Genomic DNA, 272,868 nt, shown 5'->3' on the forward strand with positions numbered 1-272,868 from the left:
GGCCACAGAGTGATTTTGCTTTTGCAGTGTTGGCAGAAGGAGTTAACAGGCACAATCCCCATCTGGCTCCTGGTACCTTTCCCTGTGTGTCGACTACCTCATCCAGCCCCTGCTGGGATGGGGTGTCATGGGGACCTCGAGCTGTAGTCGTAAACAGGGCCTGGGCAGCCTGAGTCAGACAGTGGCCTTGGGCAGGAGTGAATTTTACCTCTCAGGATCCCATTTCAGTTGGCTGCCAAAGACCAAATGTCACTGCATTGCAAGGCCACTTCCAGTGTCACTGTCTGTGTCTGACCCTTTGGGGCTGGCTCGGCTTTGAAAGGCAGGGGCAGGAGAGACTTGGCAGCGCAGCCTGTGGCATCAGTACGGGTGCTGCCTGGGGAGGAATCGGGTGGGGTTTCTGAGTAACGTTGGTGGCAGGGAGGCAGAACCTGGGCCTCCTGGCTGGTCCTCTGGACACAGCTTCTTTTATTGTTTCTTGACAGGTCTTCTATGGGTCATTTCTCCTGGACTTCTGCCTGGCTCCTCTTGAAGAGGCTTGTTGCAGGCCCCCAAAAGAACTGCCCTAGTCAGCAGGTTAGTGCTTTCTCTAAGAGGAGTCACCTGACACCAAACCAGATTACTCAGTGTCACTCTTTACCCAAACACGCCCTGGCCTGAGATCGTTAAAGTTGTGTTGGCTGCCAAGATGGAAGGGTGAGGGTCAGGGCTTGTGTGGGGCAGGTGGGGTGGGGAGGAGGTAGGGCTGATCTTCATTTTCAGATAACTAGCCTACTTTTGTCAGCCTCGTTGTCAGATTGGATTGCCCATCCTTGTGGACATCTGCCTAGGTGCTGTTGGGCACTGCCCTCAACCACATGAGGGGCTCGGGGGGTCTGTGGGCACGTGTGTGCTGGCGAGTGTGGCGTGCCTTTCCCAGCACGTGGAAAGAGATGGGCTCCTCCCCCTAGTGGCAAAGTGGACATTCTCCCTGCTGCTGTCCCGGCTGCCCCCTGATAATTCAAGTTATATCTAGCTTCCAGTTGACCTTAAGGCTAAACCTTAACCCTAACTTTAAGAAATGCCAATAAACCAAGGCTTTCCCTGTCTGTTGGAAGTCAGCAATTAACAGAGTACATGTAGAACAAAACACAGTGTGTCTTTGTTTCTATTATTTTATTATTATTATTATCATTATTTTTTGAGACAGAGTCTCCCTTTGTTGCCCAGGCTAGAGTGCCGTGGCGTCAGCCTAGCTCACAGCAACCTCAAACTCCTGGGCTCAAGCAATCCTTCTGCCTCAGCCTCCCGAATAGCTGGGACTACAGGCATGCGCCACCATCCTCGGCTAATTTTTTTCTATATATTTTTAGTTGTCCATATAATTTCTTTCTATTTTTAGTAGAAACAGCGTCTCGCTCTTGCTCAGGCTGGCCTCGAGCTCCTGAGCTCAAGTGATCCTCCCTCCTCAGCCTCCCATAGTGCTAGGATTACAGGCGTGAGCTACCACACCCGGCCTCACAGTGTGTCTTTGAAAATGAAGGTTAAGAGAAGAAAATTTGGGTCAGGCGCGGTGGCTCATGCCTGTGATCCCAGCACTCTGGGAGGCTGAGGAGGGAGGATCACTTGAGCTCAGGAGTTTGAGGCCAGCCTGAGCAAGAGCGAGACCCTGTTTCTACTGAAAATAGAAAAATTAGCCAGGCGTGATGGCACATGCCTGCAGTCCCAGCTACAGGCAGTAGGATCGCTTGAACCCAGGAGTTTGAGGTTGCTGTGAGCTATGATGATACCACTGCACTTTAGCCTGGGCAACAGAGTGAGACTCTGTCTCAAAAAACAAAAACAAAGAGAAGAAAGTTTTCACCCTCCATAATCCCCTCCATGGCCCTCTCCTTCCTGGCCTCAGAGAGTAGAATTCATCCCAGGCTGACCGCTTGGGGGAAGCTCTGCTACTGACAGGACTGGCCTGGGTGCCAATGGTAAGGGGGCCCAGTTCTTTTCCACGTAACCACTCTGTTATTTAGATGATGTTGTGTTTCACAGTAGCCGCCTGTCCTAGCAACCTGGGTTTAGATGATTTCTTTCTTCTTTTCTCCTCAGATGCTGTGACTGTGACAGACTCATTAGGGTTTGTACATGTTGGGGAGGAGCCTTCCTTTTGGGGGTGACCACATTCATCTGGGCATGCCTGCAGTACTCTGGGCTCATGGACCTGAAGGAGAAGCATCTGGTAGGCCATATTCTGTTCACCCTTATGGGTATTGTCTGTGTGTCTCTGTTGGACCCTCCCTGTGTTGCCTGGGAGGTTCTTCGTTGGGGGCTTTAAGCCAAACATGGGAGAGGAGGTGTGGCTCTGAGGCTTGGGTATGTGACTGTGACCTCCTCTGAGAAGGTAATATTGCTCAGCTGGAAAGTACAGACTCAGGAAGCTTTGAATAAACGATGAAGGTGGATGAGTTAACACAACTGCATGGGCACAGGGTTTCTGGTTTGGGTTGGCTCCGAGCCAGTCTTCCACTTCTTGCCCAGGGGTGTGTAATTTAGTTTGTTTGGTCTTTGCTAGAGCTAAGCTGGGCCATGTCGAGTACTATTGGGCACCCTCTCTGTGGTTAGGGAAGAGCTTCCCAGTGAGGCTCCAGACACAGTTGCCTGATCAGCTGGTGGTGAGCAGCCTGCGGCCCACGCCGGCTGTAAGATCAGCTTTCTCTCAGCCTGATCTGGCCCAGCCTCCGTGTATACCGTCTTGGGATGGAAGTAATTTTGTCAATCACAATACTCCTTTCCTATGACAAAAGACTGCCCTAAAGGAAGTCCTTTGTCTCTTGCCTGGCTTCTGTCACACCCTTCTAATAGATCTCTCTGTCTGTGCTCACCAGCCTCTATATGGCTGACACAAGACTGGTCAGTGGCTCCATGCCACCTACTAAACCTTTAGTGTGTGTGAAGCCCTCCATCATCCTGCTCCTGCCGTGGATCAGGCATCCTGAGCCTCCTGCCCTGACTCTAGCACTAGTAAATTTGAATGCTTCAGAGTTTGGGGGCACACACTGTGTTTAGGCTGTTACCTCTAGAATGCTCCCCACTCTTTTCCCTGGCAAACTACTTCTGCTCTTTCTTCAAGACTGGTTTAGGCATCATTTTCTCCAGATAAGTCCTCCTTCCCCTCCAGAGGTCCTTCCTTTCAGCATTTATAGTACTTCCACCATTGTACTCACTACTCTGTTTAAATAATTCATCTCTTCTACTTTTTATCTCAATATCCCTAGCTCCCAGCACAGAGCCTGGCACGTAGCAAAGGCTTAGTAAATATTTATGAACTTGAATTTCTGGACAGTGATCTTCCTGCCAAAGAGATCTTGGGGAGGTCTGGAGAGAGAGCTATGGGTCCACTCCCTGGACCTCTGGTGGCACCTGGCTGACTGCTGCCTATTCAGCTCCAGGCTTCCTGTGCCTCTGGACCAGCTGTGCAACAGATTTCTGGACTTGAACTTGAAGCAGGTGCATTCAGCCTCCTGTTCACAGCCACATTTTGCTGCTTTGCAGGTGTCCACCCTAGCAGTGATCGGCACAGAGGGAAAGCTACACCTGCCTCTCTCCCAGCCTGGGTGGAAGGCTATTGAGTATAGCCACGAGTGCCATGCACTGCTCAGTTTCAGGGAGCATGCCCCCAGAGGCTCTGATGTTGTGCAATGTGGTGGCCTGCCTCGGTGAGGCTGAGTGCCCTCAAAAGAGAGGATGATATTGTCCTCTGGTTCCATCCAGAACCACTGAACACTAGTGCCTAGTGTGTTGGGGTAACAAAGTTCCGTGATCGAGGGGGCTGACTTCTCTCTTGAACCTGAGGGAGAAAACTTGAGAACTCTCGGGCCATTTTTCCTGGAGGATTTGTCTTTGTCCTCCTCCTCTGTCTGAATAGATGAGTCCCGGACTAGAAAGCATCATCACCATCGTCATCAGCCACACTGTGGAATGCTGACTTTGGGCTGGTAGAGCCTAGGCACTGGGAAGGCAGCCCCTGGCTTGGAGAGGCGTATGGTGTAGCAGAGGAATGGGTATTCAAGCTGTTGAGTAGAAGGATCTAATGGGGTTTTTACCTGAGGTAATTTGAGAGTTGTATAAATAGGCTTCTAAAGATGATCCCTGTGGCCCAGGACAGCCAGAAGATGTCGCGGAAGAGTGGGATTGGGAGGAGTGAGCATGGTGGTAATTGATGGTAAGATGGTCTGTTGTCCCCTGGCTTAGCCCAGGAGCAGATTGGCTCTTGCTGGATGAGTCTTTGCTCCCCCGCTCCCTTCTCTACCAGTTCTCAGTCTCTCCGTCAAGCCTTTCCTCCCCGTCTTCGGCCCACGGTGGACATGCTGGAGCACTGCTGGTCCGGGTTCGTGCTGCATAGATCCAGGGCTCCCCTCTCCAGTCACTGATGTGGGCAGTGTAGGAGGGGGATGTTATGGGGAGAGGGCTACACTGAGGGCCCTGCACAACACCTGGGTTAGCGCCTACCTACTGTCCTTGCTAGGGCCTGTCATACAGAAGGGACAGTGTTTGCTGGCTTGTGGTTCCCACCGGAGCAGTGCCTCTGAGAGCAGGAGACAGGGACAGAAAGGAGTTTTTTTCCTCTGAACATCCTCACAGTGGCTGGCAGGGAAGCCGACCCTGCCCTCGGCCTTTCCTGCTCCCCATGGAGACTTCCTGCCCTTAACCTCTGGACTGCCCGGCCCCTCCTTTCTGTTCTCACTCTGGCTCCTCTGTTTGGGGGCCTCACAGGGCGCTAGTGAAGGGGGAGGGGAGAGGCTGCTTGGGCTGCTGAGGCTCGTTCTTCCCTTCCCTACAGCTCTAGATGGTGTCGTCTAGGAAACGGATGGCCCTGGAGAAACATGCTCAGGCTCCAGCTTGTGCTTTCCAGCTAGGGGACCTGTTAGGCTGTTTCGTCTCCCTCGGGGTTTGTAGCACCATCCTGAGGATGGCCACAGGCAGAGAAGTGTCCCTTCCACTCCCGATGCCTTAGCCCCTCCTTCACCCAGGGTGCCTGTGCTGAGAGCTTCCTGTATGTCAAACTTGGGGTCCCAGAGCAGTGCTTCCGGAGCCACGACATGCTGCAGCTCTGCTTGAAGCTTCAGGGAGTGCTGAGGCAGGAGTCCCAGGTCACTGGCCTCCTCGTTGACTGGGAGACAAGGGGCCTGGATGTCCCCAGGCAGCCTTGCAGTCCCAGCAGTGCTTGGGCTGGTGTGTCTAACCACAGTGGGAGTTCATCAGCTGCTGGCTGAGCTCTTCACGTACATGGATTAGTGGCTCTTGGGGTCCCCACACCACCTGGCAGGAAGGTGTCAACAACAGGCTCTTCCTTCTCCCACTGGATTCGTCCTTCCTCCAGCTTCCTGGCCTCTGGTCTGCCCTCCTAGAAGTCTTCCTCAAGTTTTCTCGGTGGCTGGTCTTTCCCCTCTGCTCAGGATGTGCTGCTATTAATAACCCACAAGGCCCCTCTCCTCTCCTTCCTGTACTCTAACTTTGGAAAGAGCTATTGTTGGCCAGGCTCCATGCTGGTGAGTCTCTGAGTGATTTGGGGGGGCTCTCGTGGATGATGGGCTCACCCACACTGGGGCTCCTAACCTGGCCTAGTGATTGGGGACAAAGGACAGGCAGCCTGAAAAGTACCCCAGGGTGCTCCTCGATACAGGCAATTGCCGCCAGGGCTCTGGGCTGAGGGCAGTTTCTCCTCCGTCTGTCCATCCATCCGTCTGTGCATCTGTCGGTAACCTGGCTGCACACCGCCCCTCGGCTCACCCTGCAGTGTCTTCCTCTGAGGAGCAGGCCAAGCTCCTGGACATCTGGCAGAGCATCAGACAAACTTTCTCCTCTCAACCCTCCTCTCCCTCCCTCCTTCTCTCTCCCTCCCGCCCTTCCAGCTCTGCTGCCTCCTCCTCTTCCCTCCCTGGGTCGGCAGCGTGACTGGAAATAGGCTGAATTAATCAGCAGATTGAAGCTCCGCTCTGCTGCGCCTGAGTCTCCGCAGCACCCGGCTCCTCGCTCGCACGCTCTCCAGCTCTCTGCCCTCCTTTTTTCTCTTCTCTGATTCTCTCTCTCTCTCTCTCTCTCTCTCTTTTCTTTGCCTCTCTCTCCCCACCCCCCTTTGAGGGTGGTGTTGGAACTTACGGTAGCTGACCCGTTGGCCCAGGCTCTGGCTCATGCTCTTTAAGCAGGCAGAGCTATGGATGCCCCATCAGGGCAAACGAAACAAAGTGAGTATGCTGGTGTGGCTTTTGCATTTCTCTTAAACATGCTGTGTTCCCTGCATTGTGCGGGAATCTTTGGGTTAGCGGTTGCCATGAGAGTCCGGAAGACAGTGCAGCACCGGAGGCTGCCTGAATGAGCGTGAGGTAGCCAAGACCTTGCGAGGAGACTGGGAACAAGAGCTAGCAAGCCAGTGTGTCTGGGGAGCTGCCAGCCAGTCGCCCGAGTCACCCAGAGCAGGACTGGCTCCAGGCCTCCCAGGGGGCATCCTGCCAAGGCATGCTAGGACTCAGGTCTCCATGCACAGGTGACAGAAGCTCGGGGCCTGCATGCCAACTTCCTCTGGGCCAGTGAGGGGACTTTTTTTGCTAGACCACATGGGTAACTGAGACAGAGCCACCAGGGCTGGGATGATTTCTTCTTAAGTCCTGGTGACTGCAGGAGGTAGGGGAGAAGCTGGATAAAAGTGCTTGAGTCACTGTGAGCCCGGAAGAGTGAGGAAGAGGAGGAAGCATCTCTGCTTGTGGCTCTGATTTTCCTGGCTGCAGAGTCTGCCTGTGTCTGTCCAAACTCAGGAGACTACACAGTGGCCAAATCTCTGCTTCAGTGATGCAGGCATTGTGTGGTGTTCAGTTTTGTGTCCCCTCCCCCCCATATTGACCAAGAAAGCTATGACAATGGGGACTTAGGGAAGGGGCCAGGCTCCAGCCCGTTCTAATTAGTGGTTATTTGCTGTTGTCAAGGCCTAAGGTCAAGGTCTAAACTCATAACCTGGCTACCTGAGCCTTGGGGAACTTGATTCTGTTGCTCCTGAAACAGCTGGAGTAGGAAGGAAAACAGCCGCTGTGCCCTGTGCCGAGAGAACTGAGCTCTGAAAGGGCAGGGGCTGGGGCGTGGGGGCTTCTGGCTCTGGGTCACCTGAGAAACTGGACCAAAGTGAGCGCAGGAGAGCTCAGGTGTGTCGGCTCTCGAAAGGCTCCTTAGACTCTCCAGATGCTCAGCTTTGGACCTTGAGAGCTGGTCCTGTTCAGTGGCAGATTCCTTGTGCTTCTGATCTGATTTGACAGATAGAGTTCTTTCACCATCCTGTCATTCCCGCAAATCCCCGCACCCTGCCAGCGCCCCGCTTTGATGACAGAACAGAGAGCAAGCCCAGCTCATCATGGGCATTTGCTGCCAGCCTCTCTTGAGTCCTTAGAGCCGAGTTATTCTCTCCTCTTACTCCGGTTGAGCCTGAGCAGTGAAAACAGTGGAATGGGGTTGCTTCTGCCTGAAAAGCCTCAGTGTAATTTGAGAGGCAGGTCCTCCCCCCCTCCCCTCTGGTGTGGAGACCTTGCTCCTTGCCTGGCAGGGGGGTGAGGTGGGAGTTCTCAGCATCTGGGAAGCTGGGAGAATCTCTTGTTACCTTTGGCTACTTCAGGCCAGGTCAGATTCTTCCTCACCATTCTTGGTCTCAGTAGGCAAGAAAGTGGCCCTCAGATTGAGTGTGTCAACTTGGGTTCTTATTTCTCAGATAATTAGAAACACAGCTTTTCCCTTGCTACAGCCCGGCTACTGGTGCCCAGGCACACTGGGTACCAGCCTAGCTCCATGCTTTGGGAAGGGCTGGCAGAGCCTACTCACCCACCAGCCCATTCTGAATTTCCCTCAGAAAGTATAAAGATCTTCCACCAAGTTCCTGAGCTTTGGCTCTTCTGTCGTGTGGGGAAAGCTGAGGCGCAATGAGAGAAAACAGAGACTGGGCCCCTAACTCGGGCCCCCCTGCTGGGGTGGGATGAGGGGAACAGCCTTGACAGTTGGATAAGCTCAGATGAAGGCTGCAGAGAGCAGGCCGGTCCGGAAGGCCGTGTCCTCACCGCAGGGCTGGCCTGTGCGGGCAGGCGCTTCCTTCAGGCGGCATGTAATTACGGAATGGCTTATTTTCCTCTGCTGTGCCATCTTTAATTGCCAGTCTGGAGTTGGTGCCCCTGGCCAGACACAACATGCGGGGGCAGATGTACGCAGACAGGACTGCAGGCGCCCTGCCCTGGGAGCATCTGCCACCCTCCGGCCCTACCTCCCACACCTGGAGAGGAGCGGAGTGCAGCTTCTAGGTACCTGGGGGCAGACAGCGGATGATGGCTGGGTGGGGTGATGAGGTCTGGGGCTCAGAGCTGCCTGGAATGAGGCAGCAGGTGTCGGGACAACCACTGTGCAGCCCATGGGAATCAATGAGTGTCCATGGTCTACAGTCCTGGCTAGAGGAGCGTACCTCCCTGGCTGCTCCTGCTAGCCTTTTTTCTGCCCTCCTGAGCGTGGTCCTCATTCCAGGTGTAACAGCTTGCCAGGTAATCCTGCAGCCCGACCTTCCTTTCTTTCTCCCTCTGGTTCCCGTCTCTTGGGTGAGCAGCCTTCCCCCTCTGTAGGCCAGCTCCTCTGCCTCCAGTGTGTTTGCTCACTTCAGCATGTCTGGAGGCCTGGCCCGGGCACGTCCATCCTGGGAACACTCACAGCCCGTGCTGTGGATGCGAGGAAGCTTGGAGGGCCGAGCCTGAGGGAGAAGGGGCAGTGGTGAGGGGGAGGCGCTGGGGGCCCGGGCTCCTCACCCCACCTACGTGCAGCCACTGTGCCTCCTATTCTTCCTTGGGTGGGAGGAACGGGTATCAATCATCTGGCCCAGCTCCCTAGACAGAGGCTTGTGGTATCTTCTTCCTGTTTATCTTCCTCTCTTATAACCCTCCCTGAAGCTTTCTTTCCTTCCATGTCAGGAACTCAAAAAGACAGGGTACAAACCTTAGTGTTACCTGGCATTCATTTGTCCTGGATCATGGCCTCCCGGGGAGGCCCCAGGATCCTTGCTGAAGGGAGGTGGGAGCTTTGGAGTACAGTATTTACCCATGCTGGGGTGCGGGCCCCTGCCTGGAGGGCCATTTCTTCCTGAGCTGAAATAACCAGTTTATCCCCTCTGAGGAGAAGCAGCTCTTATCTTCTAAATCTCCCAAAGCCACTGTGGAGAGCGAGGATTAGGTGAGGTTTAGGCGTAGCTGCTGGGAAGTCTTGGGGCCGCCCCGCATGCTGAGGAGGTTGGCAGCAGCAGGCCACATTTGGGGCTCCACTCAGGCACCCCCCACCATGCCAGGCGGTGGGGGAATGGGCCCTTCAGGCCCAGCAGCCTGTAGTCGTGGGATGTGTGTCCTGCAAAGGCCGAGGCTAAGTCGCCGAGGAGGGGCCTGTGTGTGGAGACAGGGAGGGAAGAGGAGTCCAGCATGTCAGGGGCACAGCCCATGCAGGACCTTGGGGAGGCGGAGCTGTGGGCCATGGGAGCAGGAAGGGAGGGCAGTGAGTCATGCCAGCTAGGGCGTCGCCGGCACATGGCACTTGGTCAGGACTCCTCAGGAGATAACCCCAATCCCTTTCTTGGTGCCTCAGGTCTAGGGATCCGCTCCTCTTGCTCAGGAGCTTTTCCTGATGGAAGCTCACAGTGATGCTCTTCAGATGCCCCGAGGAGTGACCCACGCCTCCTTCAGGCACTGTCTGGCGGGGCTATGCTTTGTCCCAGGGCTCCAGGGCCGGGGGACTGTGCATCAGACTAGCCTGGGATCTGCTTCACCTCCAGAAGTTTTGATCCTGTAGGTTTGGCATGGGGTCTATACATACACATTTTTAAAAGCTCCAGATGTTTCTGGTACAGATTTTGGGTTGACAATTCCAGAGTAAGGTGAATCCCTGATTAAGCTGGTGAATGCTTCGGCGGTGTCGTTCCTGTTGCTGCTTCCTTGGGATTAGTGAAGCTCCTTGCGCATTCACTTATGCATTCATTCATTCATTCATTCAGCAAATATTCACTAAGCCTGTGTGTGCTGGGCACTGTCTTAGCAGTTGGATGGGGGGGTGGGGTGGAGAGGGAAGAATTAGGTACCTGTTTTCAAGGAACGTGCAGTCTAGTGGGAGAGCCAGACATGTAAATCTATGATTACGATTCCGTAACATGTGGCTGCGAGCCAAGTTGCCCAGGCTGCATCGGAATACAAACCTCCCCCTGAAGGGCAGCCCTGGGTTTCGGGAAAACGTCCCAGAGGAGGTGGTGTTTGAGTTGAGTCTTGAAGGAGAAGCGAGAGTTGTGTAGGGTGGGGCGTGCGTTCTTGGCTAGGAAATACATCAAGGTATTTGAACGTGAGCTGGAGGAGCTCTGCGTGCGGAAGGGCTAGCAGGGAAGGAGGCTGAGAGGTTGGTGGGCCCTAAAGGGCCTTCCAGAGCACGCACAGGAGTCTGGACTTGATTTTAAAGGTAAAGGGGTCAGTGGGTCAGGCGTGCACTTATTCTGGCTGTGGTGTTGCAGTGGGTTTGGAAAAGGCAGAGACTAGGGGGTGGAGTCAGGGTGAGCGTAAGGCCAGAGTCTGGAATATTTCAGAGGCTACTGGATGAGATGGTAACTATGGGAGGAGAGGTGACTCTGTCACCGAGGGCCAGGGGGTGAGTCTGGGCTTTGGGGGCATGTTGACTCCTAGGTCCCTGGGAAGCAGCTGTGAAACTGTTCAGGAGATGGGTCTATATTCGGGGTAGTGATCAGGCTCGAGGTAAAACTGAGGAGTTGTAAGCTTATTGGTGGGGGGGGTGAAGCTTTGAGTGTGGATGAGGCCCCGGCAACGTACAAAACTTGGCAAGATCTCCTAGGACGGACTGTGGGGTAGACGGAGAGAAAGAACAGCCAGAGCCAGAGAAGGAGAAAGCAGGAGAGAAGCCCAGGAATGGCGGGTCTCAGCAAGGGGATGCTGCCAGGGGGTTGCCTAAGGTAATGTGGTCAGTCCCTGTGTCGTCTGGGACCACCCTGTCCATGCGACGCTCCACCATCCTTGGTGAGACGAGAATGTGGTGTAGCTGCCGCATGGTCCTGCCCTGGGAACAGCTGTCTTCTTTCTGACATTATGTCTTTCTGAATATTTCAGTGTTATGATATCCTCTCTCATGAAATGGTGGTGATAGAAGATGGCAGGGTTTTTTTCTTAATGTCTTTCTTAGAACGATGAAAAACTAGCATCTCTATGTTAGTTTCCTTCTCCTGATTAAAAAAAAAAAACCCATATATATATATGGATTTTTTTTTTTTTCTTTTTCTGGTCCACACATAACCTAAAAGACTGGCCCCTGAGATAAATTGGGAGGTCGTGTGAGTAGGGCAGGGAACCCCCATGGCAGTGGGCTGAGAGCTGAGTGGAAGGCAAGTTGGGGAACACTGACTATAGGAAGATGTGGTTTTTGTTTGTTTTTGTTTCGTTTTTTAACTTGGCCATGCGTGCACTTGATTGCTTTGTAATTTGGTGGCAATGTGGATGTGGTTATACCCTGAGGGGCAAGAGCTGGTGGAGGACCCAGGAGGAAGGCAGGGCCTGGGGAGAGGCCGGGCCCAACCTGTGATGGACAGGCCCATCTTGGCAGTGACCTGGGGCCCCCAGGGAGCCGCTGAGCACCTCCTGCTTACCTGCAGGGCGAGCCCCCCGTGGCCCTGGGCCTGTCCACCAGGAAGGCCCTCAGCATCCTGAAGGAGCAGCTGGAGGCGGTGCTGGAAGGACGCCTCAAAGAGCGGAAGAAGCGTCTGACGTGGAAGGTGAAGCTTCTGCATGGGGCAGCCAGGGCCCTGCTGATGGCAGAGACACGTGGGAGGCCCCTCCTCAGGGCTCTGACATGCCCTGTCAGCCCGGGTGGTGTGACCCAACCGAGACATCATGAAAAATCAAAAAGAAGTTGGGGTCTCCTCTCAGAGTATGTCCTGACTCCACTCGCTGCAGGAGCCCAACGGTCAGGACCCCAGTGAGGTCAAAGGGAGGGGACCAAGGCAGCCACCGGCCGGTGGTGACGGCCAGATTCCAGTGGGCTGGGGCTCTCACTCCCCGCCCCCCGTCCCTCCCCAGGAGGTGTGGAGAAGCAGCTTCCTACACCACAGTAACCGCTGCTCCTGTTTCCACTGGCCCGGGGCCTCGCTCATGCTGCTGGCCGTGCTGCTGCTGCTGGGCTGCTACGGGGGCCAGCCGGCCGGGAGGTAAGCAGCCCCCAGCTGCTCCCCGGCCTCTCCAGCCGTCCTCATCCTGCCTCCAAGGCCTGAGAAGGGCTGCTGCCCCCAAGCTGCTCCCACAGTAGGCTCCTGGGTGGTATAAGAATCTCCTCATGGCCGGGCGCGGTGGCTCACGCCTGTAATCCTAGCACTCTGGGAGGCCGAGGCGGGTGGATTGCTCAAGGTCAGGAGTTCGAGACCAGCCTGAGCGAGACCCCGTCTCTACTAAAAATAGAAAGACATTATATGGACACCTAAAAATCTATATAGAAAAAATTAGCCGGGCATAGTGGCGCATGCCTGTAGTCCCAGCTTACTCGGGAGGCTGAGGCAGTAGGATCGCTTGAGCCCAGGAGTTTGAGGTTGCTGTGAGCTAAGCTGACGCCACGGCACTCACTCTAGCCTGGGCAACAGAGTGAGACTCTGTCTCAACAAAAAAAAAAAAAAAAAAAAAAAAAAAAAAAAAGAATCTCCTCAGTTCCTTAACTGGGGCTAGAGGCCACCAGCTCTCAGAATGAGGCTGTCTTTTTAGAAGGGACTGGGATAGGAAGGTGGGGGGTCTCGGGCCCTGCGGGCTGGCTGGGTGGAGAGCCCCTCTCCCCATTAGTACACCCTCTTGCCACCAGCCTCGGGGTGGAGCTGGTGAACGCCTCTGCGTTGTTCCTCTTGCTGCTTCTCAACCTTGTCCTCATCGGGCGGCAAGATCGGCTCAAGCGTCGGGAGGTCGAGCGGAGGCTCCGAGGGATCATTGACCAAATCCAAGGTGAGGCCAAGGGCAGGCCTGTGGGGGGTGGGGAGTGGGGAAAGATGCCTTGTGCATGTCACAGCCCCAATGGCTCCCCTCTTGTGCTCAGCACAGAGGGGGCACTTGTCACTAGGAGAGTTAGAAGGATGCCCGCCTGCACCATCCAGGGCACCCAGGCAGAGAGCTGGGCAGGCAGGAAGGCTGATGGCACACGGGCTCACGGGCTGGCTCATGTGGGGAGACCAACAGAGAAGACCCACTCTTCTGTCAGGAGGACAGTCTGTCTTGCCTGGTGTACTCTGCAGGGGGAGGTGGGAAGGTGGACAGGTGACCCGAGGAGTCTGAGGTGCCTGCAGGAATTGGGGTGGGGCAGGGGGCCAGGAACCCAAGATGGAGCAGACCAGTTCCAAAGGGGAAGGGAATTGCTCAGAGTCAGATTTCTGCTCATCTTTCTGTTCAGCCTGTGTTTATGAAGCCGGGCTATGGATTAAGGGTTACTTAGGCTCTTTTGAGAGACTGGCTCTTGCTTTCCAGGGGCACGTGGTGTTGTGAGGGAAGCAGCCTCTGCTCATGAGACCTTTCTCTAGCAGTGCTGGGCCGTGGACATTGAGATGCTATGTGAGAGTCTGTTCACTCATTCTGAAATGGTTCATCGCAACCGTGTGCCAGGCACGGGGAGTGCAGCGGTGACCGAGAATGATGGGCTGTGCCCTCTGGAGCTTAGTCTCTTGCTTAAGAACCATCAGTGGCTCCCTCTTGCTCATAGAAGCTATCCACACGCCAGCGTGGCTTCTCAGAAACTCTGCCACAGGCTCCGACCTTCCTGAGCAGCTTGTCCTCATCCTCATGTACACTGACCTTCCTCTGTGCCTTTGGCCCCCTGTTCCCCACCTGGGAAGCTTCTCCTTAACTTGTTTCCAACTGACAAAGTCTCACCTGTTCTTCAAGGCCCATCCCAAATGCTTCCTCTCCCAGGAAGCTGTCTCTGATGGCCCCAGCAGATGGGTTTGCTCCCTCTTCTTACTCTGTCAGCACTGAGAGCTTTGTTAACACCCTTAGCATGTGTTTGGAGTTATCTGCCCATGTGTCTCATCTCCTCCACCAAGTGGTAGCTCCTTGAGGGCAGGGACTGTGTTGTCTCCACCTTGTACCCCCTGATAGGCCCTTAGCAATGTTTGTGACATGATTTTGAAAGGGATGGAGGTACAGAGAATAGGAGCTTCACGTGCCCAGAGGATGTGGAGGTGCCCAGGCTGGAGTGGCTGGGCAGGGCCTTCTAGGGGAGGTGGCTTGGGTGAGGGGGGTGTTGGAACCAGTGGAGCGGGTTGATGCAGGTTTTCTAGGAGAGGAAGCTAAGCAGGCAGGTGTGTGCTGGGTCTGCCTGGGGTGCAGAGTGTGGGTGAGAAGGTTGTTTCCCTTTTCCTATTCTCATCAGATGCCCTCAGGGATGGCAAGGAGATCAAGTGGCCGAGCGCCATGTATCCAGACCTCCACATGCCCTTTGCACCGTCCTGGTCCCTGCACTGGGCCTACAGAGATGGACACCTGGTCAACCTGCCAGTTAGCCTGTTGGTAGAAGGAGACATCATAGCTCTGAGGCCTGGCCAGGAATCATTCGCTTCTCTGAGGGGGATCAAGGTAGCCCGAGGCTTTCTCCTTCCCTGGAGATGCTATGGGAGCATCCACAGGCAGCGGTGGGGGGTCCTGGAGCTTCATGCTGAAGCTGCCTGGCCAGCTCACAGGCTTCTTGGCAGAGGCTCTTAGAGCAGAGCTGCAACGGCATTTTTCATGCTAAGAGTCCAGTGCCGCAGGCCCCACCCCAGTGGACTCTGGCTAACTGGTGGGTCCTAACCCCAGGAGATGTCTCTACTTAGCTGGATGGTCTGGGAAGTGTGGCCTCCCACAGGCACTGCTCATTGCCCTCCCCCCACCGCTGGCAGGATGATGAGCACATTGTCTTGGAGCCGGGAGACCTCTTCCCCCCTTTCTCCCCACCCCCTTCGCCCCGGGGAGAAGTGAAGAAAGGGCCACAGAACCCCCAGCAGCACCGGCTCTTCCGAGTCCTTGAGACCCCTGTGATTGACAACATCAGGTAGGGGTGCCACCCTGCCTCCTCCTGTCCTCTCCCTGGTGCCTCCCTGGAGGGGGGGGATGGGGTTGCCCAGGAAGGAGCCTCATTCATCAGAGGTCCCCTTGAGAGTAGGCATCTCCTTGGCTCCTCTCCCAGCCCCTGGTGAGAATTTTTAGACCGGGTGGTGCCCTCTCCCATTTGAACTCTGAGGGGGCAGCTCTGGAGGCAGCCACAGGCCCCTCTCCCCAGGCACCAGGTGGCCAGGGCTGGGGCAGAATACGGATTGCAGGACTCCAGGTGCTCAGTGAAGCACCGTCCAACTGAGGGGCCCAGAATCCCCCCAGGTGTGGGTTTCTGGCCTGTCTGCTGAGCGAGGCTGAGGGTCGGCTCTTTCTGCAGATGGTGCCTGGACATGGCCCTGTCCCGCCCAGTCACTGCCCTGGACAACGAGAGGTTCACAGTGCAGTCAGTGATGCTGCACTACGCCGTGCCCGTGGTCCTGGTGCGTGAGGCAGGGCCGTGCGGGGCAGGGGAGAGGGCCAGATGTGGGGGACCCAGGGCCACACTCAGGTGAGCATGTGGGTGAAGCAGAGGGTCCCAGAGTGAGCCAGTCCATGTGAGAGGCAAAGGAAAGGGAGCTCTAGCACCTGGTCCCTCTTGAGGGCAGAGGTCAAGGCTGCCTCTCCTGTTCCCATCAGGCCGGCTTCCTTGTCACCAATGCCCTGCGCTTCATGTTCAGTGCCCCTGGGATCACTTCCTGGCAGTACACCCTGCTCCAGCTGCAGGCAAGCACTGCCCTTTCCTTTCTGTTGTGCTTTTCTCCGTCTCATGGGGCTGGGTCCCCTCATGGTGCCCTGACTGTCCATCCCTCTCTGCGGCCCAGAGGTCCCCTCAGGCTGCAGCTTAAGAATGCCTCCTTCCCTTCCTGCCCCCTGGACAGCTGTCCTTTCCTGCCCAGGGAATGGCCACAGGGCCAGGGGGCAGCCCTTTCCCCCCACCCGAGGCCTGGAGCTCTCGGGAGTCTCCACGTGGTCCCTTCTTTCCCAGGTGAATGGTGTCTTGCCCATCCTCCCCCTACTCTTCCCAGTCCTTTGGGTTCTGGCAACCGCCTGTGGAGAGGCCCGAGTCCTGGCCCAGATGAGCAAAGCCTCGCCCAGCTCCCTGGTAGGTGGTTCCAAGGCGTCTGGGAGAAGTGGCAGGAACATTAAGAGGGAGCTGGCTGTGCCAGAGGACAGGGCAGAAGTCCAGCCTCACCTTGGGCTCAGCATGCTGGTAGGCCCTGGGCAGCTCTCCAAGGGTTCCAGCCCTCCCCGTTCCAGAATAGTCTCCAGGCCAGGTCCTGGGTGTGGGTGAACATCCATCCGGGCTCTCACCAGACAGGAAGTCAGGACTGCCCAGTGCCCTTCACCAAAGGGGTTGGGGGCCTCGCTGGGGTGGGGGCCCCTGCCCTGCGAGCTTGGAGGTCTGTGTAAAGATGGTTTTTCCTCACTGAGGCCTGGACCCTCTTTCTCTGTGCAGCTGGCCAAGTTCTCAGAGGACACGCTCAGCAGCTATACAGAAGCTGTCTCCTCCCAGGTACACTGACCCAGGATGGATTCTGCCCCAGGCCCTGGAACCATACCCCTGGGCTCCCACATGCCCTTTCTGGAACTGGGACTCTTTTGGTTATGACCTTCAAGCCTCCGACTGGGCTTCTGGAGCCCCCATGTCTACCTGTTGCATATGAACATAACCCAGGCCTATTCCCGTAACGCGTCGGTGTCCTGTCCCAGACAGATACCTCTGCACCCCAACTTCCTGGCGCTCCCCTGGACTTTTCCCACTTTTTGCCCTATAGGCCATCTCCAGGGAAATAAGGCTGAGCCCCAGATGGCCTTGCAGACTTTCTCTCTCCTACTAGGAAATGTTACGCTGCATTTGGGGCCACTTCCTAAGGGTGATCCAGGGGACGTCGCCAACTCTGAGCCACAGTTCCAGCCTGCTGCACAGCTTGGGCTCTGTAACGGTGAGGGTGGCCCCTGTGGGGAGGAGGCATCCTGTCTCCCCAAGCCTGCTGTCTGCCCAGGTCTGGCTTGTCCATCTGCCACTTGGGTGGCCCCTGGGCAGGTTGGGCTAATGCTAAGCCCCCTTTCCAATCCCACCCTCTCTCCCTGCAGGTCCTGTGCTGTGTAGACAAACAGGGGATCCTCTCCTGGCCAAACCCCAGCCCAGAGACTGTGCTGTTCTTCAGTGGGAAGGTGGAGCCCCCTCACAGCAGCCACGAGGACCTAACGGATGACCTGTCCACCCGCTCCTTCTGCCATCCCGAGGTAGAGGAGGAGGTATGGCCGGCTCCCATGGGCCCAACTCTGGGCCAGGCTGTTTAGCCTTGGAGCCTGGCCAGGGAGGGTGAGGTTTAGGAGGGAGAAGGCGGGTTCAGGCACCCTTAGGATCTGCCTCTGAGCAGGTAAGGTGAAGCCACAGGACCAGGCAATGAGGGGACCTAGAACCGCCCGCCGTCCTGATGCCTGGAGCCCCTGGGCCCCAGTGCTAGATCTGTGCTCCTTATTCTCCCCAGCCCCGTGAACGAGATGCCCTCCTGGCTGGCTCCCTGAGCAACACCCTACACCTTTCCAATGAGCAGGAGCGTGGTGACTGGCCTGGCGATGGTCCCAAGGCCCCCGAGCCCTATTCTCACCACAAGGGGCATGGCCGCAGCAAACACCCCTCTGGCTCCAATGTGAGCTTCAGCAGGGACACTGAGGGCGGGGAAGAAGAGCCCAGCAAGGTGAGAGGAGAGGGGCAGAGTGCAGCAATCCCCTCTTCAGTGACAAGCCCTCCTGGCTCTCCCCTGCCAAACAAAGAGCACAGAAGTCCCCACCCTCCATCCCAGAGCCCCCAGACTTTGCCAGCTGGACCCCACCTTCCAGTTCCCACTAATGGTCCCTGGTCTCCTGAGTAGAACCTTCTAAACACAAGGCTGTTGGCTCCCTCTTATATATGTTCCCTGGCAGAAAAAGATCTCTTATTATTTCCTCCTTGGTCTGGCCATCCCTCTTTTTCTGTCCTGGCTGTGTCATTGGGCATAGATCCTCGAAGCAGACAGGAGCCCAAGAAGGACAGGAAGAGGATTTGGGGAGGGGTGGGAGAGTGGCAGCGGGCACTTTCTCCTGGGAAGGGTGCACCCTTCAGGGGCAGGAGCCCTCCCCTAACCTTGGGAGGCTGCATCCCCCACACCCGGCCTGGTCTAAGGCTCCCCTTCCCCCACACGTTTCCTCCAGCCCCAGCCTGGGATGGAGGGCGACCCCTACGAGGCGGAGGACTTTGTGTGCGACTATCACCTGGAGATGCTGAGCCTGTCCCAGGACCAGCAGAACCCCTCCTGCATTCAGTTTGATGACTCCAACTGGCAGCTGCACCTCACCTCCCTCAAGCCCCTGGGCCTCAACGTGCTGCTGAACTTGTGTAACGCCAGTGTCACCGAGCGCCTGTGTCGGTTCTCAGACCACCTGTGCAACATCGCCCTGCAGGAGAGCCATAGTGCCGTGCTGCCTGTGCACGTGCCCTGGGGGCTCTGCGAGCTTGCCCGCCTCATTGGTAAGGCCCCTGCGGTAGGGCGTGGCCAGCTGGGGTGGCCGCTGGCCTCATAGAAGAGGGCCAGCACTGACTCCTAACAGGGCCTAAAGGACCCAGCATGGCATTCGCTTGTCATGAGCACCGTCTGCTCCCTTAGCTTCTGATGGTCCCCTTTAATCAGACACCGCTATGTGTGACAGAGCTTCCTGATTGGAGAGAGAACTGATTGTTGGGATGAAAAGGTGGAATGAAACAGCCAGACTGGCTGGATTCTGTCTGAGCCCGGGGAGGGGGAGGTGGTGTGAGCTTCTTCCCAGAGGCCCTCAGTTCCTGTCCCTTGCCCTGTAGGCTTCACTCCTGGGGCCAAGGAGCTCTTCAAGCAGGAGAACCACCTGGCACTGTACCGTCTCCCCAGCGCTGAGATGGTGAAGGAGACCTCGCTGGGGCGACTCTCCTGTGTCACCAAGCGGCGTCCTCCCCTCAGCCACATGATCAGCCTCTTCATCAAGGATACCACCACCAGTGAGCCCCACATGTCCTGGCCAGTGTCAGGCCTGACCTTCCCAAGCTTGGCAGGGGAGCTCTGCCCTGCCCTGTCCTTTCCTCCTAGGGAGGACTAGGCAGATGGACAGTAGACTGCTTCCTGAGTCTTCCAGTGTGGCAGGGATTGGACTTGGGGACCAGGGATGGGGTGGTGGTGGCCGAAGGATGGGAAGTACAGTGTCTGCATTAGAAGCCCAGGGCTGTTCCCTAGAGACTTGCTATCATGAGGCCCTAGGAGGTCCCTCCTCCGTCAGGGGCCCCCTAGCACCCCTCCCCAGGATGGCAATGTGCTGCCTGTTAGGTCAGAGTGAGGGGCGGGGGTTAGTCTGGGACACTCATGGTTTGACCTTTTTCTTTACTGCCCACTCCCTGCCCCAGGCACAGAACAGATGCTGTCCCATGGCACGGCCGACGTGGTCTTGGAGGCCTGCACAGACTTCTGGGATGGAGCTGACATCTACCCTCTCTCAGGTTCCGACAGGTGAGCGAGGAAGCGCTTGCCAGCGGCATGAGCAGTGAGCAGTCAGCTGGTCTGCCTGTCCTCACAGGCATAGGTGCTCCCGGGACCACTCACCTCACTTCTTCCCACTTCCCTGGCAGAAAGAAAGTGCTGGATTTCTACCAGCGAGCCTGCCTGTCTGGTTATTGCTCTGCCTTCGCCTACAAGCCCATGAACTGTGCCCTGTCCTCTCAGCTCAATGGCAAGTGCATTGAGCTGGTACAGCTGCCCGGCCAGAGCAGCATCTTCACTCTGTGTGAGCTGCCCAGCACCGTCCCCATCAAGCAGAACACCCGCCGCAACAGCTGGAGCTCTGACGGTACTTCATGTGTCCATCCAAGTGGGGCCAGAGCTGGGGCTCCCAAGGGCTGGGGTCCCAGGAGCAGGGAAGGCTTCCAGAGGGCCATGGCACCCACTGCAGCAAAGGGTGCGGTGGGCTCACAGCACTGGCCTGGGATGCCAGCCATGGCACTCTGCATCCACTGAGGTGAGGGGTCCCTTAGTTTCCTTGCCCATAAACAAACAGGTGCTCACCCCGCCCTTCTCACAGATTGATTGTGATGCTCAGGTGGGGTAATATACATAAAGTGCTTTCACAGGGAATTGTAAAGCACACAAATTTGTAGAGCATTAACTTTATTAGCATCAGACACCAGACCAGGTCACAAACCCTGCTGGAACGGAGGGACCCAGAAGCTCCACCCCCACCTCCTACCCCCTGCCAAACATGCACACTTACAAGGTCTTTTAAACCCAAGAGACCATGATTGAAGCAGTTGCCGAGGGCAGGGCCAGTCCCCTAGCTCTGGAGCAGGGCTGGGCAGGAGCTGTGGCCATGCTCTGTCTGGCTCCTCAGGATGCCACCTGACTGATGAGTACCTTTCATTGTCTTTTCTCCTCCTGTGTCTGTTGGCTCCTTTGTGTGTCTTGGCTGTGTGGGTGCGTGGCTGTGTGTGGTCCCCTGGGGCCTGCGTGCTCATTGATTTGGGTGTGGCATCTGTGTGTGTGTGGCCCTGGGCTGCCTCCTGGAATCTGCTTGTTCCTGGGTATCCTGACTGGGACCCGGGTGTCCTGGCCGGGCTTTGTGCCTTGTGCCTGCCTGAAGAAGGGATCGGGGAGGTGCTGGAGAAGGAAGACTGCATGCAGGCCCTCAGCGGCCAGATCTTCATGGGCATGGTGTCCTCCCAGTACCAGGCCCGGCTGGACATCGTGCGCCTCATTGACGGGCTGGTCAATGCCTGCATCCGCTTCGTCTACTTCTCTTTGGAGGACGAGCTCAAAAGCAAGGTGGAGAGAGCCACCCCCTCTGCCACACTGACCCTTTTTCCAGGGGCTTTTGGGCCCTTCTGTTCATTGCCGTTACCTTTCATAGGTGTTTGCAGAAAAGATGGGCCTGGAGACAGGCTGGAACTGCCACATCTCCCTCACGCCCAATGGGGATATGCCTGGCTCCGAGATCCCCCCCTCCAGCCCCAGCCATGCAGGCTCCCTGCATGATGACCTGAATCAGGGTGAGGATGAAGGCTTGGGGTGGGGCAGTGGGGGTGGGAGCAGGAAGAGCCTCCATAGATCCCTCCTGATAAGCACATTCCCTTGGAAAATGATTCTGATGTCTCTGCGGGTAACAGCAAGCAGCAGGGAAGGAGCAAAGACCCGGAGGCAGGAAGTTCTGTACCATCTGTAGGGCAAGGAAGGGCCCCCAGAAGGCTGGCCCCAAGGTGAGGGACAGGCTTTTGTCCCTACAGTGTCCCGAGAAGATGCAGAAGGGCTCCTCCTCATGGAAGAGGAGGGTCACTCAGACCTCATCAGCTTCCAGCCTACGGATAGCGACATCCCTAGCTTCCTGGAGGACTGCAACCGGGTATGAAGGCGGGATATGTCCCATATGTCCCTACAGTGGTCCCTCAGCTGGTCCAGGGGAGGGAAGGGCCGGAGAAGGGGCAGGCAATTGAAGGGGAGGGATCCTGCTCCCATCCTGAGGCCCCTGGCATCTCTGCTTTCTCCAGGCCAAGCTGCCCCGGGGCATCCACCAGGTGCGGCCCCACCTGCAGAACATTGACAACGTGCCCCTGCTGGTGCCCCTCTTCACTGACTGTACCCCTGAGAGTGAGTGCTGCAGCCGCGGGCACTCAGGCAGCCTGGTCCTGGGCACCCTTTGGGCTCTGGAGGGGTGCAGGTTTCCTGTGCAAGGTGTAGAGGAGCCCAGGCTGGGATCAGCTGGGGAATCTTGGGGCTGGTGCCATGGGTGTGCTCATTCTAGAGGGGTCAGAAGTGACAATGTCCATATGATCCCGTTGCTGGGGTGGGGTTGTTCCAAAGAGGGGCCCGCTTCCCATTGCCTCCTGCCCAGCACCCACAAGGGGGCCCTTCCTGCCTGACTCTGTGCCATCCTGTCCTGCCCCTTCAGCCATGTGTGAGATGATAAAGATCATGCAGGAGTATGGGGAGGTGACCTGCTGCCTGGGCAGCTCTGCCAATCTGCGGAATAGCTGCCTCTTCCTCCAGAGCGACATCAGGTCAGGGGGGCACACTAGAGCCTGCGGGCCAGCCTCTACCTCCCAGACCCTGCTGGGCCTGCATGGGGCTGGGGGCGGATCCTATGGCTGATTTTGCCCTGGCTGGACCAAGGCACTGGGGCATGGTGGAAGAGGGACCGGGTGCTGAGTCCTGTGGGGGATGCGGTCTCTGCAGAATGCAGTTGATGGGTATGCTTTCTCCTACCCTGAGCAGCATTGCCCTGGACCCCCTGTACCCATCCCGTTGCTCCTGGGAGACCTTTGGCTACGCCACCAGCACCAGCATGGCCCAGGCCTCGGATGGCCTTTCTCCCCTGCAGCTGTCAGGGCAGCTCAACAGCCTGGCCTGCTCCCTGACCTTTCGCCAAGAGGAGACCATCAGTGTCATCCGGCTCATCGAGCAGGTGGGGGCCTGGCCAGGGGAGGGGGAGGGGAGGGGCTGCAGGGCCTGCTGGGGGAACCTGGGTGGGAGTAGCTGTGCAGGAGCTGCTGCCCCCCACTCAGGCCCCACCCCACCCCCGCTCAGGCCCCGCCCCACTCGGGCCCCACCCTCCGAGCAAAGCTGTCCTGGGCAGTTTAATCTCCTCTGCTCTGTCTTCGAGCGAGTGTCTAGGACATCTGGCTCCCGGATGAAGTTTGCCAGCTGCAGGCCTGAGGGAGACCAGGCAGGCCTAGGCTATAATCTGTCCCTCTTGGTCCCTAGGCTCGGCACGCCACCTATGGCATCCGTAAGTGCTTCCTCTTCCTGCTGCAGTGCCAGCTGACGCTCGTGGTCATCCAGGTGAGGTGTGGCCAGCACAGGCATTACCTCTCCCACCACTCCTTCGCTCGGGGCCAGTTGAGGATCTGAGGAGGGAGGCTAGGGGAACAGCACCACCAAGGGCCCCCTGAGCCTCTGTGAACCTCCTGGTCTTTTCAAGGTGACCCCACTGGCAGAATAGTGTTCCCCCGCAGCCCCAGCTCCTCTTGGGCAGGATGTGGGCATCTGTGTGGGCACAGGGCAAGGTGGCCCTGGGGATCCTAGGGCCTCATTTGCCAGAATCTAACTGTGGTTCTGGGCTTCTTTTCTGGCCTAGTTCCTTTCTTGCCTAGTCCAGCTGCCACCACTCCTAAGCACCACTGACATCCTGTGGCTGTCCTGCTTTTGCTACCCTCTGCTCAGGTGAGAGGCCACACAGCCCCTCTGTGCCCAGGCAGCAGGTCAGGATGTCCCTATTCCTCCCCAAGAGCCCTGGGTTCTGGAGGAACTGCTCAGGGTTCACCTTCTCTGATCCAGGATGCATTGAGGGACCTCCCCTTTGTCGTGTGCCATCCCTCACCAGACCTGACCTAATTCCCACGACTCCCTAAAGGCTCCCACATGAGAATTGCAGGACAAAGGATCACAGTCACCGCCCCTGTGACCCAATCTCTGCTTTTCAGCATTTCTCTGCTGGGGAAACCCCCCCATAGCTCCATCATGTCGATGGCAACAGGAAAAAACCTTCAATCCATTCCCAAGAAGGTAAGCAAAGCAGACCCCATGAGCCTGGGCCTCTCACGGAGGAACTGGAGTGTGTACACAGGGGCTGGGGCTTGGGGGCAGGGGAGAGGGCCTGACCTGGAAGAGCTCTCTGGAGAGATTGGAAGGGAGATTCCATCAGAACTGGAAAGTCAGCACTTGGTTTCTGGTCTTACCCCAGATCAAAGAGGAGGTGGTAGGGACAGAGTGAGAAAGACCCTGGCTGGGGGCACAAGATCCTTATCCCCCAGGCCTGACCATTTACTAAGAACCTGTGGAACATGTGAAAAAGCCAGGGGCGGTGGCAGAGGGGCCATCGGCCACAGGAGTGCCTGGCCTCCCTTCTCCTGCAGACCCAGCACTACTTCCTGCTCTGCTTCCTGCTCAAGTTCAGCCTCACCATCAGCTCCTGCCTCATCTGCTTTGGCTTCACACTGCAGAGCTTCTGCGACAGCTCCCGAACCCGCAACCTCACCAGCTGCTCCTCCATCATGCTGCCCAGGTGGGGCCCATGCCCAGGGATCCGCCTACCCCCCCGGCCCCTCCCCAGCCCACTTCCCTGTGGCCCCAGAGGGGCTGAGCCCACCCCTTGCTTTGGCAGCAACGATGAAAGGGCTCCAGCCTGGTTTGAGGACTTTGCCAACGGGCTCCTGTCAGCTCAGAAGCTCACCGCTGCCCTGATTGTCCTGCACACTGGTGAGGGGCCCCCGAGGCTGATGCTGTTAGGTGGGGACGGCCCCCAAGGGCAGGGGAGGCCTTGGACCGGTGCGAAGTCTGACCCCTTCATCACCCACTTCCCCCAGTCTTCATTTCCATCACCCACGTGCATCGCACCAAGCCCCTGTGGAGAAAGAGCCCCTTGACCAACCTCTGGTGGGCCATGACGGTGCCTGTGGTGTGAGTATCACTTGGTGGAGGGGGTGGCGTGGGGGTGGGGGAGGAGAGGGGCGACCGCAGGGCTAGGATTGCAGGGTGGGATGGGGGCCAGAGGTTTAACTGTGCCCTCCTTGAGCTACCGTGGTAGTGAGGAGAGCAGGGAAGGAAGCAAGAAGACTTGGGGTTCACAGAGGGCTGCCACCTCCTCCCCTAGGCTGCTGGGTCAGGTGGTCCAGACAGCCGTGGACCTGCAGCTGTGGACGCACAGGGACAGCCGCATCCACTTTGCCCTGGAGGATGTGCCCCTGCTGACCTGGCTCCTGGGTTGTCTGTCCCTGGTCCTCGTGGTGGTCACCAATGAGATCGTAAAGCTGCATGAGATTCGGTGAGCTGCCAGCAGGTCACCTCCCTCTGTGCTCAGAGTGTTCTCTAAACTTGTCATCCCCTTGTCAACATCTCCCTGCTCCTCTGGCATCCTGCCCTGGCCCCTCATCTAAGGGTCTTTACCAGCCTGTACTTTAATCTCCTGCCCCACCAGGGTCCGCGTCCGATACCAGAAGCGACAGAAGCTGCAGTTTGAAACCAAGCTGGGCATGAACTCTCCCTTCTGAACCACTGGCTGCGGTGACCATAGTTGCCCTGGTCCCTGGGGCTAAAGCCAGACCCATTTCTGAGTCTGGGGAGTTGGTAACATGAATGTTTGTGGGTTTGCTCTTGCACCCTGTGGCACTGGAAGCCCAGCTCCCAGTGTCAGACCGCGCTGTCTTCCTGACCTCCGGGCTCACTGTGGAGAAGCTGAGCTGGGCAGCCTCCGCCAGTTCCAGCTCTCCCCTGGGCCTCGCCAGGGCCACTCTTGAATGTATGACCTCAGGCGCTTGGTAAGGGGCTCTAGACCCCCTCACCTGTGGGCTGCCCCCCTTCAGGGTCCCCTAACCTAGTGCCCTCTATTCTTGGGTCTGTGGGCACGGCCTTGAAGCCAACCTTTTGTGGACGTGCGATGGCAACGGCCATAGATGTGAACATGTCAAGGCCGGCTGTTGTGGGCAGGGGTGGTGGTGCCATCTCCTGGGGGCAGGGGCCTGGAGGTGGCCCTGAGTGCCCCCCCTCCTGCTGGGGGAGAGTCTCATGCCTGCACCTGAAGATGGAGCAAGGTCCCCACCTTGCCCTGGAGCCTCTTCCTGTGCCTGGCTCGAGCTGGCATGAGTCGGTCTTGGGCAATCCGGCCCAGGTCTCCTCAGCCCCTGCCCCAGTTCTCCTGTGAGCAGTTTCTACTGGTGTATATTTTCTACTGGAAATGAGCCTTTTAGGAATGAATGTAGACTGGTTTGTATTAAAACTTGTAAATGGCTTAAGAAAAACCTGTGGCTGGTCCATGAGGCAGCCACTAAGGGGTCCACCCACTCAAGGCTGCGGCCAGCGAGGGAAGCACCAAAGGCGAGGAGGGGAGGGCCTAGGCCTTCCTCCTCCACATGGGCAAGTGCCCCTTGGATCTGGCTTAGGCGAGACCCCCGAGCTCAGGGGTCCATGTCACAGATGCAAACACACAGCCGAGTTGTATGGAATGACACTTTCATTGGTGTTAGTTGGGGGAAGAGATTAATGGTTACAGGGCTGAGGCCTGGGCCAACCAGGTCAGGCTTCCAGCCCTGAGGTGGGCAGTGGGCACTCCTGCTGTGGTCCGAACTCCCCCCACTGCGCCCTCTCAGGCAGTTAATAGATAGAATAAATTCCATTTATAATATATGCATTTCTCTCTGCTTAAAAAATAACATTTACAATTGAAAAAGTTTGGACTTTGGGGATCTGTTAATCCCACTGCCTCCTCCCCCTGCCACCTCTGCCTACAGTGAGGGAAGGCAGGGGCAGGAGCTGGCCTGGGTACAGCCCCTGCCGCGTATCTACACGTCCTATGTACACCTGCGGGGAGGGGGCCACACACTGCCTCCTCCAGCCTCAGCGCCAGGACAGCACGGCAGGTGGCAAGAGGCATTCCCTTGGCACAGGGACTTGAGACACAGGTCGGGGGGCACAGAGGAAGCACCCTAGAAGCCCTGCTACTCCCTCCTCCTTCTTGAGGAGAAAGCTCTTACCAGGGTCCCTGTGCAGGGGGCAGGGCTGTCGGTCAGATCACACACTGGGGAGGCCTTTGCCTGAGGCGCAGCAGAGTCCCCTCAGCTAGTCAGGTTCTGACAAGTCCCCTCAGCTCTCGCCATGGGGCTGCCCCACAAGAACTGTGGTGCTGACAGCCACTGGCTTGGAGCAGCAGGAAGGAGCCCTGCTAGGGAGGGGCACTCCAGCTGGACCAGCCCTCTGCCTGTCCCCAGGGTGGCAGGGGTTTCTTCCGCGCCGGAGCAAGGGCAGTGGGCACTGCCGAAGGGCCATAGGACATGTAGCTCAATCCAGCATGGCGTCCAGCTGGTCAGCCAGGGCGTCAAACATGGTGCTGATGTCATCCAGAATATGCTTGGTGGAGGTGCCGGGGGTGCTGCAGCAGGGGAAGGACTCGATCAGATCAGATCAGCTCTGATCAGCTCGGGGCCCACACCCTGCTGGCCCTGGGGAAGGGAGCTGTCACCGAGCCCCTGTGTTGGTGCCAAATACTTTGTGCCATCTTCTCTTACTTTCAAAACCTCCCAAGGGAGTTACCGTCCCTTATGGACGCGTTCACATGCCTCTAAATGGCAGTCACTGGGATTCTCTCAAGGTCAGATTTGGGTGCCTCCAGCACCTGGGGTCCTCCCTAGCCCAAGGCTCTGCCTTCAGTGTCCCCTCCAACATCCCCAGGAGCCTTGCGAGCTATTCCTACACCCGGCCTTCTCTTCCTCCCCACCCAGCCCCCTCACCCGTCTCGGTCCTCGGCACCAATGCTCTTCTCCGCAGCCCTCAGTGCAGCTGCCAGGGATGAGCTGGTCTGTTCCAGTCTCTGCTGAGCCCGGCCTGGGCCCACAGCCCCAGCGCTCTCCGGCCTCGGAGGAGGCACTGGGCGGGGTCCGAGCCGGGGAGCCAGCTTAGGGCCAGAAAAAGCCAGCTGGGTACAGGCCACAGACACGGGCTTCGGGGTTGTTCCTGCAGAGACAAAAAGGTCAGCTTGGGACTCTGCTGGGCCGGACATAACCCTGCAGACGGTGCCCCCTCCCTGCAGGCCTGGGCCCTCACCTGTGCCAGGCACCTTGATGAAGGCAGCGGGGGCAGCCGGGGGCTCCGTCTCCCCATTCCACCGACTGCCTGCTGAGTTTTCCAGACCTGGCCCAGGGCAGAGGGGCATGGGGGGCATGGGGGGCTGCATTGTGGGGCTGGGAGGATGGGGGGCCACAGCTCCTTGAGGTGGAAGGTTGCTGGGCTTGGGCTGGGGAGGACTGGGAGAAGCAGAGGAAGGGGATTCGCTGGGAGCCTGGGAGGCCAGGGGGACAGTGGGGCCAGGTGTGGCGCTGGCCACTCCGAAGGCCAGCAGTGCTGTTTGCAGCGGCTCTCTCTCCCGGCATTTGGGCCTGCGCTTGACAGTGTCTGACTCTGTGAGGTTGAAATCCAGGCTGGGTGTCACAGGCGTCTCCCGGGGTGGGGGGCCAGCTGGCTTCGGCCGCTGTTTGATGGTCAGGTTCCCCTCCTCTGCAAACGGCAGCCCTTCCCCTGAGCTGCCCCGAGATGGGGGTGTCCCCTCAGGGCCTGGCTCCTCCTCCTCCTCCGTGTCTGACACCGGGCCAGCGGGGGCAGGCGGGCCAGGGGGCTCAGTGGGGCCAGTTGGTTCACTCAGTGTTCGTCTTCGAGGCCCTGCAGCCGCATCCTTGGTCCCTGGGCTCCCATCGAGTGTAGGTGGCTCCGGGGTGGGGCCAGAGACAGAGCTGAGGCGCTTGGGGGGTGGGGGCGGGGGGCCTTTGCGTCGGGCCCGAAGGGCAAAGGACTGGCTGCGGGGAGCCCCTCGAGTTGGGGTCGGGCTAGGACTGGTCCGGGCGAGGGCACTGCGTCCCGGTCGCCGGGTAAGGGTGGCATAACTGCCCAAGGTGCTGCCCACTGGCCCTTCGGCTTCTCCCTCACCTTCCCCCTCGGTGGGGCCTGAGCGGCTCAGGCTGTGGGACCGGCGCTTGGGCCGAGGCGGGTCTGGAAGGGTGGGAGGGGTGGCAGGGGGGCCGGCCAAGTAGGAGAAGGCCCGGGGCGCACCAGATGGCCCTGGGGCTGGGCTGGAGGGTGAGCCCTGGGGGTACATAAAAACATAAGGGGGAGGTCCTTGGCCTGGAAGTGGGGAACAAAGCTTGGGGGGCCGCTCTGTGCCCTCTGGAAGGTTCCTCTCCTGTGGGGTGCTGGAGTCTCCACCATTGGGCTGGGGAGCAGGCTGTTCCTGCGAGTGACCAGACCCCCGTGAGCGTGCCCCGATGCTCTCCTGGCTGGGGGAGCGGGCAGGGGGCAGGGGGAGTGGCTCAGGGCCACCCCCTGCCATGGCTGCCTGTAGCTCTGGGCTCAGCTCGCTGCCCTGAAAGGTCCGGAGACGTGGGCCAGCTGCAGCTGGAGCCTCCCCATTCTCCAGCCCCTCGATGGCCATCAGCTCTGGACCCCTGGCCAGCTGGCGGCCGCCTTCACCTAGGGCCTCCCCCTGCAGCAGGCCCCGCCGAAGCTCCGCCAGCCGCTTCACCCCCAGCATGAGCTTCTTCTGATGCCCTGAGAGGGGTGGATGGAAGCAGCAAGGTTAGCTAGGCCTGGAAAGGGTCACCCAGGTCACCACTGGACCCCACTCTCTCTTCTCTTGGAGATCCCCGGAGGCATGTGAGGCCCAGCCACAAAGCCTCCAGGCAGGCTCACCAAGCTTGTTGACACCGATCTCCTGCAGCTCCTCCCAGGTGAGGTCGGCCACCAGCCCCATGGAGTCGTAGCCACTGCTCACCAGCTGTTTGTGATACTGTGGCAGCCCCAGCGCACACAGCCATTCCAGCAAGTCCGTCTGGAAGAGTGCCAGCATTGAGAACTGGCTCCCTGCCATCCTCTGCCCCCAGGCCAGAAAGGGAAAGACACCACACAGCACAGCTGAGGGCGAGAGTCCGTGCCACCACCGGCCACCTACTCACTGGGATGTAGCTGGGCAGCCACTCAGCGATACTGAGCTGAGCGATTTCCGAGGCGATCTTCTTCCTGTGCCCAGGCTTGGTCACCCCAATGGCTGTCAGGTCCTGCCACACAGAGTCTGGCCATTAGGGCCCCTCCTCTGCCCACTGGGCCCTCCCTGTCCTCCCCAGCTGTAGCACCTACCTCAGGCGTCATGCGACTGATGGTTGGCACGTCATAGCCAGCCTGCAGAAAGTGGGCAGTGTAGCCCTCCAGCTGGAACTCGCTCAGCCAGTTATGAATGGCTTGTGCATCCTGGTGGGGGAGGAAAGCAGGCAGACTTAGCATGAGCTGAGCCAAAGCCCCTGCCTCCCCCAGGGACTTCAGTCCATACAAAGGCCCTCCAGTCTCCCCTGAGGCCCAGAGCGCACTCCCCAGTGCAGGTCACACCTTCCCCTCCAGCAGCTGTTCTGGCCTCACGTCCTGGGTGAAGATCTGCTCCCCAGAGCGGTAGTTGGCCAGAGGGCGGTGGCTCAGGTTGTCTTCGAGGGGGGACAGAAATGGAATTGGAAGTGGCAGGAGGAAGGGGTGCCAAGCCCTCAGCCTCCCCACCTGCACCTCTCCTAGCAGCCCAGGTTCTAGTTACCCTTCCTACCTGCCAGGGACGGGGGGTGCAGTCCTGGCAGTACATGGTCCTCCCCGGCAGAGGGCAGTGGCTGGAGAGGAGGAAGGAGGCAACTTAGCATTTGGGGAACTGGCAAGTGGGCGTTGGGCCCTGCCCTGGAACCAGTGTCCCCTCCTTCCTACCTGGGCATTCTCAATCAGAAGGCCAGTGCTGTGGCCATTGGTGCCCTCAGAACTCTGTCCGCTGCCAGCGCTGCGGATGCTGCCCACACTGCCCTCACTGCCCACGCTATTCCTGTCACCTGCTGCAGGGGGCAGAAGCAAAGGGGTCAGAGCCCCAGGTGGCACTGCCAACAGCTGACTGGCAGCTTACCCAAGCCTGACGCCCACACCAGTGCCCAGCGCTGTACTCTGGGAGGATGTACCTGGGCTGTCTGGGCTAAGGCCCATCCGAGGGAGCTGGCCATAGGTAAGAGGGTGCAGGGGGTCTTCGGCAGGAGGCTGTGGTGTCCGGGAGAAGCCTGGACGCAGAGGGGTGGGCACAGAGGGGAGGCGGGGCACAGAGACGCCCACTCGCTTACTGACCACCTCGACGATGCCTGGGGGAAAGTAGCCCACACGGTCTGTGCCCCTTTGGCTCTCATGGATGTGGCCCTTCCAGCGGCCATCGGGGTGTTGCTCAAGCACCTGCAATGGGGTGGGGAGGGGATGGTCACTCCCAGCACTAAGCAAGGGGCAAGCAGCTGTCCCTGCAGCCAGGCCAGCAGCTCTGGTCCAGCTCTCCCCTATCTCCAAGCAGCTGGCCTCTGATGCCCAAACTGGCCCAAGTTCTGCCCCTGTTGCCAGTATCCACCACAGTCCCTACTGTGCCTCCAGGGCCAGCCTGTAGTCAAACCCCAGCTCCGCTACTTGCTAGCCGTGAGACCTTGGCCAAGTCACTTTCATTTCTCTAACTTTAGTTTAACTTCTCAACTTTGTCATTTCTAAAACAGAATTGGTAATAGCACTACCTTCTCAGATTTTGGAAAGAATTAAATGAGAGTGCATACAAAGACCTTAGCCCAGGGCCTGACAACACAGTAGGTGCCCAAGTAAGTAACAGCAATCATTTGTATCGGCAAAGGAATGCCGGCACGGGTCCCTCACCGTGATGACATCCCCTGCCCGGACATTGAGAGCAGTGGGATCATGAAGATTCCAGAAATCCTTGAGCGCTCGCACCTTCAGGATCCCTGAGGCCTCTAAGAGAAGGGTGGGCAGGTGTCACCTAAGGGTCCTCTACCCAACCCTCCCCTCCACATCCGGGTACCTACTGGAGCGCCTCCAGGCCCCCAGGAGGGGTCTCCTCCCCTGCACTCACCTCGCAGTAGCTGCTTGATTTCCCGGCTGGCCTGGGAGGTGGTGAACTGATTCACGATGTCCAGTGCCGTCTGGTTATACGTGTTCCGGATGTTCACGTCCACTCCTCCCTGGGTGCACAGTGCCGCCTGAGCATGCACTGAGCACTCTGCCTATCGTCTTTCAACTACCCAGGAGGTAGGTACTATTATCATTTTCAGATTTTACAACTGAAGAAATGGAAGCCCAGGGACCAGGTCAAGGATGAGCTCTAGGTCACTCAGCTAGTAAGAGGCAGACCTGAGGTTCAAACCAGGTTGGTCTGCTCTGAAGCCACACGGCCTTGGCACCACTCAAAAGGAAGTCAGGCCCCTTCTCCAACACCCATGCAAAAACCATGCGAGTGGTACAGTCCTCCCTCCCGCGCCTCCCTAGCCGGTCGGGGCACACAGCAGAGGCTCCCGTGTACACCTGTGGGGTGACCAAGTGCCCACACCCACCTCCAGGAGCAGCCGTACCACCTCGGTCTTGCCATACAGCGCGGCCTCGTGGAGTGCCGTGCCTGTCTTGGTCTGGCGGTTGATCTCAATCCCGGCTCTCAGGAGCTGCCTGTGGCAGGAGAAGGGGTCGTGGGGTCGTGGGGGCTGGGGCAGGAGGGAAAGGTGCCTGCCAGGGGCTGGGGGGCTGGGAGCAAGGGTGAAGAGGGTGGCAGGGGAGAGTGCCGAGGGGCACTGACAGTCCCCCACAAAGGGGATGAGGAAGTAGGGGGACACCAGGGATACCTGATGACTTCTCTGTGGCCATTCTTGGCAGCCAAGTGCAGGGGTGTGGTGTAGTTAGGGTCACATGGGTCCTTGGCCTCACCCTCCAGCAGCGCCACACACAAGTGGCTATTCAGAAGCAGCTGGGCCACCTGCAGCACCCAGCACCCAGTTAGGGTCTCCTCCCGCGACCCCATAGACGTCCAGGACCCAGCACCCCAGGGCTGTGGGCCTCACCTTGAGCCTCCCAAATTCACAGGCCAGATCTAGTGGCGTCTTCTTGGCCTTGTTGACCAGGCACGGGTTGGACTGATGCTGGAGGAGCATTTCTGACTGGGGTGGGGGGAACCGAGTGAGGGCCTGGCCTGCCCGGCACCTGCCCCCAGGTCCCCGTGGGCAGGCTCACATACCACCTCGTAGTGTCCGTACTGCGCAGCCAGGTGCAGAGGGATCTGCCCGTCCAGCGAGGCGGCATTGACGGCTGCAGAGGCCCGCAGCAGCAGCCTCACCGGCTCCAGCCGGCCCTGCCAGGCCGCGTAGTGCAGTGGGCGCATGCCTGGCAGGAGGGAAGGGGCTTCTGAGAGAGGTTCTGGGATGGTGTTAAGTGGGGGACTGAGCAGAGCACAGAGCCACAGCTGAGAGGACAGACAGCCTGAGGGTATGTGACTCTGGGCTCGCCCAGGTGTGGTCAGGAAGCGGTCTGGCTATACGGGGCTAAAGCCAGAGTCCCACTGTGCCAGCCATGGATAATCTGGTGACCCTAGGACAGCGATGTAAGTAACCTCTGTGAGCTTCCAACTCTCCATCTGAATAACGGGACAATAGCACTACCCCCATCCCAGAAGGCTACGAAATTAGAGAGGGAAAAGCCACCTACAAGCCCAGAGAAGCTACACAGACATCTGTCAGCACTGCTACCTTGTAACAGGAGTGAGCTCTGATCACAGGGTCTGGGCAGGGCCTCTACCTGCCTGGGCAGGGGGCCCACTGGGGTCTCACCATTGCTGTCCTTGATGTCAACGGTGGCCTGTGCCTCCAGCAGCAAGGCTATGAGCTCCAGGCTGCCCCCCAAGGCAGCATGGTGGAGAGCAGAGAATCTGGTGTCGGGGACACAAAGTAGGGGGTATCAGTGAACGGTCCCCCACCCCCAAACCCTGGTCTTCCACACTCGCACCCTTCCTGGGGGCTGGCAGGGATGGGCTACTCGCCCCCCTCCCCACCCCTGCCAGCCCTGCCGTGGGAGCGCGGCAGCCGGGCCACAGCATGAAAGGGCCCAGTGTCTGGGCTGAGAGGCCTGTTTGTCTGGCCTCCCCCCGAGCCGGCCCAGGGGAGGGGGCCGTGGGAGCAGGAGCCCGAGGGTTCCTACCCTTCAGGGAGAAAAGGGGGCCCAGCAGGAATCTGACCCAAGAAGGCCCCTAGGAGAGGCACCAGGGCCCCCCTCCCCACCCCCCACTCAGGGTAAGTCCACAGGCAGGAAGGTGGGCAGGACCCAGAGCTCTCAGCAAATACACTTCAGGGCCAAGTCTGAGAGAAGGGGTTCTGGGCCTCGGGCCTTTCCCCTGGCCCCTCCCCAGGGTTCCACTCACCCGTCGGCATCCTGGTAGTTGACGTTCAGCCTCTTCGTGGAGCCCAGGAGTTCTGGGGGTCAGGGCAGGAGGCAACAGGCACATCAGGTGACTTGTTCTCACCCAGCGTTCCCTCCCCCCATCTCTCAAAGCCTGCTGACCTCTTGGTGTGCAGGAAAGCACCTGCCCCATGGCCTTTAACCGGTCCTGTCCCTGTGGCTCCTACCCTGGCCCACCGGCCTGTCAGCTTGAAGGCAGGGAGCTGCTGCAGCAGTGGCCTGGCTTCCCGGGCCCCGGCCTCGCTTGTTTATAGAGCCAAAGGGGGGGGTCTGGCATGATGTGCCCTCAGCGGACAGGCCCACGGAGCGCATGGTTAGCATTCCTGCCTGAAAGGGCCAGGGAGCAAGTCACATTGTCCTACTGGGCCCAGCAGGGTGAAGAGAAAGGAGGAGGCACTAGGTATTCAAGAGGAGGACTTATGCCGACTGAAGGGCCACAGTGCCAGCCCTGGTGGGGCATCCCTCAGTGGAACATGGTGGGGAAGGTGGCATCAGACAGACCTACACCTCACTCTGGCTCTGCCAGGTGCCAGCTGTGTGGCCTTGAGCAGATCATTTAACCTCTCAGGCTCAGTGTCCTCATCTATAAAATGGGTTGATCACAGAACCTGCCCACAGAGGCTGTGAGTACAGTGCTCGACCTTGTCAGCATGCAAAGATGGGAGCTGTCACCACCTAGCCCTCCTTATGTGTTGGCCAATACTATCATGATGTCTTCCCTCCAACAACAGCTGGCACAGTCCCCCACTCTCCCCCTGGATCTCGGCGGGTTCTCAGCCTGCCTGAGGAGTAACTGCGGGCTCTGCACCCACAGGCTATGAGCTGAGCTGTCCGTGCCCTGGGCACGTGCCTCTGCTGGCTGGTGGCACCCCTCTCAGGGGCAGGGTTTATGCAGGTGTGCTCCCTGCGCGAGCCCGGGCACTGGTGGGGGCGGTCCTTGAAGCAATGGGGAGGGGAAGGGGAAGGCCTGTCTTTGCGGCCCCTGCTTCCCGCTGGAACCCACCCCTGCTGGGAAGGAGGGGGCCTGGCTCGACCCAGGCTGGGCACAGCGCCAAGCATGCTGGCCCAGGCCTGCCCCCCAGGCTCTGGTGGGCCCCTGAATATCGCGGTAGCCTGGGCAAGACAGAGCCTCATTCCAGCAGGGAGGGACCAACCCCGCAATGGGGAACATGAGACGGGGAGCCAAAGGACACTACGCAAAAAAGGCAAATACAGAGCCAAGGAGGGACAGATGAGCTGATGCTGTTGGGGCCACTGGGAAGAAACACACACCTCCCAGTTTCTCTCCAGCCCTCTTGGAAAGTCCTTGTCACACAGAACCATTTGGGGCAGTGGAAAGAACAGGGGCCCTAGAAGGAGGAAATGCATGATGCAAATGCTCACTCTGCCTCTCTGGCTGTGTGACCTTGGCCAGTTGTGGTACCTCTCTGAGCCTCAGTAAAGACGAGGTCAGCAGGGAAGAGACTAAGAAAGTCCTTCATCCCACCCACCCTTCCACCAGCCTGGACAGTTTGGGATGGGGCAGCTGGGTGTCGGGATGCAGCCCCTCCAGGGAGGGACAGGAACAGGCATAGGCCTGGGCGGCTCCGTTATTTCCAGAACAATGGCCGGAAAGGCAGTGGGGGAGAGGTTCAGAGTGACTGGGCTGGGGACCTCGGCAGGAGGGTGGAGGTCCTGGTTCCTGGCAGTGGTTCCAGGCACTTCTGCTACAGCATAACCTTCCTCCTGGGCCTGGCGCTGGGGGTGGAAGGGTCACTCCTGACTTAGGCTCTAGGGCACAGGATGTGAGCTCAGCCGGCCACCCCAGCCCACTCTATTTCCTCTGGCCAAAGAAGGAGACTGCTCGGGGAAAGGGAGCGGGGAAGAGGGAGGGGCCGGGGCAGGGCAGGGCTGCCGCACCCCTTCCTCCCACCACCTGCTCCCCAAAGAGGACCTGGGAGGGGGGCAGGGAATGCCAGCAGACATCAAATGGAGGAGGCTGAGAGAGCACCTGCCTCCCCTCTGCTCTCTTTTTGGATAGCAAGAAGCTCCAGCTACCCTCCCCAAAGGAAAAAGGGGAGTCCTGACACCTCCCTTCCAGCAGTTTCCGCTGCCTCTCTGTGGTATGGAGGAGTTCCCAGCCCCACTTCTGGGAACTGCATTAGAATCACCTGGAGAACATTCTAATTTGCAGCGTCCCAGGCCCTCTGTGATTGATTCTAATTCTGGGGGGAGTCCAGGGAGTCTGAACTTTTAGAACAATGGCCAGGTGGGTGCAGCAGTGCATGCCTGGAGTCCCAGCGACTTGGGAGGCCAAGGCGGGAGGATCGCTTGAGCCCAGGACTTTGAGACCAGCCTGGGCAACATAGTAAGACCATGTCTCTTTTTTTTTTTTTTTTTTTTTTTTTTGAGACAGAGTCTCACTCTGTTGCCCAGGCTAGAGTGAGTGCCGTGGCGTCAGCCTAGCTCACAGCAACCTCAAACTCCTGAGCTCAAGCGATCCTCCTGTCTCAGCCTCCCGAGTAGCTGGGACTACAGGCATGCACCACCATGCCCGGCTAATTTTTTCTATATATATTTTTAGCTGTCCATATAATTTCTTTCTATTTTTAGTAGAGATGGGGTCTCACTCTTGCTCAGGCTGGTCTCAAACTCCTGAGCTCAAACGATCCGCCCACCTCGGCCTCCCAGAGTGCTAGGATTACAGGCGTGAGCCACCGCGCCCGGCCAAGACCATGTCTCTTAAAAATAAATCAACAAATAAAAAATAAAAGAACAATCCCTAGGTAATTCTGACCTAGGTAATCTCAGGGTAATTTTGGGGGCAGCCAAGTGTGGAGCACAGGTCACAGCTTTGCTTCTGATCTGCCACACAATGGCTATGTGACTTTGGGCAAGTCACTAACCCTCTCTGAGCGTCACTTTCCTTATCTGTAGAACAGATATAGAAATACTTATCTCCCAGGGAAGTCAGGAGATCATAACATTTCATAAACTGTAAGGTTTGTGAATGTCACCTTGTGATCTCACTTTTGTCACCAGCTTCTCCAGCTCCTCAAAGGACTGGGAGGAGAGGCACGGTGCCAGGCCCTAGTCACACTGCCTGTACCTGCACCCTGTGCAGGGTGTATTTTCCCCTTTGGGGCTCAAGGCAGGGACCTGTTCACCCACAGATGTTTCCCACTGGGCACAGGGGACCCTGGAGCTGAGGAGCCCAGCTGTGAAGTTCCCGCCACCAGCCTCCAGACCTGTTCCCCGCCCCCCCCACCCCCCACCGCCCACCCCCGCCTGCCCTCCCAAGTGCCTCACTTTGAGGCCCCAGGGCCGTGAGGCCAGCGGCCTGATCAAGGCCCCACTGGGCAGGTTGCCAAAAACAACACAGAGGAGATGGGGTAGTGGGAGTGGCTCCCACTCTTGGGCTTCAGGGCTCTCCCCTGGGACCTTCTTAGCACCTTCCCTGGTGTCCACTTCCCCAGGCTACAGAGACCACCCCCTACTGCTCCATCTCTCCATGCCCTGGGTCTCCCACCATGGTGTGCAAAAACCCTTCCTTCTGGAATGTCACATAGGTGTGGGTGGGGATAAAGGTCTTCGAGTACCCTGGGGGATTCCTTCCTGTGTACAGGGCCAAGGTCTGTCTTGGGGCTAGACCCCAGCACTCCAGAAAAGACCCTCCCATCCAGGAAACAACTCCTCCAGCCTCATTCTGATGGTAGAAACCACCTCCTGCCCCTGCTGGGCTGGGATCTCATGGAGATAAGACAACCCAGAAGTCTAGGCTCCCTGGGGGTCTCACCACAGAGGGACCCAAAAGATGGGCTCAGGTGTGGCCAGCTGTGCATGGAGCCGCCACAGCCCTGTCAGGACTACAGCTCCTAGGCTACGTGGAAACCTCTAGAAAATTAGCTTTGGCCACACATCCCCGAGGGGCAAATGCAGATCAGTTAGGGGAAGGGGGGTTTTATTTTATTTATTTATTTTTTATTTTTTTGAGATAGAGTCTTACTTTGTTGCCTGGGCTAGAGTGCCGTGGCGTCAGCTTAGCTCACAGCAACCTCAAAATCCTGGGCTCAAGCGATCCTCCTGCCTCAGCCTCCCGAGTAGCTGGGACTACAGGTGAGCTCCACCACACCCAGCTAATTTTTTCTATTTTTAGTTGCCCAGCTAATTTTTTTTCTGTTTTTAGTAGAGACGAGGTCTCACTCTTGCTCAGGCTGGTGTTGAACTCCTGACCTCAAGCAATCCTCCCGCCCCAGCCTCCCAGAGTGCTAGGATTACAGGCGTGAGCCACTGCATCCAGCTGGGAAGAGGAGTTTTAGCAAGTAGATAGTGTTGAACTTTTTTTTAAAGCAGTAGAATTCTCTTTATAAAAGATAACTTAATGGGGTGTCAGTAAGATAAGGCACAAACACAGAGATGCTGTGGTTGAAGCGTGTGTGTATGGGGTTGGGGGTGAGGATGGTGTTCTATCTATTCAGTCTTTCCCAGCCACTGCCAGAAACCCCCTGACTCCATAGAACACATGCAAAGCCACCTGCCTCAAGGCAACTCCAAGAGGGCAGGGATTTTGGTCTGTTTTGTTCACTGCTAAGGACCAGTGCTTAGAACAGAGCCTGGCACAAAATACGCACTCAATAAAAACGTGAATGAACGTACTTAAACCCTCTCACTCTGTAGCCAAGAAAACTTCAGCCCAGAGAGGTTAAGTGAGTTGCCTAAGGACACACAGTAAGGGGACCCAACTTCTCTGCCTTTCCCACAGAGGCACTTCTTGTCCAGAACAAGACAGTCCTCTCTCCTCGAGTATGCATATCACAATGACAACCCCTCCCCCAAGCCTCTATGGTCTGAACACTCGGGGAAGGGCCTCGGCTGGATGGTCACCCCACCAAGTACTCACTTGTTTTTGCAGCCTTGACCTTAGCCACCAGTTTCTGCACACCAGTTACATCTCCGTTCTTGACAGCGAGGATCAGGTCCTGTTCACGACCCATCCTGGCCCTTGGGCCGGGCTCTGGGTTGAGTCCAGGGCAGAGGCAGGCAAACTGGTCCAAGCCAAGGTGTCAGGGCGCCATGCCACAGCCCCCTGGAGAGCTCCTGGTCCTGGGGGAGCACGTCTGGTGTCCCAGGCAATGGGCTCCTTGTCAGGCGCTGATGGATATTCCCTCAAGGTGCTCCGTGAGCTGCCACCACAAGCAGGAAAGCCAGTCTCTGAGGGGGTGGAGGCTACGTGGAAATCTGGACGGATATCAGCTTGCAGCTTCCGACGGCCCCGGGATGGGCCGGGACTGGGCACGCCAATCTTCCCGGCTTGGCTGGGGAGCACCAATGCCCACCCAGAGAGCAGCCAGCATTCCCTTGGGCCTCAAGCAGCCGCGGTACACAAGTCTCAGGGGTCTGGAAAAGGCACAGTGCCTCTGTTGAAGCCTGGGCAACAGTCTGCAAGGGTCTCAGCAGTAGGGCAGAGGACGAGCAGGACAGGAGCTCCAGGGAGCCCCCAAGCCACCCTAGCTGCCCCTGGGAGTCAAGGGAGGGCCTGAGCCACTCAAAGTCGGGAGGAAGCCGTCATGCAGAGAGGAGTTTGTGGAGTGGGGAGGTGGTGTTCTGGGAGGGGGAGGCTGAGTCACTGGGGCCCTAAGGCACCTGGCAGCACCTCCACGTTGGGCAGGAGGGGCCCTGGCAGCACGACACACTGGGGCAGGCCAGGCCAGCACCCTGTTCTCCACAGCCCCAGGCTCCAACACCCACAGACAACTGGCGGGCCAGGAGGTTGGGCCTGGGAGGGTCAGGCACAGGCAGGCGGGCAGGGGTCACTCCCTGTCAAAGGCGCCTGCCCCCACACTACTCCCTAGCTCGGCTTTACTTTACTAGCTGGATGCCCTAGCCCCAGGGCTCTTTATGATTGAAGGCATGGAATGGGGAGCTTATGGACCCCCATTTCTGCTTACTGGAGAGGGACGCTTTACAGCACCTGTTCCTGACCCATCCTCACCCCTTGCGTGGAGCAGCTGGGCAGAGAACAGAGACAGAGCTGGGGCATTGCTGACAAAAGGGGCTCCCGGGCCCCCCGAGAAGCTTGAACCTGAAGCCCAGACCCTCGACTTCACTGCAGAAAAGCTTACGTCAGTTCCTCGGTGGCGGCGAATTTGTTGCCAGAGTCTTGTGGCATGAGACCCGTACAGGCCTGGGGCCCTGGCTGGGAACCCCTCACTCCCAAAACGTCCCAAGCTCAACCCAGAGGGCACTCCCCCTCATGGCCTGCGGCCGACACGAGGGGGGGCGCGCCTGGCAGCGCCTGGGGTCGGACTGGCTCCCCCGCCCCCCGGAATGCCCCTTCAGCGCCGCGCAACCCCCCAGCCCAGCCCAGCCCAGGCCGACCCGGGAACAAAGCGGCAGGAGGAATCGGAGGGCCAAGCGCCGGAGGTACAGATGCGAAGGAAGGAAAAAGGGGGCGCGAGGAGGACGGAAGGAGCGCAGAGATGGAGGCGCCCGCCAATCCCGCAAAAAAAGTTAGTTTGTGCCCGCCCTTAAGGGTGCTGACCCCCAGTTCAGGTCCCGCAGTCTCACCTCGCCCGGCCGTCCCGCCGGGGGTCCGGCTGGCCCTGCTCGGTCCCTGGCACTCAGGACGGTGACTCCCACGGTCCCCCACCCCCTTCTCCTTCTCCTTTTCCAAGGCCGGCTCGGCGCCTCCCGCAGGAAATCCCGCCCCTCCCCCCTCCCTCCCGCCGGATCGGGAGAGAAGGGACGGTCCCGGCCGCGCAGTCCGGCTGTCAGTCAGCGCCTGCGGCTCCGCCCCCACCGCGACGGGCCCCGCCCCTACCGCGCCAGTCCAGACCGGGGGCGCGGGCCGGATCAGCGCATGCGCCCAGGTGAAACGGAGCGTGGAGGGTGTGAGTTCGCGCTCTCAGTCCAGGTTGTGGAGCTGAGGCGACCTGGGGCTCTGGAGTCGAGACTCAAGGGCGAGATACCGTGGGTGTGACTGGGTGGCAGAGAAGATGTGATGTGAAGGGATTTGGCAACCAAGACCCAGGGACTCCGCTTGAGTAACCCCCTTCCTCTCTGCCCTTCGCCCTTCTCGGGACTCCCGCAGCAATCTCCGCCCGCGGCCAGAGCGGCCGTCCCACGCCGCGGGCCGGGGCAATAGTGCCACCTAGCGGACGGCATCGGAGCGGCTCGCGTGGCGGCAAGGGGACCCCAGCCTCCAGGAGGTGCTAATGGAGGGTTGCGGTGGCTCTTCAGCACCGTCGTGGGCCGGACAGCGCCTCCCACCGCCGGCCTTCGAAACCAGTCCTCGGAGCCACTTGGAAGGGACTCAGACGAAGACCCTGACGGAACTCCGAACATCCCCGGACCGCACCTCACAGCCCCCCGGGCGGCCTTAAGTTTGCAGAGCTGGAATTTGGGGGCCCTTCTTCCTCCTTGCCCAGCCCGGGCGGCGGAGGGTACGGCCACACATTTCACTATTCATACTACGCTCACAGACGTCCAGTCCTCAACTTCTATGAGGGAGGAGCCCAGAGAAGGGCTGGGGACAGGAGAGGGAGCTCCTGCACGTTCAGAAATCTGCAAACTCCCAGCCCCCGGAATCGAGGCACACGTCACTGGCAGGCGCTAGGACCCAGGACGGCAGAAGGGCGGAAAGCCGGTGGGTGGGTAGGGGGACTTCAAGAGTTAGGGTCCGAGCCGCGGGCGCTAGGGCCGCGCGGATTCCGGTGGTGGGCGGGGCTTAGGCGGAGCGCGCGCAGCCGCAGACGGCAGCCAGATGGAGCCCGAACCCGACCCGGCGATCGTGGAGATTCCCGCGGGGCGCGTGCTCAGGTGTGGCGCGGCCCTGGGCGGCGTGGGCGGGGTGAGCGGTGGGTAGGGAGACCGGGGTCCGGAAGCAGGCAGGTGGCCTCGACGCGCGGCGCTGACCCTGTCTCCCCTTCTCCTCCAGCGCCCGGGAGCTCCTCGCTGCCCGCTCGCGGCCCCAGAAGCTGCCCCAGCGCTCGCATGGCCCCAAGGACTTCCTCCCCGACGGCTCGGCGGCCCAGGCCGAGCGGCTGCGCCTGTGCCGGGAAGAGCTCTGGCAGCTGCTGGCCGAGGAGCGCGTGGAGCGCCTGTGAGAGGGGCGGGCCCGGGTCGGGGGCGGGTCTGGCAGGCGGGGCGGACGCACCCGGTAGACCTCTCCAGTAGACAGAGACGGACTCTTCCCCACTCCTCGCCAGGGGCAGCTTGGTGGCCGCCGAGTGGAGACCAGAAGAGGGTTTCGTGGAGTTAAAGTCTCCTGCGGTGAGCGGCAGGGCTCAGGGAAAGGGAACCCGCTTTCTCTGGCCCCCTATCGTCTGTGACACTTGCTGTGGGTCCCACACAGGGTAAATTCTGGCAGACCATGGGCTTCTCAGAGCAGGGCCTGCAGCGGCTTCACCCTGAAGAGGCACTGTATCTGCTGGAGTGTGTGAGTGGGGCCCGAGGAGGGTGGGGAAGGGGTTGGGACCGAGGAACGGGAAGAACACGTTTTTATTGGAGAAAAAGAATTCACAAGTGCGTTTTCAGAAAACTTACAACTGGACTTTCAGGGCAGGAGACAATACCATGCAGGGAGCAGGGATTCCAATCCAAATTAGTGGTGCTGCCCCACTTTCCTGGTTGTTCATATTCTTGTTCAGATGCTGGGAGGTGGAGCAGGGAGATATCAGAGCTGGGAAGTGTCCGTATTTGACTGTAGCACTGCACAGAGGGCCCACAAGCTGAGCTGCTGGCCCCCACTTCCAGGGTTCTATCCAGCTCTTCCACCAAGACCTGCCACTGTCTATCCAGGAAGCCTACCAGCTGCTGCTGAGCGAGGACACTGTCACTTTGCTGCAGTACCAGGTATCTGCTGCCCCCCTGCCCTCCACCAGAGGAGCCATCCACTGAGTACATGAGTACTGACAAGTACCTGTGAGGTTCCAGGCACAGTGTCACATGCTGGGGCAATAAGACAGACGGGAGCTGTGCTGTCGCCAGGCTTACATTGTATTGGTGGCAATTGGAAAATAAATAAGCAAATGAACTATTGACTTCACAGGGAACTCAGTGCTAAGTAGAAGGTAAGGTGGGGGAGGAGTAGTGGTAGAGATTGGGCTGTTGGTTCAGATGAGAAGAGATAGAGGCTTAGCCCAGGCTGGGGATGGGTGGAACTGCTGTGTGTGAAAAGAGATGGATGAATCTCAGACATATTTTGGAGAAAGAATGGATAAGTCTAGAGTGTGGGGAGAGGTCAAGGCTAAGGACATAAACGTAGCAGGGGTGGCATTTAAGCTACAGGGCTGTGTGGGAGTGCTGCCAGAGTAGAGGGCTGGGGCTGTCCATCCCAAGTAGGTTAGGGGGAATATAAGGAATGGAAATAAGCCAGGAGTAGTGGCACATGCTGGTTATCCCAGCTACTCGGGAGGCTGAGGCAGGAGGATTACTTAAGCCCAGGAGTTTGAGACTGCAGTGAGCTATGATCGACCCACTGCGCTCCAGCCCAGACAACAGAGGGAGACTCCATCTCTAAAAAAAATTAATAACAAACAAGGACAATAAACAGACTGAGGAGTGTCTGGTGATGCAGGAGAGAAACCAAAGTGGCACCATGGAAGCCAAGAGAAGGTATTTCAAGGAGGAAATAGTGGTCACCTGTATTGAAGGCTGCTGAGAGATCAAGCAAGATGGGGGACACCCCTCAATGTGTCCCTCTGATATGGATACAGGGAGATAAGGATGAACTTGTGCCGCTTTACCAGTGACTTCCTGCCTGTGTCTATGGAGGTGTGAAGATGGGGCCATGTCCACCACTTTCTGCCATCTTTTTGTCCAAACCGTAGTTAGGAGCTTTTCACTCCATCAGTTTTAGTATCAAAATATTCTAATAGTCTAGGGCATAGTTTTTGTCTTTGTTCAACACTGTCAGCTTTTTGGGATTTGCATTAAAGTCAAGAAATTGCTAAATGTCATTTATGCCCAGAGTAAGGTAAGTGACGGGACAGGAATTCAGAGACTGAGATCTTACCCTGGGGATGGTGCTTACAGAGTGTGGTCCATCCAGTTCCAGGGTTTGGAATCTGGAGGTGTACAGGAAGGGCATGGAGGGCTGTGGGGAGGGGCTTGTGTTTGGACAGACTATTTGGTGTTTTCAAGAGTGGCCACCTGAGTTTCCGTTTGTTTTCTTTTGAGGTCTTCAGCCACCTGAAGAGACTGGGTTACGTGGTTCGACGATTCCAACAAAGGTAACGCCCTTTCCCTTTTTCCTTCCATCCATTCTAGTCCTGGGACCTGGCTGTCTAGTCCTAGGTAGAGTGGCCTCTCCCTAACTGGAACCCCTAGCTGGAGTGCAGCTCCCTGGACATGGACTGGGAGCCTCCGCTGGAAATGTTCTCTCGAGAACCATGTTGGGATGATCCAGATCATTGAACTTTATCCTGGGTAATCAAATTGAAACCTGTCTTCATGTAGTAACTGAGCACCTACACTCACAGAGAGCATTGAGATACAGGACTGGACCAGTGCCTGCACTTAGTAGGTGTGCGGGCAGATTTGTTGAATGCGTGCATGCGTGAAGGAATTTCCAATTGAGTAGGGTTTCACATGTCTTATGCTAGGTTAGATGCTTTTTCCTTTATCACCTTGGTAATCCAGCATTGTTAAGAGCCACAGAGACCTTCAGATTTGGTGTGGAAACTGGTAGAGCCTTTGCAGTTACACAGTATGTCATGAAAGCTCTAAAACAGGCACAGCCTTTGTTTCCTGAAAGAGGAATGTATCCTAAGGAAACAATCATGAATGTGTACAGTGGTTCACTCATGAGAATGATCAGCAGTGTTTATTGACCGCTTATTGGGTGCCAGGCCTTGTACTCAATGCTGAGGAACAAAATTGCTGCCCTCACAGAGCTTGCGTCTTGCAGTTGGTGGGGAGCTCCCACAAAGCACTGTACGTTGCAAAATCAGTGTACTTGGAGACAACATATGACTTCATTGATGGAGGCCTGCTCACACAAATTAGAGTTTATCCCTCAGAGCAGCTCTGACCGATGGAACTTTCTGTAGTAATGAAAACGTTTTGTGTCTATGCTGTCCAGTGTATGGAGCTTGAGCAACTGTGGGACTGAATCTTTAATTTTATTTAATTTTAATTGATTTAAATTTAACTTAAATTGCCACCTATGGCTAGTGGCTACTGTATTGAACAGTGCAACCGTACGTCCTTAAAAAATGCACTGTAGGGAAGGATGCTATAGTGTTAAGGGGCTGTGTCCACGATACATTATTGAGAGAAAAAAAAGATCACAAAGCAATGTGTTAGTACAATGCCATTTTTGTCAGAAAAAAATATACGGAGAGAGATTAGTCTGCATATGTATTTAAGAAACAAAAATGTTAACCTGGTTATCCAAGGTTTTTCTTTTCTTTTCTTTTCTTTTCTTTTTTTGAGACAGAGTCTTACTCTGTCACCCCAGGCAGAGTGCAGTGGCATCACCATGGCTCACTGCACCCTCAAACTCCTGGGCTCAAGTGATCCTCCTGCCTCAGCCTCCCGAGTAGCTGAGACTTATGGGCACCCGCCACGACACCTGGCTAATTTTTCTATTTTTAGTATAGATGGGGTCTTACTCTTCGCTCAGGCTGGTGTCGAACTCATGAGCTCAAGTGATCCTCCCACCTTGGCCTCTCAGAGTGCTAGGATTACAGGCATGAGCCACTGCACCCAGCCACAGTTTTTATTATTTTTTTGTTATTTTATTATTTTATTTTTCTCCATTTTCCAAGTTTTCTGGTTCCACTGGTTTTTCTTGCCAGTAGTTAGTCATTTATTGCTGGCTCTTCAGGAGCCCCAACTCCAGTGAGCCTCTGTTGAAAGGTGCTATTAGTAAGACCCAGCTGGGCCCCTGTGGCTGTGCCCATGTTCCCCCGATGCAGGTCTGTCTGGGGCCTTGGCCCTTGGGTATGCCTCGGATCCTGGCCCACTGACTGTCCCCTCGGCCCTTTCTCAACTATCCCACCTGAGTGCCAGGCTGAGGAGGTGGGTCTGTTGCCCACCCGCTGTTCTTACCCCACAGCTGTGTCCTGTCCCCTTATGAGAGGCAGCTTAACCTGGATGGCAGCACCCAGTGCCTGGAGGATAGGGATGGCAAGAGGAAGAGGAGGGGCTCCAGCTCTCGGTAATGCTCCCGGTCATGGCTACCCCCCAGGGAGTGCTGGTGTAAGGGACCTTGGAGAATATACAGGCTTAAGAGTGAGGCTTGCGCGGCTCCTGCGCAGGCTCAGGGAGATGTTTGCATGGGATGCGTGCACCTCAGCAATCAGGAGCAGATGTGCTGCTTTTCCTCCCACCTCCCTCAGGTCCAGTAATAAGAAGGCCAAGGCCCTGGAGAACTCCCTGCAACCAGAGAGTCTGGCAACTTCCAGCCCACCTCCCCGCAGCCAGAACAGCCGATGCCCAGAAGAGAAACCCCAGGAGTCAAGCCCCATAAAGGGCCTAGTGGGCCCATTTCACGTTTTGGGAGCCCTGGGTCCCTGCCCTGGCCTGGCCAGGGAGGGTGCAGAGTGCAGCCAGGAGAGCAGCCAAGTAGGGAATGGAGTCCAGGGGGCTCGGAAGCCGCGCTGGAACTTTGAGCAGATCTCCTTCCCCAACATGGCTTCCGACAGCCGCCACACCCTCCTGCTTGCCCCAGCCCCGGAGCTGCTCCCGGCCAACGTGGCTGGGCGGGAGACAGACGCTGAATCCTGGTGCCAGAAGCTGAACCAGCGGAAGGAGAAGCTATCCTGGCGGGAACAGGAGCAACAGGCAGAGGCCAGGCACTTCCGGGAGGACATAAATGCAGACCCTGAGGTGCAACGCTGCTCCAGCTGGCAGGAGTACAAGGAGCTGCTGCAGAGGCGGCACCTGCAGAGGAGCCAGGACCTCCCCCGACACCTGTGGGGCCAGCCTGTCACGCCCTTGCTGAAGCCCGGCCAGGCAGACTCTCCAGGTACCCCCTTACCCTGCCACACCCCCACTGGCCAATGGCAGCTGAGGAATCACAAGACTTGGGAAGGGGCATGGACGGACCAGGACTGGCTGAGGCTTAAGAAAGGTGTGGGAGGAGGAGGGCACTGTCCAATGGAGTGGAACCCACAAGGACAGTCAGTTGTCCGGGCAGCGGCCAGGACAGGGCCCGTGTTGGAAGGTTTAGAGATGGTGAGTCAGTGTCCCAGGAGAGGTGAGGAGGGGTGAAAACTACAGCCATGTCCTTAAAATCATAAACAAGGTGCATGTGGATGGCTCAGCCCCCCACTAGCTGTGGTCCCCTCTTCTCCCAACCCTGTTAGTTGGAACCATCTTGCGCTAACAGGATCATTCCAGGGTCCCTTACCACATCTAGGAGGTGTTATCTTGGCCAAATAAAAAGAAGGCTTACTGTCTGCTCTTAGTTTTAAGCACAGAGAACTAATAGGGTAAGAATAGTCTAAGTTAAATGTGTTAACAGATTCAGAATTACTTAAAATTATCATGGGAACTTGGCAGATTGTAGCTAACTAGGTTAGGTTTGCCAGATCAGTTAAATTGGACTTATAGATAAACAAGTAATTTTTCAGTATAAGTATTTTCCGAATATTGCATGGGACATACATATACTGAAAAAACTTGCTAAATCTGGCAATCCTAAACTAGATGCAGATTCAGAAGTGTCAAGGGAGTCTATAGATGCTTGCCTCTTCTTCCCAGCACCTTGTTTTCACTGTCCTTGTAGCCATGGTCCTTCAACGTATCTCTGTGCTGCAGACAACACACCTTGCTGATGGAGGTGCCCGGTAAGTTTCCAAGTAGTGCGTCTCCCAGGAGTTGGCAGCTGGGGTTTGGCTCCTGAAGTTGAGTGTGAGCTAGAGGATCAATCCAGAGACCCCAACCCACGTGCCTAGCTCTCAGTGACAGCTAACGTTCATATGTGTCTGGGGGCGAGGGAGAAATGATAGGTGGGTTTATCCCAAGGGTTTGGAGCCCTTTCCCTTGAGTGGAACCTCACAACCTCGGTTGCCCTGGATGAGGTTGCTTCCTGGAACTGGTGGAGGGGAAGGATGGAGTGGAAAGGAAAGGTGGGGGAGGAGAGTTGGTGTCCTGAGGTTTCTCACTCTCTTTGCAGACTGCTGGAGAGGTCTGGGGGCTTGGAAATCAGCTTTGATGTTTACCAGGCTGACGCCGTGGCCACCTTCCGAAAGAATAACCCTGGCAAACCTTATGCCCGGATGTGCATTAGTGGGTACGAAATGAGTAAGCACAACCTCCCACCCCCTGGCTGCTGCCAGTTCTCCTGTGACTCCGGTGGACCTTCTCTCCATCCCGGCCAGTGTGCCAATCCCTGAGAGGAAGCTGACGTCCAGAGAGGTTAAGTGATCTAAAAAAGGCCACACAGCCAGTTGGTGCTATGGAACCTAAGCTCCCCAACCCGTAGCTCCTCATTGCTGCCATTTTGAGGTAGTCTCTCTCCTATCCACTTTAGTCTCAGGCCTAGCCAGCAGAAGAGATATGGATTGGAGTGGATTGGAGAGATTTACAGGCTAAGAGTGGTGAGAACCTTACTCTTCCTTAGCCCCTGCCCAACCAAGGCTCATGCACTCTTGGAGAACCCATCAGGGCCATGTAGTCTGCGGACAAGAGAGCCTAGGGATCAGAATTCTTGCACCCCCAAATCCTGTCTTAAAATCTCCCTTCTCTGGGAGCTTTAGAGGGTCTGGGGTCTTAGAACTTGTGGGTGAGCTATGGCCAGGTCTCACTCTAACCCTTTTCCCTACAGATTTGATGAGCCTGTACCAGACCTCTGCAGCCTCAAGCGGTTGTCCTACCAGAGCGGTGATGTCCCTCTGATCTTTGCCCTGGTGGATCACGGTGACATCTCCTTCTACAGCTTCAGGGACTTCACATTGCCCAGGGATCTGGAGCACTGACCACACAGCTCTGTGGGGGATGGAGCTTGCTCTGGGGGACCTGGACTGTCTGTTCTCAGGGACCACCTCAGCTGCCTCCTGTACCCAGACTCTGACCTGTAGCTGCAGCGGCCAGTCTGGGCATTGGCCCTGGGTTTCTCATACTTGCAAGAAAGTCAAACTGTGCTCCCAGCCTTCCCTGGCCACTGCAGCGCTTCCAAGCTGGGGGCCTGAGATTGCTGCCTTGCAGTGACCCCTTTGGAACTCAGGACTAGATTTTAGAGACCCAGGAAGTGGGGCAGAAGAGAGGACTCTGTGCCTTTAATGAGAGGGTGCCTGCTTCGTGCCATAAAGCCAAAGCCATTAAAAATAGATCTCTTTTCTGCTGTGGCTGGACAACTCCCCTACCCCTCCATCCCATGGTCGGTGGAACTTCCCCCCTACTACTCGTGCGACCTTTGTCCACTCACAGGGAGAACCAGTTTCTCTGGTGCAGGACCAAAGAGTGAGGGAAGCCCCCCCCCCACCCCCCGTGGGTGGACAGGAAAGGGACCTGGGACCTTTCCAGGCTTCCTGCAGAGTACTCTGGAGGGAGGCTGGTGCTCTATCCGTCCTTGCCTGAGCGCAGCTGGGTCAGACTAGAAGGGTGGCCCAGAGGTCCGTGTCCGTGTGGCTTGAACCCCAGTGCTTTCAGGGGCCACCAGCAGCTATGCGGTCTCGGTCGGTCGATGGATCAGGTCGGTTCTCGCCCCAGGCCTCCACGCCCCTTCCGTTCTTGCCTCTTGTCACTCCAACCCCCTCCCTCGCTGGTGCTAAAAACTTAGGCAGTTGTTGCTGTCCCTCAGGACCTCGGGCCCCTGCCTGTTACCGCAGTGGACATGGAGGAGGTGGGGCCCGCCCCGAGGGAAGGCGTCTCGCTACGACGCCTGTCCCCAACGTGGGCCCCGAAACCTGGCCCTGCATCCACAGGTCGTCGTCTCTGGGCTGGGCTGAGCGCTCGAGGGAGGAGCTGGCCCGGTTACGCCCCTCTCTCGGCAGCTCGGGGGACTGGTGGGAGGGACGGCTCGCCTCTGGAGTCCGGCCTGGGAGGCGGCCCGGGGCAGCTGAGCATTCCGGGAACTATTTCCGCCTCCGGGAGGCGGCGGGACACTGGGCGCGCCGCGCCGTCCTGCGGCCAGGTGCGCGCAGGTGAGGCCCGGGGCGGGCCGGCAGCGCCTCGCGCGTATTCATGAAGGTCGCGGTCCCGCCCCCACGGTCCCGGGGGCCGCGGATTGGCCGGGGTGCGGCCGCCGCCCCCGAGGGCGCCCTCGCTGCGCTCCCGCCCCGTCGGCGCAGGGCCGGGGGCGGGGCCAGGCTGGGGGCGGGGCGCCGGGGGATCTGCGGCCGGGCCGGCTCGCCCTTTATGTAAATAGCGCGACTCCGCCCCGGGCTCGCCGCGCCGGAGGTGAGCAGGAAGGAGACCGCGGCCCAGCAGCCCGTGGGCTGGCGCGGCGGAACGAGCCCGGCAGGCGGCGGGCGCCGAGGGACGCCAAGGCCTCGGGCGGGGGCCGGCCCGGGAGTCCAGGTGAGGTGCGGACCGGACTCACCTAGCCTGGCCCGCCCCCTTGGGGCGCCCGCCACTGGGGGCAGGGAGGCAGGGGAGGGCAGAGACCCCTGGGCTTCCTGGCCCGGGCGGGGAGCGCTGCGCCCAAGTCCGCCCGCCTCGCCCTTGTCCCCGTCGCTCGGCACCTCCGAGAGAAAGACACCTGTAAGAAAGTGCCGCTAGGAACTTCTCTCGGCCTGACCCGCCCGCGATTATCGAACTTGGGTTTTGGGTTTGCACAATAGTGCTGGCTTTTGGGAACAGGGGAACAGGTGCCTGGCCCGGCTGGGTGCGGAGGCACCGCGGGCGCAGACTGGAGTCCCGGGGCCCACGTGCAAGGCGCCTGGCCGGCGAGACCGGTGGGAGAGTCCGGCGACGCGCGTCTCCCCTGACCCCTCTCCGCGAGCGGCGGCCGCAGCGTGTTAACCCGGCGGCTTAGCCCCTGTGCCTGCCATCTGGGCTCCCTCCCTGCCGGCCCTTTGTGCCTCCTAATCCCCGGACGCAGGAAGCCCGCGGGAGGGACTTAGGTCCGGGTCGGCTTTGGACACCTTTAGGCGACGGTGCTGAGACCCAGCCTGTTTTCCACGCTGACGGGTTGGGTTCGCGCTGTGGGACTTGGCGAGAAGTGGAACATTCTGTCTTGCCGAAGAAAGTGTGTCTTGGTTTGCTCTGGCTGGACGGTTGGTGAACACATTGGGCCTTGGCTGTGGGGAGAACTGACTGTAACCAGGGGAGCTGCGGTGTGGCCCTTTGAGGCTCTCACCTGAGACAGGTGAGCTTTGGGTGAGGAGGGCGGGGCTTAGACTCCGTACCTCTTCCCATGGGAATTCATGTGCCAATGGAGGCCGCCTTAACTCGGGCTCAGGGGACCTTCTGCAGGAGTTTGTAACTCAAGGTGCTGTCAGGCTGCGGAGACCTGAGCCTGGAGGAGGGCAGGGAGAGAACCCAGGTGGGAAGAGCAGAGCTGCCACAGAAGAGCTGTGGCCCAGCCCAGGGAAGCCAAGACCAGAAGTGGCTTTTGAGGAAGACAGTCTGGGTCTGTGTGAGCAGAGAGGCAGGGGAAGGATCATGGGAGAGGTGGTTCACCTTCTTTATTTTATGGGCAGGGAATTTGGGGTTAGTTTCCTTAAGTGATTTGCCTACAGTGCTCGCTCTCGGCAGTCAGGACTCAAACCCAGCTCCTGGGCCTCTTACCAGAGCTTGCACTTCAAAGAAGTATAACTGGGCCCAAGTATAACTGGGCCATTCTCTGTGGGGGCCCAGGGACAGAGATTCCAGAGTCTGGGGTCACTGTACATCCCTCCTCTTCCTTGAGTCAATTGAGTATCCCCTTTGGTGGCAGATTAATATAATTTTGATGATATTAAAAGAATAGTAACACAACAGCACTAAAAGGGAAAAAAGAGGCCCATAATTCCAGGTGACCTTTGTTCATTTAAAAAATAGAAAAGGTAATAGGAGGCAGGGTGTGGTGGCTCATGTCTGTAATCCTAGCTCTTTAGGAGGCTGAGATCAGAGGATCACTTGAAGTCAGGAGTTCAAGACCAGCCTGGGCAGCATAGGAAGACCTGGTCTCTACAAAAAAAAAAAAAAACCAACAGAAAAATCAGCTGGCTTTGGTGGCGCACACCTGTAGTCCTGGCTACTCGGGAAGCTGAGGCAGGAGGATCACTGGAGCCCAGGAGTTTGAGGCCATAGTGAGCTTTGATGACACCACTGCACTCTAGCCCGAGCGAGACGCTGTCTCAAAAAGAAGAGCAATAGGAGCCTATGGTGATAAAAATGAAACATTCTGAAAAGTGTAGAATAAGAGGGAACAAATTCTGCATCTTGCCAGTGTTTTTCCTCAAACATAATGTTTGTTAAAATTTCTGGTGCCTTTCCAGACACTAGGTGCAGTTTTGACTTGTGCCTTGCTGAGTTTTTGCGGTGTGACCTTCGTTTGGGCACTTACACATGCAAAGCCTTGTTTTTACAGATGTTGAGAGGATGAAAAAACATCATGAGCACAGCACCCAGTGAGGGTGAACTCCTTAGCTTCCTCACTACACCTTGTGGACGCACCTAGGCCTTTCGGGAGTGTCTGGTGGTTTGAGGGAATTTGGCTTCTCTGTCTGGAAATCAGCTGAGAGGGCATGATTTTGTGATCTTTTCAAGTCTCTGGAGGTCAGAAGCTTTTCGGTGAGGACGTTCCTCAAGAGTAGGGGCAGAGGTAGAGTCTCTGACTCTCCTAAACTGCCACTGTGTTCCAGTGGCCCTTGGGAGAGCCAGAAGTGAGGGCTGGTCCCCAGACTCCAGCTGGGGTCCCTTCCTGGGGTGGGGGCAGCCGAGAGTGCGGAGTCTGCTCTGCTTCTGCTCTGGCTGGGGTGCGCTTACTGCATCCACTCTCAGCACTCTGGTTGGGGGGCAGGGGGAGGGGAGCACATTCCTGGGCTGCTCTGTTGTCATTAGGGAGATTTTCTGGGAAGTCCATAGTGCTCCCTTTCAACCTCACTTGGGGAGGGGGTGACCTATCCTGCCAGGACTTCCTGGCCCCAGGACCCTCCCTTCAGGAGAGAAAGTGGTGCGTGGAGCCTCTGCCATGACTCTGCGACCCCTGCCTACCCATTGTGCTTCTCCAGCAAGAGCCTCCAAGAGCCATCTGGGGAGGCTTAGTTTCCGGGGGGGGGGGTTATTCAGCTTTCCTGGTCTGTACAGATGAGTCAAAGTAGCTGTTGAGACACCTGAGTTGGAGGCCAGGTTGGAAGCCCAAGAAGCCAATGTGCTCTCTCCTGGGTCGGCTGCTTTGAGCACACTGGCTGCCTGGACTCATTTGTCCTCAGTCCTCAGCTCTGAGAGGCCCTTTTATCTCACTCAGGCCATATCGCTCTCAGGGCTCCTCCTGGGTGGAGGCACGCCAGGTCTGCTTGGTGACATTGTTTTCCTCTGCCGGAGCAGTCTGCAGAGAGAAATGGGTAGGGGCAGGAGATGGGCATTTATTTCCCAGTGGGGTCACCAGCACTGTTTGCCCACCCCAGCCCTGGCTGTCTAGGGTTTCCAAGGAGACCCTCCTTTGCTGTGCTCTGTGGCCATGGGCATTGTCCAGGTCCCTTTGGGGTAGGCTGCCCGCCCCCTGCCTCTCAGAAGAAACTGGTACTTTGACGAGTCACTCACTCTTCCCCTTCCCGGGAACCGGGGTGAATTCTTGAGCTAGGAGAGGCTTCTCTGGGTGTGGGGACAGGGAGACTGCTCTGTACTTGACTCTACCCTTCAGGAATCCGGCAGAGACCAGAGCCTTCTCTCAAGACACCTGACTTAGTGTTCCCAGGGTTTGACAAGAGGGACATGTGGGCACAAGACTATATGACTGTAGTAAATAGCACTAATATTTAATAACATTATTCTGGAATAACTCTTGCTAAAGAGCCGGGTGTCCTAGAGCCTTGGTCTGAGGCAGGACGCACAGGGGTGTCCCCAGCAAGATGCCAGGTTGGGTGATGTCCACATAGCCCTGGCCTTGGGCAGAGACTTGAGAACAGGGTAGGGAAGTTCCCTGGGGACCCTGGGGACCCCACCTCAATGTTCTTTGGGGTCAGTGACTGTTGAAGATTTTGCCTAGTTAATTCCTAGTTAGTCCTAACTGCTTATTCATTCATTCAACAAATATTTATTGGTGGCTCTTGTGTGCCTGGCATGATTTTAGACACTAGATGCAATCCTTAAACAAAGCAAAGTTCTCTGCCATCATGGAACTTTCTTTCTAAAGGGTGGGAATCCTGAGTGACAGAAAGTAAGGATAAGTAACACACGATGTGTTAGAAGGTGATACAAGCCATAGAGTGGGAACTAGAGCACAGACTGGGAACCCCCTTGGTGGAGGGCAGGTTGCAACTTTAAAAGTGGTCGGGGTGGGCCTCCGCGGGGAGGTGACATTTCAGCAAACACTTAAGGGAGATGAGGGAGTTCTTTAAATAAAATTTGAGTGCCTCCAGTGCGTCACTGGGGGTGTAACCAGGGGAAGACTGGCCCGCTCTCTTCCTCCTGGAGCTGACATCTTCTAGAAGTTCCTTAGGATAGCTGTTAAAGATTTGGGGCAGGTAGGAGGCCCTGGAATGGGGCTCAATGGATGAGTTAGGTGGCCTGCCCACCCCCACCCCAGGCAGGTTGCCTGTCTTGTCCCTAGATTGTTTAGCTTTTCCTTGTACTTGGCCAGATCTCATGGGTCACTTCCCTGGAGTCTAGTGTTGGATTGTGGAAGGGGACTGAGGCCCCTAGAATGGGGTACATGGGGGGAGACGTGTGTATTCCTACCCCCCACCGCATCCTCATGGACAGGTTGTGGCTGGGTGGAGGGGGTGGACGCTGACCCCAAGTGGGCCCCTCCAGCCTACTGTCAGCCAGCCTCTCTGTCCTGGGAGAGAGGCCTGAACTGACAGAGGGTTCTGGAGTCAGACAGATTGGAGTCCAAATTGGGATGTGGGTTCTTATTAACTGTTTGTTTGGGCTTGATATTGCTCTCAATCAGTCATTTCATAGATAATTATAAGAATTAGATGATGCATGTAAAGTGCTTAAAGTAACATCTGGCCATAGCTAGCTCTCAGTCCCTTTTATTACCTAGCGACAGCAGTGACAACATTTCTCTGGCCCCCCCACCTACCTAAGTTTGTGTTCTCCTCGGTCCCACTCCATGGAGTTGCTGTTCAGCCAGGTTTGGTTGCTAAGCTGCTGGCCAGGGGCTTACCTGGTGCCTCTGGGAGATTAGATTTCCCAGGGTGACAGGGGCACCAGCAAAGCAGCCACAGGCATCTGAGTTGGCACTGCCAGGCGCCAGCGGGGTCAGCAGCTGCCCCTGTGGCTTCGAGCCCTGCCCCACTGCTGCCGTCGGTAGGAGGTGCAGGGGCGGACTCACATCCGTCAGACGGGGGGCCGCAGCCACACACTAGCCTCACACAGGATGTCGGGGAAGGGAGGGCAGCTTCTTCAGCAGCAGCCAGCTGTGGGCCTCAAGTGAAGGGGACAGGAGAGCCCCTGGAGAGCAGACAGCTAAGATCTGAAGATCTCGGGTGGTGCTGGGTGTGGCCCCCAGGGCACTCTCTTGCCTGGGCTGCGCTCTCTTGCCTGGGCTGCGGAGTCTTGAGTCCTGGGTGTGGCCTCGCCCAGCAGATCAATGGAACTGCCTCTGCTATTGAGGGACCTGCTGTGGGGCTGGCCCTTCCCACACCTCCAGGTCAGAAGGGCCGGCTCACCTTGGCCAAGCCTTGGTCTCATGGGGACAGATTAGCCCAGGCACTCCAAACAGTGCCAGCACGGGGCTGAGGAGCCCCCGAAGTCCCCAGATCCAACACCAGAAAGGATCTAGGGTAGTCAGTGGGGTCGCCACCTGGCTGGGGATCCCCTAGCTGGGAATGCATTCCTTCCTCTCTAGGATACAGTCAGATCTGCCGCTACCAGGGGGCCTGAGACGAGCCCACCCCTACACAGTTATTCCCTCTCTGCCCGCACTGGTCTCTTTATGGAGCTCCTGAGATGGAAGGGGGCCCAGATAGAGGAGGGAAAGGGAGACAGGATGAATTTTCTAGTCTGTCACCAAGCAGTGAGCTCTCCTATTTTTTCCAGATGGTCATCAGGGTGTAGGGACACCTGCCCTAGATGGGGGGATGTTTTGCTGGCTGGTGGCAGTGGTGGGTGACCGGAACAGTGAGAAGGGAAGGAAATTGGCAGACAGCTGCCTGCAGGGAGCTCTCAGGCTAGCTCCGCACACAAAGCATGGACTCGGGTGGCAAGTGGTTGGCAAGTGGATGGAATCGGCCACGGGGCAGCAGGCCTCACGTGGGCCGGCCCTTAGCCCTGGTGTCTGCCCCTGAGCGAACACAGCAGGCAGGGTGGCTCAGAGGCTGGTCTGGCCATGGACAGAGGGACAAAACAGAAATGGAGACCGAGGTTGAGTGACCTTTAGAAATTAGCGGATCACCATCAAATTGGTATTAACTGATCAACACTTGTGTGCACATATGGTAGTAACATTCATCGGGTGTCGGGCAGGTGGCGGGGGGCGGAGGGGATGGGTATATACACACCTAATGGGTGCCGTGCGCACCGTCTGGGGGATGGACATGCTTGAAGCTCTGACTCGGGTGGGGCAAAGGCAATATACGTAACCTAAACATTTGTGCCCCCGTAATATGCCGAACTAAAAAAAATTTTAAAAAAATGCAAGTTAGTGGAGAGGAGACAGTGTTCCTTCTTAGGAAGCCCCCATCTCAGGAGTGGTGCTCTAGCCAGGTGGTGTCCCCAGTGACCCTAGACCCTTCCTGGTGTTGGACTTGGGGACTTTGGGGGCTCCTCAGCCTGTGGGACTCCTGAACTCGTCTCTTCTTCCACGTTCCTCTCGGGAGAAGTGGCACGGAAGTGTGCAGCAGCTGGGAGTTTGCCACACCCTCTCACGGGCCCTCCTGTTGAGTGGGGCCTCAGGACAACCCCACTGGGTCATGGCCTGAGAAACAGCAACGTCCCTTTTACCCTGGGCCCCAGGACCCTGAAGCCCAAGGTCACATACCTGGTTCTGCCACCTGTCTATTTGGTTTTCTGGGACTTTGTACCTATTTGGTGTCCACGGGGGGTACCTCTCCCCATTCAGGTTGACTGCCGGGCACAGGAGGATTCAGGTTTGAGTGAGGCCCACCCCCCCACCTCACCCCTCCTGCACTTCCTCCCTGCTCCCATCTGGTCCTCTTACCTGCCCTGCCTGGGAGGCAGGTGAACAAAAAGAAGAAAAAAGAATCACCACTAATCTTGTAACCCTTCCAGTATATTGTCTATAGATGTAAATAGTTTGAATAGATTCTACCTGACTCTTGGATGCATTTTATGCAGGCTCCCATGTCATGAAATACTCTTTTGCTCTTTCAGTGACTGCAAGCCTTGGGTACCTGGCTGAGCACACTTCTCCGGTTCCCTGTTGTTGGCCACTTAAGTTGCTTCTAATTTTCCCCGATAGCTTAATACACAGCTATCCCATCTGCCGGGGTTTCAGGGATCATTTCAGCATACGATGCGGTCCAGGGTTGAGGGAGGGTTGCAAAAATGGTCAGGATGGGTTCAGATGGGAAAGATGTTTTGGAAGGTGATTTTTGATGTGCTGCTTTCGGGGTAAAAAGGTATTTCATACAGAGAATGGCGGAGACAGAAGTGCAGAGGCCATAGTGAATGTGGCCTGGGCTGGTGGGGAGCAGATGGCAGCACAGGGCCAAGGAGAGGGGGCCCAAGTAGGGGGAGGGGAGGGTATACATCAGCCCCCACTCAGGGCTATCGAGGCAGGGGGGCGGCAAACTGAAGCGCTTTGCTGTGGCCCACAAGGCACACTTTGTCAGCTCTCCCGTGTCCTCTGCACAGGTCTCTGCACTGGGCCCCCCACTTGTTCCCACCCTCCTGGAAGGTGCACGCTTCTTTCATGGTGAGGCTTCACACCTGTTGTTCCTTCTGCCTGACACACTGAGCCCCGAATCTTACCACGGGTGACCACTTCCAGTCATTCGGTCTCGCGTGGAGATCTGAGCCCCCTGTTCGTTCCTTCAGCCGATGACGCGCCAGCACTCGCTACGTGCGCTCGGGATGCCGCAGGGAATAATGGGGTGAGAGTCCCTGAGTAAGAGAGAGCTGCTTCTTGTAGAGGGGGACACAGGTAGTCAACGAGATTAATAAGTGAACTATTCGGTATGTCCAGGTGGCCGGCGCTAGGAGAAAAGCCAGGCAGGGGAGGAGGAGGGAGAACATGGGGGAGGTCACGGCCTCAGGCAGGGTCAGGAGGGGAGGCGTGCGGTATCTGGCGGAAAAGTGTCCCAGGCAGAAGGAACAGTGAATGCCCAGGCCCCGACGAAGCGATGGTCACTACTGGGGCCTTCTGGCCACCAAAGCCTGGTCACACGATCTTAGTGTCGTCCTTTCTTTCCTTGCTAGCCCTGATCTCTGTCAGAGATCATCCCATTTTCTGATTTGCGTCCTGTGAAGCGTCTGTAGCTCCTGGGCTGCTGCCCCCCCACCCTGGGAAAGTGCCTCCTCCCCGCCAAGCGCTGTGCTGGGTGCTCAGCACTGGGTGCCACTCCTGCCCCTCCCAGGGGCCTGTGCGGAGGGAGTGCCACCCCCTTTAGGACAGCCTGGGGGAGCTTGCTCTGGTGGCAGCCCTGGCCGGTTGGCCCCAGCCGGGGGCTCTTTCCCTCACCTCCCCACCTTCCTGCAGGACTGGGCCGGGAGGCAGCGTCTGCTCCGTCTGTTCCGCCTCAGGCAGCTTCGGGCCTGGCTTCCTTCTCAGAGAACCTACTTGTCTGGGGTGGGTGGAGCTGAGGGGCTACCTGGAGCTGAGTCCAACCAGGCCCAGACCTGTCCCCCTACCCCCTTCAAGAAAGGGTAGCACTTTTTTATGCCTTCACCTGGGCAGTGGGGTTGGGTGGAGTGAGGGGCAGATGCTGGCCCCACCCCTCCTTGGTCCCTGCTCCATCACCTGCTCACATGGGGTTCCAGTCCCCTGTGGAATGAGCAGTAGGTCCACTGAGGCCGCCCAGCCAGACCTCACCAGCTCCCCGTAGTCGTAAGCAGGGGCAGCCCGGGCCCCACACCGCTTGGCTGGGTCTGAGCTGGTGGCATGTGGGCAGTGTGTGTCAGCGCATGTCCCTGCCTTTTAACTGCAGGGGTACCATTAGGCACTCTCTGTCCTACAATATCCATCCTTTACTGCCTCTCAAACCCCTTCGATTTGGGAGTTAGCCAGACCTGGGGTCAACTCCGAGTTCTGCCACTTCCTACTTGGTGGCCTAGGAAAGTTGCTTGGCTGCTGTGGTCTTCCTTTCCTCATCTCTCAAGTGGGGATCTTCCACTTCCTTTGAGGGGCTTCCTGGGTGGGAGAGACGGAGTGTGCCACGTCCGTAAACTCACCGCGGAATGCGAAGGAAAGAAGGTGGTCAGCCCCGGACTGCGGCCACCTGGGTGGTGGGATTTAGGGAGGATTTTCTTCTCTGTATTGTTTGTTTGCTTTTCCTACAACAAGCACAGATTCCTTGGTAACAATAGCACAGGAGGGGCCTGGTACAAAGCCTGTGCCCAGCAGGGGCGCCAAGAGGTGTCTGGGGGTGGTGGCTGGTGCTGACTGTCCTTCACCCCCTGGCAAGTGGGGCTGTCTCTCTCCTCCTCACACGCACCCCCTCCCACCCCCAACTCTGCCTCCTCGTTTTTGAGCCTGTGTGGGGTCCTTGGCATGGACGGCCTGTGCTCTCTTGTCCCCCGCTGGGGTCTGCAGGCCCCTGTGCCCTTCCAGGGAGTCACCCCCAGCTTCCTCTCACTTCTGACCCTGTGACCTCATCCAGGGAGAGGGGGTGACCCCCCCCCCAGGAGTCTGGCTGCTGATTTATGAGCTGCCGCCTCCTCCAGGCCTATTGCTCTGCTGGCTCTGGGAGGGAGGGAGGTCGCTGACAGTCTATTTTCACTTCCAATCCCAGAAGCCCCTGGGGTGTTCCCGGAACCCGCTCGGGGCCTTGGATCAAGTGGCCACTGGGAGTTTCCTGGCTACCTGCTCTTGCCAGCGAAGTGGGAGCCCCACCTCTGGCCTGGCTCCCCCAAAATGTGAAGGCACAAACCTGCTGTAGCCACCCCTCACCCTCCCTTTCAGGCTCCCCAGAAGGTGACAGTGCCTTAGGGCTGGTTCCAAGTGCTTGGTTTGGAAATAAGGGACCCTGCAGGTTCTTTCACTCTCAGTGGCTGTGTCTCTGCCTCTTTTACAAGAAGGCAGAGGGGTGGCCCCGCCCCCACGGCAAGCCCGGGTTGCTCTGCCAGAAGACTCCCTAACTCTCTGGTGCACTTTAGACCTCACGGGGGCCTTTCATATGCAAAGTCCTGGCTTGACAGTTGGCTGTTGCCACCTCCTAAGAAGACACAACCTTCTGGGCATCCTTCAGATCTCAGCTGAGATACCACCTTCTCCCATAGCACCTGCTCCCCCAACTTGGGGCAGGTGTCCCCTCTCCCTGCCCCAGAGTAAGCACCTCCAGGGTGGGGACCTGTTGCTTCCTTCCCTTTACAATCTAGCTGGGAATGAATGCAGCCATTCCAGGGTGGGCCTGAGGCCACCAAGGATTGGCCTTGGTGTCCTGTGGTCAGCAGGAGGCCGAGCTAACTGGGAGCCAGAAGCTGAAGCACAGAAGATCTTTCCCCCGAGATAACCTGGAAATGGTTTCCCCGGGCTGGGAATGCATGGGGGTGGGGGGAGAGTTGCGCCTCGAGCTGGTTTCTTTGTTGGGAGCAGATTTCTTCTCCCGATTATAACCCCTTTGGGTCCGTGGCCAAGGGAGCCTTTCTGAGTGTCCCCATCAGAGTCCAGGGGGGCTGGGACAGCCAGAGATGGGTGGGGCTCAGCGGGGAATCCTGGGGCTGTGACTACTGTGGAGACCCCAGGTGCCCCTTGCTGAGGGTCCTGTGCCCCACACGCACCCAAGTGCCTCAGGGCAGAGGCCTCACTGGGAGTCCCTGGACAGCCAGCCTGCTCTGAAGTGACAAGGAAGAATCTGCCCTGTGCTCTGGCCTGGAATTGCCCCAGGCCGCCTCCTGCCTTCACCTGGGCTCCAATCTGGCCCTTGTATTTCCACCTTCCTCCCGGCTTCTGAGAGAGAGGCTTAGGAAGTTTCCCTTTCTGTTTAACCCGGAGTTTTTACTTTTACGGAGTTTTATGGTTTTTCAGAAAACAGGTTAACAATTAAGCTAATTAACCTGGGGGCCTGCCGCCTCTCCTTGTTCCTATAAAGCCCAGCTGAATGGCTTCCTCCCCCAGCTTCAGGTGCGAGGTCTGTCCCTAGCGTGGGGAAGCTGAGGATGTATGGGGCGATCATTGTGACGCTGGCCTGGCCCAGGGTGGCCGCCGGCTGGGCTTGGGGAGAGAGGCCCCAGACTGCCTGGGCCCAGCCTGACTGATAACTGGGTGCTGCCAGGCAGGCTCTGGGGCAGGGGCCACGTGTTTGCCGGCACCCTGGCGCTCAACACCCCCCACCCCCTCACCCCCATTTCTCTAGGTCCGCGGTGGGGGCTACAAACTAAGCAAGATGAGGCGGTTCCTGAGACCAGGGCATGACCCTGCGAGGGAGAGACTCAAGCGGGACCTGTTCCAGTTTAACAAGGTAAGTAAGGGACAGCAGGAGGGATGGCCCCAGGAGTTGGGGCCAGGCAGGGCCAGGCAGCACAGGCCAGGGCTGGGGAGTGGCAGGTTTCCCTCGCCTTGGTCAAGGCACAATACTTACTTGGCACTGCCTGAAATGCCTCCTGGGACTCTGACTTGGGAAATGGGGTCTGGTTAAAGGGCTTTTCTGGGAAAGGTAGTAGGATGCTCGCAAGCTGGGACTCCTTGTCCCAAGTCTCTCACTGGCCGTGTGACCTCTGCAAGTCACTCCACCTCATCAAGCCTGCTTCCCCACCTGGAGAATGGGGACGAATGATCTGCCCTGCCTGCCTGCCTCATGACAGGGTTGTCAAGGACGCTTAGGGACGTGTAAGATGAAAGGACCTTGAATTCTGCAAGGTATAATAATGTTCCAAGTCCCTTGGGGCCCTGAATCCCAGGCCATGGCTGTCCCTCCCTTCTCAAATTGCCCCCAGAGGAAAACTCAGCTTCCCTGCGGGCCGAACGCGTGATTCCTTCTGGCAGGCTCCAGGCCTGGATGAGTGGGAAGAGGCGCCCAGGAGAATGAGCCAGAGTTGGCACTTGCCCAATCCCAACCCTGCTCCTAAGGCCCCAGAAGCCCCACAGGGCTTCCCTAGGGGGCTAGCGCCAGAGAAGGTCAGTGCAGGCCTGTAAACAGCAGGTGCTTAGCGTGGCTCATTAGCTCCTTGGCCACCTAGCAATCTGGAGCCTTTCGAGGGTAATTAGCCTTCTCACCTGTGCTTTGATCTCTGCCAGGAAGGGAGATCCCAGAATGCTCCTCCCCTGGGGGTCCAGCACCCCTCAAGTGGAAATCTGATTTACACTGGGGGTGTTGGTTGGGGCTTCCCTGTCCCCAAAAGAAACCAGTGGATGTTAGACCAGTTTGGAAAAGGGATGTCTCCTTGCAGAAAATGGGGAATTCTCTTTAGTTGTCCTTTTGTTGATAGTGATTTGATAAGTGCAGAAGTCAACTGGCCCAGGTTCGAATCCAGCTTTGTCTCATAGAACGGGGTGACCACGTGCCCATCACCCGTGCCAGAGGCTTGTTAGGGGCTACATGGAATTAGATAATTTAAGTGCTGGGCACCATGGTCCGGGAATATTAGCTGCTGTTTGGGGGTGCAGGGCACCTTCCAGATCTCCATGTTGGGAGAGGTGGATGAGGGGTCCCAACACACCCTGCCCTTTTCCTCCGGATTTGACCTGTGGGAGGTGTCGCTGCTGGACCTTTGCCGTGAGGCCTCTTGCCTCTAGAATTGGGGCTTTCCTAAGTGAGCACTCCTCCTGCTGGCTTGCTTTTGGGCCTTGAGAAATGGGGGTGCAGTGTTGGGAATAGGGGATCTGGGACACCTGGGCCTGCTACCCTTGCTCCAGAGCAGCCCGTGGGTGCTGGGTGTGTGTCTCAAAACTTCAGGGTCCACTGGAGGCCTGGGTGACCCCCAACTGCCTCCAGTCTCTCACTCTCAAAAGGTGGCAGGTGGCAGAAACCGGACAGACAGGCTCAGCAGAGGATGAACCCCCACCCCGAGTTCTGTCTGCAGCTGGGTGAGGCCAGGGTGGGGCTGGGGCAGAGGAATCATCTCTCTCCATTCCCTTCTCCCTCGTGGTGGTCCCCAAATTTGGCTGTCCCAGGCCTAGCTAGGGGTGTGAGAGGGAAGCTCCTGGAATTCCTCCCTCTGCTCTGCCTTCCTCCTTCCATTCATATGCAAGAAACATGCTTAGAGCACCTACTGTATACATAGCCCCAGGCTTGGGGCTGGGAGAGTCTCAGCTGATAAGGCCTTTGCCTTCCACTTTTACAGTCTGGCTGGGATGGGACTGATGGCCTGAAATTCTAAGTCTTGGGAGTAGAGAGATGGAAGGGGACAGTGGGGGGAGGGGATTAGGGAGTCACAAATAGTCTCCTCCAGGCTCTGGGAGTAGAGTGGAGCCGGAGGGGTGGGATTGGAGGATGAGGCTGGATCCTGGAGGGTTGGCACCTGGGGCTGTGGACCTGAAGCTGGGGGTGGCCCTGCTGGGTTGTGAGCAGGAGAGGAGTGGTCCCCTTTACAATTTAGGGAAGATAAAGCTGGGATGTTTTTACTTACTGAACGAAGCAGGTGAGCTCAGAGCAGTCAGGGGACACTGCAGTGACCAGCTGGAGCCCAGAGTGAAGGAGCCAGAGCCCAGCCAGTGGGGTGGGGGCAGGGCGTGAACGCAGCAGGGTTTCTCAGCCTTGGTGCTGAGACCTGGTGAGAGATTCAGCCTGGCAGTAAAGAGAGCGGGACAGGGGAGGGAGGTGGGTGTCCAGGATGACCGGTGGGGTCTCTGTCCTGCCAGGCACCCGGAGGGGGAGCCCAGGCCAGGAGGGGGGAGGAGCAAGTTTGAGGGAAGGTGATACATTTTGATTGTTTTGGTTTGGACAGAACAGCAACAACCATCCCTGTTTGTGCGTGACCTCGGGCAGGTCGCTTGTCTCTAAAATGGAGATGAAAATCAACGCTACCCCATAGAGTTGGTGTGAGGACTAAGTGAGTTGTGTGTGGGCTGCTGGTTTAGGTGAGGGTCAGGCCCCTGGAGAGTGTTCACACTGGTGACTCTTCTAATTGTCCTCGAAGGCCAGTCTGCAGGCACTGTGCTGGGACAGTGGTGCTGTCACAGGCACTGGCTTCTAAACCAGTTCTGGGCCCCTCTCTCCAGCCCCTTCCGGCCAAACTCCTTTACACCCACGCGAAGGAGGTTCTTCAAAGGGAGCAGGGACATCGCCCCAGGAGCCTTGCGAGTCTCATGTCCAGTGTCCTTGGCTGTGGAACCAGGAAAGGTTCTGTGCTTGTGAACAGATTCTCTGACGCTGCCGGGGGCTGAGAGGCAGCTCCAGTTTGCCGAGGGCAGTGTGCCAGGCCTCCGAGGGGCCGGGCAGGGCAGTCGTTGGAAGGCCTGGGTCTAGGCGCTGGCTCTGCTGCCTCCTCTCTGTGTGACCATGACACGTTACTCAGCCTCTCTGCTCCTCAATTTCCTCATCTGTAAAATGGGCTTTGTAGGGGAGCAAAAATGGCCTCCCTCCAGCCTTTTAGGTTCCTTGGCTGGGCTATGAATTAAATCGATATAAGACAAGTTAGCAGGAGAAAAACCATATTTCATGACATACGAACACATGGGAGTTCCACAAAGTATGAGACTCCAAGGGTCAGATGATCGAAGCTTATACAGCAGCCCCCCTCACCCCAGTTTCACTTTTCGAGGGTTCAGTTACCCGAGATCCGAAAGTAGGTGAGTCCAGTACAGGTTGAACATCCCTTCTCTGAAGTGCTCGGGACCAGAAGTGTTTCAGATTTCAAATTTTTTTTTTTTAAACTTTGGACCACATGCATTATACTTACCGGTTCACTATCTTTAATCCAAAATGCGCCACTGAGTGTTTCCTTTGAGTGTCACGTCTGTGCTCCAAAACTTTCGGATTTGAGCATTTCAGGTTTTGGATTTTCAGATTAGGGATGCTCAACCTGTACAACAAGATATTCTGAGAGAGTGATTACATTCACATAACTTTTATTAGAGTATAATTGTTCTATTTTATTACTGTCAGCCTCATGCTGTGCCTAATTTATGAATTAGACTTTATGGTAGGTAGGTGTGTATGGGAAAAACCATAGTCTGTATAGGGTCCTGTCTGATCCACAGTTTCAGGCATCTACTGGAGGTCTTGGGGACTACTGTGTAGTGTGCTGAGCTGCAGATGAGAATAGGGCCTGGGGGGACAGCGACTGGGCCATGCGATGGTGAGAGGAGAAGTGTATGCTGAATACAGGTTGTCCTGTTATGCAGACACCACCTGTCAGGTAACAAAGTTGGCTTGGAGCAGCTCTCTTCCTTAATCTGACATCTGAAATGCTCCAAAACCCAGCACTTTTTTTGAGTGCCAACGTGATACTCAAAGGGAATGCTCATTGGAGCATTTTGGATTTAAGATGCTCACCTGTACGTATAATGTGAATATTCCAAAAGGCAGTAAATTCTGAAATCCAAAACACTTCTGGCCCCAAGCACATTGGATGAGGGATGCTCAACCTGTGTTTTACTAAAGTAGATTTCCTTTATAGATGTAAACTTAGTTTACAAAAAGAGTAGCTTTTCAGAGCTACGCCTGTGTCTGCACTTTCTCAGAACAACCAGCTCAAAATATGCCAAAGAAGTATATTTTGGGGTGGCGTGTGATGTGGTCTCGTACAGTCATATTTTGGGGTGGTGTGTCCTGAGCCCCAACATCATAGCAGCCCGTCCGTCCAGGCTGACGTGCTAAGGAAGTTTAATTACTTCAGATGCCGCCAGGCCCAGGCTGGCACCAAACCAGGGCCTGCCTTGTCATCACCCCATCCTCACAGGGCCTTAGTGAGCGCTCCCATTCTGCAGGAGAGGAAACTGAGGCCTCAGGGCCTTGCACAGCCTGAGCGTATCCTGGAGGGCACTGGCTGGGGATGAGGACATCCCAGTTCCATCTGCCAACTGGCTGTGTGGCCCTAGGGTGGTGGCTTCACCTCTCTGAGCCTCAATATCGTCACCCATGAAGTAGCTGTTATGTGTGGTGGCTCCTCAAGCCTGCTGGGGAGGACCTGGGGAGACAAGTCAGCCGACAGTGCGAGGACAAGGCCACCAAGGACCAAGTGAGGAGACCATGAGACCTCAGTAGGGAAGAAGTAACTGAGGAGGAAAACGTAACCTTCTAAAACCCCTTCCCTGCCAGCTGTGGGCAGCCTGTTCACTGCCCCAGTGAAACCCAAGCATGTCCACGCAGCCACGCCCATAAGGTGGACAGGCCTGCCTGGGCCCCTCCTGTCCGTGCCCACCCCCCCCCCCAGCCCTGTGTGTTCCGACTGGCTGCCCCTGCGGAGAGCCAGGTTGTTTTGTCTTGGCTTTTGCATGGCAGGGCCCCAGTGTCGGGTGACAGCCACACAGGGAGGGCTAGGTTGCTGCCACCGCGAGGAATCTGAGCTGGCCACACCCAGTATCGGGCAGAGCCGCCCAGCCGCCCAGTGAGGCGGGCGTGCCCCCTGTGGCCCTGGGCGGCCTCCAGGGGCTGTGGTCCCTGCCATTCCCTCCTCTCCACCCCTTGACAAGTACCGCAGGTCGTTGCTCTCGGATGGGGTCTTCCCTGGCTTAGGGCAGGCCCAAGGGCCCCCACTGCCTCTGACATGCAACCTTTGCTACTCCCATCCGTTCTGGGACCTGGAGAGGCGTCCTGGAGCCAGAGTGAGACAGATGAGCTTTCTCTCCCTCTCCAGGCTAATGTTGCAGTTTGGCGGCTCCTACCAATCTTTGCTTTCCTTTCCCAGCTCTGTCAAAAGAGTTCATTGTTCTTTCCTCCCTTGGCAGAGGTCACCTGGGCCAGGTTGCAAGATGGGGGCGGGGCTAGGTGGGCTGGGTGCTGAGCTTAAGAGGCCCCAGTGGCTGCCAGGCTTTGGTCAACCTCCTTGCTTGAACCCCGGCTGGGAACAGCTGGGCCTTAGAATGGCTGGGAGGGCTGGTCTTGGAATTCTGTGCCCGGCGAGGGGCTGTGCCTGCTGCCCCAGGCCGGGCCCCCGCCCCACCCTCTGTCCTAAGTGGAGGGATGATTGCGGGTTGCTGCGAGCCTTTGCAGTAGGGCAGCCCTGGGGCTGAGCCCACCACCCTGTGCCCAGGTGGGTGCCTCCTTTAAGGGAGGCCATATACACTCACTCTTCCAGGACCTGGAACCATTCCTAACCCTAAACAAGGGGGTGTCGCCACCCCTGTGGACCTTGGACACAAGTGGGGCAACGAAGTCTTAAAAGGCTGCTAGGAGTTGGGGGAAGGACAAGAGTATGGGAAGGGCACTGAAGTGGGGGCGACTGGGCACAGCCAGAGATGCCTTGCGGAGCCTTCACTCTTTCCCTGCCCCGGTCTCCCAGGACGCCGGGCCCTGGGTGTCTAGCTCTCCCTGTCCCTTCGAGCAGCTGCTCCTGTCCTCCCCCAAAGTCCAAATCCCTCCCTTCCCTGTTCCCAGCAAGGTCCCTCGGGCCTCTCATATCTGACCTGGGGCCCCCACGCCTCCCTGTCCAGCCCTGGTCCCTGTCCTCATGGAATCACCCACTCAGGGCTTTGTGGGTTTTGCATGTTCAGCGGTGCCTGGGGAATGCGGGAATCACACTATTTACATTTGAACCCACTCTCTTGGGCCCTGTCCAGGCAGAGTCATTGTGAAAGGCACTGCCCTTATTATTTTGTCCTGGAGGCACTTGGTTCTCCAGAGCTGTCCACCTGGAGAAGATGCCCGTGGGATACCGCGGAAGGCGGGGAAGCTCAGAAGGAAGCGGGGCGTCGTGGGGCGTCGTGGGGCAAGGCCGGTGTGTGCTGCAGGGCGGCTGAGCCTGCCCCACACGTCAGGCGGCCACCTGGATGTGTCACGTTCGATCCCAGGACAGCCCCGCTCATGTAGTCAGTCGTACCATCCCGTGAGTCAGGTGGAAATGAGGCTCAGAGAGGCAGAGCCCAAGACCCCAAGACCAGACTCCTTGTCAGTGGCAGAAGGGGATTAGACCCACTTAGACCCACTTAGTGGGTCTGACTCAGTCCCTTTCTAAACCGGCCTTTGGAAAAGAAGGTTGGGATTGGGGGGGGGGGGTGGCCACAGTGTCTCCAAAACCCTGAAGGACATGAGGAGTGAGTGTGAGTGATTGAAGGATGGGACCGACCTGTCTGTCCTCCTCTGGGTTAAAGAGAAGCGGCGGACCCGCAGGGGAGCTGCCCAGGCCGATGAGGATATCACAGGGGCCATGTATGCAATTTTAAATTTTCTAAAAGCTACATTGTAAAATTCTTTAAATGAGGGAAGATTAATTTTAGTAATGTATTCTCTTCAATATATCCAAAATAATTATTGTTTTGACACATAGATGATATAAATTACTAATGAGATTTTTTACAGTTTGTTTCTTTGGACACTGAGTCTTTGAAATGGAGTCTATTTTACACCCACCGCATATCTCAATTCAGACGCTAAATCTGCTTTGAAAACACTTGATCTGTAGGGTTTGTAAGATTCACAGCTGAAAAGGAGATTTGAAGCTTGGTCTGCCTGAGTCCAGCCCCTGTTTTATGGGAACCCAAGTTCATCCAAACATACCTGAAAGTTTTCTAATAACTGAATCGAATATCTATTGTTTAAGTTAATTGAAATTAAATGAAATTTAAAAGTCAGCTCCTTGGTGGCGCTAGCCGTGCTGCAAGTGCTCAAGCCACATGTGGCTGGTGGCTCTACCGGCCACATTTCCGTGGGAGTCCAAATTCCAGAGGCTTTGCCCTGAGCTGCTGATGGTGGTGATGGGAAAATGCTGCTGTCTCAGGAACCTTCTCTCAGGCTCTGGCCACTGACTTCCTGAGGCTCCCAAGACACAGCAGGGCCCCTGGGGGAGCCTGTCCCTATCCCTGCCCTGCTCCTTTCCTGGGAAATGTTTACATTCCAGACACTCAGCTCTCTACCCGGCTTGTCCAGGCTCTGCATTTTTCACATAGCTGAGCAGGGACCTGGGCTGGCCCGGTGGCTCCTACTGGGTCCTTTCTGCCTTCCTGGCTGTCCCATCAGGTGTGGCCATTTGCAGGGCAGGCTGTGTTCCTGGCAAAGAGCCAGGCTTGAGCCCCTCCACCCCCCATTCAGCCCTGGGAATCCCCCAAATAGGCACTCATTGGCGCGTTCCTCCCCGGCCCAACCCCAAAAGGACTGGACTGGAGGGGAGGCGGGCAGCCATTGAGTTTGCTAAGCCATCATGTCAGCTGTCACCAGCTGTCACTTATCTCTCTCTGCTGCTGTGAGGCCTGACAGGGCTTGGAAGTGGAAGGTGAGCCCTAGGCCTAATGAGGGTGTCTCACTGATGTCACCTGTTTCTACCGGCAGCGTCTCTATGGTTAACAAAGTCTTGAAAGCAGCTAGTTGGCGTCGCCCTGCCGGGTTCTCACCCAGCTCTGCAGGGTCGGTATCCCCTGGGGTGGCAGGTGGGGGTAGCTGATTAAGAAACAGAACCAGACGGTTTGTCATTCGAAATCTGCAGTGTTTATGTTCCTACCTTTCCGACCGGCAGCTCCATCCCTGAGCCTGCTGCCTCAGGGAGGTACTCCAGAGCTGCAGGCAGAGATGGGGGCGGAGAATGGTCCTCGATGCAATTGGCGATTGTGAAATCTTTAGAAAGGAAGTAGATGTTCAGCAAGAGAGGCCTGGTGAGTTAGGGCATCGCCGTGTAGGGAATACTCTTCAGCTGTTTGAAAGTCGTTTTAGAGCTTTAACCACCTGGGCTGGCTTTAAGTAGAGGCACAGGCTACCGAGCGTTACCTGCACAGGAGCAGGGCACGATTTTACGTACAGACAGACGTGCAAACGCTCACAGCACAGAAACGGCTCGCCGGACTTACACCGTGATGTTAGCAAGCGTTACTTCTGGTCGTGGGAGTCTGGGTAATTTTTTTCTATTTGAAACTCCTTTATACATTCCAAGTTTCCTACAGTGTGTGTGTATTACTTCTGTAATAAGCAGTGGACAAAATCATGTATCTGTGGTAACACTCCAGAAACTCCCTCCCGGGAATATGGTTGAGGAGAACTTGGTGACGATGAGGGCATGTGAGACAGCTGACTGGGGGCTGAAGGGACCTGGGACAGCCCAGAGCTGCGGGGCAGCCAGGCTTCTTTCCCGAGGGACCGGTGTCTCCACTGTGCCAACCCCCCACCCACGTCTCCCCACCCCGCGCCCAACTGCAGGAGAGCTGGGTCAGTCACCCAGGGTCCGGGTGTCGGAGGCACCGAGGCAGAGTTCCTGGAGAGCACCAAGTGTCTGGCGTGGTGTCGGGTAGAATGAGCTGTCAGGCATCGCCACTCGGCCAAGGACAGGGTCGGAAATGGACTGGGGGTGGGGCCCGGACAGGTCTGGGTTTGGCTCCAACATTCAGGTGTCTGGGAGGAGCCTGAATCCCTTGCTGCCTGCCGGGGTGGCTCTGTGCTGCCAGCCATGGCAAGGCGGAGGGGACACATCCTCAGGTGGGTGTCGTGTGCCTGTCATTGCAGACGGTGGAGCACGGCTTCCCGCACCAGCCCAGCGCCCTCGGCTACAGCGCCCGCCTGCGCATCCTGGCCATCGGCACCCGCTCCGGAGCCGTCAAGCTGTATCCTTCCGTTCCCACCGGGCGGGCCCTGGAGGGGCACGGGGGCCTTGATCCCAAAGCACATCTTTTTCCTCCTTGCCCATGGGCTGTTGGGATAAGATCAGGACTTTCCTGATTTCAGCTTTGAAACTGATTTTCTTCCGAAGAGCGGCAGGATAGAGTTGTTGGTGGGAGGTCAGAACCGGGCCTGGCCAGCTGCTTATATGCCTTGCTATAAAGCTGTACCCAAGGAGGTACAGCTTTATTTTGTCTCCTGTGTCCTTTCAGGGACATTCAAGCCATCTCCTCTCTTTGGGGTTCCCTTTCTCACCTATTGTTGGAGATCTCACAAATCTGAACAGGGAAGGGGTAGGGCAGTGGGGGGACCCTGCTGGCGGGGTGATGTGCCCTGAGAGAGAGGCTTGGCCCCAGTGTCTTTTCCTTCTGCCCTGGCAGGGTGTGGCATTTCAGACCTGTTTGGCAGGGGCTACACTGGGGGCTAGGGGTCCCAGAGAGGAGGACCTGCGGCCTGTGTCTCAGCCAGTGCTCACAGAGCGGCTGGCAGCGGCCAGTAGCCTAGAGCATGCTCTCTTGCCCCCCTACCCGGGCTGCTACATGGTGGGGGGCTCTTGGGCATCTCCCCCAAAGTAGATGGGGCACATCCCCCTTTCTGTGCCCTGCCTCCTTCAGCTACAGGTGACCCCTCTTGTCCTCGGGGATGTTTCACACATCCTCTTGGGAGTCAACCCCGAATGCGGTGAGTGGAGGCAGGTGACAGGCCAAGGACATTTTATTTTTTTATTTATTTATTTTTTTTTGAGACAGAGTCTCACTCTGTTGCCCAGGCTAGAGTGAGTGCCGTGGCGTCAGCCTAGCTCACAGCAACCTCAAACTCCTGGGCTCAAGGGATCCTCCTGTCTCAGCCTCCCGAGTAGCTGGGACTACAGGCATGTGCCACCATGCCCGGCTAATTTTTTTCTATATATATTTTTAGCTGTCTATATAATTTCTTTCTATTTTTAGTAGAGATGGGGTCTCGCTCTTGCTCAGGCTGGTCTCGAACTCCTGAGCTCAAACGATCCACCCACCTCGGCCTCCCAGAGTGCTTATTTTTAATCTTTTTCCTCGATAAGAGTCAGAAGTAGACTGGCCCCAGGGCTCTGGCCCCAGGGGTGGCCTTGGGCGGGAGAGCAGCACTCGGGCAGCGGCCCTCCAGATCCCACCAGACCCTGCAGAGAGCAGAGCATGCTGCTGCTTGGCCGGGACACTCCTTCCCTGGCCTGAGGCTGGACGTCGTCCAGTCCGGTCGTCCTTTATCCGAAGCATCGGGTCTGGCCTGACTCGGGCTCCGGGTGGTTTCAGAGGCAAGCCTGCAGGGCTGCAAGTCTCGGACACCCTCCCCAAGGGCCGGGGGCTAGGGAGATGGGAGATGGGAGGCCACCTGAGGTAGCTCGGCTGGCACCTCCTCCAGCATAGCCCTCACCCCTTCCTGTTCCTCTCTGCCAGGGTGGGCGGGGGTGCGCAGGGTGGCCGGGCTGGTGTACACACAGCGGGGCAGGGCCGTGCTGCCGGCTCTGCCTGCCCTTAGCTGGTTAATCATTGCCAGGTCGCCCTCAGATCCTGGTTACCGATCCCTGTGCCAAGGCTGCTGGGGGTGGGCCCACAGGGGTGCCCTGTGTTTTCTCACAGGTGCCACCAAGCGATAGCCGATGGGTCTGTCGCAGCTCAGGCTGGGGGTGGGGCTGAGGCAGCCTAACAGGTGCCAAGATAGGGCTTCACCCTTTAAGGAGTTACCCCCACCTGCCTGGCTGGGAAAATTGCCCTGGGGGTCAGGTCACTGGCCAAGTGCCCTGGGCCAGAGACACTGCTGTCTCCTCCCCTCCCCAGGTCCCTGGACACGGGTCCTGCTCTGGGGGAAGGGCAGCCCCCTCTGTGCTTGTGTTTCTTGCCACATCGGCCCAGAGGGCCTGGCACTCAGGGTGGGGGCAGGGTGGTGTCCTGCCTCCAGAGCTTTTCCTGAGCCTGCTCCTAGCTATGGAGCCCCGGGGGTGGAGTTCATGGGACTACACCAGGAGAACAACGCCGTGATGCAGATCCACTTCCTGCCTGGCCAGGTGAGGGGCTCGGCGAGGACGCCAGGAGGGACAGGGAGCCGCCTCCGGGCCCTCTTACCCTCACTTCCTCCAGCAGGGGGTGCTATGGAGAGGCTGGCATTTGGGGCCCTGGGCTTGGCGTTAATGGAATGCCTGGACCACCTCCCTTCGCCCGGCTGGAGGCTCATGGGCCACCCCGAGAGCAGCCAGGGGTCTTTTGGTCCTGAGCTCTTTGAAACAACCCGCTGGGCCTCCCAGCGTGAAGGCCTCATGAATGCTGGCCCTCCCTGGTTAATGAAACAGCACACCCCTGTGCCCCGTCCCTCCCTAGTGCCAGCTGGTCACCCTGCTGGACGACAACAGCCTGCACCTGTGGAGTCTGAAGGTCAGGGGTGGGGTGTCAGAGCTGCAGGAAGATGAGAGCTTCACCCTGCGTGGTCCCCCAGGGTAAGGACTTTGTCCCCTTCCTCTCCCAGCCTGACCCTTGCCCCCAAGCCAGGTGAGCTCACCCTTTGAGGAGAGCCGGTGCCCCTGCACTCAGGTCTCTGTGGAGGGGGCGGGGCTGCGACCTGCCTCCTCCATCCTCACTCCATGTCATGCTGGGGGATCCCACGTATTCTTCCTGCCTCCTAGCCCAGCCTCCCTGCCAACTGTCTCCTTCCTTAGCAGAAAGTAACCAGTGTTTGTCCTGGCCTGGGATGGCGTTAACCCCGTTAAAGGACCTTATAGGCCCATTTTCCCTAGGCAAGGCCTTCCCTGGGGCCAGTGAGGGCAGCCGGGAGTTGGGGGTTTCCACGAGGGTCTCCCCAGCCTGGGCGGCAGCAGCCAGCTCACAGACAGCCGTTCCCGTCGTAGGGCTGCCCCCAGTGCCACACAGATCACCGTGGTCCTGCCACATTCCTCCCGAGAGCTGCTCTACCTGGGCACCGAGAGCGGCAACGTGTTTGTGGTGCAGCTGCCAGCCTTCCGCGTGCTGGAGGACCGGACCATCAGCTCGGACGCTGTGCTGCAGCGGTGAGCCCGGGGACCCTGAGGCTGCTGGAAAGCCGTCCCCTCCATTGGGCGTGTCTTCTCTTGGTCCCCAGTAGTATCTCTCAGAAACTTATAATTTCTCTGCCGGGAAGTCTATGGAGCCAGGAGGGGAGATTCTCACACAGCTCCTGTTCTTCAGATTGAGACTCTATCACCCTATAATACGTTAGCATCATCTTGGGGGTAACTTGTCACCTCATTTAAAGGCCCTGTGTGACTGTGTGATTCCACCAACTCTTGGTCCAGTGTCCTTTGCACTGATACCGTGTGTTCCAAAACGCCAGGGCTCCGCAGCAGGGGAGCTGGGCCCAGACGTCCCCGCGTCAGTCCCCGCGTCAGCCGGGGCAGCTCCCAGTGCTACTTTACGTTCTGGGCGCTGTGCTCAGTGCTCACCTGTGCACAGGCCCCGCGGCTAAGAGGCCTTGCCAGCCGCCAGCCCGTGGGTTTGTGGAGGGCCTTTCAGGAGCTTTGCTCCTCGATGGTGATAGAGAGGGGCTCAGACTGGGTCTGGGAGTGGAGAGGGGGACAGGGCCACAAACGGGAGGAGATGAGGGAATCTGGCAGGAGCTTGTGGGGACAGAGGTGGTCGTGGTGGAATGTTCTACGGTTCCGAGGGGCAGCGGGAGGCCAGGGTGCTGGGATCCTGCCCCTGGAGGGCTCTGGACCAGGCCTGGGACAGACTCGCACAGCAGCAGGCCCGGCTCTCAGCCCCGGGGGATGGGGAAACAGGGCCCATCTGCCAAGGCTGGGCGCGACCGGCTGCGAGGATTCCCGCTCGGCAGGGTAGGGCTGGGGCAGCGTGCCCAAGGTCTGCAGGACAACTGGCGGCCCGGCTGTGGGCAGGAAGGGAGGAGGACCTGTTCCTCAACAGGTGGCCACGCCAGTCCCAGCTTCACCTGTGGTTAGCTGGTGAGAGTCTAGCTGGGGGGGGCCTAAGAGCCCCTCCTGCCAGTGTGAATCCTTGTTTGACTTTGCTTTGACAACACTTAGAAAAGTTGTTTTGTTTTTTTTTTTTATGAGACAAGGTCTCGCTCTGTCATCTAGGGTAGAGTGCAGTGGTGCAGTGGTGTGATCATAGCTCGCTGCAACCTCGAACTCCTGGGCTCAGGCAACCCTTCTGCCTCAGCCTCCCGGGTAGTTGGGGCTACAGGCTCGCATCACCATACCTGGCTAATTTTTTAATTAATTTTTATAGAGGTGTGGTCTTGCTATTGCCCAGGCTGGTTTTGAACTCCTAGCCTCAAACAATCCTCCCACCTTGGCCTCTGAAAAGTGCTAGGATTACAGATGTGAGCCACTGCACCCAGCCACTTACCTAAGTTGTTTCAAACATCCAACCCTTTAGTCTCACGACCCTGAGAAGCTCTCCATGCTAAAGATACAGGCTTGAGAATATAGGGCTGTTTGTTAATGACAAACGTTGGAAACCATCTAATAAGGAAAAGTCTCTGGTCTATTTAGGTGGGGAAAAAAGTAAGTTGCAAAATGGTGTATACAGTATAATTTCAGTTTTTAAGTGAATGAACGAAGGCGAGTGTGCAGACACACCTGCAAGGGAGCAGTCTAGAGAACAGTCACAGGGGCCGGGCGGTGGCCTGGCTCCTGCTCTACAACTTCCCTTCTGCCTTCTTCCTGATGTTTCTGTGTTTTCCAAGATGGTGTAGTTCTTGCATTGTTTGCTTTCAATTTAAGAGAGATTTATTTTCTAACTATCCAAGGAATACCTCATTTTAGAATCTTCTTCAAAAGTTTAAACTTTACAGATAAGGTTCCCCTTTGACCTCAGCTCCCAATTCTAATCCTGGGGAGGCCAGCGCTGGCAGGATGTGGGGCCTGCATAGATTTGGTTTGGGCACAGAGATGCCCTCAGGGTCTGGGCTGTTTCCGCTCTCCACTCTGCATCCTTGGTGTTGGCTGTTGCTTCCGTGTCTGCTGCCTTGTGGTTCTGTGTTGGCTGCGGCACCTCCAGGCTTCACATCAGCATTCCAGGCCCAGAGCAGGAGGGAGGGGTCAAGGCTCAAGGCTCAAGGGCCAGGCCAATTAATAGAGTGTTTTGTTTTTTTGTTTTCTTTTTTTGAGACAGAGTCTTGCCCTGTTGCCTAGGCCAGAGTGCAGTGGCATCAGCCTAGCTCACAGCAACCTCAATCTCCTGAGCTCAAGTGATACTCCTGCCTCAGCCTCCTGAGTAGTTGGGACTACAGGCATGCGCCATCATGCCCGGCTAATTTTTTTTTTTTTTTTTTAGTAGAGATGGGGTCTTCCTCTTGCTCAGGCTGGTCTCGAACTCCTGAGCTCAAGCAATACCCACTCCTCGGCCTCCCAGAGTGCTAGGATTATAGGCATGAGCCACTGCACCCAGCCCAACTAATAGAGTTTTGTTTTGTGGATCTAAAAGAACTAATTATGAAGCACCATCTATTTATGCACACGCAGTAAATATGAATGTACAGTTTAATGGGTTCTTACGTCGTGAGAATCCCTGTAGCCAGGCCTCGGGCATAGAAATAGAGCTTTGTCCGCCCCTGGGCATCCCCACGTGCCCTTCCTAGTCACGGCCCTCTCGCTGCCCCCACGTGGACTTTTCTGGAAATCATTTCCTTGCCCTTCCTTATAGCTGTACCACCTGCACTTGTGTCCTTGGGGCTTGTCACCACTGTCCTGTTCCACACGTAGCTCCCCTACCCTGGCACCAAGTCCCGGCATCTCTCCCACCGCTGTGCGGCTCTGTGCGGAGAGCCCCGTGCGGCATGGGCTCATGCTGCTCCCCTCGCCAGGCTGCCGGAGGAGGCCCGCCACCGGCGGGTGTTTGAAATGGTGGAGGCGCTGCAGGAGCACCCTCGAGACCCCAACCAGATCCTGATCGGCTACAGCCGAGGCCTCGTTGTCATCTGGGACCTGCAGGGCAGCCGCGTGCTCTGCCACTTCCTCAGCAGCCAGGTAGGCGGTACCTAGGATGGTGACGCTGCCACGTGGCTCTCCCAGGCCACTGCAAGGCACATACACCCCTGTGCCAAAACGTGGGGATGCGGACGATGAGAACACTGCCCTGATCCCAGCCGGTTGCTCTCTCTCCTTCTCTCTTCCTCCTCCTCCTCCTCCTCCTCCTCCTCCTCCTCCTCCAAAGCAACTGGAGAATGTCTGCTGGCAGCGGGATGGCCGCCTGCTCGTCAGCTGCCACTCAGACGGCAGCTACTGCCAGTGGCCCGTGTCCAGAGATGCCCAGCAAGCAGAGCCGCTCCGCAGCTGTGTGCCTTACGGTCAGTGCCTCGCCTGCTGCTGGGCCCTGCCCTCCCTCCCGCCCATTCGAGTGATGGGCACCTTTATAGCCCCGACTCAGGCCATGTAACAAAAACATTTGTGCCCTCTTCGTATTTTGAAATTAAAAAAAAAAAAAACCACACAGCAGGTACCCTGATGCCCAGTGTGGCTTTCTCGGGGACCGCTCAGAGCAGCTCCCCCAAGCATGGGTGTCCACGTGGGTACGGGCATGAGAATCCGTGCCCGTGGGGACCCGCACATGTCTGAGAATGGGGGGATCCATTCAGGCTAATTCCTTTCCTTTTAGGTCCCTTTCCTTGCAAAGCTATTACCAAAATCTTCTGGCTGACCACCCAGCAGGGGTAGGTATTGGTCCTCTGTCCTCTTTCCAGAACCTTCCTGGAGGGCCGGGCAGGCTGCTCAGGCCTCTGCTTGGGGAGACAGTGCCTAGTGAACACCCTCGGGTCCCGCGGTGGGGTCTTGGACTCCGGGAAGGGAGAGCAGACTCGCCGCTCAGCGGCTCGGCTCCTGCTCAGCCCTTTCCCTCCCCCTCCTTCCCGCCACCCGCCCAGAGAGGATTTCCATCAGCAGGTTTCAAACTCCATTTCTTCAGACAAGATGATTCAGAGGGGCCTGATGTTTAAGCGGATGGGAGGGGGGCACTCAGGGTGAAGCAGGGGGTGCTGCTGAGACTCAGACCCCCGGCTTGGACCCCCCCGACACCCCCACGTTCTCCTGGGCTGTCGCCTCCGGGAAGAGATGCGGTCCAGCCCCCCTCCTCCTGGGGACCTTGACTGATCACCCTGAGACGGGCCTCCCACCCAGGAGGGGAGGCCCAACGCTGGACCTTGGGACCCGCCACAAAGGCTGGTCCTGTGTGCCAGGCCCCGGCCCACCCCCGCTCCTCTGTGCCTCCCAGGATGCCCTTCACCATCTTCCAGGGCGGCATGCCACGGGCCAGCTACGGGGACCGCCACTGCATCTCAGTGGTCCACGATGGCCAGCAGACGGCCTTCGACTTCACCTCCCGGGTCATCGACTTCACCGTCCTCGCCGAGGCGGACCCCGCGGCTGGTAGGAGAGCTTCCGGAGTGGGTGTGCGGGGTTGGGTGTGGGAGGTGTGGGCAGGTCCAGGCGGGGACCCGCACAGGCGTTCCCAAACCTGCCAGTGTCCTGGGTGTCTGAGCCTCACTGCACCTCTACTTAGTGCCTCGGCCAGGAGCCCCAGTCAGCTCCTTCCCCACATCCTCCGCAGCTGGAGACCCAGCCTGGCCACACCTCCTGCCTGCCCCAGGCTCTCTCTGCCCTTCCCGGGCTCTGGCGGGACTTAGCCGGGGTACAGGTCTGCACTGTGGGGTTTAACACCCACCCAGCTGAGGCAAGAGGGTCCTGCCTACACGTGGCGAAGCCTTCCTTCTGGGTGGGGCGGGAGGTGGTTGTGTGGGGCCAGCCCTGGGCCACCCTCCTGGAGCTCCGGCAGAGCATCAGAGCCCTGAGTCAGCCTCACAAGTTGGGTGACAGGCAAGACCAGAAAGGGCAGAAACCTGGAGGAGGCCCAGCAGTGTTCCGGGAGGGAGGGCCCTCTCCTAATGGCCCTGGGCGGGAGGGGGCTGCTCGCGACACCTGGCCTGTGTTCGTGCGGCTTCTCCACCGCGGAGGGGGCTCCAAACCTGCTTCCCTCTTGCCCAGCCTCATTTCCCGACTCACACCCTGGATGCTGGGAGCAGGGCCCGGTGCCGCCTTGGCACAGAGCCCGGGGCTCCTGGGCTGTGGTGGCCCCCACTGTCCTTGGCTAGCTGTGCCTGGTCCCCACCCAGCAGAGGTCAGGAAGGCAGGGGAGAAACTCGCTGGGCTACATGTTTAAGTCCAGTGGGTTTCTAGGCAGGCCACCTTCCTGTGACTGTCCGTCTGTGTCCCCAGTTCCAGCAGACCAGGATATGGGCGCGATGAGGGGTGTCCCCCTCAGGCAAGATGTGGGCACCCCGAGGTGTGCGTGTAATTGCTCGGCCTTGCAGGGCCTGCCCAGGCGGTCCTTGTCAGTGGGCCACTGTGTGCCAAGCCCTGTTCCAGGACAGACAAAGCCCCTGCTCCTGTGGGACATAGATTCCAGTGTGGGGAGACCGAGCCAGCAGGTTGACAGATGATGTCAGAGGCGAGAAAAAGCAAGGCCGGGGGTGGGGGGGTGCGGGGGGCAGTGCCGACGGAGGGAGGACTCCAGAGTGACGGGGGTGACACCAGACGTGGCCAGCACCAGCTCACACAGGGCCTGGGAAGGACTTTGGGTGCGTTTTGAGAGATGCAGGCCCCACGCAGGGCGCTGTGATCTGGCCTCAGCCCAGAAAGGGTCTGTCTGGCTGCGGGGGGCGGGGGGACGTGGAGTGAGGGTAAAACAGGAGCCCCGTGAGCATCAAGGGAGGGATGGTGGTGGCTGCGGCTGTGACGGAATGTTTGCGCACTGGCTGAGCGTCCCGGTCAGGGCCTGCACTTGCTTCTGTAGAGGGCTGGGTGGCAAATGTCCTCCTGTCACCACGCCACAGTCCTGCCCCTGCAGAGTGGATGCCGCCACAGACAAGATGCCCCCAAGGGGCAGACTGTGTCCCGGGGCAGCTTCGTTTACAGAAATAGGCAGTGGGCCCGATGGGGCCCTGCGGCTGTGAGGTGACCCCTTGTGTGGGAGGAGAGGTGAGTCAGGGTGTCTGGCTTGAGCTTCAGGAAGCCTGGAGAAGGCTGGGGAGGGACCAGCTCCCGGGCGGGTGGGAATGACGTCGGAGGACTTCTAGGGGAGACGCTGAGTGGACAGCTGGGCCTTGAGAGTCTGGAACGCAAGGCAGAGATCTGGAGGAGTCGTCCGTGCGTGGAAAGCCGGGGGACCAGAGGGGGCCGTGCAGGCGGTGAGGGAGACAGAAGGGGCACCCGCGGCAGTTAGAGGTGCAGAGGTTGGCGGGATCCAGCAGGGGAACCCGAGGTGCATTCGTGGGGTGCGGGAACCGTGGGAGGCAGAGCGAGGACAGATGCTTCAAGAGGGGTGTGGTCAGCGGGGTGAGGCCCAGACAGGTGCAGGTGGGTGCTTGACCCTACAGGGCAGCAAGGGGGGGTCATGGGTAACCTAGACTAGCGTTTTTTGCTGGGGACAAGGCCCAGTTGTAGAGGATTCAGGAGAGAATGGCAAGGGAGGAAGGGGGCAGAAAGGATGGGCCAGTGTTCAAGAGGCCATGCTGGGCAGGGGAGCTGTTACGGGGGCCCCCGGGGGCTGGGGCTGATGTGCCCGGGCTCTTGAGCAGGATGTGCCAGCCTGTGCAAGGCATGTGTCCGGCTGAGGCTTCCAGAACATACTGACTTAAGGCAGAATCAGGGTGGTCAGCTGGACTAAAGCTCTGGGCAAGTGACCTGGGGGAGCCTTCCCAGGTGGGCGAGGGCTCGGGGCCTCCGTCTGGGTGGCGCCTGGCGAGATCGGTCTGGGCTGGGGAGGAAGGCACAGGGAGCTGGGGGGTGAAGAGAGAAGATGAAATGAAGGTTTCGTCACCAGCGCACATTCATTGAGCACCGACAGGCCAGGCCTGAGTGAGGTGGTTGTGTGCAGTAAGAAAATGCCACACTAGCGGTGTGTGCTGAAGGCCACGCCGGCTTCTGCCTGCCTGGAGAGCGGCAGCAGGCGCGTCCGGGCCTGGGCTGGTTGCCCCGAGCAGGGAGAGTAGCCCGTGGAGGAGGAGGAGCAGGGAAGAGGGTCTGCAGGCTCAGCTGCAGGGCCCTGGGCCCCTTTCCTGGTCGTGGCCCTGCCTGCCAGCCCTGGCTGGAGCCCTGGTCCCACCCCGGTGGGTCCCTCCCTGGGAGCCCTGTGCGGCTCAGCTCTCGGCAGCTTTGGACACAGAGGCAGGGCTGTCCCACACCTCTGCCCTCCCAGAGGTGGGAAGACTCTGCTCGAGCAACAGAGAGCAGAGCTTCCCAGACCGCGGACTCCCTGCTCCCACCCTGGAGCTCGTGACCCCACAGTGCTGTGCGCCGTCCTCCTGGCCCCTGACCCTGGGCCTGTACCCCCAGCGTGTGACGACCCCTACGCCCTGGTGGTGCTGGCCGAGGAGGAGCTGGTGGTGATCGACCTGCAGACGGCGGGCTGGCCGCCGGTGCAGCTGCCCTACCTGGCCTCGCTGCACTGCTCCGCCATCACCTGCTCCCACCACGTCTCCAACATCCCGCTGAAGCTGTGGGAGCGGATCATCGCGGCCGGCAGCCGGCAGAACGCGCAGTTCTCCACCATGGTGGGTCTAGCCCCTGCCCTGCCCACGCCTCGGCCGAACCCTCCCACTGACCCCTTGGTCTCCTCCTCTAGGAGTGGCCCATCGATGGTGGCACCAGCCTGGCCCCAGCCCCGCCCCAGAGGGACCTGCTGCTCACCGGGTAGGTGACTTTGTCACCCTTCCTCTTCCCGTAGGCTACTGGGGTGGGAGCAGAGCCCAGAGGTGGGTGTGCCGGCCCCTGGGCGCCCCAGCCGGCATCCTCTCATGGCGGGCAGGCGGGCTCTGCCCACAGGCATGAGGACGGTACAGTGCGGTTCTGGGACGCCTCTGGCGTCTGCCTGCGGCTGCTCTACAAACTCAGCACGGTGCGTGTGTTCCTCACTGACACGGACCCCAGTGAGAACCTCAGTGCCCACGGCGAGGACGAGTGGCCCCCTCTCCGCAAGGTGAGGCCAGGAGCCCGGGAACCAGGGAGGGCGGGGACGGGCTGGGTCCAACCCCTGTGACAGCTCACAAGGCCCTTCTCCCTCGTCAGGTGGGCTCCTTTGACCCCTACAGTGACGACCCCCGGCTGGGCATCCAGAAGATTTTCCTCTGCAAATACAGTGGCTACCTGGCTGTGGCAGGCACGGCGGGGCAGGTAGCAGGCTGCGCAGGGTGGGGACCAGGGGAGGGGTGGGCAGGATGGGGGGCAGCCTCCTGGGCACCCACCTGATGGTGTCACTGGGAGCACATCCTGTCATGCTGTGCTCTTCCTCGTGGATGGGGGTCGCTCCATCCCATAAGCAGGACGTCCCTGGGACGATGGTTCTGCCCCCAGAGTCAGAGCTAAGGGCCAGGGTTGGACAGAGTCCCCAGCCCTGGTTAGGCCATGGGCCTTGTCATGGGTCCTGGCTCCTTTGCTGTCCCGTGTCAGGATTCCTGAGGTTCCGCTGTCCCGTTGCTGGGGCTTGCTGAGCCGCCCGCCGCCTGCCAGGTGCTGGTGCTGGAGCTGAACGACGAGGCGGCGGAGCAGGCTGTGCAGCAGGTGGAGGCCGACCTGCTGCAGGACCAGGAGGGCTACCGCTGGAAGGGGCACGAGCGCCTGGCTGCCCGCTCGGGACCCGTGCGCTTTGAGCCTGGCTTCCAGCCCTTCGTGCTGGTGCAGTGCCAGCCCCCCGCCGTGGTCACCTCCTTGGCCCTGCACTCGGAGTGGCGGCTCGTGGCCTTTGGCACCAGCCATGGCTTTGGCCTCTTTGACCACCAGCAGCGGCGGCAGGTGTTCGTCAAGTGAGCAGCGTGGCTGGGGCCCGGGGCTGGCACAAGGGGCTGGCGAGGACCCCCCAGGCCTGGCAGCACTGACGGCCCGACGTTCCCCCTCCAGGTGCACGCTGCACCCCAGCGACCAGCTAGCCTTGGAGGGCCCTCTGTCCCGGGTAAAGTCCCTCAAGAAGTCTCTGCGCCAGTCGTTCCGCCGAATGCGCCGCAGCAGGGTGTCCAGCCGGAAGCGGCGGCCCGCGGGGCCCCCAGGAGAGGTGAGGCCCGAGCCCAGGCCCAGCTCGGAGCGACCAGCGGCGGGTCCACAGCAGCCTTCCTCCCTGGGCCTGCTGTGCCACCAGCAAGGCCCTGGGTCCGGGCCATATAGGTTCACCGTGTGTGACCTGAGATAGGTCACACTGCTTCTCTGTGCCTCAGCGTCCCCAAGTGTAAAAGGCAGTAATTGTAGTACCTACCTGAGAGGTCAGTCCCAGGAAACACCAGTGGCTTTCTTGTTCTGCCCCTTTCTCCCTCCACTGTGCTGGGAGGCCAGGCAGGCTCCCCTCGGGACACCTCCCACTTGGACAGGGTCGCTTGGCCACAGGCCAGACAGGTGGTTGTCATGGCTGCGGCCAGCCTTTCCCCGGAAGGATCGGCATTGAGCCTGCCACAGCCCCTGGGGAGGTGGGGCCAGAGCCAGCCCTCAGGCCAGCCGACCCGCTGCAGGTGCAGGAGGGGAGCGCCAAGGCGGAGCGGGCAGGCCTGCAGAACATGGAGCTGGCGCCCGTGCAGCGCAGGATCGAGGCCCGCTCGGCGGAGGACTCCTTCACGGGCTTCGTCCGGACCCTCTACTTCGCTGACACCTACCTGAGGGACAGTGAGTGGCCGGCCTAGGATGGGGGGACATGGCTGAGGCTCCTGCCTGGTGGGAGCTGAGAGGGGATCCCCCTCTGAGCAGGGGCAGCCCGCAGCCCCCGCTGGCCTCCTCCCCGCCTCTGCTTGGGCCTCTGAGTCAGCCTGCCCTGGCCCCACGTCCAGGCGCCACCCCTCTCTAGAAGCATGGCCTTGCACACGTTACTTAACCTTTCTGGGCCTCAGTTTCTCCCTCTATAAAGTGAGCTCTTCCCCCTAGAGTGACTGCGGATGGGGGTGACACAGTGCCTGCTGGTCCCCAGTGGGCGTGTGGGAGCATCTGCTTCCCGGCTGGTTTTCCCCCACCGGGTGGGCTCTCCGCTGCCGTTTCACAGCCAGGGCCGGGCTGTCCTGGGTCCGGGATCGTGTGTATACGAGCCCGTGTGGCTATCAGAGCACCTTCCCGACCTTCCTCAGGAGGGAAACCGGGGACGTGGGCCCCAGCTGCCCAGCTCCACCCGACTCCCAGACCTTTGCTGCTCTGCAGGCTCCCGCCACTGCCCCTCGCTGTGGGCTGGCACCAACGGGGGCACCGTCTACGCCTTCTCCCTGCGCGTGCCCCCGGCCGAGCGGAGGATGGATGAGCCGGTGCGGGCGGAGCAGGGTGAGTACTGGGCGGGGAGAGCAGGGGACACTCAGACTGCCCGGGCCTGGGCGGGTGGTGGCCCCGGCCTTGCTGCCCACCCACAGCCCTGCCGCCTGCCTCCTTCCTGCAGCCAAGGAGATCCAGCTGATGCACCGGGCGCCCGTTGTGGGCATCCTCGTGCTCGACGGACACAGCGTACCCCTTCCCGAGCCCCTGGAAGTGGCCCATGACCTGTCAAAGAGCCCAGATATGCAGGGAAGCCACCAGCTGCTCGTCGTGTCAGAGGAACAGTTCAAGGTGCCACAAGGGTGGCAGCAGGGTCCCTGGAAATCCCTGGGACATCCAAGGGCCTCAGGACCTGGGCACACACGTGACGGCTGGGACTCAGGGGCTTGTGTCTGAGGGGCTGCAGAGGCACCGGAAGGAAGGGGGGAGGTCTTGGATCCCTGTGCCGCGGGTCAGAGGTAGGGACTGAGGCAGGACCTATGTCTGTGGAAGGGACAAAACCCAGACATGGAAGTCAGTGACCTCGGCATCCTGCCAGTCCGAGAGCTGGGGTGGCACTGAGCCCTAGCAGGGTTAGCTAGGACGCTGTGAGGCGTCAGCAGCAGCAGAACTGTGCTCTGGCCGCGGGCATGACCGGTCACCCCGCGCCCGCAGGTGTTCACGCTGCCCAAGGTGAGTGCCAAGCTGAAGCTGAAGCTGACGGCCCTGGAAGGCTCGCGAGTGCGGCGGGTCGGCGTGGCCCACTTCGGCAGCCGTCGAGCTGAGGATTATGGCGAGTACCACCTGGCGGTCCTCACCAACCTGGGCGACATCCAAGTGGTCTCACTGCCCCTGCTCAAGCCTCAGGTGCGCTACAGCTGCATCCGCCGGGAGGACGTCAGTGGCATCGCTTCCTGCGTCTTCACCAAATATGGCCAAGGTGTGCGAGCAGGGCTGGGGCAGGTGTGGGGCCCTGGGCGCTGCTGAGCGTGGGCAGGGGCGCTGCAGCCATGGCGAGGCTGGGTTGGCCTCGGGTGGGAGCTGTGAGGGAGGCCCCAGGCCTTACTCCCACCCTGGCAGCTCCAGGGCCCAGGAGTACCAGTCGGGCCTCACGTGCCTTTTCCTCCTCCCCCCAGGTTTCTACCTGATCTCCCCCTCTGAGTTCGAGCGCTTCTCTCTCTCCACCAAGTGGCTGGTTGAGCCCCGGTGTCTGGTGGATTTGGCAGAAACCAAGAATCACAGCCGGCCCGGCAATGGGGCAGGCCCCGGGAAGGCCTCGGGCCGGGCCAGGTGGGTGGAAGGGCCAGAGGCCTCCCCAGCCTCTCCCCCTGCTGCTTCCCTGAGATGCCTGAGCTCCCACCACTGTGGCCAGAGCCCCACTACCCCCACCCCAGGCTCTCTGTGCCTCTTCCTGGTCCCCTCCCTCCCATGCAAGCTGCCAGTCCAGGGCAGGGCTCGGTTTACCCACCAGGCTCCCCCTGCTTGGGTGTGTAGGCCAGCTGACCTTCACTTACTCTTCATGAGAACGGGGCTTCCAGAGCCAGGGCAGGGAGCCCCGGAGCCCTGTCCTCACGCTCTCTCCCCCACAGGAACTCAGGGAGCCAGAGCGATGGAGAGGGTAAGACGGGGCTCCTGGGCCACACCTGGGGCTGGGCAAGAGGGAAGGGCACCCCCGGCTGAGCAGGTACTGTCGGGGCTGGGAGTAGAAACAGCATTCCTTCCAGCCCTGGGCTCGGGGCTCCGAGCACCCCAACCTTGGTAAGGAGAGAGCCGGGCAGAGGAGGGCCCAGGGCGGGGCTCGCCTGACCTGGCCTCTACCTTCCAGAGAAGAAGCTGGGCCTGGTGATGGAGCATGCTCTGCTCAACGACGAGCGTGAGTCGGGCTGGAGTTGGTGGGGTCGGCACGAGGGAGGGGTGGGGGAGGCTTGGAGGGCCAGGATGCAACGGACCTGTCTAGCGCCCCATGGTGAAAGGGGAGAAGGGCTGCTGGCTGGCCAGCCTCAGCGGGCCTCTGTTCCCCACCCCCGGCCTGCAGGAGTCCTGAAGGAAGTGCAGAGCACGCTGGAGGGAGACCGAGGGTGAGTCACTGCCCGGGCTGGGAGAGGTGTCGGGAGAACACTGAGAACAAGGGGCCCCGTGGATGGTGACTCCCTGTCTCTGCTGATGCAGGAGCTATGGCAACTGGCGTTCTCATCGAGTGGCCGTGGGATACAGCCTCAGCAATGGGGGAGGTAGGAGCGCTGGCACTTGGACACTGCTGCGGGGGGACGTGCTGCCCGGGAGGGAGAGGGGGAAGGGCCCCTGGCCCTGCAGGCCTCTGGGTCCATCCCAGCCCTGACACATGCTCCAGGTGTCCTGGAAACCGCCGTGTCTGGGCTCCGAGTGGGCAGCTGAGGTGTCCCGTCCTATCCAGGGCCACCCTAAGCTGCTGTTCCTCCATGTCCTTCTACAGCAGAGTGAGCAGGACGGGCGTCCAGGCTACATGAAGAGCACACACTACTGAGGGCCCTTCCTCGGGGCCCTGCCCCGGCTGGAGAGGCCCGTGCACTGGGCTGGGCCAGGGGCTGGGGGCGCCCCGGGTTCCACCCTGCAGCTGCTGCTGGCCTCGGGCGGGGGGAGGTCCCGGCCCCTGGGGCTGCCCCTGTGGGGCCTCAGTCCCTGGGTCAATGTTGCACAGTTTTTATTCCTCCCATCCCCCCTTTTTGTAGTGGGCTGGGTTTTAAATTATAAAATTGAACTGCCTCTGGGTGATAAAGTTTTTAATAAACACCTATTACCTCTTCACTGGGCTCGTCCACCTGCTGTTTCAACTGCACAGAAATTTTCCCTGTAAATGCAAAGCCTTAGCCGCGACCTTGCCTTTCCCGCTGGGGTCTGGCCGCGGGCCCAGGCTGGTGGCCAGGAGAACCCGTTTAAGCTGTTTGAATCGGAGCAAACCGAGCTTGGGTGTGTCTGAGCACCCCTGCGTGTTCTCTGGGAACAAATGGCAGGCGTGAACCATCTGGAGCCTGTGTCCCTGGGTCCAGGTCACCCCTCGCTGGCTTTTCCCTGCTGTCAGGAGGGGAAGACACCCACAACATCTCAAACAGGGTGGCTTTTTCTGGACATCAGGGGGACCATGGGGTGCTGCTGAGGTGGAAGCAGTGCCTGGAGATGAGAGGCCTCCCCCACCGTCCCCTTAGTGGGGGGCTCAGACAGCTGGGAAGGGCTTTAGGAGCCAGAGCCCTGTTGCTCCTTGGGAGGGCGCAGAGGGGCTTCTGAGGTGGGCACCCGCAAACCATGAGGAGTGTGGAGGAGCCGTCCCGAAGAGAAGAAGAATGCTGTGCTCAGAGGAAGTGGGCAGGGACGCTGGGCAGACAGAAGCCGAGCCACAGAGGTTGGGGGACGCCCAGTAAGATGCCTGCGGGAGTCTGGGCTTTATCCTGAGGCAGCGGAGGCACCTGACGAGTTTTAAGCAGGGAAGGGCTCTGCCGAGATTTGTCCTAGAGATCACTGTAGTTCAAACCCTGGCCAAGGTCCTCTCGTGTGAATTAATTACCACCTCTGGAGTCACTTTCTCCTGCAAAACAGGCACAAGAGTCCTTCCCTATTGTGAGGTTCACAGGAGTCCCGTGAGTTACTGATGGGGGGCACATGACCCCCGTCTGGGACAGGAGGAACTTGTTAGAATTCTATACACAGGCTGTCTTTATTTCTTATCGTAAAAGAAATTAAGCTTTACTGTCTATACTTTGGGTTGATGCTGGGGTCCTCGGTCTGTAGGTCAGAGAGTCGCCTACCGGTCTTGTCCAAGGGCTGGAGGGAACATCACACCCCGGAGAGCTGGATGCCCCACCCTAGCATATGGGGACTTCCGTGGGTTTTTTGGTTTTTGCGTTTTTTAAGGCAGAGTCTCACTCTGTCACCGTGGCTAGAGTGCAGTGGCATCATCATTACTCACAGCAACCTCAAACTCCTGGGCTCAAGTGATCCTCCTGCCTCAGCGACCTCAGTAGCTAGGAATACAGGCATGCACCACCATGCCCGGCTAATTTTTCTATTCTTTGTAGAGACAGAGTCTTACTCTCGCTTAGGCTGGTCTTGAAATTGTGAGCTCAAGCGATCCTCTCACCTCGGCCTCCCTAAGAGCTAGGATTACAGGTGCAAGCCACCATGCTCAGCCTTGTGTGGGTGTTTGTGAATTTAAGGTGATGTACAGCTTGTTTTATCCATTTAGCTAAACTAACACACAAATGGACAAGTAACATGACGTTCCCTGCCAAGAGACCAAGGATTGAAGATAATGGTGATGATGCAAGCACCAGCGAGTCAGGGGAAAGTGGCGGAGCCAGCGCTCCGTGGCTCAGAGGAACGCGTGTCCACAGCAATGGTCTGGCTGATGAAACTGAACAAGAAGTCAAACCACACATGCCCCTGAAAACATCGGGAAGACTCTTTAAAAGTGGATTTACTTCCATACTCCTTAAGAACGAGCTTTGCTTTAAGTACACTATGCTTTGAAGTGTTAGCTAATGCCAGCGCTTTGCATATTTCAGTTCTAAGAAAACATTCCCATATGGGGAGTGTGAGATGAATACTTTTTATTGATGGGTGTGCACAAATGGAAGGGCTTGGCATCCCTTCTCTAGAAGGTGAATTGGAGGAAGCTGGGCTGGCACAGGGAGAGGTGTTGGAGGTCCTTGCAGCAGTCCAGGGGAGAGGTGATGGTGGCGGTGGGACAGAGGCATGGATTGACAGGGCTGGGTTGACAAGGACAGCTGCCACATGGGAGGAGGTGAGTGAGCGGGAGGGGTTCGTGCTGACTCCGAGGGCCCTGGAGATGGACAACAGGCGACTGGATCCGTGCTCTGGAGATTCAGACACAAGGGTCTTGGCATCTGAAGAGGTGGGAGACTTAGTGTTCATTTAGACTTTGAAGTCAGGCAGATCCAGCCCTTGAGCCCTGGCTTTTCCTGTGGCTGGCTGTGTGACCTCAGGTAGATGACCTTGCTCCTGGGCCTTCATTTACTTATCTGTAAAATGAGCATAATATTAGGGCCTTCCTCAGAGGGTTGTAAGGATTAAATGAGAGCTGTAAAATCAGACAGCACCTGGCTCCTAGTGAACACCCACCCACAGGAGGTGAAAGTTACTGTGGACGGTGGGTAAGGCCAGGAGAGGAGGAGAGGCTCGGCACACAGCCCAAGGGAGGTGTTCACGATACTCCGGAGCGAAGCAGGCAGAGGAAGTGAATGGGAAGTAGGCTTGGGGGTGGCCCTTCTCCCCTGGTGTCCAGATTAGCCTGGTGGTTCTCTGAAGGTTTTCAAGGTCACACTGCCAGGAGCTGGAGTACTGCAGCGGGAAGGGGGACCAAGGCTGTCTGGTTCCAAAGCTGATTCTCAGCAGAAGCACTGTGGGTTCAGTGTGTGTTCAACAGCAGAGTGGGTACTAAGGGGCACGGGACCTGGGCTTGGTCCCCAATTCCTCATTTACTGGCTATATGTCCTTTAGCTACTTCACCTCTCTGAGCCATCTCCTTATCTGCAAAGTGGGATCATAGCCCCTTCCTAGGGTTTAAGTGAAATGATGCTTGGGAAGGGAACTGGGGCTCAGAGGGTAAGAAGCTTGCCACGCCCACCCGGCTGGGTGAGATACAGCCCTGGCCTGGGTCGACAGGGAGGAGAGGAGGGCGCCCAAGGAGGCAGGAGCTTGGACAGGAGCACAGAGCTGGAGAGCTTGTCCTGAGCTCACAGGACACATTGCAATGGAGCCACCGGGGAACCAGAGCTCGGTTCGCAGTGGTGTAGCTCCTGTTGCACACGGCCCATAGGAGGCCATTGGTTTGGACTGAGCTCCTGCACCAGGCCCAACAGACCAGACCAGGATGGAGTCTCTCTTGCTGGAGTTCCATGCAGCCACGCTGAGAGTCTCTCTTGCTGGAGTTCCATGCAGCCACGCTGAAACCAAGTTGTTTAATCTGACCTTCCAAGAAATCAGGAGAGAGAAAGACATGATAGACCGCCAAACATGCCAGTTTTAGCTGGTATGATAAGAAGGTCCCCTCTGCTCTAACCTTTGCAAGGAAAGTCATTTTGAAACAACCAATCTGCTTTTTGTTCTCTGCTTTCTTCAGCCTTTTCTATCTATAAAGCCTACTCCTCTACTCAGCTCATCTGAACATTAATCTTTTTTTTTTGAGACAGGGTCTCATTACATTGTCCAGGCTGGTCTCGAACCCCTGAGCTCAAGCAATCATCCAGCCTCAGCCCCCTGAGTTGCTGTGACTACAGGTGCACCCCACTTTGCCTGGCTTGAACATTAATCTGTTTTATAGAATGAGGTGTTTCCCAATTCTGGAATCACAAGTAAAAGGCAATGAAGATCTTTTAACTAAATTTGTTGTAATTTTGTCTTTTGACTCTCCTTATACCCATTCTCCAGCTGGGCCTTTGGAGCCAGACTGCCTGGATTGGCATCCCCAGCTCTGACGCTCACTAGCTGTGCCTCAGTGGTATCATCCACAAAATGGGCATCCTCATAGCACCTACTTCTTAGATGCTTTCAAGGATTAGATGAATCCATAGTAAAGCATTTAGAACAGTGCCTGGCACAGCATAAGCCCTGGAGTGCTAGCTATTTGCTATTATTATTGTTGCTTACCCAGGGCAAAACAGTGAGCTTTTTCTTTTCTTTTCTTTTCTTTTTCTTTTTTTTTTTTTTTTTTTTGAGACAGGGTCTCGCTCTATCACATGGGCTGAAGTGCAGTGGTGTCATCACGGCTCCCTGCAACCTCAAACTCCTGGGTTCAAGCGATCCTCCTGCTTCAGCCTCTGGAATAGCTGGGACTACAGGTGCGCACCACCATGCCCTGCTAATTCTTCTGTTTTCTTTGTTTTTTTGTAGTGACGGGGTCTTGCTTTGTTGCTCAGGCTAGTCTTGAACTCCTGGGCTCAATCGATCCTCCTGCCTCGGCCTCCCAGAGTGCTGGGATTACAGCCTCTCTGTGCTATCTTTATAAAACACAAGCCAATAGTGCACACGTCCTAGGTGCCACTCCACAAATCCCCACAAACTGAACAAAAAGCATCACCCACATCGTGGTGGGTTCCCTCGTTCCCCTCCTAGTCATCACCAGCCCTAGGGGCATCACTCTGTAAACCACTTTGCCTGTTTTTGCACTTTACAGAAATGGAATCACGCAGCGGCTGCTCATTCTGCTGGGCTGCTTTCACTTGCCCCTACGTTTGCAAGGTTGTCCACGTTACAGGTGATCGTGGATGGTTCTCAACACTGTGTCCTGTCCACTGTGTGAATCCCTCACCCATGTCCTGCTTCTTGCAGGAGAAAAGAGCCCTCTGACATCATCGCTCTCCACCCATCAGGGTTGGTGGCACGGGTACAGCTCCAGGCTGCTACCCGTGAGCTCCTGGCCTTTCTGACAGCTGCTCCCTGCCCAAAAGGCTGCCTCCTTGAGAGCAGAGTCACTCTCACCTTGTTGCTCAAACCAGTCCTCTGGGCTGAGTGGCCCTCCTGGGGGATGTGGGAGGATGTGGGTGCGGGCAGCAGCTGTGCCCAGCTCCAGGCTGGTTCTAGCAGGTGTGCAGATAGATGGGTGCGAGGCAGGCGCGGGTGGACGGGTCAGCATTCTGAGGGAAAGTGCTGCAATCTGGAATGTTCCCTCCCCTGCTCTGTGCTGGGTGGTGCTGCCAGGAAGGACAGACCAGAGCAAGATTGTCAGTGGGGAGCGGGGCACACGAGTCCCTATGGGGCAGGTCACAGGTCCTGGCAGGACAGCTCATCTGGCTCCATCTTGGTGCCCCCAAGGCTGCCCAGCAACAGCTGCCTCAATCTGGGGGCCCTCGGGTGGCCTCCCACGTCCCGCCTGGGTTTAACTACAGTCTAACCAACAAGGAGCAGCCCCACTCGCATGCAGCAGAAAGATGGGTGAGGGATGAGAAAAGACAGACAGGTCTCAAAAAAGGAAACACAGTGGTTCTAAGAGGGGGGAACTGCTTATTTTCACAGAGAAATGAACTTAACAAGACACCGAGATTTTATTTGGCATGTTTCAAAGTGTCAAAAATGTTGGGTAACACCCGTGCGTGAATGCTCTGTGGGAACGGCTGTCTCCCATCTCATTGGTGGGAGCGTAAACTAGAACGACCCTCATGGAGATGAACTTGGACATCTCAAAATTACAAATGCACATGCCCTGTGGTTCAGCAATCTACTTCTAGGAGTTGATTCTACTTGGACACGGGTGAAATATGCTACTGTTTGTAATCTAAGCAAAAGATGAGATGAAGGCAGCATCCACTTTGGATGTAAAAACTTATCAGTACAGAATTGGTTGAAGTATGGTGCCTTCATTTGCTGGAATACAATGAGGGAAGAGGAGGAGCACTGGAGCTCCAGTGTAAGGAAAGAAAGGACGCTCTTTGCAGTACTATTATTCCATTATTATCGAGGCTACAGTGAGCTGCGACCATGCCACTGCCCTCCAGCCTAGGCAACAGAGGGAAACTGTCCCTAAAATAATAATAATAATAATAAACTTAAATCACCAAGTTAAAAAGTGGGGAACGGGGGAAGACGCCTGAGCAAATAAGCTTCCATTTGTGCCAAAGAGAAAAATAAAACAATATTTGCTTTTCTCTCCATGGATAGCTCCGGAAGGAAATACAGAAATAGGTAGCCTCAGGGAAAACTGAGCAGCTGACGCTCAGGAATGGGAGACATTTTCTTTGTGAATTTTGAATTATGTGAATGTATCACCTGTTCAAAAAATATTTTAAAAGCACATGCATTGGGCAATTGGGGATTTATGGGGTTTGATTCTATTCCAGGACTCCACGGGGGTACACAGGCATTTGTTTTACACCAGTTCAAGGTGGCCATTTATGTTTTATGTGTTTTTCAGTAAATTACATTTAAGAATTAAAAAAAAGAACTAACCAAACTCATGGAGTGCTCTGTGTGCCAGGGCGGGCGGAGTCTCAGCCTCCTGGAGCCCCCAGGTCGATGGAACAGTCCCAGACAGTTTCGCTCTGCCCTCCCGCGCTGGGCAAACATTGGGGTGGGAGCAGAGCGCAGCCCCCTCAGTGTGGCGCGGTGCCAGGCTGGCCTAGCTGGCAGCGACTCCCAGGCAGCAAGGCTGCCCCGTCCGGGGCCTTTCTCCGCAGCCGCCGCGTATCCTGTTTCCTGGGCGGGTTCTGCCGCTCCATTGTTGGCCGGGTGGGTCAGGACCCGCTGCCTCCTGCATTATTGATGCTGTGCTTAAGGCGGGAGCCCCGGGGGTGCAGGAGAAACTGAGCCTGTAGCCCACGCCAGAGCAGAGCCCGGGTGGCGCACTGCACAGAAGGCCGAGGGCACCGGCGGGCAGCCAGATCCCCGGGGAAGAGGAGAGGACCTGGGCGTCAGGAAACCAAACTTCTCTGGGCTGGTCATGGGCCGGAACAAGGGGAAAGCGCCCCCGCGCCCAGCGAGGGCCGGGACGCCAGCCTCGGGGGAGCAGGAGTCCGGGTCAGCCAGCACGGATGGCGAGCCCAGCCGGGAACGCCGGCCCGGCCGCGACAAGGCCCGCGGGGTGACACAGGCCAGGCAGCCCGCCACCGTCGGGGTCCAGGGGACCAATGGGGGCCGCATGAAGCCCATCGCAAAGAGGGACAGCCGGAGCAGACGGCCCAGGGCTGAGTGGCCACCGGAGGCCCAGGAGAGGGAAGGCAGCGCGCGGCAGGGACTCGGATCCAAGGAGAGCCACGAACCTGGGGACAGCTGTGGAGGGTGCCTGGAGCAGGGGAGCCTCCCCCAAGAAGAGGGGCGGATGGGTGAGCACGGCCGCTGCAGGAAGAGAGGAAAAGGGCGGGGACCCTCGGCTCGTAGGGGCCAGCAAGAGACCCAGAGTCTCGATGTGGACACGTCGGGCGGCGACGGAGGCAGCTCCTGCCCGGACAGCGAAGCCCGCGAGGTCCAGGAGAGCAGCGGCCAGAACGGCGAGGCCCCGGAACTGCGGCCCCAGCCGGAGCCAACGGACACTGGCTCGGAATGGACCGACGCCGGGCCGCACTCGGCGCCAGAGCCATGCGAGCTCCCGAGCACCGACGGCCTGAGCAGCGACGAGCCCCTGGCTGAGCCCTGGGCCCCAGAAAGGTCGTCGGGGACAGGGCCCCAGAGAGCGAGTGCGGATTCCGGGACAGACACGGACTCGAGACTGCGGGGGGCTGGGCCTAGACTGGGCCCATGTGCAGCCCCGGGAACCCCGAGCCGGGCCCCTGAGGCCCAAAAGGCCGAGCCTGGCGGAAAAGCCACGGCCCCCAGGCCTCGCCAGGGCAGCTGTGCGCGCGTCCCCGGGAGCTCGCGGGCTCCTCGGGACACCGGGCAGGCCTGGGACGCGGGTGACACCGGAGCGCAGCGGGACGTCGAGCCTGAAACAGCCAAGGCCTCGACGGCCCGGGCTCTGCGCCTCCGTGTCGGAAAGGTGGTGGGGAAGGTACAAGTGGCGGCGGGCGAGAGCGAAGCCGCAGGGGAGGACGAGCCGGGGGACCCAGCGCTGACGGCCGCCCTCGTGGTGGTGCGCAGGCTCCGCGCGAGGCCCCAGCCGGGCCCCGCTCCCCAGGCGGCGGGTCCCTGCCGCGCCAGTCTCAAGGAGCGGCTCCTGCGTGTGGTGCGGGCACTGGGCCTCCTGCGGTGGCTGCGGCTGCGGCAGCGGCCGCGGGACACCCAGGAGCAGGGGGCCGGGCCGCGAGCGGGCGGGGGTCCGGGCCGCGGGCCGGGACTGCGGCGCCGCCTAGCGCTGCGCCTGGCGGGCGTAGCAGGGCTGGGGGGACAGCCCAAGGGTCCCCCTGGCGGCGGCTCGAGCCCTCCGCAGGCTTCGAAGAGCCCAGTCCCCGACGACCCTTCCGACCAGGAGGACCCGAGTCCAGATCCCAAGTTCGCGGTCGTGTTCCCCAGGATCCACAGGGCGGGGACGGCGTCGAGCAGTCGGAGCTCTGGAGAAGCGTCCGCGGTCGCCCCCACAGGGGAGGGCCGCGTTTGGCCTCGTGCAGGGGCCGGGGGTGACAGTGAGGGACGCAGAGCGAGTGGCGAAGGGGTGGCCGGGCCCCGCCGCGCCTCGATCCTGGCTCCGACTGCCCCCGACGGGCCCCCACTCGATGAGAGCGGCTCCAGCAGTGAAGCGGAGCCGGAGCCCCTGGCGGCTGAGACCCCGGTGCACTGGGCTCAGGGCTCGGGCCCCCGCGAGGACCCTGGGCTTGCCACGGTCGTGCTGCTGCCCCAACTCGCCTTGGAGACCCGCCTGCAGCGGGAGAGGACGCCGGGACCGGGTGAGTCCCTGAGGGAGCGGTGGGAGCCCGAGGACGAGGCCGAGGCGGCGCTGGAGAAGGACCTGGAGCTGAACCTCGGCCCCGGCCTGGAGGCGCTGCCTTTCCTCGGTGTGGAGGGCAGGGGCCTCGGAGATGGCCTGGAGGACACTGAGGACCTGGCGCGGCTGCGGTGAGCCCCACCCTTCCCAATCTGCCATCGATTGGTCGAGCTTCCTTGCATCCCACCCTGCCTGTCTTTATGGATTGTATAGACCCACTGAGTCCTTGAAGGGGTTTTGCCCCAGGAGAGGCCGCCAGGCTGGAAGGGGCAGGAGAGGGGTGAGTCAGGTGCATTTCCCCAGGCACAATCCGCACAAGGCTTCCTTCTGGGACAGCGCCTGGTCCTGCTTGTCCTTAACAGCCCAGTCCCCCTTGTAGGGCTAAGGCTCTGGGGGCTTGGTGGCAGAGCTAACCCACAGCCTCCTCCTCCCCCAACTCCTCCCCCTCCTCCCTGCTGTCCCCACAGGCTGGTGTGTGACAGCTCCGTGCTGCTGTGCCTCAAGAAGAGGTTTCACCTGGGCCGCATCTATGTATGGGGGGCTGCAGGGAGGGGCTGGTGGGCTGGGATTCCCTTTCCCCTGGGGACACAGGGTTCCCCGGCAACCCTGGAGCTTCCCCTTCCTCTTCCTCTTCCTCTCTGGGCTGGGTGGTGAACCCTCTCTGGGACCTGCTCGGGGGGGCTGGAGGGCTGGGCTGGGGTGCCTTGGAGCCCCTGCTCCCTCCACGCTCTGATGAGAGCTTCTGCTTTCTTCCCCAGACCTTTGGGGGGCCCCTCCTGCTCTCTCTGAACCCCCACCGGCCCCTGCCTCTCTTCTCACCTGAGGTCCTGGCCAGCTACCACCCCAGGAAGGCCCCCAATACCACCCCGTATGTGCCTTTGCCCCATCGAGTCTCTGCTCACCTCCCAGGCGGCCAGGCCCCAGCGTGTCCCATTGACTGAGGTCCTGGGGCCCGTGGGCATGTCCTGCTACACCTAAGAGGGTCCCAGGTGCCCATCTCTGGCAACATTCTCATCTCCCCCTGCCCTCCTCCCCCAGGCACATCTTTGCTGTCGTGGCATCAGCCTACAGCCTGTCTCAGAGCACTGGGCAGGACCCCTGCATTCTCCTGGGGTGAGTTGTGGCTGCCCTGCTCGGCTGAAGGCTGGTGGGTCGAGGCGTGAGGTCTGTACTTGAACCTGCTGGTCCGGTCCATGGCTGGGCTGCAGCTCTGGACTTCGTTAGCGCCACGCTGCTGGCTGAAGTCATCACATGTGCTCCTGGAATGTGGCATCTTGGGCAATTTTTTCGGTTTGGTCTCCATGCCCCAGGTCTCTCTGCATTTCCAGGGGTGTCCCCCAGGGTAGGTGTCACCTCCAGGTAGTACATCCTAGTTCCCAGGTTCAGTGGAGTGGTCCTGCATGCCCCTTCTGGAGACCCTACCGCCCTCCACCCCCATCCTTAGCTCCTCCCTCCCACAGTGGGCACAGCGGCTCAGGGAAGACAGAAGCCGCCAAAAAGATCGTGCAGTTCCTAAGCAGCCTGGAGCAGACGAGGGACAGAGGGTGTCAGGTGAGGGCCAGGCTGGAGGCTCATGGACCAAGCTGGCCTCCTGTCTCCTTCTGGGGGGCAGCTGGCCATTTCCCGCCCCAGGATCCAAGAGGGGCCATCTTTGTCCTTTGGCCAGGAGGAGGGTAGTTTTCAGGCCGCTGGCATCTTGGAGGGTTAGCCCCAGACATTGCCTCTTCTGATGGGACTGACCTTCCCCCGGGGAACCAGCCCAGCCAGCTGGTGTGGGGTACCCTCAGCTGGGGTACCTGATGATGATAGCGCTGCTGTCCCAGGGCTACCGCTGCTGTCCCCCCCACCCTGTCCCATGTAGCTGGATGACGTGCTGCGCATACTCAGCAGCTTTGGCCATGCCAAGACCATCCTCAACGCCAACGCCAGCCGCTTCGGCCAGGTCTTACGCCTCCGCCTGCAGCAGTGAGTGACAGGGGTCCGGCTGGGCACAGGGGGCACCCATGATCAGTGACCCTTACAGAGAACCTGAGGCTGCTGCTCTTGGGTCTAGCCCCTGGTGGGGCCCACAGCACCCCCTGTCTCCTGTCCCCACAGTGGGGTCATCGTGGGAGCCTCTGTGTCACATTATCTCCTTGAGACCTCTAGGGTAGTGTTTCAGGTAAGGGACACCCTGCTGCCCACCCCTTCCCAGCTCCTAGGGTGGGAAAGACAGAGGGGGCCACTGTAGACCCCTAAGCCCTAGGCCGGTGTGCCCCTAAGCCAGTCCTCCTCCCCAAGGCCCAGGCTGAGCGGAGCTTCCATGTGTTTTACGAGCTACTGGCAGGGCTGGAGCCCGAGGAGCGGGAGCAGCTCTCCCTGCAGGGACCAGAGACCTACTACTACCTCAACCAGGTGAGGGCAGCCCTCGTGGTGCCGGGGAGAGGGCCTGCCCAGAGAAGGGTCTCTGCCCTGGGCTCTGAGGAGGAGCGGAGTAGAGGGAGGCTGCAGCGTGGCCAGGTCCTACCCCAAGCCCCGCTGTGCCCGCAGGGCCAGGCCTGCAGGCTCCAGGGCAAGGAGGATGCCCAGGACTTCACAGGGCTGACCAAGGCCCTGCAGGTGATGGGCTTATGCCCTGAGGAGTTGACCACGGTCTGGGCCGTGCTGGCCACCATCGTGCAGCTGGGCAACATCTGCTTCTCATCCTCAGAGGTGGGCTTCCCCGTGGGCAGGGGCCAGTGGGGGCACAGGGTCAGGGGTGGCTTCTTTGCATAATCAGGGCAATGATGATGGCGCCAAGCGTTGGCGTATAGGGGACTACAAAGCCCTGGCTGTCCTGGGAAGCAGGCAGACCCCCACTGCACAGATGAGAAAACTGAGGCCTGGAAAGTCTGCATCTCTCCCAGTGACTCTGCCACTAAGCTGCCACCCTGGGAAGAACACCTGGCGTTAAACAAGCAGCTATTATGTGCCCAGTTGTGTAAATCACTTTACATTTGTTTTCCAATTTAGCTTTCACGAGGACACCACCGTGCCATAAGCGTTACTGTTTCCCCCTTAACAGTAAGGCAGTGGGGGCTCGGAGGGGAAAGGGACTTACCAGATCGTCCAACTCGTCAGGACTCGCACCCAGGCCCACAGCCTGGCTCACAGCAGCCCAGATCTCCCCGTGTGCTATCGTCCCTTTGGGTGACAGGGCAGCTTTCCGGGCAAAGCAAGGCCCTGCTCCTGCCCTGGAGGATGTGTCCATTGCTCAAGCAGAGCTGTCCCTCTCCCTCCCTTCTCTGTCCAGTGCGAGTCCCAGGAGGTGGCTGCTGTGTCCAGCTGGGCCGAGATCCACACAGCAGCCCGGTTGCTGCAGGTGCCACCAGAATGCCTGGAGGGGGCTGTCACCCGGAGGATCGTGGTGAGCTGGGGGTTCCTGGGCAGGGGCCCAAGCTGGCCCCTGCTGAGGGCCACAGGCCTGACGCACCACGTGTGCCTCCTCTGCCCTCCAGGAGACGCCTTATGGCCGAGTCTCACGATCCCTGCCTGTGGAAAGCGCCATCGATGCCAGGTGGCCCTGGGGACGGGAGAGAGCCAAAGCTGGGCCTGGCGCTCTGCTCTGCATGGCTCACTCCTTGTGCCCACAGGGATGCCCTGGCCAAGGCCCTGTACTCGCGACTCTTCAACTGGCTTCTGACGAGGATCAACGCACGGCTGGCAGCACCTGGGGAGGGAGGCAGCGTGGCCACTGTCACTGTCGTGGATGCCTTTGGTTTTGAGGTCACCACTTAGGGTGGGGCCCAGGACGGAGGGGCGTGCCTTTCTCATGCATTCTTGGGGACCCTGCTGCTCCAGCTCTCCCGGGGTGGGGGCTCTCGTGAGGTGCTTGCCTGCCTGGCACTGTGCCTTCTGTGGCTCCTGCATCTGCTGGGCGACGCGGGCTGAGCACTGGGGCGTGTGGGCCCTGCTGCGCGTTTAGCGTCCAGTTTGGGTGTGAGGCTGGCGGAGAACCTTGGAGTTCTCACTTCCACTCGCCTCCAGCCGCACGAGGTTCCTGCCACTCTCCTTGTTCCTTTGCGTGGCCTCCACTTCCTTCTCTGGGCCAGCCTGGGCTGTGAGTGCCCTGGAGTCACTCTGGGAGGGGCTAGAGTCCCCTGCAAGCCCCAGCACCAGCCCAAGCCCAAGCTGTCCTCCTGGTTGCTTAGCACAGCAGGTGAGAGCAGGGCTCTGGAGCAGTCCTGCCACTTACTAGCTGTGTGACCTCAGCCAAGTTAATCATCCTCTCTGAGCTCTAGCATTCCCATCTGTAAAGTAGAAATCGTAACAGGACCCACCTCGTGTATTGCAAAGGCTAAGAGGAGATGGCCCCTGAGAGAGCTGTGCGCTCCGCAGGTGCAGCCATTCTGCTCTGCTCTGTCCGGTCCTGGCATTGCCTTTGGAGAGTCCTGTCCTGCTGGGCCTTGCAGGGACTCACAGGAGCTCCAAAGGCACTGGAGGCCCCAGGATGGGCCCACCTACAGTCTCCCCTCCTACAAGCCAAGAGCGGAGGGAAGTGGGACAGTCCCCCAAATCGCTCTGAGTTGTCACAAGCTCTGCACCCCTTTCTAGAAGATCTTGCCCCTCGGGGCAGCCAGGGGGGAGCTGGCAGGAGAGGAGGTGGCCCCTGCCCTCGGTCCCTGGATAGGCACTGTTCACTGCCCCCTGCTCTGTCCTGCTCTGCACAGTGTGTCCCTGGTGATCTGCTCCCTGGGGAGGGCGGTGACTGTGGTGTGGGTGCGTACGTGTGCGTGTGTGTGTGTGTGTGTGTGTGTGTGTCGGAGGGTGCACGAAGCCGTGTGAAGCAGGGGCTCTGCCAGGCTCTCTAGCAGAGTGCTGAGGCAGCACAGAGGATGCTGGAAGCTTCTTGGAGGCAGCAGGCTGGACTCTGCGTATGATGTGGGATCTGATGCCAGCGAGCTAGGTAGTAGGAAGAGGTGCCCTCCAGACCTCAGGAAGGCCGTGGCCGGAGGCTCACAGTAGTGCTGCAACAGAGGGCAGGGGCGTGGGAGGCAAGAGGGACGCCTGCCGTGTGGCTGGGCAGGGCTGAGGCTACTCGCACGCTGTGCCAGGGCCTTTGGACTTGCCCCTGTGGTGGCAGCATCTGCCCTGAGCACCACTCCTCCCTGCACCCTGGACAGAATGGGGGTAGCCCCTCGGGGAAGGGGGTGAAGGGCACGGGCCTGTGTGCCCACCTCACTGCCACCTGCTCCCAGGCGCTGCGGGTGAACGGCCTGGAGCAACTGTGCAACAACCTCGCCAGCGAGCGCCTACAGCTCTTCTGCAGCCGGATGCTGCTGGCCCAGGAGGAGGTATGACAGCGGCACCGCGGGGCAGAGGCCACCTGGGCAAAGAAGGGTAGTGAGCCAAGAGCTCCGCCCTGCAGGCCCCTTGCTGTGGGGTGTCTCAGTCCTTCTGAGACACCTCAGTTTGCTCATCCACGAGATGGGAGCGTCATCCCTGCTCCAGCTCGGTGAGGCCCCCACAGACGTGGACAGGCTCTGTAAATGACCAAATGCTGGCTGTTCCCAGGAGGAGTGTCAGCAGGAGCTGCTGTCCTGGGTGCCCGTCCCTCAGCCTCAGAGGGCGTCCTGCCTGGACCTCCTGGCAGACCAGCCCCACAGCCTCCTGAGCATCCTGGATGCCCAGACAGGGCTGTCCCAGGTAAGGCCCAAGACAGTGGCTCCAGTCTTAGGGACAAGGAGTGGGGGCCCTGGGTGGCCAGGCCATAACCAGCAGGGTCTCCTGGGGGGACAACAGCATTATGGAGTCCAAAGATCCTGCCTGCAGCCCCTCAGCACAGCCTGGGAAGGCCAAGGGGAAGAGCCTGGGCTCCCCCAGCGCTGGGTTCAAGCCTTGTTTCTGAGTGGTCTCAATCAAGACACCTGGCCTCTGGGGTCGCCCATGTCCTTGCTGCAGAAGGGGGTCAGTAGTGCCTGATGGGCGGTGTGGTGGGGACTGCACAGGGCTCATGAAGGGCTTTTGCATGTGCCTTCCGATTGTGGCCAGATGCCACTGTGGTCTCTGACCGGTAGCGAACAAACCTCAAGGCCATGGTGCACCCATTTCACAAGCACTTCCTGACCACCCCCCACCCGTTCCTACTTAAATAGCTCCTCTTGCTCTTCAGCGTCATCCCTATTTCCTATTTTATTTTGCTTATTTTGTGTTTATTTCTTTATTTCTTTCTTTATTTTTTTTTTCTTTTGAGACAGAGTCTCGCTCTGTTGCCCGGGCTAGAGTGAGTGCCGTGGCATCAGCCTAGCTCACAGCAACCTCAAACTCCTGGGCTCAAGCGATCCTACTGCCTCAGCCTCCCGGGTAGCTGGGACTACAGGCATGCGCCACCGTGCCCGGCTAATTTTTTCTATATAGATTTTTAGTTGGCCAGAGAATTTCTTTCTATTTTAGTAGAAACAGGGTCTCACTCTTGTTCAGGCTGGTCTCGAACTCCTGACCTCGAGCGATCCACCCGCCTCAGCCTCCCAGAGTGCTAGGATTACAGGCATGAGCCACCGCGCCTGGCCTATTTCTTTATTTTTTGAGATGGGGTCTCACTATGTTGCCCAGGCTGGAGTGTAGTGGCTGTTCACAGGTGTGATCGAAGCTCACTGCAACCTTGGACTCCTGGGCTCAAGTGATCCTTCCAACGCAGCCTCCCAAGTAGCCGGTGCTGCGGGCACGTGCACCACCTCGCCCGGCTCCTGCACCACCTCGCCCGGCTCCTGCTTTATAGGGACCGTGCATGTACGCCATGCAGCGTACAGCGCGGGCTGGGCCCCCGTCTGCAGTGTTTGAGCTCTATCTGCAGCGCATGTTAAGGGTTCACTAAAGAATGAATGAACCAACGCACGTGTGTGCCAGGGACTATGCTAAGGATAAAAGGTGAACAAAAATAGACCCAGTCCCTCTCCCCTTCAAGCCCACAGGGTAGCAGGAGAGAAACGTTCATTTTAAAAACCCAGAAATGCATGTGCTCGCTTCGGCAGCACATATACCAAAATTAGAACGATACAGAGAAGATTAGCATGGCCCCTGCTCGAGGATGACACCGTTGAATTTCTAAATAAAAAAAAATAAAAAAACCCAGAAATGCAGAGCCAAATATAAGATCACACTTGTAGGGCTCTGTGGGTTTGTATGTGGGGCCATGAGGGTGTGTCTGGGCCGGGGGGCCTCTTCTGGGAGCTGAGGCCAGAAGGTGGAGCAGGAGTTTCTGTAGAAGATCAATATAACAATGTGCCCTGAATATAAGGCAACGCCCCCATTTTCTTTTCTTTGTGTTTTCTTTTCTTTTTTTTAAACAGATTCTCACTCTGTCGCCCTGGGTAGAGTGCCATGGCATTAGCCTAGCTCACAGCAACCTCAAAATCCTGGGCTCAAGCAATCCTCCTGCCTCAGCCTCCCAAGTAGCTGGGACTACAGGCATGTGCCACCATGCCCGGCTAATTTTTTCTATTTTTAGTAGAGACGAGGTATTGCTCTTGCTCAGGCTGGTCTCAAACCCCTGACCTCAAGGGATCCTCCTGCCTTGGCCTCCCAGAGTGCTGGGATTGCAGGAATGAGCCACTGCTCCCTGCCCCCCCCCCCCATTTTCCCAATTAGATTTTGAAAATGAAAAGTGAAAGATAAAATAGGTAAAATAGTGAAACATAGGCTGGGCACTGTGGCTCATACCTATAGTCCCAGCACTTTGGGAGGCTGAAGCAGGAGGATCACTTGAGTCTAAAAGTTCAAGACCAGCCTGGGGCAACATAGCAAGACCCCATCTCTAAAAAAGAAAAATTAGCTAGGTATGGAGGCATGCACCTGTAGTCCTAGCTACTGGGGAGGCTGAGGTAGGAGGATCGCTTGAGCCCAGGAATTGAAGACTGCAGTGAGCTGTGATCACACCACTGGGCTCCAGCCTGGGTGACAGAGTGAGACCCTGTCTCAAAAAAAAAAAAATTAGTAAAGTCATTGAGAGAGTGTGCCCTTTATAAGGAATGGAATATGGAGTGACTCTTCCTGTCTGAGGAAGAAGTTTGGGGACTTCCCCTACATACAGTATATGTGGAATTTGGGGTCCCAGGGAGGGGAGCACAGTCCAGGCAGCAGAACAGCACGTGCAAAGGCCTGAGAGAAACACATCTGTCCCTCTTATAGGCCACAGACCACACCTTCCTCCAGAAGTGCCACTATCACCATGGTGAGCACCCGAGCTATGCCAAGCCCCAGCTGCCCTTGCCAATCTTCACCGTGCGGCATTATGCCGGGGCTGTCACCTACCAGGTATTTGGCCTCAGGGACAGACTCAGGCAGTGTGAATCATCCGGCAGCTGAGAGGAGGGGGTGAGGGGAGGCCCCTGGCAGGGCTTGGCCCTCTGTCCCCACCTGGGCCATTGGCCCACCCACTTGTGGGCAGGATTTGCTGAGTTCTGGTGCGAATTGTGGGGTGGCGGAGTCGAAGCCCCAGGACCCTCAGGACAGAAGAGGGCAGAGCATGAGCACGGGCCTGGGTCTGAGAGCCTCCACAGTTCTCTTCGCCCTCTCAGCCTCCATTTCCTCATCTGTAAAATGGGTGTGGAAATCTGTCCCACAGCATTGTTGCAAGGGTTAAAACCTGATGGCCAGGCAGGTGCCTGGCACATAGCAGCTGCTCACTGAATGGACTTTCCTCTCCCTCTTCTGAGTCCCAGGCCTACCAGGGAGATTTCGCATCAACCCAAGAGGGGAGGGGGCTGGTGTCAAGGGAAGGACGGGGTGACTAGCTTGAGATACGGAGTTAGGTATGGCTCCCTGGAGGAGGTGGCACACTCTGATTGTAGAAGAAAAAAATGCAAACTACCAGGAGTCACCCAAAAAAGAAATACAAGGAGTTAGAATGAAGAAAACTCCCCCGCCCTCTCCTGCCCCCGCCACGCCCCCTCCTGCCCCCGCCACGCCCCCTCCTGCCCCCGCCACGCCCCCTCCTGCCCCCGCCACGCCCCCTCCTGCCCCCGCCACGCCCCCTGCCTCCCCTGTGGCCCCTCATAGGTTCACAAGTTTGTAAATACAAACCGGGATCACCTGGACGCTGCCGTGGTGGAAACACTTGGCCAGAGCCGGCTCCAGGTGCCCTGCCTGCCCTCCCGGTGCTCCCCCTCCACGCTGTCCCCCCATTCTGTCCTCCCCCGATGCTCTCCCGGAGGGGCTGGCGCAGGAGGTGAGCCGGCTCAGCCCCCTCGCCCGCCCGCAGCTGGTGGGCGCCCTGTTCCAGGAGGCAGGGCTGCAGTCCCGGGGAGGCCAAGGCAGGCCCACGCTGGCCGCCCGCTTCCAGCAGGCCCTGGGGGACCTCGTAGCCCGGCTGGGCAGGTGAGAGCAGCGTCCCCCACGCCAGACCCCGCGGGGCTTGGATGGGGTGCTGGCCCGTGCCCAAAGAGCCCTCCTTCACTCCTCAGGAGCCGCATCTATGTCATCCAGTGCCTGAGCCCCAACCCTGGGAAGGTGAGCCCCCAGGCGCCTGCACCTCCCGCCCCAGCCCTAGCCCCGTGGCTCCAGCTTCCTTCTCCCTGTCTCGCGGCCACAGCTCCCAGGCTGCTTCGACGTGGGACATGTGGCTGAGCAGCTGCACCAGGCTGGCGTCCTGGAGGCCACAGGTGTCCGCAGTGCAAACTTCCCCGTGCGTGTGCCCTTCGGGGCCTTCCTGGCCAGGTAGGGCCCCGCCTCAGGCAGGACTGACAAGGAAGCCCCTGGAGAGATTCCAGGTGGCAATGGGAAGGGGCCTGGCACCCAACCTCCCCCGCCTTGCCCTCCTTTCATCCCTCTTCCTGTCTCCCTTCACTGCACGACCCCTCCCTCCGTGCAGGCCTCCTTCTCCACAGCAAACCCCTCCTGTGCTCCTGCCTGGGGATCGGAGATGAGGTGGGGACGGTCCCTGCCCTGGGCGGGGCTCAGCCGGTGGGTGTCAGGAGGGGCAGGCTGGAGGGAAGACAGAGAGGGAGCAGAGTGGGAAGGAGGGTGGCCACGTGGGGCCAGGCAGGGCAGCATCTGCGCAGAGGAGGATGGGGGTGGCGATGGGCTGCCAGGAACACCAGAGGCAGCTCTGTTCCAGGAGCTCGGAAACCTCTAGAAAAGCCATTTTATTGTTTGCCTATTTGGCCTTGGCCATTGACTGGCTGGCCTCTTGGGAACCCTCTGAAAGGCTGGAGGACAGGAGCAGGGGGAGGGGAGGCAGTTCTCCTCGTCCAGGTCCAGCCGAGCTGGGCTGGCAGCACCTCAGCAGTGAGGGGGCAGCCTCGCCCAGGGCTCTGGCGACACCCTTTGCCTAGGTGGCCTTGGCCACAGGGATAGCCTGGCCGAGGGCTGAGCCAGAGGCAGGCAGCAGGGATGGGTGTGACTTGCCTTGAGCCAGACACTGAGAAGGGCCAGGGTGGGGAAGGTTCTGCCTCTGTCCGGAAACTTACTGGCTGCAGCAGTTGCCACCTCTGCCAGGGCTTCCCGGCGTGGGTGAGGGGAACCGCCAGGTATAGCTGTCCACGCAGCAGGGTGCTTGGTTCAGACTATCGACGTCCATTGAGCCAACTTGGGACAGTGAAACCTCGTTAAACACTCATCCACCCACCCCTTCCTCCTCTCCTCTCCCTCCGCAAACTTGTCTCTGTGGGGCAGGCACTGAGGTAGCGGCGTTGGGACCGAACCCTCAGGCCCACGTTCCTGTTGCTCCCCCGCCCCCGCTGAGCTCCGGGAGAGCAGCGGCCCAGTGTCCTGCCACATCTCGGGGCCCCACCCAGCACCTGGCGCATAGCAGACGCTGTCCAAATTGTTGAATGACCTAGAAATTGAGCAACACCAAGGGGCTTGGGGCATCAAAACAAAGGGAAAACAGGGCCTCGCTGTTCTGACCTTGGCTCTCTGTCCTCGGGGCAGGTTCCGGGCCCTGGGGACAGCGGGACTGGAAGACCCCTCTGACCGGGAGAGGTGTGGCACCATCTTGAGCCAGGCGCTGGGGGCTGAGTCGCTGCTCTATCACCTCGGAGCCACCAAGGTGGGTGTGTGTGTCCGTATGTGCGGGGGACGGCATGGGTGGAAAGGAGAGGCATATTCTGGGACAAACAGGGACAAGCTTGGCATTTGGTGGTCCTTCCTAATTGGAGAGGGAGAGGGGCTGGGCAGCAGGCTGTCCCAGCCCCCCCGGAACAACAGATTGTGTGGCGGGAGGGAGGAGGCTGGGCCTGAGGAGGAGAGCAGGTGCCCATCCCCTGGACCTGCCCGCAGCCTGCACCTCTGCCCACAGGTCCTGCTGCAGGAGCAGGGCTGGCAGCGGCTGGAGCAGCTCCGGGCCCAGCGGTGCTCCCAGGCCTTGCTCACCCTGCACCGTGGCCTTTACTCCTGCATCTCCCGCCAGCGCCTCCGCCTCCTGCCCCGGATGCAGGCCCGTGTGCGTGGGCTCCAGGCCAGGTCTGCAGGCGCTGCAGCCACAGCTGCAGTATGTGTGTGGGGGGCAGGGCGAGGCCGTGGGCTCCTCCTCAAGGTGGTGGGGCAGGGCTGGGGAGACGTAGGTCTTAAGGCAAGTCCACCTGCCCCGGCCCCTCCCATCAGCACTTGCCTCCCCTTGATGGCATTCCCGCTCATACCCACAAAGTCTCTGCTTGAATACCCCCAGTCACAAGAAGCTCATTACGTGTTGAGGCCACCTGAACATGCAGTCCTAATCCTTTGATTGTTCTCTTTTCTACTCTACTCTCCACTCTGCAGCAAGAGCGATCTTTTCAGAGCAGGAATCGAGTATGTACGGCCTGCCTACCTCTCTGGCCCTGATGTCGGCCAGACTTTTCCACTCTAGCAACTTTGTCCTTCTTGGTCTTATAACGCTACCCTCCCCTTCTCACCTCATTGTCTCCTGTCACTCTCACGCCTGTCTTCTCTCATCCCTGCCACAGCTACTGGCTGGCCATCCGCCCCATCAACCCTGGGGCAGACGCTGGTGGCAGGGCTGGAGGCGGCAGGGCTGGTGCCTCCCGGGCTAGCTGGGGAGTCAGATTCAGACGGTAAACCAGCCACTGAACGCCCCAAAGCGTAACTCGAGGGCTGAGAATGAAGCAAAGCAGTGCCGGGGCGAGGGCACCAGGGAGCCTCCAGAGAGAGGACAACCGTGACCTATCTGTGTCTGTTCCCAAAACTTTTTCATCACAAAAACAGAAACTCTGTGCCCATTAAGCAATAAACTCCTTATTCCCCATCCCCCCATCCTCTGGTGACTTCCAGTCTCCTTATGACTTTTCCTGTTCTAGCTGTTTCCCGTAAGTTGACTCACATGCTATTTCCTTTTATGACTGCGGCTTTCACCTAATGTTGTCCAAGTTCCTGCATGTTGTAGCACGTATCGAACTTCATCCTTTTCATGGCTGGATGGTGTTCCATCGTGTGGATACACCACAGTGTATTCCTCCGTGCATCCACGGACAGACATTTGGGTTGTCGCCACCTTTTGACTATTATGGACGATGCTGCTACGGATGAGGGTGTACAAGTATCTGTTCTAGTCTCTGTTTGCAAATCTTTGGGGTTTATGCCTAGGAGTGGGATGGCTGGGTCGTACAGTAAGTCTATGTTTAACTTTTTGAGGAGCTACCAAACTGTTTTCCATTTTATATCCTATGAGCAATGTGCAAAAGTTCCGATTTCTCCAATTTCTCTGCATCCTGGCCAATACGTGCCACTTTCTATTGCTAAAATTACAGCCATCCTCGTGGGTGTGAAGCAGGATCTCATTAGGGTTTTGATTTGCATTCTCTAATGACCGATGATGTCGGCATCCTTCCGTGTGCTGCTCAGCCCCGGGGCATCTTCTTGGGAGAAACGTCTGTTCCAGTGCTCCGTTTTGCTGCTGGGTTGTAGGAGTTCTTTACATGTTCTGGGTACTAGCAAGTAGCCTCTGTGGGCCATCTGTTCACTCTCCTCACATGTGTCCTTTGATGCACAAAAGTTGTAGGTTTATTTTTAAATGTTTGTCCTGCTCAGGACTCCTTTGAGGAGTCTGGTCTTCTTACATCTTGGAATTTCTCAAAGATACTTTGTGTGCGCTTTCCCTGTTCCAGGATCTCCTATTCGATGTTCAGTGATGTTACTTTTTAATTATAAGTTCTGCCTCTTAAATAATAACATGACAGACTCTGTTCTACATCCTTGCATCTGCTAATTCCTTTCATCTTGTTATGGGGCAGGCTTTACAATAATCCTGATTTTATAGATCACGAAAATAAATCGCAGGGAGCACAGAGAGGCACAGCAGTTTATCCGAGATCACAGTAACTAACGGGCGGGGAGCGACCTGACCCCAGGCAGTCCGGCTCCAGAGTGGGATATTAGCGCCTGCGCTAAACAACCCCTCGGCTGACTTCTGCTTTCACGGTGTCCTGTTCTTCTCCTGCTGCTTCTGTGAAGCATCCAGGGCCTTCACGGCTCCAGAATCAGTTTTGGTTTTTTGGGGGGGTTGTTTGTTTGTTTGTTTGTTTGAGGGTCTCTGTTGCCTGGGCTACAGCGCAGTGGTCTCATCATAGCTCACAGCAACCTCCAACTCCTGGGCTCAAACGATGCTCCTGCCTTACCCTCTCAAGTAGAGGGAACTACAGACATGGCCACCACACCGGGCTACTTTTTCTGTTTTTTTGTAAAGATGGGGCAGTGGGGTGGGGGGAGGATTCCTCTGTGTTGCTCAGGCTGGTCTCGAACTTCTGACCTCAAGCGATTCTCCTGCCTCCGCCTCCCAAAGTGCTGGGATCATAGGTGTGAGCCACTGAGCCTGGTCCAGAGTCAGTTCTTACACGAATGTCTAGGCTTAGAGGATTCGGGCGCCAGGCAGGAGATGTAAGTTTGGACTCTTCATCCCTGCCCCCCACGGCCTCCAGGAAGCGGTACCTCCGGCGGCGAGCAGCTCTGGGACAGCTGAACACCGTCCTGCTGCTGGCCCGGCCCCTGCTCTGGAGGCGGCAGAGGCTGCAGGTGCAGGGGTTCGGGGCGGGTGCGGGACTGGGGAAGCTCGGGCAGAGGCCAGGCAGCCTTGGTCCACCAAGTTGGCCAAATCCCAACAGTGTCCACCCTCTCGGCCCAGCCGCAAGGACCGCGGCCTCCAGGCCATCACTCACTGGGCTCCTCCCTCTTCCCTCCGTGTGACTGGGGTCGCTTGGCCACCGGGGGGGTGCTGTCCTCCGTCATCCCTGCCTCGGTTCCTCCCATTCCCCCGCCCTCCCTGGGGCCCTTCTGCTCCTCTCTCTTGCCTGGTGACTTCAATTTGAGAGCCATAAAGCAGCTCAAAGGTCAGTGCCCACAGGCTGCCCCCCTCCCTGGCTGGACTTTGTCCCCTGGGACATTTCTTCCCTTCTTCCTGCCCTCTTGCTGGTGCCCTGGCAGACAGGCTGTGACTCCCGAGGTGCTGAGGCTGGTGAGGCTCTGGAGGGCCAGGGACAGGTGGGGGACAATTGCCCCGCCAGGCAGCTGCCCCTCCGGTGCTGTTCTCCTGCCTTTGCTGGTGTCAGGGCCTCCTGGGGGTAGCAGGGGCAGCTGAACTGTGGAACTGGGGAGGTGCCTCTAGGGGACTCATGGTGACTCCCCACCAAAGGCCTCGGCTCTTCCTGCGTCTCCCCCAACAGCTTGGACATTGGTGTGGCTGGCACGGCGACGGGGCCTCGGGGAGAGCACGAAGCATGGTAGGTGGCCTGGAAGCTGGAGGAGCTCTACACCAGGACGTGAGCCCACTGAACCTGGCACACCATGGGGGGAGGGTGTCAGGGGTGCCGCTATGGGTCCTGTCACTCAGGGATGTTCGCTGAGCGTGGACTGGGCTGCCCTTGGCGCTCCATGCTCATGATTCCCTCTGAGGGTCCTTGGGGCTCTGGTTGAGTGTCCAGGGCCAGAACGCTTGGTTTTTGGAGGGATGTTTATAATCCTGAGGCTGAGGAGGGACCCTGGGTCCCTGCGCCCCCTCCCTTGATTCCTGGGTGAGTCGGTCCTCCCCGCCAGGAGCTGGGGAGCTTGGAGATCCCGGCGGAGCTGGCCGTCATGCTGAAGACAGCAGAAGGTGAGTCTCATTGGTGCTTCTTGCCGGGACCCCTTCCCTGGTCCCTTTTCTGTGGGGTGGGTTTGTTCCCTGTGGTCCAGGGCCCCCCAAGCTCACCACCCAGCTCCCTGTAGCCAGGGGCTGGTGGCTGATGGTGAGAGGGGGTGCCAGGAGCAGTACTACACCTGGTATCTCTGGGCTGCTTCCTGATGTTCCCAGGCCACCAGGACGCCCTGGCTGGGAGCATCACCGAGTCCATGGCCCCTGAAGTCCCTGCCCGGCCCAGCCTGACCCTCCCACCAGACATTGACCGATTCCCCTTCTCCAGCTTCGTCTCCATCGGCTTCCAGGTGGGCCCCGGCCTGCACTCTCCCTGCCGGCCCCACCCATCCCTGACATGGGCACCTGCCCAGAGAGCTGCGCCTTTTCCCTCTTTCTCCACTTTTACTCTTCCCTCTCCAGTCACTGGGCTCTGGATGCAGATGAATTGCTCTGAAAACGTCCGTTGAACCAAAATATCTCACCACGTACACGTTTAGATCCATGTTGCCACACCTTTATTATACCTGCGGTATTGCGCAGCTGTGGAGGTCATGTCGTTAGAGAATGTTTACCAACAAGGGAAACTGTCTAGGCTCCAGCGTTCAATACAAGGGCAGGATTCAAAACTGTACTTACAGGCCGGGCGCGGTGGCTCACGCCTGTAATCCTAGCACTCTGGGAGGCCGAGGCGGGAGGATTGCTCGAGGTCAGGAGTTTGAGACCTGCCTGAGCAAGAGCGAGACCCCGTCTCTACTAAAAATAGAAAGAAATGATCTGGACAGCTAAAAATATATATAGAAAAAAAATTAGCCAGGCATGGTGGCACATGCCTATAGTCCCAGCTACTTGGGAGGCTGAGGCCGAAGGATTGCTTAAGCCCAGGAGTTTGAGGTTGCTGTGACCTAGGCTGATGCCACAGCACTCTAGCTCAGGCAACAGAGCGAGACTCTGTCTCAAAAAAAAAAACAAAAAACAGAAACTGCACTTATAGTATGATCCTAATTTTGTTTAAAGTCAACAATAGAGTTGTGTGTGCCAGGATGTATTTATCTATGCATAGAAAGTAAGATAAGAAAGAAAGAGACTTAGCTAGATGCAGTGGTGCACACTTGTCGTCCCAGGTACTTGGGAGGCTGAGGCAGAAGGATCACTTGAGGCCAGGATTTGAAGACCGGGCAACAGTGAGGACCCCATCTCTATGAAAAATGAGAAAAAAAATTAGCTGGGCATGGTGGTATGCACTTATGGTCCCTGCTATTGGGGAGGCTGAGCCAAGAGGATCGCTTGAACCCAGGAGTTGGAGACCAGCCTGGACAATATAGCAAGACCCCATCTCTAAAAAAAGATTTAAAAAAAAATTAGGCATATGCAGTGGCATGCACCTGTTCTAGGTACTTGGGAAGCTGAGGTGGGAGGATTGCTTGAGCCCAGGAGTTCAAGGCTGCCATGAACTATATGATTGCACTACCGCATTCCAGCCTGGGCAACAGAACAAGACCATGTCTCTTAAAAAAAAAAAAAAAAAAGAGGCTAAAATGTTAACTGTGATTATCTCTGGCAGTGAAATGCTAACAATGGTTTTAATTTTCTTCTTTATCCTTTTCCATGTTTCCTGAATTTTCTGCATGTGTGGGCACCAATTTTCTAATCAAAGAGCATTAAGGTGCATTTCTGCAATGGCATTCTGTGCAGCCCCTCCCTCTCCCAGGCGGGTGCTCCTGTGGGGCTCCCCCAGGGCTGTCCTCCAGCCAGCCCCTGCCCTGTCACCCTCCTTCCTTGCAGGAGCCGTCCCTGCCCAGGCCAGGGCAGCCGCTGGCCAAGCCCCTGACCCGGCTGGATGGCGAGAACCCTCAGTGTGCCCTGGACATCAACAAGGTGGTGAGTAGCTCAGCGGAAGGGGACGGGTGGGCCCTCGCGGGGACGGGATGGGCAGATGGAAGCCCTGCACGTGCTGCCCTCACCACGCTGCGCCGGCAGATACTGCGGCTCCTGGGGGACGGATCCCTGCAGACCTGGCAGAGGCAGACCCTGGGGACCTACCTGGTGCAGCAGGGGCAGCGCCGGCCGGGGCTGCGGGACGAGCTCTTCAGCCAGCTCGTAGCCCAGCTCTGGCAGAACCCGGACGAGCAGCAGAGCCAGCGTGGCTGGGCCCTCATGGCCATCCTGCTCAGTGCCTTTCTCCCCATGCCAGCCCTGCAGAAGCCCCTGCTCAAGTAAGGGTCCTGGGGGTGGGGGCCTGGCAGGGGGGCCGGCAGACCACCCCACCTCCACAGCAGCCCTGTGCTGTCCCCACAGATTCGTGTCTGACCAGGCCCCCAGGGGCATGGCGGCGCTGTGCCAGCACAAGCTGCTGGGGGCCCTGGAGCAGTCGCAGCTGGCGCCCGGGACCGCTCGGGCCCACCCACCCACCCAGCTCGAGTGGATGGCTGGGTGGCGGCAGGGCCGCATGACTCTGGACATCTTCACCTTCAACGGTGATGGCCGCCTCCTGCCGAGGCCTCCCCAGCCTGCCCCCTCGCCCTCCACAGACCCCTCCTCCCGCAGCCTTCCTGCTGCCCCCGCTTGCTCAGTGACCCTGATCTCCCCCCCATCTTGTTTTGGGACCCAGTGGGACAGCAGCCCCTTCCCATCAGGGTGGCCCTGCCGCCCCTCACTCCTGTCCCCACACGGCCCCTACAGAGGAGTGCTACTCGGCCGAGGTGGAGTCCTGGACCACGGGGGAGCAGCTGGCCGGGTGGATCCTGCAGAGCAAGTATGGGGCCTGCGGGGGACAGTACAGCCAACGCTGACCATCGTCCCTGTCCTGCCTCCCCCCAGCCCATTCTTCCTCCCACGGGGTGGGGAGGGGGTGCCCCCAAGTGTGAGGGTCAGTGGGCGGGGTCCAGACTGTAGACTCGAGGTGGGGGAGCAAAGAGGAGAGATTACGAGGAGGGGCGTGAGCGCACCTGGCTGCTCACGCAATAGGCCAATAAACAGATGTGAGCGTTGGCGACGACGTCCAGTCACAAGGAGAGCTGTCCCAGCTGCAGAGCATGGCGGTCCCAGGGCCACCCTCCCCTCCCCAGCCTCCACCCTCTGGTCCTGGCCCCTTCAGGATGGCCACTGCCTCCATGACCACCCCCTACTCTTTGCCCGTCCCACCCAGAGGCCTGGAGGCGACCCCCCGTGGCTGGTCCGTGTCGCTGCACTCTGGAGACGCATGGCAGGACTTGGCGGGCTGTGACTTTGTGCTGGACCTGATCGGAAAGACGGAGGACCTGGGGGACCCAGCCAGTCCCCGCAGCTACCCCATTAGCGCCCCTGGCTCGTAGGTGCTGCCCCATCACACCTGTCCCTGGCCTGCCCCTGCTGGTGACTCCCATGGCCACCCTGTCACACCCAGGGGCTCACAGGAGCAGCTGTAAGCCCTGTCCTCCCACCCTGTGGGGTGACCCCCATAGCAGCTTCTACCTCTTGCCTCAGCCTGGGCGCCCCCAGCTTTGGCAGCCCCCTTAGCGAGACCTCCTGTTTCCCACAGAGCCGAGGCCATCCCCCCTGCCCCTGGTGTCCAGGCCCCCTCGCTGCCCCCAGGACTCCCTCCAGGTCCAGCCCCAGCACTGCCCGGGAGAGGACACACAGGTAAGGCTGGGGTGGGCATACTGAGGTTGGCAGAGTGTGGGAAGCCCCCCACCCCTAGTGGATGGTGCCAACCCTCTCCCTGCCCCGCAGGGGACTCCGGCACCTCGGGGAGCCTGGATGGCTTCCTGGAGCACATTTTCGATCCAGTCTTCTCCCCGGGCTTCAGCGTGAGTGTCCTGCACACCCCCATCGACCTCTGCCCCTGCCCCTCTGGGGCCTCTGCTGCCCCTTTCCCTTTTCCCAGCCTCTAGCTCTGACCTTGTGACCATTGTCCCTTTAGGATCTGGAACAAGGCTGGGCTCTGAGTGGCCGCATGAAGGGAGGGGGCGCCATGGGGCCCATGCAGCAGGGCTACCCCATGGGTGAGTGTGGGATTTCCCGTGGAGGGCCTCCCCGGCCCAGCAGCACGGGCAGGCATGGCCTGGGCCCCCTCAGGCAGCTGGGATCAGCCTCCGGCCAGCAGCCTGGGGGCCGATGTTCTTGTCTTTGTTTAGGGCTGGAGGGAGGTGGTGTATGTGGGCCCAGGTAGGAACTGACTTGGGGCACCCCGTTCCCTTAGTGTATCCAGGAATGATGCAGATGCCCGGATACCAGCCAGCTATGGTCCCTCCACCAGTACCCATGATGCCAGCCATGGGCGCAGTCCCTGCCATGCCAAGTAAGGCTGGGCCAGGGCACTGAGGTCCCTTCTCAGGAGAGCAGTTGTCAGCTCTGGGACTGCAGGGGGGAGGGTCCCCTAGGAGCCCAGAGTGCACAGTGGGCAGAGGGCCTTGAGCTTGGCTGTGGTGCTCACCCGCCCTGGCCGCCTGCTGTCTGTGCAGCCATGGTGGTACCGCCGCAGCCTCAGCCGCAGCCGCAGCCGCAGCCACAGCCCCTGCTTCCCAGCCTGGACGCGAGGCAGCTGGCAGTGCAGCAGCAGAACTTCATCAACCAGCAGGCGCTGATCCTGGTGAGGGGCAGGCCCCCCCCCCCCGGGCCGTAGGGGGCATGTCTGGAGGGAGGGGTCTAAACTGGCCCGTCACCCCTTCCCCTTCAGGCCCAGCAGATGACCACCCAGGCCATGACCCTGTCCCTGGAGCAGCAGAACCAGCAGCGCCAGCGCCAGGCTCAGACCTTGGAGGCTCCTTCCCAGGCCCCACACTCCGCCATCACCCCCAAGCCCAAGAAGCTCCCTGCCCGCCGGGAGGAGCCAGAGCCTGAGCTGGAATTGGTGGGTGCCTGCCTGAGGGTGAGGAGCTATACCCTCAAACAGGGTGGTGGGGCAGGGCTGCAGGGGTGAGAGGTATGGGTGGGGTGAGCAGGCAGATGAGGAGAAGCTGCTCGGCCCAGGCCCTGGGACCCCAGGGATCATCATGAGTGTGGTGACGTGGCTGGCTACAGTGGCTCTTCCCGTCTGCCTCCTGCCAGGAGGGGCCCTCAGAGGAGGCTGAAGACAGGCCCTGGCAGCCCAAGAATTTCCAGCAGAAACGAGAATATTTCCAGAACATGGGTGAGGGTGCTGGGGGGTCCCACATGGAAACTTTGCCAGTGCCCCCAACGTGGGTCGGGGCCTGGGGCTTGTCCAGGAGCCCGGGTGGACAGGCTGGTGGGCTGACCTCGGTAACCATGGCAGGCAACGTGGACCATGTGGGCACTTACAGGGCGGCAGCAGATCAAGGTGAAGATGGTGAAGCCTCCTGCCAAGGTCCAGATCCCCCAGGGGGAGGAGCTGGAGGAGCCGGAGGAGCCGGAGGAGCAGGAGGAGCAGGAGCAGGAACCAAGAGCAGGTGCAGGGCCGGGGTGGGGGCCAGGGCTTGGGGCTGCTGTGCTCTGCAGTGTTTAATGTCTCTCCTCTTCCGGGTCAGTGCTGTCCCCTCCTCCTGCCCCCATACTGAAGAAGCCATTGAAACAGGGTGGTGCCAAAGCTGTGAAAGAGGCTGAGGCTGAGCCAGCCGAGGAGGCCGGGCCTGGCCGTGATCCAGGGCCGGCCAGGGGCAGGGGGCCCGTGGTGCGCAGCTCGGACCCCACGGCTCGGCGGCCGGAACCTAGCAGGGAAATTCGAAACATCATCCGCATGTACCAGAGCCGCCCGGGCCCCGTGCCTGTGCCTGTGCAGCCATCCAGGTGGGCCTCTGGGGGAGGTGGCCCCTGGGGAGAGGTGGCCCCCAGGGGAGGTGGCCGGGGCTGCTCTGTTCTTCAGGGAATCGCCCTGTGGACCTAGTGACCTCTTCCTTCTCTCAAAAGGCCTTTCAAAACTTTCCTGAAGAAAAATGACCCTAAGGATGAGGCTCTGGCCAAGCTGGGGATCCAAGGTGCCCACTCGTCCCCTGTGGTGAGTTCCCCGTCCCGTCCCCTCCAGGGCATGGGATGCTCTACTCGGGAGGCGGAGGCTCTCTGGGGCAAACTTGGCCTCAGCCCTAGACTCAGTCCCTTGTGCCTTCTCTGTGCCCCACCAGATGCTGTCCCCCAAGGGCCCTCCACCAGCTGTGGCTCCTCGACCCAAGGCCCTGCCACAGCCTGGGCCCTCCAGCTCCATCAAGGAAAAGCAGGAACCCCTTCGAGACTTGTTTGGCCAGAACCCACCCACTGCCCAGGCCCCCCAACCTCCGCCAGCGCCCCCGCTGCCTCTGCCTGAGGACCCAGGGGCCCCTTCAGCCGAGCCTCGTGGTAAGGAACCCCACACCCCCTGCGTGGTGGGCTTCACTAGGGTGGGGGCAGGATTCCCAGCAGCCCCTTGCTGCCGTGGCTGGAGGCGTTTCCGCACGGCTGAGGACAGCTGCTCAGGCTCCCAGACTTTGGAGCCCCAGCTTCCCCATTCCCGCCCAGGGCAGGGCCTGGCACTGAAGGACTGTCACACACAGGGTGTTGTCCTCAATGCAGACCTGACAGCTTTGTGGAGAGTTTAGTGGCCCTAGCTGATGTGGTCATAGAGGGCCCACGAGCCTCAGGGCCACCAGGGAAAATTTAGGACCGGGAATGGAGGCAGGAGATGGTACCGTGGGCAGGAGTGAGGCAGCTGGAGGTTGGGGGAGCAGGGCCCTCAAAGTCCCCAGGGCTGAGGGTCTCCCCTCCAGGGGCCCCCATCCTAAGGCTCTTCGCCCCCTCCCCCTACCACGCCAGGCCTGACGGAGCCCATGGGGGACCAGGGCACCTCCACCCAGCTGCTCGTGCCCTCCGGCAGCGTGTGCTTCTCCTACACCAGCGCACCCTGGAAGTTGTTCCTTCGCAAGGAGGTGGGCGTGAGGGTGGGGCCTTGACCTGGCCTCTTTGGGCTACAGGGAGGTGGCTGTCTGTGGAGATCCCAGCATCCCTTCTCCATAGCCCACCTTTGGGCTGGTTTTCCAGGCCCGGGAGGGCAGAGGTGGGCTGGGCAGAGGCACTAGACCCCCTAATCTTGGCTCTTCCCTGCCTTCCTCCAGGTGTTCTACCCGCGGGAGAACTTCAGCCATCCCTACTGCCTCCAGCTCCTCTGTGAGCAGGTGAGAGCCTGGCCCACCTGCGGCATCTGCAGGTGCCCTTCACCTAATGCCTGGGCCAGGTTAACACCTGTGTGGGGCATAATGGCAGCACTTCCTGTGTGCCCAGTCCTGCCTTCGTTTGCTTAAATCTTTACAACATCCCTGAGAAGTGGGCACCGTTATTAACCTAGTTTTAGAGATGAGGCTTAAAAGCAGAGTAGACAGCACACAATACGGGTTTTGGCACACAGTAGGTACTTAACAAGTGATGGTGGTTACTTTGCTACTTCTGGATGCTCCCAGGAGTGCGCCTCCCTTCCCCCAGCCCTACCCAAACCTTCAGGGAAGTGTCTCTCGGCTGATCCAATACAGTCATCGTGGGGTCTCCAGGCAGTGAAGGTGGCAGGGGACAGGCAGTGTGGGTAGACGTGGCCCTGGGTCTGGGCACCCCCCCTCCCTGCTCCACCTAGGTCGAGACAGACAAGCCCCAGGGAGCTGCTCCTCATGGGGCCAAGGGGCTCCCGCTAGGCTCTCCGGCTTGTCCCCCACGTGTGTCCATGGCTGCTCCAGGGTGGGCTCTGGCCTCTTGTCCTGGTGGTGACCACCTGGCTCTGCCCCCAGATCCTACGAGACACCTTCGGCGAGTCCTGCATCCGGATCTCCCAAGATGAGCGGCGCAAAATGAAAGACCTGCTGGGTACATGTCCAGGGACCTTGGGGCCGGGAGCTTGAGTGCTGGGGGCCAGGCCAGCCCTGAGGGAGCAAACTCTGGGGCCTTCCTGTGTGAGCAGAGGGTGGCACCTGAGGACAGCCTGGGCCCTTCCTGCCCACAGGAGACTTGGAGGTGGGCCTGGACTCCCTCGCCACCGCTGAAGACAGTGTCAAGAAGCGCATCGTGGTGGCTGCTCGGGACAACTGGGCCAATTATTTCTCCCGCATCTTTCCTGTTTCGGTCAGTGGTACTGGTGGCAGGGGCGGGGAGTGGGGAGGCCAGGCCCCCTGTCTGGATCGAACAAAGCACAGCCACTGTCCCTGAGCACCTCCCGGGCCTCTTGGGCAGCAGCGGGACCCAGGAACCTGCCTGTGACCCACCACCTTCCTGGCAGGGCGAGAGTGGCAGTGATGTGCAGCTGCTAGGTGTGTCCCACCGAGGGCTGAGACTGCTCAAGGTGACCCAAGGCCCCAGCTTCCGCCCCAACCAGCTGAAGATACTCTGCTCATACAGGTGACCTGGCCCAGAGCCTGGGATGGGGGGTGGCAGGAGGGCCCCAGCTCACGTGCCACTCGTGCACAGCTTTTCGGAGGTGCTGGGCGTGGAGTGCCCCCTGAGCTCTACCCTGGAGCTGTCACTGAAGAATGAGCAGCTGGTGCTGCACACGGCCAGGGCAAGAACCATCAAGGCCATGGTTGAGCTGTTCCTGAGTGAGCTCAAGAAGGCAAGTGTAGGCTGGTGGGGGGCCGGGGGGACCAGGTGGGCAGCCTCCACCTGGGCTGTATCTCCCCTGTCTGGTTTACCTGGGGTGGGGTGGGAGTTTAGGCTGGGTCCCTGGAAGGCTGGTGGGGAAGCAGGAGGGGTGGGCAGCACTGGGAGGCACAGGTAGCCTCGTTCCTCGCTGGCTGCTCACCCACCCGCCCGCAGGACTCTGGCTATGTCATCGCCCTGCGCAGCTACATCACTGATGACTGCAGCCTCCTCAGCTTCCACCGTGGGGACCTCATCAAGCTGTTGCCGGTGGCCACTCTGGAGCCGGGTATGGCTGGGGGCCAGCAAGGGTGTTGGCACAGGGAGGGCATCTGATTGGGGGAGCCCACAAGGGGCGGAGGAGCCAGGTGGGTGAGCCGCCACCCTTGGGATACCTTCTAGGTTGGCAGTTTGGCTCTGCCGGGGGCCGTTCCGGACTTTTTCCTGCCGACATAGTGCAGCCAGCTGCTGCTCCCGACTTTTCCTTCTCGCTGGAGCAGAAGAGCAGCCAGCGCAAGCATCACTTGCAGCTCAGAGAGCCAGGGCTGACTCAGTGGGACAGGGCCTTGGAGGTGAGGAAGAGGGGAGAGGCAGAGGCGAGGCCTCCCCAGGAGTGGAGGCAGGAAGGGGTGTGATTGCCCCAGAGGCTGCTGGGTGCCTGGACCACCTGCTGCCTGCCTCCCGCGGCCTGGTGTGCAGTGTTTCTCTGATGCTGTCCTCTCCTGCTTGCCTCATCTTCCCAGCAAGACTGTGAGCTCCCTGCAGGCAGGGGCTGGGCTGTACATCCCTCGTGTCCCACGTGCTGCTTGGTTTGGTGATGCCATACAAGACGCTCAATAAATAGCTCTTGACTTTCCTGGCTGCTGGTGTTGCTCCTCTTGGTCTGGCTGGTGTGGACAGGGCTGGGGCAGGGCCCCTGGGAAGGCTAGTGGGCACTCTGGTGGCACCACATTTCCTGTGCTCCCAGCGCCCCACCCGTCCCCGGAACCAGGCAAACAGTGATGACTCAGAGGCCACCAGCCTGCCCTCCTCCACGGCCTACGCCTCTCTGTCCACTGACTCCTGTAGCTACACCATGCTGGAATTTGCCCTGCGCTACTTCCGGAAGCCTCAGACCTTGTGAGTGCCCTGGGCCAATCCCTGTGCCTGTCCTCATCTTTCCAAAGTGAGCTCCTTGCTCGTAGCCACCAGGCCAGTGCTCTCACTACCCTCCCCACGCAATTGGGATGAGGGTGGGGGGCTGAGCAAGCAGGGCTGTCCCCCCGTCTGCCCCCACAGGCTGGACCCGACAGATGGAGGAGCTGAGGGGAAGGCCATGGTCAGCCTGCTGCAGTTCAGCAAGGTGAGGGCAGAGGTGGGAGGAGTATGGCCAGCAGACCCACCCTTTGACCCCCGTGCACCCCAGACTCAGTGCTGCCTCTTGGGCCGCAGGCTCGCATCCAGGAATCGCTCCTCAGCATCAGTGATGAGGACACGAGCAGGCAGGCGGTGGCTGGCTTCCAGTGTGAGTGGCCACAGGCACCCTGGTCCCCATGTCTGTAGTGCCACGGACCTAGGCGCCTTGTCTCCTTCCCTCCTTGAGCGCTGCCTGGCTCTGCCCCAGTCTGTCAACTCAGGGAAGCTCACTGGTGGTTCCTGCGCCCCACGGCCCTCACCCGCTCCTACTCCACCCGGGGGTGTGGGTTGTGTGGAGTCTGGGGCTGGAAGGCAGTGGACGGGTCCAGCCGATGCTGTGCGCACCGTGTGGCGCCTTGGGCACCCGTGGACTCTCTCTGAGCCTTAGTTTCCCCATGGGTGGAGCTGGACCCTCTGTCCCACCTGGCTCCCACGTACTTTGTGAGGCCCAGGTGGCAGGTGAAGGCCCTGTGTAGCAGCAGCATACGCCAGGGCCAGCCCTGGCCAGCCTGCCACGTTTCTTATCCTGCCTGCAGCCCTGATGCAGTTTATGGGTGACCAGTCCAGGCCCCGGGGCAAGGACGAGCTGGATCTGCTCTATGAGCTGCTGAGGGTAAGCCAGGCCGCACGCCCGAGTGCCGGGCTCAGTCCCCGCAGAGCTTACGGTGAGACAGACAACGATGATGTGACGTGTCTTGAGTGAGAGGTGCCATGGAGAGTAAGGGAGTGGGGAGGGGGCTGCTTCTTCACGGCAGACCTGCAGGGAGTGAAGGAGGGAGCCACGTGCCCTGGGGGGGGGGTGAGCCTACCACTGTCATACACCGGCAAGGCCAGCGTGGCTGGAGCCGAGCGAGGGAGGGGAGCGTGGAGGATAAAGACCGGGAGGGCAGAGGGCCCAGGTCACGGCTGGCCTCGCAACCATCGTAGGCCTTTGTCCCAGAGAGATGGGAAGCGGCCAGGAGCGTTTTGAGGAAAGACTTGGCTTACATTTCCCAGGGTCGCTCTGGCTGTGGTTTGAGATTCTGAGGGTTTAAGAGCAAAAGGTCCCAGGTGAGATGGTCTGGTCTGGTCTGGTCCAGGCGCAGCAGTAAGGGGAGAAGTGGGAAGATTTGGAGCCAGCAGTGTTTGCTGACCAATTGCATGTGGGGGTGACAAGGCCAGGGCAATGACTGTCATCCGCAAGGAGCATGTCTGGGCTGGCGGAGGAATCTGTGTCGGACACAGGAGGACTGAAATCCCAGACTTCCAAGTGGAGGGTTCTGGGGTTCAAGAGCATCATCAGATGGGAGCAGCTGAGACCATCAGACCCAGAGAGGTTCAAGGGCACTGCAACACTCAGAGGTCGGCCGCGCGCGGTGGCTCACGCCTGTAATCCTAGCACTCTGGGAGGCCGAGGCGGGTGGATCGCTCAAGGTCAGGAGTTCGAGACCAGCCTGAGCAAGAGCGAGACCCCGTCTCTACTAAAAATAGAAATTATATGGACAACTAAAAATATATATAGAAAAATTAGCCGGGCATAGTGGCGCATGCCTGTAGTCCCAGCTACTTGGGAGGCTGAGGCAGTAGGATCGCTTAAGCCGAGGAATCTGAGGTTGCTGTGAGCTAAGCTGACGCCACGGCACTCACTCTAGCCAGGGCAACAAAGTGAGACTCTGTCTCAAAAAAAAAAAAAAAAAAAAAAAAAAAAAAAAAAAAACACACACTCAGAGGTCAAAGAGAGAAAGTGGACCCAGCAAAGATGACTTAAGACAGAGATCAGAGAAGCTGGAAGAAAGTGACTTAAAGAAGGTGACCAGTCCGACAGATGCTGCTAAGCTGAAACAAAGACTGAGGGACCGCTGGGATGTCACCTTGACTCAGCTCCAGTCTACAGATGTCAGCAGGATCTCTCTAGGGCTTCAGACTCCACTGCCCTGCAGCTCTGCAGCTCTGCTGCCCCACCCCTGCCCTGCCCACCTGCCCTTCTTGTCCCCACAGCTGTGCCAGGAGGAGAGCCTCAGGGATGAGATTTACTGCCAGGTCATCAAACAGGTCACAGGACACCCCCGGCAGTAAGTGGGGATGGGCAGGGTAGCTGCCGGGGGCCCTACGGTGCTGGGGTTGGGCCAGCCTGAAGCCCAGGCTCTCTGCCCTGCAGGGACCACTGTGCTCGAGGCTGGAGCTTCCTCAGCCTCCTCACGGGCTTCTTCCCACCATCGACCACGCTGATGCCCTACCTGACCAAGTTCCTGCAGGATTCAGGCCCCAGCCAAGGTGCCTGGGGCTGGGGTGGTTCTAGGATTGGGAACTTGGCTGGCTGGAGAGGGGCTCCGACACACTCATGACCCCGGCCTGCCATCTCTGCAGAGCTGGCCCAGAGCAGCCAGGAGCACCTCCAGCGCACAGTCAAATATGGGGGCCGCCGGCGGCTGCCCCTGCCGGGTGAAATGCAAGCTTTCTTGGTACTAGGGCTGGGTAGTTGGGCATTCTGGGCCTCCCGGGGGAAGGGGGAAGGGGGCAGTGTCCACAGGAGAGCTGGGACCTCTGTCCACTAGTAGACTAACCCTGCAAACCTGCCTTGGCAGAAAGGTCAAACAGTCCACTTGCTTCTAATTCACCTGCCCGGGGGTACGGATTACAAGACAAATATCCGGACTTTCACGGTAAGCACAGGGGCCACCATGGGAAGCCATGGGCCTCAGCTCTGGGCCCCCCACCTCTTTCCCTCCCCCCTCACCGTGGCCCTGTCCATGTGCCCAGGTGGCAGCAGAAGTGCTGGAGGAGATGTGCAGACAGATGGGCATCACGGAGCCCCAGGAAGTGCAGGAATTTGCCCTCTTCCTTCACAAAGCGGAGGGTGAGCTTGGGAGTCTCACCCGCTGGGGCCGCAGGGCGGGGCTGTGGTGGCGCTGGCCCGGGCAGCAGGGCCGGCTGTGGACCTGGTTCCCTGTGCAGGCAAGCTGGTGCGGCCCCTGCGCCCCGGCGAGTACCTCAACAACGTGGTGATGGAGAAGGACGTGAGCCTGCATGGCCGGCGGCTGGGCTGGGAGACCCCGCTGCACTTCAATAACCCCACCTACATCAGCACCCACTACAGCCAGGTCAGCCACCTGCCCAGCTGGCAGGGGAGCTGCTGCAGCAGCTTGAGGACACAAGTTCCTGCCTGGGCGACCTCCAAGCCACCCTCCCCACAAGACTGTGGGTCTGTGGCAGCTGGAAGGGGATGGTGGCAGGAATGGGTTTGTGCCCTAGGAGCCACCTGCTGGGGGTTCTGGGGCTCAGCTGCCCTCCTCACGGCCCTCTCCCCAGGTGCGGCAGGACTACCTTCAGGGGAAGCTGAGGATCAGTGCCCAGGCAGATGCTCAGATTGCCCGGCTGGCTGCCCTACAGCACCTCAGCAGGGACAAAAAGACCCCCCCCTCAGAGTGAGTGGGCACTCAACCCCCCCCCCACAACCCCATCACTCCTCTTGTCCCAGCTCCAGCCCACCACCCCCTCTGCCTCCTCCATGGTCAAGGCCACTCGACTGGTACCCTTACTGGCCCTAACCAGGCTGGCCTAGAACAGCAGGGGCTGTGGACGCCTGTTCTCTCCGCCCCACCCAAGCTCCTCCAGCGCAGGGCCTTTGCCTCGCTCACCTGTACAGATAGGTCCCCAGCCTTGTCCACAATAGGTGCTCGTTCAGTTATCTGACACCTGCTGTCTGCCCAGCCCTGCACCAGGTGGTCAGTGGTCATAGGCCACACTGACCCAGGCTGTGTGTCCTAGGCAAGACCTGCTAGCTTACATTCCAAAGCTGCTGCAATGGGAGATAAGTATGACCACCATAAAGGATCTGATGGGCCAGGAGCTGAGAAAGCTGCAAGGACACAGCCCCCAGGACGCACAGATCAGCTTCATTGGTGGGTCCGGGGCTGAGAGGGAAGGTTGGGGTAGCTGGGGTGGAGGCTGGAGGCTCAGGAGGGAAGGTTGAGAGTGGAAAGGCTTCTTTACCTGCCCTGGCCCTCTTGCCTGACCTGGGGGCAAGCAGGGCAGGTTCTAGAGCCCCAGCAGCAAGAACCCCTGCCCTGGCCCTCTCCACCCCCAGAGGCCATGAGCCAGCTGCCCCTCTTCGGCTACGCCATCTACACGGTGCTGCGGGTGAGCAAGCTGCCCCTGCCCGGACCCACCCTCCTGGGCCTCAACCACCAGCACCTCCTCCTCATGGACCCCAGCTCCCAGGTGGGCAAGGATCCCGCCACAGCACCAGCCTGGGGACCCTCGGGCCATTCCTCTGCCACCTACACTGACCCCTTCCCTGGAGAGGAGCCAAGCTCTGCTATCTCTGCTGCCCCTAGAAACCGCGCTGCTCCATTGGCCTGAAGAACCTGCAACGGCTCCGCCTGCTGAGCCCACGGGAGGAAGGGGGGCCCCCTGGCCTGGAGATCAACTATGGCTCGGCCGACAGCCCCCAGACCACCTGGTTTGAGCTGTCGCAGGTAAGCGGCCAGGCCTCCGACTGCCCTGGGAAGGTGAATGCAGGTGCCTCGCCCCAGCCTTGGTGTGTAGCTGCCCACTGTGAGGAAGGGATGTGGGCGGGGGGCTGGCTGGAGGAGCCCGCCCCAGCATGCCTTTCCCCGGGCAGGCCCAGGAGCTGCTGTACACCATCATCTTCCTGCTGGACAACACCTGTTCCCTTGAGTGGCCTGGCCTCAACTGACAGGGGGGGAGAGGTGGAGACGAGGAGGAGGCCTCTCCCTGGCCCGAGTCTTACCCAGATGGTCTGCCTTGGATGCTGTCGGGTCATTCTGGTTTGGATTCACTGCTTGGCCCTGTTCTGGAACCTGACACAGCACAGCACAGCTGGCTCAAGTGGAGGCAGGGGCTGCAACAGTGTCACCAACGGAGAAAGGAAACAGCCAGGCGCTCTCTGAGTGGGGAGGGACCTGGGCCCAGGGTGAGGGCTACAGGAGCTCAGCCTGGGCATCTGATGGTGCCCAGTCTGGGGGAGATGCCCACCCGCCCAAGCTCCACAGTAGCACGAGCCCAGGCCTGGGAGGAGCTGCCGAGAAAATAAAACTGAGAAAAAAGGGCTGTGTGTGTGCACGTGCATGTGCCAGAACAGACAGGACTTTATTCCCCTCGTAAACATCCCAGTGGGCGTGGCCTTCCTGACCAGGAGCTGAGCAGGGCAAGCAGCCTGGCTGCTGCCCTCTGCCACAAGCTCTGCGCCTGGGGCAAGGCTGGCGTCTCAAGGGATGGAGGGAGTGGGCAATCCCGAGTAGGCCCCAGTACTGTGAAGAGATGGGCCATGTCCCTGGCTTAAAACTTAAGTATGAGATGTCAAGGGGCCACACCACCTACCACCTTCTATCCTGGGCATCTGGCCCAGAAAACCCAGGGAAGCTCTGAGAAAGGACCACAGACTTTGCAAGCAGAAGCAAAGGTGGGCTGACCTCTGACCTTGATTTGGGAGGGGTCTGGGGCCATACCCAAAGCAAGGCATGCTTGGAGGGTGGAAGGACCCTGACCAGAGCTGACGGCCCTGCATCTGCAGGGGAGTCCCAGGCTGGCCATGGTGGAGTCTGGAGGAGGACATGGGCCCTGCCCAGCCAGCAGGTGGTCATCTCTGTGGGCCACACAGGCTGTGCCAGTCAGCTTCACTCTCACACCGGGCCCGGCCGTGGAAAAAGTGCTTGATGAGGTTCTGGGCCTCTTCTTTCACTGCAGATTCAGGGTGAGAGGACGTGAGGGTCAGTCTCCTCCCTGCAACCACCCCCTCAAGTGCCTCCTGGCCCCGGCAATGCAGGTGCTCACCGCTCCTCCCAGGAGAGGTCTTCTGAGCCAGCAAGTGTGACAGGTGGCGGGCGAAGCCTTTAAACAATTCCTGGAAGGCAGAGGGAGAGAAGCAGAGCACAGGACCCCTGCCCTGATGACCCCTGGGACGACCCACAGCCACCACCCAAGGACAAGGCAGTCCCCAGGGAGGGCAGGAGCTGGTCTTGGCCTCGGGCCTAGCCTGCTTCTGCCCTGCTTTGTTCTGGGGTTCACACTCCCTTGTCCTCTCACCCCTGCTGTACCCAAATATCCCAGGCCTGGGGGAGGGCAGAGCCCACCCACTCACCCTACCTTGGATGCAAACTTGCCCTCCTTGTAGAAGGGAGTCAGGCACTTGACCACAACATTTGCAGCCTCCTTCAAAGGGATGCCAGAAGCTGAGAGCTGGCAGGAGTCTTGGGCCGTAGGGTTCAAAGTGCCCTGATCACTGGCTGACAACATGCTGCCCTTGACCTCCGCTGAGATGGAAGGCTTGGCTGAGGGGCGAGGCCTCTTCTGAGCCTGGCTTTCTGGGTTCTCCTGGGCAGGGCCATGGTAGAGGGTCACTCTTGGGCTCCCTTTCACTGGCCTCGTCCCCTCCTCCTGGAAAACTGGGCCCCAGTGCCAGCTGGCTCCCTCCAGCCCGTCCCACCTGCGGCTGGGTATGGGAAGCAGCGAGGATTTTCCCTGACCAGAACAGAGCAGCTCCCGACCCATCCACAGGACTCCTCCCTTCCCCCGTGGCCTCCTCTCTGACAATACCTGCTGGGATCTGGGCCGCTTGCCCATCTGCGTCTCCTTTGCGGGGGTGGGCTGGGCTTCCGGGGGGCCCTGGTCTCCGAGTGGGCAGGTGCTGGCCAGACAGAAGAGTAGGCGTCAGAGCTCTAGGTGCCAGCTGCTCCCTTGTCCCAGGTGGTCCAGCAGAACCCATCTTAGGGATGAGCTCTGAGCTTCGGAGGCCCAGTTAGCAAAGGTGATGCTGCCATGCAGATTCCAGAAGATCCCATGACTACCTATGCCCTTACCTTGGTCCTTCTCTGGGGCACTCCTCAGTCTGGGGAGGGGCATTCGAATGTCCCCAGGCTCCATCTTCCTTCTCTGGAGCCACTGGGGGTCTCTCAATCCCTTCGCAGGAGGGGCTGGCACCTTCTACCCTTGGGGCTGAAGCAAGCAGAGGTGGGCTTTCTGCCCTTTGGTAGAAGAAGCGGGTGATGTTCTGAGAATCCTTGTGGGCCGCTGCGGCTAGGAGCTGCTGCTTCTTGTTAGCCCGGGCCTTGGCAATGGGACTGCTGCCAGAAAAGCCTTTTGCCTTCTTCTCCGGGGAGGGCCCCGCACAATGAGCACTAGCTCCAGGGGCCTCTCCTCTGGGCCTGGGGAGGGGCGCACTCCCGTCCTCATCCTGGAGGCCACAGGGCTGGCTAGGGGGCTCCTGCTCACTTCCCCGCATGGACTGAGGCACTTGCTCCTGGATCCGCGTTGCCTCCATCAGCTCCGTGGCCGTCTGGAATGGGCAGGAGCCTTTGGGGAAGCCAGCTCCCACCCGCTTGGGTTTGAGCTGTGAGGAGGAGAGAAGGTTCAGACCACCAGGCCCCCTTGGGGGTACTCACTGGCTGGTCCAGTTACGGCATGTTGGGTCAGGGCTCTCAGGAATGTGGGAAGGAAGAGTCCCTTGGGAGTCAGGGTGATGGGAGAAGAGGCCGTGGGCTGCAAAGGTACATGTGGCAGAACAGAGAAGCTCCAGGGCCTTCTCTGGGGCACCCTAGGTCCAGCACACCATGATACCAGGAGACAAGAGGCTGTGCCCTGCTTGAAGACAAAGGGGAAATGGTACCCTTTCTGGACCTAGGTTTGGGTGGACACCACGATGCCACTCACCGAATACACATGGGAAGCTGGTGGGATGTCATACTCGTTGGGCTCTGAGGGCTCCACCTGGGTGCTGCAGCTATTGGCACCGCCTCCCATGTTGTAGGGCTGCCCATCCTTGGAGGCTTTGTGTATCTCAGCCACCTGGGCAGAGATGGGTGGGGAGGCCATGGCACCCACGAGCTCCTCCTGACAGCCCCCAACCCAGGCCCTCCTTTTCTTCTAGGCACAAGAAGTGGGTTTCTGTGGCCAGTTGCTGCAGGCAACTGGATACTGGATAGGTTCTAGTCCTCATGGGGTTGGCTAGAAACACCTCCAGCCAGTTGAGGAAAAGAGTGGGGCTCTACCCCCATAAATGGCCTCCTGGGGCGGGGGCAGGGAGAGAGGGTGGATTCTGGGCCACCTGGGGCCCAAGTGTCGGCAGACAGCCTCAGAGCATGGAGGGGCTGTCCTTTCTTCCCCTGAGCCCGTGAGCATGCCTGCCCCCGCTGCCCGCCCTGCACTGGGCGCACCTTCTTCAGCACACTGGCCTTGTACAGGTTGGCCACCTTGGCATTTCGGAACGTCTCATATTCCAGTTCCACGGCCTTGGCCTGGAGGTCAGCTCTGTGGGTAGGAATGGGCATGAGGTATCAGGCAGGCCTGAGCCCTCTCCCATTAAGCTCCTGCGGACTCTCTCCAGGGACCCTGGGGATGGCTTCAGGGCCTGGTGGGGATGGTTTTGGGCCCAGGGATTCTGACTAGAACTCTCCAGGCACCTTGTGACTTCCTACTGTCCTTTAGCAGCCACCAGTAGCACCTAAGTTGTAGCCACACCTGCCTCTGGTGGGGCCATGGGGACTGGCCCCTGGAGTAGGAGGGGTCACAATCTGGGGAGGGCCTGCCCAAACAAGCCAGGGGGTGTGGGTGTTCCTGCAGTCTCCAAAGGAACAAGAGCTTGGAGGGCTCTCCTTGGCCCAGGCAGCTGATCTCACCCCCCAGCACTGGTGACCTTAGGACACTCACTCCTCAGTGGTATGTGTGGCCTGGTGGTTACTGCTCAGAGCCTCCTCCAGAAGCCGCAGGCAGTGCTCTCGGGCCTAGCAGGGAGAGGGAGGTTGGTCACACAGCCTCAGGGCAGGGGAGGGGCCTGGTGGTGGGGTTGGAGCTGCCAGCTCTTACCTTCACAGTGAGTCTGGGGACCCTCCTGCTGGAAGCCTCTTTCAGGGGACAGTCCTCATCTGGGGGGAGGAGAGGTGGGTCGTTCCACTCAACCTTCTGCTCTCCAGAGTCCCCCAACCCCCTGACAGGAATCCTCCAACCATGCTGTGGGAAGAGCCCACAAACCCCCAGCAACACTTCTGTACTGACCTGGGGGTACGAATTCTTCTACCTTGGGGTCTTTGCCCTGGAAGACAACATGAAGGGCCCATGAGGTATTGCGCCATGCTGCAGGACAGCTTCTGTCCAGTGACAGGGAAAGGGCTAAGAGGGTGGAGCAGGGGACCACGAGGGACCCTGCATAGGCCACTGAGCCCTGCCAAGCCTCCCCCTTCACCTTGCGCAGCCTCATCTGCCTCTGATAGAAGAGATTCCACTCCCGCTTGTGGGCCTCATCTCTGCCCTCGTCCCCGCTGCCTCCAGAGCCCTCGTCGTACCTAGGGGACAGGCTAGGCGTGAGTGGCCCCAGGCCTTGCCCTCCCCACTCATGCCACTGGTGGAGCAGTGATGTCCCTGATTTCCGCTGGCAGCTCAGGGCAACACCAAGGTCCAGGCCCCAGCATGGCCCTGAGGGGAGGAGGGTGGACTACAGCATTGTGTCACCTCTGGTCTGGCCTTAGCACCAAGGGAATGACTGGCTATTTCCATTGGGCTGGGAGTCCCTGGCTTCACAGCCCCTTACCTGCTAAAGCCACCATAGCCCCTGCGGCCTCCCTCGTACAGCTCAGGGTCGAAGCTTTTCCCCTGGGAGGGCCCGATACAGGTCTTGCTCCAGCTGCTGCTGCGCTCCAAGGCATCCAGCTGCCTCCGCACAGCCATCGGGTTCTGGCAATGGTCGCAGCCTTTGGTGCAGGCAGGTGGTGCATCCCCAAAGTACTTGGCAATGGCAGCGTGCCGGCATCTAGAACAGGCAGCATGGCAGAGGTGAGGGTTGCAGAGCCCAGGCAGGCCAGCGTCCATTCACCCAATCCCTAAATGCTGGCTGAGTGTTGCCATGTGTCCGGCGCCAGGCTAGGGTGGTACACACCTTGTCTCATCTGAGCCTCACGAGGCACCATTTGGTTCTGCCCATCACACAGGTGAGGACAGCAAGGTGAAGGAGCCGCCCAAGGTCACATAACACACAGGGTATCCCAGCAGCCAGGATGTGGACCCCATCCTGTCCAGTTACTCCTCCACGGCTGCCCTCTGTCCTCTGGCACTGGGTGACCCAGGAAGAGTTCAGGCCTAGGGTGCAGATGCTGGCTCTGCCACTGAGCCTGTGTCCTTGGGTTGAACATTTCACCTCTTAAAGACTACGCACTCTCAACGGTAAAATGGTGCAGGAGGGCACCAGCCTCATAGGCCGTGTGAAGACATGAGGCGCTGTCTGAAGGGCAGTTTGATACAGCCATACACTTTATAACCCTTTATACACAACCGTCCAGCAAGATCATAATACTGTATTTTTACTGTACCTTTTTAATTTTAATACGTTTAGATATACAAATACTCACCACTGTGTTACAATTGCCTACAGTATTTGGGACAGTAACACGTATACAGGTGTGTAGCCTGGGAGCAAGAGGCACGTGGCATGGGTGTGGAGTGGGCTCCACCATCAAGGTCTGTGTAAATGCACTCTGATGTCCACGCAAAGATGAAATTGCCTAAACAATGCATTTCTCAGCACATACCCCATTAAGCAACACACGACTGTGTAATAATAATATAACATTCCTATTATTCACCCTTTTCTAGGGCAGGAGGGCGAGGGGAGAGCAGGAGAGGGCATGACCGTGGCCTCAGCACTCTGCTCCACTTCTTTCTCTTGGTGGTCTCCTCCTTGGGGGCCCCAATGAGCCCCTGTCCAGGCCCAGAGCACCCAGCCTGAAGCTGGGGACTGCATACTACAGACACCCCAGAAAGAGCAAGCAGCTCTGAGAGGGGGCACTAGGTGGAGTCACCAGAGAGGGCATACAGCCAGGGAGATGAGGCCTCATCCAGTCTTCCTCACCTTCCACTGCCTCCACCCTGTCCCAGCCCTCTTGGGGCGACCAGCCTCCGCCCAAGCTGGGAGCAGGGAGAGGCCTCCAGCTGGCTGTGAGGCTCTGTCTCTTCTCCAATCCCTAGGTTGGGGGTGGCCTGTCAACTGTCAGGGTAGGTACAGAGGCCCCAGGAGAGGACACAGCCCTATGAGGGTCCTTACAGTAGCCATTCCTGGCGGCAGGATTGTGGTGGTGGTTTGGGGGGATGGGTTGCGCAGCGAGAGAGGAGAGGCCAGAGCAGAGGCAAGGCTGTCTGGGGATGCCACACCCCAGGGACAAGAACAGCTGGCGTCAACTGCTCTAACTAGAACTTTTCTCGATGTGTGCACTGCTGGGGCTGTGACACCAAGGCGCAGGCTTGAAGGAATGAAGGCTAACTGTGACACTGCCCCTAAAGAAGCAAGTCGGGCTCACTCCCCTTCTGCTGCATGGAGAAGGCAGCTCTGAAGCCCGACCTGAACAACCTGAGGCAGCAGAAGCGGCCACCAGGGGGCGTGCTTCCCGCTGCTCCTGCTCGCGCTAAATAAATGTGACAAATGTTCCACCCGCCAGTCTGTGCGTCTGCACAGTGGCCGCCTGTCCAGTCTCTGGGAGGCTCTGGCATCTGAGTGGTGTGGCCACACGGTTGGCTTCCTCCCCCCTGCCCTCCCCAAGCCCTGACTCACTGGGGTTTTGTGCTCATATTCAAAGAGCCCCATTGATAGCGAGGCTGGGGTCGGTTTCTCACCCTGCAGCCTGGTCTGCTGGGTGGCACAACCAGCCAAATGTCAAAGGGCCCAACCACTGGACCCTGGAACCCTTCCCTGACAGCCGGGCCAGGAGCGTGGAGACAGCCCCAGCAGTCATCCGTCCTCTCACAGTGAACATGAGGCACCTCACCAGGCAAGCAAGCCACTCCCAGGTCACTCGGGACCCCAGGTTCTTCCCCAAGATGCCTTAGGACGCTCAGCGGCCTCCCTCGGGGGCTGGCTGCAAAGCCTGCCTGCTCAGCTTGGGTGGGCCGGCAGACCCCCCCTGTTTACTGTCTTTGCTGGGAGAGGCCAGAGGGAAGGACCAGCCAGGGAGTGGCCTGAGGGCCAGCGTGGGGTGGTCTGGTGGTCGGGGCACACAAGCCAAAAGGCCCTCCAGAGGGAGATGGTGGGGAGCCTGGGAGCTGGGGGTGCCGCTTACTCCCTCCCCTCCGCAGGCTCGGGTGGAGCCGTCCCCTCTACCAGGGAAGCAGGGCCAGCCTCCTCCTTCATCAGCGCCCAGCCCAAGCCCAGCCCACAGGCAGGGGAGAGGAAGAGGAGGGAGGAAGAGAGAGGGAGCTCGCCCTGTCCCCAGGCAGCCCTGGGGGGACAGGGGCAAGGCGTCAGGTACCAGGGCATGAAGTTGTAGGGCAAGTTCCCAGCCAGGGCTCCCTCTGGCGCTCCCTCTTGACGGTAATTTGACACTTGGATCTCCAGGACGACTGACAACAAGAAAGCTGCGGCAGAGTCGGCAGCTGAGGCAGCTGGCTATCAGCAGCCCGGAGCTCAGCACTGAGCAGCGAGGAAGAGATATCTGTGGAAGCTCCACGCTGGGTGCCCCAGCTCAGCACCCCCGACGCCTGAGCTCCCAGGTGAGTGTCGCTGGTCACAGAGGAAGGGGGGACAGAAAGGGAGGGAGCAGCAAGGATCTCCTGCCCAGGGAGTGAAGGGCCACAATCTACCATAGACACAGAGAGGAGGGTCTTGCGGGACACCTTGGTCACTTCCCCACAGGGCAGTCAGGCAGCCTCCTGCCCACACCTGCGCTTGCCGGATCCGGATCCGACCAGCGCTCGGGGAGGCGGGGTGGGGAGGACCTTGTGCCGCCCCTCTGCGTGCTGTGCAGAGGGGCTGAGAGGGCCTGCTTACTCTGCAAGTCAGTTTAAGCTTTTTCTATTCAGGGGGCTTAAAAGAGGGATTTGGCTGTCCCGGCTTGGGAGAGAACCACTACGGGCCAGCTGAGCCTCCCTTTTTCCCAGGATTAGGGCAGAGCCCTCCCTGTCCCTGCTTTCTCTCCAGTTGAGGTCAGGGGAGGGTCTGTCCAGCCAGCTTGACACCCTCCAGGATGCGGCAGGACTTGTGGAAGCTCTGCCCATCTGTGTCCTGGACAAGCAGCAGCTGCCATCTCTTTTGAGGGACTTGGCCCACTCTCTGCCAGATGTCCTCAGCTCCAGGCTCACCCAAGTACCCCTCTCTGGGCCCGCTTACCCCCCGTGAGCCCCCAGATCTCCTTCTGGCAATGAGCATTAAACACTGAACCAGCAACATGGATGCCTAACTCTAAACCCAGGGTCGGGTAGAGAGAAGGTGACAACAGAAATGAGGCAGAGACCCCCCACCCCCATGCCGGTATTCAGCCCTCTGCTGCACCACTGTGAAACTGACCCCAGGACGGTTCTTTGGGGAGCACCAAGAGCAGCCTGTGGAGCCTCCTACTCCTCCTACCTCCCTGTCCTCAAGCCAAAGTTAACGCTCCCGCCACCCCTCCAGATGTTTTCCCCAAAGCACACAAGCTGGTATCCAGTAAGAAAGAAAAACAATGATCTGCAGAAAAGTGGAAACCAAGGATCCATCCAAGCATTCTTGGCTCAGCAGAGGCTGTAGGGTCTCGCCTAGGTTGGTGGCTAGGGGACCAACTCCTGTGGCATTGAGAAGCACATGGCACAGAGAAGGGACCTGAGGCAGCAGGTCAGGCCAGGTGAAGGAGAGGCACAGTGGTGAGCCTTCCTACCCTACTGCCTCTTACCGGAAAGACACCCCAGGCAGGCAGGCAGAGATCCCAATGTCCCTGCATCCACAGGACACAGGTGGACAGGGTCCCTCCAACGTAGTTCCTGAGCAGGACAGAAGGGAACAGCCAACTTCTGTGACTGTAGGAAAGGAGCTACTCCTGTTTCTAACAATCACCAGCAGCAGAAAGTGCCTTCTCCTGTCCTGGGAGGCTACAGGGCTTAGGGAGCAGGGACTGCCCAGGGTTCAAGTACCACCTTCTCCTTCAAGTAAGAGCCAGGGCAGAAAAGGGAGTCATCCAAAGGCTCAGTGCAGTGCACAGAAGGCATCTCCGCCCTGCTGGTTGGGCACAGATCTCCCACAACTGTGGGTTATGCCTCCTTCTAGCTGGTCCTCAAACAAGATAACATCCCGCAGGGCAAGGGGGGCTGACACCCACCATGACAAAACAGTAGGGGTAGAGCAAGAAGCCCTGTGGGGCCTTGGCCACCAGTGCTTATCAGTCTCAAACACGCCAGCACATGGGGAGCCCAGAGTTGGAGTATCAGTTCTGCGACGGGGAGAGAGGGAGGCCCCGGTCCCAGCGGTGCTGTGCCTGCAGGAAGCCTACCTCTCCACCGCAAGGCTCTCTGTGCCAGGACACGCCACACAAAGGAATGTTTCCCATCCCTCCAGCGCTGCCAGCCTTCTCTGCCCTGTGTCTCCCTTCTGCTGGCTGCCACTCTGGCCAGGGTGCACTCTTTGAAGGCGCTGAGTAGAGCTGCCCAGGAGGCCCTGGCGGCAGGAGGCCCCGTGGCAGCTGGGCTGCTCTCCCTTCTGGGGCCAAGGGAAGCCACTACTTGCTCTAGCCGCCACCCAGGAACCTCTGAAGACCCTGAGAATCCCCAAACGAGGCACTACAGAGCATGAGGCTGGGAGGAACTCTGGTTTCCCTGGTTCACTGGCAGGAAGTGCAGTTTTGGAAGAAGTCTGAGATAGAAAGACTAAACAAACACAGAATTATCAGTAGCCCCACCAGGCTTCCCTGCCTTCCTCCTTCCAACCTGGGAAGGTAACAGGGACAAGAGGTGGCAGCTTGAGAGCTCCCACAGCTGGGAACACTTAGGGCTCCCTCTGGAGCAACAGCTGGGGCACATGCCACAAGGTCACCTGACGGCTGCTGGTTATATTGGGCACCAGGCATCAGGCACTCCCTTGGCCTCGCTTTAAATAGCCCACTGGGAAGACAGCCTGGGAACTTGTTGGAATGCGCCTCCTCCTCAGAGAACAAGACCCCTCAGTGCCTCCACATTCCCCATTAAGGCTCTTTCTGCTCAGTCACAGGCTGAAGCTCGAAATGACAAAATATCAACTGCAAAGCAAAGAGGGTTCCTCTTCAGCTCTTTGGGGATGCAACAGCCATGTCCAACGGCCTCGCTCCTGATCACAGTGAGACGGGATCCCATGAGCAGCCCTGGGTCAGACCCCAGGGCTGGGTGATCCTGGCCAAGCCTGGTTGGCAAATTCAGCTCCCAGTTGCCCGCCTAGGGTGCAAAGCTATGATGCTGTCCGCACTTTGGCCTGTGCTGGGATGGAACGACACTCTTCCCAGAGTGGCCCAGGCACGAGTCTGCAGCCTTCTGACTTCACAACCCCTGGAGGAGGATGGCTTTATAGCCAAAGCTTCTGACCAGCGAACTCCGCTTTTCCTGCACAGTAAACTCAGCCTCAACCCAGCCGCGCAGCTCCCTGCTCTGGAGATCCGCGACTCTCAGACCTCCCTGGGTCTTCCCACCACTGCTTCTCGCTCACAAGGAGGGAACCCGCTACAATCTCTCCTGGTCTTTGGGTGCGGCGCACAGTGTAAGAGCTCTCCCTGCCCTCCCACCTCCTGCCCACTTCCTCTTTTAAGGAGTGTTTGCTGGGTTACATTAGGCGATGTGGGCACAGCACCAATTAGGCCGAAAAAGCCAGACCAAGTACAGATGAAGATGGCGGGGAGAGAAGCAGCCCAGCTTCCGAACCCGTGCAAACTGCCCCCAGGCATTAGTCGGCATCTTCTCCTCCTCCTCTAAGAATGAGACCGCCTGGAAACCTGGGGAGTAGGGATAGCAGAGCTTCCATCGTCCTTCTGCAAGCCTGCTTCACCTGGCCAGAGGGACGGTCCCATTCGATCTGATCAGAGGTGGCAGTCCAATGCTCGGATTAGCAGGGCACACAAGATCTGTCCCATTGGTGACAAGTACTACAGGTAGTTCTCAAAAAGCCTGGTGTGGCCCTGGCCTGGCAGTGATGTGCTGATAAAAGCAGTTCCAGACCCACGAGGTGAGGTGGGGCTGGCCGAGCACAGCCAACTGCTTCCACAGGGCTCTGGGGCCTTGGCTCCTGTGCCAAGCCAATGCATGGGCGGTGCCCTGTGGGCTGCTCTTGAGCTGACTTATCTTGCTGCCAGAGCCTGAGACAGGCCCCCGTGGAGAGAGTGTAGGTCACTCTTTGTGCTGACCGGCCCCCATCCTGCTGTGTGACCTCAGAGAAGTCACTCACTCTCTCAGGTCTCAGTTTCCCCATATGTAAAAGGAAGGGGGCAGGAGTGGATGACTTGCGGCATTCCAGGATTCTACGCTTCTTAGTACATGGGATCCTTCTGCAGAAACGTGCTAACCTGGAGGTGAGGCTGAGAGGGAACTAACTCAGGGAACCTCCCACTTTTGCAGGAAATCATCTAATTTTCCATGGAGTCATCATCTGTCTGCCACCTCTATTGTCCCTTAAAAAAATACCTCCCAATCTCCAGCTCACCCACCTTCCTTCAGTACACATGCCATGAACACCCCAGAAATGCAGGACAGATAAAACGCCTAAAAGGTGTTTAGGGGTGGGGGAGACAGCTCCTAAAGCCAGGGAGACCCAAGGCTGCCTCGACTGTAGTGGCACTGGCCAGATCCCACCCAGAGGGGCACTCACACGTGCTAGGCACCTCCCTGTGGCTTTACCACATGCTGCTAGATGGTCAGTCCTCCCAATGGCTGGGAAAGACGGGCATCTCACTCCACGTCAGAGAGAGGAAGCAACTCGTCCATGTCACAAAGGAGGAAGGGGAGGCAGCACTTAAGTCCAGGAGGATCGGAACAATGTTCTAGAAAACTAGAGAAGTTACCTTGTAGAAAAGGAAATTCATGCCAGCTACCATCAGTTCCTGAAGGACTGAGAGGCAGAAGGGTGGCAAGGTCCTCAGTGACAACAAGTGGGGCTAACTGGAGGTCAGCAGGGGTCCGACCTCTGCAATGGGGTGGGCTGCCTTAGCAGGTGAGGCAAGCAAGGGCTGAATGGCCACAGGAGGGCAGCAAGCCAAGTGCAGGGTACATGACCTTCAAGGTGGTTCTAAATCAGCTATGCCAAGGCAGCGGCACCAGAAGGGACCAGCCTTGCTGACCGCAGCCATCTGGGGGAGAACCAGTTGAGACCAGGAATGAGGCAGCAATAATTATAACCAAAGGCCCCTGGCCACCTGTCCCCCAACTCCACCGCCTCCCCAGATTAGAGCCTTGGTGAACTAGTTCAGGCTGGGTTAGCACAAGGCTGTCCCTGTTCCTCTCTGAAGAGGCACTGGCTCCCTCGTGCCTACCAGAGAGGCGGCAGGGGAAAGAAGCTCTGATGTTCAACAGGCCCCAACTCACAGACTCTGCTAGAGCTGCACCTCGGGCCTCCTGGGCACCCCTAGACAGGAAGAGGCTTCCCTGGGGCAGGGGCGGGAGCACAGGGCACTCCAGGTCAGGCCAGAGAAGCAGGGAAGAGCTAGCTAATCCAGTCCCAGGACTCCCGATCCCTCCTGACACACAGAGCTCCCTGGCAAAAACCAGAGGGACACAGTATGGTCTCTTCCTCCTCACAGGAGAACAAAACATGAGTAAAGAAACTGGGCTAGTGGGACAGGTGGGGTGCCCTGGGGGACAGCTCTCACCTACAGCTGACCCTGGCCAGAAACCCCCACGAACCTGCTCTTGGGAGAACCTGATCCCCCCGCCCACACATATGACAAAAGGCAAGAGCAGCAGGTTGGAATCCTGAAGCCCGTCTCCCCATCCCAAGGGGCTTGGGGGAGGCACCCAAGTCCTGAATGACCCAGGGGAGCTGTGTCAGTCCAAGGCACTCTGGCAAAACCTAGGAGTAGTGTCTAGAGACAAAAGAATGTAACAGCAAAGTCACTCCACCTTGTGGTCAGAAACCGTCACCAACCTCAGCCTTGGCTGGCAGAGCCCTACAGGGTTCAGCTCTGCCAAGCATCCCCCCGAAGCAGGCCCCCAGTCTCACTCTCATCGCCAGCTTCCCTCATCCTGGGCAGTATCAGCTAGATGGGGGCTGAGGGCCACCACTGAGCGGAAGTCACCAGGGGTGTGATGATGAGTGAGACCTGCCAAACTTGTTCTTCGGGCCTTGGGTGGGTGAGAGGGTGGAATCTCTGGTGCTGTGTAGAGCCAGCCGGGGAGACTCTAGGTGTTCTCTCTGCCCCAGCAGGAAGCCGGTGCAGCATGGCAGCCACCAACTTCGTGCAGGAGATGCGCTCTGTGGGCGAGAGGCTGCTGCTCAAGCTACAGAGGCTGCCCCAGGCCGACCCCGTGGAGATCGTGGCCTTCTCGGTCATCCTCCTTTTCACAGGTCAGTTGGGTCACTCAGATTCTTCTCAGTGCCCCATGGCTCTTCCTGGCATCCGGGAGAGAGAACACCATGGTGCTAGCCAGAGGGCAGGCAGGCAGAGGTGGCAGGTGTCCCCCAGCTCAAGGAAGAAAAGCAGCTGTCCGTTGGGAGAAGCCAACGGATTTCTCCACATCCTCTGACATGCTGCTCGGGTCATGGGCAGTGCTGGGACCTGGGCCCAGCAGCCTCCCAGATCCCAACCCAGGGATGAAGGGAGCCAGGCTTGGGCAGTGGAAGAGGAGACACAACAGGGAGGAGGTCGGAGGTCGGCCCTGGCAGCCGGCAGGGGGACTATCAATACCTCCCGCCAGCCTCTGGGTTCTTTCTAAACACTAACCTAGAGCTTGGGGGGAAAGCCCCAGCACACCTCCGGGGGGGCATCCTTTCCCTCTGCCACCCCTGAGTGCCCTGCGCTCTCTCCGCCCTCCAGCCACTGTTCTGATGCTGCTGCTGATAGCCTGCAGCTGCTGCTGCACTCACTGCTGCTGCCCAGAGCGGAGGGGCCGGAAGGTCCAAGTGCAGCCCATGACCCGAGCATGAGAGTCGTGGCGATGGCCAAGGAGAAGCTGGAGAGGATCCTGGCAAAGCCATGACACAGGCGATCTGCCTGGCCCTGCAGCCCTTGCCCCTCAACACAAGGATCCCCTGGCCCAGCCCTGGCCCTGCCCAGGCACCTGGACACCGACCCCTGGAGGCTTATCAAGGAAACAAGGGCTGGTACAGGCACAGAACTATCCACCAGTGGATGCTGGGTGCTGAGGAGGCATTGACAGTTCCGAAGACTGAGTTAACCACCTGGGATTCTTTGTTGATCTGCACTTTTTAAGGAAGCAGGGGTCCCCATACCTCAATGGAGAATGGCCCACTCCTGTGGCGAGCTAGCCACACTGAGAAGGGGCAAGTCCATCAGGGGGACACTGTGCAAGAGCTACTGCATCACGAGCTCCCGGGACCTGTCAGTATTCTAGTCTGGTATCGGCCTGTTTACTTCCAAGTAAAAGATCTTTGCTTACGTGTTTCTGTGGCACCAGACTCTCTGAGGTCGGAGGGTGTGCCAGAACTCCAGGGGCGTGGCCAGCACCTATCTTTTCCAGGCCTCTGCTCTCCGTGCTGATAAAAACTGGAAAACCATGCAGGCAGTAATGCCATGGACATGGGGGAGGGGTGCAGTGAAATTCCTGCCAAGCATTAGCTGTTAACAAGCTGTGGCCAAGCATTAGTTGTTAACAAGCTGCAGAGTGACAGAGGCTAGGTGCTAGGCTCAGGAATGCCACTTAACATTTTCCACTAGCAGTAACTTTGGCTGCACACTCCACACTAGCAGGCTCAGGCCAGTGGGTCTTCCCAGACTTCTGGAGTAAGAGCAGGTTAGGCCCCTAGTATCATCCGTAACTTGCATCCTAACTCTGGGCCCTTTCCCCATCATGTGCTCACTGGGCTCACACCTCACCCTGCCACTTAGCTGTGTGACTCAACTTCCCCAAGCCACGTCTCCTCCCTGGTGAAATGGGGATAATCCTGGTACTGCTTCCTGGGGTGCACTGTGAGGATAAACATCTTAGATCTAGGTCTAGCACAGCACGGTGCTGGGCATATCCTAACAGCTCCATAAATATGAACTTTATTTTCATTATTTTTTCTTCTAAACAAGGGACCAACCCAGAGCAACATGGACCCATTTTAAAGAATGGTCCTGCTGAGATGCGACATCCTTCCATCTTCCCTCCCCCCTTCAGTTGACTTTCTCTTCCAGAGAACTTTCCAGCTAGAGCTACAGACCAGAAATGAGGGTAGAGGAGGCACGAGGCTCCATAAATGCCTACAGGGCCAGGATGGAGCCCTGGTCCCTCCCCATGGGTTCCCCAGAGCCATAAAGAAGTCTGTGTCAGGCCGGGCGCGGTGGCTCACGCCTGTAATCCTAGCACTCTGGGAGGCCGAGGTGGGCGGATCGTTTGAGCTCAGGAGTTCGAGACCAGCCTGAGCAAGAGCGAGACCCCATCTCTACTAAAAATAGAAAGAAATTATATGGACAGCTAAAAATATATATAGAAAAAATTAGCCGGGCATGGTGGTGCATGCCTGTAGTCCCAGCCACTCGGGAGGCTGAGACAGGAGGATCGCTTGAGCTCAGGAGTTTGAGGTTGCTGTGAGCTAGGCTGACGCCACGGCACTCACTCTAGCCTGGGCAACAGAGTGAGACTCTGTCTCAAAAAAAAAAAAAAAAAAAAAGTCTGTGTCTTTCACAGGCTTCCATCACCTTGCCCACGCGGCCCATGCTCTGGCTTCCTGGGAGCAGAGCCCTGTCTACCCAGAAAACAGGTCATGGAGTGGCAATGCCAGCCCCTGACACACTGGCAGGGGCAAGCAGGACAGGAGAGGCTCTCACTGGCTGGTTTCATTTCCTGGTGTCCATGGACTTGTCTGACAGGTTTGGGTTGAAGACCCAGAGAAGAAGTGTCCAGTAGGAAAAAAGAGAAAAGAAATTCGAGAAACTGCTTATTCTTGGCTTCCTCCAAAGAATGCGGCTCAGAATGACAACGAAGATGACGACAATGATGGCTAAAATTCACTGAGGGCTTATACGTGCTCTGGCATTGTCTTCAGCATTTTCATGCAGACAAATTCATTCAATCATTGCAATACCTCAATGCTGTAGATACACTGTCCCCATTTTAGAGACAAGGAAATTGAGCATTAGTGACACTAGGTGATTTGTCTAAGCTCAACCAGCTGAAAAGTGGCACAGCCAGCCTCTGAGTCCTGCCTGTCTGGCTCCACAGCCCCGGCTCACCCCACCCAAGCTCCGAGGCCTGGAACTTGGCCACCAGGTCGAAAGACAGATAAGGCTCTGATCCATTATCCTCCAGCAACCAACCCCATCCCAAACACACACACCTCAAACTCTGTCTCAAAATAACCTTCATGGGAGAGGGTGGGACCCGACAGGTAAGAGCTGGGGTGGGGCCCAACGAGGCGTCCCTCCCACAAGAAAAACATAGGAAAGGTGGAGGGACAGGAAGCCTTGCATTTTTTCATTCCCGCCTCCAATGGCTAGAGGGTCCCTGGAAGCCCTCTGTTCAGACATGCTCCAACAGTGAAGCAGCCCCATTCCTGTGTGACTTTTCCTTAGGCATCAAGAATGGCTATCCTGGCCGGGCGTGGTGGCTCAAGCCTGTAATCCTAGCACTCTGGGAGGCCGAGACGGGTGGATCGTTTGAGCTCAGGAGTTCGAAACCAGCCTGACCAAGAGCGAGACCCCATCTCTACTAAAAAATAAAAAGAAATTAGCTGGACAACTAAAAATATATAGAAAAAATTAGCCGGGCATGGTGGCGCATGCCTGTAGTCCCAGCTACTCGGGAGGCTGAGGCAGGAGGATCACTTGAGCCCAGGAGTTTGAGGTTGCTGTGAGCTAGGCTGATGCCACAGCACTCTAGCCAGGGTGACAGAGTGGGACTCTGCCTCAAAAAAAAAAAAAAAAAAGAATGGCTGTTCTTCAGGGTGGCAGCGGCTGAGGCTCTGCTAGAAATGATTCTGATTCCCCCGTCCAGCTGCTGACGGTGGGGACCACGGACAGCCCTGGGCACAGACAGGCAGATCGGCTGGCTCATTTGTGCCTTTCTGTTCCACGCCAGGCAGTCCACACTGCTGAGTCCATACAGGGTGCGGTTCCTGCCCTCAGAAGACTTACTCCTCCCACTGACAGCGAACTGGCACACACTGGGCCCCGAGTCCCACACAGGCCTCAGTCCCACCTGGACCAACAGTAGCCTGGCCCACTCCTGGAACAGACAGCTCTCGTGTGGGTCTTCTCTGGGGAAGACAGGCATGGAGAGGAGCAGCAATCCCCCCTGCGCCCCCGCAGGAGAGAATAAAGAGAAAAATATGCAAACCTGCGCTGCCTGAAGACAGGCGGGGGCCATGGAAGCGGTGGCCATCAGGCTGTTTTTGGCCTAGAGAACGTCTGACTCTGGCCACCGCATCTCTGTTCCCGCCACTAAAGCCATCCTGGACCAAGCCACCACTGATGCGTGCCTGGGGTCACTGTGGCAGCATCCTAAGCCATCTCCACAGTCCTCTCACCGGCCTCTTCACACCCACCCCGACCGTGGCCACACAGCAGTCTGCTCTGTTCCTCAGGAGGGCCTCGCTCTGCCCTGAAGACTGTGTTTACTATCTCTACGTTATGCCTGATTAAAACTACAATAAAGCCACTGATGCAAGAATCTCATTAGCAAAACTTGGCAGAGAGCATTTTCTCCCAAATCTGTTTCCTCAAACATTATTAATACTTCAAAGCAATCTATAATAAAAATTTCCATAACAACATATTTGTTCCTGGGTAATACAAATTCCAGATCATAAAAAATGGAGCACAAATTAATTTTGTCTTTAAAAAAAAAAAAGGTTCTTTGCTGTCCTTGGGACCTGTTCCCTACCATACAACAATGAATGTCCCCTAATTCTGACTCATACACAAGTCTTCATGTCTCAACTTGAAAAATCCCTTCCTTACACAGGGAGCACCTCAGCCCCCCGACCAGGTTTACCAGCTGTACCAACAGCGTCCTCCACCTCTCCTGCCACGTGGGTCTCTTCATAGCGATCACTGCGGTAGAATGATCTGACTGGGGCCAGCAGTTAATTGAAAAAGCCAGTTAAAGCAACTTTTGTGTACATGACACCTAAGTTCTCTACATATCTCATTCAATTTTAATTTTTCACATCTCATTTTACTTTGTTTATTTTTTTAGAAACAGGGTCCTGTTCTATCACCCAGGCTGGAATATAGTGGTGCAATCACAGCTCACTGCAGTCTTAAACTCCTGGGCTCAGGTGGTCCTCCCGCCTCGGCCTCTTGAGTCACTGTGATTACAAACGCATGCCACTACCTCTAGCTAATCTGTTTCTTTTTTTGTAGAGAGGGGGTCTTGCTATGTTGCAAGGCTGGTCTCGAACTCCTGGCCTCAAGCAATCCTTCCACCTTGGCCTACCAAAGTGCTGGGATTACAGGCGTGAGCCATGGCCCCTGGCAACACATCTCATTTTAAGTTGAAACACATGTATGCACATTCCTCGGCCAGTCTTTCTGGTGTAGGGCCAGGGTCTTTTCTCTGAGTACGGCTTGCTAACCAAGTTCCTGTATCGTCTATTTTGTAGTTTTGGTTTCTTTAAAGTAGAACTTTACACACATGTGCCCGAGAACTTAAAGGCATTTGCAAAGGAATCTGAGTGTGAAATCATTCTGGATTTTCACAAAATGTCCCCAATATTTAGTTACCACGTCTGCATTTTTTCTGACAGAAACTTACTTGAATGATTCCAAAGTCATCCCTAAGTGGTCAAATATATATTCATAGAAACAACAACTTTCTTCATTCACTCTGAGGTTCGGCATAGTGCTTCAGACCCCACACTCTGTGTCCAGCTGGGTTCAAACCCCAACTGAGTTACTTACTAGCTGAGTGACCTTGGGTAAGTTATTTAACCTCTCTGTGCCTATTCCCCATCTGTAAAATTGGGGTTTCGGCTATTACTGTTGCTTCATTTGTTTATGTGATGTCAAATTCGATTATACAATTACAACTACCGTAAGCAGGTTTGGGAACAAACAACTCACTCTCGATAAGCATCTGACTTAACTGACGGAGCAGAAGGACAAGGTGCACGAGAGACCAGCCTGCCGGCTGAGTGCACCGCACGCCAGGGGCTTTAGTCAGGAAGTTTCACACAAGGGCACGGAAAGCATCGGGTAAGCCGGGGCCAATTCAGCGCATGACAGTTAAGGACGACTTTCCTGAGCTTGCTCACCATCTGTCATCCAGCCCTGCCTACACCTGGGGAGAATCATGGGGGGGGGGTCTAAAACAACACGATGCTCTGGCATCCCCAGAGACTGAAAAACGTGGTATGAGGTGGGGCCTAGGCATTTCTACAAACTCCCAGATTCTAACAACAGGCTTGAGGACCCTGGGGCCAGAGGGGAAGGTCACTGAGGGCGGGGCCTACCTCTTATCTCCCAAGTGCCTAGTGCAGCTCCCGCCACAGCAGGCCCTCACACCCCAACTTTTAAAGGAGCAAATGGTGGCCTCCGGGTTTCAAGTACCAGGGCACAGCCTTTATTCCCTCTTCTTAGCTTCCCTGTGGCACCGGTGGGTAGGAACCAACCACACAGAGCAGCAGAGGCTGTGCCTAGAGGCAGACGAAGGCACAAGGGAGAAGCTAGGTCTCATCGGTGATAAATACTTCCACCCAGAGACTAGTTCCAGGAGGTGCCATCTGGGGCTGCAGTTAATCATTCACCCTGTGCCACAGGACTGCCTATGTGGCAGTCCCAGCCCCGGCACTTCCCAAGCTCCGGGCAGGTCCTCTCAGTCGACAGGTCATTTAGACAGAGGAGAGCCAAGGCCCAGCCACAGGTAAGGGGGACAGGTGGCCCAGGGCAAAGGCCCTGGATACAGTCTATTCCCCCCCACCCCATTCTGGCTTCTGTCAGGGAGGACTCATTAACACGTGTCCTGAGTACCTCCCAAAATGACATCACAAAAGGGCAGAATGTAGCTGGGGGGAGTGTGAAAGGCAAAATGGGAACCATGGTTGCCAGGCAACCAGCCCTGGCCCACCTTTGTTTGCTTTGGTGTCAGCAGTGGTCTGGCCCGGGCCACTTGGCAAGGCCAGTACCTTTTCCTCTCGGCAGTTGCTTCTTTGAGTCGGTGCAGCTCTGGTCACCTCGTGGGCCTTCAGCTCAGGCTGCCCCCCTAACGTGTGGGGCCTGAAGGACTACCCTGATTTGCCCTCGTGGGACACAGGACTGTCAACAGCAAAATCAGGTAATGCCTCCTTCCCTCGTCACCTATCCTTCTTTTAACTGGCTACAGGCTCGCAGCCTGTCGGTATTAGCTCCATTTCAAGAAAGCGAGTTAGTCCTTCCGTTCTCAGCAGCCTTCAAGGAAGTTTCCCATGGCCTCAGCCAAAGTCCGTCCACACCTCGGCTCCTAAACGGATCTCTCAAAATGCCTCCCAAGTGTTTGGCAATTGGGGCAGGAAAAATAGGATCTATAGTGGTACTTTTCTGATTCTAGCTGAGGTCTCAGGGATAAGAGAGAAAGTTCTTGCTCACATTGGGGCTATTCAGGAAAAAACGACTGGACAATCCAGGGCCCCTCCCTTTGCACCACTTCCTGCTGCTATTTCTATAGAGGGGGAAACTCCATTTGTTGCTTGCTGGAGGCACTGAGCCCAAAGACTCACCATCCCTCTGCGTCCACTGGCTGCAGAGCAGGGCCAGCTGTTCACCGAGACCGCTACAGGGGCTGAAGTCAAGAAGTGGAGCGTAGTGCCTGGGACAGGGCCTTGGAGAGCCCCCTGCACTCAGGACCTCTGTCCCTCTTTTCCAGGTTCACATGGACCAACTCATAGTACAGAAGTCAGTCTGGAAGGATGAGTTCTGGCAGAACCCCTGGGAGAAGGGGGGCCTCGCAGTGATCGGCTTATTCATAACTACAGTCCTGCTTCTCACCCTGTTTGCTATTGTGTTTGGTTTGTTCCAACCGACAGAAGATGACCGTGTGAAGAGGACTGATCTCACTTCCTAGGGGCTGAGACAGCAGCAGGGGAGGTGAGCTGACCTACACCAGCAGCGGGCCCCCGCAGGATCCCCTCTGGCTGGGGCCCAAGCCCTGGCATCTTCTATTCCTGCCAGGAAAGTATCTAGTCAAATACTGGATCTGACTAGCAAGATGGGGAGGCTGGTCTGAGACTAATTCTGGCCACCCTCCTTCTCTGCTCCCATTAGGACTCTGAAATCACGAGCAGAGGGCCTCTCCACTGCCTCAGGTGAGATGAACAAGGCTAACAAGGTCCTCTAACAGGATCACAGGCTCAGCCAGTAACTTCACAAATCCTTGACAGAGAAAGACACAACCACATGAAGTAAAAATTCCTTTTCAAATCTGCTAACTTGTGAGAGCTCATTTTCTACCTAGACCAAGAGCAAGCTTCCCTAGCAAAGCCTTCAAGTCCTTACATGGTCTGGCCCTGCCTGTCTCTCCAGCCATCCTGCTCCTGGGTTCTTGACATGTGTTTCAGTTCTTGAATATGGTGTGTTCTCTCCTACCACAGGGCCTTTGCACATGCTATTCCCTTTGACTGGGATGTTCTCCTTCACACCACACCTCACTCCTTGCCATAGTTAGTGCTTCCTCATCCTTCAGACCTTAAGCCAAACCTGACTTCCTCAGGTAAATCTTCCCTGACTCTCTGGGATTCGGGTAGGGCCATCTGTTACATATACTCAATCACCATGTACCTTTTCTTCAAACCCCAATTAACAGAACTTACATGTTTTTAATGTTATTAACTGATAAGTGCCTGTCTTCCCCGCTGGATCAAGCACCATCAAAGCAGGAGGGGTCTCTTTCTGCTCAGCATTGTCTTCTCTCATGTCCAATGTGCCTGGCACAGAGTCGCTATCCGTCAGCACTTGTTGGCTAAATTAAATGAATGAATGAGCAGGAGGACACAGGGCTGGTGGGCTCCCCAGCCCAGAGATCCCAGGAGACCACAGAGCCCAATTCACTGCAGGCCTATGCACAAAGCTGGTCTTCCTTCTCAAGGAAGGACCTCTAGGCCAGAGGACGCTCCAAACTATTAACTGTTCCCTGTGACACTAAAAGATAAAAAGCCCTGTCATAAATAAATAAATACAGCTTTTTCAAGGCTGCAGCCTAGAGAAAGTAGCCATATGCAGAGAAGAGGGAAAACTGGGGGCTGTCCAGCCCGGCCTCAGGCGTAATGGACGTGAGCATCATTTCTGCTGCCCCACCCCCACGCACCCAGAGCCCACAACAGCTTTCTTTGTAGAAGTGTACCCACCTCTGCTGAACCCACCCCACTGGCTCTGTCCCTTGCTGCCAGGTGTCCACCCAGAGGGATCGCTGGTGGGAATAGCTGCTTCAGCCTCAACCTCCAACCAGAACTATTCTTAGAAAAGGAGTAACTATCTTGCAGAGAAGGGAATGCTATACACCATTTATACATCAAACAGACATCCTCTTTCATTCAAAGAGCTATGGCCACTACAGACACACCCACAGTGTTCATTCCAGCCTGGGGCCTAGAATCCAGAACCCGCACGTGTGGCAAATGAGACAGCAGTATGAGCTGCACACGGGGCGGTGGGAGTTGGTCACCTCGACTGCTTGGGCCCACAGATGCCTAGACCCCACCCCCACAACCAGTCCACTGATGCACTAAGAAGTCCCAGCTCCCTGGAATGAGACAGGAGAAATACAGGCAGAGGCCATTGGGAGGACCTGTCCCCTTGCCTGATAGGCTGGGCAGCCTCTGGGGATGCGGCAGAGCTAACCCTCCAGAGAGCCCTCCAGGGCCTCAGACTCAGCCCCAGGGTGTTGCCCAGCAGAGGAGACTCTGACAGTTGGCGATAACCTTTCATTCCTCACCAGAAATGAGAGCTCTGCTCAAGGAGCCTAAGAAAGCCAAATTTAGCAACTCCCTGTGTTAGTGCCTGAAAAGGACTTTGGCTGCAATGGCTATAGGAAAGGGTAGTCCTGGCACTGCAGCCTACCACTTCTGCTGAGTCTGGTCTGGCCACAGAGGCCAAACTAGAGATGGCTGTTTGGAGAAGGAAACAGCTTCAGTCTGGGAGCCACTGACTCATTAGTGAATAGGAGGGAGGTAGGAATCAAAACACACGGCCCAGGCCAGGCTCAGTGGCTTGTGCCTGTAACCCCAGCACTTTGGGAGGCCAAGGTGGGAAGACAGCTTGAGGCCAGGAATTCGAGACCAGCCTAGGCAATAGTGAGACGCCATCTCTATAAAAAATTAAAAATTAGCCAGGTATGGTGGCAAACACATGTAGTCCCAGCTATTCGGAACTAAGGCAGGAGGATCTCGAGCCCAGGAGTTTGAGGTTGCATGAGCTGTGATGGTGCTGCTGCGCTGTAGCCTGGCCCACAGACCGAGACCCTGTCTCAAAGCAAACAAAAGAACACAGCCCAAATAAAAGCCTCTCTGGTTTCCACACCTGCTACACACCAGTACTATGTACTCACTCAGCACTGTGCTTCAAGACTCTAGTCTTGCAAAAACCAAGATGGCACATGTGTATGAAAATGAGCACTGCAAATCAGGAGACCTGGGTTTAGTGGCTTCTGTCTATTGTGAGCTTTGTGACTATGACCTCTCTGGACCTCAATTTATTCATCTCTAAGTCTGAAGCAATCACTTCTGCCTCATCTCTTCACAGAATCATTCCATGAGACCAGGTAAGTCCAAGAGCTTTTTAGACACAAGTGTAGAAAATCCTCCCAGGTGTCCCTTATCTGGGCACTCATAGCTTCACATGCCCAGCCACAACCTATCACTGAGGGGCCACCAGGCTCCTTCCATAGGCCCTGCCGTCACCTGCAGATGCAGATAAAATAGCAGGTTCAATGCACATGAGATAAGGGGGGTCAGATGCGTCTGTTTGGGTCCTGGACAAAAGTGGGTACTACTCAAGTGAAGCCAGAAGTCCCAGCTCAGTGACACGCGATGACCACAATGCCAAGGGCTCAGAACTGGGTCATATTCCTCAGGACTGAGTTGTTTGTGAGGCCAGCCATCTGAGAAGGGGGGTAGGTGACTACCCAAAATGCTGAACAAATCCTCACACTGCCAGTTTCTGGGGCCTCCCAAAGAGAAGAGGAAGTTCCTGATTTTCATGCTGCCTGACACAATGGCCTTCGCAGGCAGGTGTCCCTTGGTAGCTGGTTACCTAGTGTGTGCTAGGGGAAGAAATGACCTTACTGATACTTTGCTCCACATACAAAATAAGTCACTTACCCCAATTCTTCGCAGAAAGTCACCAGGGCATCGAAGGCCAAGAGAGTGGCTTTATCAGATGCTTTGTTCCCTCTCTTTTCCTAGGGACAAAAACAGACCACTTAGCAAGTCTTACAGAATTGGACTACCCTGTAGCCACCCTGTCCCATCAGAACCCCCAGACCATTCAATCTGGGACTGGAGCTTTGAGAACTTCCACGTCTAAAAAGCTTCTCAGGTGATTCCCATTCAAAAGGCCCATGGACCAGCATCTGGGAAACACTATATAATGTGATCTAATTTAATAGTAAATATATACGAGTGTTGTGTACTTACACATGTATAAATATATATACTTATGTATGGATTGGAGGATATATACTAAAATGTTAACAGTGAATTTTTTTGTGTGACAAATTTAAAACATGTATATAAAAAATGCTGACTCAGAAGCCCGTGGTACAGGGTAGGGTAGAAGTGGGCAGCTGCCCACTACACCAGTGGAGTAAGACTACAGGGGTGTAACCTTCCCTCCCATGCCCTTCTGTTCAGACACCTAGGGGCCCAAGTGCACCCCTGGAATGACATGACCACACAACAGGACCCCAGAGGTTTCTTGAGTCTCTGCTTACCCAGGAAGCTGACAACAGCCCTGCTGACCCACCCTGAGCAGAGCACCCCAGATGGGGCAGGGTGGGGCAGGAGGCTCTGGAAGGGGCTGAGGGTACAGATAGGGTGTCACCTGCCTGCAGGTGGGGAGCATCCTGACTGAGAGTGCTGAGAGCGGTTGGTCACCAGGCCTGGACCCCAGATCCCTTGGCTACAGGCTGACATCAGAGTAGTGGCTCATGGGAATTGGTTAGGTGGAAGAGCTGAGGCCTGGCTCATGGGGTCAGGGAGGAGCTAGGGGAAGGGGACAGTACCGTGAAGGCAGATAAAGGGGCAGCAGCCTCAGGTTTCCGCCCCCTATCCCCCGGGGTTTTCCAAGCCAAAGCCTACAACTTACTTTACAAGACCAGTGCTCTAATCCCTGAGCTATGGAGCCCTCACCTTACAACTTACTTTAAAAAAAGGAAAAAAGAAAAAAAGCACTTAAGGAAAGTTACAACTAAGGGGGAAAAAAACCCAGAAAAACCTTACACAAAATCCAAACCATTTTCACATCTCCCCTCCCACCTCCTTTCCTGTTTTCATTACTTTCTTTCTTCCTTTTTTTTTTTTTTTCCCTTGTTGAGACAGAGTCTCGCTCTCTTAGCCTGGGTGGGGTGCAGCAGCGTTGTAGCTCACTGCAACCTCAAATTCCTGGGCTCAAGTAATCCGCCTGCTTTGGCCTCCCCAAGAGCTAGGATTACAGGTGTGAGCCACCGCACCCCAGACACTTTCTTTCTTCCTTTTTTTAAATCTGGGAAGCCAGAGAATGGCTGCTGCAGAGTGGGGACAGGCACAAAGCGGGCATAGCCCCTTCTTTGGCGGGAGGGAGGTGGCAGCATGAGTCGCTGCCACATCGTCAATCGCGGGCACCCATTAGCTAGCCTCCCTGTGGCTCCCACTGGAGGTGGTGGGGCAGGAACAGGTGGTTCCAATGGCTGAGCCATCAGCACTCCTGGCCTTCCCACAGGGACTACCTCTGCACCCTTCTCCAATTGAAAGGACAGGCTCACCTCGGGCTGAAGCCACTACAGGAGGGATGGAAACTATACATTTAGAATGTGGACACTTGGACAGGGCAGTGGAACTATAAAGACAGCAGCTAACTTCCTTCCGTGCCCACTGCTGGAGGTAGTTCCCCTCTTACTGACTGAAGCTCTGTTCCTGCTCTGCTCACAGACAATTCCTGGCTTCACACAGTTTTAAGGCTGTGCTATGGACTAGTCGCTGACTAGTGATTATTTCTAAATGATGTGATTATGCATCATTGGCCATTTTTATACATGTCTATTTACTAAAATTTCCTTTTTAAAAATTGTGAATTTTTTGGCCAGGCACGGTGGCTCACGCCTGTAATCCTAGCACTCTGGGAGGCCGAGGCGGGTGAATCATTCGAGCTCAGGAGTTCGAGACCAGCCTGAGCAAGAGCGAGACCCCGTCTCTACTAAAAATAGAAAGAAATTATATGGACAGCTAAAAATATATATATATATATATATATATATATATATATAAAATTAGCCAGGCATGGTGGCGCATGCCTGTAGTCCCAGTTACTCGGGAGGCTGAGGCAGGAGGATTGCTTGAGCCCAGGAATTTGAGGTTGCTGTGAGCTAGGCTGATGCCATGGCACTCTAGCCTGGGCAACAGAGTGAGACTCTGTCTAAAAAAAAAATTATTAAAAAAAAAAAAATTGGGAATTTTTTAAAACTAAAGAAAACAGACACTGCTATATGAGACATTATCTATTGACTTCCTGCTTTTGGAAGGTAACTTATCCCCCGACCCCTGCAAACACACATACTTTCTCTACCCCGAAGCCCGAATATTAATCCACTACCATCAAACCAGCCAACAATCTCTTATTAAATCAATATTTTCCTTATTATAATCTCTTTTTAAAAAAAAGCAAGATTGATCTTGACTTTATAAAATAACACGTACATAAAAGACAGCATTAAGATCATTTACATATTTATAAAGGAAAAAGTCTAACCTAGTTTGTTGCAAGCTGCCTGCCGACCCAACACAGCATTTCCCCCTTGCTATACTTCTAGGCTGGGAGCACTAGTTTACAGAAGCTCCACGTGGGCTGTGAAATAAGCTGCATGGAATTGAAGAGTGGTGGGTTCAGACAGAAAAGGCTTCTATTTTCCAGGACTTACCTGGAGTTTCGATACTTCCTTCCTGATCAGGAAGCTGACTTGGTCCCGGTCATTCCTAGAGTAATAGAGACGGCACCAGGAAGGCTTTCCATCCCTGCCAGCCCGGCCAGACTCCTGGTAGTATCCAGCCATGGACTTGGCAATATTCCAGTGGGCGACAAACCTGTAGGGTCAGAAGGGACAAGCAGCATGAGATGTGCACGAAGCACTAAGCGCTAGAGTGATCCTGAGTTAGGAGAGCAGAGCTGTCTGCACAGTGACTAGGAGTGAGGAGGCCACCAGGAAGGAAGGCATGGGGAAGAGCCCAGAGTAAGCACAGCTAAGACACCTGTGGCCCATCAGCAGGTTTTCCTGACAGGAGCAGCCTAGCTTAGAGGCCACAGCTGGAGTTAAGGGGCAACTGCAGCATATATGGGGAGCCAAAAAAAAAAAAAAAAAAAAAAATCAGCCAGGGCCCAGTGGAAAAAATACTGGACCTAAAGAAACAAGATTAGACTCTGCCACTTAGGAGCTACGCAACCTTGAATAAGTCCTTTATAACTTCTTTGAAGAGGGAAAGGGATAATATTTCTTAAATACCTACTATGAGTCACTTTATGTATTTGTCTCAATTGTTACATTCATCATCATTTGAGGTAGCCCATTCTACAGAAGATGAACTTGAAACTCAAAGAGGTAAATTTGTGCAAGGTCACAGAGTGAGAGGATAGTAGAGCTAAGATTTGAGCCTAGGGGTGTCTCACTTCAAAGCTGGCTGCTAACAAGACACTGCAGACCTAGGGTTCAAACTCTAATTCCAAAGTCTGCGTTCCTCAAACGTAATACACTAATTCCTACCCTGACTAACTCAGAGTCACTGTGAGGCTCAACGAGACCACGTATACAAAAGTGCTCTGTAAATCATACAAGGCATTATTGTTTAGTGTTAATCAGAGCAAAGGGCTTCAGGCTGTAGCCCAAAATGCCTCGTGAAGGTCAGGCCATGGCTAGAGGTAAAAGGACTCCCCAGTAGTTGCTAGTGCGGGGCTAGGAGGCTGGGATGCACCCCAACTCTTTTAGACTGGCAGCAAGCAGTAATAAAAAGTGACAGTAATAAGAGCTTTGCCTTTGATATCCCACAGAGAGCAGCTTAAAATACAGTCATGTCTCACTTAATGACAGAGTACATTTTGAGAAATTTGTCATTAGATGATTTCATCATTGGACAAACATCAGAGTGTGCTTACACAAACCTAGACAGCATAGCCTACTACACACCTAGGCCATATGGTATGGCCTGTTGCTCCCAGGTTACAAACTTGTACAGCATGTTTCTGTACTGAATGCTGTAGGCAACTGTAACACTAATCAGTAGGTGTCAGAAATTTCTCAGCCCCTTTATAATCTTATGGGACCCCTGTTGTACACATCATTCAGTTGTCGACTGAAACATCAACATGTGGAACATGACTACAGTTTCTTCATTCTAGCCCCCTTGCAGGATTCACCTACTAAGATGTGAGTGAAGCTGCAGCGGCAGTGGACAAGCCCGATGAATTGTATGCTGTCCCCTTTCCTGGGGGATGGCAGAATCGTGCTGCACAGTCACCTAGGAGCAGGCTACACAGAACTGTCAGCGTTCAGGCTATGTGCTAAGGACTCTCTCCTGGAGCCTCCTTCCCCTCTGGCCCCAGAAGCACAGAGACCTGGTCCTTTGAGCAGAGCACTGGAAAGCCCATCCTGAGGCAGGCCCAGATCAGGAAGGTAAGGCAAGAACCAAAGCTCACCTGACGTTGGCTTTATCCACTCCCATCCCAAAACTGATGGTGGCAACAATTACAGGGACCTTCTCCTCCATCCACTCATTCTGCACCAGTGTTCTTTCAGAAGCCTTCAGCCCTGTAGAGTAGGGGAAGACGGGGAAGGGAACTTGCATTTCCCCTGGGTTTACCTTGGGGCCTATTTTGGGTTTGACACTATGGTGGGCACTTCACCCTGAATCCATTGCTTCCCAGCTGCATGACCTTGGGCCAGGCACTTAACCTCACTGAGCCTCAGCTGATAGACATAAAGACCCTTGCCCATGAGGGGCACGGAGCATTCAATAAACGTTAGGCCATGATTCAAACCCAAGTCTGTTGGCCTCCAAAGCCTGTGCTCTTTCAGTAACACCAACACCTGGGCTTATAAAAACTTATCACCTGCTGCTGGGTGGGCAAAGAGTGAGAGAGAGAAAGAATTCAGGAGTCACAATTCTCATTTTAGACCTCATTCATATCTAGACTCTTTTTAGGGGATTTAAGTGAATCACTTTAGCTCTGCCTGATTACCTGCAAAAAAGATAGTGGACCACCTGATAGTCAGGATCTATAAGGAACAAGAGACCAGTTAAGAAGCCTGTGAGGGTGAAGAGGCTCACATGGCCTGGGCATCCCTTACCTGCATGGTAAGCCTTGGCGTTCACACCCCTGCAACTGAGCTCTATGGCCAGCTGTTCACAAGCCTCTCTAGTCCTGCAGTAGATAATGCCGCAGCCGGACAACAGCTGAATGGGGAGATGCAGGAAGAAAATAAGCATGGGAAGAACAATCGGTCTGCTGTAGTGTGACCTGTTTCAAAAGTACCTCTCTGCTCTTTCCCTCATTAGCTTCACAGTCTCCTCTGAGGCAGGATAACCAGCAGGGCTTTGCCACTTTATAAAAAGCAGGACCAAGGCTGCTCAAAACCCAACCTGGTTAACTCCTCTGCCTCCTTCCTGCAAACCTTGTGTGGGTCTGCAAAGGCCTCATCCAGAGGGGCTGGCTGCCTGCCTTCCACAGAAGGATCCAGGACAAGGGAACCCCATTAAGGGGGACAATGCCAAGAAGTCAAGGGGGTAACTCTCTTTGTTCACGAGTTTTACAAAGCTGGGCTACGGAACAGAAAAAGCAAAGGTCTTAGAAAACCAAGCGCCATCTCTACGCTGCAGACAGCACCCCACAGCTCTAGGTGCTGCTTGGCTCCCACCCCAGTGCCTCACCCCTTTATCAGTCTTCTGTCCAAGAGCCTTAAGGCAGAAGTCCCTCAGGTTCCCATAGAGGTCAGAAATCAGTTCCTTGAACTGCACATCATAGAAGAGGTTGGCCCGGAAGCAGGGAGTCTTGAACGTGGCAACTGGTTGCTTCAGGTGCAGGGCAGCAAACACATCCTCTTGGACCTGCAGGGTGGCTGTGGCAGTCAAAGCCACACATGGGATATGTCTCAGGCGGGAGCGCAGGGCACCCAGACGCAAGTAGTCAGGACGGAAGTCATGTCCCCACTGGGAAACACAATGAGCCTCATCCACCACCAAATAAGAAAGCAGGTGGCGGGACACCAGGGAGTTTAGGATGGGCTGGAAGGAGGCTGATGCCGCCATCTCTGGGGTAATGTACAGAAGCCTGGTCTGGGGCTTTTCTTGCTCCAGGTCAGAGAGCAGCTCCTTCCTCTCCTGTGCTGAGAGCTTCGAGTTCAGGGAACTCACTCGTACCTTCAGGGCCAGCAAGTGGTCCACTTGGTCCTGAGGGCAAAAGGGATAAAGCCACACAGAGGAGTATAATTGGCCCTCAGGACTCAGGTAAATGTCATTGCAATTCCCTGGGGGATTTTCTATCATAAAATGTCCTCCTCCTACCCTCTGGTATGTCTTCTCTTTGCACAGAAATACAGGCTGAGTTGCCCTTATCCAAAATGTCTGGGGTCAGAAGTGTTTTGGATTTCAGATATTTTTGGGTTCTGGAATATTTACATACACATAATGAGGAATCCTGGGGATGAGACCCAAGTCTAAACATGAAATTCATTTATGTTCACATACACCTGATACACATAGCCTAAAGGTAATGTTATATAATTTTTTTTGCATACGTCATGTCCTGAAAGTTTAATTTTATATAATCTTTTTAATAATTTTGTGCATGAAAAAAGTTTTGTCTCTGTTTTGACTGGACTCATCTCACATGAGGTCAGGTATAGAATTTCCCACTATGGTGTCATGTTAGCACTCAAAAAGTTTCAGATTTCAGATATTCAGACTAGGGACGCTCAACCTGTACAGAAGTCAAAGTGTTTCAGTACAGGCTCTAGAGTCAGATAGACCTGGATTTAATCCTGGCTCACTTAATTGCCACATGCGCTCTGGCTGTTTCTTAACCTCTAAGACTCAGTTTTCTTCCTTTCTCTTTCTCTCCCCCTTTCCTTTGAAAATAGTAACTATTAGGATGGTTATATGAATTAAATGAAATTTTACATCTCAATGATGAAATTAATGTGCATAATTCACTTAGCACAAAGCCTGAGACCTAGTGAACATTCACCAAGTACTACTGTTGTTCCCTCTCTACCTTTCTTTATGGTGGCTGGATCTTAACCACATGGCCACGCTTCCCCAATTCTGATTCTATCAGCTCATGTGCAGGCCTTAAATATAGTCACATCTGCAGAGCAGTTGTTAACAAGGTCTCAACCAGTTTCTCATATTTTTTTCTGTCTCACATACTGTGCTCTTACCAAAATAAAGCAGGTCACCAGAGATTCCTCATGTCAATTTAGCTATCTATCCATCGGCATCTTCTATCCTAACACCATGAGTGCATAGATGCGTACATGTAAGACTGTGTGTGTACAGCTACAGTTCCATACTCCTCTGGACAAAAAATAACAAACAAGGGTGAGGGATCTCAGGCCACCAAAACACAGAAGACTCATTCATGACCCACCAGAGTGATATGCACTAGTGGAGAACCCTTCATTTGGGCAATTCAGAAACCCAATATAGAGAGTGAAACAGGCAAATCAGAGAAAATAAGAGGCAAAAGACCAAATAAAGGAGAAGTGAAATTTCCAGCTATAAAAAACCTTCCCTTAATATTTTTGGGCTACCATCTTCAATCTTCTAAGTCTCACCTGAATCAAAGCAATGAGAGGTGAGACTACAAGGGTGATGCCGTTGGCCAACAGTGCAGGGAGCTGATAGCAGAGGGATTTTCCTGCTCCTGTGGGCATGCACACAAAGACATCCTTGTCCCCTGCAAAAACATAAGAAGACAACATCTCAATGTTTCCGGCCTTTTCATCCAGGTTCTTGAAAATTAAATGAGAATGTAGGAAAAGCACCTAGCAGAGTGTCTGGCATATGGGAGGGTCTTAATATATTTCCTTCCCATCCTTTCTATGGAAAGGGCAGGGATCCTGGGAGACTTGGAAATGCCTCCCCTACCCCCGCCCAGTTCCAGTGATGGTAATAAAAACAATGGTAGGGGCCAGGCACAGTGGCTCATGCCTGTAATCCTAGCACTCTGGAAGGCCAAGACGGGAGAACTGATCGAGCTCAGGAATTCCAGACCAGCCTGACCAAGAGTGAGACCCCATCTCTATTAAAAGTAGAAAATTTAGCCAGGCATCATGGTGCACACCTGTACTCCCAGCTATTTGGGAGGCTGAGGCAAGAGGATGGCTTGAGTCCAGGAGTTTGAGGTTGCAGTGAGCTTCGATGATGGCACTGCACTCTACCCAGCGTGACAGAGTGAGACTCTGTCTCAAAACAAAAATAAAACCCCAAAAAACAAAGGTAGGGAAGTCTCAGTCTGCTGAAATATAGATGATTGAATGAAACAGCCATGAAGGCAGAATACTGCTAGATAAGTGGGGATATTTGTGTAGACATGGCAGGACATTAGAGGTGTTCTGTTTATAAATGTATCATTACTATTATAAGACTGCCCCCCTCTTGATCACTTCGATTTGTCACCATATCTCAGGTTTATAATATTACTACTCCTTCTTTTGCTGGGATCCAGGCCACTCAATCTTCAACAAGGGGATGACCTAGTAGGTCAGTGGTTAGGCAATTCAAGCCATCCTCACTACAGCCTACACACAAATGAACAATAATGGGAATCTATGAACTGTATTCAAAGACAATTTGCAGCTCTGGCTATGAAATATAAGAACCAGAAGGTGGGTGGCTCTGCCATTAAAATTGCGAGCTTTGGGTGACAAGTTTAAAAGATTTCCAAAACTAATTATGGACCAAGGGTAGGGAGGCAAAAAAGGGTCAGACAGGTGTTCAGCTGCAGTGTTATGGTACAGCCAGCACAAATCTAAAGACAGCTTGGTAATATTACCTTTTACTACAGCCATGGTCGCACTCTTCTGTAAAGGCGTCTTAAAAGAGTCAAACCCAAAGACCTTCTTCAACGTGGTCTGGACTCGCCGCTCAGGGTCAAAAGGAAAGGAGGAAGGGCGGATGCTCATCTTAGCGAAAAACAGTGCCCAAATGTTAAGGCAAAGGTGGTGAAAGGTTGCCACGAGAACTCTTTGTTCTGCTTAAAAAATACAGCTTATTTTTCTCTGTGAGTAGAAATTTACTACATTACATTTACTTAATATATAATTTTCAAGTAATAAAGCTGCAGGTGAACTACCTCAAGCAATACATTCCTGAGTAACATCTCCATTTTTACGCTCAGTGAAAAAAAAAATATTGAAGTGTCCCAGGCCACGGTACAGCACAGAGCTAAAAATCAGATCACGAGAAGAAACACAAATGTCTTTGGAATAGTTGGGAGAACGTGGAATCGTCTGTCTAAGATCCACCTTCCGCTCCTTCTGTAAGTGCAGCCATGACGACCATTCTTCTCCCCGAACTCGCCGCGCTCCCCCCAGAAGACACCGCCCCTTCTCTCTTCCTCTGAGACCCAGATTCGCAATTTTCTCGCTTGGCCAACCGACGCCTCCCTCTCTTCAACCCAAGATATCGGAAGCCGGCCGTGGACTGTGCAGGAATGACGGACTCTTGCTGGGTCCCTGCTGGCTCCGGAACTACTGGAAGACCTGGGACACCAACACCAACTCTGAGAAGCCAGAAACCGCTGGGAAGTCAGCGTTAGGCAGAACGCACACAACTTTGTATCCGTCGCGTAGTGATGACGTTACGCGAGCGCTGTCAAGAGGAGCTGGGCAGGGCTCAGAACGGGCCGTTTTGATTGGCTTCCAGTCTGGCGCGCGGTCTCCTGGGATCCGGAAGAAGTTGTCTTTCCGCATGGAAGTCGACTGCTTTGAGTCATTAGAGTGAGCCACGCCGAGTCTGTGAGAATAAGATGGCGGGGAAGAAGAATGTTCTGTCGTCTCTGGCAGTTTACGCGGAAGATTCAGAGCCCGAATCTGACGGCGAGGCTGGAGTCGAAGCGGTGGGCAGCGCAGCTGGTGAGGCCCGAGTGGGAAACTGGAAGGGGAAATCAGGTGTCTGCCCGGAACGCTGCCCGCCTAGCGAGGCAGGAGGGAAAGAGATGGTTATTGTGACCCCAGTAGTGGGCCCCGAAGCGCGGTAGCGGTCCTGGGTGGGATAGAGCATTAGAGACTGTAGTAAGAATGAACTGTCTCCTTCCTGTTGTTTCCATTATTCTGCCGAAACTTACTGAAAGTTTTCTCCGTGCCGGGCATCGTGGTGGCAGAGAGATGGATGAGGGAGAGGTATTCAAGGCTGCTGATCTACCTCTGGGCTCGTTGTTCAGATGGGAGAGAGCAATGAGTAAAACATACGTTGAGGGTGATAAACGTTTTGTTAAGTTTATAAGTTTTTAATTAGAAATGTGCCCTATACACATCTTGGAGCTTTTAAAAGGGAATATATCCGGTCTCCAAAGTGAGATGTATTTCGGTACATCCGGAGTGAGATATGGGCATTTGTCAACTCTTTAAGGTTCCTGAGTGATTCTGTTACTTTGTGAGTTTGTAAAGCCTATTGGTGATTTTGTTGTCCTCCTCAGGTTGAGAATCACAAAATTAAAGAAGGAGAATAGATTTCTTGAGGAGAATGGAGAGAGAACAAGTTTCCTAATATTTTATATCTGGACCTTGGTTTCTTCTTCTGGAAAGTGAGGGGTGTTGGATTAGATTAGCTACTCTCATATTTTGTTGTTTTGTATGGTGTCTTCCAGTCAGAAGGCTCCCTAATGGTTTCCTAGTACTATGTAGTGTTTTTATTTGTTTCTTGTTTGTTTTGCTTTAAATTAAGAAAAAGGTTTTTTCAAGTAGGTATGATTGGATTGGCACTCATTGGAGTGCCCCTGGTCCTGTTCCTAAGGCAGAGCATACAAAAATGAGCAAGACAGTCCCTGTCTTGTACAAGAAGACAAGTTCACAGGTGCCTGTGATACAAGGTTGAGATGTGAGATGTGCGTGTTAAAAGAGGTGTTCAAACAATGTGCTATTATTCAGAGAAGGGAAGGATTCAACTGACATAATAGATGGGCTGAATCCATTGGTTTTCTTCCCTATTCTTTTAATGATTTTATCCACTAAATTTTGGCTTTCCTGAGGGCAGAATTTGGGCCTGTGGTCACTTACATGAGATTTAGGTTTCTCTTTTATCTTCAGAGATAGTCCTATCCACTCAAGTCACTGGAAAATTTTCTTACATCCCCCCACACTTTTTTTTTTTTTTTTTAACTGTTTCAGAAGAGAAAGGTGGGTTGGTATCTGATGCCTATGGAGAGGACGACTTTTCTCGCCTAGGGGGTGACGAAGATGGTTATGAAGAAGAAGAGGACGAGAACAGCAAACAGTCGGTAGGTAAATCTCCTAAATCAAGACTTGCTCAAAGCACCATTTCATTTGTCAGAAACTTTCTGAACTATGCCAACAGTGTTCCATTTCATGGCTAACCTCATACGCCCCCACCTTTTGGTTTGGTATTAAAGAAACTGGGTTGGATATCATTAGTCCTGTTTGAAAATTGCATTTATTTTCACCTGGATCATTTTGTGTTAATCTTTGAAATGAAATTTTGGGGAAAAGATAGTGGACTATTTTATTTAACCCAGATATCAGTGAGTATTTTATGTTGCTTTTCCCAGTTTAAATAATTTATTCCATTTGTAGCATTCACCCTAATTGATGTGTCATTTATATCTGCAATCAACTCTGCATTGTTCTTAATCTTGGTTGGGGCTCATTCAAATCTTTCAGTTTATTAACAAGGTAAGGAATGAAAATTATTTAGTTTTTACCTGCTTTAATCCTCCTTAACTTCTTTCTTGACATTTTACTTGGCACTTTTTATCAGGGTGCCTTGGTTCTTGATCATAAATCTTGCCAGAAGTTTGGTAGGTGCTGGCTAACAAAGGAGAACTTGTGCCTTCATTAACAAGAAAGACTTCAGTATCACAATCACCTGATCAGCATGAGCCAGCATTTTAAAGTTTGGAGAAAAAGCAATGAATTTCAGGCTGGTGCTTAGCACAAAGACATAAGTTGAATCTGGATATCAGATCTGGCTACAGTTTTTTAAACACTTATCATGTACTTTATTTTTTATTTATTTATTTACTTATTTTTATTTTTTGAGACAAAAGTCTCAAAAGAGTCTCTGTTGCCTGAGCTAGAGTGCAGTGGGGTCATCATAGCTCACTGCAACCTCAGACTCCTGGGTTCATGCAATCCTCCTGCCTTGGCCTCCTGAATAACTGTGATTACAGCTGTGAGCCACCATGCCCAGCCTATTGTATAAAAATTTTGTTTCATGTTGGTATATAAATGTTAGCATTTCAATGCTTTTCACATTAAACAGAAATGTATTTTGTATTTTATGCTCTTAGGAGATATTTTCATGCCTTGAGCCCCGCCCATTAATGCTGATAATTCAGAGTTGACTGAAATTGTTTAGAAAAGTTTGCAAGTTGTTTTCCTGACTTTTCTCAAGTACATACATACTGGCTTAATATCCATAATTCTTTTCTTTCTTAAATTTGCATAACGTGTATTTGAGGTGTTCCATATTGGCTTTGCTCAGAATTTTCAGCATGTTTAAGTTTTATTTCATATTTTAGTAAAATCCTCTTGTCAAATCCCAATATAAACGTTCTGAAATGTAATTGTATTCAGCTGAGTTCTATCTCTGATTATTGATTTCAATTGAGGTTATGGAGATTGCAGTTAAAACCTTTGACTCACTGGTACGTTATAGGATAGTTAAGTCTCAAAACCATCAGTATAGTCCAGTAAGTCTCTTAGGTGGTGTTTATATTAATATCTGGATTGTTCTGTAATGTTTGGGTTAATGTGTAGCTTTGTTGAAAATTATGGTTTGAAATGAAACCAGTTTTTCTAAGCATTTAGTCAAACACTTCTGTGCATTAGGAGTGTTCTGGGTAGTGGAAGTGACGTGGATTTAGCTAGCTAATAAAGTACCTCATCCAGCATCTGCTTGCAATCTTTGACCTTCATAGCATTAGTGTTGACTGGAATGAGGGGCTTGCTTTGGAAAATGCCTTACCCACATGATGCTTTGTGTCAGGCAGGGCTTATCTGGATAAAGAACAAGGCTTGGTAGAATGAGTCGATCTGTGAGCACTCAGATGGAGGCAGAGCTTACTCAATGGGATCCAGGGAAACCTGGGCATTGCTCTTTGATCCTGCCTTTCCTGAGTCACTTGCTCTGGGCTTATGGTGCCTACCTTCCTGTGTTCATGTTAGTGCAGATGCTACTGGGTTGAGGTGCTAGGGTATAGCTATGTGTGAGTCATGTCACTTTGATGTTAATGTTTTGGTAGGTCTGAGTCTGATGTATATATGTGTGTGAGAGGCAAAGGAGAGAAAAAAAGGTTCTTAATCCTAGTTTAATTCATATTTCAGTGGAAACACTATTTCGTCTTTTATCCTGTGGCCTGGTCTTGCTCTTTTCTGAAGCATATTGCAACCTTTCTCCATTTTTTTGTATGTGATTTTTAACTTGGGCATTTTCATTGACGTGAACTATGGCACCACTAGAATAACTATTGACTTTGAGCTGCTGGTGTTTTTTGGTTTTTTCCTCCTTCTCTTTCTCTAGTTCTTAGTCATGTGGTAGGGGAGGGATTCTTGGTGGGATGACCCCAGCTGGGTAAATGGGCTGTTTGCTTCAGCCCCTAGTTATGCATGTGAGACCCCCTCAGGCCCACTCCTTTAAGCTTAATCCTATAAATTCTTTGTCTTGTAGGAAGATGACGATTCAGAGACTGAAAAACCTGAGGCTGATGACCCAAAGGTATTTGGTGTTGGCTGTGGCGGGGTGGCTGGATGCAAACAAGGTGTTTCAACATTATGGTTCAGTTCATATCTCTGGTCAAGATCTGTCCCACTAACACACTGTGTGACCACGTGGATATTTTCTAAGATAAAACCAGCTTTATAAAGAAAGAACCTAGGGACCACCCAGGAATGAAAAAGTCCTAAAGCGGAGTGGATTTCTGCAGATTGTGCCATATCTCTAGACTAGAAAAGCAAAAGGACTGTCTGAGTCCGACAACCCACTTGCACTTTGCATCCTGGGTCACTGCCCCTTCAGGTGGGTTAGGTATGGGACTGTTTCTAGACTCAGGAAGGCATAAGGGGGGCCATCTTGCATGCTCTGAGTTCTCTAGTCATCTAGTCATGAATAAGAGGCTTTAAGACTCGGACCAAAGTGAGGCCTCTCCGCAACTGTTAGGGATATTGAGCCTAATTCTCATTTTCCCAGGGATGTGCTCTTCCACTCTTGGGCAAGCCATGCAGAATGGTCTTTTTTGAAATGACATACCCATTCTTATAGTCCCATCCTAGTAGCAGCTGAGGGTAATTTACAGCAATTCCTGTCACATTCCTTAAGGATCCTATCATGGTAAAGGTTAAGACTCTCTTGTGTTGGTTAAGCTGCTGTGCTGTGCACTGGGCATTAGAAATGTACCTGTTGAAGAATCATTTTTTATGAGACAATTTTTTTTCTCAAAGAGAAAGACTAATCCCATCACTTTAGGCCTGGGGAATGGTGACTAAGTTTTACAGTTAGAAGCTGCTTTGAAACCAGCTGTAGCCTTCAAGGCGACCTAGTGGAATTTAAGAAAATTATGTCTGATTATAATTGAAAACAGCAGTATACTTGAAAGTATAGTATGAGCTGTTCCATATTTAAACTGAATCTGTGATTGGATGGAACTGTGTGCAGCCATTAAAATAAATCATGAAAGGTTGTGAATGATAGAAGAATGTGTTTTACCAAGAAAGAATTTTGGCACCAGTATGCCGGAGAAGGAAAAATGAACCCTAGAATCTTTAAATGCAAGCCACTTTCTGTGCTGAGTGAAGAACCAAGGGGTAAGAACTCATCCAAGCATTACTGGCAAGAGGATATGAGGCAGGCCTGTGGCCCCATAGATCAACGATGGTCACAACTCTGCTCAGGCTTGCAGAAAGAAAACAATCAGTAGTATTAGTTTCTTTCTCTGTCATAGTATTTGAGGTATATGGGACTTAGAGCCTGTATGTAAAACCAACCCTAGGGAGATGTCAGATGTTGGGATTCATTGTGGAGGGCAAGGAGGATCTCTTGGCCCCGGAGCCTATACGTATACAGTTGCCTTTGCTTAAGGCTGGAAGGCCTCCTGGTGAAGTTGGCTGGAGAACAGGGTACATACACTTAACTGTCACCCCTCCTAGAGTGCTGTGATCCAAACAGCAAATCCTTGGGGAATGACATGCCTCTGTGAGTTGGGTGGTGGAGGGTCATGAAAAACAAAACAGACTTCACTACTGTCTGAGAGCAGTTACTAAGAACAGGGCAAAACCCAAAAAGGCAAAGTTGGGAAGAGTGTGAGTGTGTCTTTTGTGCTCAGCCTCCCCTTCTCAGGCGCATGTCAAGATTGGGAAAACCTGTCTACTTGTGCCTTGATTAATGTGCTTCACCGTACCTCATTCAGTCACTTGAATTTCTTGTTCAAGTCTTACTGTGGAATGAAAAGTTTCAGGAACAATTTCCATTCCTGTTGGAGAGACTTCAGAAACAAGAACATAAAATCTAGCCCTCAAAGTAACTTGATTTAGTTCTTTTGGTGGGTGATTGTGGAGGGTTCGAACAAAGCTTGCTAGCTTAGATGTCCTCCAGTCCCCAGTGGCTGCCAGAGGCCAACCTTGGAGAGTCCTCGGGGCATCTCCAAGGACTAGAAACCATCCCCAGTCTGAGTCTTCTGTGATGCCTTTGTCTTGGGCAGGCTTGTCCCTGGCTGCCTCCTGCCTGACTTTGCATCAGACTGTCTTCTAGGTAGCAGCCTGTACCTCAAATCTAGAACTTTTCTGGCACATTTAAGTTTTATTTTAATTGATATTTAACAGTATTTTTTAAATTCTAAACCCTTAATTTTGAATATTTCTGCCTTAAGCATATGAAGTTTCTAACAATAGGATGTGTTTCTGGGTGGATCTTTCTTAAAGGTGTCATTTATTTTGTTAGCATGTGGATTGCTGTCATAATTGTCTTTTCCACTAGATGGCATTCTTCCTTCTACTTTGGCTTTTTGGGATCTGCTTTTAATCTATAGCTATTCTCAAAACATTTCAGATTCTTTGCATAATTAAAAATTGAGAATCCCAAAGAGATTTTGTTCATTTTGGTTTTATCCATTGATTTTTTTTTACTGTTTTACAAGTTAAAACTGAGAAAATTTTAAATTATTTATTTATTTTAAACTTATTACATATTAAATAACATTTTTAGGAAAAAATAAGTATTTCTGAGGGAAAAAAGTGCAGAGTGGCATTGTTTTACAAGTTTCTTTAATGTCTGGCTTAATAGAAGACAGCTGGATTTCATAACTGTTTCTGCATTCAATCTGTTGCAATATGTTGTGTTGCAACATATTTTGCAACAGATGGAAGTATTTGAAGAAAACCTGGTCTTACACAGGTAGTTGGAAAGGGAGAAGTATTTTAATAGCCCTTTCAGGTCATTGTAGGTATTCTTTGATACTTCATCAAAACTCAACAAGCAATAGTTTCCTAAGAAAGGGTAGTTGCAACATGGAATGTGAAACCTTATCAGTGGACTTTTTGTATTGTTTCTCTAAAATCCGCTGGTTTGTCTTGTACTTTGAATGGATCTTTTACCCATATACAATTGTACATCATCAGGCACCAATGATTTGAAAATTGTTGGTTTATTGAGTTATACAAATCTCTTAAATGTTGACACATTTTGGCAGGGCGTGGTGGCTCACGCCTGTAATCCTAGCACTCTGGGAGGCTGAGGCGGGAGAATCGCTCGAGGTCAGGAGTTTGAGACCAGCCTGAGCAAGAGCGAGACCCCGTCTCTACTAAAAATAGAAAGAAATGATCTGGACAGCTAAAAATATATATATAGAAAAAAAATTAGCCAGGCATGGTGGCACATGCCTGTAGTCCCAGCTACTCAGGAGGCTGAGGCAGAAGGATTGCTTGAGCCCGGGAGTTTGAGGTTGCTGTGAGCTAGGCTGACACCATGGCACTCTAGCCCGGGCAACAGAGCGAGACTCTGTCTCAAAAAAAAAAAAAAAAATGTTGACACATTTTGTTCTGTAATACCAAAAAAAATCCCATTTGTTAATGACATTACTGATCTCATCAGACAAGCTGTTAAGGGTCAGGCACAGTGGCTTACACCTGTAATCCCAGCACTTTTGGAAGCCAAGGCAGGAGGATCACTGGGGGCCAGGAGTTCAATCAAGGCTGCAGTGAACAGTGTGATCACACTGCTGCACTCCAGCCTAGGCAACAGAGTGAGACCCTGTCTCAAAAAGCCATTAAGTATCGGAAAGCTGTCAGGCTTGCAGTAGAGAGTTCACATTTTCCAGGAATCTAATAATTTTTGCTTAAAAGCTTGAATTTTATCATTGCCAATAAGTACTATCGAGAGTTTTCCTTGAGGTAGTTAACAGGCTTCATTTTTGAAAAAATGTCTGCTAGATACCCAAGTCCAGATAACCAGTTTGTCTGTCATTGTTTCAGGTAAAAATGGTGTTCATGAAGAAAATGGCTAGTTCAACTTGTAACTGGAATCACATACAATAGTCTACCTTTAGCCAGGGTTTGGCTTACCTGTGGTCAACTTCAATCCAAAAATATTACATGCAATAAGATAGTTTGAGAGGGACCACGTTCACATTACTTTTATTATAGTATATTCTTATAATGATGCCATTTTATTACTAATCTCTTACTGTGCCTAGTTTTTTTGGGTTTTTTTCCCCCCTGTGATAAGGTCTTGCACTGTCACCCAGGTTGGAGTGTAGTTATGCAATTATGGCTCACTATAACCTTAAAGGCCTGGGCTCAAGTGCTCCTCCTGCCTCAGCCTCCCAAGTAGCTGGAACTACGGGCTCTTGCCACCACACCTGGCTAATCTTTTTGTAGAGATGGGGTCTCACTATGTTGCTCAGGCTGGTCTCAAACTCTTGGCTTCAAGCAATCCTCCCACCTCAGCCTCCCAAAGTGCTGGAATTATAGGCATGAGCCACTGCACCTGGCTGTGCCTAGTTTATAAATTAAACTTTATCTGAAGTGTGTACGTATAGGAGAAAACATAGCGTATATATATATATAGTTCAGTACTATCCAAGGTTTCAGGCAACCACTCGGAGTCTTAGAAAATATCCTCCATGGATAAGGGGGAACTATTGTACATGCTTTTCCTTAAGAGAACCATTTAACTTTGGTATGCAGCAGAAGTGTTTATGCGTACGTCTGATGTCATTGCACAAATTTTTTTTTTTTTTTTTTTGAGACAGAGTCTCACTCTGTCGTCCAGGCTAGAGTACCATGGTGTCAGCCTAGCTCACAGCAACCTCAAACTCCTGGGCTCAAAGCAATTCTCCTGCCTCAGCCTCCCATGTAGCTGGGACTACAGGTGCGTGCCACCATACCCAGCTAATTTTTTCTTTCCTGGTTTTTTTTTTTTTTTAGCAGAGATGGGGTTTCTCTCTTGCTCAGGCAGGTCTCAAACTCCTGACCTCAAGAGATCCTCCTGCCTTGACCTCCCAGAGTGCTAAGATTACAGGCCTGAGCCACCATGCCTGGCCTCGCACAAAATGTTAAAGAGATAAGAGATTTGAGTAATCTCTTTAAACATTGAGATCTAATAAAACTAATCATTTTTGCTGCTTTGTCAGAACGTTCTTAAGTGAAATTGGCTTTTTTTTAAATTGAGTATATAATGACTACTACCACAGTTAGGTGCTGCTACCTTGATTTGTTCTAAAGGCCACTCACCATTGCTTGTGCAAATGTCTACATAATGAAAAAGGCAAATAATGACTTACTGTTATGAATACAGTTTTGCCCTTACAGACACCCAGGGGTCCACAGACCAGCTTTGAGAACCACTATTCTTCTAAAACAGAAATTGTGAGTTGGGGATATTAAACAGTTGTTGGAGAACTGGTTTTATTGCACTCCAAATGTCCCTTAAGTTGTTAGCCTTATGGGGTCCTGAGCTGCATTGGGGGAGGTATAATATCCAGAGTAAGATCGTTCAGCCCAGTGTGATGGGGAGAAGTTAAAGCTCTGGAATCAGAACTCAGTTTGAATTCTAGCTCTGCTTGGGGAAGTCCTTTAACCTCAGTTTTTTCACCTGGAAAATAGGCATCATAATAAAATCTGCCTCATTCATTTTATGAAGATTAACTAAGTCAAAGTAAAGTTCAGTCGTCCCTCAGTATTCGTGGGGATTGGTTCCATGACCTCCTGCAGATACCAAAATCGGCAGATGCTTCAGTCCCTGATGTAAAATGGCATAGTATTTGCATATAACCTGTGTACAGGCTCCTGTATACTTTAAATCATCTCTAGGTTGCTTATAATACCTAATGTGGTACAAATGCAATGTAAATAGTTGTTCTATATTGTTTAGAAAATAATGACAAGCATAAAAGTTTGTACACGTTCAGTACAGGTGCAATTTTGCGAGTTTTTCTCTTAATAATTTTGATCTGAAATTGGTTGAATCCATGAATGCAGAGGACTGACTGTACGTGGCTCAATAGTGTCTGGTGTGTCTGTGTTCCACAGTGTTAGTTGAAATGACCACTGCTACACCTCCTGTGCTCAGTTTCCAGGCTGGTCACACCGTGTCGTTGGCCTATTTTGGAATAAATTCTGTGAGTTTTGTGTTTTATTTTTTATAGAACAATGAACACCTTTCTTACATAGCTAAGACAGAAGAGAGGAGGATTTATTTCCTTTTCTGGGCCTTGGTTTTCCTCAGATGGAAGTCCAGCTCCTGGCCCTCTAGCACACAGCTGGTTGCTCGGCCACTCTGGCACAGTCTTGATGCAATGCATGCAAGAAGCTTGCCCTGCTGAAACTGCTCCTCCAGAAAACTGATTTTAGCATTCTTTTTCCTTTCATCTCGTCGTTTCTTCTGAATTTTCTTGGATCGTTTTTTAACATCTCTTCCTCCTGGGATTCAGCTTAGCCCCCTTCTTGTGGCCCAGTGCATAGTGGATGTCGTACCACTGTTGGTACGTGTGCTGTCAACGAGCACGAAGCAGTTCTTGACCAGGGTCTTGTTGCAGGCCAGCTCGTTATTGGGTGCATCATAGACAGCATCAGTGAACCTTGCTTTGTGAGTACAACACTTGGAGCCCCAAGGAAGTTCCCCTCACCCAGCTTTAGGGCGTGGTATTTCTTGTTACCTCCCTGCACGCTGACTGTGTGAATGCCTGTCTTAATGTTGGCAGCTGGGCATGCCAGTCATATGTCTGCTTCTTATGGTAGAGCTTCTCTTGCCCCCAGTCTTGCGGTGCTTGTGCCAGTTACCCCAAGAGATGCCCATCACTCGGCCAAGTTCTGTGTTTTTGGACTGGAGTGCACTCAGAGAAGAACAGTCAGGTGGAGGTGCTCAGAACCACGGCACATGGGGGAAGGGAAAGGAGTTGGAATAGAGAAGACTTGGAGAGCCGGTGGTTATGACCTGACGTTTGAAGGTGTGGTGAGTGAAAGGCAGTTGGCGGCCAGATGCAGAACTTAGAGCAACACGTAGAATTTTTAACTTTGCCTTCACGTAATGAAGGGCTGTTTGTCATCTCTAGCCAAAAGTGGATTGAGTTGTTTCTGGAGGTTTTTCAGACCAATTTTAAGAAACCATTTATCATGAATGTCCTGTAAGAAATTTGTGGGTTGGGGTTGTACTAATCCCCCAAGGATTTCCCTGGGAACCTCCTGTGAAATGACGTGGGCATTAGGGATAAGAAAAGTTGAGTATTCTCTAACATTTTTATCTGCTGACTTTAAGAAGTAAAAACACAATGAGGCCGGGCGAGGTGGCTCACGCCTGTAATCCTAGCACTCTGGGAAGCCGAGGCGGGTGGATCGCTCAAGGTCAGGAGTTTGAGACCAGCCTGAGCAAGAGCGAGACCCTGTGTCTACTAAAAATAGAAAGAAATTATCTGGCCAACTAAAATATATATAGAAAAAATCAGCCGGGCATGGTGGCGCATGCCTGTAGTCCCAGCTACTCGGGAGGCTGAGGCGGTAGGATCACTTAAGCCCAGGAGTTTGAGGTTGCTGTGAGCTAGGCTAGAGCTAGGCACTCACTCTAGCCCGGGCAACAAAGCGAGACTCTGTCTCAAAAAAAAAAAAAAAAAGAAGAAGAAGTAAAAATACAATGGAAAGTGCCCTAATTTTTACCACTCTGATGTGTGGAGTTACTGTAAGTACAAAGTCCCATATTTGGGAGTTTGAATAAGAGATGACAATTCAGGACCCACCTGTGCAGAGAACCTTTGGTCCTGTCCGTCAGCCCGGGGTGGCACCGGGCTCTGCAGGGGCTGAGTTTGCCCTAAACTAGAGAAAAGGAGGTCGGAGGAGGAGGCTGAGCACTCCACAGGAGACTGAATGCGTGGGCATTTCTGTTCCAGTATTTGTTTTGCTTTAAGTTCAAGTTTCTCACCTTCATTAAGCAGCCTAATACTTAGGTGTTCTGATTAATTAACAGAAGGTGGCACTGCTGTCCTAGAAAAAGCCAGACTAGAAGTGGCAGTCCTCGTGCCAGCTTCTCACTCCAGGGAAGGGTGCCTGGTCGCTGAAGTGCTTCCTCCCTCTGTCTGCCCTTGGCACCTGAGCTTCCTTCCTCCGCTCCTCTTTGTCCATGTTTTACCTCGGTTGCCCTGGAACGTTTTCCCTTGTTTATTTTTTCTCCACTCCTACAGTTCCTGTGGATGAAGGTATTTCCACTCACTTACTGTCCCTGACACACCCTTCCTTTGGAAACAAAGTCGGTGTTTGATGACCTCTACAGCAAGAAAGATGGAGCGGCCTGTTGCCAGCTAGCTGGGAGGGACTGGGATCTCGGCCTCCCTGAGCTCTTGTGGTCCAGGCTCTGATGTAGGAAAAGAATCCTCCTGGCCCAAGGAGCAAACATCTGTAAAAACAAAATAGTATCTCTGGGTCATGGAGGTGGCATCAAGTTGGGGGGGAAATTGCTCTGACATTTTTTTAAAAGGTGTGTGTAACCCCAGTTAAAGTAAAAGAAAACATTTTTTAAATTCTTAGATCCCGAAAGTAGTGCTAAAATGTGGAGTTCACAGCATACAGCCAATCTAGTGGACTCGAGGTCAGAAGACCTGGATTGCACCCTGGCTTGGCTTCCCTCCAGCTGTGGGACCACAGGCACATAACTTCAGCCTCACTTGGCTCCATCTGTGAAGTCAGGGCTCTGAGACCCGCTTTACAGGGTGGTCAGGACTACATGAAAGTGCTTTTCACTGGTAGTAGTGCTCGGCCTTTCCAGCATAACTGCACCTGATTATACACCCCCATCCCATGGGTCAGAAGTTGCCACATTTTCTCAGCTCACTGCCCTTGGTGTCTCAGTAGTTTTTCACAGAGCTAGGCCAAAAGAAATACCTAACAGTTCTGTTTCTTAAGTGATTAGCTTCAAACAATAATCATTACTGCTCTGACAATTTAGTAGCCATTCGAAAAAATAATACACATAAAATTGTGTGTTATCTAACAGATATTGAGTAATGCTGTGTTTCCCGTGAAAATTTTAAATATCCTGTGGCACCTTTGTGAGTTTGCTGCCATACCCCAGGGTCCCTTAATACACAATTTGGAAACTACAGTGCTGGATTGTCTTAGAGCTCCAGAGTGAGGGAACTTGCTATGAGTCCTCACTTACTGTTCCTGGAGGCCGGGCCCAGCAGAGCAATTGGTTCCCTGCCTCCAGTGGTGGTCCAGACCCACTCTGAAGAAGGTCAGCTTCTCAGTTGCCTTGCATTATTTCTGTTAATTGACTCAGAGTCTAGATGAAGAGTTTATATTGGGCAGGACTGATTAAATAATTTCCTCACTCCGTCTCCTCTCCAACTCTTTCCCACTGTCCTGGCATTTGAATGACCTTTTGAAGTACCAGAATCAAATCTGGAAACTGAAAGATGCCTAAGGAGCATATTTCCCAGGAATTTCTCATTGACACTGGTTTTAGGAAGAACATCAGGAACTTAGCAGTTGCATGTGAGCAATACTACAGGTTGAAAACATACATTCTCTTTATTGAACACGTAAATAAAGAGACTCCAGAACATGTGCAGCTTCTGCAGGATCTCTGCAGAGCTGAAGGTTTTCCTGTTTGGGGTCTGGGTGTGTTTGCTGTACCTCCAGGCCTCTGAAGTCTGAAAGGAAGATGCTATTACAAGGTATTTAGGAGGGCAAGTGATGTGGGATAGGAATTGTGAGTCCTTTTGCAACATTGGAAACAGGTTATTTATGTGCCTTTGTTGGTACACTTCTGGAGAAGTCTGAGAATTGAGAATTGCTTGCAGGATGGGAGAGCAAAGGTTATCTATCTCTGGTCTCACTCTACACCCGGGCTGGAGTGCAGTGGCTCCATCACTCACTATAACCTCAAACTCCTGGACCTGAGCGATCTTCCAACCTCAGCCTCCTAAGTAGCTAGGACTAATTTTTTGTTTTTTATTTTTTGTAGAGATGGTCCCCCAGGCTGGTCTCAGACTCCTAGCCCCAAGTAATCCTCCTGCCTCGGCCTCCCAAAGCACTGGGATTACAGGCTTGAGCCACCTTGCCAGCCCAGGGTTTTGTTTTTATATTGTGTTTACTTTTATTGTTTTCAAATTATTATAACAAGATTGAATGTTTTGTAAAAGGAAAAAAAAAATCTTTCGATCCTATGATACTAACAGCACAGCCATTTTTGTTTTCCATCTTTTATGTTTGTCTATGATAGTGTATATATTTTTATCCAGTTTTGTTGCCACCTATATGATAAACATCTTCAATGTTGCTACAGTCTGTATAATTATAATAGCATGACAAATGCAAAATTAAGAATTGTATGGTATACGAGTTATAGCTCAATAAAACTATAGGAAAATTTTTTTTTTTTTTTTAGATTTCTAAATATTTCAAATAGGGAATGATAAACAGACAAAAAACCCCGTTGAGATCTACTTTTGTTCTACTAGTGACACCAGTGATTAGCACCATACTTTTTCACATCAATTCCTGCATTCTCATATTTACCTCAGCTATATAGATTAAATCCAGAATTACTGCATTATAGTAGTGAAATCTGAATGTATTTTTATAGTTGTTATTGAATAAAAAGCTGTGTGTAGTTTGTCTCCAGTGAGATTCTCTGATGGACAGGAAGCCTGCCATGTTCTTTACTCAGGTCAGAAGAAATAACTCATCCTTTAAAGCTTGTGTTCTCATTGGAAGTCCGAACGGTTGTTCACCCAGGAAAGGGGAAGAGCTTAGTAGAGTTCAGGCTTTGGTAGTATTTCGTCTGTGGGTCCCTAGGAAGTCTCTAGGCTAAGGACAGGGTGGCAGCACCCTCTGTTGATATGATTAAGTCTGCAGGACTGGCCCTTCCGATCCAGTCAACTCAGACATTACTCACTGGGGCACCACGGACTCAGGAGCTGTTTCCTCTGATCGTCATAGCTGAAAGGTAATAAATCTGGCTGTCTTCCCCTTAAGTCGAGGGCTTAACACCTGCTTTGCTCTGTGGCCTGCTAGGGAGTCATTCCTGGAGAGGTGTTTTTCCTCCTTGGTCTTTGTTGTTGACTTACCCAGTGGTTTAACCAATGGTTTCATAGAAACCGTTACTGTTTGCAGCCTCTTAGAGGGAGAAGATGAGAAGGTGGGAGGCCTTATAACTGGGCTGTGGAGTCAGACAGACTTGGGTTTGAATTTCAACATTGCCATTTACTGGGCAAGCTGCTTCATTGTGCTTTACTTCAGTTTCCTCGTCTGCAAAATGGAAATAATAATGTCTGCTTCATAGGGTTATCATGAGACTTGAGTAATGTATGTTAGCTTATAGTGAGTTCTGTGTTGGGGACAGTTATGTGAGAGGGAGAGTTTATGCTCGGTCCCTACATCCTGGTTTTATTATCCCTTCTGCCTTGTGTTCTGTCCCCCATATCCCATGATCCTTTGAGTGCTGATTAGAAGGGGGAAAGAATTACAGTATGATTCACCTGGGACCAGAGAAGGAAGTGGCCCTTGGCCATGGCTGGTTGGTGAACCATCGCTCCTCTCACTGGAGATTGTAACGTGGTCCTTGAACTGTTCAGAATGTCCAAACCTACATAGCGTTTCGTACTTCCTGTTCTCAACATGATGACTGGCCTTCTTTAGGCTTGTTCTCAACAATGCTAGGGTTGCCTTGCAGAAGTGGGAGGCATGGAATTTCTGGACTCTCCTAGAGTGTCCATGCTGGGGAGAACCCACCCCAGGCTAGGGTCTAGGTGTCTGCCTGAGTGGTGATCTGATCTGATCAGCAGACAGAGGTGGGCCGTGGAAGTCACTCTTCAGTTGTCCAGAGTGAAAGAAACCTAAGCCAGGTGCTTTGTCCTGCCACTTTCCAAAGAAGGCCTCACTCCATCTTAGGCTCAATGCTGCTGGTAGAAACACTGGTCATTGTGATACCATGCAAAGGGTGAAGAATGACCATTGTTCTCCTTCCGACCCTCCTCTTGGCTCCACTGCACTCCAGAGGGGCCGCCTTCACCGCACTTACTCTGAGTAAACTGAAGCTGAGACTCCCAGATGCCCCACCCCACTGCCCGTGCTCCTGCAGTGGAGAATGAGCCACTCCATGCCTGTCGGCCCTCCTCTCAGCCTCCTGTCAGCCATGCAAGCCCCAACATACCTCCTTCCCTTCGGGCCAGATGCCACGAATTGCTAACCAAGGTGTGGCTGGGGCGCCTCCTTCCCCAGCTGGGACTCGTCTCTTTGAAATTATATGATGCAGAAAACTGCCTGTCTTTAGGGATCCAGCAGTTCTGACCTCTGTTCTGTTCTGTTCTGTTTTAATCCGTGCCCCATGAAATGCTGCTGTGTCATTTCTGGGTTCGGTAGGATTTTGCTTGTTTGTATTCCTAACTTTGGAGTTAGGTAGACTTTTCCTGAGCTGTGCCTTAAAGACATTGACATTCCTTCTGCCCCTGTGGATAATGCATTCCCCTTCCTTCCAGTAAGGAGATGGTGACAAGTTTGGAGTTCCACCCTCCTGGCTTTCTGGTATCTCAGGCTGTTTGCCCCGGACAGTAATCTAACTTGTCAGCTTGGCGGCTGACCTCTCTGATGGAATAAAGCATTTGTAATTGGGTGGCCATGTAGAGTCGTGTGTCTCACAGACTTCACTTTGCCATTCTGAGCCTTACAAAGCTGTCTACTTTGTCCTTGTCTGGCTTCAAGCTATCCCCCACCCCTCAAAAATACCAACTTAAAGCATAGAGATGCTGTTCTTGCGGGAAGCCTTAAAGAACAAAAGCCTGGCCTGGCCCCACCCCTGAGGGCTTGACTCAAATCCTTGGTGGGAGGAAACCTCTGTACCCAGAGACACCCACCCTTGACCCTGGAGAGGAGAGAGGAGGGGAATGGCCTTCTCTGACCATCTTCTGTGACTTTCAAGAAACTTAAGAGTCCTCAGGTGTTGTGAATCAAGTGTAGGTTACACTTGGAATAGTCAGACAACAAAAGTCTCCCCTTGGGAAATGGCTTCCTGCGTTTATGTTGAAGTCTGGTTGGTTGCAGCACGTTCCATTCCATGTGACAGAATGTCACCAGCCATGCTGAGCCACATCAGCTTTGTTTTAGCCAGATTTTTCAAGTAGAGAAAGAAACTGTTTCCTTCCCCCCTCCCTGCCTTTTCTTCAGTCTGCACAGCCAGTTCTCGAGCTGGCTTGATAAGTTTTGGCAGACTCCTGTTTAACCCTCGCTAGAAACCTCCTGTGGTCGGTGGAGCGGAGGCTTCCCGTCAGTAAGCTGGGAGCAAAGGCAATTCCACCGCGTCCAAAGTGGCCCCACCAGCTTCCGCCCATTTTCCTGATAAATTGAGTGTTTCCATCCCCAGGCAGGCAGTGTGCCCATGGCAGGGCCTGGTCCTGGCCAACAGGATACAACTGAAGGAAACGTGCTGGTGACGGGCTTTCTCCAGGCTCCCCTGTGCGTGGGGGCCACGCCATCTGGACCGTGGATGTTCCCACACAGCGCGGGTTCAGAGGCTGTGCTGGTCTCGGGGTCGCTACCGGCTCTCACTCCCTGCCCTGTCCTTGTCTCTATCAGACCAGCATCATTGTGTCCTGGAGCTTGGAGGTATTTTTTTAAAGTAATCCAGAATTGTTGTTTTCTTGGCAACCTGAAGTGACTCACATCTGTCTCAGAAAACCTTGTTTTGACTGTCAGTTTGATGTCCCCCAGGAGGGCTTCCTGGGGACAGCATACCAGTCCTACTGAAGGAACAGTATTGTCTGCTGGCTAAGAGCACAGTTTCATGGAGCTGTTGTGAAAATTAAATAAAATCAGTAACCAAAGAGCTCGGCGTTAACACCTAGAATCATTCCCCTCGACCGAGTGTACTTTATCCCCAGTGCTGGCCATTGCCACTCTGTTTATGTATGAGGCATGACACAATAAATACTCAATAAATTATTTGTGGAATAATAAATGAATTAACCATATAGTGTTTCTGACTTTTTGTCTTAGGATTTAGGAGCATTGGGCACAATAGTTAGAGGATGCAGGAAAAAGGCAGAGATCTAAAAGTTTGTTTTAATTCAGTATTGGTGTCCCCTCCCCACCTTCTCCCTGTCGTGTGCCAGCCTTTTATGGCAAGGTGAGCCCCTTTCTCAGCTCACTGCTGCCTCTTTTTCTGACGTTTTCAGTGAATCTGCACATTAAACTGACTGGATTTGAACAGGTTTCGAGTCAGGGTTAAAATACTACAGCTGAAGGTAGGTGTGGACTGTGGAACCTAAACTGGACTGAAGAAAAACTGACGATGGCTGATTAGAAAAGAGCATGTCTGTGTGTCTGAGTGAGTGAGAGAAGAGAGGGAGATCAGTGTTTGAGCACCTACATGGGCCAGGCACTGACTGTTCCTGGTGGTAGGTAACACAGTCTGTGAGTGCTCAGGGTAGGGCAGTATATCTTCATTGGCCAGATGGGCATGAGGGTAGAGGAAGGCTGGGCCTGAGGTCTGCCTAGAGCTTGCTAGGCAAGGGTGGGGAGAGGACTATTTCAGGGAGCAGGTATTGCAAAGGTCCTGGGCAGGTGAAGAGAGAGGAGGAAGCTGAAATGGCCCACAGGGAATCCTCAGGGCATGTGGGCCACAGTGAGGCTTCATTTTTAAGGTACATAGTGGCCAGGTGCACTGGCTCACACCTGTAATCCCAGCACTTTGGGAGGCCAAGGCAGGAGGATCACTTGAGGCCAGGAGTTTGAGACCAGCCTGGGCAACATAGCGAGACCCCGTCTCTAAAAAAAAAAAATGAAAAAAAAAAATTAGCTGGATGTGGTACCTGTAGTTGCAGCTACTCTGGAGGTTGGAGGATCACTTGAGACCAGGAGTTTGAGGCTGCAGTGAGCTATGATCACACCACTGCATTCCAACCTGGGTGACAGCAAGACCCTGTCTCTGATTTTTTTTTTTTTTTAAATAGATACTCTGTTCATTAAGTGAGACCTTATCAGGACATGGCCTGTCCCAGGTCTGTGGGATCATAAGGTTTGGAAGGCATTATTTTACTAATCTGCCTCCCCAGCCGCCACCTACTTGTATGTAAGATGCAGGATTACATTGTCCAACAGAAAACACCCAGTCTGTAGCATTCTTTCCCCCGGCCTTGGGGAGAGGCTGCCCTATGCCCCTGTTCAGAGTGCGCTCTCTGTGCCTAATACTTCCAAAGCTGGGAAGAAAATGTGACACTTGGATTTGGCAGGATCTGGATACTGGAGGCAGCCATCGCTGTGTCTCAGGTTTGATGCTGGAGCACGGTGTGTGCTTTGTGGGGCTGGTTCCAGGAAGGATTGATGAGGCATGGTTGGCTGTAAATAATCCCCCGTTCTCTCAGTCAGGACTTGGTTTGCCCAGCGCACATGGCAGGTTGTCCAGCTTCATGGGTCTGTATTGTTTTTACCTCCTTCTGCTTTGTTGAGCTTCATCGGTGCCTGGGCTTTTTGTTTTCTCTGCAGGGGGAACCACATTAGAGGTTCTGTAATTCCTGAGAACATCGTGGCCCCTGCCACCAACCTACAGCCATGGCTGTTACATCTTACAAGTCTCAGTCACATTGATTAAGAAACCAAATGGGCAGGTGCAGATCACTCTCCTCCAGGGGTGGTCCTAGCTGCCGCAACCACATCATGCTTGGGTTGTTGGCACTTTAGTCTCAGGTAAAGCTGGGGAGGCTGGAGGGGTGCCGCCGGAAGAGCAGTCCTGGCCTCAGAGCCTGTTTCCTTGACCAGCTCAGCATTTAAGCCCTTCTTGCTCTTTTCCTCTCTCCCCTGTTTTTAACTTGGCTTTTGCTGGAAAGCTGTGGGTTTTGTTTTTTGTTCTTCCTGTGTCTTAGTTGGACTTGAATAGGAAGCTGAAGAGGTTTACCTAATCTCTTCTCCTAGGTGCTGCTTTTCTTTCCTGGGTGAGACGCTTTGTTTTCTTCTTCCTTATGAACTGGGTCTGTTCTGAGGGGCCTGCGTGTCTCTGGGCTGTGGGTTCTATGCCTTCTGGCTGATACAGACAAATGTCTGGAACATAGACCTCCAGGCTAAGTTCATTACTTTGACTAACTGAGAATCTCCACCTGGAGGCCAGAGGGGTGACTCATACAAGTCAAGACAGGTGTCCTTTGTGCGTTTCAAAACACTGCTTTGGGGGAAGGAAAGGGGAACAGTGGTTTCTTGCGTCCTTGTAACTTTTTTCTTGCGTCCTTGTAACTCTGCCTTGTAACTCTGCCTTCCCCCTTCCGCCCTTCTCCCGTCCCCCCTTCTCCCACCCCCCCCCCACTTGCTTCAGTGGAGAGTTAGGTATAAATAAATGGTTCTAAAAAGCATCTCTGGGGTGTTCATCACCATCCTCACGTTCTCACTGAGCTTTCCTCAGTGGTGTTATGTCCTGGACCCATCTCCATTTGAAGACCAGGTATTGCAGTGGCTCCAGGCCCTTCATTGTGGGGTGGGATTAAGCTGTTTGGGCGGAGTGGACACTTTGGGATCCAGAGAATTTGGGCTGTTGTCTTTCTTCAGGAGCAGCTCTGTACAGTGACACAGACACCCAGGGGCCCAGCAGGCTCACCATCAGCTTGTTGGTCTCAGGGCAGAATTACATTCTAAAACATGACAAGGTGTGGCCAGCAGGAGGCAGGTTCCCACTATTTGATTCTTACAGCCTTCCTGGTCCCAAGGGTGCCTTGACACCAGTGGGAATCTGAACCAACACAGACTCCGGAGTCTAAAGAGGAGACCTACTGGCCGCTTCCTGAGGCACACTGACTTGTACGGCTTCAGCGCTGGGCAGGCTTGTTTCACATTTGGCTTATAGGATTCTCTCAAGGCAGGAGAATCTTCTTAAACTTAGAGTTGTGCCCACCGTCTACTGGTCAGCACTTCGCTCAGAGGCACTGAAAGTACCAGGCGTGTGGGGCTGGGTTCTGTGGGAAGCTGGGTGTTGGGTTCAGGATTGAGTAAGGGTCACAGCCCCGTGGGTTCAGGGTGTGTTCTGGGCATATCTCACCCTTTTTTTGTGCCACGAGGGTAGAAAAGCAAAGATTAGACTAGTTGGCAAATTGAAACCAGCTATACCCAGTTTATCCTTTTTTTTTTTTTTTTAGTGTAGAAAGATTAATTTAAGGGGAATGGAAGAGAACATAAGGCCAATGTAAAGAGAGCCAAAGGGAAAGACTAAAAGAAGGAGAAGGCACACTTCCTGTCTGTGATTTGTCCCATCATCTCCTTTCTTCCCGAGACGTGACTAAGCACCTCAGCTAAGCCTGGCGAGGCGCTTGTGAAAGGCAGGGTCCCCACACTTGCACACACCCTGACACGCCCTTTCCACCCCACGGTCGCAAGGCTGCAAGAAGGCACAGGGAGGCTCCTGGCCTCTTTATTTACCTAAGGAGCCCCTGAAGTAACAGGTGTTTTTTCCTTTGAAGAGACATTGCACACTTGGTGACTAACTTCCTGTGACTCTGGGCTGGACACGTTGGGATTCCAATGTGGGGATCCAGCGTCCTCCGAAGCTCTGCGGTTCAGGCCATAAGGGGCGAGTGGGGGCCTTCAGAGGAGTTAATGGGTCAGTCCCCGTCTGACCAGCCAGCTGGCTGGGGGGAGGGAAGATACATCCAGCTGATGTTTTCCCACAGTTAGCACCCAGAAAGCTGTCCCCTAGAGGGAAAATTTAAGGACATTTTACAGTCCCACATTTTGTTACTGACACACTCTATAACATGGGTATCCTCAGAGTCACTGCTACAAAAGGGTTGTTGTTGGTCCCCTGAGAGACTAGTGCTCTCTATGGAGCTGCTGATTTATGACTCCAACCTGAACTTGGCATGGCAGTCCTCCAGGCCCCCTGCCCACCCGCTCCCAGCCTCCTCTCCGCCCACCTGATTGGCAGGGGGCGGTGGCTAGAAGAGATGGGTTGCTAAGCAGCCCGGCCTGGACGTTGTGCCCTTCCAGGTTGAATGAATAGCTGCAGTGTTCAGAGGAATGGGGATTTTGGCCTGTCCCTGAATCAGGAGGGACTTTTTGGGGAAGAGGGTAAGAACTACTGGTCTGGTCTCGGCATGGAGCCATAGCTTGGGAGGGAATTGGGTAGCCTGCCTTGAACCTTCCTTTCTGAGATGTGGCTTGGGGTGGCATTTCTTTGTGTAAATGGAGCCCGTGGAGCTCTGTGGCTGTTCAGTGAAGGTCTTTTGCAGAGTTATTACCATCTTAGCTCCTCCCTTGCTACCCAGAGGGAAAGGAAATGAGATCTAACAACTTTTTGTGAACTCAGCTTTTGCCATTTTGATCGTTAGCATGTTGTGGCACTTGAGATCTCTGACCTAACTGGGCTTGAGGGGCCGGAAATGGGGAAAACAGATAAGTTCTCACCAATTTATACTTGGACAACAGAGGCAAGGGAAGGCTTGTGACATGAGGCTTGGACCCTTGCCTTCTCAGTGTTGATTAGGTTTAGATGAAGCTTTCACTCTGGAGCAATGAAATCCAGAAGGTGTCTGATAAGAAGCCTTGGCTGTTAGGTTTCTGCAGGACGTGTGGACGTGGCTGTCGTGGGGCAGTGATTTTATTAAGGATTGGAGAAAGCTTTTCTTTGGAGAGAACATAAAGCCAGTGTAAAGAGAGCCAGAGAGGCAGACGGAGGCGTCCCCGAGCCTGGGGGTTTCTGAGCCTAATCAGTCACTTATCAAAGGCGCATTGCGTGCTTGCTTTGGAGTTTTATAAGTGATCCCCTTTATCCTTGTGATAAAATTTCCATTTTTTGTTCAAACTAAAAAATAAGAAAATCTCTTGGGAGCAGCTAATTTGTGTTTTTGTCTTGGGAGACTGATGTGACAAAGCAGTCACCTCTTGCTTCCTCAGTTCCGGCAGCAGAGGCGGTGGTGCTCTGTGGTCTGTTCAAGCTTCCTCCGACCCAGGGAGAGCAGCGGGCAGGGTACAGGCCATCCAGGTGACATTTGCTCTCCTCAGCATTGGTGGTGGTCAGCACTGCTGGAAGGAGTGACCAGGGAAGAGAGACCAACCAGGGCTCTGGAGCATCCAGTTGCTGTGAGGAGAGAAGGGGCGTCGGAGGCTCTGGGGTGCCAGAAGGCCCCCAAAGCATTGGCTCCCCTTTAGTGTTCCTGGCAGTACTTTTACCTTTTCTCTTTGAAAACCCTGAGTGGTCTCAATGACAGAATAACTGTGGCTCAGGAACCCTGGCCTTACCTCCTTGCATTTCTGTTTCTCTTTTGCAGGATAATACGGAAGTAGAAAAGCGAGACCCCCAGGAATTAGTTGGTAAGTACTCGGGGGCGCCGTGCCCATCCAGGCCTGCCGCTCCACAGGGCTCCTCTCTGCTGAGAGTCCTCGTCCCTCGTGTTCCCTCTCAGGGCCTTTGGCATTTCCTAGGATGCCTGGGTGAGATGCCCGGGGAACAATTCTTCTTTGAAAATCGTATTCATGGTGTGTTTTATTGGGCTTTGGTCAGCTGCCAATGTTGTTGAGAGGGAATTTGGGGCCCCTTCAGTTGGGAGCGCGTCTTGGTCTGTGCCCCAGGCCTGCCTCTGTGTTTGTGCCCCTCCTCCCCTCTGCGCTGGCGTGTTCATGTTGCTCAGGGAGTCGGCATGTGGCCGCTGCTGGCACTTCGCTCTGTCCCCAGGTGGGAACATGCCTCACAACCCTGGAGTCTGGGGCCTTTTGTTACTTGAGAGGAGCAGGAACATTATGTTTCTGGAAAACAGCACACATCATCTAAGTCCTCTGCTAATCTTTTTAGAAAGCCCCTCAGCTCCTTTAGTTTGGCCATGGACTTTGTAACGGTTCCCAAGGCCTGACCCAGGGGAAGTTCCTGGTGTCTAAATCCAGACCTCACAATGGGGTTGACCCTCCCTCTCTGTGGTGGCCATTACCAGCTCTCCCTGCCTGCTCTAACCCTCACAACGAGGGTTCCTGCTCCCGGTGGCTGTGCCTTGGAAGGAAGGCCGTCCTGCAGAGCCCGCCCTGTGTGCCTGCATTCATGCTCCCTCGCTCCCACCCTGGGGGCTCAGAGCCCAGGGGCTCAGCCTGGAAGTGCTATTCCAGCAGTCAGCCCCTCTCACCTGTCCTTTCTCTGATTCAGACCCTTTTGCTGGGGGTGGAAGATAGAGAGCCCGTTCTATCTTTCACTAACTAAAAGAGCTGGAAATATTAATAGTTCATTGTCTTTGTCTTTTGAGGAATGACTGGACAGGACCCTGATGACTCTGAGCAGCCCAGGCTCTCAGCGGGACTCTGCCATGATCCCTGGGCTCTCTGATCAGTAGAATTTGAATATTTCAAATTCTATAAAAGCTAGGATATTCCTAAAACCTAGAGTTTGCTCTTTAGAAAATGGCACTGTCAGGGCACAACAATTGGCTTTGAGGGCAGAGGAAGTAGGACACACATCTGCTGGGAAGCCAGCAGCCTGTCCTGAGTGGGTGGTCCACAGAGCCAGGTATGGACGGGAGCCTGGGCCTCTTCTCCCCTCCGTTACTCTAGCTGGCCCTGCTGTTCACTCCTGCGGGGTCAGAGCAGACAGGGCAGCCCGTCCGTGCACCCTGGCTCTTGCTAGTGGTGTTGGGCAAGCGGTGGAATGTATGTGGGCATCAGCTGTCTCAGCCCCCGACCTCTTCCACAGCCAACTCGTCACTTTCTCTCTCTCTGCCACTTTTTAAAAATAACTTTATTGAGATGTAATTTACATAGAGTAAGTTTTGCCAATTTTAATGTGCCGTTTGATGAATTTTGACGTATGTATATAGTTGTTTTAGCCCCCACCACAGTCACGCTACAGATCACTTCTATCACCCCAAAACATTCCCTTCTGCCCATCCACCCCTTTGCAGACAGTTTCCCGCTTTGGCCTCAGGCGAGCAGCAATCTACTTTCCTCACTACAGTTTTGCCTATTTTAGGATTTCATATAAATCAGAATCTCAGCCTCGATACTATTGACACTCTGGGCTATATAGTTCTTTCTTGTCTTGTGCATTATATTATAGGATGTTTAACAGCATCCTTAGTCTCTACCCACTAAATGCCAGAGGTTCTCTCTCTCCCTCCCGCAGATGTGACAATGAAAAATGTCTCCAGACATTACCAAATGTCCCCTTGGGGGGACAGAATCACCCCCAGATGAGATACAGATGGAATCATAGGGTTTTGCATGGCATCTTCTGCTTAGCAAAATGCTTTTAAGATTCATCTATGTTACTTTCTTTTTCTTGCTAAGTAATACTTCATTGTAGGGATATACCACAGTTTGTTTATACATTGACCCATGGAGGACGCAAATGGATCTTAAAGCTGCATAGTTTTGAATACTGTTACCATTTCTCATTGAATAGTAACTACTTAGCTCCTCCTCTCAAGGACGGAATTAGTTGAGTGCAGAGGGTTTCCATTCACGATGCTGTGCCCGTCTGCCCCTCTGCCTGAACATGGCTCTGTTGTTAGCTCCTCTGGGTATCGGGGCTCAGGTTGCTCCACTGGTACGGGAAGCACTTGGCTTCTGTGTAGACAGGTCCAGCTTTAGCAGAGTGAGCCAGAGAGCAGAGAATCTACCTCATAGACGTCTGCAGCACGGGAGCTCCTTGACAGAGCTGGTGTACACACCCTGTCCCTGCCCTCCAGGGGCCCCACCCGTGCCCACAGCTATGCCTAGAACAGTGGTGCTGGGGTGGCAGTCCAGTTGGGGTCCCCATGTTGCTCTTGAGCTGGGGACACTCCACTGCCTCCGGGAGTCCCCCCCAGCCTGCTCACCGCACTCGCTGTGCCCTCTCATAAGCCTGTCTCACTCACTGCTGCTGTTCAGACTCCTGCCGGTGGCTGTGGACACTGTGAGTGTTCTCTGACTCGGGCACACGTGCAGGTAACTCACGCTGACAGCAGGCTTGAGTCCTAAGGGTGGCTGCCCTTCTAGAATGCCCCCAGCAGACCCAGGCAGGAACCACAGGCGGGAACACTGCTTCCAAACTGTGGACACATTGCTAGATGTGTTTCCTGGGAAAGTGGTTTGAGGCTCTGTGGGGCTGATGTCTTCTACATTTGATTCATTCTCAGGCTTAGAAAGGAGAGAATCACTGAAAGATTGCTCCTGAAATCTGTGCAGTTACACTCTGATCTTGCTTTCCTGAATGTGTCCCTTTATTTGCCAGTTACTTCCTAGGAATTCTCTTGTTTCTAGCCCCGGGCTCCCTTCCTGCTGTCTACTGTATACCATTTGAGCCCCAGAGTGTGGTTGGGTTGCTGTGGCAACAGGGTCACACCCTGTTTCCCCAAAAGGCTTTCCTGGCAAGTGCCAAAGGGTACTCTTTGTGTCTCTGTCACACACATGCACACTCTCATCAGCCTAGGGAAGAACTTACCCCACTACCACATGTTTATTGCCCAGCGCCTGCAAGGCCCACTTGCTTCTGTTGGTGGTGCTTATAAGATATGAGGACCAGCTTTCCCCAGCCGATTCCACCCTCCACCGGCCTCTGCAACCCTCTTGAGCCTGAGGCTGAGAACTTTTACTGTCTCTGGGCTGGGGGGAGGAAGGAGGAAGTCAGGATGGGACTTGAACTCCAGCCAGATCTGGGCGTCACCCTTGGTTGAGGAGTCTGGAGACTGAAGGAAGGTGCTGGGCAAAGAGAAGCACTTCATCCCCTGGTGGAAACTGCTCTTGGGCTGCACTGGCATCTCAGGTCCACAGCAGGACCTCTAATCTATTTGTCACCCAGTCTCTGTCCTCTTGCCGTCACTCAAAGTGGCAAGTCTGGGCATGTCCAGTGAGAATCCACTGACGCCAGTGAAAATCAGCACATGTAATCATGTTTTAAGACTGCCGGGGGCTCAACCCCTGGCCTTAGAGTATATCTGCAGTGTGCACAGGCTTGTACCTCAGCAGCTGAACTGGTGAAGTCCGGGGGGGCCTGTCCCCAGCCCTCCTCAGCACTATGTTCTTTACAGTCACAGTGGAACTCTAATGAGACCAAAGTACCTTATCTGCTGAGCAAACATTAACCCACCCTGGGGAGAAGGGACAGGCCCAGGCAGCCACTCAGGCCCCAGGGGAGCCATTTTCAGCACTGGGTTAGCCCCAGGCCTGGCACACAGTAGGTACCCAGTAAGTACTTACTGAATGTTGGTGGTGGTGGCTTGTTCATTCTTTCCCTTCATCCTGCCCCACCCTGCTCTGCCGGCTGTTTGCTCATTGTATGGTCCTTTTCATGAGAGAATGTTTTAAAGAGCACAGGCAGAATCTACAACAAACAGCGCATTGTCTGAGTGATCCAAAACAGGACTCTGCCGTGCCAGGGTGGCCAGAGCTTTGGAGGAGGAGTGGAAAGAGCAAGACTTGGGTGGGCAGTGGCAAATCTCTGAGGGAGTTGTCCCTTCACATCAGAATCAGGCCTTTTGTTCCCAAGAATGAGGTGGGCCAAGAGGATTGATTGGTTTATTTCTTAAAAGACCCTTAGCTGATAACAGGTTGTTTTTTTAAAGTGTTACTTATGCACGAGGCTATTTTGGACACTTTGGGATCCAAAACCCAGGGAACCCTGAACTCTTTCTCCTGCAGCCTAGGCAGGTCAGCCTGAGACAAGAAAGGCAACACCGAGTACCTCTGAGTTTCTGGAGTCCTAGAGCTGGCTCACATTGTGAGTGAGCTAATTGTGCACGTATCTTCCTGGCCTTGAGTTCAGTGACTTCACGTTGGTTGCTTAAAATTGGCCACGGCAGGAGAATGTATACCCCGGGAATTGGCAAATGCTACAGATCATGGTTCCTCCTCTTCTCTCCCCGCTACTCACACCTCCAGCTGATTATTAAACATTTACCAGCACACTGAGGACAGACTCTGTCCTTAAAAGTTAACACTGTGACTTGGTAGCATGCGTTCTTTACGTTCTGCCTTTATCTTCTGCCTGAACTTCTCTTCCCCCAAGTTGGCACATGGCTGACTCCTGGTCATTTGTTCTCAACTCAGATGACACCTCTCAGAGAGGCCATACCTGAACACCCTGTTTTACTGTTTTCATAGCATTTATCCCTCCTGAAAACATTCTGTGTGCCTGTTTATTGTCCATGTCTGTCCTCTGTCCCAACCCCCCACCTACAGAATTTTTCCCTCTGTTCTCTTAACAGCCTCCTTTTCTGAAAGAGTCCGGAACATGTCACCTGATGAAATCAAGATCCCTCCGGAACCCCCTGGCAGATGTTCAAATCACTTACAAGTAAGCACAGGGCTCGGCTGCAGAGGCCCGTGTAGATTAGGTGGCCTGGGTTAGGTGTTTGCTTTGGTCTTACCCTTAAGAGGCCATGGCAGGGAAGGGGCGCCCGAGGAACTGTAAAGGAACTGCCAGGTGGGGAGGAGCCTGATCTCAGGAGTTGGCTCGTCTGCCCACTGCCATACGCACACAACTGCAGTGCTCTCCAGCAGGGCGCCAGGTCGCCCTCAGTGAGATCCCGACCCTCAGCAGAGAAAATAACATATCTTTTCTATGCAGCCCTTCTGAGCCAATGGGAACTTTTCAGTAAGCACTTCGCTAAGAAACTGACCATCTGAATGTAAAATAAACAAATTACAGAAATGCAGAAGCTGGCCGGGCTCGATGGCTCACGCCTGTAATTCTAGCACTCTGGGAGGCTGAGGCGGGCGGATCATTTGAGCTCAGGAGTTCGAGACCAACCTAAGCAAGAGTGAGACCCCGTCTCTACTAAAATAGAAAGAAATTAGCTGAACAACTAAAAAAATACAGAAAAAATTAGCCGGGCATGGTGGCGCATGCCTGTAGTCCCAGGCTACAGGGAGGCTGAGGCAGTAGGATTTCTTGAGCTCAGGAGTTTGAGGTTGCTGTGAGCTAGACTGACGCCATGACGCTCTAGCCCGAGCTCTGTCTCAAAAAAAAAAAAAGAAAGAAAGAAAGAAATGCAAAAGCACAAGCATTTATATTCATAAGATTCCTATCCTAATATTCCCTAAAATGCCAATTCAGTAGCATCTTGCCTGACAAAACCTCATACAGACCTGGTCTGCGGTTTTGAAATCACAAGGATTTGGAGCTTTTAGTGCAGTTACTCCCTTGGGAGCGGGACCTTGGGGGACAGCTGGGATTTCGGCTTCTGGAGTTGTTCCTCCATGTCCCTCTGTGCATTCCCCTGTGAGTGGGACCTTGTAGCTAAGAATGGGATAGACACCCAAGAATGCATGGTTGTGGCACCCAGCCCGCCTGCTCTCCTTTTGATCCCATAGCTCCCATTGGGCGCCTCTGGCTACACAGCAAGCCCATGGCACCACCCTAACGGATGGATGACTAATGGGACCTGGGGCTGAGGAATGCAGCAGGCTGGGGAGGGCCACAGTCAGGACTGGTGGCACAGTGCAGATTCCCTTCCTTTCCCGGAAGTCTCCTCCCTTGGCTGAGTTGTCTGCCCACCACCACCCTCCAGGACCGCGTCAGCCGCCATTCCAGATGACAAGCTCCAGCCTGTAAGAACGGCTCCAGCACTTTGCCAGGCAGAGACAACCAACCACTCAGCCTTCGAGTTCAGAATATTTCTTCTGCTTTTTAGATCTTAATAATGGTGGAAACCATGACATTTGAGCAAACATTTTAGTTCATCTGAGGGGTAGAACCAATCTGATGGCCCAGGATACACAGCCAGGTTATCTATAAGAGACAGGTTTGCCACAAGTTGCCAAGCTGCCTGTATAAGGCCTCCCTTGTACATGACCTTTGAAGAGATAGCGTTGAGGAAAGAGGTTTGTCACTCTTGGCTTCTCTCTTGCCTGGTAATTGTATCACAGACCCCTCTCTGCAAGTCAGTGCTTCCTCCAGCCAGTCTCAGTAGGAAGATGTGGCTTCTGACAAGGGAAGTGGATCACCTCTCCTGATAGTTCCTAAAGGGGTCACGTGGGGCCTCCAGTCCTGCCCACCTCCTCTCGCAGGTGAGGTGTCTTAAATGTTTCCTTTCTGGAAAATCGGTATATTTAACTGCCACTGGGGGGAAGGTGGCAGATGGATCTTACACTGACGGGTGCCCACCGTCCTGGGTAAGACTGCTCTTCTCAGAGGTCGCTTTGTCCTGAGACTCGGGTATCTTGAGCATCTTCATTGGCACCGGGCAATGCTGATGCCGTCTACTTTGGGCATCATCTCTGTGGGCATGCAGGACCCCCCTTCTTGAGGACGCCTGTGGCCCTGGCCACCATCGGTGAGCCTGGATGCCTGCCAGGTGATTCTCCAGTTTCCCACTGAAAGCCGGGGCAGCAACCTGTGGGGTGTTTTAGTGAGAGACGAGCTCTTGGCCCTTGATGGTGACCATTGATAAACTCCTCACAAAAGACATTCTAGGAAATCTCTGACACCAAATCCAAAACACTCAACTCCTGCTTTCCTCCGAAAGGACGTAGCCCTTCCCAGGTCTCCAGTGACTCAGTTCTACTGAGGACTTAGCCCGTGTTAATAGAAAACCAGCATTCAGACCCTGCACATCCACTGTGTGCCTTAAGCTCTAGCTCACTGTGCACAGCGCTAAACAAAGGCAGGTAGAGAGAGAGAATATGGCTGGAGGTGGGCTTCATACGCCTCTGGGGGCCTCACATTCACCTCCACAGTTCTCATGACCACAGGCTGGAACGGTGGTCAGGTGGGGTCTGTCACACACATACTCTGTTCCTCTTCCATAGGACAAGATCCAGAAGCTTTATGAGCGAAAGATAAAGGAGGGAATGGATATGAACTACATTATCCAAAGGAAGAAAGAATTTCGGAACCCCAGGTGGGTTTCCCATGAGCCTGCAGAGTCAGTTGAGTTATTTATGCTGGACTGGGGACTGGGTGCCTCCAGGGAGGCAGTGAGGAGAGGCCCAGCTCAGATCCCACCTGAGCCCAGGGGAGCCATCACCTAGACCTGTCAGCACACTAAGTGCCTACTAGACACAGCAGAATGTGTTAACCCAGCCAGAGATTTGCTGTTTAAGATCCAGACTAAACATATAAACCAATATGTAGAGTAGAAGCCGAGAGACCTAGACTGGATTGGGGGGGTGGGGCGCCTGGCCTTGCTTTGCACCTAGAGCACATGACCTCTCAAGGCCTCAGTTTCCTCATCTGTACAATGGGAGAATTAGAATACGCAATCACCGTAGGTTCTTCTTCCAACTCCAAAATGTTGAATTTTGCATACAGGCAAAATGTTTAGAACCAGAGCTATATGTGAGTCTTACTCCATCTAATGCTCAAGCTGGTGACACTTAAAAATTAAGAGGGTGGCGTGTGACAGCAGGGACCTACCCTGGCCCAACCCACCACACTCAGCCATGCAGACTAAAGGTCAGAGGCATCCAGGTGAGCCACACAAAGCAGCCATTACCTTGACCCCATACTCGTCCCGGCCTGCAGCCAGCAGTTCAACCTACCTGGGAGGGTGGAGGGTGGAGGGTCAGAAGTGGGGCAGTCAGGCCTCCCATCAGGAAATTTGCCTAGAAAAGTTGAGCTGGGTTTAAAGGTTTTGTCTCAGCCCCAGGAGCTGCGTGGTCCTGGTGCCATGTAGGGACATCGGAGTAATGCCTGCGCTGTTCTGCTTTTAGCATCTACGAGAAGCTGATTCAGTTCTGTGCCATTGATGAGCTTGGCACCAACTACCCAAAGGTGCGTCCTGTCCACAGGGGCTGGAGGTTGATGGGGTCCCCAGGGTGCTGTGCTTGCTCCACGAGGTTTGACCCTGGAGCCACAGAAAGGCCCACGTAGCAGCACTGCTGGCTGGAAAGCACAGTCCCCATCTCTCTGTTATTCTTGCTATTCTGAAATCGTCCAGTAAAGAGATTCCAGTGACAGACCTGGTCCCTGGCCCCTGACTGGTTAGGGCCCAGATATGGTCTCCCTGCTCCTGAAGACCAACCTGTGGCATTGCTGGACAAGTGCGTCATTGCTCTCATCTTCAGAGCTTTGCTGCTACCCCTTGGCTAGAGATCAGGGATGACAGCTGAGCCCCTGTGCTGTCAGGGGTGATTGGATCCCAGGCCAGGAAGGTCTAGGGGAAGACTTGGGTAAGGGACTTGGGTTTCAAAGTCATCTGTCATCCGATTGTCCCTACTGACTACAGCTTTAACCCTTTCTTTTTCAGGATATGTTTGACCCCCATGGCTGGTCTGAGGACTCCTACTACGAGGCATTAGGTAGCTTTCCATCCACCCACTGTTCATGCACCCATCTAGTCAGTCATCCAGGCGACACGTATTTCAGGGTGTCCTCTACATCAGGCCATGTCCAAGGGGCTGGGTATAGTCTTGAACGAGACAGATGCCATCCCTGACTGACTTACGACATAGCAAAGGAGCGGAGGGTTCAGAGGGTTGAACCAGTAATTCCAACATTCGTGAGATTATTGGCAATAGGAGTTGCCGGGTACGGGGGGACCCTCCGGCAAGCAGGGTCTCCTAACTCGGCCAAAGGGGTGGGAAGACCTTGCTGGGGAAGCCACACTCAAGCTGAGGTTTGAAGAGGCGTGGGGCCGAGCAGGTGTGGGCAGAATGCCCCAGGCGGAGGGGCCGTGTGTTCTCAGGCCAGCGAGAGCACAGCCTGTGCCTGAGGGGACTGTTAGGGAGAACTGGGAGGAATGTCCAAGGGGCCAGCCCCTTAGCCACAAGACTAGCTCTGTAGAAGTGTTTTGTTTGGCCCATACAAGTTTTGTCTTGTTTTAATTTGTGTTAGTTGCCAACATTGTACATAAAATCCATAATTCCAGCTCCTCTTGGTCAGTGGGAAGGTAGTCCACACTGGGCCCGTGTTCCCGCGAGGCAACAGAGCTGGAGCTCGGGGTAGCTGATTCTTCCAGGCAGAGCAGGAGCAGCCCCCGGCCCCAGGCCCCTGCTCCATGCTGACCAGGACTGGTGCTTCATTTCACCTTGTGCAAAGGGACAAGCCCGTGAATGCACCAGACTCCCTTGGCCCAGAGCTGCGCCTGGGCTTGCGTAACAGTTTATCTTGTCTTTGTAGCCAAGGCCCAGAAGATTGAAATGGACAAATTGGAAAAGGCCAAAAAGGAGCGAACCAAAGTAAGTGATGACAGACCTCCTGGCTAGAAAAGGCACATGCGTGGAGTACGCAGGTCCTGCCTGCTGCCCCTACCCTGGCGCAACTTCATGGCCCGGCGATGCCCTGTGCAGCCTCCGCTGGGCCTCCTGCACTGAGCAGGCTGCTGGGCCAGCGGCCTCTTGCCTTTGCTTCATTCCTGGAGTCCTGTGGTTTGCTGCGTTATGCCCTCCCCTCCCCTCCGCTCCCTTCCTCACTGCAGAGCCCTGGTGGCTTTGTCTCTTCTGGGTCATCGGTGCCCTCCCTGGCCTGAAGGGAGGGAGATGTTTCCTTCCGAGAATGCTGGGCCCCGGCTTGCTCCAATCTGTGAGTTTCTTGGCCTCCAGAGCTTGATCTCAGCAACCTGCCTGGGTGCTGCCCTGTAGGTCCCATGTCCGAAGGCCAAGTGACCCCTCATTTTAGGACCCTGAGGGCCACATCTTCCCGAGCAGCATGGTGTGGGTCCTTCAGGTAATGTCAGTTTGGCTGTGAGACTAAAACATCTCTGGGCACTGTGACCTTTGTGACCAGAGTCTCCGAGAAGGGGAGTGCTGGGCATCAGGACACTGGTTCCTCCCACCTCTGGTTGGGCCTGACCCTCCTTGAGCAGCTGCAGCCTCCAGACCATTCCCCTCACCCCAGGCGGAGGGGCTGCGGGGCCTGAGCGTGCTGGTGGCCTTCTCAGAGGGCCAGGAATATGGGAGCTGGTGCGAGGGATAATCGGGGTTTCTCATTCTTAACCCTTGATTGAATCTCCCTTCTCTCTCTTTCCCTCTCCCTTCCAAACCCCAGGCTTGTTGCAGGGACGTGTCTGCAGCGCCTGGGGACCGGAGCTGTCCTTCCCCTGTGCGGGCGGGCACCGCCTCCTCCTGGGTGTGAGGAGGAGGGGCCTGGCCAAACGGTTCTGGGCATGTGAGGTGGGCGGCGGGCAGTGGGGTGCCGGGCATGTGCAGAGACCAGGTGATGCCGGGAGGGACCCGATGCTGTTTGGAAAGCTTTTCTTTGAGTGGTTAAAAGCCCCTTCAGGCTCTTTTTTAGACATTTCTCCCTCCCCCAAGATGGTCACAGCAGAGTTGATTTGCAATGCCTCCTTTGAATAGTGCTAAACTCCTATCCCCTGGGAGCAGACGGACGGCAAAAGGATTTGGATGCACAGCTTTGCACAGGTTTTACTCTCTTCCCTCTCCCCCTCCAGATTGAGTTTGTGACAGGCACCAAGAAAGGCACCACGACCAACGCCACGGCCACCACCACCACCACCGCCAGCACTGCTGTTGCAGGTAGAAGGCGGCTTGTCCCAGCTTGGGCGCGGCTCTGCTTCCCCAGCCACACTACAGACGGAATGAGGGGTTGCCCTGGCTCGTAGGGAGACGAGATACCACGTGGTTCTGGGCCTACGCCTGGTCTTGCTCTTTTCTGGGCTAAGACTTTAAGAACCAGCTTTGGAGCCTGGGGTGGGACCTGGTTCACTGGCTGCCCGTCGGGCCTTCTGGGCCGGGGTCCCGCTGCTGGCCTGCTGGGGAAGGGCGCCGCTCTTTGGTTGGTCATGACCCTGACTTCTCTCTTGCTTTAAATCTCCAGATGCCCAAAAGAGAAAGAGCAAGTGGGATTCAGCCATCCCAGTGACAACAATAGCCCAGCCCACCATCCTCACCACCACAGCCACCCTGCCAGCTGTCGTCACAGTCACCACTAGCGCCAGTGGCTCCAAGACCACTGTCATCTCTGCCGTGGGCACCATTGTGAAAAAGGCCAAGCAGTGACCTGAGGAGCTGCCTTGAGACTTGAAAGGACTGTGTAGCCCAGTGACCGCTGCCCACTAGGGAAGTGCCACTTTGTATATTTCAGGACTGGTACCTGCTCCCCAGTTGCCACCTGAGAGGAGCTTCTGTGTGACATTCCAGCCAGAAAAAGGACATCGCAGCACAGGAGTGGAGCACTGCAAACAGTGCCTATGCACCACTGGGGGTCTGTCGCCCTATTAAAAGAGCCGTGTTCTGACGTTCGGGCATCTCAGGTGCACTGGCCTCTCCTACGGTCTGTTTTCAGGCAAATTCAAAAGCTCAAGTGTCCCTCTCTGTCTTCTTGGTTGGAATTACTGCCATGGGGATGACAGTGACAGCAGGGTGCTGCTCAGAGGAGTGGCCCATGAAGTCACCATGGCATTCTCAGTGTGTGCCTCTTGCCATGGGCAGGTGGGACGGGACCCCAGGGATGGGTGAGACCCTATATTCCCCCCATCTGCTGCCCTGATCCCCAAACCCAGCCAGCTTGCAGCAAAAGCAGAGGCCTGTGCTCCCTTGGGTGCACTTGAGCATGCCCCAGACCAGACCGCTTCTTGGACACACCCAGGCTTTTGAAGTCAAGCCAGTTACCAGAAGGGCTGGAGTGAGATCCCGGACCACATGGGGAGGGAGGCGTCGGCGCCTGGCCAAGGCTACCCCAGGCCTCGGTGCCCGGTGAGCACAGCCAGCAGGAGCAGAGCAGCGAGGGGATGAATCACCTCCTCCTCTGGCCGGGGGCAGCTCATTGTTTACGGGAAAGCCCTGCTCCTGGGAGGGCTCCTGCCACCCCGCCCTTCCTGTGTGTGTTATCTCTGCCCCACAGCAGCCCCCAGGCAGCGCCAGTGGCCGCTGGGCTTCTCCTAGGGCCAAAACAGGTTTCCCAGCCACCGGACCTTTTACCTTTATTGATCTCTGGCAGCTCTCCTTCCCTTCCGCTCCCCGGAAGTGCTGAGTGTCAGAGAAGGAAGCCGGGCTGTGAAGAGCTGTGTTGCCTCCTTGGAACAGGCGGAGGTTGAGAAAGATGGTCCCGAAATTGCCTGGTACTGTTGTGTGACCTGAGGACTATAACGAACTCTGCCCGTGAGGTCCCCAAAGTAAAAATTGAGTCTACTTGTCACCCTCCCTCCTTTGAGGGACTTCGCAACCCTGGGGAGAGGTGCTGCCGCCCGCTCATCCCCAGCCTGCTCGTCTCCAAGACGTCTCTGAAAAGGCTTCCTGCCCCGCAGCCTCTGGCAGGGCGCTCATGAGCCGGGGCGCCGGGGAGGCTCTGTGGGAGGCAGCGAAAGAACCGTGAATGTGTAGTCGGTACCCGTGGTCTGGAGGCCCAGGCTACAGCGAGTTGTGTGGTCTTGGGCCCTTAACCTCTGTCAGCCTGTTTCCTTCTCTGTTGTATCACAGAAATAAAGCTTCCTAAGGTGGTTGTGAGGAATCAGTGAGATGACCTATATAAAAGCTTCATAAACTGTAAAGAACTCTACAGGTATTTGTTGTTGGCCAGTGTTCTTATTTTAGAGCAAGGAGAGAAGCAAACTTGAGGCCTTCTCCCCATCTGGGGCTCTTTCAAGGGGAGTTGTGGGTAGGTCCTTCCCGTACTGCCCTTTGCTGTCCTCCGGGCCTTTCCCTAACCGAGCCCTGCCATTGAGCTGTGCAGTTGGAGCAGTGATGACCGCGTCCCCTGCAGGGCCCCAGCAGTGGGGGTCTCGGAATTAGCACAGGCTTAGAGTTGGGCAGCCCGGGCTGCAAGTGCTGCCATTCTACTTAGAAGCCTTGCGAGTTGGGTCAGGGTCTTTACTTTCATTTACACATGTTTTGGGTTTTCTTGATTGTTTTTTGTGGTTTTTTTTTTTTTTGTTGTTGTTGTTGGTTTTTTTTGGTAGAGACAGGGTCTCACTATTTTGCCCAGGCTGGTCTCTTGGTCTCGTGGAACTCCTGGCCTCAAGCGATCCTCCCATTGGCCTCCCAGATTGTTGAAATTATAGGCATGAGTCACCAGAGTGTTGGGATTACAGGCGTGAGTCACCTCGCCCGGGCGCTTTCATTTCCTCCTCTGTAAAATGGTACCTGCGCACCTGAATCCCACTGAGGATGGCCCACAGGTGTGGAGACTGTCTCTGTGGAGACTGGATGTCCCAGGCACTGGGGACCAAACTTGTTTCTGACTAGCGTGTCTCTGCTCACCAGGAGAGCTCAGTTCTAATCTTGGGTGATGACGTCAGGATTCATCCAGCTCCCACCTTTGCGCATGCAGGACCCTGAAGATGCAGCTCAGGTTTTTGGAATGCCTTCCGGACACCTCTGGGTGGTTAGCTGCTCCTTTCTCTGCTCCCAACACTCTCTTGCCTCTAGGATAGAGCTTCACAACCTGTAACCTCTGCCCACATATTTGTGGGCTGAGACCACTGGTGTCTCTTAGTTCTTGTGAGCAAAGACAAGGCAGTGAAAGCTGTGCCCCCGGTGCCTGGCATGAGGTAAACACTCAGCTGATTGGGTGGATGCAGGCATGAAGGACAGGTGAGTTTGCTTGGCTTCCCAAGGTGTGATCCCTACCTCTGCGGTCACTGGACCGGAAGTTTCCACCCCTCCGTGCCCCGTGCTCACTGCACCCCTCAAACCTTGTGTGGCTAGATTCCAAAGTGCTGTGGCGTCTTGGCCCTGTGGTGGCAATCCTTGAGGCTCAGTGATGGGTACAGGAGGGTTCATTACTCTCTCTAATGTTGTCTATGTTTGGGAAACTATAATAAAAGATTCGCAAAGGGCTACGGAGCCATAAAAAAGAACAAGAAAAGTTTCCATGCGCAGATTTGGAGTGATCCTCAGGAGAGATTAGAGAGAGATCCTCAGAACAGTGCATATGATTTGCTCCCTTTTGTGTAAGAAAGGAAGGAAATACAAAATAAATGAGATATAAGAATAAAATCAAAGAAATTAAATATCCCTGTTAAATCTGAATAGGAAATACCAATATGAACTCATTATTTAAGGAAAAAATACATTTCCTACGTCTGTCCACTGAAAGGATCTAGAAGCAATGCCACGCTAGTAGCAATGAGTGCACGTAGTGCCCAGAGCTAGAGCTCTAATACCATTCCCCACTGAAAAGAACCATTAAAAAGCCAAGGCTCGGCCGGGCATGGTGGCCCACGCCTGTAATCCTAACACTCTGGGAGGCCGAGGCGGGTGGATCATTTGAGCTCAGAAGTTCAAGACCAGCCTGAGCAAGAGCGAGACCCCATCTCTGCTAAAAATAGAAATTAGCTGGACAACTAAAAATCTATAGAAAAAATTAGCCGGGCATGGTGGCACATGCCTGTAGTCCCAGCTACTTGGGAGGCTGAGGCAGGAGGATCGCTTGAGCCCAGGAGTTTGAGGTTGCTCTGAGCTAGGCTGACGCCACGGCACTCTAGCCCTGGCAACAGAGTGAGATTCATCTCCAAAAAAAAAAAAAAAAAGAATGACTGCAATGGATAGTAAAATGTTGAGTAAATAAAAACCCATTCATCCATAAGTAATACTTGAAAAAAAAAGAAATATACTTGCCACCATTAGAGTTGAATATATCAACTCCTTACTGTGAAATTGATAATTAAAAGAATGAAGCATTGTGCACTGTTCGTGGGATTGTGAAATGGTGCAGCCGCTATGGAAAAACGGTGTGATGGTCCTCCAAAGCTTAAAAATAGGCCAGGCTTAAAAGCACCTTGTTGGCTTGTAAAAAAAAAAAAAAAAAGGCCAGGCATGGTGGCTTATGCCTGTGGTCCCAGCACTTTGGGAGACTGATGTGGAAGGAGACGGAGCCCAGGAGTTTGAGGCTGCAGTGAACTGTGATGACACCACTTCACTCTAGCCCAGGCAACAGAGCCAGACCCTGTCTCATTTTTTTTAAAAAAAAAGATTAAGTTGGTAAATTTAATGTGTTTATACCATAATTTTTTTTAAAAGATCTTATGGGTTGCTTTATAATAGTAATAAAAGTTTCTACAACTCAAAAAAGTATTAAAGAAAAGCATATACCCTGCATTTTTAGTGGAACAGAGTTCAACTAGTCAATTAAGGGAACCTCTATTTTTTTTTAAAAATCAGCCAGACACCTTCTGTTAAATGTAAACAGAAAGGTATAAACAGAAAATCATTATTTTCTCCTTGACTTAATATAGGGTTACGTCCTGATAAATCCATTATAAGTCAAAAATATAAGTGGAAAATGCCATTTACTACCCTGATAAACCACAGTAAAGTCAAAAAATCGTAAGTTAAACCATCATAAGTCCAAATGCTCCTTAACTTAAGATGAGGTTACATCCCCATAAACCCATCATAAAGCTGAAATCATAAGTCAAACATTGTAAGTAAGGGACCATCTGTAATGGATTCAGGCCAGGGTCACCAGTGGGGTGCTAAAACCATGCAGCGAAAGCTTGTGGAGCAGTGGGCAGGCGGACAGAGCATCATCACCTCCCTCTAGGTTACTTCTTCATCACAAAGTGAAAAATGGAACTTTCACATTGAAGAGATGGCAGTCACTTCCTTAACCAGATGCCAAACTAATAGGCATCGGGCATCAAGTGCCACCTGACCATCCTTGCAAAATGTTTAATCAAACCTTTAGACTTAGCCCCTAGTTTACAGGGGGCTAAAAAAGCAAGTCCAGTGAAGCAACCAGACAAGTCCAGAAAGTGGGGCATTCTGCAGGACAACTGGCTGGGCTCTTTAAATGGTCAATGTGGGCCTGGCGTGGTGGCTCACGCCTGTAATCCTAGCACTCTGGGAGGCCGAGGTGGGAGGATCGCTTGAGCCCAGGAGTTTGAGGTTGCTGTGAGCTAGGCTTACACCACGGCACTCTAGTCCAGGCAACAGAGCAAGATTCGGTCTCCAAAAACAAAAAAAAATACAATTACAGCACACTTCATTCAGAAAATAAATAATTAAAAAATAAAAATGTGAATATATAACATATATAAATAAATATGGCAAAATATTGCTATTGAGCCAAGCTGGTAAAAATACAAATGATTTTTATACTTTTCTTTCAGCTTTTTTGTATGTTTGAAAATATTCAAAATAAAAAATTAGGAAAATTTATAATTCTTTTTTTTTTTTGAGACAGAGTCTCACTCTGTTGCCCGGGCTAGAGTGAGTGCCGTGGCGTCAGTCTAGCTCACATCAACCTCAAACTCCTGGGTTTAAGCGATCCTACTGCCTCAGCCTCCCGAGTAGCTTGGACTACAGGCATGCGCCACCATGCCCGGCTAATTTTTTGTATATATATATTTTAGTTGTCCATATAATTTCTTTCTATTTTTAGTAGAGACGGGGTCTCACTCTTGCTCAGGCTGGTCTCGAACTCCTGACCTCGAGCGATCCACCCGCCTCGGCCTCACCAGAGTGCTAGGATTACAGGCGTGAGCCACCGCGCCCGGCCTGGAAAATTTATAATTCAAAAGGGGCCTATTGCGTAATCCCCTGGCTCTGGGGATAGATTAAACCCAGAGATTCTCCACCTGAGAAGCCTCTGCCCTCAGTTCAGTTGAAGCATGTGCTTAACGCTGCCTCTCCAGACTGGGCACTGGACTTTTTTGATCACATGTCCCCTGTCTATTTATTATTTGTTAATAATGTGTTTGTTTATAAAAACGTGTACCTCTCTACCAATAAGTGACGTATATTAACAGTGGCTTAGCTGGCACATCCTTGGAGAATCTGCAACCCACTTTGGAAACCCATGGTTTCAGCTGTGAGCTCCATGAAGCAAGCAGGTGGTATGTTTCATTCATCTTGGTTTCCCGAGCATTTGGCTTAGGAACTCATTAAATGCTTGTAAAATGAATAAGTGATTGGACAAATGAATGAACAAGTCTGGCCTATTGGAGGCCACATGATGAGTGCAGAGGAGTTAGGAGCAGCAGTCCAAGGTTCATGGGCTCCATGCTGTTTCGGGAGCCTCCCCTCTCTTGCATCGCCTGCAGAGATGTCCACAGGAGTGGACATCTCGCCTCTCGGCTGCTGCAGGGCTCCAATGCCCCTGGCCATTTTCAGAAGGATTTGCAATGAGGAGAGGAAGGGGCTGCTGAGTCCAGTGGAGTCTGGGGCATTGCCACCTCTGGGGCTGGGTCTTCTCTAGGAACGTGCCTCAGCCCCCTACCCACAGTGGGGTGTAGATGGCCCACCCCAGCCCTCTAAGGGATGCTGCTAGCAGACAAAGGCCCCTGGGACAGGCTGGCTTTGGCTGTCCTCTGAGCTCCTACTCCATTCTCCTATTTTCCTGCGTGCATTGGGCACCTGCTGGAGTGGTTCAGGTCCACAGCACACTTGTGCTGGCCTGGCACACGCAGACCTGAGTGCTTTGACCAAAGTGGAGCTCCTTCCACAGTGTTGCCTAATCTAGGAGCAGGCCTCTCTGAGCACCTGGCCTGTGCAGAACGGCTCTCAGGTGACTGGGCAAGGCAGCTGAGTGGCAACTATGGCAACTCTTGCAAGGAGCACTCCCACAATCACTCTGAGCACCTGCAGGGCACAAATCTGTTTACGGATGAGAACATGGAGGCTCGGTGAGGGCACATGACAATCCGACTCAGTTCAACTACCTTTTAACTGAGCACCTGCTATGCACCAGGCACTGTGCTAAGTGCTGGGGAGTAAGATTTGCCAGAGATCAGCTGCTCTCGGGGTCACTGTCCAAGGCGGTAGAGATATCCCTAAACAGATCATTTCAAACCAGTGCGGCAAATGCTATGAAAAGCCACGCCTCAGGGGCACTGGGAGCACATAACCCAACCTGGAGTGTGGGGAGTCAAGAAGATTCTCAGGAAGGAGGAAAAATCAGGCTCAGCGCGGGGGAGGGGCGTTCCTAGCAGAGGGGCCGGCGCGGTGCAAAAGCATGGTTTGGGCCAAGGGCTGCCAGCAGTCGGCTGTTGTCTGGCATTGCTGGCAGGTAATGCTAGGAAAAAATAGAGCCATCTGGGGTCAGGGAACTCCTTGAGAGGCTCAGACTTGACACCCAAGGTAACCGGTGGCACTTGAGGGACTGCTCGCAAAGGACTGCCTGGAAGAGACAGCTTTGCGGATCAGCCTGTCGAGAACACCTGTGACAACTCATGGAGCGCCTGCTCCGTGCCAGGTCAGGGCTGGCCTCTTGGTGGGAATCGTTGCTCACATTTTAAGGAGGTTTCAGTAGCTTGCACAGAGGACCCAACCTTTGCTCGGATCTCCCTCCGGACACAACATGCGGGGTCGGGGCGGGAGACTGAGAGGACCCCGTGGATAGCAGAGCAGCGGTGGCACGGGGAGCCAGGCCTCCCGGCCGGGCTGGGGGCGCTCCCTGCGCCCATTCCTCACGTCGGCACAGGGAGCAGGGAGGGTGGAGCGCTCAACTGATGGCCATCGGGGCAGCGGCCGCACAGTCCGGCGGTGGCTCTCCGCCCAGGTCCTGGGGGAGGGAGGGCGCCCCGGTCCGGAGGAGTCCGGAGCCCGGAGAGGTGGGGAGGCCGCGCGCCCGGGCTGGCCTGGAGGGAGAGGGGGCGGCTCCTCCTCCGGCCCCCGCCGCGGCGGGTCGGGTCGGGGCGCGGGGCCGGCGCCGCGGGAGCCGCAGCCCTTTCCGGGGGGCGGGCCCGGCGGCGGTGGCGGCGGTGGCGCCCGGGCTCCTGCCCCGACAGGTGCGCGCGGCGCGCAGGAATGCGGCCGCCTGACTCACCAGCGCCTCCTTCCTACCTGCCCGCCCGCCCATAAAGCGCTGCCGTCCCGCCTCCCCGCGCCGCCGGCCTCCCCGCCGACGCCCTCGGACTATCCCGCTGGCCCGCGCGCCCGCAGCTTACCGACCGCGAGCCGCGAGCCCCGGCGCGGGGGCGCCCGTCCGCACAGAGGTAGGTCCCGCGCCGGCCGGGGCGGGCGCCGGGGCTCGGGCGCGGGACGGAGGGCAACCGGGCGCCCCCGGAGAAAGCGAGTGCCCACCCAGCCTGAGCAGCCGCGCAGGGGAGCTGGCTGGGCAGGGCCGGTGGCTTTTGTTTCCCCTTCCCCTGCCTGAAGGCTGGCAGGCCCTGGCTGCCTCTGCCCACGCTGCCCGGGCAGGTGCTCAGCCCGCCCAGTGTGCCCAGGGACAGCTGGGAGCAGAGAGGACAGGGTTCGTGGCGGTCATACCTCCGGGCTGGGGGAGGGTGCTGGGTGGGTGCGCAGGAGAGGTGGGCAGAAGCTGGCACTGGCAGACCTACTGGGCTGGGCCCGTCTGGAGTTTGCAAAGACGGTTGAGGAGCAGCCTCCCCAAAAGGCAAACACCCTCCCTGTTCCGCCCTGTGTGGTGCCACAGCCCACCTGGGCTCCGGGAAGCCCCTAATTCTCCTCTTCTCTTGGCCAAGCACAGGCCTGCTCTCCTCCCAAAGCCGGCTCCAGACATCTTCCTCCAGGAAGCTCTCCTGACCTCACCCACCAGCCCTGCGGCTGTGCCCACCACTGCAACCCCCTGCAGTGCCTGCCCCTTTTCCCACTTGCTCGGGCCTTGGGGTGGCTGCTGGCTGTGACTCTGGCTCTGGGGCTCCGGATGGCTCCCAAGGACAGGGACAAGGCTCCTTCTCCTCCTCCCCCACGACCTTGCCACACCCTGGGCACCAGTGCCATGGTTGTTGGTGGCCCCAACATTACACTTCAGAAGTGAAAGCTGAGAGCCTCCACCCTGGGGGCCGGGGGAAAGAAGACAGCAGGAGGGACAGCAGGGAAGGGGTCTCTGTCTCCGTGGCCCTGATCTCATGTGGGTGAGGAATCAGCTGAGGGGCCAGGGCCCTCCAGGCTTCTCAAAGCGGCTGACCCTGAGGGCGAGGCCTGGGCCATGCAGGACGGGGAGGCGGGAGAGTGGAAGGGTGAGAGCTGGGGTGGGCAGGTGCCGATGTGCCCACAGGGGTCCCGTGGGGCGGGTGGGGGAGCTCTGAGCCTGCGTGTGGTTAGGGTCACAGTGTATGTCCATGCATGTGGCTACATGTGCCACAGTGTGACAGCATTCAGGGTGGCAGTCACATATTCTAGGGACCAGGCTGGTACATACCAGTCGGGGCAGCCTGGTGGGGCCTGGGCGACCTGGAGAGTGGGTGACCTGGAGTGTGGGTGTTCTGAGTGCTCAGCCTGGGACACATCTTATGATAAACGCACAATCCTTACTTTATGTGAAATCTCATTGTTTCTAACATTGGCAACTCCTTTTAAAACATTTTAAGCCCAGGCAATAGCAAAATCCCATCTCTACAAAAAAATAAAAAATACTTAGCTGGGCAAGGTGGCACCCCTGTAGTCCCAGCTACTCAGGAGGCTGAGGCAGGGAGATGGCTTGAGCCCAGGAGTCTGAGGTTGCAGTGAGTTATGACACTACTGCACTCCAGACTGGGCAACAGAGCGAGACCCTATCTCAAAAAACAAAACAAAACACTTTTTAAACACAAATTCAGTCAAACAAAACATCCTTGGGTGCCTATCCAGACCCCTGACTGCCGTTTCCAGCCTCTGAGTATGCCATGGAGGTTAAATGCGGTTCTGGCCTAGGCTCTCTCCGTGCTGGCTGTGGATGGGGAAGCCCTGTGGCCTTCTGTGCCCCGAGTCATCTGGGAAATGGGTGTAACGCAGGCATGTCCGCGCCAGGGTCCTATGCGGTTCCCATAGCAGTCATGTCTGTGAATTGCTGGGCCCGCGTGGCTGTCATGGTGGTGGATGTCAGTGCTGCATGCCCCGCTGTGGGCGCAGGGAGGGTGAGGAAGCGCTGGGCTCGGCCCTCCAGTGCCCGCACCTGCCCGTGTAATGGTGCCCCGGGGAGGCCGGAGTTGCAGCCGGTATTGTGTGGCATGTGGGTGTGGTGCCAACGCCTGGAGACTGCAGGAAAGTCATTTCCCCCTAGGAACCCGCCCCCCACCCTTTCCCCGCTGGCACAGGGCTGCTGCCAGTGGCCAGGCTGTTGGCGCTGCTGTGGTCAGCTCCAGGCCACGCATCTCGGAGAGAGGGAGATGATGCTTTCCTGCCCTTGACTGAGAAGGGCCTCTCCAGCACCACAGGACCTCAGGGCTGGGGCTGCCCCTGCCGCCAAGCTGGGTTGAGGGCCAGCGGGCACGGCCAGGCCTTGGGACGCTAGGGGATTTGGCCCTGGAGAAAGAGGCGCGGCCCCTCACCTTTGCCCTCAGCTCCGTGGGCTGGGTGGCTCTGTGTCCTGCCCCTTTTCTCCCCAAGGCTCCAGGCTGCCCTTCTCTTAAAAGGCCTCAGGGATGCCTGGGTCTGCCCTAGAGGTCGCTGAGGAATTTAATGGTGAGGGTTTAATAGTGAACGGGGCTCCTGGGGTGGCACCACAGTGTGTGCCACAGGAGGGGCTTGTCGTCTCACTCTGTGCTACCTTAGGAAAGGGTGAACTTCTCAGGGCCCCAGAAACTCAACTCTGGGACAGCCAGAGGGGGAGGGGAGGGCAGGAAACCCAGACCCCACCCTGATGGGCCAGGCGGAGCCCAGCCCAGGGCAGCAGCAGGCTGCCAGCCACCGCACCCCACCCCCAGGCCCTGGATATTGGGAGGGGCCCCCTCCTCCTGACTGTGCCACCTCCCCAAAGGGCACGTGGGCCAGGACAGAGGGGGCAGGAGGTGGAGCCAGGGCCCCTCTAGGGTGCCCCTTTATTGGGGGACCCTATCCCTGCCAAGTCTGACCCAGACCCACTGGGGGCTGAAAGGCAAGGGCAGAATAAGCCCTGCCCTGCCCTGCCCTCAGACATGCCAGTGCCAAGGGACCTGGCACTGAGACAAGCTCAGAAGCCAGAGCCCTCGAAGGCAAGAGGGAGCCTCCCTGGGCAGGGAACAGGCCTTCTGTCCATCCCCACTGCGGGGATGGCAGGGAAGGGGGCAGTGGGAAGGACAGGGGTCAGGGACCCCGGGCCCTGCCTCTCAGAGCTGGGCACCCTTGGTAACTTTCCTGGAGCTCCCAGAGCCTGTGTCCAGTGCTGCGCAGTGGCAATGGCATTGACTCTCCTGCAGAGCTCTGATGGGGATCAGTGAGCTGACGGCTCCAGCCAGGGCCGTAGTGGTGTCACATGTCAATTGTTGCTGTTCTGCAGGAGGAAGAGGATGGCAGGGCCACATCCCAGCCCGTGGACCAGGCTGCTGCTGGCAGCCCTGCTGAGCACCTGCCTCCCCGGGGCCATGGGTGAGTCTGCACTGCCCTCAGCACTCCTCTTGGCAGGGGACACCTTTGAAGGCATTGTCCTCCCACGGGGCCTCTCACAGGTGTCTCACCCAGACTCTCTCGGCCAGCCGGCCACTGGCCATGGCACACGTCCCGGGCTGGAGAGCTTGAGGCTCCACGCTCACGAGCCTGGAGGGTGGCGAGTCCCGGCTGTGCAGTCCAAGGACAGAGGGGAAGGCTGTGTCTAGAGACAGTACACACTCAGGGAACTGAGGAGCCCAGAGGATGTACTGAGGCCTTGAAAGTGGAGTCAGAAGTTTTATAGGAATTTGGAGGGGAGAGAGAGACCACTGATGTGTCACCTGCTCTCTGAGTATCACCAGTTGGCAAATGAGTGGCGCCAGTTCTAACCGGTTAAATTTTGCTTGTCATTTGAAGTCTTGCTGTTAGCTTGAAATAGACCATGGTGGGAATATTTACACCACAGAAATTGGCAGATGCTACAAGTCAATCTTCGGCTCCCTCGCCAGAGCCATTGTCAGACACTGGCCAGCACACCACTGCCTGGAGCCCGGGAGAGCAGCTGCCGGGCACACTGGGTGCACGTGACTGGGCAGAACCAAGTGGAGTCCCAGTAACCTTTAGGGAAACTCTGGGGTTTTACCTCATTCATTTACTGAGGACCTACTGTGTGCAGGGCATGTGCTGGGTACTTGGGACATGACATAGTGACAAATAAGACAGACACAGTCCCCTTTCTCCTGGAGGAGGCTCAGAGGACACAAGGTCATGTGGCAGCTGTCGTGTACTGCGGGGCAGCTCGTGGCAGATAGCAGGGAAGGCTGAGGAACGTTGGCAGGATCTGGGGGGTAGTGGTGAGGGGCACGGCCAGGGCGTTCCAGCCAGTGAATGGGCCAGCGCCTCCATCTCAGCCCCCACCATCCTTCGTCCCAGTTTGAGTGGCAAGTTCCAGGTTCGAGGCCAGGCTTTCCTCGTTTCTAGCGGTGCTGCTACCGAGCACCCCAGGGCCTATTTCCTCCTCTGTAAAATAGAGAAAGAACCCCTACCCCTCTCGAGTGGGGGTGCATGTGGGAAAGGGCTTGTCACTGCTGAGGCCCCTCCCCATGCGTGTGCCCACCTCTGCCCCCAGCCAACCGCTGCAAGAAGGCTCAGGTGAAGAGCTGCACCGAGTGCGTGCGCGTGGACAAGGACTGCGCCTACTGCACAGACGAGGTGAGGCGCTGCACCCTCCTTCCTGCCTGCGGGAGCCTGGGGCCAAGTCCACACTTGCCACACCCCCGCCCAGCCCCGGGCCAGGTGGCTGTGGGAGAACAGGCAAGGGTCAAGAATATCAGGTGGAAATGAATCCAGGGTTGGGACAGCCAGGGGACGGGCACTGCCCCCGCCGACACCCCATCTCTCTCTGGCCAGATGTTCAAGGACCGGCGCTGCAACACCCAGGCAGAGCTGCTGGCCGCGGGCTGCCGGCAGGAGAGCGTGGTGGTCATGGAGAGCAGCTTCCAGATCTTGGAGGTGCCTGAGTGGGGGTGGCGGGGGCTCTCCATGCTTGAGCTAGGTGTTTATGGGGGTCCACGGTGCCCCTTGGCTGGGCCTCTGGAGTGACCCTCCAGCCGGCTGTCCCCCTCCCCTGGATGCAGGAGTCCCAGATCGACGTCAACCTGCAGCGCAGCCAGGTGTCTCCCCAGAGCCTGCGGGTCCGCCTGCGGCCGGGCGAGGAGCAGCACTTCGAGCTGGAGGTATTCGAGCCCAAGGAGAGCCCTGTGGACCTGTACATCCTCATGGACTTCTCCAACTCCATGTCCGACGATCTGGACAACCTCAAGCAGATGGGGCAGAACCTGGGTAGGGCTGGGCCGGTGTGGAGGACGGCAGGGCAGGGGTGGGGAGGGTGGCCTCCCCCGGCTGGCGGGGCACCTGCTTGAGAGGCCAGGACTCAGGACAGCTACACCCACCCCCCAAGGAAAGACAGGACATCTGAGCCCCCCAAAACATCCCCCCATTCTCAAGGAAGGGTCCCAGCCAGACCCTGCTCACCACTGGGGACTTGAGAGAAGGCCCAGGCCCGTGGGCAGCAGAGCCATCTGGCTCTGACAAAGAGGGCGGCCCCTGCCACGAGGCCTGGTGAAGTCCCGGCCCTGCAGACAGCTGGGCTCAGATCCCCAGCCACCCCCTGCTTGCTGTGTGCACAACTCCAGGTCCCCCAAGTCCCATTGCCCTCATCTAAAGACGGACAGGAGCTCTTGTGAGCACGAACTGATGTCCAGCATGCAAAGTGTTAACAGCAGGTGGCTCTTCTCCTCCCCACTTCTGAGCCAGCCCCGGTCCCCCTATGTCCATGTGGGGGTGTTGGGGCTCAGCTGTCCCCTCGTTTTCCTGTTGACATCCAGCCCGGGTCCTGAGTGATCTCACTCGTGACTACACTATTGGATTTGGCAAGTTTGTGGACAAAGTCACCGTCCCTCAGACGGACATGAGGCCTGAGAAGTGAGTGACTGAACGGGCCCCAGGTGGGCAGGGGTCCTGGCTGGGCCACCTCGTCTCTCACCCAGGCGCTTAAAATTCTCCTTCTGGTTGGAATGAGTCGGGCCACTGGGGTCTGCGGGGTCTTCCCCCCTGATGCGCTCTCTCTCCCTCCCACTCCCCCAGGCTGAAGGAGCCCTGGCCCAACAGCGACCCCCCCTTCTCCTTCAAGAACGTCATCAGCCTGACGGAGGACGTGGAGGAGTTCCGGAACAAGCTGCAGGGAGAGCGCATCTCGGGCAACCTAGATGCTCCTGAGGGCGGCTTCGACGCCATCCTGCAGACGGCTGTGTGCACGGTGAGCGCCAGGAAGGGCGCTGCCCGTCTAGACCAGAGGCTGGCACTTCTTGGCAAGGGCATGAGCTGCCCGCTGGGTGCTCTGGCCCCGAGCTCAGAGGCCCCGGAGGGGATGCCCAGGAGCCTGTGGCCCCCTTGCCCTAAGACAAGCTCAATGGCCCCAGTCGCAATCTGGGTTAAGATGGGCTGGGAGCCAAGGCCCCCAGCCTGAGCAGCCACTGCTGGCTTCGTATTGGCCAGCAAGATAGACGTGGGCCTTGCAATTCTGGAATCTTCAGGGCCCTGAGGCCAGTCTCCCGGGACACACAAGCTGCCCAGTCTCCAACTGTGCTGGGCAGCTGAAGAGGCCACTTCTTCTTCTCTGCACATTCATTTTTTCATAAAGCAGGAAAAAGAAAAGGTGAACGGCAGATAAGATCGTGAAAATCTGGAGAGTGCGAGACAATCACTAGAGAGTAGAGCGTGGGACGGCTGCGCCCGCCTCGCCAGCGAGTGAGGTGGGATCTGTCCCACGGGAGAACGTCTCACTTCCCCACCGGCCTCCACACCCACTCAGACAGGGACCGGCCTGAAGTCGGTGCAGAATCACCGCGGGAGGCGTGGGCTCTGTGGAGAGGAGACCTTAGCGGGAGGACATCTTGGACTCCCGAGCTCTGTGCCAGGGCTGCACTGGGTGGGGAAGGGGCTGGTCTGGGCTACGGCTGGAGGCAGTTAGGGGACAGGTAAATTGCCGCTACCACTCAGCGGGTCCAGATCGACGGAGGTGAACACTCCGTAGGGGACTCTGACCTGGAAACCACCATGGGCTAACAGGCCCGTTCAGGGTGGGTCAGAAAGAGCGGGAGCTCCTGCTGGACAGGCGTGAGACTGTGGGAGGGCGACATGAAAGAGACAAGGGGGCATCCTGATGACTCAGCCCCCCGACCCGGCACCTGCCAACCCCTGAACAATCACCCCCCAGTGCTGGCGCTCTGCGGGCGGGCAGTCGCTATTTTCGGGGTCCACAGCCGAGCCGCGTAGTGGTGGTACGGTGTCGGGCAGCTCCCATCCCCCAGCCCAGGGACCCTCGCGTCGCGCTCCGCCCTTACACGACCTATGGTCAACGGACCGTTTTGATGTGTGAAGTCTGAGTGCTGCCCCAGTCGTGAGAGACGAGCGCCTGGATCTTGCAGGCACTGGGGCGGGGGAGGCTATCGCCCGCGGGACTTCCAGCCGCTGGGGCCCTGGGCGGACAGTGGCACCATTTTTTCATTAAGAAAATAACGTATCCGCATTACAAACCATTGAGAAAATAAAGAAGAGAAATTGCCCATAATTTCACCACCCTCGAACAGCCAGCCACTTGCTATCCAGCCAACACATTTTATTCCCTTTTCCTTGTTTTATATTGTTGAAATCAGCTTACGTATAATCCTGAAATTTGCTTCTTTTTCACTTAACACTATCATAGGCACTTTCCCTTGTAATACTTAGTATTCAAAATCACCCATATTTTTCCAACAAATTGCCGTGCACAGCTGTACCTATTTCAACTGTCCTTTTTCGTTGAATGTTATGCTGTGGAAATTTTCCTGTGCAGTTAAAATGTTCTTTAGCTGGGTGGGTAAAAGCTTGAGGACGGGCAGCCAGGTGCGTGGGGCCGCCGCGTGCACAGACAGACGCTGCACCGCGGGTGTCTGCTTCTCACCAGCATCACTCACGTGCTGTCACACGCATTTTTCATGACGGCACGTGCTGTTAATCCCGTGATTTCTGCTCAGCCCCGTGTTGTGACCTGCTGTCACTGCCCTGTACGGGGCTGTGTCCTCAGCTGGCAGCCGGCTCAGTGGGCACGCCCCTCCTTGCCTCCCCCAGAGTGCCATCGGCTGGCGCCCCGACAGCACCCACCTGCTGGTCTTCTCCACCGAGTCGGCCTTCCACTACGAGGCTGACGGCGCCAACGTGCTGGCCGGCATCATGAGCCGCAACGATGAGAGGTGCCACCTGGACGCCACGGGCACCTATACCCAGTACAAGACGCAGGACTACCCGTCGGTGCCCACCCTGGTGCGCGTGCTTGCCAAGCACAACATCATCCCCATCTTCGCCGTCACCAACTACTCCTACAGCTACTACGAGGTGGGGGTCTGGGCCCTCGGGCAACAGGGGGTCAGGGCAGGGGGTCCATGGAACATCTCAGACACTACTTCCCCCCACTTCCCAAAGCTTTTGGGCCCCCCCAAGAGTGGGCCCTGCTGGGAAGGGGAGATCATGTGCCCACCCCCCAACCCATCTCCAAGCAGGTAGGGGCCAAGGGCAGGCTCTGCTACATGACAACAGGTTCCAGGCCTCAGTTTCCCCATCTGCAAAGTGGGGATAAACCCACTTTGTCCAGATTCAACAAGATGCTTACCCTGAGGCCTGGCACTCTCTCCCGCAGAAGCTGCACACGTACTTCCCTGTCTCCTCGCTGGGGGTGTTGCAGGAAGACTCGTCCAACATCGTGGAGCTGCTGGAGGCAGCCTTCGAGGTGAGGGCAGTGTGGGCTCCAGAGTCTGAGCCCTTCCGGCGCAGGGCTGGCGGGGGTGGAGTGGACAGGCGGTGTCTCAGGTCACAGTTGAGAAGTGGGTGTGTGAGAGGCCAGTGAGAGGGGTCTCTGGCTGTCCCCGGGCTGCGGCAGGCTCTGCCACCATGATCCCTCCCTCACCACGCTGGCCCTCCATGGAGGTGGGGTGCAGCACAGCTGGGCCAGGCAGAGGCCACTGACTGCCTCTCCCCCTTCAGCGCATTCGCTCCAACCTGGACATCCGGGCCCTGGACAGCCCCCGAGGCCTGCGGACAGAGGTCACCTCCAAGATGTTCGAAAAGACGAAGACGGGGTCCTTTCACATTCAGCGGGGGAAAGTGGTATGCCTCTGTGGGGGCCGCGGGCCAGGGGGAGGCATAGCACCCTGCAATGGTGGTGGTGTCTAAACAGGGGTCAAGAGTGTGGCCCCTGTGGCCGGACGTGGTGGCTCACGCCTGTAATCCTAGGACTCTGGGAGGCCGAGGTGGGAGGATTGCTTGAGGTCAGGAGTTTGAGACTAGCCTGAGCAAGAGCCAGACCCCATCTCTTCTAAAAATAGAAAAAAATTAGCTGGGCAACCAAAAATAGAAACAAAAAATTAGCCAGCCGCAGTGGTACACTCCTGTAGTCCCAGCTACTTGGGAGACTAAGGCAGGAGGATGGCTTGAGCCCAGGAGTTTGAGGTTGCTGTGAGCTAGGCTGACGCCACGGCACTCTAGCCCGAGCGACCGAGCAAGACTCTGTCTCCAAAAATAAAGCTCGTGGCCCCTGGAGTCAGGCAGGCCTGGGTTCAAATCCGCCTGGGTCAGCCACTCAGATGAGCTTGGCACGTTCCTCAGCTTGTTGGTGTCCTCGTCAGACCCGAGGGATTAACAAAAGCATGGCGATCAGAGGGTACCTTGAGGGCTGAGGGCCTTCAGGCTCCAGTGGGCCCCTGGTTGTCAGGGCATTGCCTGCCTTGGCTGACCATGCGGTCCCTGCAGGGCACATACCAAGTGCACCTTCGGGCCATCGAGGACGTGGATGGGACACACGTGTGCCAGCTGCCCATGGAGGACCAGAAGGGCAACATCCACCTGAAACCTTCCTTCTCCGATGGCCTCAGGATGGACGTGGGCATCATCTGTGACGTGTGCGCCTGCGAGCTGGTATGACGCAGCCCTGCCAGGCGCGAGGGAGGGGCTGAGCCCAGCACCCCGGGGCCCTGAGTAACAAAGCACTGCTCCTGTGGCCTCATCTCCTTTGTGGGGTGTCCCGAGGCACACAGGGCAGCAGAAATGTCCAGCGGCCCTGGTCCCCCTTTCTCCATATACCCTACCGTGGTCTCATTCCAGCAAAAAGAGGTGCAGTCAGCTCGCTGCAACTTCAAGGGGGACTTCACGTGCGGACACTGTGTGTGCAGTGAGGGCTGGTGAGTGGGGGAGGGGAGTCCCGCCCCGAAGACCTTGTACGCCACCTGGGGGCGGGTGGCGATCACAGAGAGGGCTAGGAGAGGGGCACACCCAGTAGTTGGGCGAATCCAGTTCAAAGCACTTTGAAATACAGAGATACGCGGATGAGCTCTGCAAAGACAGGCGAGGACTGACACAGCAGTGGCTGGGGGTGGCTGGGCGTTGGGGGACAAGCGCGGGAGAGAGACTTACTTTCCACTCCGTATCTTTTGTGCTTTTAGTATTTTGAACCACGTGTATGCATCTCCTAGTCAGAAAAGAGCTTGTAAACGGAAGGTAGGAAGGGCTTTTAAAGCATCAAGATGCCGAACATGTCTGTCGTGCCTTGAGACAGAGCAGCAGTGACGAAGGGACCCTGAGGGGGTAGCAGGGCACTGAGGTTTGGGTCTCAGCTCAGCCACTGCTGTCTGCGTGACTTGGTCCTGCCTCGGGCCTCTCAGAGCCTCAGTTTCCTCCTCTGTACAGTGGGGACAGTAAAAGCCCCAACCTTCACCCCCGGCTGCGGGGACGTGACGGGTTCCTCCCTCAGGAGCGGCAAGACCTGCAACTGCTCCACGGGCTTGCTGAGCGACATGCAGCCCTGCCTGCGGGAGGACGAGGACAAGCCGTGCTCAGGCCGAGGGGAGTGCCAGTGCGGACACTGTGTGTGCTACGGTGAAGGCCGCTACGAGGGTCAGTTCTGCGAGTATGACAACTACCAGTGTCCCCGCACCTCCGGCTTCCTCTGCAATGGTGAGCTCAGACGCTGCAGCCAGGGCGGGGCGGCGGTGGGCAGCAAGGGTGACTCTCCCTTCGGGGCCCAGGTGGGGAGAGCCGGACCTGGAGTCAGGATCCCTAAGGTCAGGCCCAGCCCCACTCGACTCCCTGAGCGTGCCTCCCCCAGGTCCTGCCCCAACCTGGCCTCACTTCCCTCATCGGCAGCGTCGATGCCCAGGGCCCCTGCCGACGCGGCATTGCCCTAGACTGGGGTCCAGTTCTCTCTGGCATTTCAGGTCTCTGCTTACCCGGCCTCTCCATTCCCTCATCTCATTAGGGTGGGTGCAGCCCAGCTCCACTCTCAATGGCTGGCAAGTACATGGTGTGGTGATCTCTCCTCTCCCCCAAGACGCTACATTTCTAGCAGGACAGCCTGGAGTTACGCTTCTGCTATATTCCTTTGGGGCCCAGCACAGTGTTGGGCCCAGGCCATGGGCACATAGTCTGGTCAGGACCACCAGAGCTGGGCAGGGGTCACAGAACTCAGACAGGGGGACACCTGGAGGGATTGGTAGTTGAATGGAGGAGGACGTATGAAAACCCACTCATCACATACTTAGGAAGCCCCCGTTGTGGACTTGCCACTGGAGATCGAGCCCCTGCTTTGCTACTCTTCCTCCATTCTTGCTTTTGTTTGCTGTTTCTTCTCTTCAACTGTCCACCCCAGAGGGTGCTCAGAGATACAGAAGGGAGAACCAGACGCCACTGGAGAAAGGCAGACGTTGGGCACAGGTGGAGGTGTGGCAGAGGAAGGGAGGACCACGCCTCCGGGGAAGGAGGCAGGGCCAGAGTGCAAGGGGCTTGGGCTGTGGTCCAGGGCAGAACTTGATCCTTTGGACAAAAGTGAGTCTTCAGAGCTTTTAATTTCATTTTCTATTTGTATATTAACTTTGTATCCAGCCACCTTGCCAAACTCACTTATGAAATCTAATGATTTATCAGTAGGTTCTTCTGGATATTTTGTGACATGTTCCTGACACTTGCAAATAATGACAGTTTTATTTCTTACTTTTAATGCTTATACCTTTTATTTCTTTTTCTTACCTTCTTGCATTGACCAAGACCTATGAGAGGTTCTTGAACAGGGAGCCGCATGATTGGGTTTGTGTTTGGGATGGTCACTGTAGCCGCAGAGTGGAAGGTAGAAGTTGGGACGGGGAGAGATGGAGGGAAGGAGATTCCAGGAACGCCAGGAAGAGATGACTCCTGCTCCTGGCTGAGACATCCTGGCTCCCAGGGCTCAGCTCCCGCAGGCCCTTCTTGGCAAGTGGGCAGCCCAGACTGCAGCTGCAAATGTGGCTCTCCGCTCCCTTCCCTGCCCCTCTGCAGACCGGGGACGCTGCTCCATGGGCCAGTGTGTGTGTGAGCCTGGTTGGACAGGACCAAGCTGTGACTGTCCCCTCAGCAATGCCACCTGCATCGACAGTAATGGGGTAAGCCTGGGCATGGGACAGGAAGTGCAGGGCAGCAGAGGAGGGCTGAGTCAGGCCCACCCACCCTCTCAAGAGAGAACCCCAGGGAGGGAGGGGATGGGAGCGGGCAGGCATGGGGCACAGCTGGCTCACTGTGCCCCCTCCTGCTCCAGGGCATCTGTAATGGGCGTGGCCACTGTGAGTGTGGTCGCTGCCACTGCAACCAGCAGTCACTGTACACGGACACCACCTGCGAGATCAACTACTCAGCGGTGAGGCCAGGATCGCTGGGGTGTGGGCACGGGAGCCCCAGGCACAGGGCAGGGCGGACAGGAGGGGCTGAGCCTCGTGCCACAGGAGCCGGCCAAGGGCATGAGGTTGGGGAAGCGGGGCCTGGCAGAAGCCCACCCAGCTCAGTGCCGTCTGCCCCTCCTCTCCCCACCCAGATCCGCCTGGGCCTCTGCGAGGACCTGCGCTCCTGTGTGCAGTGCCAGGCCTGGGGCACCGGGGAGAAGAAGGGGCGCACGTGCCAGGAGTGCAGCTTCAAGGTCAAGATGGTGGATGAGCTTAAGAAAGGTAGGGGGCAGGGGCCAAAGGCCAGGGGTTCTGAGAGCCTAGGCAGGTGCCGAGACCCAGCAGGACAGGGGTGTCACCTGTCTGGGCAGGGCTCACAATCCAAGTTGAGGCCACAGCCTGGATAGGGGTCTCCGAGGTGGGAGGGGCCGCAGAACACAGACAGGGGACACCAAGTCCAGGCAAAGGGTAAAAATTCTGGGCAAGGGGTACAGAGCCCAGGTGGTGGGCACACAGTCTGGCCAGAGCGCACACAGCTGAGAGGAGACCAAGAGCGTGGGGAGGAGGCGCCTGGCTCGGGCAGGGGCCCGTGGCCAGGCCGTGGGGTACACAGCCTCCCTTCCTCCAGGCCAGATACATTTTCCAGACACCAAGCTCCAGGCTGGTGCCCAGGTCAGGGAACAGGGGAGATGGCAGCCCCCACCTCGCCCCCTCCCTGTACCGGGGAGGGCACAGCTTGCCAGAGACTGACACTCTTCCCCAGGGAGGAGCCTCAGGCCCGACGGTGGGTGGGGCAGGTCCCAGAGTAGGGGGCACTTCGCCAGGCCCTGGGTGCTCTGGGGAGGAGGGTGGGGTCGGGGCGCCCTGCTGACCAGCTGTGGGTGCAGCGGAGGAGGTGGTGGAGTACTGCTCCTTCCGGGACGAGGACGACGACTGCACCTACAGCTACACCGTGGAGGGCGACGGCACCCCCGGGCCCAACAGCACCGTCCTGGTGCACAGGAAGAAGGGTGAGCTGGCGGCGGGGTGCAGGGAAGGGCCGGCCTGTCAGGCCCGCGTGGGGGCAGTGGTCACCACCTCCTTCCTCCTCTCTCCTCTCCCAGACTGTCCTCCCAGCTCCTTCTGGTGGCTCATCCCCCTGCTCCTCTTCCTCCTGCTGCTCCTGGCCCTGCTGCTGCTGCTCTGCTGGAAGTACTGTGCCTGCTGCAAGGTGAGAGCCCCTCAGCGTCCACAGCCCCCAGGGTCTTCCCCATGGCCTGCAACCCCCGCTAGGGTCCCCACCCCCAGGGTCCCCACCATCCCCGTGTTGCCCCTGATGGCCTGACAGCCCACCCAGGGTCCCCACCCCACCCCCTCGGGGTCCCCACTCCACACCAGGGTTCCCCACTCCCCTCATGGTCCACTGCCCCAGGGTCCCCACCCTCCCCATGGCTCCCCTTGCAGCCCACCCAGTGTCTCCACCCACGCAGCTTCCTTCCCAAAGACTGCAGCCCATGGAGCCCAACTGCCGGGGTTTGGGTCCTGGCGTGTGACCTTGGGCAAGTTAATCTCTCCATGCCTCAGTTTCCTCATATGTAAAATGGGGAAAATATAACCAACCTCAGCAAGTGGTGATGAAGCTCAAATGAGCTGAGTAAAGTTCTCAGGAGGGGACCGAGCTGTAGTGAGCACCATGTTATGCCTGGGCCACTTCCCACCCTTCCTGAGCTGGCTCCTGGAGACCCCCCTGACACATCCCCAAGCCCCGGCTCCAGCCTCCTGCGTGATGGTGGTGAGGACAGTGCCAGGCGCAGTGGCTCATGCCTGTGATTCCAGCACTTTGGGAGGCCAAGGTGGGAGGATCACTTGAGGCCAGGAGTTTGAGACCAACCTGGGCAACGTAGTGAGACCCCATCTCTGCAAAACATTTTTTAAAATGTTGATGAGGCCTGTGGAGCCCCAACCCCGCATCGTCCCTTGAGCCCCAGCTCCCAGCACAATCCTGTTGCTGGCTTCAGCCCTTTGTTCAGTGTCAGTCTTTGTGCTGTCACAGCAGTGTGTGTCCACATGACTTCATTTTCTCCTCTCGGTCACCCCATGAGGTCAGTGGGGCAAGGTCACTATCCCCTATGAAAGATGGAGAAACAAGGTCAGAGGCAGGCAATATACACAGGGTCCTCAGAGGTGGCCGAGGTGGGGCGAGCCCACCTCTACCCCAGCTCTAGTGCCCGTCCCAGCACCCACAGCACCAACCAACAACACCATGTCCCCAGGAGCACCTACCCTGGGGTCAGCCACGTGCAAAGGGCGTGGCAGCCGCAGCAGGGAAGGGTGGGCCCTGCCTGCCTGCAGCTGACAGTCTTGTTGGGGAGACCAGACAAGAGAGGAAAACGTGGAGAAGGCGCAGCACGGGATGCTGAATTGTAGGGGGCAGAGGCCACAGTCTGTAGCCACCGCCGGTGTTGTGGGATATTAGTGTGTTACATAGAAAAGGAGTTCTGGCTGGGTGCGGTGGCTCATGCCTGTAATCCTAGCACTCTGGGAGGCCGAGGCGGGTGGATCGCTCAAGGTCAGGAGTTCAAGACCAGCCTGAGCAAGAGCGAGACCCCATCTCTACTAAAAATAGAAAGAAATTAGCTGGACTACTTGACATTCTGTAGAAAAAATTAGCCGGGCATGGTGGCGCATGCCTGTAGTCCCAGCTACTCAGGAGGCTGAGGCAGGAGGATCGCTAAAGCCCAGGAGTTTGAGGTTGCTATGAGCTAGGCTGACGCCACAGCACTCACTCTAGCCCGGGCAACAAAGCAAGACTCTGTCTCAAAAAAAAAAAATAAAATAAAATAAAAGGAGTTCTGTGATCAAACATGTTTGAGAAATGGGTTTCTTCTCTGCGGGACTTCTCAGAGCCTTTTTTTCTGAGACAGGGTCTTGCTCTGTTGCCCGGGCTGGAGTGCAGTGGCACCATCATAGCTCACTGCAGCCTCCTCAGAGCCTTTACTATAGCCATGTGCACAGTGAACCCACACGAGTCATGGGGAAGGCATTCAGTGCCTCCCAGATGAACTTGACCACAGAACCTTCACTGTGCAAAGCATCTGGCAGGACCAGGGTTCCATGGCACAAACTTTGGGAGCCCTCTGCCCCTGTCCCCCATGCCCATGTGCACCATGCTTAGACCCTGCCACTGCCTGCATATCCTGGTATTTGGGAGGCACCGCTGCCCTCGGGACCACGGGCACGGGGAGTTGGCTGGAGGGGTTTGCCTGGGCTGAGGCAGCCGTCCCAGGCCTCACCCCACCCAACTTGTCTCCTAGGCCTGCCTGGCACTTCTCCCTTGCTGCAACCGAGGTACGGGGCTGGCATTGGCAGGGGTGGGGGTCGGGGGGCTCTGACCGCTCTTTCTCCAAGCTAGAGTGGAGGGAAGTGGGGGCCAAGCCTGGAACAGCAGAGGCAGGAGGCCCTGGGGTCCCACCTGATGGGGCTTACCTGGGTGGGTCTAGGGGCCCCGTGCTGAGGACCCTGTCCCACAGGCCACATGGTGGGCTTTAAGGAGGACCACTACATGCTGCGGGAGAACCTGATGGCCTCCGACCACCTGGACACGCCCATGCTGCGCAGCGGGAACCTCAAGGGGCGTGACACCGTGCGCTGGAAGATCACCAACAATGTGCAGCGGCCTGGCTTTGCCACCCATGCCGCCAGCACCAACCCCACGGAGCTGGGTGAGGGCTGGGGCTGGGCACTGTGGCTCTTGACAGTGCCCCTGGGGCCCTCGGGACCTCCGTTCCAGATCTGGGCCTACACCACCCCTGTCTTCTCTGGGTGTTGGATGCAGGCACAGGGCTCAGCCACCTTTTCCCCTTCCTGATGGCGCTACAAGCCTCAGGCCCTGGTGAGCCTGGCCTGCTGGCCACCAGCTGGCCAGCTGTCCCCTGATCCTGGCATGGCTGCTGGAAGGGGAGCTCTGCGGTGTGGGCCGTGCAGGGGGCTGACAACGCCCATCCCGCCCGCCTGCCCTAGTGCCCTACGGGCTGTCCCTGCGCCTTGCCCGTCTCTGCACCGAGAACCTGATGAAGCCCAGCACTCGAGAATGCGACCAGCTGCGCCAGGAGGTGGAGGAGAACGTAAGGACAGCGGGAGGACCCCAGCGGCGTGGTGTGGGGGTGGCACCGCCATGCGTCCAGGCGGGAGAGAGGGGCTTCTCCGGACGTGTGCCTGGCAGGGGTCATCCTGGGATCTGTTCAGAGGGGAGGAGGCCACAGAGCCTGGGCCTCAGGGCGCGGCCCCTCAAGCATGCCTGGCCGACCTGAGGTCCTCTGGGTAGAGGCCCCCTGGCCCCCAGGGCTCCCCTGCCTCACGGCCCCCCTTGCCTGGCAGCTGAACGAGGTGTACAGACAGATCGCGGGTGCACACAGGCTCCAGCAGACTAAGTTCCGGTGAGTCGGGGGCCCGCCAGCCAAGGCGGGAAGCTGGGGTCTGCAGAGTTAGGTGGGGAGCCACTCACAGCCAACTCCAGCAGCCAAAGCAGACCAAGCCCCCACCCCAGGGACCATCCAGCTCACCTCTGTCCCTCTCTGTCCCCCACAGGCAGCAGCCCAACGCCGGGAAGAAGTGAGTAGAAGACACCGGGTGGGATGGCCCCACTCCTGCCGTCTGCCCCCTGCCCCACCCCACCCCATAGGAAGGCAGGGCCGGTGCGTCTGTCGTGGGTTAGGACCCTCCTTCCACAAACACCAACGTGAAGCGCTTGCTGTGGAGCAGCCCCGGGCCCAGAACAGGCAAAGCAGAGCCAATTCCCACCCTCTTACCAGCGACAGCCCCCCCAGGACTAGGGACGGCCCAGTGCCCTCTCCAGGGTCAGAGACCCTGGTCCTGGGGGCATCTCTGGATGGCAGACAGGTTACTGAGAAGATGGGCCAGCAGGTCACGTCCTCTTTCCCCAGGTCCCACCGGGTCCTGGCCCTTCAGGGGCAGAGGGAGGGAGAGAGGAGGGGTCTCAGTGCAGAGGCGACAGAGCTGGAAGAACAGCACGTCGCCGCCACCAGTAAGAGTGATTTGGACCAGCAGTTGCGAGGGCCTAAGTGGACCAGACCAGGCATCGTCCGAGGGCTTTGTGTGTGTGGTTATCTTACCCCTGACCCTCTCATCAACCCTGTGGGGTAAATACCACTGCTGCTCTCGTTTTACAGATGAGGAAACTGAGGCCCACAGAGGTTAGGTGACTGGCCCAAGGTTAACTAGCTGGCAAGGACTAGAGCCAGGGTCAGGCCCGGGGCAGCCCAGCTTCAGCACCCACACCCTTAGCATCCCTGCTCTCCTCTCCAGCCCTTCTCAGGGAGGAGGGTGGGGAAGCCCCTTTCACAGAGAAAGACACTGAGGCTCAGGGAGGACCCATGGCTGGCTGAGGCTGCAGAGTGAGGGTGGAGGGGCCAGCATGGGCCTCAAGCACTGCCTGGCTCTGAAGACCCTGGACTTTTGCTGTCTCACATCCTGTCCCCTGATGGGGAGACGACAGGCAGGAGGGGCGGGCAGGACGTGCGCCAGCCTGACACCTCCCCCACCTGAACCTCCTGACCCAGGCAAGACCACACCATTGTGGACACGGTGCTGATGGCGCCCCGCTCGGCCAAGCAGGCCCTGCTGAAGCTCACGGAGAAGCAGGTGGAACAGGGGGCCTTCCACGAGCTCAAGGTGGCCCCCGGCTACTACACCCTCACCGCGGACCAGGGTAGGTGGGCAGGCCCCCAGTGCCACTCCCTGTACCTCCCACCCACGTGCCCCTGTGACCCACGTCCAACCACGCCCACCCCCCACCCAGATGCCCGGGGCATGGTGGAGTTCCAGGAGGGTGTGGAGCTGGTGGACGTGCGTGTGCCCCTCTTCATCCGGCCCGAGGACGATGACGAGAAGCAGCTGCTGGTAGAGGCCATCGACGTGCCCGTGGGCACCGCCACCCTCGGTCGCCGCCTGGTGAACATCACCATCATCAAAGAGCAAGGTCGGTCAGGGAGGGGAGAGCGAGGGAGGTGGCCGGGAGCTGCGTGCACCAGCTTCCTCTTGGTAGCCAAGTAGAAGGGGGACTTGGCCATGTGGCTGGGTGTGTCACTTAGCCTCCTCGGGCCTCAGTTTCTCTATCTGTAAAATGGGTAGAGCTCTTGTGAGGAGTCTGTGGCTGTACATCTCTGCACAGGGCGCGGTCGTAGGCGCTCACTAAGCGGGAGCTTCTGTTAGCACCGGTCGCAAGGGGTCAGGTCCTCCTGGCACCGCCCCACATCCAGCCTCTTGTTCCTCCCTAACTAGTCTCACGACCCACCGTGGGTCCCACCCCTGCCTGGCCTCCTTTCTCTGCCATGACTCTTCTAGGATGTCTGTTGGATACTATTCTAGCCTCCTCAACTTTTTCTGGAAGAATCTTCCAGCCTATTCCTCTGCCCTCCCAGAGGGCAATGGGGTGAAGGGTACCAAGCAGACTCCAGGATCCTGGGCCGGGCCGGGCCGGGCCAGGCTGGAGGGACAGGAGGAGAAGGGACAAAGGCCAGGACTCTCTGACCAGTGCCCGGGCTCCTTGCAGCCAGCGGGGTGGTGTTCTTTGAGCAGCCTGAGTACTCTGTCAGCCGAGGGGAGAAAGTGGCCCGCATCCCCGTGGTCCGGCGCATCCTGGACAGCGGCAAGTCCCAGGTCTCCTACCGCACGCAGGACAACACGGCGCAGGGCAACAGGGTAAGGCTCCACTATGGGGTCGAGGGTGTGTCACGGGGGCCGGTGGGTACCCCACTCAGTTCCATAAGCCACAGCCGGACGTGGCAGCTGCCCAAGTCCCCATGTGCTGGTGGTGCCCCTGGCTGAACTCTCAAAGACATGTCCACCTGCTCCTGCCATCCTGTGGCAGACGTGTCTCCGTCATCCAAAGTGCCAGTGACACCCTGGGTGATGCCCCATTGCTGCCAGGGACAGTTTCCTCCTTGATGGGCTGGGACCTGCCCAGACCATTCCTGCCTCCCCCTCAGCAACCCAGGATCCACCAAGGTAGCCAGGCCTTGTGCAGAGAAATGGACTCCACTGTCTGCCCTAGTGCTGGGGGCTTTGGGCTTCTTGAGCTGGGATCGCAGACCCCATGTCCCCGGGCCAGACTCCTCGAGGGCTAGCACTGCTTCTCCTGCCCTGGGCCCAGCAGCAGGAGCAGCCCCTCAAGGCAGGGACCCCCAGGCTGGGGTCCTCTTCATGGCTGAGCCCCAGAATCAGCAACCTGCCAAATCCAGGTGGTGGACATGCTTGGTTTGGCCTACTGGTTTTTTGGTTTTGTTTTTAGTTACGATTTTATTACCAACACTTAAAAATTAAAAATATCCGTATCAAAAATTCTCTCGAGGCCGGGCGCGGTGGCTCACGCCTGTAATCCTAGCACTCTGGGAGGCCGAGGTGGGCGGATCGTTTGAGCTCAGGAGTTCGAGACCAGCCTGAGCAAGAGCGAGACCCCATCTCTACTAAAAATAGAAAGAAATTATCTGGACAGCTAAAAATATATAGAGAAAAAATTAGCCGGGCATGGTGGTGCATGCCTGTAGTCCCAGCTACTCGGGAGGCTGAGACAGGAGGATCGCTTGAGCTCAGGAGTTTGAGGTTGCTGTGAGCTAGACTAACGCCACGGCACTCACTGTAGCCTGGGCAACAGAGTGAGACTCTGTCTCAAAAAAAAAAAAAAAAAAAAAAATTCTCTCGAAAGTAACAAAATCTTCTCTATTAAAAAAATAGAAAGAAATTAGATGGAAAACTAAAACTATATAGAAGAAAATTAGCAGGGCATGGTGGCACATGCCTGTAGTCCCAGCTACTCGGGAGGCTGAGGCAGGAGGATCGCTTGAGCCCAGGAGTTTGAGGTTGCTGTGAGCTAGGCTGACACCACGGCACTCTAGCCCAGGCAACAGAGTGAGACTCTGTCTCCAAAAAACAGTAATAAAATCTAGCCTCACTGGGCACCCCCGGCCCGTTTGTTCAGCAAGCAAGGGCTACGTGCTGGGCTGGCCCCGGCAGGGGACCACAACGTGTCCCTTGCTTCCCACTGCCCAGAAACCCGCTGACCACGCTGCGCTATACAAGAGATCCTGCCTGCCCTGTTACGCATCTGTAAAGATGCTTTGATATTTAACTATTTTTAAAAAGCATTTTTAATATTTCTCACCTTTTTATTTTTAAAAACTTCAAACATACAGAAAAATGGACAGACTCATACAATTAGCACCCATTTCCCCTTTACACGGATTCACCAGTTGCTAGTATTTGCCTTCTAGCAACACGGGTAGACAGATACATAGATATGAACATCTATAGCTACGTATCTGTGTCTCCGTGTGTGTGTGTACATGTGCGTGTGCATGTGTGTGTGTGTACGGGGGTGGGGGGTGCTGATGTTTGTTCTGTTTGCTGAACTATTCACGTAGACCCTAAAGCCTTCTGCAGGTACCTCCTAAGAACAAGGTCATTCTCCTAACATAACCACACAAAACTTAAGAAGCTTCAACTGATTTTACCAGTACCTAATAATTAGTCCGTATTCAGATCTCCCCATGGTTAGACCTCCCAATAATGTCCTTTATAGCTTTTTTCCCCCAATCCAGGAACCAGTCAAGGATATGGCATTGAATTTTGTCACGTGTCTTTAGTCTCCTTTAATCTAGAACAGTTCCCGGGCTGTCTTTCATGACGTTGACATTTTTGAAGTATCTACATCAGTTTGCTTGCAGACATCTCCTTGTTTTTCTTATACCTGCAGGCCTCACTTTCTGAGCTGGGCAGCATTTGAGTTTGGCTTGCGCCGCCGCCGCCCTGCCAGCGCTGCCTGGAGTTGAAACGTTACTTTGAAGCGCCACCTAGTGGTCTTCTGGGGAAAGAGTTTTTTGTTTGTTTGTTTTGTTTTGTTTTGTTTTTTTCTTCTTTTCTTTTTCTCTCCTCCCAGTGGCTGTTGACTCTCTCTCTCTCTCTCTCTCTCTGTCACACACACACACCCCCTGAGAAGCTCAGGCAAGCTCAGCGGCATTGAAGCTGATGGAAGCGTCCCACCCAGCAAACAGTGCCTGGGGCTGGGCTGAACCCCCAATTTCAGAGCCACAGTGTGGGAGGACGATTCTTCCTGGGTGACACCCGCAAATCCCAGCTCCCCAGGGCTGACTGCCTGCCTGTGTAGGGCACTCCGTCTCTTTGGTGCATCCCTGTGTCTCTCTCTGTCCCTTAGTTCAAACCCCAGCTCCACCAAGTGACCTGTGTGGAAATTGGGCGAGTTCCTTAACCTCTGCATATCTTGGTTTCCTCATCTGTAAAATGGGAATGATAATATCTACACCTCACCCTGCTGTGAGGACCAAGTGAGCTGGTATTTGTAAAGTGCTTGAGGCACAGAAGGTGCTATGTAGACATGAGCCATTCTGTGTCCACATGTGACTGTCTGTGCAATGGTCCCTGCAGCGTCCATGAGGCTGGGATGGAGCTTGTGGCCGTGACTCTGTGTGCCTCCTCGGGCCCAGAAGGCTCTCGTTTCTGAGCCGCCTGACCCCCAGCCCCTGTCTGACCCCGATTCCCTCCCCTCCTAGGACTACATCCCCGCGGAGGGCGAGCTGCTGTTCCACCCTGGGGAGACCTGGAAGGAGCTGCAGGTGAAGCTCCTGGAGCTGCAGGAGGTCGACTCCCTCCTGCGGGGCCGCCAGACCTGCCGCTTCCACATCCAACTCAGCAACCCCAAGTTTGGGGCCCGCCTGGGCCAGCCCCACTCGGCCACCGTCATCATCGGGGACCGGGACAGAGGTGGGCGGAGCCTGGGGTTGGCTTAAGCAGGGGCAGAGGGAGGTCTGGAGGCCTCTTGACGAGGGCTGCCAGGCTTAGCAATGCAAACACACTGTGCCCAGTTAAATCTGAATCTCGGGCCGGGCGCGGTGCCTCACACCTGTAAACCCAGCACTTTGGGAGGACGAGGGGGGAGAATCGCTTGAACCCAGGAATTCAAGACCAGCCTGGGCAACACAGTGAGACCCCCATCACTACAAAAAATAGAAAAATTAGCTGGGCATAGTGGTGCGGGGCTGTAGTCCCAGCTACGTGGGAGGCTGAGGCAGAAGGATCGCTTGAGCCCAGGAGTATGAGGTTGCCGTGAGCTGTGATGACACCACTGTCCTCATGTCCAGGCAACAAAGCGAGGCCCTGTCTCAAAAAAAAAGAAAAAAATATGAATCTCACATAAACAACAAATACAGTACATCAGTACTATAAGTATGTCCCACGCAATATTTGGGACATGCTTATCCTTAAGAAAAGTGTTTATGTGAAATTTGAATTTAACTAGGCACCCTGAATTTTATCTGGTTCTCAACCAGACAGACTGAGACCACGTGGCCACATGGCAGGAATCCCCACATTAGACCCCAGCCCTTTGACTTCAGCCTCAGTTCCAACTAAAAGGCAGGCGACCCTGGAAGGGGTGAGCCAGTGAGTCCTGATCAGTCCTTCGGCTCCGGTGGGCTGGTATCTGTGACCCACCCCTAGAGGAGGGAGATACTCAGGGCACGGGATGGAGACGGGGCGTGGAGCAAATGTCCCCTTAGAAAGGAGGGGCAGACGAACTCCCTCCTTCTTCTTCCTCCAGAGACCCTCCTGGGCCCTCCGCCAAGTTTGGCATGATGCCCTCTGTGGCACCAATGGGGCATCGGCACCCAGAGATGCAGAAGGGCAGGTCCCAGCTGAACGCTCTTGGGGTGAGGGAGCCTGGGGGACTAATGGGGTCTCTGGCACCCCCCGGTGGTGATGGGGTGTCTGAGCCGGCTGCTCTGCCTTGACTTGACCCAGTAGATGAACTGGACCGGAACTTGGTGATCCCCACCGGGTCATCACCACCATCCTCCCACGGCCACCTGGGTGCCCCACAGAACCCCAATGCCAAGGCCGCTGGGTCCCGGAAGATCCATTTCAACTGGCTGCCCCCTCCTGGCAAGCCGATGGGGTACAGGGTAAGGTTGGGGGCATGGGCCAGGACAGGTGGACGGGGAGAGGTGGGCCGCCCCAGGCCAGGGCGAGAGGGGAGGGCGGCCGCAGCACGAATGGGCAGAGGGAGACCCTGTCTGTGCCAGGGAAGAGGGGAGACCCTTGCTGTGCCCAGGCCTGCTGTGTGAACCTGGCAGGTTACTCAACTGCCCATCCCCCCACTGCCTCAGTGTTCTCATCTGTGCAAATGGGACAATGAGGGCGGGACTCAATGGAGGGACGAGCAGCTCTGGTGCTTGCCACTCGCCACTGACCAGTCCCCCTGGGAGCAGGTGAAGTACTGGATCCAGGGTGACTCCGAGTCAGAAGCCCACCTGCTCGACAGCAAGGTACCCTCGGTGGAGCTCACCAACCTGTACCCACACTGTGACTATGAGATGAAGGTGTGTGCCTACGGGGCACAAGGCGAGGGTCCCTACAGCTCCCTGGTGTCCTGCCGTACCCACCAGGAAGGTGAGGCCTCACCACGTCCGTCCATCCGTCCCCTGGCTTCCCGATGCCAGCGTGTCCAGCCCTCCCTCCCTGCTTCCCTCTGCCGCTGACAGCGCTCTTCCTGCCCCGCCTCCAGTACCCAGTGAGCCAGGGCGGCTGGCCTTCAACGTCGTCTCCTCCACGGTGACCCAGGTGAGCTGGGCTGAGCCGGCTGAGACCAACGGCGAGATCACAGCCTACGAGGTCTGCTACGGCCTGGTCAATGAGGACAACCGTAAGAACTAGACCCCTCCCCCCTGTCCCCAGCCATGGAAGGGGAGGGGACAAAGAGCTGGAGTGGGGTCAGGGCTCTGGGTCACTCCTGGATCTGCATGCAGGGCACTTGAGGCCCCTTGTCCTGGTCAGCAGATAAGCCTGAGGCATCCTTAGGTTTATGGCTGGATTTGGGCTGCGTTGCATTCCAAGGCCAAGCCTGGAAGCCCACAGGGTGGGCGGGATTGCGTACATGCAGTGGGGCCACAGGTCAGGGGCACCTTCCATATAGAGAAACAGGGTGGTTCATTTCATGCAGCTCTCTTAGGGCCAGAGTAGAGATGCCAGATTCAGCAAATAAAAATACAGGCTTGGTGGCTCACATCTGTAATCCTAGCACTTTGGGAGGCCAAGGCAGAAGGATTGCTTGAGGCCAGAATATCGACACCAGCTGGGGCAACATAGCAAGACCCCCATCTCTACCAAAGACTAAAAACAAAATTAGCCAGGCATGGTGGTGCACACCTGTAGTCCCAGCTACTCAGGAGGCTGAGGCAGGAGGATCACTTGAGCCCAGGAGCTGGAGGTTGCAGTGAGCTATGATCATGCCACTGCACTCTACCTGTGGAGACAGAGACAGATCCTGTTTAAAAAAACAAAACAGAACAGGATGCCCTGAATATCAAATATATTTTTTTAGAATATTTCATACAATATTCTTCCTGGCAGCCCTAGACCAGAGCACCTGGCAGAACTATTATTTGTTCCCAGTCCTGGAAGGGCAGCAAGAGTGGGTGACCCCTACCAACTGTTGAGATGAGAAAGTATTCTAGAGAAATCAGTCCCACCTCACACCTGGTGCAGGGACCTCTGCACAGCCTCACCTCTGCTTGGTTGATCCCAGTGATGGGGAGCTCACCACCCTCACAAGACCTGTGGACCAGGCTCAGCTGTCCCAGGGTGACCCGACAGGGCAGAGGGCAGTGGGACTGTTCTGTGGGGGTTCTCAGAGGGAGGGGGCTGCCTTGTCACTCCTTACTAACCAGGGCACCCTAGCACCAACCTTCTCAGCAGCTGTCCCACCCTTGGCTTGTCCTGAGCTTACAACACTTACTACGCCCATGGACCACAGCTGGGTGGTCTCCTCTGACCAGGCATTTAACCCCAGGAGTGAGAGGTATCCCATTGAAAAGTCACCCCTGATGGTTGTAGCGCACAGCTTCAGCCTGCCGAGGCCTCGGCTGTGTCGTGAAACGTGCCGGGCAGCCCTCCCTGCCGAGGGCATCTGCACGTGGGTACCCAACCCTTCCCCTTCACCCCCTGGCTGACAGAGATGCAAGCGGGTGGGCCCAGGGCGGCCCCCACCATCGCTATTCAAGACGTTCCTCCAAGCTGACGAGTCTCTGTCAACTGCACTCTTGAGCACAAATGTTTGCTGGAGGTGGACATGAAGCTTCTCAGATGTCACTTTCCAGAATTCTCCTTTGGGTGTCTTTGGAAACCAGAACGCTTTCTGATCTCCATTCTTTTGTGCCTTCTCTGGTTTCCCAGAGTCTTGCAACGTGGCGGGCCTCATCTCGCCACATCGGGGTCTAGGCACTATAACCCACTTAGAATTCACTTAAAGCAGCCAGGGCTGTCCTCTGTTCTCCCAAGGTGGCGTGTCCACCCTTCTAGGTGTGAGTTGAGAACTGCCAGGCCTTTGTCCTCTGCTAATGTGACACAGCCAGCCCTCTGGCATCCACGGGCAACGCTTCGCCTCCACTCCACTCTGTCACCCGTTGCTCGCACGGCCGCAGTTCGTCCTGAATTTCAGCCTCCCTGAGCCCACTCCTGTCTTCCCTTCCCCGCTCATGTGGCCACAGCCCGCAAGGGCAGCCTTGGTCGGGGTTCAGCTGCTGCCCCCTCTGCTTCCTCAACAGCGAGCACGTGTGGGGTCTGGGTGTCAACAGTGAGCAGGGTGAGGACAGCACCCTGCACATGCCCTGGCCTTTTGAGCAAGCCTCACCTTGAACATGTCAGTATAGGTGACAGTAAGGCCAACCTGAGTCTAGCCCTGGCTCTGCCATTCACTTAGTGATGAGTCCTTTGGAGAGCCAGTGACATTCATCTAAGCCAGCCATGCTGAGGCTCTAAGGGCTCCACAGGTGGCTGCACACTCCTGCCTTGCTCTGTGCCCCCCGGGTGCTGTCAGGGGCTGTCAGTCAGTCCTACTATGTCAGAGACAGCGCTGGGACCTGGCTGGAACCTAGGCTACTCCTCTGAAGTGCTCTCCCTGCCCCAGGACCCATCGGGCCAATGAAGAAGGTGCTGGTTGACAACCCCAAGAACCGGATGCTGCTCATCGAGAACCTTCGGGAGTCCCAGCCGTACCGCTACACAGTCAAGGCGAGAAATGGGGCTGGCTGGGGGCCCGAGCGGGAGGCCATCATCAACCTGGCCACCCAGCCCAAGCGGCCCATGTCCAGTGAGTGGGGCCAAGGAAGTGCAGGGCGGGCGGATGGGGGGGTGGGGGTGGGCAAGGGGCCACAGCTGGGGTCAGCTCACCTCCTCCCACTCTGCAGTCCCCATCATCCCCGACATCCCCATTGTGGACGCCCAGGGTGGGGAGGACTACGAGAGCTTCCTCATGTACAGCGATGACGTCCTGCGCTCCCCGTCTGGCAGCCAGAGGCCCAGCGTCTCCGATGACACTGGTGAGTGGGCCTGGGGTCCATGAGACAAAGGTGTGGGTCTTGGGTACACGGTGGGGCTGCCACTGGTGTCCAGAGAGAGCAAAGGGGCCGGCGGCCACAGAGCACAGAGGTCGAGACTAGAAGTCCCCTCTCGGCCTCGGACAAGGGGAATGGTGTGCACAGCTGTGTACGAGGGCACACAGGCTCATGCAGTGACACATCGCTTCAAGAGCACAAGACCATGTGGCAACAGCTTTGTGACTTGAATCAGGTTCACCAGCTGGGCCATGGAGTCAGGACACTCAGGCCACCTCCCGGGGCAGACCTGTGTGAGAGGCACAGCAGGCACAGCCAGCGGGATCCCTGAGCACCACTGGGTGAGGGTGGGGGAGCCAAGGTAGTAACACCCGCACCGGCTCTGTTCCTCCCTCCTTGATTCGAGGCACAATGTGGTGCAGAGTGTGCTCAGCTCTGCTGTGCGGCATTAGATAAATCACTTACCCTCTCTGAGCCTCAGTTTTCTGATCTGCATAATCACACAACACCATGGTCCTCCTGGGCCCACTTATTTGTATTTTCTTCCATCCCAGCCCTGTCTCAGGCCCCCCAGTGAACACACTTGCCCCTTGGGGCTGAGGGTAGAGCAGCCGGTAGGAATCAGGAGGCTCAGCTCAGCTGCTACTAACGCCACCTTCAGAGCGCCCGCCCTGTGGCTTCTGGAACTTTATCTGGGAGGCAGGCAGGGGAGAGATTACGCTCTCGGTTGTACGGACGGGAAACTGAGGCTCAGAGCGGTTAGTAATGTAAGGGAGACCACACAGCTGGTGACAGCGCCCAGGCTCCCCCAGACCCCCTGGCTGCACTGGCTCACGGAGGGGCCCGAGTGGGGCAGGGTCTCACGGTCGGCAGCGCGCACCCCCCGCCCCGCACACACCTGGACCCCGGAGAGCCGGGAGGACGGGCTCTCATCGAGGCGCCGCTGGCCTCCGCCCGCCCGGCCCTGCTCGGCGCAGCCACCCCCGCGCCCCCCGGCGGTGCCAACGCGGCCCTTCGTTGTTCCCAAGGCGGCGGCTGGAAGTTCGAGCCCCTGCTGGGGGAGGAGCTGGACCTGCGGCGCGTCACGTGGCGGCTGCCCCCGGAGCTCATCCCGCGCCTGTCGGCCAGCAGCGGGCGCTCCTCCGACGCCGCCGAGGCGCCCTGCGGGCCCCCGGACCACAGCGCCGACCCCCGCGCGGGGGACGCGGGCGGAGAGGGCGGCAGCCTGCCCCGCGGCGCGACGCCTGGGCCGGCCGGAGGTGACAGGCTAGCCCGGCGGCGCCCCGACCCCGCACCGAGGATCACTCGCGCCCGCCGGCTGGGCACCTGCGCTGCTGCCTGGCCTCACTTTGAGCCAGGCTGCCCACGTTGGTGTCCTGCCGGCCAGGGCATCAGCTGCAGAGGCGGGCTTGCCAAGGGACCTCCAGGGCAGGACTGCTCCCACGGGCGGTCACCCCCCCATCACCGCCTATCCAGCTGGGGGCACACAGCTTGAGAAGTCTGTTCTGCCCACGGTACCCAAGTAGACCCATCAAGGGCTGCAAAGGGCTGGGTGCAGTGGCTCACGCCTATAATCCTAGCACTCTGGGAGCCTGAGGCGGGAGGATCGCTTGAGCCCAGGAGTTGGAGGTTGCAGTGAGCTATGATGATGCCTCTGCACTCTAGCCCGGGCAACAGAGCGAGACTCTGCCAAAAAAAAAAAAAAGAGGGAAGTCTTTGGCTTCTCCCCAGGGTGAGGCTGACTACAGGGGCAGTAAGTCCCCCAGCTAGAGCCAGCTGTGCTTAGACTATCCATACTGGCAAGCCAGAGGACATGGGCTGAGACCCTTGGACTCCTCCAGGGACATGGGGCCTCTGTCCCTGGTGCTTTGAGGGAGACTGGTTACATTTACACAACGGGCCCCGAGGGTAAGCAATCCCAGGAATTCCCAGGGCCACAGCCCGCCCCAGGGGCTCCAGGTCTGGTGCAGGCCTGACCAGAGTGAGTGACCCTGCTCTCCCCCTGCAGAGCACCTGGTAAACGGCCGGATGGACTTTGCCTTCCCGGGTAGCGCCAACTCCCTGCACAGGATGATGGTGGCCAACGCGGCCTATGGCACCCACCTGAGCCCACAACTGCCCCACCGAGTGCTGAGCACATCGTCCACCCTCACACGGGACTACCACTCGCTGACCCGCACAGAGCACTCACACTCGACCATGCCCAGGGACTACTCCACCCTCACCTCCCTCTCCTCCCACGGTGAGTGACCTCCGCCGATCCTGCGTGTCTTCCAGCTCCTGGAGGCTCGGGCAGTCTGCCACCCCGAGGGCCCGTCCTCCAAAACAGACACGCACACACACACACACATACTCCCTGCTCCTCTCACTCTCCTTTTGTCCTGCCCTAGGCCTCCCTCCCATCTGGGAACACGGGAGGAGCAGGCTCCCGCTGTCCTGGGCCCTGGGGCCCCGGAGTCGGGCTCAGATGAAGGGGTCCCCCCACTCCAGGGGCACACGAGATTCTATAATCCTCGTTGGGCAGCCAGCAGCGCCCTCATGGGGCCCAGGTAGTACAGGGGTGGCCCTCCTGTCTCCACGGCTGTGCTGCTCTGCTCCACGTCATCCGGCCACCACAGCAGCCACCACCTGTGCTCACTGCTTCACCCTCCATTCCATCCACAGGACCCCTGCCCACCCACAGGAGCTAACCACCTGCCCCACCCTCATCCGTGCTGATGCCTAACACTGCCTCTGCCCTTTGGGGGTGCAGGGCGGGGACAGGAAAGGGCCAGGCCAGCTGAGGAGGGGATGGGCGTGGGGGTTGGCAGGCTCACGGGGCTCGCCCTCTCTGGGCACAGACAGGGCCGGTACCCACTCTGAGGACGTGTGGGAGGTGCTGGGCAGCCTGGACAGCGTGTTGCAGGGGGAGTGCGTTGCCGGGCCAGTGGTCAGTGTAGACGCGCCAGCTGAGAGGGAAGTCGGGGGCTGCACTGTGACTCCTACCGGAGACCCCAGCCCCTGCCTCTCAGGCTGACCGTGGCCTCCTGTCTCCAGACTCTCGGCTGACTTCTGGTGTGCCTGACACCCCCACCCGCCTGGTGTTCTCCGCCCTGGGGCCCACGTCTCTGAAAGTGAGCTGGCAGGAGCCCCAGTGCGAGCAGGCACTGCGGGGCTACAGCGTGGAGTACCAGCTGCTGAGCGGCGGTGAGGCACGGCTGCTGCCGGGTGTCGGGGTAATAGCCCTGCAAGGCTGGCCCTAGGGTGACACACGGGGCACCTCGGCTGTGTCAGGTCCATTGGGCACTAACCCCTCCACCTGCCTTTCCGAGAGGATCTCTCACCCCATCCTCCCCCTTCATTGCCTTCCCCCTCCTGAGGCCACCACCCTGGGGCTCTCTCCTGGTCATTCCCTCTGCTAGGTTTTGCCTAATAAGGTCTCCTTGGCCTAGGGACACAGAGCCTCTGCTGGCCTGAGACGCCTTGATTGTAACTGAGAAATGGCACTTTTCTGGGCAGACACAATTGAAGCAGCATGACCTGGGTCCCTGGCCAGGGCACAGGATTTGTCCAGAGCATGGATGGGACTGCAGGCTGCATGCATCTCTTGCATAGTGCACAATCTGAACAACCAGCCATACCCAAAGTACTGGTTGTACTATACCCAAAGCACAGCCAGTCCTGGGCGGGTGATGACCAGGTCTTAATTGCAGTCTAGGGAAGGGAGGGATTAGGCCAGGTGTGGGAGTAACGCTGCCCTATTGTCTGCCCGCACCTCACCCCACAGGTGAGCTGCACCAGCTCAGCATCCCCAACCCTGGTCAAACCTCAGTGGTGGTGGAAGACCTCCTGCCCAACCACTCGTATGTGTTCCGCGTGCGGGCCCAGAGCCAGGAGGGCTGGGGCCGAGAGCGCGAGGGGGTCATCACCATCGAATCACAGGTGCACCCGCAGAGCCCACTCTGCCCCCTGCCAGGTGAGTTGTCCTCCCACCCCAGCCGCCCCCATCGGGCCCACCCCCCGCCCACACGCTGACATCCTCCCTCTGCTGCCCCCAGGCTCTGCCTTCACACTGAGCACGCCCAGTGCCCCGGGCCCGCTGGTGTTCACCGCCCTGAGCCCAGACTCACTGCAGCTGAGCTGGGAGCGGCCGCGGAGGCCCAATGGTGACATCCTCGGCTACCTGGTGACCTGTGAGATGGCCCAAGGAGGAGGTGCTGCTTGCCTTGGGGGCAGGAGTGGCCAAGGCAGGGGTGGAGAGGGGGCCACAGAGTCTGAAGGCATCTTCCCTGCTCAGGGCCAGCCACCACATTCCGAGTGGACGGAGACAACCCTGAGAGCCGGCTGACAGTGCCGGGCCTCAGCGAGAACGTGCCCTACAAGTTCAAGGTGCAGGCCAGGACCACCGAGGGCTTTGGGCCAGAGCGTGAGGGCATCATCACCATCGAGTCCCAGGATGGAGGTAGGCACCTGCCCACTTCCTCGCCCCCAGCCCTTTTCTGGCCATGCCTTCTCCTGGCACCACACTCTGACTGGCCGATCCGCCTGCTCCAGGCCCCTTCCCGCAGCTGGGCAGCCACCCCGGGCTCTTCCAGCACCCACTGCAAGGCGAGTACAGCAGCGTCACCACCTCCCACACCAGCACCACCGAGCCCTTCCTAGTGGGTGAGTCACCGAGGGGCAGGGGATACTGGCTCTCCTGGGAGCACAGAGCTAACAGACAGAGGGGCAGGGACGCAGGTAGAGTCCTTCAATGCCTCTTCCCCCACAGACGGACTGACCCTGGGGTCCCAGCGCCTGGAGGCAGGCGGTTCCCTCACCCGCCACGTGACCCAGGAGTTTGTGAGTAGGACGCTGACCACCAGCGGAACACTCAGCACCCAGATGGACCAACAGTTCTTCCAGACCTGAACCCCCGGCCCCACTGTATCCTGGAACCCAGGTCCTGTCCCCACCTCTTCTCCCATGTGCCGCCTCAGTTACTTCATCCTTGGACCCCTGGGGGCCCAGCCCCGTCGCATGCTGATCCCAGGGCTAGCGCCTCTGGCCACAGAGCAGGAGTAGGTGTCCTCTGGGAGGCATGAAGCGGGCAGGGGTCCCAGGAAGCCCCTCTGGCTGCCCCCACTCTGGGCCTAAACCCATTTATAACCAAAGAGCCAGGACCAGCATGACAAGGATAAGCATTTAATAAAATATTTTGCTACTGCCTGGCCCTGCCCTGTCCATTCTTCCAGGGCCTGAGAGGTGCCAGCCCAACACCCAGGCACACACCCACCTCTGGAGGCAGGCGGGTACCATGGTTGGAGGCACAGGTATTGAGCGCCCGGATGTCTGCATCTGGGTGGGCGCCGGGCACAGAACTGCATGACTTGCCAGGCCCTGTGCCCGCTGTGTGCCGTCTGGGGACGCCTCCTCACAGGCGCAGCACCTTGGCGCCGTCAGCCGCTTGAGAGAGGTAGAAGGTGGCGGTACCCCCGTACTGCTCCTGGGGGCGAAGGGCTGGGTCTGAGCGACGGGCAGGGCCCTGGGAACCTGCCTCTCCTGCCCACCCAAGCCCTGGTGCCCACCCACCTGTATGTGCTGCATGGCACGGGGAGCAGAGGAGGCCTCCAGCAGCGTCACTGTGCAGCCACCAAAACCACCACCTGTCATGCGGCTGCCGTAAACCCCGGGCACAGAGAGTGCGGCTTCTACCAGCTGGTCCAGCTCAGGGCAGCTCACCTCGTAGTCGTCCCTGCAGAGAGGATATGGGAGGGGTGGGCCTGGGACCAGCCTGTGCCCGGGAGGTGTGGGGCACCCGAGGGCCTCACCTGAGCGAGTGGTGACTCTCTACCATAAGGCGGCCAAAGGCTCTGTAGTCCCCGCGGCTCAGGGCGGCCGCTGCCTGGGCTGTGCGCCGGATCTCACCCACGACATGCCGCGCCCGCCGGAAGCCCTCCTTGCTCACCAGCTCTCTGCCAGCTGGGGAGGGAAAAGGGTGGGCAGCCCGCCTCCCAGGGCCGCTGCACTGGGGGAGGGCCCGGGATGGCTCAGGCAGTGGCCCTGGCTGGTCACTCAACAGTGAATGGGCAGGGGACAGGAGTCGTGGGGCACAGGCCTGCTTGTCTCAGGCTCAGTTCTGAAGAGCCCCTTAGTGCCTCCCTGCCTCGACTGCAGGACGGGACACCTGCATCATTCGGGTGCAGTGAAGAATGGAATTCGGTGCCTTCCAAGGTGAGCGGGACGCTGCTGCCCACAACAGAGCAGGACAGAGAAGAAATTCTGCTGATGTTTACGCAGGAGCAACATGGAGCCTGAAGGCTGCTGCTCCAGGGGGACAGGGGGCAGCAGGCTGTCCCACCTGGCTCAAGCTGAGGTGGGAGGGCAAGCTGAGTGTGCATGGGCAGCCCTGAGGGCCAGAGGCCTCTGCTGCTCAGTTCTGTGGGCCACAGAGGTCTGGAGCAGAAGAGGGGCAGAGTGAGCACCCCGCGCAAGAGGCCTGGGCTGGGAGAAGTGGGCGCCAGGAGCCCAGGCGCAGCCAGGGACCGAGGGGCGTGCTGGAGGGGGAGGAAAGGAGAGACAGCAGTCAGAGGCAGGAGTGGGAGGGCAGCCTAAGTGGAGAGGAGGCAGTGAGCACTCAGGTAACTCAGGTCTCAAACAGGAGTGGCAGGGTGAGGAAATCACGGACAAGGAAAGTCAGGAGAAGCCTGTGGGGAGGAAGGATGATGGGTTCAGTTGTCGGTGGGGTACAGGCTGCAGGACCCGAGCTGGAAATGCGGGGCTGCAGCCAGGACAGTGGGGGGCTGCGGGCTGAGTCCTCAGTGGTGGCCGAGGCTGGGCGCTGAGGACAAAGGCTGGGGGAGGCACCAGCAGATGGCCGAGAGGGAGGGGAGCAGCCTGGGAGGGCAGACCCGGAAGAGTAAGGGGTGGAGATGAGATAACGGGGCAATGTTTTGGGAGGGAAGGAAACTGAACATGTTCCAGGGGCAGAAGGGAAGGAGTAGGCAGAGGACAGGAAGGAAGGCAGGTGCAAGAGAGGGGGTGGGGGCTGCTAGGGCAGGACCCTGGACCAGGCAGGGGCAGCACTGCTCCTTAGCCAGCAGGAGACCCAGGAGTGGTGTGGAAAGACTGGGGTGAGGAGGAGGGACACAAGTGCTCAAGCGTGAAACCCTTGGCCAAGGTCATCTACACAGAGCAGGCAGGGCACGTCTGAAGGAAGGGCTGCCTGCAGAATGTGACAGTTCACAAAGCAGGACAGGACGGTCCCTCTGGGCTGTCCAGTGTCCCTGAGATAGGCACATCCACACTGCCAAGGACACAACTCCCAGTGTGGGCGGCATGGTACAGTGGCCAAGAGCATGGGCCATAGAGCTAACCTGCCTGGGTTCAAATCTCAGCATTGCCTTACTATAGATTCCCCATCCATCAAAAAATGAGAATAGTGAAAGTATCTCCTTTACAGAGTTTCAAGGGAATTAAACAAGTTAGCATTTTTATGTCCTTAGAACTCTTAAACTGACTACCTTCCTGGCCATGTGTAGGTATCAGAAACCTTAAGAATATTCCCTGGGCAACATAGTGAGACCCAGTCTCCTAAAAAAAAAAAAAAGACATACATAAAAAAGCTTGTTACAGCGTGAGGTGTATCAGAAAATAGGTGAGCACCTCTCTGAAATATGCATTAAAACGCCATGTTCATGATGTACCTTTCATGGCATAGGACAGGACTCTGAGATAATATTAAGTAAAAAAAGGGCAAATGACAATATTACATATACTCAATTTTGAAAAGACAGATGTCAAAAAACATTAGAAGGAAATATGTGAAAATAAGGGTGGTCATCTCTGAGTAGTGGCCTTATAGCTTCTTAGCTTCTACTTGGTACTTTTCCACATTTCCCACAATGGAAATAGGATTCTCTGATTAGATTAAGCCATTTTAGGATTTCAGGCAGCCCTGCTGAGGTTGGAGGCCCAGGTATGCAGGGTCTGCGGGGAGTGGAAGAGCATGGCGGGAGGCCCTAGCGATCTGGGCTGCCCAGAAGGGCCAAGGCCATGCTGAGGCGCCAGCAGGGAGCCCCGCCATCTCTGGGACAAAGCACCCTGGCCAGCTCTCACCCTCCAGCTCCTCCAGCTGCACGTCCCGAAGGCTCTCCTTGCCCAGTGCCCGGGCCACTTCTTCACACTGGCGCCGCCGCAGGGGGTACTCGCTGGAGCCCAGGGAGTGGCGGACATTGGAGTTGGTGATGAGCACGGCCAGCTTGGGGTCTGAGAGTGGCACCAGGCTTGTCTCCAGGGACCTGGGGTGGAGTCAGAGTGGGGAAAATGATAAGGCCAAGTGTCTGCTTGCTGTGCCAGGCAGTGGACACTTCACCCGGGAGCTCCTGAGCAGGAGGTGGGAGGGCACGAGGGAGCCCTGACCTGCAGTCAATGAGCAGCGCGTGGCCTTTCTGCCCCAGCAGTGCGATGAGCTGGTCCATGATGCCACAGGGCACCCCTGCGAAGCTGTGCTCGGCCCGCTGACACACCTGGGCCCGGGCGGCTATCGCCCCTGGGTCTGCAATACAGGGTGAGGTAGGGAGGCTGGGGCCCAGGAGGGGGCACAAGGGGTGGGCTGGTGGGAGAAGTAGTAGCTCCCATGATGCTCCAGGGAGATTTCCACCCCCACCCCCACCCAGACACAGAAGCTCTGGCCACCAGGGGACCTCAGGGAAGGAGGGTTCAGTCAGGGGCTGGGGCCCAGGTGGTACCTGGGCAGAGCTGCTGGAGGAAGGTGTACGTGGCCACTTCCAGGGATGCTGAGCTGGAAAGCCCACCCCCCAGGGGCACTGAGCTGACCACCACTGCACTGAAGCCAGGGAGCGGGGTAGCTGTGGGGGAAAGAATGGGTGATGGTCAGATGGCTGCCTGGGAGGATGGGCACAGGAAGGGCTCGTGTCCCAGGAGGAAGGCAACAGCCTAGCAGCTGCTCCCAGGGTGACTCTCAACTGTCAGGGGATAACACCTGCTGGGTCAAGGGGCCCACCACCCTCCATTTTCCCACCCTCTGAGGTTGCTGGGACCGTGTTCCTAGTAGTCCTCCTGAGGTTTGAATCCTGGCTCCTTCAATCACATAACGGGAAAGTTTCCAGAACCTGTCGCAGCATCAGTTTCCTCATCTGCACAATCCGATGCTCCACCCTGCAAGCCTCCCACGGTGTTTTAGATGACTGAGTGGGCTTTGTAACTGTGAGATGACACTCCTAGTACCAGCATGAACCTGACCCAGGCCTGGACCCCATACCTGGGTAGTGCTGAATCACTCCCTTGACATAGTTGGCCCATCGGGGGGTCCCAGGCTCCAGTGAGCGCTGAGCTGTGGGCAGCGGAAACTGCAGCCGCTGGGGCTCATCAGCATCCTCAGAGGTGGTGAGAAGAGAGACAAGCCCATCTGCTCGGGGACTGCCCACCAGCACTGTCACCAGCTCCAAAGCCTGGAAGAAGAGACAAGGACCCGCTAATGGAATAAGCCCCCTCCAGCAGACAGTGACATGCCCTCCAGGCTCAACCTGAAGGGGAGGTGGCATGGCTCAGGGAGTGAGCCTGGGGGATTGAGCCCCGCCCCCTGGGTCTCCAGGACGGGCTAGCTGCAGCCAGAGTGAAGACTGGACTCTGCCCCGAGCTGTGGGGCAAGGGGTCGACAGAGCTAGCTCAAATGGTAAACAGATCAGGGAGTTCCAATGCCTTCCCATTTGGGGGTGGCCTCAGATGCACCCGCCCCACTCACTACCTAAGCTGCACAGTCGGGCGGGAAGAGCCCCAGGTTGAAAGCTGGGAGGCCTCACTCTAGTCGCAGGCCCACCAACAACCAGCTCTGTGACCTTGAGCAGGTCAACAGCCCTCACCCGGCCTCAGTTTCCTCCTCTGTAAATCGAATGGCTGGGCCAGGAGGCTGAGAGCTGTGTTCGCCCAGGTGAGCAGTTGGGGGCCCACGGTGGCCAGAGGCCCGGAGTGTCCCCCTCTGCGTGGGGCACAGGGCTCCACAGTTTAACGGGCAAACGCTCCCAGGCTAGGGGCGAGTGGCAGCAGCCCCCAGGGGGCGGGCTTGAGCGCAGAGGCGTCCGCTCACCCTCTGCCAGCTACTTCCTCGCGGATGCCCGGCTTCCTCCCTTCGGACGTGAGAAACCGCCCGTGCCCGGGTCTCCCCCGTGTGCTCGTCCCCGAGGCTCGGCTGCCCGCCCCACGCCCCAAGCCCCACGCAGCGAGAACGCGCCGGTCCGCGCCCGGAGAACCGCCCCGTTGGCGGACAAGCTGGCAGGGGCGGCTCAGGGGCTCCCCCGCGCAGCCCCTCACCATGGGCAACACCAGGCCCTGGTTGTAGTCCGTGTGCTCCCCGATCAGATTGACGCGGCCCGGCGCCGCCACGGCCAGTTCGGGCTCGGCCCCGAACTCCTCCCGGAAGGCCCGGCGGGCCTCGGCCAGTAGCTCCGCGACCGGGGGCGGTCTCGCTGCGGCCATGGCGCTAGTGTGGAGGTCGGCGAGGCCGCCAGGCTCAGCCCCGTGAGCGCGGGATGCTCGGGGCGGGGCCGCACGCACCCGGTGCGCACATTCCCGCCCACACCGCCCCCGCGTCCCGGCGAGCGGACGCCCCGCCCCCGGGCCCGGCCGCCCCGCCCCCGTCTGGCCCTGGCCCCGCCCCCTCCCGCAACTGCGTTCCGAATCCTCCTGCTGGGTCGGCGGCCTCGGGAATTCTATGCTCCTGGTAATTTCCTTCTCTCTGGACTTTGGGAAAACCAGTGGATACCCGCTCCTGTGGGAGCCCTGAGTGGCACTTGGCATCCCTGGGAGACCTGGCCCTGGTGCCTCTCCGTGTGCCCTCACCTCACCACCACCACACGCACAGCCAGGGGTATGGAGGTGGCCAGTGGCAAACCTGGGTTTCCCAAAGGGATCTCGTAGGTCCTCAGGGCCAGCAGCTGTGAGAGGTCACCAGCCCCTGATCCCGGTCTCCAAGAGGGTGGCCTGGCACTCAGTTTAAATAGAGATAAGGACAGCCAACTTTGGTGGTGACCAGAGAGTCACTTTTTACATGCTCCTTTTCCAGGATAATAAACAGCTCCTGACGGTGGAGCAATGGGCCCAGTCCCTCCTCCAAGGACCTACCGCAGCTGCCAAGGCAGGTTGTGCTGTTGGCCCCAGCAGGTGCTTCCTCAGCCCTGGAGCCTCGGTCTCAGATGTGTAGCCGTGTGCCCACTCCTTTCTTGCCAGCCTGCATCCTAAACCTTCAGGCTGGCCCCAGTCTCTGCCTGGATGACCATCCACAACTGCCCATCCCATATGAGACCTTGGAACAGAAAGGCCGGAAAAGCAGCCTGCCGGGGCTTAGGGTGGGGGCTGTGCGGGGATCTGTGGCCAAGGGTGTAGCTTGGAGGTGCCGAGGCTCCGCACTTTGGAATCCAGCACTTTGGGAGGCCGAAGCAGAAGGATCACTTGAGGCCAGGAGTTTGAGGTTGCAGTGAGCTAGGATGAGGACAGGGCACTCTAGCCAGGACACAGAGCGAGACTCTGTCTCAAAAAAAAAAGAAAAAAAGAAAAACTTATTATATGACCTAGCAATTTCATTCCTAGGTATATACTCAATAGAATTGAAAACATAGGTTCACACAAAACTTTGTACAGGAATGTTCATAGCAGCACTGTTCACATTAGCCAAAAGATGGAAACAGCCCAAATGTCCATCAAAGATGTGACCACAGTTCCCAGCTCATGACTCCCACATCCCTTGTTACATTCTTTTATTGAATTTTTTAATTTTTTATTTTTTGGAAACAGAGTCTAATAATACATTTTTTTGTAGAAATAGGGTCTTGCTATGTTGCCCAGACTGGTCTCAAACTCCTGCACTCAAACTATCTTCCTGCCTTGGTCTCCCAGAGTGCTAGGATTACAGGCATGAGCCACCGTGCCCAACCTCTTGTTACAGACTTTTGTTGTAGTGTTGGGGTGCTTTAGTCCTCAGAAAACAACCTCTCTCTCCAACCTTCCCCTGCCCTCCTTTCCCCTGCCTTTCCATAAAGAAATTCTCTGCCCTGCCTTGTCTGGTCGTGGGTCATAAAGACCCCCATTTCAGAACGGGCCTGCCCCATGCCCTGGAGGAAGGATGCTGCACAGAGAGGCCAGGAAGAATCTGAACACACAGGCCTCGCTGCGTGTCCCCACCCAGCCTATCAGTGTCAAATCACACCCTTTTTGTTCAATCCCCTGTCTACACAGTTGTCAATCATGCCTTTCCAATGAGGTCTCTGTGGAAGGCCCACGAGGGCAGGGTGAAGTACTGATACTTGCTACAACATGGACGAACCCATCAGGAAAAAAAATTAGTCTTTGGAAAAATAAAAACCATGGATGAACCTTGAAAACATTATGGTAAGTGAAGGAAGGCAGTCACAAAAGACCACGCATTGTATGTCCCGTATAGGCAAATCTACACAGACAGAAATTTAATTAGTTGTTACTTAGAACTGAGGGAAGCAACAGGGTCATAGCTAAAGGGTGCTGGGTGCTGGTTTCTCTTTGTGGTGAGAAAAATGTTCTAAAATTGGCAATGGTTGAACATATCTGTGAATATACTAAAACCATTGAGTTGTACACTTTAAATGGGTGAATTGAGCAGGGTGCAGTGGTGACTGTCAGTAGTTCCAGCTACTCGGGAGGCTGAGGCAGGAGGATCACTTGAGCCCAGCAGTTCAAGACCAGGCTGGGCAACATAGTGAGACCCATCTCTTTTTTTTTTTTTCTTTTTCTTTTTTTTTTTTTTTTTGTTGAGACAGAGTCTCACTTTGTTGCCCAGGCTAGAGTGAGTGCCGTGGCGTCAGCTTAGCTCACAGCAACCTCAGACTCCTCGGCTTAAGCGATCCTACTGCCTCAGCCTCCCGAGTAGCTGGGACTACAGGCATGCGCCACTATGCCCGGCTAATTTTTTCTATATAGATTTTTAGTTGTCCATATAATGTCGTTCTATTTTTAGTAGAGACGGGGTCTCGCTCAGGCTGGTCTCGAACTCCTGACCTTGAGCAATCCACCCGCCTCGGCCTCCCAGAGTGCTAGGATTACAGGCGTGAGCCACCGCGCCCGGCCGACCCATCTCTAAAAAAGATAAAATTAATAAAATAAATTTTTAACAGTGGGTAAGTTTATGGTACGTGTATCTCAATAAAAACTGTTTAAAAGTTAGGAATAGGCCAGGCGCGGTGGCTCACGCCTGTAATCCTAGCACTCTGGGAGGCCAAGGCGGGTGGATCGCTCGAGCTCAGGAGTTCGAGACCAGCCTGAGCAAGAGCGAGACCCATCTCTACTAAAAAGTAGAAAGAAATTAGCTGAACACCTAAAAATATATATAGAAAAAATTAGCCAGGGATGGTGGCGCATGCCTGTAGTCCCAGCTACTCGGGAGGCTGAGACAGGAGGATCGCTTGAGCCCAGGAGTTGGAAGTTGCTGTGAGCTAGGCTGACGCCACGGCACTCACTCTAGCTCGGGCAACAGAGTGAGACTCTGTCTCAAAAAAAAAAAAAAAAAAAAAAGTTAGGAATAAAGGCAATTCCAAATTTCATCTGGTGGCCTGCTCTTTTGAGCACACCAGTAAAGCACTTTTTGACATAGTCAAAACAAAACAAAGGATACCATGAGTGGCCCTTGGGCTAGTTGGAATGGAATTAAACTCACCAGCCACGTCTCCCTACAAGGACCCATCCCACGGGGGCAGAGGTGAGCGAAGTAGCCCCTTCTCCGCACATCCCTTACCCACCTCAGCTTTGCCACGGAATAGTCCCGAGCCCTAATCCCCGCACTTACTAGGATGTGATCTCAGGCAAATGACTCAGCCTCTTTTTTTTTTTTTTTTTTTTTTTTTTGAGACAGAGTCTCACTCTGTTGCCCAGGCTAGAGTGAGTGCCGTGGTGTCAGCCTAGCTCACAGCAACCTCAAACTCCTGAGCTCAAGCGATCCTCCTGTCTCAGCCTCCCGAGTAGCTGGGACTACAGGCAGGCGCCACCATGCCCGGCTAATTTTTTCTATATATATTTTTAGCTGTCCATATAATTTCTTTCTATTTTTAGTAGAGGTGGGGTCTCGCTCTTGCTCAGGCTGGTCTCGAACTCCTGAGCTCAAACAATCTGCCCACCTCGGCCTCCCAGAGTGCTAGGATTACAGGCGTGAGCCACTGCGCCCGGCCGACTCAGCCTCTTGATCCTCAGTTTCTCATCTATAATATGGGGCTAGTGAGTCCTCCCCAACAGGCTGTTAAAAAGAACGGAACTCTAATCCTAGCACTCTAGGAGGCTGAGGTGGGTGGATCGTTTGAGCTCAGGAGTTCGAGACCGGCCTGAGCAAGAGCGAGACCCCATCTCTACTAAAAATAGAAAGCAATTATATGGACAACTAAAAAAAATATATATCTATATATATATAAAGTTAGCCGGGCATAGTGGTGCATGCCTGTAGTCCCAGCTACTCGTGAGGCTGAGGCAGGAGAATCGCTTGAGCCCAGGAGTTTGAGGTTGCTGTGAGCTAGGCTGATGCCACTGCACTCTAGCCCGGCAACAGAGTGAGACTCTGTCTCAAAAAAAAAAAAAAAAAAAAAGAAAAGAAAAGGAATGGAATGAGCTAATCTTCATAGAGTGCCCAGCAAAGCACCCGGTACTTTGTAAGCACAGTAAATGTTTGCTATTATTATCAGTTGTCCATTAATTCAATAGGCGTTGTTGGGCTCTCCTGCGTGCAACTGACCAGAAAGATAAAAAGCCTCTGGCGCTCACGGTGTGGCAGACGTGGCCACAAATCTGACCCTCCGACTGAGATAAAGGTGCTGAGCAGTACAGCTTCCTGCATAAGGGAGGAGGGAGGAGGATTTGAAGCCCACAACCTTATTTTTATTTCTGTTGTTTCATTTTAATTGAGAACACGCCCATTTGACCGGTTTTCATCCTTTGTATTGTTTCAGTTTTTCTTGAAAAACCTGGATTTGGTCTAAGGGGAAGCATATCCATTTGTTCAAGATGGACTCTGAAACATTGATTTTATTGGGGAGATGTGTTTACTCTCTTTTTTCAATCCTGTCTACGGTGTTACCTGAAATTTGTTCAGAAGGAAGTCTACTTTGACCTTCGACCCCTCCCTCCCATTTCCTGGCCAGATGTCACAGGGTTGGTGGAGAGGTGGCACTTTAATGGGACAGGGTACTCTGAGGTCTGTCCTCTCCTCTGCTGGTTGGGAAACTTGCTTGCATCAGCACAGCGAGAGCCAACTGTCCCATAGGGCTGAGGCGTCGTGATAGAATTCCCAGTAATATCCACTATAGGCACATACTGTTCAGTGGTAGCAATACCACACCAGCCGGGCTGTCTGGCGACCCAGACAGGGCCAGAGGTTGCTAAGGAATTTTGTCCAGGCCACGGCGAGGTCTAGCCTACCACTGAGGACAGGCACTCCAAGGATGCCTCTTCTCTGCTGGAGCCCATGTCTGTATCCCACATCAAAGCCAAATTCTCACCTCTTGGGGCTAGCCTTAATTTTTCTTTTTTAAAATTTTTTTGTAGAGACAGGATCTCCCTATGTTACCCAGGCTGGTCTCAAACTGCTGGCCTCAAGCGATCCTCCCACCTCAGCCTCCCAAAGTGCCGGGATTACTGGTGTGAGCCCCCGCGTCCAGCCAACTTGGTCTTTCCTCATGTGATGAAGGTCTGTACACTTGGTGCAGCTCTGGCTTCGCGGCTGCAGTCACAGTTGATTACCTGATGGGACTTGGGTCCACATCTCCCAAACTGACATCTCTGAAAACATTTGCTCTCAGAAAGTTGCTCACCAGCTCACCACCCATTCTGGGAGGTTCTTTTTATTGTTATTCCTAAAGAGTTACCCTATTTCCTGATTTGGGCTCCCTCTGTCCTGCTGTGATATTAATAACAGCTTCTATAATATTGATAATGCTAATACTGAGCATGCGTAAGCCCAGATCTCTCGGCTGATAGGCTGATATCCATCCAGAGTGCACGTGCAGGGCAGTACTGGTTGGTCAGCACATGTAACACATGACTTCTTTGTCAAACACTGTTTTTGGGTTTTTTTTTTTTGAGACAGGGTCTTGTTGCTGGGACTAGAATGCAGTGGGGTCATCACAGCTCACGACAACCTCCAACTCCTGGGCTCAAGTGATCCTCCTGCCTCAGCCTCCCAAGTAGCTGGGACTACAGATGTAAGCCACCATGCCTGGCTAATTTTTGTACTTTTTTTTTAATTTTTTTTTTTTTTAGAGATAGGGTCTTGCTGTGTTGCTCAGGCTAAATACTGTATTTTCAAAGTCACCTGAGAGCTTGCTATATTCAAGCTTTGCACAGATTGTTTAATTAGATCCTTACAAGCATCCTGGGGAGGTATTGTCATTCTCATCTTACAGATGAAGAAAAGAGGTAGAGATAAGTTAAGGAACTCATCTGAGTGGGAGAACTGGGCCTGGAACTCGGGTCTATCTGACCCCGAGACCATTTTCTCAGCCACTACCCTGTCCCCATGAGCACCCTGGACTGCTGCAGCCTCTGCTTATGAAAGTCTCAAGATCTAAAGCTCAGCCTCTTAGTGAGGGACAGGAAGGGCAGCTCCTCTCCCAGACCACTGGAGCCCCAGTTCCTTCATGGAACACTCCCAGTTTGGAAGCCAGGCCTGTAACCAAAGCTCTTGGGAACCAGACTGATTCCTTGCCACCTGTGCCAGGAGCAGATCCAGTCAGCTGTGCCAGGGGTTGGGGCCATTTGGTTTGGTCAGCAAACATGCCTGGAACCCCTGCTGTGTGCCAGGCATGACTCCAGGGCAGGCAAGACTCAGTCCCTGCCTTTGGAGCACCAGAAACTTCTCGTCCCTTCCTGTCCTCAGATGTCCCTGTTCACAGAAGTCAGCTGCAGGCCTTGTCTTTATTTGGTGTCCCTACTCTGTCCCTGAAGTTCCTGCCCTCTAGGCTGACGACCACCCTGTTGATGGCCAGGGAGTAAGTCCACACTTACAAGATGCAGCTGACAGCTCAGGGCTGAGGCTGTCTGTTCTTGCACCTCTCATTGGCTAGGAAGCTGCTGGCTGGCACCGCTGCTGCCCAGGCCCCAGGCCCCTGGAGGTGGGCAGGAACTGAGGGCAGGGAGCAGGGGAGGGAGGGGCCTGTGGGCTGCAGTAGGATCCTTGGGCCCATGACACTTGGGCCTTGGCCCCAAGCCCATCCTGCCCCCTCTGGACCTCCTTGGCCCAGTGCTGGGACACGGGAAGGTGTGTCCAACATCAGAAGTGGGAAGGGAGTTGAGGTTAATGGAGCCCAGGTACCTCCTCCATGTGGACATGCGGAGTCCCTCAAGCACCCCTCAGCAAAAGGCCGCCTGTCCTAAGCCTGCAGCCCACCTGCCTCTCCTTCTCAGAGCCCTCTTGTCACTGGTCCTGGTGGTGTCTGAGAGAGACCTCTTCCTTTCTGCCCACTCTCCATCCCACCATGTATATTCTCAGAACTGCAGCTTCCTGGGCTGGAGCTAGCAGCTGCCAGTGAGATGGTCCCAGACTCTGGCTGTCCGACCATGTCCCTCCCTCTGCGCTACTTTCCAGATGGTGTGTGGCCTCCAGGAGCCACAGCCTCTCTGAAGACCCCTCCCCTTGCTTCCCCCGTAGGGGGTGACTGCAGAACCTCTCAGCTTCCTGCATGGGGGAAGGGAAATGGGGTAGATGGGGAGGTGGACAGCCCTCTGCTGCTCCTAGGTGTGCCTGACTTGCAAGACTGGCCCCTGCTGGACACTGGGCATGTGTGCAGGTGAAGATACCAGGACAGGCTGGGGCACATGTAGAAGTCCTGTGACACTCTGCTTGGAGGGATTATGGTGTCTGAGTGGGATCATTGACTGCCAGGGGCTGCTGGGCAGTCTGCCGGACCACAGGGAGCAGACGTCCCTCAGGGGGAGGACACCAACCTCTGGCCCCTCCTTACAGCACAGCCCCTAGCAATAGAGGCCTTTTGCCAGCCCCTCTGTGGTGGGCTGCACCAGCTGCACCCATCTACGCCTTCCTCATTCCCCAGACCTGCTGACAACGGCATCAAGGAGCCAAAAGACCAGCCACCACACCCTCCGTCTTGTCCCTGGGGGTGCTGTGGGATTTGGATTGGCAACCTGGGCAGGGGCCTGGCTCTTCTTCCCTTCCCCTAGGCTTGCCTTTGGGAAGGCAGCTGGAAGGCCAGCTTTTCTGCAGAAGTTGCTGGCCAGAAGCTAGGTGCAGCTGGCTGGAGTGGTCCAGACTGGTGACATCCTTGAGATCAGGGCATCTCCCTGAGGAATGCCCACAGGGGACAGGTAGGAGCACCATAGGGGTGAGGGATGGAAGAGGCTATGAGGGCCCAGACAAGGTATAGCCAGCTCAGCTGCGGTGGGGCGGAGGGCAGTGGGCTGATTCCTTTGGTAAGGTGACGGAAATGCTCCCACCCCAAGGGATGGGGAGACAGGGGTGGGGCCAGGATGCCAGGGTGGAGGCTCAAGGCTCTCATGCCCAGTGGACCACAGCACCCCCAGTAAGACAACAGCTGCAGGAGTGAAAACTGTCCACCTGGCCCTTCTCTGGGCAGGCTAGATTGGCCACAGGCCTGAGGCTCTGAATCTGAATGCAGGCTGGGAGCATTTGCGTTTCCTGATGATTCAATTGCAGACAGCTGACCATGTTGCACCATGTTCCTCCCTCTGCTGCCCTACCTGAAGGTGATCCAGGAGAGAGGACTTGCTTTCCAACTGCTGCACACACCCCAGCCCTGACACCAGGCAGGAGGCAGTATTTGGAAGGAGCCAGGTAGGAAGAGCTGCAGCAGAGACCGCTGTTGGGGAGAGCTGAGGAATGATCCAATAAATAAATGAGTGGGAAACTATACTTTTCCAGTCTAGCCAGTCAGCTCTGGGCCTGTTTCCCTATACATTTAGACATTGCCCAGGTGGCAACAGAGGTCCCTGGTTGGGGGAAAGTAGCAGAGTGGGGAGGTCTGGCTAGTGGTAAGCAGTGTTCCTTGCTGGCCTCTCTTGGGCCTGTTCTCCTTCCCTCTGGCTGACGCTTCCTAGTCCAGACCAGTGTGGTGGGCCAGCTAAGTTGGGGAGGGCTGAAAATACCAGAGGTCCTTCTGGCTCCCAGAAGTTCCGAACCAAGGTCTCCCTTGTCCTGGACAGCCTAGCCAGTGCCCTTAGGAAGATGGCTGGAGGCCAGGTGTTCACTCAGAAGTTGCAGCCAGGCCAGAGGTTAGGTTCACCCTCAGTGAGGAAGCACCCATTGCCCTCCTTCCACACTTGTTTCTCATCTTTCTGTTCAAGCCTCCTCTCCCCTATTACACATAAGTTACACTTAACTGTGGACTCCTGGGCCCATGTTCCTGGGTAAAATATCCTTATTTAAGCTTAAGGAACAAAACAAATTCTTATTTACAAAATTGAAGGTAGTATATAATTAGAAATCTAGTGGGATAAGCACTTTGGACCCAGCTTATTTTTCTGAGATCTGTCTTCATACAAGAAGATTCATTACATCCCCACCACACATCACCATGCTATAATTAGGTAGGATGACCATGTAATTTGCCAATCGAGACAGTTGACAGTAAAGAGGCACAGTATATACATATATATTTTATTAGAGACAGGTCTTGCTACGTTGCACCGGCTGGAATGCAGTGGCTATTCAGTGCACTGTAGCCTGGAACTCCTGGCCTCAAGTGACCCTCCCGCCTTAGCTAGGCCTACAGGTGTGAGCCTCCACACCTGCCTCAGAGGCACTAGAATACAGGAGTTCCACAGGCATAAACTAGCACTGTCCTGGGCAGCAGCTAATAATCACCTTAATAGGGACTTATTACTGAATGTGCTTCCCCAGCCAAGTCAGTAGGCAATGTTTTTCAGACACTTCCCCAATTTTGTTCATAAGAGAGACATCATTCAAATGAAAACCATTAACAAGAAAATCTTGTAACTTCAAAAACTTTATTTTTGTCTTATCCATCAAGGGCACAGGATACCTTCACCAGCTCCAACTTTTGCTTTTCTCCTTACACACTGCTCCATTGCCCTTACCCAGGGATATCCTGTATGGGCAGCTTCCGAGAACCAAAAAATATTTTGCCTTCTGGGTTAAGTGTGCTCCAAGTGTGGAAGTGCAAGTTACACCATTTAAGCAGCAGATTCCAAGCTGCCCAATAAAATCCAAGAACCTTCTACATCAGGATGCAGACTGGGCGAGAAGGTTCACTAGCATCACTCACTTGGGTTATCCACAGGTACTAAAGCAAGCTATCACCATGGCTGTTTCTCTGCTTGTTTTCAGAGGCTCCAAAGCACAGCACATTCCAATGTCTAGGATGTCTCATTCAGAAGCCCACCTTGAGGAAATTGTCAGAATGGGTGTGCTTGTTACAGATCTGGTTATAATGGCTCACCTAAAAAACCAGTTCATTATGTTGTATTGGATTCTTTGACATCTGCATCTCCTATATAGAGAAGACTAACTCAAGTTACCAAGACTCCAAAGACAGCTACCTCTCTCTAGTCCCTTAAAATTTGAAATTAGTCCAACTTTGATTTTTTAAAAAGCAATTTTAATAGGCCAAGGTTTTCTTTCTACAGAGCTACTGGCTTCAAACATATGGAATGGTTTAATAACTGGTACCCCTTATGGCCACGTCTTGCTGACATTTATACAGTATGCTTTAGTAGTGGCCATCACTACTTAAGAAAACTGGTTTCACACTGAAAAGGTGGCTTAGACCAACAATGAATTCTACATCTGTGAGACTGTGCACCATGGGAGTGGGGGGCGGGCAGAAAAGCATATTAATACATCTTAGGCCCACACTGCAAATATGGCAGTATCATGGCATTTTTTAGAGCAAAGGGTTGTTTACATGCTTTCTATAATTATCTTTGTAAATAAAAGGTTCCTTTGTCTACCAAACAAAACCTGAAATCTAAGCTCAAACACTAGGACACAAAGAACCTAAAGGATGTATTAAAGTTTTGTATATTCAATTTAGGTTTTTGACACTCAGTTGGATAAACAAGTTTATTCATAAATTTAGTCAACATACATAATTGACCTAAAAACTTCAATAGAAGGAGAAATTTTAAAACCACTTGGAAGACCATCTCTAAGTGATTTTCCCAGGACAGTAACCAGATGTAACCTAACCCAATACCATCTCAACCAGCAGAGGGTCAATGAGCTGGAGCTGTGTGCTCCTCCCCTACAGCAAGTTTACACTAAGGGTTATAATACAAACTCCACAAGGAAAAGAACTTAGGAATCGTCTCCTCTTAGAGGAGCAAAACTCAACCTAGTTATGAGAGACCAACCACAACACAATGAAAAGCTGCACTAACTAGTTCTTCAGAATATTAGTAACAGATGATGCTGGTGTGAATAACTCGTATTTTATTCTAGAGCCCTTATAAATAAAATCCCCCAGTTAGTGTTTGCATTATCAGCTAGAGGGTTAGTTAACATGTGGTAGAATGAGGACTTAAGCAAGGTATAATGCGCATAGCATTGTACTACTATGAAAACAAGTGCAGTCTAGTTAGGAGAAAACCAACTGGACTCTAAATTACACACACCTTAATGACAGACTCCCCACCACTTGTGAATGTAAAACATTTAATTTAAAAATGTTGACACTACAATATATAAAATAGCTATTATAAATGCACATAGTGTATTCTATAGCTGCCAGGTTTATTTTATTTATTTTTTTTTTTTTTAGGAAACTGTAAGTTACACTGTGGTTAAGACTTGTATCTTCACCCTTGAAAAAGCCCACATTCTATCACAGTGATGTATGGTCAGACTTAACAGCCCCAATTGTTAAACACTTGGATCAAGTCATAACCAGTTTTATTGCAAAAGGACCCTGTACACATTTATCAATTCTAGTACCTTAATAGCTACCCAACAAGTCATTAACATACAGAAACATGCATCATGAGAAGCAAGAAATATCACCCATCCCTTCTGCATATTAGCAACTTGTCACTCCTGAGCAACAGCGCTCACATCACTGAGGTCTGTGAACAGTCACTTTTCGCATTCATCCTGAGTGAAAGATGGAATGACTTAAGTACAAATGCAACATATTATAAACAATTTCTTACAAAAAAAGTCACAAATTAAACCAAAGTATTTTACAGAATTTACTACAAAACGCCATAAAAACTGCCTTCACTTAAGCTCTCTCTCCCCGTATCCGGCGAGCCAACTGGATGTCTTTGGGCATGATGGTGACTCTCTTAGCGTGGATGGCACACAGATTAGTATCTTCAAACAAACCCACCAGGTACGCTTCACTAGCCTCCTGTTGAGGACAAGAGCCACACCATTAAACTCCCTTCGAGGGGAGAGGCCCGCAAGCCCTCCTCCCGCGCTCCCGCCTTTGTCTTCCTACCTGAAGCGCACCAATGGCCGCGCTCTGAAACCTCAAGTCGGTTTTGAAATCCTGGGCGATCTCCCTCACCAACCTCTGGAAAGGCAGCTTCCGGATCAGCAGCTCAGTCGACTTCTGGTAGCGACGAATCTCTCGAAGCGCCACGGTGCCGGGCCTGAAGCGGGCAGAGGGGAGCGTGAGCGGACACCGCGGCCGGCGCGGGAAACGCGTTACCGCACCAAGCCGGCCGCAGCGAGTCATTGTTTGCTTTCGGCTTCGCCTACCTGTAGCGATGAGGCTTCTTCACCCCGCCAGTAGAGGGGGCGCTTTTCCGGGCAGCTTTGGTGGCCAGCTGTTTGCGGGGTGCTTTCCCACCAGTGGACTTACGAGCAGTCTGCTTGGTTCGAGCCATTTTCTTTTACCTAAGGAGAACGCCCCGAAGATAAGGCCGCGTGGCACTCGCTCCGGGCCGCCCCCTCGGTTGTCTCCCATCGCGTGGGGGACACCTCCGCGCCTCGGCCGCGCCGCGAGTGCCGCCCTCCGCCGCGCCCTCCCGCCCCGCCACGCCGCGGCAGATGGCCGAGGGCCGCCGCCTCCTCCCCCTCCCCTAATGACTCAGGCTGCGAGCGGAGCAGCCTCCCCCGGGAGGGGGGGCGCGGGGAGGAGTCACTTCCCTCCCTCGACGGGCGGCGGCCGGACTGCCCGGAACCCGGCGTCGGGGCCTCTGAATCACCACCGGGAAGGAGGCGGAGACGCAGTTCCGGAACGAAGCCCCGAGGGGGAACTTCCCGGCCCCACAGCCGAGGCCAGCGGCCCCGGCGGCCCCCACCACTCGGCAACCAGCTCCAACGGCCGCGACCCGCGGCATTAACGGCTGGCAGAGCTTCCAATCACGGTTGAACCCGCGAACGCTTACCCAACGCCGAAGTCTCTGGCCACTTCTCAGACCGCCGCGCCGCTTCTGTCGCCCAATGAAGAGCCGCAGTCGCACAGCAAAGAAAAGATGCTCTCCCAACGAACGACCAAACCGCTCTGCGCTCCAAACCCCCCCGACGCCTGCGTTTTTATACCCACGCTTCACGCTGCGTGTCTGCGTCATAGAGCCCTTATTTGCATACACCAACGACTTTTTCCATTGGTGGACGCTTTCGCCGACGCGCTGACATCCCCCGACACAAAGGCCGTGCTTCGGCACCGTTCCTTGATTGGTGGGTATCCAGGCCGCTGATTGGCTGTTAAAGTGGCCTAATGATTGGATAAGTGCAAAGAGGAATGGACGAATCAGAGCTTAGTACTAAGCGGCTCGTCTGATTGGATAAAATGGAGCTATGTTTGGATCCTTCCCTTGGTTCCAAAGCTCTACAATAGAAAGTCAATGCAAATGAATTGCACTGGTCTCTATCAAGATTTAAGAAAGTCAGATGGGAAGGAGCCTAAGCTTATTTGCAGCAAGCAAATACAATGCAGGAGAGGCTAGTTTAGTGAAGTTTTTGTAAATATTTTCCAATGTAAAATAAAATGTGTTCCTTGGATTATTTAGTTTTCATAAGATTTCGATAGTTAAGTACGTAGTGTGAGAATTAGAATTCAGTAAATCATGTTATATTATCAAGTATTTTTATATCATGCATATACCATTTTTTTTTTTTTTTTTGAGACAGAGTCTTGCTCTGTTGCCTGGGCTAGAGTGCCGTGGCGTCAGCCTAGCTCACAGCAACCTTAAACTCCTGTGCTCAAGCAATCCTTCTGCCTCAGCCTCCCGAGTAGCTGGGACTACAGGCATGTGCCACCATGCCCGGCTAATTTTTTCTACAGAATTTCAAGTAGTCCAGCTAATTTCTTTGTATTTTTAGTAGAAACGAGGTCTCACTCCAGCTCAGGCTGGTCTTGAACGCCTGACCTTGAGCAATCCTCCCGCCTCGACCTCCCAGAGTGCTAGGATTACAGGCCTGAGCCACCACACCTGGCCAGCATGCATATACATTTTTTTAACCAAAAAGAAGTTCCTTTGTTGGTGGGAGGAAGAGGGGTAAGTAACAGATACAAAGAAACAAACGTCTGCAAGAATAGGGTCTCTTTTTAAAAAAGAAAAGAAACATCAATAAATGATTTTACAAGTACTATTTTGCATGTTTTTAGGCTGTCACAAAATATTTTGTGAATTCAATATGCTTAGAGTTACACAAGAAGTAGTAACCTGCTAGGAAACGTATTTCTTAAATTATGTAGTTTAACTGAATGAAATGACTACATCCAGAAAGGAAATAACCCTACTATAGTATTTGTGTGTCCATAAAGAATAAATGAAAGATAACTAAATATGTGCCCTTGTGTTGAACAGTATACCTTGGCAGGTATTACTTCTGAAGAAACATGACAAATGTGTAAAAATGCTAATCCCTACTTTTGTCTAAATGTCTTGTATGGACTACAATATTCAGTTCTCCAGATGTCTCATAAAATCCCAAAGTAGGCTTAAGGTAAGACCAGCCAAGCAAAAGCCAGAAAATTGAAATAGAGCCTTGGACAGTCTACACCATAGTTCTGACTCTTGGTTCAGCGAATATTTTAAATTGTTAAAATAAAAAGTAGCAGAAACAGGTACATATAGATTTCAACTCAGGATTATTGTACATAGGTACAAATACCACAATATTTACTTGCCACACCAAAAGGCCTGTGTCAGTATCAATAGTGAGAAAAAAATGCACAAATTGAAACAGTAGCTCATTTTTGGCTCAATTTCTCATACCAAAATCCTCTCATTATGTCGGTCTTTTGAATCTTAACATGCACAATATGTATTTAATCATGATATATTTAAGCTTTTATGTGATAACCAACTTTCATTTCTGCCTTCTACTCAAAACTTTTGAGGTAAGGAAAACTTACCCTATTTCAGTTATGCCATGCTGAGAAGAGAAACTAAGATGGAGGCTTATGCTTTGTTCTCAGAACCAGCTAAGATACAGGGGACTGTTTAGATGCACATAGGAGGCTGTCAAATGCTGTGAGATTCAACCAAAACATACCTTGTCATCTTTTTTTGACTACTCAAATGGCCTGGAGGAGGAATGCTCCTAAATTGACCAGCCTTTGTGTTCCACGGTTTTTCTAGGCGATATAGAACCCTGTCATTTCCATGCCTCTGCTATTTTCCTTCTAGTTTTGCTAATTATTAGAGAGAAACTAAAACCATTCCAGGAGAAACAAGGTATGGATTTACATTCATTCACTTGACGATGGTTAGTGGATATAGTCTGCCTCTCTTACTTGGTAGTCATACAGGTATGTTTTTCCTTTTCCTAAATTGGTACCGGGAAGGAAAAGCAAGAGAAAAAAGGGGGAAGAACTGAAAATGTCTATACAATGAAAACAATAGGGAATGTGATGCAGCATGTAGGCTACTGTCCTAGTCAGTTCCTGTTCCGTCACCAATTTACTGCGTAACTTTGTGCAAGTTAATTAACTTCTCTGGGTTTCAGTTTCCTCTTTTGTAAATTAAGCAGTTTGGATGATATCATCTCCCACTTCTTCCAGTACACATTTACTCTGAAGCTCATGGTATACATGTATTATTTAAAATCTAGTGTTGAGAACTGTATTTCTCCTGTCAAATCACACAGGTATTTTGGGAATAACATATAAACGAATTACTTGGATTTAATCCTAGGATTAAAGCAATACACTACAACTTTTATTTGTCTTTTTGGAATTTTTCCTTTGCAAACGCCCCTAGTGGCTAAACAATTAATTTGGCCTGTTTAGCAAATAAGTTTCTCCACTCTGTAAACTGACAATTTGGCTTCTGATGTGAAGTAACTCCAAGCTAAATAAAATAAGTGTGTGTCACTCTTAAACACTAAAAATTTTCCATTAGCCCCACCATCCTTCACCCCTAAGGTTATTCGGAATGTGTTTCTTCAATGAGACAATCATTAGCTAACATAATCCCATCTAATTAAATGTAAATTAAAAACAATGGATTTGAAATAGATTCCATACGGAAAAGTTAAATGTCAATTGTTCAAATATCTATGAAAAACATTCTAAAGCTCACAGAATAAAATGTCTATGTCTAGGGCAACTGGCTTATTTTATAAGCCGAAGAACTTTGGCTTTGGAAGCGAACATGGCTAAGATATTTTCCTAAGTAAAAAGACTAACGTCCTAATAAGGAAACTAGAGTGGATAATAACTTGCATCCCCTACTCAAACCCAGGTCCTTCCTCTGGACACTATTGTGATGCTTCTCAACACCCATGCAACTTGTCAGTGTACCTCAGCGACTATTCTAGGCGGAGATTAAATTCTTCCTTGGCCCTTAATGTACTGGAAACAAGTTGGTCAGGCCAGGTGTCGAGTAGAGAAGGGACCCAAGTCGTGGAGTTCCAGGTTTCGGGGTTGGTAAAGGCAAATGAAGCACCTCGGCAAAAGCGCGTGAACAGCACTGTGTAGTGCATCTCTTCTTTAGCAAAGCTTTCTCAAGCTTACTTCCAGCAGGCTGACTTTCCTTCATGCCTCTCAGGTTAGTCCGGCCGCAGGGATGAAGAGGATGTCGGCAGACTCCAGGTGTTTGCAGTTCAAAGACCCAGAGTTAAGTACCGACAATACAGATTCTTAAGCCTTGTTTGGAGGCACTGCTCCGAGCCGGCGTTAGAACCGTGCCCGAGCTCTACTAATTATGGAGGCAGGGTAATTATTACACTGTTGGCAGTGAAATTACACTTGGAACTGTTTCGCAGAAGTCATTAGGACCTCCCTAACTCGAGGGCCCTTCTACTTCAGGAACTCCAATTTCAAGGAAAGGCTTCCCTATGAAACTGAAAACGCGCTGGTAAAAACGAGAACCGCGACCGGACTGCAATTCCCAGAAGCCATCGCCAGCCGTCAGCATCCGGGACACCGTCCGCAAGGATCCCTGGGTATTGTGGTCCCGTGCTTCGCCAGCAACCCTCTGCCGAAGGTAAAATTCCAGCCGAACACAGGACCACAACTCCCAGCAACCCTTGCTGCCGTGTGGGGGGTCTTCACGTTCCCGTGGCGCGGCGCAGGCGCACTGGGCCCTCGGCGCGGACCGCGCAGACTGAATAATAAAAGGGGAGCGGCGAAGAGGCAGGAAGACAGGACCATGTCGAAGGGCCCCGGGCCCGGCGGCTCCGCAGCTTCCTCGGCGCCCCCGGCCGCTACCGCTCAGGTGCTGCAGGCACAGCCCGAGAAACCGCAGCACTACACGTACGTAGAGCCCCCTCCCGCCGCGCGCGCACGCCTGACGTCAGCGGCCAGCGTGAGTCACGCGCGCAGGGAGAGCGCGAGGCGGCCTCTTCCTCCCCCCCTTCCTCCTCCGGCCCGGCCCAGACCGGTTCCAACCTGCTGGGGCCGGTCCCAACTGCCTCTAACTGCCACCATCCTCTGGTCGGGCGGTGGGGCGGGAAACTCAGCCCCAGCCGCCGAGTCGGGAAGGCGGGAGCTTGGGATGCGGAGTGCACACTCCTTAGGCTAGGCCTTCGAGGCCTCACTGTTCCTCGGACCATAAAATCACAGTTTTAGGCACCTTGGGGGGCAATACGAAGTCCAAGACACGACCCAGACGAGTTCCGTAGGGGCCAGCCCTAGAACCACCTATGAAGGATGTTTAGCGTGAAGTCCTGTCAGGAAACTCCAGGCAGTGTGCACAGGAGGCTTTTTGTGTCCTAAGGCCTGTAGGTTGTCCACGAGGGCCACCCTTGCTTGAATTCACTTAAACAGTCGATTTAGATAAACATTCCGAAGACGAAATCATGCTGGTGCGTGCCCATGACCATTCCCCTCGCGGGCTGTGCAGAGCCAGCCTGAGTGAAGGGACCCCGAGGGTGATGGGGGTCCGACTATGTCCCCAGGCCCTGCCGAAGTGTAGCATTAGTGGGAGCCCTAGATGCTGACACTACAAGAGTCCAGCAAGATGGAAAAACCTCTTCCTGGAAATCTTCATGTGTCTTTGTTTAGGTCCCTGTCTTTATTTCATTTCAAGCCACATGAAGCACTACCTAGAGCTAAGTGCTGTGGAAGAAAGGAATAAGAGGAGGTTCCTCCTGTTATGCAGAATACTGCTTTCCGCTTTCCCTGATGCTCTGTGAGTGCCTCTTATCCCCGTGGACTCCTGAGTGATGTGCATGGATAGAAGGATCCCCAACTGCTGGAGGTTTTGGAACCTGGGGGGTTGAACAACGCTTAAATTAAGTTCAGTGTACCAAGAGCAGAAAGCATCCGTTGGAGAAGAAAGAACTAGAAGTAGACAGGAGGACTTCTTGCTTGTTACAGAGACGTTGGGCAACTTCTTGGACTGGCGATCATAGGTTGTAGGAGGTATATTGATTTCTTTGTGGGATTCTCTGGTGTTGGCTGAAATCATTTAAGCTTCTTGACTGCAGTCTCATTCAGGTTAATTATAAGTTTTCTAATATGGCCATTGCTTTGCTGGTCCTTTCTACTGGAGTTTTTTCTGCAGTCCTTCCGTTTGTTTTGGTGAGATGGTCTCACTTCAGAGAATACTGACGAGTTGAATGGTGTGGTCACACAACAGTGTGGTCTTGATTTGCAAATCTGAAAACATCACATAATTGGAACTTCTTTATAACTCTTTGCTTAGATCATGGTTTCCAGTAAAATACCAAACACATTTTGAGTAATGAGAATTTTGGTTTTAGCAGCCTGTATTTTATGTTGTGTTGTCATTGAGTATACTATGGACTCTATTAGAAAGGCTTTCAGATCATTTTGGAATTGACAGATGAAACAAGTGAACAGCTGTGTAAATGTCAATATCTGAGTCATTGTCCTCTTGATGCTCATTTGTTTAAAATCTGTCTTTCCATTCTTTGGGTAAGTACAGAGCAGTCAGGCTCTTGAGGTGTCTTAGAACCTCCTTAAAATCAACAGAAGTAGATGAAATGCCCATGCTTGATTAGATGATTGGAGGTTGTTGTCATTCCTATCTCTTTGTTCACACGTGTGTGTGTTTCAAAAATCAGAAATAGAAATCAGTTGTCTTTATTGGTAGATGTAGGGCATTCAGAAGCTGTGATAATTTGGAAAGCTTCATCCCCTTGTCATCCCCCCTCTGAGGTGCAGGGAGCGTGAGAACACATATGATGACACCAGTACACTTGGCAGCTCTGAATTATTATTATTATTTTTAAGAGACAGCCTCGCTGTGTTGCCCGGGCTGGACTCCAACTCCTGGGTTCAAGGTATCCTCCTGCCTCAGCCTACCAACTTGTTGCCTTTGGGAGTTAGGGGACAGGAACATTTTGGGTTTTTTTAGAGACAAGATCTCATTCTGTTGCCTGGGCTGATCCTCCCAATTAGCTGGGACTACAGGTGTGTACCATCGTGCCCATCTAAGTTTTTTATTTTTTGTAGAGACAGGGGTCTCCCTATGTTGTCCAGGCTGGCTTCCCAAAGTGCTGGGATGATAGGCGTGAGCCACCGCACCTGGCCTGGAGCATTTTGATTTTAATTTCAGTATTTGCTATAAAATTTTGAGCTGCCTAGCGTTTTTTCATTCTCCCTTGCAGCATGAATTTCCAGTAGTGTTTCAATCTGAAACCATAGCCATATCTATTCCATTGATCCCATTGAGTACAGAGGTAGACCCCTTTTGAATATTGGTATTTTTTACCTGTCAAATTAAACTTTCTTATACATTAATTAATTAATTTTGTGTATTTTTATACCTGATGTTATTTGAAATTATGTGACATGCTGTGGTTGTTGAAAAAACCCAGAGAAACTTGTGTGAAAGTTCAGTCTCACTCATCATAATGGCAATCTTGGCAAGCATGGTTGAATCCACCAAAAACAAAAATTACCTTCCAGTAGGTTTCCCTTTCTTGCCCTTTATTCTTATGTCTCAGTTAAAGTCCTTAAAGTTTGAGCCCTCCTTTTCCTAAACCAAGAGGATTATTCATAACATAGTTTGAAGGATAATTATTTTGTTGGTATTTTTTTCTAAACTCTTGAATAATCTTGCTTTAAGGGAGACTTTGGAATAATCCTTTCAGCAAACTGGTGTAGCAGGCACTTGTGCTACACTTAAGAATCCAATCCTTTTAGAAAACTGTTGTCAGAATATCCTCTGTTGTATAGCTCTGAGTATTTGATTAGCACTGAGTAAAATGATTATGTATATTCATACTCTTCCAATATAAGAACTGTGTAACCTCGTTTTACTAGGTAATTTGTCTTTTCATTTGACAAAGAATGAATTTAATCCAGCTTTAATAATAGGTCTGTCTTTTTTAAGAGTTTTATAAAAACATTTAAGAATGGGTAGTTTTGTAGCAATTACATCTCAAAATGTAAGTTTAGCTAACTTTTGGCTTTTTACTGTATGACAATTATATTATTAAAAATGTATAGTTGAAAGGCCACAAAAAACTACCATCTAAAATATCCACATTTCTGACCTCATTATTTTGCCCCATAAGAGGAAGTATGCCTCAAAGACAGGTCATTTTTGCATTCTTTCAACTGTAGTAGTTATGCAGTTGATTCTCAGACTTCTTAATGCCTTGGTGTTAAAGGAAAATGAAATTCTAGTTTAGTGTTTGTTGAAGTTTTCTGGCCACTGGGTGATTTCTAATAGGTAGACAGAGGAGAAATGCTTTATAGCCTCATCTATCCAGGCATCATTTTAATTTAAAACTTGTTTCCTTGGCATCATTAAACAAAGATAATGTAGCTGTACTTCCGTAGATAACTCTTCTGAAGCAATTTTGTTATTTGTACATTATATAGATGTCATGAACTTCACTTGATTGCATTTGATTGTGTTTTGGAAAATCCAAGAAATGAACATGTATGTAAGTCATTATTGTAAGTTGCAATAAAATTGTAAATATATTACTAGAGTACAACTTATTGCACAACAGAAGTCACTGGAAGTGTTACTAAGCAACCTCAGCGAAAATGAGTTCAATTACTAATAAACATTTCTGTATTTTATTTACTTGTTTATCAAGTAGAACTAATTTCTTGCAGGACAAAAATTAAGGGTTCACCGTGGCCTTGAATCAAACCCACAAAATCCTCATTAATAAGTGTTAAGTGCTCATGCTAAGGGTAGACTCTTAAGCTTAACACCTAGTCAATATTTGCTATAATCTAAATTAATAATTAAAGTCGAGATTTGCTTAATGGTTAAGTTTTTTTGTTTTAATCCAGCTATGTTAGATACTAAAGAAGGCTTCCCCACAATCCATATGCATCTGCTTTGACTGGTGGTTTCTATCATCCTACAAAGACTGTGACTTATTGGTGAGGGCAGCTGGACAACTCTGAGAGCAACTTAGAGAAATCCATCTTGGGCACACTCTATAAAGGAGCTCCTTCTCTGGAAATAGCACCCCAGATAAGTGCACAAAAGCAAGACACCCTCGTGGACCTACACTTCCTCCCGCTCTCAACACCCTGATGCCTGAAGGTGAGGTCTCCTTCCTGTGTGTCTTAGAAGCCATGAGCACACTTAGGTAATTAGAGCCCTGCAGCAGGCTGAGCAACACACATCTGCAGGCTTTCCTGCCAGACCTTTGCCGAATGGTTATTTTTCTCATTAGGAAAGACTCTAGGTCAGAAGAGTGATGAAAGTAAGGTTGCATTTAAAGCTACATTACTTTAAATAGTGGACTGGTCTAGTGATTATTTTCCCAGACTGAGCAATATTTGCTTAATGATTAAGTTTTTTGTTTTGTTGTTGTTGTGTTTTCTTAATCCAGCTATGCTTGATACTAAAGGAGGTTTTCCCATTATCCATATGCATCTTCTATATTTTGAAATTGCAACTATGGACAGTTATGGCTAATCCTAGTAGATTGTCTTCCCTTCTTTTAACCTGTTGGATGAATTTGGGGCACACTAATGTGTTATGTGAAGATGGATGTTGAATGTAAGTTTCTCTGCCATTCTTAGCCAATGTATAAAAATTATGTTAGCCTAATTGCTAAAAATGCCAAGAATTTGGGTTTAGTATCTTCTGGACAATGTAGCTTTCTTGTTTTCTTACCATATAGATACTCTATAGATTCACCCCAGCCAGTCATCTTAAAATACCTGCCTGGGCAACAGAGATAACTGTGGACAAAGTTTGGGTAAAATCAGTGCATGGGATAACAGGTACAGTGTTTATTTTTGGGGTGATGAAATGTTCTGGAATTAGATAGTGATGATGGTTACATAACGTGGTGAATACAATAAAAACTACTGAAATGTGCACTTAAAAGTGGTGAGTTTTTATGCTGTCTGAATTATATCTCACCTTTTTAAAAAGATTAAATAAAAAAAAGTGCAAATGAGTCCTTACTACTACAGAGAGGCCTTTGAGCCACATGGCCTATTGTCAATGCCCAGCAGCATCGGTTCAGTATGGGAAAGCCCGTGGTTTGCAAAACAATTCGGTGCCCTTTTCCCAGCTTTCTCAATGGCTTGGTCCCTGTGTATCTAATCTATTCTAGGTAAATGCCCCCATGTTATAAGTCTGTGGAGGTGCTTTTGAGATAAGTGTGTGCTCAAAAGAAGCTTGAGAGTCCTAGTGCAGTTATACTTTAGATTATCTCTAATTTGATGGTCATTACAAGGAACAAGCAGATTTTTACCAATGCCTTTATAAAAGGAAATGGCATTTACTTCCTGGGGTGGGTGGGAGGCAGAAGAGAAGGTTGCTGTCTTGCTAAAATGTAATAGAGTCCATTCTTCAGGTATTGTGGTGATTGTTTTAAGGTTCACACGGGCATTTCTTTAAGGACAGGCCATGTGTTTTAGGAATTTAAAATGATATCAATGGCTATACTATATTAGTTCAAGTAATCACAACAAACTTTTTATTATTTCTTTATAAAATCCCTCAACTTTCACCCCTTTTTTCTTTGCCAGTGTGTAGAATTTGACAGCAGTATCAAGAGCTGAGGAGGAGGAGAAGATGGAAAGGAGTCTAGCGACTTAAAAATCTCATAGCATTCTCTGTGAGGTGACTTTTTTTCCTGTTGGTGGCTCAATTTATTTAGGAGATGAAGATATAAGGCCTGTGACAGTATCATGTCACATCTGAGCTTATTGAACTGTTTCCTCTCCTTTCCTTATTCTTTATTTCACAGTTTGCTTTTCATGTTCATAAGTTGACTCATTTGTTTCCTGTTAGCATTTGAAACACCATATGGCCACCATAAGTCCTAACAAAATGACTTCTAACGAGGAGTGGGAAGGTCCATGTCCCACCTTCCTATAAAATTTTGGCCTATTCACAAAACTACCCCCACTGAAGACAGGTAGTTATGTTCTGTAAAGAAGAGGTTGATTAAAACTTTTAGCATGGTGTTTTATGACCTAAAAGATTCAAGTAGTAGTTTCTTTTTTCTTTTTCTCTTTTTTTTCATTGTTCATCTAGATGCAAAGTTTCTATATCTAAGCTTTTATTAATTTTGGTAAGAACTTTTCTATATCTTTTTGATGTCACTTTTATTGTTAAGAGGTGCCAGGCATTTGGTAGCTTGCTACTTTAGGATTTATGTGAATCAGACCTATCTAAATATAAATTAGAGACTTATATTTCCTAATTATAAAGTAACTTATATATTACTATCGAAGTAAGAGTACTTTATAATGAATACATAAAATATATATTAAATAACTAGTACAGTATGTTAGAGTTAACATTTCTGTTTTTATTTTGGTAACTTATTTTGTGGTATTGTGATCATAGCCTGTCAAAAACTCTCTCTGACGTATTCTAAACAGCTTCTAGAGAGTCACTGGTGCTCATTTGCTATTACTCTTGTTTTCCCTTTACCTCAATTAAGAAAAGCTTAGTTAACAGACAGCATGATGGTTAAGTATACCAACTCCAGGGTCATACTACCTGGGTTTGAGGCCCAGCTCGGCTGCTTACTAGCTGTGGGACCTTGGGCAAGTGATTTACCTCTTTGTGTATCAGTTTCCTGAGAATAGCAATAGTACCTGTCTCAGAGGGTTGTTATGAGGATTAAATGAGTTAATATATGTAAAGTGCTTAAAACAATACCTGGCACTTAGTACAGTGTAAGTACTGTTCTTACCGATATTTGAGCAAGGCCCCAACCCACTGCTTTCAGTTGCATTGCTACCCCCTTCAACAGCCTTGATCAAATGCCTTCTTGAGCTGCACCCATACTAAAATAGATTCTTCACTTCATAGGGCATGTGTGGGTCGATGTTGGCTTCAGAGGACAGGCCTCTCTTCCACATCCACTCGAATCTTACTTCAGTATCTAGTCTTTGTTAGAGCCTCCACCAAACTGCTAGAATCGTACCTGATGGATGTATATTCTAAACTGACCCACTGGTTGGGTGCAGTGGCTCACGCCTGTAATCCTAGCACTCTGGGAGGCAGAGGCGAGAGGATCACTTGAGGTCAGGAGTTCGAGACCAGCCTCAGCAAGAGTGAGACCACCCCCCCCCACCCTCCACCACCATCTCTACTAAAAACAGAAAGAAATTAGCCAAACAACTAAAGATAGAAAAAACCAGACATGGCCGGGCGCGGTGGCTCACGCCTGTAATCCTAGCACTCTGGGAGGCTGAGGCGGGTGGATCGCTCAAGGTCAGGAGTTCGAGGCCAGCCTGAGCGAGACCCCGTCTCTACTAAAAATAGAAAGACATTATATGGACAACTAAAAATCTATATAGAAAAAATTAGCCGGGCATAGTGGCGCATGCCTGTAGTCCCAGCTACTCGGGAGGCTGAGGCAGTAGGATCGCTTAAGCCGAGGAGTCTGAGGTTGCTGTGAGCTAAGCTGACGACACGGCACTCCCTCTAGCCTGGGCAACAAAGTGAGCCTCTGTCTCAACAAAAAAAAAAAAAAAAAAGGAAAAAACCAGACATGATGGGCGCACGCCTGTAGTCCCAGCTACTCAGGAGGCTGAGGCAGGAGCATCGCTTGAGCCCAGGAGTTTGAGGTTGCTGTGAGCTAAGCTGATGCCACGGCACTCTAGTCCAGGCAACAGAGCGAGATTCTCTCAAAAAATAAATAAATAAACTGACCCACTCTTATAGGGCCGAATACTTTGTTATACAGAAAGCAATGTACAAAATAAAATGTTAATTTAAATATATATACTAACATGTTCATAAAATTGGAGGCATTTCAGGCCAGCTATGTGCAGAAAAACTTTGAATTAAGTCAACATATTATCCAATCTGGGGAAGAATGAACCAGGGTTTTTAGTACTCCTCACATATTCCCCAGCCATCAGTGACGAGTGATCCTCACGTGAATTTTCTCTCCTTTATTTTCACCAGCTCTAGGCTTCTTCTGGCAAGCGGACAATTAAGGGACCAGGGACACCCAGGACTAGTTGTACACCAATGTTGTACCCTTTATGGCTCTTGTTAGTTCTTAGGGCCAGGAGAGCTCACAGGTGAGCCCCAGTGAGTCCCAGTGAAAAGTGGGCTAAAATATTAATGGTCAGTGAGGAGCTTCTCCACCTTAAAGCACTAACTTGCTTGAGTGCCTGTAGCACTTACATGTGGGTTCCTGTGTATGTCTTCGTAGTAGGATAGTTTCATCATATCTAGGGGCTTCATACTGGCCCTAAGATCTTACTGTATTTACTCTTTGGCTAAAGGCTGGTTATGGGATCAAAGGCTGCATGAAAGGTTCATACCTCAGAAATTCACTAGACACTTATTTTATTTGCCTAAATAATACTCTCTGAGTTTGCTTTTCTACCAGAGAGAATGTTTTAAATCAGGATCATTTCAGAAGATTTGGAAGCCACATCTCTATAAGTGCTGTATCAGACTCATCTAAATATTTACACGCCACCAATTATAGCTTTATTTGGCCTTGTTTTTTTTTTTTTTTTTTTTTTTTTGAGACAGAGTCTCACTCTGTTGCCCGGGCTAGAGTGAGTGCCGTGGCGTCAGCCTAGCTCACAGCAACCTCAAACTCCTGGGCTTAAGCGATCCTACTGCCTCAGCCTCCCGAGTAGCTGGGACTACAGGCATGCGCCACCATGCCCGGCTAATTTTTTGTATATATATATTTTGGTTGTCCATATAATTTCTTTCTATTTTTTTTAGTAGAGACGGGGTCTCGCTCTTGCTCAGGCTGGTCTCGAACTCCTGACCTCGAGCGATCCACCCGTCTCGGCCTCCCAGAGTGCTGGGATTACAGGCGTGAGCCACCGCGCCCGGCCTGGCCTTGTTTTTTAAAAGCCATTTTTTAGTAAACTCCCACTGGTGTGATTATTGTTGCAAAGTTGTATGGTTTCTAGGTCTTGTTTGGTGTTACACAGAACATGTATATATGTCCTTGTAAATAGTGAATGTAGGACTGCTAGTAGTTTACCTAACAAGTTTTCAAAAATAAGGGAAGATTTTCAGCAGCGTATAAGAAATACATATGTACTTGGATAAAGATAAATAATTTAGAATTCTAATCTGGTATGCTCTTATATCTCTTTGAAATTAAAAAATATTTTATTCTTGGCTGGGCATGGTGGCTCACGCCTGTGATCCCAGCACTTTGGGAGGTTGAGGTGGGAGGATTGCTTGAGGTCAGGAGTTTGAGGCTACCCAGAGCAAGAGTGAGGCCCTGTCTCTATAGAAAAATTAGCCGGGCATGGTGGTGCACATCTGTAGTCCCAGCTGCTCTGGAGACTGAGGGAGGAGGATGCTCGAGCACAGGGGTTTGAGGCTATACTGAGCTATGATGATGCCGCTGCACTCTAGCCTGGGCAACAGCGTGAGACCCTGTCTCAAGAAAACAAAACAAAACAACAAATATTCTGAAACTTAAAATGAAGAATCTTTGATAAGCCATGAACTATGAGCTCCGTGACTAAATTTCGTTTTAGAAGATACACATGGGGAAGAAAATAAGTGGCCGGTAGGGTCAGTATTAATATGGAAAACAGATTACTGATAAGTGTCATTTGAGCCTTTGGCTACTACAGTATAATCTTCAACAATGACAGGTTTGTTTACTTTTTTTTCCTTTCCTTTCCTTTGGTGTTAGTTGCAGAATGCTGTTATTATGGTTAAATTTCAATAGATAATGTTTAAGCAGAAAAAAATTAAAAGAGAAAAAAGAATGTTTAAGATTAGGGCCATTTCTTGCACTTTTAAGATTCCATTTCCACGTTAAAGTTTGTATATATTTGTAGAAAAAGATGAAATTCAGTTTTTATAAGACTATCTGTAATAAAGATGAACATGGGTGGTTTACTAGGGATATAGGCAAATCTGTCAAGTTGGCACGAGGCTCGTGAGGAGTGACTGCTGACTGGCCGGGAAAGCAGCAGGCTCCTCGGAAGCAGGCGCTTCCTCGCTGGGCCCTCCAGCTCAAAACTCATGGCCTGCGTCCTCCCGGCGAATGATGTCTGTCGGCGAACAATGTCCGGAGGGAGTTGATTCTGTTGGCTCAGTCTGTGGCCCCTTTTGTTGTCTCCAGTCTTGCTGTTCACTGTGCATTTGGGCAGTCACCAAGTGCTGCGCAACCCTGGTGTTGCAGCACCGTCCCTCTCTCTTAGTTTGTCTCAGTCCTCCAGAGGCCATCATTGTCTTGCCTGTTTGCTTCTATTCAAATCGATAGATGTGTCCACATCAGATTTTACAGATCATAAACAGGACGACATTCAAACAGTCATTCACTTTACAACAAGATTTAGCACACAGTTCACTTTTAACGTAAGGGAACTCTTCTGGCTCACGAGCAACACATGTCTTTCCTTCAGTTTTGGATCAGGATAGATTCCCTGTCAGGTTGCCATTAATATCATGTATTTCTTTCCTAATGAGTTTTTGGTTTTGAATTCTAAAATAATTAATCACAATTAAAGTAAAGATAAGATAACCCCTAATGTCAATAATATTGGATAGGTTTTTCCTTCCAGTTTTTCTTTCTGCATATATTTTACCTAATTATAGTCAAGGTACATACTTTTATTTTTTCTCTTTCACTTAATACATCTTTAGGTTGTACCCGGCTTCTGCCAAATAGTCATCGTAATACCCTTAGTTGTTGGAGGAAACAGAAAAAGGAATTTAATACATTGTAGTGTCCTCTGCACATTCCTAGCAACAGTTACAACGGGAGGGTCAGCTGTCCACTGGCTGCTTTTCTACGGTGCTTATGAGGCTGAAGATCTCAATTTTAGCGTTCAGGTGAGGAACAAGTCTGAGCAGACATTGTGGAAAGTAGATGGTTACTGGTGTCTTAGTTGCCAGGAGCGTCTAAGTCAGAGGTTAAGAGTTGCTTCTCCATGTTTTGCTGGGTTAGTGCAGAGCTGCTTTGTACTGCTTGGAAGGCTTACACGGCTTGGAATGCTTTCTGTTTGTTTTTTTTTTGTTTTTGGTTTTGTTTTTCCAGTTTAGCACATGCCTTAGCACCTGCTATGGGCCAGGTCTCAGCAGGGGTACAGAGGTGAATAGACGCGACTGTGTACAAAGCAGTTAGAATCAACTGCGACTGCTGTAAGACCATACCACCTGTATTCACACGGTGCAGTAGGAACACAGGAGAGAGCAGGTAACACCACGGGGCAGGCAGTGTTAGGGAACCCTCAGGGCAGAGAAGCCAGAAGGGTGATCTAGACACAGGAGACAGCATGATCAGAAGTATGGAGATGTGAGTCGAGGGTGTGATGCGTTGGGGCATACCAACCCTTTAGAGCAGAGATGGGCAAACTGGGGACTTTCATGCCAGATCCAGCCTGCTGTCTGCTTGTGTGTAGCCCATGAACTAAGAATGGTTTTTACTTTTATTTTTTTTTTTCTAGTTTTTAGAGGCAGGATCTCGCTCTCTTGCCCAGGTTCTAGTGCAGTGATGCAGTCTCAACTCACCATAGCCACCAAATCTTGGGCTTAAGCAATCTGCCCATCTCAGCCTTTAAAGTAGCTAGGACTACAGGCGTGCCCTACCATGCCCAGCTGATTTTTCTTATTTTTTTGTGGAGATGAGGTTTCACTGTGTTGCCCAGGCTGTTCTCAAACTCCTGGCCTCAAGCAATCCGCTTGCCTCGGCCTCCCAAAGCCCTGGGATTACAAGCATGAGCCACTGTGCCCGGCCTCAGGTTTTACATTTTTTAATGGTTGCAAAAGAATATTTCATGATATGTGAAAATTATACGAACTTCAAGGAGTCCATAAGTAAAGCTTTATTTGAACCTATGCTCTTTTGTTTACGTAGCATCTGTGGCTGCCTTGTGCCACAGCTGCAGAGTTGATTAGTTGCCACAGAGACCATACGTGGCACTCAATCCCTTTGCACTGCTGCTTGGTGCTCTCATCAGTGTTTCCTGTGCTGTGCCTATCAGCAGACCACAGCATTTTATTTATTTTTTATTACCAATGCATTCCTCTCAAAATGGGAGGGAAAAACTGGACTTGGAATGTTGTGCTTTTAAGGCACTTGGAGTGTGGGTTATTTTGTTGTCAAATTTGGTGGCAAAGCACCTAATAAAGATTGCTTGGCTGAAATCAGCCATCACCAGACCAAGCACTCATCACAGTATCCCCAACTCACAGGAAAACAACAGTCAGGAACATTAGAAAACTTAAAAGGAATATTTATCACAGCAGAATTTCTTCATGAAAATGAAAATGAGGCTACAACTGAAGTAAGTTTGACTGGCTCATTTGTTAGTCAAGCAAGAAAAGCCAGTTACTGACGTTGAGTTAATTAAATGGTGTTTGATTGCAGCAGCTGAAGAAGTGTGTCCAGAGAAAACAAATTTGTTTTGAGTGTTAGCCTTTCAGCAGGAACAGTTACTCCAAATGTTGAGGACATTGGGAGTAGCAGGAGTAGTCAATTGAAAAAGAAGGCAAATGGGCGACTTCTCAGGCCCCTCTCTCGGGGCCCGTGAACCTTACCCTAAAAATAAAAAAAATAAAAAAGAAGGCAAATGATTTCTTGTAGTTTCCTTGGCTCTTGATGAATCCACAAATGATACTGTTACTGTTTAGCTTTTGCTTATTTATGAATCATGGAGCCAATGTCAGGTTTGGAGTGACAAGAATTAGCGTCCATGAGTAGTTGGCTTGGAACAACTACAGGTGAGAATATTTTCAAAAAAGTTAAAACTCTAATTCAGCACAACCTGCAGTATCGTCGGTTAATATCTTTTACAGCTGATGGTGGTAAAAATATGTGTGGAGCAGAAAAATATTTAATTGGACAAATTTACAAAGCTTGTGAAAATGTAAGGTTATTCATTGCATTATTCATCAACAGGTACTTTGCAGAAAGTATTTGAATTTATTATGTGTCATTGCACTATTAGTGTTAGTGATGAATTTCAATCATGTAGGTTTAACTGACGTCAGTTCCATGAATTTTTGTCAGCTGAATATTCTTTTCTTTTCTTCTTTTTTTTTTTTCTTTTTTTGGTGACACAGGGTCTTGCTCTGTTGCCCAGGCCTAGAGTGCTGCAGCGGCGTGTTCATAGCTCACTGCAACCTCAAAATTCTGGGCTTAAGAGAATCCTCCTGCCTCAGCCTCCTGAGTGACTGAGACTACAGGCTCTTGCCACCATGCCTGGCTAATTTTTTCTATTTTTTATAGAGATGGAGGTTTCACTCTTGCTCTGGCTGGTCTCAAATTCCTGACCGCAGGCCATTTACCTGCCTTAGCTTCCCAAAGTGCAAGGATTACAGGTGTGAGCCACCGCATCTAGCCAAGATGCTGAATGTTCTGACATGCCCTTCCACACAGCAGTTTGATGGCTTTAGCAGTGGTACAGTTTTCTTGAAATTTCTTGAGCCTCAGGTCTGAGATTGAAATTTTTCTGAATGAGAAGAATTGTTCTCATCCACTATTATTGTATGCTGAATGGCTTTAGAAATTAGCTGTTGCTACAGACTTGGTAATGTTTCTTAATGAATTCAACCTAAAATTACAAAGCGAAACAGTGCTTATGTAAACCCTATGCTGCAATACAGTCGTTTTGACGACCACTAATGTTTAAATCATTATGTCCTATTAAGCTGCCACATGTACTTTCTCTGCTGTCAAAAGTGAAAACAAAGACAACTCTCCATTCCTACACACGTTTACCGTGGATGCATTTTCGAAATGCAAACTGTGGTTCTAGCAGTGATTTTGCATCGTTATGTGAATGCAAAGGAAATTTCCACATTTCAAAAGCCATTTACTTACCTGTGCAACTGATTTTACACCAAACCTTCAATTGGAAGTGATTAAAAGAGAAGCATCAAGACTAATGGAATATGTGTGTCATCCAAAAGATGAATATGCTCAATTAAAATCGGAGGCGTGTGGCTGGGCATGGTGGCTCACGTCTGTAATCCCAGGGCTTTGGGAGGCTGAGGTAGGAAGATCACTTGGGGGCAGGAGTTTGAGCTCAGCTTGGGCAACAGAGTGAGACCTTGTCTCTAAAAATATATAATAGTAAAATCATAAGTTTATGAAATGATGTCAGCATTTGGTAGTACCTGCCTATGTGAAAAGACATTTTCTTTCTTTCTTTTTTTTTTTTTTTTTTTTTTTGAGACAGAGTCTCACTCTTGCCCGGGCTAGAGTGCCGTGGCATCAGCCTAGCTCACAGCAACGTCCAGCTCCTGGGCTGAAGCAATCCTTCTGCCTCAGCCTCCCGAGTAGCTGGGACTACAGGCATGCGCCACCATCCCTGGTTAATTTTTTCTATATATTTTTAGTTGTCCAGCTAGTTTCTTTCTATATTTAGTAGAGATGGGGGTCTCCCTCTTGCTCAGGCTGGTCTTGAACTCCTGAGCTCAAAACAATCCTCCCACCTCGGCCTCCCAGAGTTCTAGGATTACAGGCGTGAGCCACCGTGCCCGGCCCGAAAAGACATTTTCAAGGATGAAATATGTAAAATAATCATTACAGAATCAGCATTAACAGGTGAACATTTGTAATCAATTTTGACAAAAGGGATCTCCCAACGTTGCAAAATGTTTTATCCCCCTAAGAAGAAATCCATTCTTATTAGTAGACCTGTATTACAAAAAAATATCAATTATTATACTTTTAATTTCATAAATAAAAGATTTGTAGGAATTTGTTTACTTTCTTATATAAGTACCTAATATTCTCACTTTTGCCTTGTGGCCCTCAAAGTCTAAAATATTTACTATATCTGGTCCTTTACAGGAAAAACTCTCTGACCCTTGCTCTAGAGTTGAGTTTGTTTGCAGGGAGGGGAGGAGGTCAGCATGAGGCCAAGCAGTTCTGGAAGCAGCAGGGAACTAGATACAGTTTAAAATGCTACTTTTCGCTGTATAGCCTCTAAACTTACTAGTTTTTCTGTCACTCATTTCTAGTACTTTTGTTTATTCATTGTGTGTTCAAATTCTCACACTCCTCCCCAGAAGGGAGTGAAACACCCAAACTGATTATTAAATGAGACAACTTGGGAAAGAATTTAAAGATTAGCTGGAAAATGAGCTGGTTGCAATTTAGCATTTGATTTAACGCCTTCTTAAGGATGATGTGTTTTACCTAATTTATTGTTACTCTCTTACTTGTTATCACTGTTGTAGGTTAGTGGGGCAAGTTATTGAATTTAGATTTCATGTAGCCTGACTTTTGCTGTTTCTTAGAATTTTGGAAAATAAAGAGAATCCAATAAATTGAAAATAAATCAGTATTATTTGATTTTTTAAAAACAGTGCATGCCATTTATGTGATTTTAGTAGTTTTTAAAGAGTATTAATAATTTTGTTAAGCAATATGATATATCATGACTATATCTATGTAAAAATGCTGGAAGAAAATGTGCCAAAAGGCTACCAAGGGTGGTGGGACAAAAGGCAGTTTGGCCCTTTTCTCCATTTTCCAATTTTTTTTAAGTGGGCATGTTACTTTCTTGATAACCTTTTACATTTATCAATGAGCCATCAATAGAATAGTTAACATGATGTCCTTTGGTTTAACGTCAGCCCGCAGTGGGGCATGTGTGAAGGCGCTGCTTCTCAAAAGTGGAGCTCTGCCAGTGTGCCCCTCCAGGCTTTGCTGGTCCCTTCTTGGTGTAAGGGTTGGCTTTCTCTGACAGTGTTCACTTGCGCAGGGCCCAGGTGGTTTCTTGACTCATCCTGTCCACTGTAGGTCACTAAGGCCTCGAGTTAATTCTAATTTGAAACTAGTCTGTGCTTATAGGCTTTTATCTTGATTGTGGGTGTTCCTGCGAGATGAGAGTGTGGAGAATTCAGCTCTGTGTCCCTGCTCCCTCCCCAGATCTTGAAAGGGGCAGGTGGTTGGTAAATCTTTCCTCCTTGCTTAGACCCCAGACTTCTTGGATTTCTGAGAGCAGATTGTCACTGAGGAGCGGGTCTCACCCTTTTTAGTGTCTTAGATCTTGTGCTTTCAGACCTTTGAAATGGAAAGATGGATTAGAGCTTAACAGAGACACTTGTGCATTTCCACTGAAAACTTAGGTTTTGTTTCAATCCATGAAAAGTAGAAAAGAGGGATTTCTGAGTGGTTTTCTCCTGCCTTTGGGCATTGCTTCCCTGTTAAAAAGAGCTGGGAGGGGAGAGGGAGAATGGGAAATGCTGAGCAAATATTTTGGCTTCTAGGTAAGGGATGGTACAGTTCCTTTAATGACTTAAACAAAAGGTTAGAATTTTCTCTGATCTGATTATAATTGGTTGAAAGTGGGCTTTCGGCTCCTTCCCTCAAGAGGGGCTTTTCTGCAGGACAAGTCCAGCCATGTCTGCTAAGATACAAGTTACTGCACTATAGTGCTGCTCACAGAGGAATAGGATTAGGATTCCAGCTCTCCATGCTCTGTCTCGTG

The 272,868-nt window shown here is 54.9% G+C and overlaps 13 protein-coding genes, 1 non-coding gene and 1 pseudogene across 26 annotated transcripts in view; 10 read left to right on the plus strand and 5 right to left on the minus strand.

Moving 5' to 3' along the window:
- Positions 1-2,112: 2,112 nt before the first annotated feature.
- TMEM94 (transmembrane protein 94) lies at positions 2,113-25,156 on the plus strand. 5 transcript variants are annotated; one of them, XM_069482839.1, is made up of 31 exons: positions 2,113-2,209; positions 11,672-11,791; positions 12,096-12,223; positions 12,862-12,998; positions 14,416-14,618; positions 14,921-15,072; positions 15,451-15,553; positions 15,750-15,836; positions 16,099-16,215; positions 16,570-16,626; positions 16,952-17,056; positions 17,208-17,372; positions 17,609-17,818; positions 18,312-18,627; positions 18,955-19,128; positions 19,528-19,630; positions 19,750-19,967; positions 20,754-20,935; positions 21,021-21,159; positions 21,394-21,509; positions 21,655-21,754; positions 22,056-22,164; positions 22,379-22,568; positions 22,868-22,945; positions 23,241-23,326; positions 23,587-23,668; positions 24,019-24,167; positions 24,267-24,361; positions 24,469-24,562; positions 24,756-24,926; positions 25,080-25,156. In XM_069482839.1, the coding sequence occupies exons 1-31, from the start codon at positions 2,186-2,188 to the stop codon at positions 25,150-25,152; spliced, it is 4,083 nt and encodes a 1,360-aa protein (XP_069338940.1). In that variant the 5' UTR covers positions 2,113-2,185; the 3' UTR covers positions 25,153-25,156. The 5 variants fall into 5 exon arrangements, with proteins under 5 accessions (XP_069338940.1, XP_069338944.1, XP_069338945.1 ...); XM_069482843.1 differs by having other exon boundaries at positions 17,208-17,360; XM_069482844.1 differs by having other exon boundaries at positions 17,208-17,360; positions 17,609-17,770.
- A 1,779-nt stretch (positions 25,157-26,935) lies between these two features.
- Positions 26,936-40,602, minus strand: CASKIN2 (CASK interacting protein 2). Of its 2 annotated transcripts, none has more exons than XM_069482845.1 (20): positions 40,466-40,602; positions 38,799-39,295; positions 33,882-33,933; positions 33,295-33,392; positions 32,706-32,851; positions 32,533-32,628; positions 32,317-32,447; positions 32,035-32,143; positions 31,557-31,665; positions 31,343-31,437; positions 30,622-30,883; positions 30,380-30,501; positions 30,228-30,288; positions 30,023-30,114; positions 29,777-29,887; positions 29,596-29,697; positions 29,333-29,471; positions 27,698-29,191; positions 27,385-27,607; positions 26,936-27,026 (listed from the first exon to the last, which is right to left on the minus strand). In XM_069482845.1, exons 2-20 carry the CDS (start codon positions 38,890-38,892, stop codon positions 26,936-26,938), a joined length of 3,627 nt encoding a protein of 1,208 aa, XP_069338946.1. In that variant the 5' UTR covers positions 38,893-39,295; positions 40,466-40,602. The 2 variants fall into 2 exon arrangements, with proteins under 2 accessions (XP_069338946.1, XP_069338947.1); XM_069482846.1 differs by having other exon boundaries at positions 32,053-32,143; positions 40,466-40,586.
- Positions 40,603-41,660: 1,058 nt separating this feature from the next.
- TSEN54 (tRNA splicing endonuclease subunit 54) lies at positions 41,661-48,886 on the plus strand. The gene is made up of 11 exons (XM_069481706.1): positions 41,661-41,716; positions 41,835-41,999; positions 42,106-42,169; positions 42,252-42,335; positions 42,653-42,751; positions 44,078-44,130; positions 45,960-46,061; positions 46,243-46,871; positions 47,634-47,694; positions 48,024-48,140; positions 48,675-48,886. The coding sequence occupies exons 1-11, from the start codon at positions 41,661-41,663 to the stop codon at positions 48,823-48,825; spliced, it is 1,581 nt and encodes a 526-aa protein (XP_069337807.1). The 3' UTR covers positions 48,826-48,886.
- Positions 48,887-50,239: 1,353 nt separating this feature from the next.
- On the plus strand, positions 50,240-86,786 carry LLGL2 (LLGL scribble cell polarity complex component 2). Of its 3 annotated transcripts, none has more exons than XM_069482847.1 (26): positions 50,240-50,368; positions 61,420-61,524; positions 70,591-70,688; positions 72,700-72,781; positions 73,092-73,207; positions 73,616-73,774; positions 76,567-76,729; positions 76,917-77,049; positions 77,358-77,412; positions 77,970-78,124; positions 81,089-81,306; positions 81,378-81,445; positions 81,578-81,731; positions 81,821-81,925; positions 82,262-82,554; positions 82,649-82,799; positions 83,248-83,398; positions 83,921-84,037; positions 84,150-84,316; positions 84,680-84,944; positions 85,141-85,294; positions 85,594-85,622; positions 85,830-85,877; positions 86,040-86,082; positions 86,174-86,235; positions 86,457-86,786. In XM_069482847.1, the coding sequence occupies exons 2-26, from the start codon at positions 61,450-61,452 to the stop codon at positions 86,462-86,464; spliced, it is 3,069 nt and encodes a 1,022-aa protein (XP_069338948.1). In that variant the 5' UTR covers positions 50,240-50,368; positions 61,420-61,449; the 3' UTR covers positions 86,465-86,786. The 3 variants fall into 3 exon arrangements, with proteins under 3 accessions (XP_069338948.1, XP_069338950.1, XP_069338949.1); XM_069482849.1 differs by having other exon boundaries at positions 50,244-50,368; positions 86,177-86,235; positions 86,457-86,740; XM_069482848.1 differs by having other exon boundaries at positions 50,244-50,368; positions 86,460-86,509.
- A 6,642-nt stretch (positions 86,787-93,428) lies between these two features.
- MYO15B (myosin XVB) lies at positions 93,429-125,337 on the plus strand. The gene is made up of 64 exons (XM_069483171.1): positions 93,429-95,473; positions 95,810-95,873; positions 96,101-96,210; positions 96,381-96,457; positions 96,793-96,893; positions 97,204-97,307; positions 97,440-97,503; positions 97,623-97,736; positions 97,872-98,033; positions 98,614-98,727; positions 98,819-98,877; positions 98,954-99,086; positions 100,559-100,654; positions 100,875-101,006; positions 103,488-103,613; positions 104,358-104,435; positions 104,560-104,675; positions 104,762-104,807; positions 104,890-105,014; positions 106,230-106,347; positions 106,597-106,760; positions 109,211-109,304; positions 109,952-110,008; positions 110,322-110,379; positions 110,578-110,708; positions 112,183-112,278; positions 112,378-112,613; positions 112,696-112,874; positions 113,080-113,152; positions 113,546-113,707; positions 113,918-114,018; positions 114,109-114,185; positions 114,299-114,380; positions 114,578-114,676; positions 114,840-114,967; positions 115,055-115,246; positions 115,429-115,507; positions 115,659-115,784; positions 115,863-116,121; positions 116,242-116,329; positions 116,454-116,664; positions 117,118-117,230; positions 117,417-117,476; positions 118,077-118,152; positions 118,289-118,407; positions 118,562-118,680; positions 118,750-118,891; positions 119,095-119,206; positions 119,320-119,489; positions 119,885-120,036; positions 120,196-120,259; positions 120,349-120,421; positions 120,849-120,925; positions 122,290-122,363; positions 122,450-122,565; positions 122,659-122,753; positions 122,877-122,954; positions 123,052-123,148; positions 123,247-123,392; positions 123,601-123,716; positions 124,060-124,193; positions 124,379-124,512; positions 124,629-124,769; positions 124,916-125,337. The coding sequence occupies exons 1-64, from the start codon at positions 93,429-93,431 to the stop codon at positions 124,988-124,990; spliced, it is 9,159 nt and encodes a 3,052-aa protein (XP_069339272.1). The 3' UTR covers positions 124,991-125,337.
- LOC138392716 (U6 spliceosomal RNA) lies at positions 102,316-102,423 on the plus strand. Its single transcript, XR_011235001.1, has one exon. It is a non-coding gene; the product is annotated as a U6 spliceosomal RNA (small nuclear RNA).
- Positions 125,338-125,378: 41 nt separating the features above from the next.
- RECQL5 (RecQ like helicase 5) lies at positions 125,379-159,110 on the minus strand. Of its 4 annotated transcripts, XM_069481707.1 has the most exons (19): positions 158,352-159,110; positions 157,132-157,253; positions 155,228-155,746; positions 154,648-154,753; positions 153,996-154,107; positions 152,230-152,392; positions 149,438-149,517; positions 129,836-130,054; positions 129,491-129,590; positions 129,304-129,340; positions 129,115-129,173; positions 128,959-129,032; positions 128,466-128,559; positions 127,963-128,097; positions 127,113-127,642; positions 126,850-126,940; positions 126,400-126,627; positions 126,088-126,157; positions 125,379-125,994 (listed from the first exon to the last, which is right to left on the minus strand). In XM_069481707.1, the coding sequence occupies exons 1-19, from the start codon at positions 158,479-158,481 to the stop codon at positions 125,894-125,896; spliced, it is 2,970 nt and encodes a 989-aa protein (XP_069337808.1). In that variant the 5' UTR covers positions 158,482-159,110; the 3' UTR covers positions 125,379-125,893. The 4 variants fall into 4 exon arrangements, with proteins under 4 accessions (XP_069337808.1, XP_069337809.1, XP_069337811.1 ...); XM_069481708.1 differs by lacking the exon at positions 155,228-155,746; XM_069481710.1 differs by lacking the exon at positions 158,352-159,110 and having other exon boundaries at positions 155,228-155,415; positions 157,132-157,189.
- SMIM5 (small integral membrane protein 5) lies at positions 132,740-139,132 on the plus strand. The gene is made up of 3 exons (XM_069482171.1): positions 132,740-132,780; positions 138,413-138,553; positions 139,023-139,132. The coding sequence occupies exons 2-3, from the start codon at positions 138,427-138,429 to the stop codon at positions 139,130-139,132; spliced, it is 237 nt and encodes a 78-aa protein (XP_069338272.1). The 5' UTR covers positions 132,740-132,780; positions 138,413-138,426.
- On the plus strand, positions 145,403-146,187 carry ERLN (endoregulin). Its single transcript, XM_069482174.1, has 2 exons — positions 145,403-145,422; positions 145,990-146,187. Exon 2 carries the CDS (start codon positions 145,996-145,998, stop codon positions 146,185-146,187), a length of 192 nt encoding a protein of 63 aa, XP_069338275.1. The 5' UTR covers positions 145,403-145,422; positions 145,990-145,995.
- A 175-nt stretch (positions 159,111-159,285) lies between the features above and the next one.
- Positions 159,286-195,286, plus strand: SAP30BP (SAP30 binding protein). Of its 2 annotated transcripts, XM_069482850.1 has the most exons (11): positions 159,286-159,432; positions 160,687-160,796; positions 163,205-163,252; positions 182,256-182,298; positions 187,149-187,237; positions 189,694-189,785; positions 190,597-190,657; positions 191,133-191,184; positions 192,005-192,063; positions 193,275-193,359; positions 193,661-195,286. In XM_069482850.1, the coding sequence occupies exons 1-11, from the start codon at positions 159,327-159,329 to the stop codon at positions 193,840-193,842; spliced, it is 927 nt and encodes a 308-aa protein (XP_069338951.1). In that variant the 5' UTR covers positions 159,286-159,326; the 3' UTR covers positions 193,843-195,286. The 2 variants fall into 2 exon arrangements, with proteins under 2 accessions (XP_069338951.1, XP_069338952.1); XM_069482851.1 differs by lacking the exon at positions 163,205-163,252.
- Positions 169,220-169,822, minus strand: LOC138391755 (small ribosomal subunit protein eS8-like; annotated as a pseudogene).
- A 6,401-nt stretch (positions 195,287-201,687) lies between the features above and the next one.
- Positions 201,688-233,805, plus strand: ITGB4 (integrin subunit beta 4). Its single transcript, XM_069482853.1, has 40 exons — positions 201,688-201,719; positions 204,923-205,011; positions 206,141-206,223; positions 206,422-206,523; positions 206,649-206,853; positions 207,399-207,495; positions 207,658-207,829; positions 209,683-209,946; positions 210,248-210,337; positions 210,592-210,714; positions 211,357-211,521; positions 211,708-211,784; positions 212,354-212,556; positions 213,910-214,013; positions 214,166-214,264; positions 214,439-214,568; positions 215,174-215,296; positions 215,390-215,496; positions 217,580-217,613; positions 217,796-217,987; positions 218,286-218,389; positions 218,643-218,701; positions 218,853-218,876; positions 219,845-219,993; positions 220,084-220,267; positions 220,841-220,985; positions 223,850-224,060; positions 225,099-225,256; positions 225,563-225,743; positions 225,859-225,996; positions 228,259-228,441; positions 228,539-228,670; positions 229,714-229,944; positions 230,694-230,927; positions 231,722-231,871; positions 232,452-232,640; positions 232,723-232,878; positions 232,962-233,126; positions 233,219-233,329; positions 233,436-233,805. Exons 2-40 carry the CDS (start codon positions 204,933-204,935, stop codon positions 233,573-233,575), a joined length of 5,493 nt encoding a protein of 1,830 aa, XP_069338954.1. The 5' UTR covers positions 201,688-201,719; positions 204,923-204,932; the 3' UTR covers positions 233,576-233,805.
- A 29-nt stretch (positions 233,806-233,834) lies between these two features.
- GALK1 (galactokinase 1) lies at positions 233,835-239,231 on the minus strand. The gene is made up of 8 exons (XM_069482854.1): positions 238,976-239,231; positions 237,927-238,116; positions 237,394-237,513; positions 237,065-237,200; positions 236,762-236,943; positions 234,475-234,625; positions 234,236-234,398; positions 233,835-234,149 (listed from the first exon to the last, which is right to left on the minus strand). The coding sequence occupies exons 1-8, from the start codon at positions 239,138-239,140 to the stop codon at positions 234,078-234,080; spliced, it is 1,179 nt and encodes a 392-aa protein (XP_069338955.1). The 5' UTR covers positions 239,141-239,231; the 3' UTR covers positions 233,835-234,077.
- A 9,409-nt stretch (positions 239,232-248,640) lies between these two features.
- On the minus strand, positions 248,641-252,128 carry H3-3B (H3.3 histone B). Its single transcript, XM_069481712.1, has 4 exons — positions 251,996-252,128; positions 251,364-251,501; positions 251,101-251,254; positions 248,641-251,010 (listed from the first exon to the last, which is right to left on the minus strand). The coding sequence occupies exons 2-4, from the start codon at positions 251,489-251,491 to the stop codon at positions 250,882-250,884; spliced, it is 411 nt and encodes a 136-aa protein (XP_069337813.1). The 5' UTR covers positions 251,492-251,501; positions 251,996-252,128; the 3' UTR covers positions 248,641-250,881.
- A 4,064-nt stretch (positions 252,129-256,192) lies between these two features.
- The window catches only part of UNK (unk zinc finger), a 34,017-nt gene continuing 17,341 nt past the window's right edge, over positions 256,193-272,868 (plus strand). The window contains exon 1 of one of the 2 annotated variants that reach the window (XM_069481714.1): positions 256,193-256,314. In XM_069481714.1, the coding sequence (XP_069337815.1) occupies positions 256,211-256,314 (104 nt within the window). In that variant the 5' untranslated portion in view covers positions 256,193-256,210. The remainder of the gene's footprint in view (positions 256,315-272,868) is intronic. The other variant, XM_069481713.1, reaches the window with a different exon arrangement.

This window comes from Eulemur rufifrons, chromosome 9 (assembly GCF_041146395.1).
Source record: "Eulemur rufifrons isolate Redbay chromosome 9, OSU_ERuf_1, whole genome shotgun sequence".
NCBI classification, from domain to species: Eukaryota; Metazoa; Chordata; class Mammalia; order Primates; family Lemuridae; genus Eulemur; species Eulemur rufifrons.

What these genes read in the sequence shown, in the direction of transcription:
- MYO15B (XM_069483171.1), top strand. Translation starts at nt 93,429, where the DNA reads ATGGGCCGGAACAAGGGGAAAGCGCCCCCGCGCCCAGCGAGGGCCGGG. An exon ending in CGAGGGACAGAGGGTGTCAG is followed by an intron (nt 96,894 to 97,203) that starts GTGAGGGCCAGG and finishes TGTCCCATGTAG; the next exon opens with CTGGATGACGTGCTGCGCAT. An exon ending in AAGATACTCTGCTCATACAG is followed by an intron (nt 118,681 to 118,749) that starts GTGACCTGGCCC and finishes ACTCGTGCACAG; the next exon opens with CTTTTCGGAGGTGCTGGGCG.
- H3-3B (XM_069481712.1), bottom strand. Translation starts at nt 251,491, where the DNA reads ATGGCTCGAACCAAGCAGACTGCTCGTAAGTCCACTGGTGGGAAAGCA. An exon ending in AAGAAGCCTCATCGCTACAG is followed by an intron (nt 251,255 to 251,363) that starts GTAGGCGAAGCC and finishes TGCCCGCTTCAG; the next exon opens with GCCCGGCACCGTGGCGCTTC. An exon ending in CGGCCATTGGTGCGCTTCAG is followed by an intron (nt 251,011 to 251,100) that starts GTAGGAAGACAA and finishes TGTCCTCAACAG; the next exon opens with GAGGCTAGTGAAGCGTACCT.
- TMEM94 (XM_069482840.1), top strand. Translation starts at nt 6,162, where the DNA reads ATGCTCTTTAAGCAGGCAGAGCTATGGATGCCCCATCAGGGCAAACGA. An exon ending in GCTCCTTCTGCCATCCCGAG is followed by an intron (nt 17,361 to 17,608) that starts GTAGAGGAGGAG and finishes TATTCTCCCCAG; the next exon opens with CCCCGTGAACGAGATGCCCT. An exon ending in CCTGATTGTCCTGCACACTG is followed by an intron (nt 24,362 to 24,468) that starts GTGAGGGGCCCC and finishes CACTTCCCCCAG; the next exon opens with TCTTCATTTCCATCACCCAC.
- GALK1 (XM_069482854.1), bottom strand. Translation starts at nt 239,140, where the DNA reads ATGGCCGCAGCGAGACCGCCCCCGGTCGCGGAGCTACTGGCCGAGGCC. An exon ending in GCAGCTGGAGGAGCTGGAGG is followed by an intron (nt 234,626 to 236,761) that starts GTGAGAGCTGGC and finishes TTCCCTCCCCAG; the next exon opens with CTGGCAGAGAGCTGGTGAGC. An exon ending in GTGCCATGCAGCACATACAG is followed by an intron (nt 234,150 to 234,235) that starts GTGGGTGGGCAC and finishes CTTCGCCCCCAG; the next exon opens with GAGCAGTACGGGGGTACCGC.
- ITGB4 (XM_069482853.1), top strand. Translation starts at nt 204,933, where the DNA reads ATGGCAGGGCCACATCCCAGCCCGTGGACCAGGCTGCTGCTGGCAGCC. An exon ending in CTGCCGTACCCACCAGGAAG is followed by an intron (nt 225,744 to 225,858) that starts GTGAGGCCTCAC and finishes CCCCGCCTCCAG; the next exon opens with TACCCAGTGAGCCAGGGCGG. An exon ending in GTACCAGCTGCTGAGCGGCG is followed by an intron (nt 231,872 to 232,451) that starts GTGAGGCACGGC and finishes CTCACCCCACAG; the next exon opens with GTGAGCTGCACCAGCTCAGC.
- CASKIN2 (XM_069482845.1), bottom strand. Translation starts at nt 38,892, where the DNA reads ATGGGTCGTGAACAGGACCTGATCCTCGCTGTCAAGAACGGAGATGTA. An exon ending in GGGCAGGGGATGTCATCACG is followed by an intron (nt 30,884 to 31,342) that starts GTGAGGGACCCG and finishes ACCCCATTGCAG; the next exon opens with GTGCTTGAGCAACACCCCGA. An exon ending in GGCTGCCCAGCTACATCCCA is followed by an intron (nt 29,472 to 29,595) that starts GTGAGTAGGTGG and finishes GCACTCTTCCAG; the next exon opens with ACGGACTTGCTGGAATGGCT.
- SMIM5 (XM_069482171.1), top strand. Translation starts at nt 138,427, where the DNA reads ATGGCAGCCACCAACTTCGTGCAGGAGATGCGCTCTGTGGGCGAGAGG. An exon ending in GGTCATCCTCCTTTTCACAG is followed by an intron (nt 138,554 to 139,022) that starts GTCAGTTGGGTC and finishes TCCGCCCTCCAG; the next exon opens with CCACTGTTCTGATGCTGCTG.
- SAP30BP (XM_069482850.1), top strand. Translation starts at nt 159,327, where the DNA reads ATGGCGGGGAAGAAGAATGTTCTGTCGTCTCTGGCAGTTTACGCGGAA. An exon ending in AAAGAATTTCGGAACCCCAG is followed by an intron (nt 189,786 to 190,596) that starts GTGGGTTTCCCA and finishes TTCTGCTTTTAG; the next exon opens with CATCTACGAGAAGCTGATTC. An exon ending in CTCCTACTACGAGGCATTAG is followed by an intron (nt 191,185 to 192,004) that starts GTAGCTTTCCAT and finishes TTGTCTTTGTAG; the next exon opens with CCAAGGCCCAGAAGATTGAA.
- TSEN54 (XM_069481706.1), top strand. Translation starts at nt 41,661, where the DNA reads ATGGAGCCCGAACCCGACCCGGCGATCGTGGAGATTCCCGCGGGGCGC. An exon ending in GAGGAGCGCGTGGAGCGCCT is followed by an intron (nt 42,000 to 42,105) that starts GTGAGAGGGGCG and finishes ACTCCTCGCCAG; the next exon opens with GGGCAGCTTGGTGGCCGCCG. An exon ending in GTTCGACGATTCCAACAAAG is followed by an intron (nt 44,131 to 45,959) that starts GTAACGCCCTTT and finishes CTTACCCCACAG; the next exon opens with CTGTGTCCTGTCCCCTTATG.
- LLGL2 (XM_069482847.1), top strand. Translation starts at nt 61,450, where the DNA reads ATGAGGCGGTTCCTGAGACCAGGGCATGACCCTGCGAGGGAGAGACTC. An exon ending in AGTGGCCCCCTCTCCGCAAG is followed by an intron (nt 81,732 to 81,820) that starts GTGAGGCCAGGA and finishes CTCCCTCGTCAG; the next exon opens with GTGGGCTCCTTTGACCCCTA. An exon ending in CTTCACCAAATATGGCCAAG is followed by an intron (nt 84,945 to 85,140) that starts GTGTGCGAGCAG and finishes TCCTCCCCCCAG; the next exon opens with GTTTCTACCTGATCTCCCCC.
- ERLN (XM_069482174.1), top strand. Translation starts at nt 145,996, where the DNA reads ATGGACCAACTCATAGTACAGAAGTCAGTCTGGAAGGATGAGTTCTGG.
- RECQL5 (XM_069481707.1), bottom strand. Translation starts at nt 158,481, where the DNA reads ATGAGCATCCGCCCTTCCTCCTTTCCTTTTGACCCTGAGCGGCGAGTC. An exon ending in GGCAGATGAGGCTGCGCAAG is followed by an intron (nt 129,341 to 129,490) that starts GTGAAGGGGGAG and finishes GTTGTCTTCCAG; the next exon opens with GGCAAAGACCCCAAGGTAGA. An exon ending in TCCCCAGACTCACTGTGAAG is followed by an intron (nt 129,033 to 129,114) that starts GTAAGAGCTGGC and finishes TCTCCCTGCTAG; the next exon opens with GCCCGAGAGCACTGCCTGCG.